Genomic DNA, 270,730 nt, shown 5'->3' with positions numbered 1-270,730 from the left:
TTTGGTGTAAGGAGCACTTGTCTGTATTTCTTTTCTTCGGGTTCAGCTAAAAGCTTCCCTTAGGTTTACCTTTGGGGAACTAAGACACATCAGGTACTCCTAAAAGATTTGGGGTGAAGGTGGGTGGTCCCACAGGCTCTAAGTAAAGTGGTGTTGGGCAGGACTGTTTCCTCATTTCGTTCCCAGAATTCAATGTCAGGAAGTGGAACCTGGTGTGACCTCCTACCCACCTTCAACTTGAGTGGCGACTCCACCCTTTGATGATTTAATGCAACAAAGATTCATTGCCTCTTTTTGTTGGAAGGAACCAAGATGAACATTTCATCCCAGTGGCTAAAGAACAATGACTATCCCCTTTGACACCCTGGACAGAGGGCCATCTGTCAGTGACTGGGAATGTACAAAGCAGCCCATCCTAATTTTGGACAGAATTAATTGTTAGAATCTGCTTTATAATACTAGGCCGTATCTATCTCTCGTAAGTCCTGGTCTTGCCTTCAGGAGCTACACAGACTCTGATCCTTCTTTATAGAATCAGGTCTTTGACGATAGCTATATGGTACCCTTCTGAGGCCACCAAGCCTTCTATTCCCAAACTAAACACCCCATTCCAAAACTATTCTTTTCTTAACAGTGCTTTTGTGCGTATCCTTGTACGTAAACCTTTGCATACTTGTCTTTGGATACATTTCTATAAATGAAACTGCTGGGACAAATGGTACATGTTATTTATAGCTTTTGCTATATATTTCCAGATTACCCTCCAGAAAGGGAGATTTTGTTTATATGCCCACAAGTGGTTTACAAGCCAGGCTATTTCCCCATACCCTCACCACCAAACTTGGGAAATTTTCCTTCTTTTAATCATTGCCAATCTGATAAGGGAAGATGATTATGTCAAGGTTGCTTTAATTTGCATTTCTTTGATTACGGGTGAGGTTGGACATGTTTCTCAACCACATCCTATACTTTTGCAATCAAGTTTTGGAGCTAAATGCAGGACCTTACATGTATTCCAGTTAAATTTTATCTTGTTGGAGTCCACCAGTCATTCTTTCCTGTTGAGATAATTTGGATCCTGATTCTGTAATTCCAACATGTTGGCCTGCCCTCCCAGTCTGGTGTTATTTGCACAGTTGATAAGCAGTTATCTTTGGCTTTATCCAAGTTGTTGAGAGAATGTTAGAGAGTTTAGGGCCAAGGACAGAACTGTTTGGCCTGCCATTAGAGAATGCCTTGGGACGACACTGTCCCATCTGCTGTTAAGATTCCACCTCAATAGGTGATGGGTGGAGCTTTCACCTGGGACACAGGACCAGGTACAGATTCCAGCTTTGGCCTTAAGCAAGTGGTATCACCTTAAATAAACACATGCCACATGCTTATTTAATGTCCCTTCGAGCTCTAAGCAGCCTTCTTGTCATTATTTTGTGCATATGGATTGCAAGAGAAACCATCAAACTCACGTCAAAAGTCATCACTCTATGGCGAAGGAAGGACTCACCTGGTTTACTAATCTAGTGAAAGACATTCCTTCGATTTTCAATATTGGCTCTTAGAATCACCCTTTCTAAATGCTGGTCAACCATTCCTTTGATTAGCTACTCTAGAATTTTGCCCATGATCAAAACTAAACTCATTGGTGTTCAGTTTATCCAATTCATTTTTTTTATTTTAATTTAGGACATTTGTCTCAATTCTCAACGATTCCTCAAAGTACCCTGAGACATCAGGAGTGCTCAGGGCTCCCCACCAAGGTTTGTCAGTTTGTCCCCCTGGTTCAGTTTTCTTTCCTATCATGAAGGAGCAACTCACTGATCTTGCCTCCTCACCTCCCAGCATGGACAGAGGGCTAATACATAGTGGGGACTGCACTGAAAGGAAACAGGGCCAATGGCTTACTTTAAAGGGAAAGGGGAAATTTGTGAGACTGACAAATGCCAACTGCTCTCGTCATTAGGTGAAGAAACAGCCCTGTGGGCCTGTGAGAAGAACCTCTGGTTATTCAGCTGCAGGCGGAAGGAAGAAAAGAAGCATCAACAGAACCGTCTTCAGATGAAATGATGACACCTTATGGCGCCTTTCTTTGAGTTATTTCACTATCAAAAATCAGACGAGACTATTCTAAGGAAAGAACAGTAAACACTAACCCCGTGTAACAGATAAAGAAACTAAAAGAGATATTAGGTAACTGATGTAGCTAAGTGACACAGTAAATCAGTCATAACTCCTGTCACCTGGCTTCCTATTACCGTGCTTGGAAGGTAGGTGTTGACTTACACCTTGTAAATGTATCACCAAATTGTGTACAGTTGTGGCCATCCCATATTGTCTGTTCTTACTCATTCAAACTAATAAAGGTAGTAACAATGATCATACAGGCTAATACTTAGCTCTTCTACCTGCCAACCCCTCGCAGGGCCTCACATGAACTAACCTTGGACTGCCCATAGTGAGTGCCCCTGTGGGGTAAGTGCTGTTTTCACTCCGTTTCTCACAGATGATGAGACAAAGGCACAGAAGAAAGTTTATATAACCTGCCCCACATCAGCCATCTTATAAGGGAGAGAGCGGGGCTAGGAACTCAGGGATGCTGGCTCCATGCATCAGACTCTGCTGCCTTACAAGTCAATGAGGACACGAAAGGCACAGCTATTGGAAATTGCTTCTCCCAAAATTGTGCAACTGCATTGCAAACAGTGGTCTCAACGACTGTGGGGTAACAAACCAACCCTTTCATCTCCCAAACGAAAAGGAAGGAGGAGTGAGGGTATGGGAAGGGAAGGGAAAGGCACAAACAACCTGTAACCGGGGTGCACAGCCTCCGAGTGACCCGAGAGGACTATGTGACCCAACAGTGAGTGAGTATACCCACGAGGTAGAACACAAACACCGGGACCCAAGATTACACCAAGCCCGGATCATGGGACAGACCCTGCTCTCCAAACCCCTGTCTTCCAATAACAGGATTCCAAGGCCAAGTGCGGTAACTGCTGGCACACGCCGACTGCTCCAGACTCGGCCAGGACTGCGCGCCAATCGACGGCTTCCCAATATTATCTTCCAGTTGCTAGACTACGCTGCTTTCCAGTACATTATTTGGAATATAAAAACTAAAATGTAAGTAAAGCATTTTAATACAAATAATTTCAACCGCAACAAGGCAATTGGCTTCTGATGAAGTTGGCAAGCAAAGGTAATGAACTCATTCCGATTGACATATTTAGAGTGTCTCTTGCCAAATCCAATTGGCAGCTTCATAATTATGGAAACGTCCATGTTATTTCCACTCCACCAGGGTTAGGCCTGCTGGTATCTGATTCAATGTTTACTTCATGAATGAGGTCAGTTCCCAGCACAGCTGGGGTTTTAGCAAAGGAATCAGAGCTGCTGGTCAGCAGACAGCGTTCCCACCAGAACCTAACCAGAGTAGTCAGGCTTTCAGGGCGACCTTCTCCCCGTCCGCCCAGGTTAGCCACTCTCTCTGGCATTGTCTGGGGTCTGGCCCTTCTCACGGCTCTGCTAACACTTTTCTGTAGAAGCAGACAGAGCCCGGGCTGCAAGCCACCTCCGAAGGTAACTATGTCCCACAGGCCGGGATGTCCTCTGGGCCAACTCGCCACATTGGTAAAAACAAAAACAAAAGCTCAAAGGATTCAAAACACTCGTTTTAAGAACACACTTATGAAGTGATTTTTCTCTAAGTCCACGGAGGTTACTGGGAAAACTGCTGAGGGCAGAAAGGAAAGTGATGCCTCACAGAAGTGACAGCAACAAGGGGCTCAGATGTCATTGACCTGTCACCTGCATCCTGAGCTGTTACCATGGGACAGCAGCAGAGTGTGAGTGAAGTCCGAAGTCTGAGCCAGCTCTCAATCAGCTCCGGTGGTGATTTCTTCATCTCAGTGCGATCAAGTCATAGGAAGCTTAGAGACGGCAATTTGGATTGGATCCCAAAATAATTGTCGGCATCATAGGCTCGAGCCGTTTTGCCTAACAAACTCGGGAGGAGGAGGTGGTTTAAGAACTGGATACAGATGCAGATTCAACAAAGAAGCTTTATCTTTCTCAGTCTTGACAAGCATCCCGTTCTCATCTCCTAAGAGAGCCATGAGACCAGTGGCTGCTGACACAGACATAAGAATAAAACAACGTGGAGGAGACACCGTCCCAGGTATAAAGAGGTGGGCTCTCTTCTTGTGAGCTGATCAGAGGTCGTTTTAGGGTAAAGGCTTCACTATCTCTCATCTAAAGGGTGGTCCAGCTGCCACAGGAGATTTCAAAACATCTCTTCCCACCTGAGGGTCGGCATTCCTGTAGGGTCCAAAAAGCCTCCTCCAGTGCAATTCAGGTCACTTTTCCCACATGCTTTCCTCAAAGGCACAACCTGTGTCAGACCCACGTTGCTGAGTCATCTCCCTGTTCCTGTTGCCCCAACACAGCTGCTTGTCGTCAATTCTGCAGCCTATTCTATCCAACATTGTCGCCGTCATATCATCTTATAACCTGAATGATCTTTTCCCTTAAATATGCTTCTGGAAGTTTTTAAAGGTGGAACCCTAAACAAAGTTCGTTCCTTCACCCTCTCTGGGCTCATCACCTGTGCTGTCTGCTCACTCAGCGGCAGCCACGCTAGCCTCCCAGAATGCACCAGACAGACACTTACCCACCTCAGGGCCTTGGCACATGCTTTTCCCTTTGCCTGCAACACTTTTTCCAAGTCATCCACACAGCTCCCTCTCTCCCTTCCTTTGGGCCTTAACCCACATGCCCAATAATCAGTGAGGCCTCCCCACGCCCCTCGTGCCTAGACCCTTTCAGGCACAGCCCCCTTCCTCGTGTGATTTCTCCCGAGCTCATCTCCCCACCTAAGAGAGCACACATCACTTGTCTTCTTCCTTCCCGGCCTCCCCCATTGTCACACCAGCTCCACGGGCAGGGCATTTTGACTGTCACAGGGCATTTCCACTGCCACAGCCCAGTGCCTGGAACAGTGCTCAGCGTAGAGTCTCCACAGGATTTACTGAGTGGCCACTGGACGCCGGTCACAAGTTTAGGAGCAGGATGTTTTTGCGAAAGTTTTTCCAGTGATTGAGGCATGCACCCTAAGGAGCTCACTAAGTTCTTTAAGCTGAAAGAAACTGTGTGTCTATTGATTCCTCGGAGAGATTTGAAGAGTTGGGCAAATACTTTACCTCTGTCCCTCCACCTGGCTGCCCCTTTGATTCTGTATATTCTGCTTCACCACCAGACGTTGGAAAGTGGGGTCACTCTAGAGGGAAGACAGAGCCCTCTGTGATTTCAGAACGCAGGTGTTCTCTCTACCAGCGCCACTGGTCCTGGCGTTTTATGAGCTCCTAGGAGCTCATGCATCTGAAATGGTGTCACTCTCCCCTGGTTGTGAACAGAACTGTTTAAATGGTAGAGCTGTGGGCGAGGCAGCTGCAGGCAGGCAGGCAGCCATTACCCAGGCTTTCCGGAGCGAGCTGGAAAGCTGATGCCCACGCCACGGGAAAGGGGACGGCCGCCTGCAGCCAACAGCCTGACTGGAAATTCTGTGTAAGGGACACCTGGAGGAAGCAGGGCCTCCATCACCTTCTCCACCCAACTGTAACCCTGTATAGCTCAGCCTGCCGTGCGTGCTCCCCGACCTCCCACCCCAGAGATAGGCTGTCCCCGAGGCTCACCACATCTTTATAATTGGAAAGCTTACTGGTTTCTCCCAACAAATCAGAACGTCTTTTCTTTCATCTCGTTTGAAAAGCCTTTTGTGAGGCTGGGAGTGACCCAAAAGTAACCTCTCTGTTCCCCGTCTGAAGGGAAAATATTTCCAGATCAGAGCGCAGTCTGCAGCGCCAAGACTGGGCATATATGAATACTTGATTATGCTTCCGAAACCCAGTCTCGTAAGCATATGCCACTCACGGTTTCAGAAATGAACCATAAGCTAAGAAATTGCGAATCAAGAGGTTTATTCTTTTCCCCCATTAAGTATTTTGAAACCGAAGTTTCCACATTTTTAAGGGTTTGATGTCATAAAATTCCCATGTATGAGTGCATTTTGAAAAACGGAGTCATTGTGTGTGCGTTGGAATGGGAGAAGCTTAGCATATAACCTAGAAAATAAACTCCTAAACTCAGAATTGGAGATGCACAGACAGAATGGGCCGCCACGCTGCAGCATTTGCTACCGTGGGTTCCTGTGATGTTAAGACTGTCCCGGAATTGTCTGGAAGTTAAATGTTAGTGTTCTGAAAAGACCAGGGACCTCCAAGTGCCGGCTGTTGTTATTCCAAGTGCAGTGTAAGCAGGTTTCTATTTAAAACGTTCACACCTGGTACTTGAATATTTCTTGTTTTCCAAAGGCTACCTACCCTCTTTCCAGGGTCCCTTTCCTGCGTTAGTCTAGTTCAACCCAATCTGCTGGCTGAAGAGAAAGATGTTTGTTTATAAAAGGAGCTGGGAAGTTGTGGACTTTTTACCTTTGCTGCTGAAACCCTGTTCAGATGGAGACAAGACAACCCTAGAAACAGTGCTGGGGGGGGGGGGGGGTTTGAAGGGGGGTGAGGGGAGGAGAGGGCCAAGGAGATGGTGAAGAAAGAGTGGTTCCCCATCTTTATGTCTTTATGTTAAAGAGACAGAGAAGGCAGACACTCAATATTTTATGCCTTCACAGCCCGTTCTGGTAAGGCCCTTGGATCTCCCTGGGGTTCCAGGGTGCCTAGTCTAAATAAGCTCCAGATCTGTCAACATCACTTGCCTCTGGGAAGGGGGGGGGGGACCTCAAGAGAGGAAGAAAGAGAATTTAGAAAGAGGATGAGAGAGGCTGGAAATGGAGAGGTGGAGGGATATGTGGCAAAAGCAACCTAAGGAAGAGATGGAAAATGGGACTGTCAGCAACCCAGCCTATGGTTTTTATTATCAGCAAGACTCAAAATCCCCCTTTGCCTTAATTATGGAGTGAGAAGCGGGCAGGTTCAGAGAGGCAAGGACTGGGGGGCTTAAGACTGCAGATTTTGCTCCTGAGTTTCCCCAGTTGCGTAAAACTTTTCACTTCTGATCTTCCAAGTGTCCTTCCCCTCCTCCCTCCTCTCCCTTCTCGCCTTCCTCCTCTCCTTCTTCCCGGGCACAGCCAGCTTCAGAGGGACAGGAGCAGCTCGGAATGCCAGGGACAGGGACAGAGGAGTACAGGAGCAGGGTCTGCGGCAGCCAGCCCGGAACAAGGCAGCGCTTGTGCGTAGAAGCTTTTCAAGGCAGTTTTACAGTTACAGGGACACTGGACGGAGAGGAACAGAGAAATTCCAGAGATGTTTCACGTGCAAGCGGATATTTCCTTTGAGAGTTTCTAGACTAAATAATACTCCTTGTGTCTCAGGGACGGTGTATACTGCTGACCTGGCAATGTTCTCTGCGTGCAGGGTGAGCACAGGGAACCCCGCGGTGGCCTGGAGGGAGACGGAAGCAGAGGGAGGTGAAGCTGCCTGAATAAATGGCTTTACTGGAAGAATATTGGTGCTGTTCTCCCTTCGCCTGACACGACATCCATTTCAAATACAGAGGGAGAATTTGGAGGCAGACCTTGGAAATGAAATGGGCTGGACTTCTAAGAATAAATACACCTGGGCCTCTCTAGTCACCATTTTCATATATATATATATATATATATGTAGACTTGTTTTTCAGAGCAGTTTTAGGTTCATAGCAAAATTGAGTGGAAAGTACAGAGATTTCCCATGTACCCCACAAGCACAGCCTCCCCCACTATGAACATCCCCCACCAGATGGTGCATTTGTTACAGTTGATGAACCTGCATTGACACGTCATCATCAACCCAAGTCCATACGTCACGTTAGGGTTCACTCATGGTGATGAACGTTCTGTGGATTTAGACAAATAGATGACATGTACGTACCATTGCAGTAGCAGACAAAGTAGTTCCACTCCTTAAAAATCCTCTCCCGTATTCATCCCTTCCCCACCCTCCATGTCCCTGGTAACCACAGATCTTTCTACTGTCTCCACAGCTTTGCCTCTTCTAGAATGTCATACAGTTGAAATCGTACAGTATGTAGCCTTTTCAGATGGGCTTCTTTCATTTAGTCATATGCACTTAAGTTTCCTCCATGTCTTTGCATGGCTTGACAGCTTGTTTCAGTTGAGTGCTAAATAATATTCCTTCGTCTGGATGTAGCCATTTTTCTATATATTTAAGAAGCCAGAGTTTTTAATGGAATGATATAATTTATTAATAATTAAGATTATAACAAAATCTATGATAAGATAAAAGCAATACTTGGCTTAAATAAAACAAACTCTCTAACAACTATTAATATGAAGGTTATTATTATCCTTCTGGTTGTAATATGTAAACTGAGGCACAAAGGGAATCTGACAATAAGTCAGTGGGAGGAGATCCATAAAAAGAACAGAAGAGTCTAGAATCTCAGCCATTTGCTCTAACGCAGATAAGAGCATACATAATATACTGGCGTAAGTTGGTAATATTTTAAATGTATAGATGTGGGGAGGAGGCGGACTCTCATTCCCAGCCCCTCAGGGTGCCATGCAAAGGGAATTCCTTAAGAGTAACACTCCTTGCCTCTCCCTCTCCCCCTTACCACTTCCTCTTTTCACCCATTCCTCCCCCAAGGGAGGAAGAGCCATTTTCCGAAGGGGGAGGTGGAGAGGAACTGGGCATGCTCAGAGCATCCCCCCATCCCCCTCCCTTCTGGAATGGCCTGGCTGCAGAGAACACGCAGGTCAGCTGGCCAGCTCTCAACCAGACAGCGTAAATCAGCACGTTCGATTCAGCGTAAGCAAGCCCACTTGCCCACAGACCTCAGCCATGTCCTACAAACAGCTGTATAAAACTTATGCCACTGACATCCCAGTCTCCATTTTCTCAGACTCCTGCATCTGCTTGGTTGTTCTGTTTTAAGTGGGAGGACACCCCCTCCCAAGCCTAATACTGTCATCATCGATAGCTTTTAAAAGGGTCTTGTCACATTACCAACCAGATTCTTCCTGGTGCTGAAGTGTCTCTACCATCACTGAGTCTGGTTGCTTTGAAGGACAAGATTTAGGGAACTGAAGCAGCAACTTACATTAAAAGCACTGAACTAACCTGCAAGTATATCCAGCCTACTTTCAGGAAATCATTTGATCCCTTAGAGAAATCTGACTGAAAAACTAATTTTAGACCAGAAATTCAACTACCTACAGCCTATATAATGATTCTATCTAGAACGGTCTACATAGAACCAATTACCGACTAAACTCTCCAGGAAAGAAAAACAGATATTAAGCCTATTCCAGTTTTTGTCAGGTGTTGCAAGAACCTTCTTCTTCAGTCCCCATGGTCTGATACACATTTTCATGCCTTCAAGTCCACCCCAGTACATCTGGGTCACTGTGTAACATATGAATTTTCTTGAGCCAAGGTTGAAATACCACCACAACTTACTAACATCGACAGTGATAGTAAAAAGTGTAATGTTGATGTATGTGGCTGGGTGGGGACTACACAAAAATCAGGATGAGTCCCCGAGAACAGAAGCCACTTTGTCTATATGTAGTGTCTTCTCTACGCATCATCATTCATGAGAGCCCATTCCTGTTTGATAATTAGGAGGAGGAGGAGGGTGATGATGACGGGAAAAGTCTTCCCGAGCACAGTCACCATCTTGGTTGAGGTGGGCTGCTCAGTGAGATGACACTAAATGGCTGGGGCCATGACTAACATGTTGACAGTCCCAGCTGCTCCTCCCTTGCCCATCTCCACTCACGCTGGAAAGGCCACCTGTGTCTGGCCCAGTTCTACCAAAAGACACACGCATGGATCTCCTCTGGAGCTCCCTCTGGAAGAGGTTTTGCTTTTCTTCGATGAGAGACAGACAGGACTGCCAATGCCCTATCCCCTCCGTCCTGCCTTGACGGTGGGCATGATTCCCAGAGCTGCTACAGCATCGATGACCATGAGGTGACCAACCAACGCTCTACAGCTGCTAGTAGCCCAGTGCACTATGGCTCCTCCAGATGCCAGCCTTCTCTCCCTGGGTGTAACCGTGGCACTAGTAGGATATTGGAAATGCCTGGATCATCATGAAACAAGCTGTGCTTTTAAAACTAACCACTACCTCCTACCCTCAGCTAATACAAATGGAATAAGAAATGATTCCGTTTCAGTTCTGGCGAAGGTCCTGAGGCAGAGAACAAACCAGGAAGTGCCAACTACTCCCATGTCCCGAGGTGAGGCATTAGACCAGCTCTTCGAAGAGCTGTCTGAGAACCTGTGACCACCCACAGGTCGGGGAGGGGCAAAACCAAGAGGGAGAGATTGTTGGATGTTGTGGCACTTTTTCTCCCATCACCCCCTGCCCCCCACCATGAATGAGAGGAGGAAGCCTAGTCAGAAGGACTTGAAGGAGGCCATTCGGACTGCTACCCAGGAGCTTGGGGACCAGACCATGGGCACCTGTCACATGCCTGAAATATCTTCATAGTAAAAAGTCCTAAAGTCAGAACAAGGAGAGGTGGCTGCGCAGTTGAGTATAGAGTCTCACCTTCCTGGTATTTTCTCGTGGACCAGATAGGGACCGTGAGAAGGAGCTGGCCCAAAAGGGCTGCCAGGAGAGAGGCACTGAACAAAGGTGCTAAGGCACCAGCTGAAGGTGTCCTCATCCCATCAGCTCCTGGGGCCGTCTCCAAGGAACCCCAAAATCCCTCCCAGGAGAAAAAGTTAGCTTTAAATGTTTTCCATGGCCAAAGGAAGCATTGGCCTATTACGTGGGTGCAACTCAACTCTCAGGGGGCCGAGGCAGCCCAGGGAGTGGGAGAGAGGATGGTAGACAGAAAATGTGGGGGAAATCGAGAGTGAGGGTTAATTTTTTGTGTCGACTTGATTGGGCCATGGGGTGCCTAGATATTGGGCCAAACATTATTCTAGGTATGTCTGGTGGGGGGATGGGTTCTAGAAGAGATTAGCATGTGAGTCGGTAGACTGAGCAAAGCAGATGGCTCTCCCCCATGGGAGCGGGCCCCATCCAACCCACCGAAGGCCTGAAGAGAATAGGAGACTGAGTGAAAAAGAATTCTCTCTCTGCCTGACTGTCTTCAGGCTGAGACATTGGTCTTCTCTTGCCTTTGAACTTGGACTCAGCATGAAACCTACTCCATCAGATCTGCTTGCTGACTGCAAATCTTGCACTTCTCCACCTCCATAGTCCTGGGCTATTGGCTAAAGGCCAATTCTTTAAAGTATCTTACCAGTTCTGTTTGTCTGGAGAACCCAGACTCATAGAGGATGCTTCGAGAAGGACTCTCCCCCCATTTCCCACTACAAGCTTCTAGCTGGGAGCAGCCCACTGGGTAGGAAGAAATTTAATTTCAGTGAACCCCTGTTGCACAGAGACCCTGTAGACTAGAAGGGACCAGAGGACTTGTTATCCAATAGCACTGGAAGGTCACATAGCTGCCAGAGATTTCATGGGGGCGCTAAAGAGAAACCAGCCCCCCTCCCACCTACCCCCCTCCAGGTATTATTGAACAGGCCCTGGAGAGTAAAAAGGAGGGTTTCACTTATGTGCACCCACAAACCCGGTCTGTGCCACAGCCGGTTCCACAAACATGGCGTGTGATGCCTGTGATTGGTGTTTTCCAATGGAACCTGAATATTTCCCAAGTCCCTTCTCCCAAACACTAAACTCCCTTTTCCCTCCTTGGAAATCTGTGCAGGTTCTAGAGCCCAGGACTAAGTGGAATGTAGGTCTTCAGTTTATTAAGTATAAAAAGTAGCTTCCAGAAGCATAGAATTACATGATTCCTTTTGAAATGTGCACGAAAAGCAACTCCTTTCAAAGCCATGTCACTTCCCGTCGTGCAAGAATCCTGCTGGAATTGGGAGGGTTGCATCAAATTGAGTTCCAAGCTGCGTCTCAGTCTCAGCGGGTGAGAGTCTTTGCACCAGACAGTGTGCTGAAAACCACCAGACCAGGAGTAGCTGACGTTTATCTGTGTCTGCCGAATTCCCAGGAATCCTGTGGGGGTTTCCAGCCCATGTGGGAAGCACTGCCTGTGCCTGGAGGTGCAGGAAGGGGGAGATTGGGCAACTGCTTCTCCACTCCCACTGCCCTCATCTCGCTTGTTGTTCAGTCTTTCCAAGTTCTCCTGGTCCCCTGTGCCAAGGCAGGCTGGATCCAGCCAGGATATTTATAGTGCTGGTACAGGACTGGGCAGCTAGTGGGAGCAGATGTTTTCTGATATGGGGAAAGGAAGCTATTTATACTGGGAGTTGGATGAAAATTAGTCAGAGGGGAGGCTGCAGTCACAGTTGATGTTTCTGTCCTCCCAACTCTGGGGATAATTCTCCAGGTCCGCAGGTGAAAATAGCCCACCCTCACCACCTAGACGGTTCAATTCAGCAGCCGCTGAGTGAGTGCCAGTGCTGGGCGGGCACTGAGATGAATAAGACACGGCCCCCCTCCTTGGTACAGTTGAAGAGGGGAGACCTCATGGAAGCAAATCATGGCGATTTGGTCCATCCTGCCAGCTGAGAGTGCCGTGGACCGACATGGTGAAGATGCTGGAGACTGCTGGGCCTGAGGGAGCAGTGCAGGGCAGGGGTGAGGGGTACAGAGAGCAGTGGTGACTGAGGGCCCCAAGGCCAGTGAGCGCTAACCTGGCTTCGAAAGATGCAGGAAAGGTCCAAGTGAGAAGGCATCAAGGCAGTGTGCATGGAACTCAGGGTATGCAGCTTTTGCAGCCTGCCCGAGGCATTCTGGGAACATCCAGGAACCAGACGTGGTCTGCGGCCAGAAGGGCTTCCTGAAAATTTCTGAGAAGGAGGCAGAACAGGTAAGCTGGGCTGTGAAAGGCCATCATCCATGATCGGGAGTGTGTACTTATGCGGACTTGGCCTTCAGGCAGGAGGAGCAGGCAAAGCTTTCTAAGAAGGGAAGCGATTGTTATTCCAGGGAGCGACGGAAACTGTGGATGGGTGAGCAAGTTTCTCCCGCGGCTCCAGTGTCCTGTGGCACCAAGCCTGGCACACAGTTGGTGCTCCATAAATGCTTGCTGAAAGAACAGATTCACGGAGCTGCATCCCTGTCTAGAGGCGGCATGCAGACCATCTACGAGATGAGTCCAGGCAGACTTGCTGGGTGCCAGATGGCAGCCACGGGCACCGTCCCCTCCACAGGCGGGTCCACACCTTCCCCAAGGTTTCTCCCAAAGAGCGCTTCCTGGCCACTGCCTGGCCTGCAGTCCCCTCCCTGCCTTGTCCCCCGCTCTGGTTCTGCCTGTTGCTTTATCTCCACCTTAGCATCCTCTGATTTGAAAACCACGTAAGAATAATTAATAATAACAACAACAACAACAACAAAAGATGCTTCTGTGTATGTTGGCTGAAGCTTTGGGGAGATGGAGTACATTTACAAATGCAAACAACTTAAAACTGAGTATTAGCCTTTTCCTTGTTTTTAAATATCCTTAAGCCCTTTCTGCCAACTCGGTTCTGGCCTTTACCCCACTTCTGGCCTCTTTCTCTGCCTCCAGGCTCTTCTCCCCTTCTCTCTTCCCAAATGCTTATTTTGCTATTAGGCAGAACAGCTTAAGTCATCTGAGGACTTGGTTTTGTTTTCTGGTCTCCTTTTTTCCTAACTCTGAGGGTCTCACCTCTCACCCCTTAGCTAGGTATTTTCCTAAACAAAGACCTTTTGTTCCCTAAGAAGAACATGGGTTCCTCTCGGTAAGAAAGTCATTTTTCCCACAGCAAAGCATATGGAGCAGCTGTGTGGTAGAGTTTATACCTGGCACGATAGGGGACGAGAAAAATAAGCCTTATCCTTGGGACAAACGATGGAGGAGGACAAAGAGTGTCTGCTTGACAAACTCTTTCGGGCTCCTGAACCTTCTCCTAAATTCTGCTGTGCCCTTTCTTCTGAAATCCAGTTCTAGCAAGAACCCTGCTAAGTCAGTTCGGCAAGAACCCCCACCTTCAATATCTGAATGGGTTCCTCATCCCCCACCAGCTCCCAGGTGGTGTCTGACCCCCCTGGCCTGCCTTCAGCAAGAATCCTATCAGGTTGGTTGAGCCAGAACCCTCTCTAACCCCTGGCGTTTCCTCTTAGCAATTTTCCAACCACTGACCCCCTATACTTCAGCTATAAACTCCCACTTGCCCGCACTGTATGGAGAGTTGAACCCCATCTTTCTCTTGCACTGCAAGACCTCATTGCAATGTCGCTATAGCTGTTGCTACACCCCCCTTGAATAAAGTCTGCCTCACCATCTTCAACAGGTGACACTGAATAATCTTTTCTTTTACAGGAAAAAAGGCGTAACCCAGAGCAACTTGGCGTTTATCCTCTTGCTCAATGGGCAGCTGCATTTTATGTGTAGAAATGCGGAGACGAATCATGCCTGCGTGGGCTGGGAGCAGATAGGACGGGGAAAGCTCTTCTGGATGCCATTAGAAAGGAAGAATTAATACTCCTGGGCAACTAATTGGGTTTCAGAGATGGAGCTGATGGAGGTGAGAGAGGAAGGGCTCATGGGAAGGGTGAAGAGGGGAGGGGCAGGGCGAGGATAAAACGAGGAAGGTGGAAAGAGAAGCTGTTGGGGGAAGGAGAAAATACAAGTTTTAAATGTTTTGAGGAGGAGATGGAAGCTGAGAGGAACCCCCCACACCCCCACACCCCAACCCTCTCCCCACCCCCGGAGGCTGAGCTTGTTTTCTGGGAGAACAAGGAGAGCCCAGCAGCACCAAGGCCTGGGCAGTAGAGAAATAAGCACAGCAGGAGTGGGCTGTGCTCAGCAGAGAGGCTTCCCATGGCAGCCACCTCTGTCCTCAGCCCTAAGTGGGTGTCACATTCTCGGTGGACCTTGTCTTCCTGCAAGGATTGCTGAAAAGTCCCAGTGTGTTCCTGACCCTTAGGTGTTTGATTCAAATTCTTGGTTTCTTCTTGGAATGCTTCAAAGGTTTTCAACGTAAATCCAGATTTCCCCCGCCCCCCACCACGTGTATATTTCTGTCCCACTCCTGTTTGGCTTGGTCAGGGGTTAGTGGCGAAAGCTAGGAAACCAGAGAGGTGGGTGCCGCTGGGCTCATCCTCTCCGAGCAGCCCCGGACCCACCCCTTCTCACAGAGCAGTGAGGCCAGTTTGGTGTGTCATAGGGAGATGTACTAGGACAAGCATGCAGGGAGGTGTGAAAGGTTACGGAAAGCAATGTCAAGTCCCACCAGAGGCCCAAGGTGGAGGAAGGAAGGCGAGCGATGGAGACACCCGGGGTCTGCGAGGCACACAGGGGTCTAAAAACACAGTCACAGACGTCAGCGAAACTAGAAAAACACAAGGACAAAGGTGGCGAGTTTTTATAAAGCTAAATATATTCCATTTAAAGGCCATCCATTGGTCATTTGTTGTGAGATTAAGTAATTCCATGGGAAGAGCTTTCTTTTTGAAAAATGATTAAAATAATATGTGGCTGTTGTTCTTAAAGTTCTTCCTGGCAGAATGAGAAGTCAGCAACATTAAGTAAGTCCTTCCACTTAAAAGAGGGGGGGGAATGGCTGGCTCTAGGGAGCCATGACTTTGAGGGTCATCCAGGGCTGAGTCTGCATCTCTCGGTCACTGTGCAGGGAGGGCTCCAGGAGGAAGGCCTAGGATGAAGGATAGGAGTCTTGAGAATGAGCCCGAGCATCATTCGCTCTGAGAATAAACCTGAGCATCATTCTCTCTCTTAGCCTTGCCACCTCTCCCCACCACCCCCACATGAAACCCGTGTTGTGAAAATGTCAAAGGCAAAACCTTGCTTAAACCAGGCTGAAGGACCTGGTGTGCACAGAAGACAGTCCCATCCGAGGCAGTGGTGGCCAGAACACAGGTCCCCAGGGAACAACAGGCCAAGCTGACCCTTAGAGGTCCCCAACAAAACCAGAGATCCAGGGGTCCCAGCCCTTACAGGAGTGGCCTGGGGACTAAGCAATTAAAGTATCTAGATTGTGAGGCTTCCCTCCCTGTGTCAGGTTCCCTGGAGCACGGGGGTTGAGGGGCGGGGTGGGTGGGGAGCAGGTGACAAAGCTGCCTGCACTATCAGCAATGTGGAGCCCAGTGAGGCCAGGAGTATGTCACTGGTGGGAACATCCAGGGGTGGAAGAGGTGCAGCAACACTGGCCACAGGAAACCTGAAAAGAACACCGACCACGGGCCGGCACCGTACACCGCTCCAGGGCATGGCTTCTGCAGCGTGAATGTACACCCTGCACCTACTGGAAGAACTGGGGGAAAGGGATCACCCCAGTTTGCCTCCTGTGACTTTTACACATGCATGCACTTACACAGGTGCACACATACACCATTTGGTGGCACGTCCCCTCCATCCCTTGCTCACCGGGTGGGAGAGTTGGGATCCCTCTCCAAGGGGTGGCTTCACCTTTTACCCCCTCAGGACTCCTGGGCTGGCTCCCCCAAATATCTAAGCAGCTTTCCCTCATAGGGTCCCAGAGATGTGAGAGCTGTGACAATGGAAGGTCTGTCCCTGGACAACCATCTCCGGTACACAGGGCACAGGAACGTGGCCCAACCCCGTGTGGCTGAGGGCTCTCTGTGATGGTCTCCTTACAACGACCAACAGCCACCAAGAAAGAAAAATGTCTAGGTGCAGCTTTCTGGCATAGCAGCTGCACCCAAGATGAATAGGGTCTGTTTCAACAGACTATTTTTAGAGAAAGGCTCCATTTTGTCTACTTTCTCAGACCTCTTTACTACCAAAGGCCTCAAATGGGGTTGACGCTGTACTTGGAAAAGGGGGACATTATTTTTGAGTCATAAAATGGAATGGAAACCAAGAAGGAAACTCACTTTGTAGTCTACTGTTGTTCAGTACAAAAATTAGTTATTTTATCAGAGCGCCGTTGTCAGGTCAGCTGCGTTTTATCATAAAATCATCGGGCAACCCAAGAGGAAACCGCAGTCCCTATAAGTAGTTTACAAACCCACACAATTGGGAGAATCTGGAAGTCTCCCCCACCCCCTTTCCTGAGGCTTTGAGCTAAGGAAGCGAGACCAGGAGAGCGATAAACGAGGAGTGTGGCGCCCCCTGGCGAGAGCGGATCAGAGCACCCTGAGTGGGCGTCCACCTGCGCTGGACTGGGGCCTCCATCTCCAGTTGCCTAACATCTTCCCACTTTTGTGCAAAACCTAAGCTTCATAGCTTTGCACGAGGCCCTTCAGAGTCTGCACCTTCGGGCAACATGGAGCTGATGTGGTTCAATCTTGGAAGACCTAATTTAGATTTTGGCCAAGTGGGGAGAGAGGTGTTTGTCCCAGTGGGAGACACACAGATCAGGAAAGGACTAGGACCACTGAAAGCCAGAAGGCTGAGGGGCTCAGGCCTTGTGGTCCCAGCATGCTGCCCTGGGGTCTCAGAGAAGGAAGCCATAACACTAGCCTAGCCAGCCATCACTGCTGCAGCCTGGGCTTTTCCTCCAGGGTAACGACTGGGCAGACATCAGGAAAACTCCAAGTTGAACCAAGCAGCTCTTGTCTATCTAGGATAAAAGTACTTGTGCAATATGATTATAGAAAGTCCGAGGGAAAATTAAAAACAGATGCCACACACTTGTAAAGAGGCATGGTCTCAGAACAACCCAACACCAGGACTCGCCTTCTGGGTCAAGTGGAAAAGTTTGTGAAAGCCAAAGAAGATGGATTCTGTTTTCCCAGGTCCCGACTTGAAGCCTAGAGGAAGTTATAAGGGGTAAGTTCTGGATACAACCCCGATACTGCCGAAATCTCTCCAGGCTCAGATTTACATGCCTGACGTTTCCAGATCCCAAGCTGAGATTCCATCCGGGGACAGATGACTTGATTCTCATAAATAACATCTGTCTCTACATCGCACTGATAAGGGTCCCTCTGGGCGTGAACCTGAGTCACTAGGGATCCAAGAGGAATTTCTCTCTGCACCATATGTGTTATTCAGGTGGTGGGTTCCTTCTAATTATTCTGAAATTCCTTGGAGAGATCAACCACAGACTCTGTTGGAATTAGGCAAGAAGGACTTTGATGCATCCTGGAGGAGATACACTCCCATCTCCTGCAGAGGGCTTTACGGTCCTTGAGGCTGGGCTCTCAGAAGATCCGGCAGGGACCCTGAGAAAGAAATTCAAAAAATTCCCTCATGACATCATTAATCCCAGTAAAGAAGATCTGAAAGCCGCATATACTCTCTGGCCTTAACACGCCAAAGTTTAAATAGATATTTTCTCCCCTGGAATTAAGAAACCGCCAACGATCAAACTTGAAAACATCCTCGTATTTTCAGTGGAGCAGCAAAGTAAGAGTTTTCTCAGATTCAGAGTCTTGGAGGTGGTGTTGGGAGAGAGTCTGTCCCCCAAGGAGTGACATGGGCATTAGGAGAATAGATTGAGGTAAGGGTTCCATTGCCAGGTGTCCATCTTGGCAATGCCTACCGCTCTCACCTCTATGCACTTTTTTCTTATTCTTACTTCTGTGGCATGTATGTTTTACTGAGATGTGATTCAATTCACGCTTTTAAAGTATACAATGCAGGGGGGTTTACTATATTCACAGAATTGCCCATCCATCACCATAATCCATTTTAGAACATTTTTATATTCTAAAATAATCCCAAAAAGAAACCCTGCCCCCTTCAGTCATCATCTCCAATCCTCCCATCTTCTCTAGCCCTGGGCAATTACTAATCTACTGTCTCTGTGAATTTGCCTATTCTGGACATTTTGTATCAACAGAATCATACAATATGCTGTCTTTTGTGTCTGGCTTCCTTCACTTTCCATAATGTTATCAAGGTTCATCCATGTTGTAGGTTCATCCATCTATCAGTACTTTTTTATGTCTGAATAATTTTCCATTCTGTGGATAGACCCCATTTTATTTCTCCATTCACCAGTTGATGACCATTTGGGTTGTTTCTATGTTTGGACCATTATGAATAACACTGTTATAAACATTTGTGAACACGATTTTGTTTACACATACATTTTCATTTTTCTCTCATATCAGAGAGTGGAATTGCTGGATTATATGGAAACTCCATGTTTAACCTTTCCAGGAACTGCAGACTAATTTCCACCCTAGTCACTTTTCAGGGGTCCTACGAATTGGTCGGACTTATATGACACAATAGTAGTATCACCCATCTTTCCAAAAAGATTCTAAACAAGTACGAGGGTGAAACCTCAGTTTTAGCTGAGAAAGTTGGCTAACCGGCTGCTTTGGTTAGATGAAATTAATAATAATAATTTTTAAAATCCCATTTTGTTCTAACTTTTGTTAAGAAGGCTTCTAATTCGAATTAACACATTATTGCTGCATCCCTTAGAAAGAAGGGAGCAGGGAAGACCATTTGACTTTCCTTGGCCATCAGCATACATGGCGTTCAGGGGTCAGCCATCCATTCATTAACCATTATTAAGGGACAGTTGCATGTCAGGCTTGGGCCTAGATAGTCCAGATCCACAAGCAAACAAGGTGGACACTGCCTCTGTCTTCTTGCACCAAGTTCTAGTATGGGAGAGTCAGACGAAACTGACAAAAATTTGCTTTATAGGTAAAAGAGGGACTGGGACAGAATAACAAAGGCTTTGGGGGTAGGGGGCTGCCTCAGACGGGATGATCAGGGAATCGCTCTCTGAGGAGGTACATTAGTTTTGCTGCCATGACAAGTTAGCACAGACTCAGCAGTTTAAAACAACACCCATTTATTAGCTCTACAGTTCTGTATGTCAGAAGTCTGGGTGGGCTCAATGGGGTTCTATGCTAAGGGTCTCACATGGCCAAAATCAAGGTGTTGGCCAGGCTGGGATCTTATTTGAAAGCTCTCAGAAAAAATTCACTTCCATGTTCATTCCAATTGCTCACAGAATCCAATTTCTTGCAGCTGTAGGACTGTCAGTCTGCTCATGCTGCTATAACAGAATCCCATAGGCTGGATGGTTTAAACAACAAACACTTATTTCCCACAGTTCTGGAGTCTGAGAACTCCAGAATCAAGGCACCGGTGTCTGGTGAGAACCGGCTTCCTGGTTCACAGGCAGCCATCTTCTTTCCCTGTCGTCACTTGGTGGAAGGGGCAAAGGAACTCCTTTTATAAGAGCACTAATCCCATTCATGAGGGCTCTACCTCATGACCTAATCACCTCCCTGAGGCCCCACCCCGAACACCATCACTCTAGGGGTGAGGGGGGCTTAGTTTTCAACATATGAACTTGGGGGACCCAAACATTCAGTCTGTAACAAGGACTGAAGTCCTGTCTTCTTGCTGCCTGTCAGCCGGGGGTTTGCCCTCAGCAACTTGGTGGTGCCCACGTTCCTTCTCACCTGGCCCCACTACCTTCAATGGCATGTCCAGTCCAGTCCTTCTCACGCTCTGCATCTCTCAACTTCTCCTTCTGCCACCAGCCAGAGAAAGCTCTCTGCTTTTAAGGATTCGTGTTTTCCTATCTTAAGGTCAACAGTTTCATACAACATAACACAACCACGGGAGTGATAGCTCATCATAGTCACAGGTTCACAGAGCTATAGAGATGCAAGTGAAGGATGGCCTGAGAGGAGGTGAGCGAGCGGGGAAGAACCTCTCCTCCATCCGGGTCCTTGTAGATATCTGTGGACAGGATGGAGTTGAAAGTGTACCAAGCCCAGGACTCTTGGAGGGGAGTGTTTCTAGAATTAAATCCCCGAAATTATTTTTTAAATAGTTTGATTAAGATATAATATATAATCGACATGCAATAAACAGCATATATTTAAAGTGTACAATTTGATAACTTTTGATATATGTATACAGCCATGAAAACATCTCCACAATCAAGATAATGGACACATTCATCACTCCCCAAGTTTCCTCGAGCCCCTGTGTCACTTCTTCTTCCCACCCCTTCTGCTCCCCCATCCCCAGGCAGCCACTGAGCCGATTCCTTTCACCATAGATTAGCTTGCATTTTCTAATTTTCTAGGGTCTTACATAAACGCAATCATACAGTATTGTTATGGGATGAATACTGTCCCTCCCAAAATTCGTATTTTGAAGTCCTAACTCCCAGTACCTCAGAATATGACTATATTTGGAAATAGGGTCTTTCCAGAGGTAATTAAGTTGAAATGAGGTCATTCGGGTGGGACCTACTCCAAGATGTCCTTACAAGAAGAGATCAGGACATAGGCACATGCAGAGGGATGACCATGTGAGGACAGCAAATGGAGATCCATCTACAAGCTAAGGAGAGAAGCTTCAAGAGAAAACAGACCTGCCAATGCCTTGGTCTTGGACTTCCAGACTCCAAAACTGTGAGAAAATACAATTCTGTTGTTTAAGCCACCGGCTCTTTGGGGCTTTGTTATGGCAGCCTTAGCAAACTAATACAGGTATGTCCTTTCTATTTTGTCTAACTTCTTTCATTCAGCATAATTATTTTGAGATTCACATGTATCAGTAGTCCATTTCTTTTTCTTGTTGAGTGATATTCCATTGTATGGACAGTCCACAATTTATCCATTCACCTGTTGATGGGCAGTCAGTTTGTTTCCAGTTTTTGTTTATGATAAATAAAGCTCCTATGCACACTCGTATAAAGTGTTACAGGTAAGAACACATATTTCCTTTTCTTTTGGTAAACATTTAGGAGTAGAGTGACTGGGCCACATGGCAGTTGTATTTTTAACTTTTCTGAAAGCTGCCAAACTCTTTTCCAAAGTGGTTGTACTATTTTACATTTCCACCAGCAATATATGAGCATTTCAGTTGCTTCACATCTTTACCAACAGTTGGTATGGTCAGTCTTTTTAATTTTAATCATTCTAATAGGTGTGTAGCAATACCTCATTGTGGTTTCAATTTGCATTTCCCTAATGACTCATATGCTTACTGGCCATTCAAAAAGGAATACATAAGCTTATTAAACAAAATAAGCATCTGTTTGTTCAAATATTTGGACTATTTTTAAATGGGTTCTTTTTTAGAATCCTTTATATTTTTTGACTAGAACTCCTTTATCAGATACATGATTTGTAACTATTTTATGGCATCCTGTGGCTTGTCTTCAGTCTCTTAATGACTTAAAAAAAAAAAAAACACAGAAGTTTTTCATTTGGATTAAGTCCAATTTATATCAATTTGTTCTTTTATGGGTTTTGCTTTTGGTGCCCTATCTAAGAAATCTTTGCCTAACCCAAGGTTACAAGATTTTCTCCTGTGTTTTCTTCTAAAAGTTGTATATTTTTAAGTTTTATATGATGCAAGTTATGGATCAACGTTTTGGGGGGGGGTTTTTTTGCATATGGATATTCAGTTATTCCAGAACATTTGTTGAAATGACTATCCTTTTTCCACTGAATTGCCTTTGAACCTTTGTTGAAAATCTGTTGTCCATATTTGCATAGGTCTATTTCTGGGCTCTCTAGACTGTTCCATTGATCTATTTGACTGTCTTTACACCAATACCACAATGTCTTGCTTACTGTAGCTTTATTAAGTCTTGAAATCAGGGAGTGTGAGCCCCCCCCCCTTTGCTCTTCATTTTCAAAGTTGTTTTGGCTATTCTATGTTCTTTGTATTTCCATTTAATTTTAGAATCAGTTTGTCAATTTCTATCCAAAAAAAAAAAGCCTGCTGAAATTTGAAATTTGACTTGGATTGCATTAAAACTATAGATTAATTTGGGAGAGAATTGACGTCTTAACAGTAAATTTTTAAATTGATATATAATTCACATACCATAAAATTTACCATTTTAAAGTGTACTATTCAGTGGTTTCTGGAGTAGTCACAAGGTTGTAAGGCCATCACCACCATCAAATTCCAGAACATTTTCATCACCCCAAAAAGAAACCCTGGACAATTAGCTGTAACTCCCCCAGTTCCTGGCAACCACTAATCTACTTTCTGTCTCTGTGAATTTGCCTATTCTGGACATTTCATATCAATGGAATCATACAACATGAGACCATTTGTGTCTGGCTTCTTTCACTTAGAATGCTGTTTTTAAGGTTCACTCAGGTTGCAGCAGACATCTTAAAAGTATTGAGTCTACAGCACCTAAATAAATGGATAAATATACAGGCCTGGGACACTCTGCAGAAATCACATTTTAGAAATAAGCCCCTGAAATCAGCTTTTGAAACATACACATATTGGCTTAGTCTTCCTCAAAGTAAACCATGTGATTAATTTCCAGTTAACTGAGGGGATGGCTGGCTGGAGTTTGTAAAATCATGGAACTTTAGAATTGATAAGAAACTTAGAATTCATGTAGTCAAGAGCTTGCAAATCGGTCGCCCAGAGGCCCACTTGGCAATCAGATGTGTTTGTGTGGTCTATACAGGATGTCCTTATTACGTGAGCCAACATCTCAGAATTAGGGAGTTTTCACAAAGATTTCTTTTAAGACGTCACATGTCTGGCAGCCCAGGGCTCCCACCCTGCCTTGTGGTGGTGGGCTGGATGAGGAAAGGAGCCTTTTGTCCAGGTGTCCTTAGCCCCCACCCCCCCACAGGGCACCTGGCCCTCACACCAACCCCATTCACTGCCAGATAACCTACCTAACCTGTAGGCAGTTGAATGGGCATCTCTCCCCAATGTTCCAAACTATTCCTTTTATGGATAAGCCCCAGGAAGAATACCTGATTTTCCTGGAGGCAAACAGTGAGTTAGGAGCAAATCGTGAAAGTTGACATTGAACCCTGTGCTTTTACCTACTCTGTTGACATGCCTTCCCCACGCGGGTGACAAACTCATGTTGGTTGGCTTGGGACTTTTCCAGTCTTAGAACATAAAGTCCTGTAGCCTGGGAAATGGGGATGGTTGGTCATCCTACCTCTTATTTCCCACCCTTCTCTGTCACCAAAAAAATAAAAAATAAAAAAAACCCATACAAAATAAAATAATTAAATTATTATTTTTTTAAAGTGCGGTTTTGTTGCCCTAGGATTTTTATCTTTTCTCTGGCCTGCTTGCTGGGTCAGACACGGCAGTTGTCACCACCACTGTCCCTAGTTTCTTTCTCCAAGAGGTGTGCTGTGCCCTCCTTAGGGCAGTGACTCTGGGTGGAACACGATATTGTTGGTTTCCTGGGGCCCAGGGTCTGACACTGGGCCTGGTGATGGAGGACGCCTGGCACATGAAAGGACCCGAGTCCCAGCGGAAAGCAGCTTGCTGACGCCTTGCTGCCAGAAGGCAGAGAGCACCTCTGCTTATGATTAGGTGGCTGACTGCGCTCGGAACCCAGCAAGCCAATGATGAAAGCTGTGAAAAGAACATTGTTATACGACTTTTCATAGTTTCCCAAGTAAATATTACACTCACTGCTGCTTGAATTACTAATGCCTTGGAAGTCGAGGCCGAAATCTGTTCCCAAACAGACTCCTCCTTTTTTCTCTGTCACCTAGGCACTGAGCATTGTTGTTGAATTGTTTTCCTGGGCTCAGCCGCACTCATAGCTCAGTACATTCCCTCGGAGTGATCTTGGCACCGTGTAAGCCCCTATTTGCACAGTCACCTCATTTCCCAGCTCCTCCACACTAGCTCCTTATCCAGAAGGCAGCTTGAAGCAGGCAGGTGACCCCAAAGTCCTGTGATGTAACCACAGAAAAGGGAGCTGTGGAAAGGCAGCCACAGCTCCACCGTGCCCCTCCAAGGAAACGCTGCTTTGAACAGGCAACTTCCAGCAGAAATGGACCCTGCCGGACGCGTTACCTCCAGGCCTCGCTCTAAGGCCCTTAACTTCTTCCTCAGGGCCTCCTGGAGACGCCAGAGAAAGTGCCTGGACCCAATGGGCTCTGGGTCTTCACTGTCTTTATTACTGCTTATAAAAGCTAGTAAACAGATGGTTTGGTTTAGAGAAAATATGCAGCCAGGGTTATTAAAAAGAAAAAAAAAAAGAAAGAAAGCAGAAGAATGACGAGAGAAAAGGGAAAAGCAAGGCTTGTCCACAGCAGGAACGGTGACAGCTCGTAAATCCCAGCGCCGCTGGTTCTGCATGTGTCTCTGGTTGGGGTTGTGCTGTCCCACCAAGCCCGTCGGTCCTGAGAGAAGCCCAGACAAAACCAATCTCATGTAGAAAATGCACTCAGCCCCCCTCACCAGCCCCCTTCCACACATACTGTGACATCCTGGTCAGATGAGTCTGGTTGCACTTGGGACCAGCGGAGGCATGTGTCACTGTCCTTTGAGGAGGCTGGCCACGGAGGAGCTGACCAGGCTGTAAGGGGGCAGGAGGATGAGCAGCCATGGAGATCTTTCTGGAGTAAGAGAAGCCAAGAGCATGGATTTCCGGCGGGATAGAGAGGACATTGGGGGAGGTGGCTTGGTTACATACCTGGTGATGACCTTGGCCAGAAAAAAGGTACTGACCCACTTGAATCCTCAGAGCCTTGCCCTGAGGAAAAGCCCAGGACCTGTGGACTCGGGATTGAAGAACAGGATGGGGACTCTTAAGCAAGGAGAGGACAAAGGTGCCTCCTACACACTCTAAGGACACCCTCAAAGTGTAAGGATTCAGCAGGTGGGGGCAAAGGGAGCAGAGAAGATTGGCGTGTGGCACCGTGTTCTTGTCAGTGACTTAATATTCCAGTCCAACTCCAGAGGGAACTTGTCCTACATCTGAGAGAAAAGCCACAAGAGGCCAAAAGAAGCAAAATGTAACTCCTGGACCTATAAGAAACTGGAAGGAACAAGGCTTACATGCTTGGGGTCTCATCCAAGGATCCTAAAATGGACAGGCAGTGGCTTCTGTCTCTCTTACTTCAACTAAAGCAACATATACAGAAACAGGAAGCCGATGGAGCAAGAAGCTGAGGAAGTGGGGCACAGGGAGATGCCAACTGCAGAGACCATCAAGGTCAGCTCAGTGGGGCTGTCGGTGGGCCGAGGTGGTGCTGCTTCAAGGGTGGCCCACAGGCTGTGCTTGGTCCACTTGTCATGAGCCCAACAAAATAAGTATAGAAAGCAAGAGTAAGCACTGAGAGATTTTTATATGCCTTTCCCCGTGTTAGGTTTGTCCTATTATATTGTAAAATGCAACTTTGTGGCCGTTGAACCTAATAAGAAAAAAGAAATGGGGGTTTATATAGTCAGCCCTCTCTCCATAACCCTGGTCCATGGATCAAAAACATTCAGAAAAACAAAAAAGTTACATTGTTACTGTCATGCACTGTAGAGTTAAGCCGACAATGGCTGCGGCTGTACTAAACATGTATAGACGTTGTTTTCTTGTTATTTATTCCCTAAACAATACAGCGTGACGATTTACACAGCATTTACATTGTATTAGGTATTGTAAGTAATCTATGGATGATTTAAAATATGTGGGAAGACGTAGGTTATCTGCAAATACTGTGCCACTTTATATAAGGGGCTTGAGCATCTGTGGATTTTGGTACCCATGGGGGGTCCTGGAACCAGTCCCCAGCAGATGCAGAGTGTCAAGTGCATTTTGTAATGCTTTTGTTTCTTCTATTTCATTTTCCCTGGGTATGTCACGGTTCCTGCATTTCACAAAGGCAGCAGTCTGCAGGGATTGGAAATGCCATGTTTCCCTGAAAATAAGACCTAGTTGGACCATCAGCACTAATGTGTCTTTTGGAGCAAAAATTAATATAAGATCCAGGCTTATATAAGACCCGGTCTTTCATTATATTATATTATATAAGACCCAGTATTATATTATATTATATTATATTATATTATATTATATTATATTATATTATACCCGGTCTTATATTATATTAAAATAAGATGAGGTCTTGTATTAATTTTTGCTCCAAAAGACGCATTAGAGCTAATTGTCCAGCTAGGTCTTATTTTCAGGGAAACACACTGTTAAAAGCTGGTCCTTCTCTGCAGATAATTTAAGACTCACTGCTCCCAGGGGATGTAAATCATCAAGAACTGCTTCCCCATTTCCCCACCCCCAACCTCCTACACACACACACACACACACACACACACACAGTCCTGGGACAGAAAGAGCGAATGCCCTGCAGCAGCCCTGGGGAGCCACACAAGGACGCTGACCATACAGCCAGGAGCCTAGACCCGCTCACACCACGGGGACACACAGGCGTAGCTGTTAGAACGCTGGCCACACCAATCAGCATCAAAACGGGCAACTAGAGCCAGCCCTGCAGTGTGGAGGTTCACTGGCCAGTAAAGAGGATGTGGGGTGCCCCTGGCATCCTGCTAGGAGAAGTGAGGGCTTCCGGAGACCTCCCTGGTCGGACTCATTATGACTCTGTGGTCACCTTTCTTTCTCCTTCCTTGCACATCAGGTGGAGATAAGCCAGGGGAGTCCAAGTTACAGGGCGTAAGGAAAAAGGATACTGTGTCTGCTTTTTTTTTTCAATCAAGGTCACCCCTACACACACTGTACGTATGCTTCCCAGTCCCTGTCTGGACACCCCCATGGCCTGTGGAACAGGGAGGCTTCTAGTCCCGTCTGTTCTCTCCTCCCTAGGGGCAGTGGTGAGAAGGGCCACTCAAGTCTCTCAGAACCAAAAACTGCTGTTGGCTTCCACCCAAGAGAGAATATGGTATATTATTCATTTATATAAAGTACAAAAACAGGCCAAACTAAGCTACACTGTGAGCTGCTAGGATGATGGTTACTCTGGGGTTTTAGTGATGGGGAGTGGGGACCTTTGGGGGGGCTCTTCATGTGCTGTTTCTTGAGCTGGGTGCTGGTGAAAGGGTGCATTCAGTTTGCGGGAGGGGGAACTGTACACTTACGGTTTGCACACATTCTTCACATATATTAAGCATCAATAAAAAGTTTGAAAAACTGATTGGCTCCAACCATAACAGCAAAAACAAAATAAAATATTGGGGCAGAGGTCTTGCTCGACTGTTCTGCTTGTGTGAAAAGCGCTGAGTCGTAGGACTGCAAAAAAAGAACAATTACCCCAGAAGAGAGGCTGGGATCTGCTTTTTGGGTCACTATTTTCCCAGGTGGTTGGGGGTAGCGGATGGTTGACTCATTTTTCTTGCTCCCCCTCCTGCCTTCATCCCCACCGTGTGGGGCTGGATGGGGGCCAAGGGCTGGGAGATTTGGGCTGTTGCCTTGGTAATGCTTAAATATTGGCTCCAAGTTATGATGGTAAAATAAATAAGCAGGAGCCTCGAGGAGCCCAAAGTGGCCCCACCCGTTGTTCCAGGTCCCCCGTCAAAGCCTCTGCACTGAGTTGGCTCATGCGCAGGGAAGCCTGGAGCACTCTCCAGGGAGAAGGGAGGACGGCTCAGCGGCTGCATGTACCCTGGAGGCTCAGGGACCCATCTTTCATGCTGGAGGTCGTGTCTCAGTAGACTCTCCTAAAATTCTTGCTCACAGTCGTCTGGCAATACAGTGGCCGAGAGCCCAAATCCAGAGCCTGGGGGAGACTTCCTCCATTTCTGAAGGTGGGGTGGACACAGACGGTGATGACAGAGCTAACTGTTATCACTACTGTCACTAGCCACGCTTGCTTTCAGAAGGTGAACGCAAAGAAAATAGAGTTGTTTCTAGAAGCCAGGAGCCATGAGGCCCTGACTCAGGGCCACATCCAGGAACCAGGAGCAGGGGATTAGAGATTCACGGCAGCAGAAAAAGGGACCCTGGTCTGGGAGGTGGAACAGAGCTTTGCCCAGGAGGAATTCTCAGTTCCAGTCCTGGCTCTGTCACCAAGAAGCTCTTTGACTCGGAAGTACACAGCAAGTCGTTATCTCTTCTGGGCCTCAGTTTCCCCATCTGGAAGCCATTATTTTTACAGGCTCCAGCCCTGGGAACCAATCCCTTCGCAGTGGATCCCAGCAGGCGCTCCCCACGCAGCTGTGGCAGATGTGCAGCCCGTGGTCCAGGGCTATGGCTCGGCTGCCCTCAGGGAAGTGGAAACTGTTCGCCTCGCCCATTCCAAAAGCATCCAAATAATAAACCTCCATTAAAGTCTTGGCTCTGAGGTCTGCGTGTCCTGCTGTGTGCGCAGGGGAGGGGAGAGCACACACTCTTGAGCAGGGGTGGGGTGGGGACAGCTCCCTCTGGGCAACGTTGAAGCATTGGGCGGTGATGGGAGGGGCCCTGAGTATGTGACAACCAGTATGAGGTCACTGCTGTCCTCCCCTGGGGTGTGATGTGTCAGCAGGCAGTGATTGGCCTGTGCACCATGATTCATGGCGGTGAGCATTCCTCCTGCAGGCCCCAGCCTCAGCCCGCTGCCTGCTTCCCAGCTGACGCCTTGTTCTCGCTCCCTCCCGGTTCTGTCCTCCCAGGGCTCCAGCCTCAGGCAGCCAGGAGTGTGTGTGTGTGTGTGTGTGTGTGTGTGTGTGTGTGTGTGTAGGGGTTCCCTGCCGCCTGGGAACCCTTCTGATGGGGTCCTCTCCAAGGTCACAGGCAGCGGGGTGTTCATTAAGCACCTGCTATGTGCTACCTGTGTGTCAAATGCTTTAGGGGATAACGGTCCTTTGAGGGATGTTTTTGCTTCCTATGGCTGCGCACAGCAAATTTCCACAAACTGGGCTACTTAAAATAACAGAAATTAGTTCTCTCACAGTTTAGGAAGCTGGAAGTTGAGCATCAAGGTGTCAGCAGGCCCACTCCCTGGAAGATGCTAGGGGAGAGATCTCCCTGGCCCTCCCGGCGTCCCTTGGCCTCTGGCCACATCCCTCCCCTCTCTGCCTCCATCTTCACATGGCCTTTTTCACTCTGTGTGTCCTCTCCTTTTCTTATAAGGACCCTGTCGGCGGATTTAGGGTCCACCCTAATCCAGGATGATCTCATCTGGAGATCCTTAAACTAATTACATCTGCAAAGACCCTGTTTCCAAACAAGGTCCCATTCTGAGGGGCTGGGTGGGGATGAATTTAGGGTGCCCCTTTTCATAATGAAGAAACCGGACCAGTCAAGTGAAGTGGTTAGTCTAGAGTTCCCTCAGCTGGTAAGGAATGGAGTCAGGATTCAAACCCAGGTCCCGTGGGCCCAGTCCCCCCCATCCTGTCTCTGCCAGAAGCCAACATCTGGAAGAACTGCTACCCTGCACATCCAGGCGGGAGGGGAACCTGATGGGAAGTCCTCGGCCTTCAGGAGCAAAACATGGTCCCACACTCCAGTCGTTCTCCTTCTGCAGAATCCCTGGAAGGAGCTGGTAAAATCTCTCCCAGAGGTTCTGACCCAGGTGGCTGGTGGGGGAGGAGAGAACTAGGATCTGCAATGTAAGCAAAGCCCTGAACCCCCGGTTGATTCGGTGCAGAGGGTGTCCGGGACCCCGTCCTGAGAATCGCTGAAGCATCCATTGAGACCAGACCCAGGGCTGGAGGTCAGCCAGTCTCCAGCTCAAGGTAGGAGAAGAGACCTGAGCCAGAGGGATGGGTCCCTGTGTCCATGCCAGACGAGCCAGTGCCAGGCCTGCAGGGACCAGAAGTCCACATCCCTCCTCAGCCAGCTGGTGCCGAGCAACCCAAGGAGGAGGGTTTGGATTCAAACTCCGGTTCCTGAAGGAGCCAATGCAGGCTCATTCTGGGAGAGCCCCCAGGCAGCTCTGGGCTCTGCCCAAACCCCAGCATGGAAGAGTTGGAAAGGCCCAGGGAGTGAGCCAAAACCCTCTTTCCCCTTCATAATTCCAACGCGAATAGCTTTCCCCAAGACCAGCCGTTTCTCATGGTGGTGTCCCCTGCTCATCCTCGGTGCCAAGTGGTGATGGGAACGGGAACTCCAAGTCCCCCTGGCCCATTGGAGCTGCAGCCTTGCACCCGGTGGCGTCGCACAGCCCCCTCCTACCGCCCAAAGCTGGGAGGAAAGCGGGTACAGCTGGTGAACAAGATGTCCTCAGCATCTCCCTGGAGCTCACTCTACCAGGTCTCATGAAAACACATGAGCTCAGCTTCTGGACCAACCACCCAGGTTCCCACGGCCCCTGCAGTGGGAAGTGGCCCTGCCAGTGACCACGCCCAGAATGACCTCTGCTTTATAATCCACTGCAGGTTTAAGAAGGCAGAAAGCAGGAAGAAAGGGAAGGAAAGAAGGATTCGCACCACCAAGGGGGCCCTGTGATATGAGGGGGCATCCCAAGATGTCTGGGAGGTGGACATCGGCTGTTTTTATTTTTTACTGAGGTGAGATTCACATAACGTAAAACATTGCAAAGTGAACAATTCAATGGCGTTTAGTACATCCACAGTGTTGTGCTAACACCACCTCTACTTAGTCCCAAAATATTTTTATGGCCCCAAATGGAAAGCCCCTACCTATTTAATTCTCCATTCCCCTTTTTCCCAGCCCCTGGCAACTACCCACGTATTTTCTGTCCCTATGGATTTACCTATCTGGACATTACAATCTGTGACTGAACATCTGTTGTTTTTACTTGCCCAGCACCCCATTTCCCCTTCTCCTGATTGCAGCACCCTCATTTCACTTTGGGGAAGTCATCCCACCCCTCCCCTCAATCCATGTGGCTGCCCCACCCCCTGCTTGCAGGGGTTGACACATGACCCAGGCCTTGCAAATCAGTCACTGTGATTGGTTCAGGAATGGTCTTGTGGCTCAGTCTCAGCCAATGAGAGCAGCCACAGGACTTTTCCTGGAGCAGGTGAGCTCTCTGCTTGGCTCACTAAACCAGCAGAATGGGAGATGAGTTCCTGGCTGCTACGTTTACCATCATGCAAGGAGTGCCCACCTGAGAATAAAACCCACACAGAGGAAAGCAGAGACAATGAGGGAGGCTGGTTCTTGTCAACATTATCTGAGCACCTGGATTCAGCTGTGCCTGAAGGTGAAGCTGTCCTCAGACATTTCACTTTTGAAAGCTAGTAACAACCTTGTGTGCTCAAACTAGTAGGAACTGGATTTCTATAATATGCAACTAAAAGGAACCCAAACAATACATGTGGCAAAGGTGGTTCCATTTCCTGCCTTCGCATCTCCCCATCGCTTATGATATAAAATGCAGCTCCTTAGCAAGGAACACATGGCCTTCCCTGGTCTTTGGCTTCCTCCCCTTTCATCCATTGTACCCTCCACCTCTCATTTCATATGCCAGCCACAGAATTCACACACACACACACACATACACACACACGGTTTTTTTCCTGCCTTTGGGTCTCTGTTCTTGCTGCCTTCTCTGCCCAGAATGCTCTCATCAACCCCACCCTGACCCCCAAATGCTTACTCATCCTTTATCACTCGAGTTTCAGGCATGACCTCCTCCAAAAAACCTTCCCTGACTCAGCGCCTCACCTCACCTCTAGCCGGTCCCCCGGCTCCACACAGACTTGTGTGTGATTCGGTCACAGCACTTGCCTACACGTTGTTTTTAATTATCTGTCCATGTCCCCTTTCTGCCCCCCGCCCCACACACATACCCATCCGGAATGCTTCAGGGCCAAGTCTGTGCCTGGCTCCCTGCTGACCAGCACAATCCTTGGGCCATAGGAAGGTCTCAATACATGTCTGTGAATGAATGAATGAATGAACGAACAAAATGCCTTGGAACAGCACTTTACAAGAGAGCGATTTTCCAAGTGTTTCCCCAAGACACAGGGTTTAAATTTGTGCCAACAGCATTTATCCAGGCAAGTGTCCTCTACTTAAGGATGCAGTTTCTAATATTTCAGTGACTGGTCTTTGCTTTTGCTCAGGTTGGACTCTGGGGCCCTCCCACCCTTGGGACCCCGCTCACCCATGTGGGCGGTGGGGAGAGATGGCACTTGTTTGCAGCAGCGGCTCACAGTGACACCCACTGTTGACTCCCATTGGGTTCTCTCCCCCCAGCCCAGAATGATGCTGCTCAGGCCATCAGACACTGCTCAGAGCCTGTCTCATGCTCCTGGTAGTGGTCACATTTGTGTTTTTAAATATGACAGGCTGGCAGCTGTCAGAGGGAGTCACCCATCGTCTCCCATTCCTCACCGGGTGACTCTGATTTGTGGACCAGCCAAGGCAGTGATGTCAGGCCTTTGCCTGCCTCCTGCCAGCTGGCTCCATGGCCTTTGCTTTGGTGTCTGGGCCTCCATAGCAAAGGGGAGATTGGGAGGTGGTGTTGGCAGGGGTGGGGCAAAGAGGCCCCCATGCACGTTCTTCTTTGTTCCCAGGGCTCCCAGAAGGGACCACCCCTCTGGATGCCAGTTGGGGTGTGAACAGATGGAGAGGGGCCAAGCTGGGTGACTCAGGACTGCTTGGGACCCAACTACCAAGACAGGGTCTGAGCCAAAGGATGAAGATTCATAGAGATCTTGACCCAAATTGTAGTTGAGATTAGTTATGGTTCCTGGGTGGTCTCTCCTTCCCCTGCCAGGTCCTCGATTGAGTTGTCAGGGAGCGGAAGTTATCTCTCTGGATACTTCACGCCTCCTGGAGCTGCTGGTTGAACTTCTCTGGATCAATGGCTCACTCAACCCCTAGAATTCTAATAACCCAGTCCATCCTTAATCAAGAACTTAATCAAGAAGAATGGGTCCCCCTGTTCCAGGCTGTATTGGGGGAACCCACTGTTGGCTGAGTACCAACCGGTCCTGGCTTCTCTCCTGGGGTCAGCAGGGCAAGCCTGGGGGGCTGGAAGCCTTGTCCTGTCGGAAGCTGCCCACCTTTTACCTGTAGTCCTCATTCCGCCACACCCCCCCACCAAGTCACTTAGCAGCCCCACAAGTTCCCAACCAGACCCAGCCGCCCTGGCCAAGGGCATTGGCCCCAGCTTCGAAAGCCTTTTGAGTATTACCATCAATGGTTGCTTCTCAGGGATTTATTTTTCCAGGAGTAGTCTATTAATTTGGGGAGACAGATGGGTGTGCCATTCATTTATTCACTTATCAAACATTCACCCATAGCCCACAATGAACCAGGCGCCGTGCTAGGTACTGTGTGGAGCACAGACAGGTAAGGCAGTGCCCACCCTGGACCCAGTAACAAGAGTGCATGTTCAAAACGGTTAAGTGCTGGGAGAGCACATTGATAAAGTGAGAATGAGAGGGAGGGGATCCCTCTGAGTACCATCCTCCTTTGTTTAGTTTTTATGACAAGAACATTCTATGCCAGACATTGCTCTAAGAACAAATGCTAAGCCACTTCTCATAACAGCTTTAGGAGGTAGGTATTATTATTACCACATTCTATACAAGCTGGGGAATCAAGGGCCCAGAGAGGTTGAGTAAGTTGCCCAAGGTCACACAGCTAGTAAGTGGCAGAGGGGCATTTCCACCTCAGCAGTCTGGCTCAGGTCCTAGGCTCTTAGACACTGTCAACGCTGCCTCAGTTGAGGACAGTTCTCTCTGGCCAAGCTCACACCGGCTGCCCAGCCACTTAGGAAGCAAGCTCCCTTCCTGCTCAGGAGGCCAGGCACAGACACGATTTGCATCTAAGGGCACACTGGGAACCGCTGGCCCACCCTGCTCATCCAACCAACTGTGAGGTCAGAGGTCAGCCAAGCCAGGGGTGCTCCCAGGCTGGATAGCTCCATCTTTGTTGACAAGCCTTCAGGGTAAATACCAGGAGCCACGTGGGTTCCTGCAATGGAGCAACAGGAAGTGGCCTCCCAGTCCAGAAAACAAGGTTTTACACCTGCCCTTGAAGGAACAGCTTGTTCCTGAAAGAAAAACAAAACAATGAAACCTGATTCTAGGTAAAGGACCTTGCATTCCACCAGGGAGAGGGAATGCACTCGGAGAAGGGCACACGCCTGCAGGAACTCTGCGGCTCCTTCCCGGCCTGGCGCATGGATGACACCACAAGCATCGTGCCAGAGAGAACATTCCAGGCGGCACACACGACCCTCATCACCTCTTCCAGAGGATTTGTGAGGGAGCCTCACAGGGCAGGGCCCGGCCTCGGAGGTCACGGGCTCCCCCGTGACAGCTGACTCTGCTCCTGGAGAAGGAACAGGTGAAATTCTAAAAGCGGGAGTGGAGCACGCTCCGTATGGTCTCTGCCCTCAGAAAGAGGCAGCTTCTGGAGCAGGGTGGCCTCACCTGAATGGAAACTCCGCAAGGGCCCTGATTTCCATCTTGGTCACTGCTGTGTCTGTGTGAAAACACCGTATCACGAAGCTCCCACATTGTTCCGTAAAGGACCAGGGACTCAGCAGTCTAAGTTTGCAGGCCACACGGCCTGTTTCGTGACAGCACCGCTCTGCCATGGCAAAGTGAACCATTCCTTAGACAACCCTGAGGGATGGGCGTGGCTGTGTCCCAGGAACTATTTATGGACACTGAAATTTGAATTTCATATCATTTTCAGATGTCATGACTTATTATTCTTGAAAACTAATGTTATTATTGAACAATGTAAAAACCATTCTTAGCTTGCAGGTTGTTCAAAAACAGGCCATCCAATAAATTTAATAATAGTAATAATAATAATAATAATACGTAATAAAACAGGCCGTGGCAGGCTTCGGCCTGTAGGCTGTGGCTGGGGGGAGGTGGTCACTCTCTACAGAACAGACACGAGAACTTTGATGTCGCATAATGTTAACTATGGAAATTGTTAGAGAACAAAATTCGACCGAGTAAATTTGAAGATCGAATTGACATTGAGCGGTTCATGAATGGCACAGCGTCCCATCTAGCAACAAGAAGGGAACCCCAACGGGTTGTACAAAATAGAAGGTTGTTATGGGCAGAAAGAGGGTGGGACTAAGAAGTTAGGAGTGGATTATTTCAGGCAAGGACACTTTTCCTTAAGGGCTGGCAGGGGTCTTATCAGGCAGGTTACCTCACTAGCGGGAGGTAAACCAATCAGGAAATTCCAGAAGGATTGGTTTAAAATCCCACTCCTGAGAGAGGCTGAAACTGCAATGAGGTGAGTTATTAAGTTTGGGTTTGGTGACATGGCTCAGCAAAAGTGCCTCTATTTTGGCCTGTTGTTTCTATTTTTAATAGAATGAATGAACGAATGAATGCAAGTATCAATCCTCCTGCCAAGAGCAGTCCTAGCTACACACAGAATCCCCTGGGATCTGGGCTCCACCCCAACCAATGGAAGCAAAATCTCTAGGGAGTGAAACCTGAGCATCCTTGTTTTAAAAGCCCTCCCCTCCCCCCACACACACCCGAGTAATTCTGATGTACAAAAAGGGCCCAGTCCTGGGTCCCCCAACCCAGAGATGAAAGGTGTGTCCTCTATTTTCATCCTCTAGCCTCACTGGTGCCTGGCCAAACCAGGTAGCAACTGTGAAAGGGGCCTGTGGCAGAGGAGGCTTTGGCGTGATTTGCCTTTGAAACTGATACCGTGCTGAGGTCGAGCTGCCTGCCGCTTAAAAAAGTTAAAAATCGAGAGACATGGTTGGTGGAAAGAAAAGCAGGTTTATTCCAAATGCTGGCATTCTGGGAGGATGGTGACTTCTGTCCAAAGGCCATCTCCCCATTTCTAGTCCTATTGGAAGGTTTGTAGGTGCACAAAAAGAACAAAGGAAAGGGGGAGTCGGTCAGGCAGGTCCGAGGGCTGACATCACTTTCTGGGGTCTGTTCTGTTTTAAGATAATGTTATCTCTGGACTCGGACTGGACCACTGCGTCCTGGGGTTTTATGTGTATTCCGGTGTCTGGGTGCCTGAGGATTAAGAAATTGCTCTTTTCAGGTTAGGATTCTGTTGATTAAATGGATTAATGAGGTATGGGTAGCCTTGAAAAGGAGAACAAGACAGAGTTCTTAAGTCAATCAGTGAGGGGAGAAGCAAAGAGAAAATAGCTGCATATCAGGGTAGATCAAACTGCAAAGTAAGTCTAACTACAAGTGGCTAGATAGCGAGCTATGTGGTCGGTGAGTCAACCGCAAACCAGCAAAGTCTACTTACATTATTGATTTACTGAATTTCACCCTTAGGAAACTGTTGTCAGTTCTCTCTTCTCGGGACTGGAAAGACCAGAGCCCACCCCCTTGCCACTCACTGTGGGACACAAACCAGCTGCATAAGCGTCACCGAGAAGCCCACTGGAACCACAGTATCTCAGGCGCTGCTCCATTACAGCCTGCATTTTACCCGTTCCCCCAGTGAGTCCTGGTACCTTTGAGCTCCCGAGGTGCTGCCTTAGCGTGGAGATCCACATACGAGGTCGGAGTGTGCTAGCTGACTTTGGTTAAGTATTTACCCTTTCAGGGCCTCAGTTTCCTCGTCAACCAATAAGGGGCCCAGAGAAGATGGTCCAAATGTTTCTGCCCACTCTTAAGGTCAGTTTCAACTAATAACAATGAGTAGATAAAAGGGAGGCAATGGGCATGAAAGTGCCTTGTCAGCCGGAAATGTTGAGGCGTCATAACCCAATGGGCAGAGGAACCACAGATGACAAAGAAACTGTCCCAGAAGGAACTAACAAACTGCTTGCTCAGCTCAGACCAGAGGCCAGACGACCGCTGGTTGTGTACCCCAGGATTGAGGGAGCATCCCCCGTCCTTGGTCCCTGAGCCAGCCCTCGCTCCCTGGGGATAAGATGCTCTCTGGCTGTCACAGCCATCTGCTCCTCTTTGCAAAGCTCTTCTCCCAGCCAGAGCCCCATCCACAGCCCCGTAGACCTGGACTGCAAACCTACAACAGCGTTTCCCAACCAACGTGTGAAAGAGGCAAACAGCCTGGAGATGAACCGCCTGCATTAGGGAGGCAGTGGCCACTCCCAGCAGAACAGGTCCTAAGACTGATCTTGTGAACTATTAACTGTATGAAGCCAAGGAGCACGTCCGAGGCCCTTGGGACGCTATTATTCTCCTCAACGGGCTTTGTGCCCAGAAATCGTCTTGATCCTCAGCCTATCACTTCCTTCTCATAATATCACATCATCACTCCTCCTTATGTCCTCCCTGACTCTCCCAACTTCTCCTTGCATCTGGGACCCTGAACAGCTGCCAGATGGAGGCCTTGTCTCCCCTAAATGCGGACAACGGCCAAGCTGCTGTTTCATTTCTCCTCATAATCAGGCCCTCCAGCCTCTTCATCACTTTTATTGCCTTTTCTCCTCGAACTTCCCTCCAAAATCGTCGGTGAATGCTTTTTGGGAAGACCCAAAAGAAAATTCCCCAGCTAAGACACATCCTCTTGTTTCCAAGGGTGCTATTTTTGTGCGGGTACCTCGCATTGGCCTGATGGCACACATGATGTTGGCCGGATGCAGCATTTGTGAGACTCACGAGTTTCTGCTCTGAGCCTGGGTTTTCTCTCCTCTCCTGGCCCGCTTTCCCACCCTCCCTGGATGCTCTTCATCAAGCTATAAGAGGAAACCGCTTCGTGTTGTGATCTCTCTGTTTCTGCCCAAAGCACATCCAACCTGAGCAAAGCCGTGGGGCTCGATGGGTAATCTGGAGCCCCAGGCCCATCCCAACCACTCTGCTGGTCATTCCAGCATCCCAGGGTCCCTGCAAGTGTCAGTGGGGCATCTTCCACGTGCCAGGTACTGCCAGCGGGCCTCGCCACATTCTCTCACTTCATTTGAAACAACCATCCTAGAAGGTTTTATAACTTCCATTATAAGGCGTGGACACCAGGTTTGGGCTGACGAAGTGACTGAAAGAGTCATACGGTTGGAAAGTAACAGGACTAGGATTTGAATCCAAGACCTTACCTTTCCTGTGGAACCTGCAATCCTTCCGTGTTCATGCCTGAGCAGCATAAACACAACGGGCCTAGTACTTCTGGTACTGAGGACATTATACTCCGATCACTGCTACGTCCACCAGAATACAGCCAGTTGGCTCCCGACCTCTGATCCAAGCTGAGCAAATCACACTTCAATGTCTACACGTGTCCTGTTTTTTTCCTCCAGGAGCTGCAATGTACCACTTAGTCTTACTGAAATGAGCATGATGGAAACCTCAAGGTTTTGATCCCAGAGTTTTCCTACCCTGTCTGTACTTGGGCAATTTATGTTTTATTCTTCCAGGGAGGACTTTTACATTTATCCCTTTAAAATTAATCTTGTCAAACAAAAACTTGTACACGAATGTTCACAGCAGCATTATTCACAAAAGGTGGACACAACCCAAGTGTCTATCGATAGATGAGTGGATAAACAGCAGGTGGTCTACCCAACCAGCGGAACATTACTCAGCCATAAAAAGGAATAAAGTTCTGGTCCATACTACAACATGGATAAACCATAGTGTGTGGAAGAAGCCAGTCACGAAAGGCCACATGTGGTGTGATTCCGTTTATAGGAAATGTCCAGAATAGGCAAATCCAGAGGTGGAAAGCAGACTGGTGATTTCCAGGAGTGGGAGAGAAGAAGGAACAAGGAGTGACTGCTTGATGAGCCTGGGGTCTCCTTTTGGAGTGATGAAAAAGCTCTGGAAGTAAATAGAGGTGGTGGTTGCCCAACATAATGCCACTGAATTGTGTACTTTAAAATTATTAAAATGCTAACTCTTAAGTGTTGTGTATCTTACTATGAGTACAATTAAAACCAAATTAGATGCGGGGCAGCCAGATGGCTCAGTGGGTTAGAGCACAAGCTCTTAACAACAAGGTTGTCAGTTCAATTCCTACATGGGATGGTGGGCTGCACCCCCTGCAACTAAAGATTGAAAACGGCGACTGGACTTGGAGCTGAGCTGCGCCCTCCACAACTAGACTGAAGGACAACGACTTGGAGCTGATGGGCCCTGGAGAAACACACTGTTCCCCGATGTTCCCCAATTAAAAAAAAAATTAGACGGGGCTCCAGGCTGGCATTGCCGACCCCCTTGAGGCTGACACAACTTTTCAACCTCCCTATCTTGGGTAACATGGCTGGAAGGGAACCTGATGTGGACTCATCCAGACCACTTGCTCATCTGGGCATTTTCCTTACTGCAATGAAATGGTGCTAGACTCGGTCCTGTCATTTGTAGACAGTATGAGGACCAAGATTTGCTTCAAAATAATACAGGATGGGGTGGGGCTGGGGGAAGGCCGTGACTGACTGGATGTCTGGATATCAGTGAAACAAGACGGGCAGTAGGTTGAACATGGTGGAAGATGACTGATCGTTACATGAGAGGTAGTATATAATATTCTGTCCACTTTTGTATATGCTTACAATTTTTCATAGTAAGCAATAAAAATGATGGTTTTTTAAAGTTTTTGTAGATAGTTTTAAAAATATAAAGAAGTTTGAGAGATGCAGCAATCATCTATGACATCGCCAGCTGGAGACACCCCCTGGTGGTGTTTTTCGCTCCAGCCTCTCTCTGTCTTTTCCGCGTGTGTGTAAATCAAGCTTTAAATCCTGTGTTTTCTAACTTTTGAGGCTCACCATCAGTAATGCCCGACTTTGGCCATCAGAATCCACTTACTCTCCCCCTCCAAAAACATGGCAATGAAGTAACTGACATGATGTGTTGAAAGTGACGCGTGGAGGTGCTCTGGCAGAAAGAAAAAGCAGAGCCAGGAGAGGGATTCAGCAGTGCTGGGGGTGGCAGGAGGGGGAGTGGGGTGGGCTGCATTTTAAATAGAGGAGTCAAGGTGGGTTTCATTGGGAAGGTGGCTCTTGCAGGGGCGAGAGAGAGGGCTTGTGCTGATGTCGGGGATGTGTTCCCAGCCCAGGGGGCACCAGAAGACCAGCGTGGGAGTGAGTGAGAAGCAGGGCTTACGCCATGGGGTCAAAGAGGAAAGGAGGGTGTATTCATTTCCTGGTGCTGCTGTAGCAAATTACCACAAATTTAGTGGCTTAAAATGACATACCTTTATTCTCTTGCAGTTTTCTGGAGGTCAGAAGTCCCAAATGAGCCTTGCAAGGCTAAAATCAAGGTCTTGGGAGGGCTACCTTCCCACGGGAGGCTCCAGGGAGTCTGGTCCTTGCGTCTTCTACCTTCTAGAGGCGGCTCATGGCCACATATGCTTCCGATCGGGCTTCCATGGTCACATCATTTTCTCCTCTCCTAGAGCCAAATCTCCCTGTGCCTCCCCCTTACAGGGACACCTGTGATCACATTTAGGGGCCACCCGGATAATCCAGGATAATCCCCCCACCTCAAGACCCCTCACTTAATCATATCTGCAAAACACCCTTTGACCAAGTAAGGTGACACAGTCACCAGTTCCAGGGATTAGGACGTGGGCATCTTTTGGAAGGCTGTTACTCAGCTCACACAAGAGGTCCAATCGTGAAGGGTCCTGTGAGCCTTGTACCAACTGCAGCTTTTTCTCTGAGTGAAATGGGGCAGAAGGGGGTTTGGGGGGACATGGGCAGAGGAGGTTTAGAGCAGAAGAGTGACTTGCTCTGATTTATATTTAAAAGGATCAATCTGGATGGTATGTCGAGAAGATTCTAGACGGGCAAAGGGGAAACTCCCAGAGGAGGTCACCCAGGTGAGAGATGAAGCAGGGGAGGTGGGCACAGAGAAGCACTTGAACTTGGAATACTTTCTCACGCTTTGTAGAACTGACGTCGAATGTGAGAGGAGAAGCCAAGCAGGATCCCGACATCACTGGCCCACGTGACTGGGAGGATGGAAGGATGGAGCTGCCGTTCCCGGGAATCAGGAAGTCTGTGAGAGGAGCAGGGCTGGGTGAGGAGGGCGGACGTGGTTTTGCAGAAGTTAGGTTGGAGCTTCCCGTTGGGCGTCCTGGCAAGGTTGAAAGGCAACTGTTCATGGGAGTCTGGAGTCCAGGGACACTTTGGGCTGGACTGATGGCCGGGTGGCCTTTGGAGAGACAGGAAGAGAAGAGGTCCAAGAACTGGGCCCTGGGGCACATCAGCATTGATAAGCGGGGAGGTGAGGATGAAGGCGCAGAGGAGACGCGGGAGGAGCCGGCAGAGAAGGAGGAGGAGACCCAGCAGAACACGCAGTCCTGGGAACACGGTCAGCAAAGACGAGGGCTGAGCCCGCCTCATTGGGGACCTGGACAGGAGGGTTTCTGTGGAGTGGGGAGGTTTCGGAGGTCACTCTTCCCCGCTGTTCTAGAATGAATCCTCAGATGTGCTGCTCACCTACCCATCTGGAAGAGAGCCACTCAGTTCCAGTCTTTTTAATCTTATCATTTTAACCGTTCTGAAGTGTGTAATTCACTGGGTTTTAGTATATTCACAACGTTGTACAACCATCACCATATCTAACTCCAGAACATTTTCATCAGAAAGAAACCCCATACCCATTGGGGTCACACCCGATCCCCACTTCCCTGACCCTTGGCAACCACTAATCTATTTTCTCTCTCTGTGGATTTGCCGATTCTGGACATTTTATATAAACAGATTCATACAATACAAGGTATGACAATTAAGTTCGCGAATTTGTTGCAACGATGTCGCTAACCTTTTTTGATATCAGAGGGATGATTCATTATGAATTTGTACCAACTGGACAAACAGTTAACCAAGTTTACTATTTGGAAGTGCTGAAAAGGCTGCATGAAAAAGTTAGACGACCTGAACTTTTTGCCAACAATTCATGGTTCTTGAGTCACGACAATGCACCAGCTCACAGGGCACTGTCTTTAAGGGAGTTTTTAGCCAGTAAACAAATAACTGTATTGGAACACCCTCGCTACTCACCTGATCTGGCCCCCAATAGCTTCTTTCTTCACCCAAAGATAAAGGAAATATTGAAAGCAAAACATTTTAATGACATTCAGGACATCAAGGGTAATACGATGACAGCTCTGATGGCCATTCCAGAAAGAGTTCCAAATTTGCTTTGAAGGGTGGACTAGGCGCTGGCATCGGTGCGTAGCTTCCCAAGGGGAGTCCTTCGAAGGTGACCGTAGTGATATTCAGCAATGAGGTATGCAGTACTTTTTCTAGGATGCATTCGTGAACTTAATTGTCAGACCTCGTATGAGGCCTTTTTTGTCTGGCTTCTTTCAGTTGCAGTACTGTTTTCAAGGTTCATCCATGTATCAGTACTTCATTCCTTTCTAAGGGCTATTGAATAGTATTCCATTGTGCGGGCATATCACATTTTGCTTATCTACTCTTTTGTTAAAGGACATTTGGGTCATTCCCACTTTGGGGCTATTATGAATAATGCTGCTATGAACATTTGTACACAAGTGTTTATGCAGACATATGGTTTCAATTCTCCTGCGTCTATACCTAGGAGTGGACTAGCTGGGTCATATCGTGACTCTATGATTAACTTTTTGAGGAACTGCCAGGCCGTTTTCCACGGTGGCTCCACCATTTGACAATCCCCAGATCATGCACGAGGGTGGCTGGGGCCTTTAGAACTGTCATTGCACATCACCCTGGGGGTCTAACTCCTTGTGTGCGTACACGTACGTGTACTGGGGGGTGTTATCCCTGGCTGGGAACCCTAACGCTTTAGACTCTAATTTTGGAGAAGCCAGTTTCATCAAGCAGTCTAGCGATTACAGTGGCAATCTGCAACTTCCACGTTCTGGACCAAGCTGACTGAAGGAAGGGGCCGGAGGCCCCGGGGGCTCCCGTGCTGCTCTCACGTCCAGGATGGGAAGGAAAGAAGCCTGCTCGCTCATCAAAACCACAGGGAATGTTCAGAATAGAGGAATCTAGAGACAGAAAGTAGATGGGTGGTTACTTAGGGCTGGGGGCAGGGGATGGGAAGATAGATGGGTGAGAGTTAAAGGGTACATGGTTTCTATCTGAGGTGATAAAAAATTCTAACAACTATGGAGGTGACAGTTTCACATACCTTTCACATACCTGTAAAAAACGACTGAACTGTACACTTTAAATGGGAGAATTGTATGATATGTGAATTATCCCCCAAAATTGTTTAACACACACACACACACACACACACACACACACACACACACACGGGAGACTGGAGAAACCCTGGGACAGAAACCAAATAAAGTTCTCTGAAGCGACCCCAGGATAAGAAAACAGTAGGAAAACCCAATTTTCATTTACGAGTCTTCAGTGACATTCCTGCAACCTTGGCTCTTGCCTTGACCTCACACATATCCCCCTAGGTTTGTGCCCAGACTTTACCCTATGGAGGAGATGGAAATCTCAGCAGATCTCAGAGGGGGACGAGAAAGGATGGAGGAGGACCAGGCAGAGCCCTGTCCAAGCCCGTAGGCCCTGAGTCAATTAACATGGTCTCGGACGCCCCCTGGCGGGCACTGGGGATTGAGCCACAGAAGGGGTATCTGGAAGGAGCTGGCGGAATGACCAGTCTGTCTGAGTAGCCTGGTGCTCTATCCCTGCCCACAGGAGTACCTCTCGGTGACTGAGTCCCTTTGCATCCAAACAAGGTCACTCCTAACCCTTGTGTGACTCCCTTTTTGATTTCTAAAACCTTTTTATTGTGGGCATTTATTATGGAGAATTTCAACCAAAAAAATATAGAGAAATCATCTAATGAACCCCTCACGTGCCCACCATCCTGTTTCAACAGTTACTAACATGTCACCAATCTCATTTTTATTTCATCTTGACCTCCAGCCACTCCCTCCAACCGTGTTATTTTAAAGCAAATCCCAGGTAACATATTTATTCCATCTGTTAATATTTACCAACGCATAAAAGATAAGGACTCTTTTTAACATCACCACAATACTATTATCACACCGAAAAAAAAAATAATTCCTCAACATCGTTAAATTATGTGTCATATTATCAATAGTCTTATCAATGCCAAAAATGTTCCTTTTTTTAAAACAGTCTTTTTGAATCAGGAGCCATTGAAGTTGGTTGATATGCCATTTAAATCTCGTTTTAGCTCTAGGTGCCCTGTTCATCTTGCAATTTATTTGTTGAAGCAACCTGCTTTCCTATTTTTTCTACCTTTATTGAGGTATAATTGATAAATAAAACTCGTACATATTAAGGTAGACAAGTGAAGATTTCATATATAAGTACACATTGTGAAATCATCACCACAATCAAGCTAATTAACACATCTTCGCTTCACGTAGTTACGTGTGTGTGTGTGCGTGTGTGTGGTGAGAACACTTACATGTAAGATCTACTCTCTAAGTGTTTTTCTATCTTAACACATAGTTTAAATTTGCCAGTGGTCTGGGATTGCAGCCATGTTAATGCACAGAGGGAATCAAGCCACGGGCCACCAGTGCTTTGTGGTTGGAGGGACAAAGGTTTGTGGTTGTACACTCCCGGTTTCCCCAGTTCGCTGAGGTTCTATTATTTTGATCGGAGAAAAACAATTTTTTAAACAGAAAATACACCTGAGATACTGTCAGAGAGAAATGGAAAAATGCTGCCCAATTGACCTCTTTCAAACGACCAGAACCTACCGTTTGTCCAAGTCCTGAGATTTCCGAGCTGTGAAGAAAGATTCTCTCTGTGAATAAGGTGATGTGAAATCCAAGGGACTATGAGAACCTGAGTCCAAGTCTGACCGCGTGAGGCCCCCACTCGGCCTCTCCCCTCACAGTCTACCCTGGCAGCCTGCATCCCCTCTCTTAGCCACCCCCGCGACCCCTCTCTCTTAGCCACCCCTAGTCCCTGAGCTCGGATGCCCGACTCTGCTGCATCTGGAACAGTCTATCCCATCATAGCCTGGCTGACAGCACTTCGACTTCCAAGGCAACATCAGTGACATTAAATATTGTGACCAACTCAGATGTCACTTTGGGACAACTTGGCCCTTTGAAATTTAGACAAACATGGCTCACATGCCCTGATTTCACAACCCGCTTAAGTCCAGACTAAACCCACAAACAGACACACACTGCCTTCTAGATCTCCACTCACTCCCACATGGCTCCCACTCTGCTCTCTCAGGTGGGGGTACTGTCTCCATTCAGCTTCAGGTCCGCACACCTGGGCCTTTTGCCAGTTCCTCCAGAATCCAATTACACGCAGGATGTGTCCAGATTAGTACCTTTACTAAGATCAAAGTCTGCGTGAGTGGGTGCAGTTTCCAAGGCCCCCTCAACGAGGGCTGGGGTAGCTATTTTGCTGGTCTGGGGCTGGGGCCACATTCATGTGACAGATGTCATCAGCCATCCAAGGACAGCATCAGAAAATAATCCAGAAAGATGCTATTGATAAATACTTTGCCCTCATAAATGGGTTATGTAATAGGGTTACCTAATCTAGAATTTTCCTCTTATGGCCAATCAGTTATTTCACCAGTAGATTATTGTTTTCTCTTAATTTCTTCCTTTCGTGAATTAAACGGTAGTACCATCAACTTGAGAATTTGAAACACGTACTTTGCCAATTTTTTTAATCTTTATTTGAGGTTAATGAATGGGAGAGGGGTTGCTACTTACTTTTCTTGGCACCACCCTTGCACGTCTGGGCGCTCAGCCTCCCTCAAAACCCAGATGGCAGGGCCCTTCCCTGGACCTTCTGCCCCTTGAGAGAGGATCCCAAGAGAGGACCCCTCTGTATACCCAACCCTAGCAGTCAGGCTTAGTGGGGTGGGCTGCCCTGGGCTGGTGTGGGCTTTGGGGGTGGGGGTGTTGGCTCCCTCCACTTCTGGGGATACGTCCTAGGAGAGCCTGAGGGGCACGGAGTGGGGGCTGACTGGAGACAGGGTGCAAAGGGGAGGTAGGAGTCGCCAGCCAGAGTAACTTTGGTTATGGTAAAGGGAGCTGAAGCACGATCCTGCATACTGACCCCCAAGCGTCCAGCAATCCTGTTGTGGGGATAGCAGCCCAGGACCCTCGAAAGAGGAGGCTGGGAGAAAACTCAGTATGGCCACCTTCGAGGACGCTTGCTTAGTAAATGGTAGTGGCCACCGCAGGCAAAGCCGCTGCGGAGGTATTTGCAGGGGCCAATGTAGCCAGTCCCAAGCAGCCACTCCCCGTGATGCCAGCAGGGGGCGCAGTGGCGTCGACAGTAGCCGCGGGGAACCGACAATTCCCTCCTGACTGCCAGTATCCTGCTGTCCACGCTGAGCCTTCCTTCCTCCTGTGTCATCTCGGTAATCTTCACCCGCGCCCGCGGGAGGTGCAGTTACTATCCCTATTTTACAGACGGGCACCGGCTTTGCCAAGTTTCCCAGCTGGAAAGTGGTGGTACCAGAGCCCAGACGCAGCCTACCCAGAGGAGACAGACCACCCAGCCCTTGCTTTTCAGTCACCATGGGGCCCCCCATTGTCTCCTCCCAGGCTGATGAGGCCTGGGGACACAAGGATGACCGGACAGGCCTGGCTATGGGACAACTGCAGTCCTTTGCCTCCTTTGGCAGCCTCTCCCGGAGGCCCTCTGCCAGCTCCTCCTTCCCTTCCACTCCAGCTCAAGGGCTGATGGGGGTGGGGGGTTGGGCTCCAACTCACTGCAGAATTTTTAATAGACTTTATTTTTCAGAGCAGTTTTAGGTTCACAACAAAATTGAGCAGAAAGTAGAGATTTCCCATACATACTGTGCCCCCTCACGTATACAGCCTTCCCCACTTTCAACATCCTTGAAAGCAGGAAGTGACTCTGGGGCATGTTGGAAGCCAGGACAGGGCCACCCTATGTAGTTGGGCACATGGCACATTGAAGGGAGCGTCATTCTCAGCATGGACGCCCTGGATATCACAGATGTGTGTGTTTACTACAACAGTTCCCAGACAGTCAAGGGTCTTGAGGAAGGGATGCCTTTTACGAATTCTCACAGGGCAATTGGCTCTGGGGCTGGGGTAGCCGAGGCTGCAGGGAGCCAGCTGCCTCATGTACTGGACAACACTGAGGACCCTGAACCCAGAGAAAACGAGGGAGGGAGCGGGGCGGGGGGTGCAGAGTGTGGCTCCGGGCGCAGCCGCGGCCCTGTGGTTCTGTCTGTACTGTACCTTCTGCTCCTGGTACTGCCCAGGGTGCCAAGTGCAAGTGGTTACTGATTAACGGAAGCCGCCGGGCAGTTGTGTGGAGCTTTTACAATGAACTGTGGGCATGTAAACTTTTGAAAGTCAAATGTGGGTGAAGAGGCAGCTAGCACAGAGGTTAAGAACACGGCTGTGGGGTATGATGAGCTGTGGGTTGAGCCCCAGCTGTGTGTGACCTTGGACAAATAATCTAATTTCTCAGCATCTACATCTGTGGGTTGGGGTGTCACAAGGCTCCCCACCTGTCACAGAGAAAAAATACGACACTGCCTGTAAATCGCTTTGCACAGTATAAACCTGGATGTGGGCAACCGTTAAAGAATGAAACAGCAGGGGAAGGAGGCCCCAGCAGCACTGATCCTTTTAGGCCCCAGGGTCCTGATACTTTTAGGAGCCCCCAAAACTGTTTTAACTGCTTTATAACATCAGAAGAAAACGTAAATACATTACTAATAAAGACTCCGGCCTGAATTATGTTTGTCTTTATACCAACGCAGTTATAAAATATAATTTTTAGTATTTTTTATGGAAGAAGGGAGCCACAGAAGCAGAGTGCCCAGGGCCCGTGGAAGTCAAAGCACGGTGCTGAGCCTGCAGCAGACGAGCCAAAAGCCTTTCCTCCAGGCACTTGGGTCTACTTTGAAAATAACCACAAAGCTCTGATGTGTCCCTCTCTGAGAAGGACATGATTGAGGACGAATTCTAAGCAGCTGTTCTTGGGAGCACACACCCCACACACCCCACAGCCCCACTGTTTCCTTCCCACCATAAAAGGATTTGTCCGGAAACGGGGTGGAGACAAACCCAACATCTGAACCTTCAAGGCCGGAGGGTGGGTGGTGAGCCAGTATTGATCCAGTGGTTTGGTTCTGGGTTTACCTGTTCAGATTCAGATACTCATTGTGAAGAGAAAAAAAGTCTTGGCAGAGGAGATTCAAACAAACCAGTCTGATCCGGGAGCGCTGGCAGCTGTCAGGGGTTATAAATAACCACCCTGCGCCTGGCCTGGCCCGAGGAGCCAGCAGTACAGTCCGTCCTGCCTGGCCCTGTGCTTTCCCTCCACAGCATCTGGGAGCTGTTATTTGCTGCAAGGGGAGGAGGGAGCCGAGGGAGGCAGCTCAGATGACTTTTGCAGGTTCACTTGCTCTGGCCTAACAGATGGACCAGCTCCCAGCTGGGAAAAGGTCACAGGCCTAAGGTTACTTGCCTCAACAGGTGTCCCTCAGAGCCCTGCTCCTCAGGATCTGCACCTGTTTATTATTAAATGTTTTGTAACAACAAATGCTTCTTTTTCCTGGGGCCCAAGAGGTGAGGGGTGCACCTGGACAGCCGGGGGAAGAAGAGCCATCCATCCTTAGATGCTATGGCTGTGTGCAGGGACAAGGTGTCCCCACTCCCGGGGGGGATCTCAGTGAGCCCACTTGCCCTTGTGCACTGTTGGTGACCACTGTCCCTTCTCAGGGGGCCCTTCAACATCCTGCCATCACTCCCGCTTGCACGCACCAAAATGAAGCCGTGGGCCAACATGCATCGCACCATCCGCCTCAGACTCAGTGTCTTGCCTGTTCCAGGAGATGACCTCTGGAGGGCTTCCGGCTCTCACTTCTCATTCCGTTTGACTGAGCATCACATAAGGTACATGAGCGGCAGCCAGATGGCTTAGTTGGTTAGAGCGCGAGCTCTGAACCACAGTGTTGCCAGTTCGATTCCCACATGGGCCAGTGAGCTGCGCCCTCCACAACTAGACTGAAAACAAGGAGCTGCTGCTGAGCTTCTGGAGGGGTGGCCAGATGCCTCAGTTGGTTAGAGAGTGACCTCTCAACAACAAGGTTGCCGGTTAATTCCCACATGCGATGGTGGGCTGTGCCCCTTGCAACTGAAGATTGAAGATGGCGACTGGACTTGGAGCTGAGCTGCACCTTCCACGGCTGGATTGAGGGACGGCGACTTGGAGCTGATGGGCCCTGGAGAAACACACTGTTCCCCAATATTCCCCAATAAAAATAAATAAATAAATAAATAAATAAATAAGGTCCTTGGGGTGACAAGGGTGGGAAGCTGGGAAGCTGGTGGGAAGCTGCTGAAGGAGAGGTCCTGTTGGGCACGGCCAGAGGAAGTCCCCAGGATTGTTTCCAGGCCTGGTCACTTACGGCTCAATTTTAACCCTAAGGTCCCTGGCTAAGATCCCTGCCGTGCTTGCTGGTGCACAGAATCAAAGCAGGCAGAGGCTGGGCATGTTTAATTCGGTGCTGGAGTATTAGGTAGCCAAGGGCAAGATGCCAGTGGTAGGGTGGGGGTGGGGTGGGGGTGGGAGTGGAGCTGATCACACAGCAAACCCTGACCCAGCCCCAGCCAGGTCACTCAACCCGCTGTACCTCCCTCCCACCTGGGCAAATCCAAGGATTAGATGGTATAAGTAGGTTAATGCTTCATCTACATAGTCCCCGGCATGCAGTATAATGCTGCTTTCTTTTAAAATACATCAGAAATGAGCTACGGAGACTCAGAAGGACTGTAGCCACTTCCTGGAGCAGCCATAACAAATGACCACCAACTGGGTGGCTTAAAGCAACAGAACTGTTTTTGCTCACAGTTCCAGAGGCCAGAAGTCTGAAAGCAAGGTGTTGGCAGGACAGCACTTGTCCAGAGGCTCTAGGGTAGGATCCTTCCTCGCTTCCTCCAGCTTCTGGTGGCTCCAGACGTCCATTGGCTTGTGGCTGCATCACCCCTGCCTCCGTCTTCACACGGCCTTCTCCTCTGTGAGTGTCTCCTCTTCTGTCTCTTACAAGGACACCAGCCATGGATTGAGGGACCCATCTGGGAAATCCAGGATGATCTCATGTCAAAATCCTTAACTTATTTACAACTACGAAGACCCTTTTTCCAGAGAAGGTCACATTCACAGGTTCTGGGTGGACATATTTTGGGAGGTGGGGGCAGGGGACCCTTTCAACCCAACACAGGGCCTAATGCCCAGGTGAGTCAATGGTGAAAATGGAGAAAGGGAAGTTAAAACCAGTTCCTTCGACATCTCTCTGCCTCATGGCGGACAGGGAGAGCAGGGCACCAGGAAATACGCTGAGTGTCCGGAATCACCACGAAATGTGCTGAGAGGTTGCAAATGAGGCCCAAAGGTCTGCAAGCACAGCTGGAACCTGAGCAAGAGGCAAATTGTCCTAATTGCTCAGAAAACCCACCTGGCCTCCATCTGTGTCCCCCTGTGATGGGTCACCCTCAACGAGAACGGATGTGCATGACACCACACATGTGGCACTCCCTCTCAGATTAGCTTCTAGAATCAATGTCTTTGGCTGCTTTGCTACTATTTCCTAACTCTGCCGCTCTAATCACGTCTATGTTTGATCTGGCATCAGAAACCGGCCTCCCTCTTCGGCAGGGCAATAGTCCTGCAGATAGGGCTCAAATTCCCTCACTTGCAAAATTGCCTCAGGTTCCAATCCCATGTTTGGAGAGAAAAGACCATTGGAAGCTGAAACAAGTGTGACTATTGTTTGTGTACGGCCTGCTTCCTGTCTTTTTCCCACTCGATTTCCAGGACCCCACAGCCTCAGAGACCTCCCAGTTCCCTGCATGATGCAGGTTTCAGCACCTTTGAATAAAGCTGGTCCTGAGTTATCCTCAAATGGGGTAGTCCCAAAAGTAAACCTGTAACTCTGAATCAGCCTGAGAATTCACGCAGAGACATTTCCTGTTTGCCAGTATTACTGATCTAAATGAATTACTGCCTTAAAGCAATCAGTAAGGGTTTGTTTTATTTGTTTGTTGTTGACAGTTTTATTGAGCTGTAATTCACACGCCACCTAAGTCACCAACACTTTGCTTTTTAGTATACCAGGTCTGACAATTAAGTCCGCAAACTTGTTGCAACAATATTGCTAACCTTTTTTTGATATCAAAGGTATTATTCATTATGAATTTGTACCAACTGGACACACAGTTAACCAGGTTTACTATTTGGAAGTGCTGAAAAGGCTGCGTGAAAAAGTTAGATGACCTGAACTTTTCGCCAACAATTCATAGCTCTTGCATCACGACAATGCACCAGCGCACACAGCACCATCTGTGAGGGAGTTTTTAGCCAGGAAACAAATAACTGTATTGGAACACCCGCCCTACTCACCTGATCTGGCCCCCAATGGCTTCTTTCTTTACCCGAAGATAAAGGAAATATTGAAAGGAAGACATTTTGATGACATTCAGGACATCAAGGGTAATATGACGACAGCTCTGGTGGCCATTCCAGAAAAAGAGTTCCAAAATTGCTTTAAAGGGTGGACTAGGCGCTGGTGTCAGTACGTAGCTTCCCAAGGGGAGTCCTTCGAAGGTGACTATAGTGATATTCAGCAATGAGGTATGTAGCACTTTTTTTAGGATGAGCTTGTGAACTTAATTGTCTGACCTAGTATTCACAGCTAGGTTCAACCATCACCACAATCAGTTTTAGAACATTTCTACCCCAAAAAGAAACCCTGTACCCCTTAGCCGTCACCCTCTAATTCTCACTCCCCCCAGCCCCCGACAACTACTAATCTACTTTCTGTCTCTATAGATTATCCTATTCTGGACATTTCATATGAGTGGAATCACATAATGCATGGCCTTTTGCATCTGGCTTCTTTCACATAGTAGTATGTAGTCATTTTCAAGGTTCACCCATGCTGTAGCATGTGTTAGTATCTCACGCCTTTTCATGCTGAGTAATGTCTCATCAAGTTATCCATGTTTCATTTATCTATTCAGTTAATGGGCATTCGGGTTTTTATACTGTTTAGCTATCAGGAATAATGCTTTTAGGAATATTTGTGTAAGCAAGGTTTTAAAATATCGCTTTTCTCTTGGAATCACCAGCCAGAAAATGTACAAGTGTCCTTGAGAGAACTGTATGCGCCATCTTGCCTGCAACACTGAGAGAGTTTGGGTCAAGAACTCCAGGGCGGTGGGCAGAGCTGAAGCATCGGGGACTCTAGCAATGGGCCGCATGTGGTCAAGTGTTTTTGCAAAATTTGCAAAAGTGAGATGTTTAACCGCAATCAATCAAATATTGCTTCTTTCTATTCCGACTTCCCCTCCTATTGCCCCTCCTGTCATAGGACATCACAGAGGCTACAGGCCATGTTCTGCCATCTGGTGGGGGGGAGGTGACTTGGGTTTCCTGGAGTAGATTTACGAGGTCAGACAATTAAGTTCCTGAACTCATCCTAGAGAAAGTGCTACATACCTCATTGCTGAATATCACTACGGTCACTTTCAAAGTACTCCCTTTGGGAAGCTGTGCACCGACACCAGCGCCTAGTCCACCCCTCAAAGCAATGTTGGAACTCTTTTTCTGAAATGGCCATCAGAGCGGTCGTCGTATTACCCTTGATGTCCTGAATGTCATCAAAATGTCTTCCTTTCAATATTTCCTTTATCTTCAGGTAAAGAAAGAAGCCATTGGGGGCCAGTTCAGGTGAGTAGGGAGGGTGTTCCAATACAGTTATTTGTTTACTGGCTAAAAACTCCCTCACAGACAGTGCCGTGTGAGCTGGTGCATTGTCGTGATGCAAGAGCCATGAATTGTTGGCGAAAAGTCAAACTTTTTCATGCTGCCTTTTCAGCACTTCTAAACAGTAAGCTTGGTTAAGTGCTTGTCCAGTTGCTACAAATTCATAATGAATAATCCCTCTGATATCAAAGAAAGGTTAGTAATGTTGTTGCAACAAGTTTGGGAAGTTAACTGTCAGACCTCTTACATGGCTCCTAGTCCAGTCTCTGTATGTGAAGTCATTGTAGAAAAGGCTTGCACCGCTCACTGCAGCTCACCCCACAGGGTGACAGGGTGGTGTAGGGCCAGCAAGTGTGGGGCCAAAACGTAGGACAAAGAACGCTAGGACACTGCCGGGCAACTAACTGAATTTTAAAAATTGTTTTATCTCTGGGTTAAAAAAAAACAAAACTTTTTTATTTTAGTTTTTTTATTCCCCGCTTTGTGGTGACTCCTTGTGTGGTGGGCAGCAAGAGAAGGAGGTGGGCTTGGGTCCTGTTGTGTTGGGGGAATACCTGGGGGACACCCTAGCGGGAGGTGGTGCGGAGATCAGAAGGAGCTGATGTTCAAAACAAGTCTGGCTGGGAGGTGACCGCTGGGAGCTTCTGGCACACAGGTGCTAGTTAACAGCGGTGGAGAGGGAATGAACCACGAACGAACGAACGAGAGATATCGCAGAGTGAGAAGGGTGACCACAGAGGGGATATCTGCGTTTAGCAACAGGGAAACCATTGGTGAGTTTGGCAGGAGCAGTTTCGGTGGCAAGGAGAGAAGTCAGGCTGAGGACAAATACTGAATTTGGCTCTGAAAGGGACGAGATATGTGACACCATAGTGGGCGGGACCCAAGTTGCTCCAAGAGAAGGTTTTTAAAAGAGGCCAAATGCTGGTGGGCAGGAGCCTGCGGAGAAAGTAGAGTTCAGGTAAAATGCAGAAGAGGGAGATGGAAAACAGATCAGTGGTTGCCAAGGGTTGGATGGAAGGCTGACGAGGTGATGCACAGGGCACTTGTGGGGTGGGCAGTGAAATGTTCTGGGTGGTACTGTTAGTGGGTGTGTGACACGGTGCGTTGTCAAAACCCTAGAGCTTCCTAACCCACAGAGTGAGCCTTAATGGACGCAAATGTTTAAAAAATCAGTTAGAGGGTGGAGGATCGAATGCAGACTGTGAAAAGAATCTAACTGCATTACAAATGTATGACAACCTCACCAAAGGAGGTGGGGAGGAAAGGTGCCGTCTAACGTTGCCCAGGTAACTCGAAATGAGTGGAGGCTGTAAGACCTTACATGAAAGGAACTGCACATCGGCTCTATACTCTACTTGGTAAGGTCGTTTCTCATGGTGAATGGGCTAACAGTTTGGAACTACTGCATGTGTGTCCTGGGATTAAATAAACAAGTAAACGAATGATGGCGGAAGGAGCTGGGTTTCCCACTGTCAAAGGGGGGAGGCAACAATAAACATTGTGCTACTGGTGTAGAGTTGGAGACAGCAGTATGAGCTCGTGTTTAGCTTAATATAAACATAGATGGATAAAAATAGAAATCATAGACAAGTGTATATACACAGGCTATTTGTATCGACACATACATTTCCAGTTTCGTCCCTTGACAGGGCTAGAAGCAATGATTCCCAAGTAACAGTGAGCACACACCGCACCCAGTCCTGGGTGTCTACGCTCATTCCCCTCAATACTGGGAACCAGGGCTCCTCAGAGAAGTGGCTGATTCTAGGATGCAGGAAGGACTACATGAGAGGCGCTTGAAGCATCTTGTAAAGCCAGAAAGTGAGGAAGTGCTCAAAAAACAAAACAGCAGGACTATGTCAAAGGGACACAAAGCCAACTGGAAGATCTCCCAGGGGCTAATGTCTCAACAACGTACGTCACCCTTGATTTGATGGCACTGTCCCTCTGCGGTCTTCCTCCCCAAAAGCACATAAGCCCAGTCCCATCATGAGATGAGAAAAACATCAGACAAACCCCAATGGCTCCGACAAAAGACCTGATCACTACTCGAAACTGTCAAGGTCATCAAAAACAGGAGAAGTCTGAGGACCTGTCACAGCCAAGTGGAGCCTAAGGAGCCATGACAACTAAACGTAATGTGGTGTCCTGGGTGGGCTCCTGGAAGAGAAAAAGGACATTAGGTTAAAAACTAAGGACGTTTGACTAAAGCGTGGACTTCAGCTAATAACAATGTATTAATATTGGGCTCGTTAGTTGTGACAAAACATAAGACATTAACGGGATGGAGAAGTTCTGTACAGGAACTTGCTGCACTATTTTTGAAACTTTTCTGTAAATCTAAAGGATTCTAAAATTAAAAGTTTTATTTATTTATTTTTAAATGTAGAAGAGGGCACCATAGATGGAACTGGAGAGGACAGGGAACCCTTGGCCTGGGGGCGGGACCCCCTACACTGTGGGAGGCAGGAAGGAAGGGAGAAGGGACAGGCCACCCACACATCCCCATGGGAGTTCGAAGCCAGGAGCCATCATCTGTTTTCCCTTTGAAGACAAGCTAGTGTCAGAGGGGTTGGCAGGGTCGAAGCTGGTGGAGGCCATTAGTGGGTGGAGAGCTTGAATGTGTCAGCATCACCTGCTGAGCTATAGAATAATGAGCATTTTGTTTCCCTCCTCCAGGAAAAAAGAACGCAGGTATTTTTCACTGCCTGCCTTTCCCCACCTTAACACATACCCACTAGGCTTTGAGGCTGGACACTCAGGAATTCTGGGCTCTGGGACAAAGTTGAGAGGTTTTTAGTCTCCAAAAACAGTTGAATTGTCTGAGGCTGAGGGCTTAGAGAGGGGCAGGCAGGGCTGGCCTCTGTCCTTGGGGGCCCCAGGTGGAACAGCCGGTGCAGGATATGGGGTCCAGACGCTAGGCCGGGGTGGGGTGGGGTTCCCAGCTTCATCTAGAAGAGGGCAGCTAGTACAGAGGGCAGAGCAGCAGCAACCAGTGTGGACAGCGGTTCCAAGAGTCCTGTTCCCACGTCAGGACCTGTGCAGGTGGGAAGGCAGGAGGCGGGAGCTGCACTAATGCCTGATAATAGATTTCCCTTCCGTGCCATACTATAGGGCCGCAGAGCAGATGCACTCTGATTTCAGGAAAATCAAGAAAATGAAGTGTTATAGACTGAACTGTGTTGCTCCAAAATTCTTACATTGAAGTCCTAACTCCTGGGCCCTCAGAATGCTATGTGGTTTGGAGACAGGGCTTCAAAAGACGTCAAGGGCTGGCCCGGTGGCTCAGGCAGTTAGAGCTCCATGCTACTAACTCCGAAGGCTGCTGGTTCGATTCCCACATGGGTCAGTGGGCTCTCAACCACAAGGTTGCCAGTTCAATTCCTCAAGTCCCGCAAGGGATGGTGGGCAGCGCCCCCTGCAACTAAGATTGAACACGGCACCTTGAGCTGAGCTGCCGCTGAGCTCCTGGATGGCTCAGTTGGTTGGAGTGCGTCCTCTCAACCACAAGATTGCCGGTTTGACTCCCGCAAGGGATGGTGGGCTGTGCCCCCTGCAACTAGCAACGGCAACTGGACCTGAGCAGAGCTGCACCCTCCACAACTAAGACTGACAACAACTTGAAGCTGAACGGCACCCTCCACAACTAAGATTGAAAGGACGACAACTCGACTTGGGAAAAAGTCCTGGAAGTGCACACTGTTCCCCAATAAAGTCCTGTTCCCCTTCCCCAGTAAAATCTTAAAAAAAAAAAAAAAAAGAAAGAAAGATGTCATCAAGGTTAAAGGAGGTCATTTGGGTGGGCTCTAATCCAACAGGACTGGCACCTCATAAGAGAGCCACCAGGGGTGCCCACACAGAGGGGAGTCCATGTGAGGACACAGAGAGAAGGCAACCAACTACAAACTAAGGAAAAGCTAAACTTGCCAGCACCTTGAGCTCAGATTCCCAGCCTCCACAACCATAAGAAAATAAATTTCTGTGGTTTAAGCCACCCAGTCTGTGGTAATTTGTTAGGGCAACCCCAGCAGACTGAGACATTAGGTCATCTGACATGCCCAGCTCTGAGAATTGGGAGTGCCATTGACGTCCGGGACAGGTGTGTTCCTGAGAAGAGCTAGCTTGGTGGCTGTCCGTGGGGCTGTGTCTTGAAGCCCTGAGACTCATCGCATTGGCACAACCCTTGCTGTCCAGAAGTATGTGGGTTTGCAGGGGGCCACGACTTCCATGTCCTCTCTCAGGCCTCGGATCTGGAAACAGAAGCATTTGAATCTCTGTGTGAGACCAAGTGACCTTGTTTGTTCACTCCATTCATTCATTCTTTCACCAGATATGCATGGAATGCTCAGTGTTGCCTGGCATCGTGCCAGGCACCACAGATGCATCATTCACTGCTTTATTACCAACGTTCTAACCCGAGGATCGGGGTACTTTCTGTGAAGCACCAAACAGTAGCAGTTTTCAGCTCTGCGGCCATCCAGCCTCTGTCTCGACTACAGACTACACAGCTCTGCCTTTGGCGGGAAAGCAGATGCAGACCATACATAAATGAATGGGCCTGGCTGTGTTTCAATAAAACTTTATCTAAGGCCATGGAAATTTGAATTTCTATACTTTCCACATGTCACAGAATGTTCTTCTTTGTGTGCTTTTTCCCCAATCATGTAAAAATGTAAAAATCATTTCTTAGCTCCCAGGCCATATAAAAACAGGCCTACAGGATTACTGGTCCTTAGTCTAGAAAACAAAACAAAACAAACAAACAAAAATCACCATCAAGCCAGATGTGTAATAAAATGACCCCGAGTCTACCTGATTGGTCAATGTTTCTTTGTTTCAGTCCTTGTTGATGGATATGATTTCTGATGTCGAATTGGAGATATAAAAAATAAAGTTAAGCTGGGGCTGCCTCTGTGGGATAGGTACTCGCCCCCACCCCCAACCCCTCCTGGGGGGTGGATCCTGCAATGAAACACCCACTCAAAGTCACTTTCTCAGTTTACGCCTCACTCCAGACTTGTGACTTGTGACCGAATCTGCCATTCAGGAACAACATGCTTCTCAAGTTCTGGGGATGGAAATGTGATCTGTGACTGTCAGGGCCGCCTATGAGGACACATGGGGGCCAAGTTCTGCAGGGTGTTCTTAACCACCAGGCTTGCAGCGTGGTTGAAAGACTAGCTTGTCCCTTGGGGTTGCCTAAGGAGTTCTGGCAACCCCAGGCTTGTCCTGCAGCATTCGCTGAGCTCTGCTGTCTTCCCCCAAGAGAAAGCCCTTGGAGTGAGTGAGGAGAGCGGGAGGAAGGAAACACCTAAATGCTCCAACAGTACAGCAAGTTCCCACTCGCTGGTCCTCCGCCCCAACCCCCGTGCCCTGAACTGAGAGGTGAATTTAAAACCCCACCAATGGGAGGTGAATCTCACCTCAGTTAACAAAAGCAAAAACACCGATAGCCGTACTTTAAAGGGAGACCTGGTCTAAAATTCACAAGCTGTTTTAAAGAATTAAATGTTCGTATTTTCAAGGACACAAGGACCAACTTTTCTGCAGCAAGGCTCTCCCTTGAAGAAGGGACGAGAGGGAGGTGCAGGCAGGCTGTCCATTCCATGGCTCTGTTATCTGTTCTTTTTACAAGCATTTCCTGGGCTAAGTACAAGCTGTGCAGTGAAAACTAAAGGAGGAAAGGCATATGTAAACAAATGTCTCTCTGGACATCAGGCTGACGTGTTCAAGGGATACAGAGGGAGGAGCACTCAGCTAGGGTTGGAGAAGGGCAGCAACGAGGGCTCCACAGGGAGGTGACATCTGAGGTAAACCTACCAGCAGGGAAAGAAGAGAGAGTCCCAGGCAGAGGGAAGAGCATGTACGAAGGCATGGAGGTGTGAAGGCGAAGGAGCGTCCTGTGGCAGAAGAGTCTGGAAATATTGCCAGGAGCAGAATGTGCTTTAGAAATGGTGGACTTGAGTTCATCCTCACCTGGGCACCGTGGGATGGGAACACTACAAAGCCATTGTTGAAGGTGTAGGTCTTCTGTTTGACTCCCCAGCACCGCCCGGACTGTTAAACTTAATGCATGAAACATTGTCAGGGACCCACCTGTATCCCCGAGGCCAGGCCTGAAAGTCACAAGGACACATCCCTGACAGGCTCCCGTGGCTTCCTGAACCCTCCATGAGGACGTTCCCTGGCTGTGGGGACAAATACCCTCTGAGGGAGCCAGGTAACAGTTAGACCCTACCCCACCACCAGTAAGTCTGAACTGCTGGGGACAGACACCCAGTCTCCATACACCTCGGGGCGGGCGGGGAACAATCTGAGCTGCAACCCACAGCCTCCCTGGGGTCCCAACAATATTTGGTCCCATGTCCCCACAGTAACAGCTTATTATCACCCACTTTACACCTTCCCTCAGCTCCCTGTGGCCACCCCCTAAACAAACTACCGTCACCCAAGCCTTGCTGTAGACCATGCTTGGGGGGAAAGCAAAGGCAGAGATGACTTCCCCATTTGATTCTTTCTAGATCACAAAGGTGGTATAAATTCAAACCCTCAAACTCATATGGGGGCAAGCCTGTGGGCACAGATTTTCAGAGTAGCTTTTTTCACTTCCTCGTTGAGTTCAGATGGATGGACAACCTTTCTCACCTGTCTTTGCTGGCAGATATGTTAAATTCCACCCTTCACAGAGGCTGTGGCCCTGGTGGTCCCCCCTGCACCCTTAATCCTTTAAACCAGCTCACTCCCAACATCTGGATTACAGAGTTCAGCAAACAGCTGGAGAGCAGACCTCACCCCCTCTCTATTGACCCCTGGAGATATCTCATGGTTTTATGGAAAATGGTATGGCAGTCCCTCAAAGAATTAAAAATAGAATAAACATGATCCAGCAATTCTACTTTTGTGCATAAACCCAAATAAGAATTGAAAGCAGCATCTTGAACAGATAGCTGTACATCCATGTTCATAGCAGTCTTATTCATAAGAACTAAAAGGTGAAAGTAACCCAAGGGACCATCAACGGATGAATGGATAAGCAAATATGGTAGATGCATGCGATGGAATATCATTTAGCCCTAGAAAGGAAGGACGTTCCAACACATGCTACAACATGAATGAAGCTTGAGGACCTCATGCTGACGGCAAGAAGCCAGTCACAAAACCACAAATACTGTATGATTCTGTGAATGTGAAGTTCTTGGAGGAGTCAAATTCACAGGAACAGAAACTGGAAGGGTGGCTCCCAGGGACTCGAAGAGGGAGGGTTAGTGTTTTAACGGGGACAGAGTTTCTGCTTGGGAAGATGAAAGAGTTCTGGAGATGGATGGTGGTGATGGTCTACAATAATGTAAAAGTGTTTAATGCCACTGAACTGTATTGTTAAAATGGTAAATGGTGTTATGTCTACATTATTATAATTGCAAATAAATAAATGAATCAGAGAACTCAGTTCCGTGTTTAGAAAGTGATTTGTTACATCTACTCTGCAGTTTGTAGGAGTTTTGTAGCAAAGGCAGCTATTCGGGATCTCAAAACAGCCGTATTTCCAGATGCAGAGGTTCTGGGACCAAGTTGCGAATGGCCTCGCAGGCCCCTCCAGCATCTTCGTCGCCATCTCCTCTGCCATCTTGTCAACACCGTTGGTGTGTTTTGCAAATCGGTTTCTCCCCTACTGTGAGATTCAGCTGTGTCTGCACTGTTACAAATTCACGAGGCTTGGTTTAGTGAAGTTTCAGCATATGAACTAGAATGTGTTCAGAAGATAGCCGGCTGCGAGGCAATCCCCAGACTAGGAGGTCAAACCAACTCCCAAAAGTAGAAGTCCGTGTTGTTACATCAAAACCTTCGAGGCCAAAAGCTTTTCTGAAAGAAAGGGTTTACTGAGCCATAATGCTAACCAGAAAGGACCAGGTCCTGGGGCATGCAATCTAAACCACCAGCAGCAGGGCTAGATGAAGAAGGCAGACATGTCCGTCGTCCTGGGACTGACGGGGCTCTTCTATATATTATGTTTTGGGGAAGAAAGAAGTAAGTTGTTTTTAAAGAATTTACAATGAATATAGATAAAGGGGACAGGGAAAGTGAAGCAAGGCTCTTTGTGGGAAAGGTGCACAGTTCCTAAGGAAGAAGTGGTTGCTGTTTCCAAGTTGGCTTTGAGCAACAGTCTGGACAGTTCCTGCAGAAGCAAGATGCAATGGAGAATGGGAGTCAGCTGTTCTATCTAGATAGCAGGCCGGAAGTTGATCCAAAGTTTGCACATACATTCAGGAACGCGGGCAGTCTATTGGTGGTTTGCGTTGGAGTCTGTTAAGTTATTGACCTTTCTTGTCTCATTCTCCTACCCTTTGGCCTGCTGTAACTTAATTTAGGACATGTCAGAATTTTTCCTTGTCAGTGTCTATACACACACAGCCTGCCTGGCCTGGTGCTAACCTGCTTCTCCATCCCTGGCACCTCTCCTCTCCTCGCTCACCAGGCCCCAACCCCACTGGCCTGCTTCTTCCAGTTTCTCACATAATCCAAGCTCACTCCCGCCTCAGGGCCTTTGCACCTGCTGTACCCACTGGTTGGCACACTCACCCCAGGGCCTTACAGGTCTAGCTCCTTTGCATCCTTCACATCCATCCCAATCCTACTTCTGCACAGGGGCCTTCCCTGACCACCCTCTCCAAAGGGATTGCTAGATACTTAAAGCAATTCACCATCACAGCACCCTGCTTATTTCCTTCATGGCATCGGACACAAGGTAATGAGTTCGTGTGCATTTGTCTCTTTTTGATTGATGGTCTCCCCCTCCTGAAATTTGAGCTCCGTGAGAAGTGGGGACTGCTTTTTGTCCTTATCTGAGTTCCTAGTGTCCAGACCAGGAGGAATTCAGGTAGAAGTTGTGCCAAAAAAAAAAAAATCAGATTTTTCATGGTTTAATGACACCATCAAGCCCTGAGCTGATTCCAGGCCTAGAAAGCAACCTGTGGGTGGCAATATCCTTTAATGGTGCCTATCCAGTGGGGAAGACGAGGCGGGCCGGGGGACAGCAGATATGGGGAGCATGGGATGAGGAATCAATAGATATGCTTTGTCATTGTTAAATGCCACCTGCCCGTTCAATACCCATCTGGAACTGTCAAATAGGTGAGTGTTCCTGAACATATCTCAGGGAAAGGCTAGAGCTGCAGATAGAAACTGGGGGTCACACAGAGGCCATATAGATGGTTTTTAAAGTCTGGGGACTAGATGAAGTCATGCAGAGAGAGAGCACAGCTCCAATCATTGTTGGGAAGCTTGGCAGTCTTTGAGCTGTAGAGGCCACATTTCATGCCACTTTGCCAACCACCCAGCACATGTCCGTCAATGGTGGGCATCAGGATACCACAGAAGGGGCACGGAGTCGGGAAGACTAAGGTCTCCTCTTATCTCTGTCCCTCACTCGCCCTATCGCTCAGCAAGACACAACTTCTCTGAGTCTCAGTTTCCCCATCAGTAAAATTACCATGGGTCACATGACCTATCTTATTTATCAACAGTCAAACAACAGTCCCCCAGGCTCTAAAGCACTGGTGTTGGGAACCACGTGCCCTTGTCCTGGGGAAGCCCGCAGTTTAGTGGGAGAGGCCTGGAGGCAGAGCAGTGAAAGCTATAAGGAAGGAGCTGGCCGAGTCCCACGGAAGCAGAAAGAGCCATTCTCCCTGAGAGAAGGCGTGGGTTGCAGAGATTCTGAACCACCTGGTGAAGTAAGCATTTTAAGCACCTTTTTATAAAAGAGGAAAGTCAGGTTCAGAGACAGCAGGTAACTTGCTCAAAGCACATAGCCTGTAAGTTGCAGAGCACACAGTGACGTGCTCAGCTGTTACTAGCTTTGATTGATGGCTGTGGCCATGGCAGGGAAAATCCTCTGGTAATGAGAACCCAGCCTGCTTTCCTTTCTCCCCTCCTCACTGGTAAGAGATTTACAAATCAGCACAGAGCGATGGTCAGTGGGAAGGTGGCATCCAGGGCAGCTTAACTTGAAAGTTGGAGGGAGAAAGTCTGAGGATGCCTTCTGCTTAGAGCCTTTAATCCAGTCCTGGGAGGGGGTGGAGCCAAACCACAAGGGCTCAAAGCCTCTGTGCCTCAATCTCCTCCTCTGTAAAATGGGGACGATGATAACAGTCTCTACTTCAGGGGGTTTGGGGGAGGTTGAGTGATTTAATACAAGCACAGGAACTCTATGAACATTAGTTAGGATTCTGGGTCCCTTTGCAGACCTGCCTCCTCCCCTTGACCCTGGGCTCAGAGTGGCACCATCAGCTCTGCCCTACTCAGACAGTGGCAATGCCAGGCCTGCAACCCGAGCCAGCTCCTCTGGGAGGGCAATGAATCTGGGATAATTTCCAGGAGCTAATGAATTCTTCAAAGCCCTCTGAAGGGGGCCCTGGTTCTGCCTCCCTGGGCAAGAGGGCCCAGAAAAGAGCCCACTGAAAAGTGACCCATCCGAGCTTGAAGCCACTCGGCTTCACAGACAGCCCTTGGGCTACCTACCCACATGTTGTCTTACAGGAAGCCAGAGAACTGTTCTTTGTCAAAATTCTGTCAGGTACCGCACTGGGGTGGAGATGCCCGAGAAAAAGGCTCTTCCCCACTTGGCTTGGCCATGGTGATGTCCTCAGGGCACTTCTTGCTCCTGTTTTGCTTTTCTTCTCCACAAGACTGAGCTGCAGATATGCAGGACCCTATACAGTTTCCCCGCTACGCATGCCACGTGCCATGCTCTGGTTTGCAACAGAGCAGGGGCAAATCCATATTTGTTGCAGGCAGGGAGGGAGGGAGGAAAAGAAAGAGAGAGGGAAAGAGGAATGGTATCTGCCCTGTTTCTCTCTCCTCCCCTGCTCTGCCCCACCCCCTCAGTGGTTAGGAGCTGCTATTGAGAGACACCATGGCCTCTCCCTGTGGGATGGGCACATCCATATTGGCGTTCCGGCCTGTATCCCTCAGAGTTCAGAGCGGTCAACGTTGTTGACCAGGAGAACAAGGGGCGTCTCCCTAGTTCAGAGCCACGCTCTGTGACAAGGACCCAGACCCCACTTCTCAAAGTCTCTTGCCCAATAGCCTTGCCAACTGCCGGCCACCTCCCCCTGATCAATGTGGTTTAAACATTTCTTGAGGGGCTGGAAAGCCAAAAGCATGACAGTAATAAGACTCGTGTTTACTGACAGTGTCTCGGGCCGAAGCACGATTAGTTTATGTCATCTTCACCACCACCCTGGGGGGCAGGTACCATTATCCATCCCCATTTCACAGTTGGGGAAACAGAAGCTTGGAGAAGTTAAGTGAGCTGCCCAAGTACTGAATTTGAACCCACGTAGCCTGACTCTAGGGTGGGTATGACTAACTTCTGCCCTGGCTGGGTCGTGAAGCCCTCCCATTCTGCAGGCAAGGGTAGCTTGCTTCACCTCTCCTAAGCTCAGTTTGCTCATCTGTAAAATGGGATCAGAGCGCATGGCTTATGGGGAGCATTCAATGACATAGCACTGGAGCTGTCTATAGGGCATGTGCCGTGGCGGCTATCGTGGCTCTGTGACCTCAGGCAAAGTACGCAGCCTGGCCACCCAGGTGACAGAATACCCACCTCGCAGGGTTGAGGGGAGGAAGAAACGAAACATCAGTCCACAGCCCCTCATCCGCCATTCCAAAATCCCGAAGCCCTGGAAATTAGCAGCAGAACCTGACCAGGCTTCGCCTCATCTGGTGGCAAACCTTGACCTTGCCTGACCAGGAGGCTATTTACAGGGTGTTTTTAAATCCCGCGCAGTGTGACTATTCAGAACTGTTATGTGCCTGATGATGGAGTGCCGTCCTGAGCCAGGAGTGTCACCTCGTAGGCGGTGGCACATGCACCACGTGACTTCTCTAACATCACGAGAACAGCTCTGACTTGTGAAACATGGAGGGGGAGGGGAGTTGGATAAAGGATTGTGTTTGTAGCATCTGCCGCATAAAACTGGCATACAGTAGGTGCTCAATAAATGACAGTTCTCCCTTCTTTTAGGATTACACGCAATCCTTAACCTCTTGCGCTCCAGCCCACTCTGCTTTTCTCTGTTGGAAACGAGAGTTCTTGTGCATTTTGATGGATTCAAATAGATGCTAGTGAGGGTCCTGGTAACGGCTGTGTGTTCAGTACTGGCCGTGGGCAGGGCCCCGAGCCCATTGTGCATCCGACCTCAGACTGTAGCTGGGTGATTTAGCACATGCCCTCTGCCAAGGCCTTCCCTCTGTTCAAATCCCAGGTCTACCACTTACTAGCAAGGCCTGCTGTTTGACCTCTCGGGTGGCATATTAAATGGGGATACAATCACAGTTCCAACTTGGAGTCCTAAAAGGACTTAGAACAGTGCCCAGCACATATTAAGTGTTTGCAGATTTATTGTTATTAATCTTCGCTCTGAAGTATGTACCATAACTAGACTGGTTGTGCAGGTGGGGAAACTGAGGCACGGAGAGATTAAATAGCTTGGCAGTATGGTAACACAACCCTATATGCTCTACTGCCTCTCAGAAGTTGGGACAAAGGGAAGAATGAGAGGGAGGGAGGAGGGAAGAAAAAGGGCATTGTCTACCCGGGTAGCACCTGCCCAGCCAGTCCGGCAGTCCAGTTACAAGTGTCATCAGTTAACATTAAATGTCCCTCAGGTTCCAAGCATTATTCAAAACACATTGGAAACACAAATCTGGGCCTCTTAGAATGGACATTTTACTGAAGGTGCTTTCCTTCTAAGAAATAGTCAGGGAAACGTGGGGGCAGGGACAATGGGCTCACAAAGGCTTTGGAAAAACAGGTTCCAGCCTGGCAGACGTGGCTGGCAGTGGCTTATCCTTGTGGAATAGGACAACACAGGCCTTTCATTTATAAGAAGGCTCAGCCTGCAGAGCGTTGTTAGGGCTGTAGCTGGAAACTTGGCTCAGAATGGGTCTGTACAGGAGAAAGCAAAGAGAACAGTGGCCTGCAGGCATTTGTTCTTTGCATCCAGCCCCTGGGCAGATGTAGACCTTGTGTGTCTTCTCATTCTAGAGGCCTCTCAGGAAAGAAACCTGCCCTGCTCCAGCCTTAGGATCTCTGAAAAACTGAACTGCCCCTTACAATCCCCCACAAAGATATGAGATGGCAGCCCCTGGGGGTGAGAGTGGGATGCTTTTCCAACAGCCAGCAGCTTTTGCAGAAAAACAGCCTTCAGGAAGCAATTAGATGTCAAAATAAATAAAGTGGAAAAAAAAAAAAGAAAAAAAAAGAGTTTAAAATATGAACAAGAAAAAAGGAAAGGAATTTAAGGTTTGACCGCCAATAGTCAGAGAAAGAAAGCTGGAAGAGACTTGCAACAAGTCCGCAGAAAACTTGGGGCCCTTTAAAATTTGAACCCTTACCAAAAAATCCAAAGAAGCCTCTCCTCCCCCACCCCGCCCAGCCTGGTCTGTAACTCAGTAACACCTAAGGGGAGCTCTGTGTATAACTGTCTGCACCCTTTCTCATTTCTAAACTAGATATATTGTGCGTATATTTATACATGTGGTTTGCCTTGATTTTTTTCTTTCTAATCAACTTTATTGAGACATAATTCACACACAATAAAATGCACCCATTTTAAATGTGACATTTAATGAGTTTTGACAAATATATATAGATATCTCCTGATCAGGATACAGAACATTTCCATCACCCTAAGAAATTCCTTCAACCTCTTTGTAGTCAATCCATTCCCAATCCCAGTTTTAGCCCTAGGCTTCTACTAATCTGTTTTCTGTCACTATAGATTAGTTTGGTCTTTTCTAGAATTTCATATCAAAGGAATCATGCACTCTTTTATGTCTGGCTTCTTTGTTGTTGTTGCTAGGGTTGTTTCTTTTTTATGCTACTGTAAATAGAATTCTTTAAAATTTCATATTCAAATTGTTTGCAGATAGCAGTTATTTCTTTTTTGTATATTGATCTTGTCTCCTATGATGTTGCTAAATTCACTAACTGGTCCCAGCAGTTGTTATATCTCTTCCTTAGAATTTCCTAGTTAACAATGATGTCATTTGTGACTGAGGACAATTTTACTTCTTCCTTTCTGAGCTTTATGGCTTTTATTTCTTTTTCTTGCCTTATTGCACTAAGATCTCTACCACCACATGGAATAAGCGGTAAGTGCAGATGTCTTTTCCTGTTGCCTGTCTTAGGGGGGCAGGCAGGCAATCTTTTATAATGAAGTAAGTTTACTGGAAATACCTTTCATCAGGTAGAAGAATTCCTTTTTGTTCCCAGTATGCTGAGAACTGTTTGCAGGGAAGGGTATTCAGTTTTGTCAAATGTTTTTTCTGTATCTATTGAAATGATCATCTGGTTTTTCTCCTTTATTCTGTGAATATGCTGCTGTATTTTTGTTTTTGTTTTGGGAGACAGCAAAAGTATGCTTTAGAAACTGAGTTTTGTCTTTGCCAGCAATTTACTTAGCACAGGTTTGCTGTGAGAATTATAATAATCCCACAAGCCAATAGCATACAGGACAATTATCTTTTAATAAGCCAAATAAAGTAATAGCATACTCCACATGACAAATTAATCACACTATGGTTCTAAGCAAGGGGAGGTGAATAAAAAAAGTCCTAATTTTAACAGAGGTGTATCTTTTTCTACGAGGAAGAACTGGGGAGCCTCGGCAACCAACCAAAGAGCTGATTTCCAGCTGCCAAGGCAAAAATACAAGTCCTTGGTTGCTAGGGCACGTCGCTAGGGAATGAAAATGGCAGTGTTGGTGGGCAGGCTAATCTCTTTCAAAGGGTGCTGAGAAGTTTATTACCACTGTCTTTGAGGAGTACCTCACCAAGACATGTGCAAATACCCCAAGGGTCTTCAAAGAGTTTTTATATTGGTGAAGAGTCCCTCAGAGTCCCTCGCCCAAACTGAAACTCTCAAGTAATCCTCACAAACTGTCAGTATTTACCGTCTAAATGTCCACTTGCCCTAGTTGCTTTTCCACATGTTCTTATGGATAAGCCCCCAGGTGGGTCCCTCAGCTACTGAGCTGCTGACTGCTTATCAACCACAACTGATGTAGAACGACATCTTGGCACGACTTACTTTATTCTTATATCAAAGTAACATTTTTCCTTTGTCATAAACCAGTGGATTAAAACAACTTAAGTCGTAAACAAGTGGATTTGAAATCATATTAAACGAACACACAACATATGCTGAATTATATTGATTGATTTTCAAATGTTAAACCAACCCCTTTTTCTTGGGACATCTCATTTGATCATGATGTATTTTCCTTTTTATATACTGCTGGATATGATTGCTACTGTTTCGCTAAGGATTTTTATCCATTTTAATCCCTGCCGTACCCACCAGAGCATAGAACACTGATTTGAATGGAGTAAAAGCTCAATAAACATGTTGAGTAAATGAATGAATGATTGAATGAATGAGCGGGTCTGGCCGGCAGAGAAAGGGGGCTTCCTAAGCAACAGCATGTTCCAAGGCACGGAGCATGAATTATAGCTGTATCAGCCACTAACTAGCTGTGTGGCCTTGGGTAAATCTATCATACTTGTCCATAAAAAGGGAACGAAAACAACAGGGCTGCCAAACATTGTGAGTATCCAGCAAGATAATATACATGAGAGACCTTGGAAAAACTCCAATCAGAAGGCAGTGTTACTATTAACAAGGGGGTGGGGAAGCCAGTTTTTGTGTCTAGCACAACCCTAGACTGACAGTCCTTGGGGAAAGAAGGCAGGAGGTTGGGTGCTGCCTTGGCATGAGAAGCCTGGGTTCCAGCCTCAGACACCTCTGTGAAAGAGCAGCCACGATGGAGGGCATCACCTCCTAGGGTTCAGAATTTTGCACAGATGGAAGCAGCTCCCTCCTAGCTAACAGGGTTGCATTACTCTCTCCTCTTTTCTACCCTTTCCTCATAAATCTTCCGCTAAGGCCACTGACTTCCTAAGCAACTAAAGTAAGGGATTTGGGACATTTAGGAAGCATGAGAAACACTTTCTTTTTCTTCCTGCCTGCCTTCTTTCCTTCCTTCGGATCAGTAGTATGGCTTTCCCCATTTTCTAGGCCTGGAACTAATGGCTTTACTATAGAGAACTCACTGTGTTTGTATTTTGGATGACTGCTCCTGGGAGTTGTTTTTAAAGAGTCCCAGCAATCAAATACCTCACTCCTGTGTTTGCACACAACTCCCCTTCTACTTAAGCTCTCTCTGTGTTTACATACAGGATATCTAGCAGCTTGGTCTGGTCAAGGTACTGCTTTTAGTAGCTGTGGGTGATTGAAAACAAAGGGTTGGTATATTCTGCACCTGTTGCCTCTGGAGGGATATGCAAGTGGGGGAGACAGACTAAAGGCCTGAAGGGATGGCCTTTGAGAGCAGGTAGAAGATTTTTGCTACAAAGTAGATGAAAGAAATGAAGATTTGAAACCACAGCAGCAGTAGAAGGAACACAGAGAAGGGGATGACTTTGGGAGAATTTTAGGAGATCCAAGTGCCAGGTGAGTATAGGCTGCTGAGAGAGCCAGAGACAGAGAGAGAGACAGAGAGAGACAGAGAGAGACAGAGAGAGGAAGTCCAAGGTAACAGGAAAGTTGCTTAGCGTTGGTGGCTGTGCAGATGGTGGTGCCATCATATACCAGGACAGGAAATAAAAAAGGCAGACAGGTTTGGGGGAGGGGAAGAACGGAATGATGAATTCAGTTAGGGACATTTATTCATTAATTCCTTGGGCATTACTAGCATCATAGGCATATACCTTGTCAGGAACAATTGTGAACAAAAGAAACAAGGTCCCTGGGCTCCTGAAACTTACATTCCAGGGATGGAAGGACAACTTAAATCAGTCAACAAAGTAACTGCAGAAGCCTCTATGAGGAAATTAACCGGAATCATGTGTTGGAAATGCTGCAATGGTGGCCAGGGAAGGACTGCACGTTGAGACCTGGAGGTAAGAAGATGCCAGGCTGAGTCTGACAGTGACCCAAGGACACACAAGTAGCAAAGCAGCTTGAATAGAGAAGCTTGGAGCTCAGAAGTCTGGGCTGGAGATGATCAGAAAAGATAGACACAAAACGTATTGCAATGTATAATGCTGTTTCTAGAAAAATCAAGACTATACAAAGTGATACTAGGGGTACTCTGGAGGTTCAGGCTCTTTGGATCTTCTTTCCCTAAGTTGGGTGGTGAGTACACAGTTGTGAGATGTCATGTAATTTATATACCTTTTTGCACATCCTACGCATCACAAAATAAACTAAAAATAGACTAAAAAAGGGGGAAAGGCCGGACCCCGGGTCTCACTAGACGTTGCCAAGCCCAGTTTCTCTACCTGTGGGCAGAGACCGGGCAGCTTCGGCCGGTTCTCATTCCCGTCGCGTGGGCCCAAGCCGACCTCGCCTATTCAAGCCCTCCGGGCGGAACCCCGCCCACGTCCGCCCGCGGGCCAATCGGCGCGCGGATCCGGGCCCACACCCCCGCCGTACACCTCCCCGGGCCCGCGCCGCCGCGTAACGTCACGGCCCGGCCCCCGCCACGTGACGGCCGCGCGGTGGTGTCCCACTGGCACAGGGCTCGCGCCGCAGAGGCCGGTGAGGCTCCGGCGGCCACGCCGCGGAGGGCGCGCGGGTCGAGGGGTCGCGACGTGGGGGCGCGCGCTCATGGAGGCCGCGCGGGCGGACGCCTGAGAGCAGCGGGGCGCACCGAGCGGGTCACCTCACGCATCTTTCGAGCCGCCTCGCGCCAGCGGCACCCGGCACCGGGCGGCGGGCCGCGGAACCGGCGCGGCCATGGCGACGGGCACTCAGCAGAAGGAGAACACACTGCTCCACCTCTTCGCCGGCGGGTGAGCGTCCCGGCCCGACCCCGCGGCCCTCTCGGCCCGCCCTGCGCCCTCGGTGCGCCCCGGCGGGCTACCGGCCCTCCGCAGGCCGAAGGGCCGGCTCCCAGAGGAGGAAGTGCTGGCGTCGGGGGGTGAGGAGGCCCGGGAGGCGCCGGCCTTTCCCGCTCCCGGGTCCGCATCCCCGAAGGGTTTTACCCGGCGCCTGCTTCGCTCCTGCGCCCATCCCCCTCCCGCGGCGTCTCCGGCTTCTAATCCTTTTAAACAATTAGAGAGGCTGGTGTGACGAGTCGGGGGCCCCGCCGCCCTGGCCACGCTGCCTTGCTCCCCCAGGGCCTGGGAAGCCTGGTGGATGCTCGGCTTGGCCCGGGAGCTCCTCTGGGTGGGTAGCCCGGGGCGAGTTCAGACAGTCGAGAGGGCTGCGGGTGCTGGACCGCAGCAGAGGCCTGGAAAGTGCTGGCGAACAGCGATGCTGGCCAGCAACCTGTGGGAGAGCTGGTGGGGGACCTCGAGAGAAAGTGAGGTCAGGAAGGCGTGTTGAAACGCTTCTTTCCTCCTGGCGGACGCGTCCAAGGTAAAATGTTTTCTGTTCTGAGAGCTGCATTCATTTGCTCATCCATCAGGCTCCGGATATTTTTTCAGTAGAGGCAGCGCATTTTTCGGGACGTTGGGTGGTAGGGGGGTTAGGAAGGGAGCTGACTTGTTTCTGTCTTCAGAAAATAGGCGTTAAATGTTTTTGAGTATTAGTAATTTTTTTTCCCCCCTTTTAATAGAGCCGGGGACTTTGGGTCCTTTTGGAGTCTTGTAGAGATGTTTGGAGCCTTATTTGAGGACCCCACAGGCCTGGCACAGCAGTTTTTAAGTGCAGGACGTTATGCATAAGACAGAATTTATTCTGGATTGTCATCTTGACGAGTATTTTAGTTGCAGCTTGGACTGCTGCGTAGATACGTATGTTCCTTATTACAAACCAATAACGGTTGAGACCTCATCTGTGGAAATGAGCATGGTGAAAATGTTCCCGAGCTCTTTGTACTTCTTATTTGTAGGTGCTCACCCAATTACTTTGTTTTTCCAACCAAAAAAAATCTTGATTTTTTGTAGATAAGAATATGTCATTCATCTCTTTCCTATCATTCCCTGTCATCCTTACACGTCATCTCCCCATTGAAATTTCAACTTTGAGAGTTGGGAGGGGGGAGCAATTCCTAAATTATGACCAAATATTAATTTGTCATTCTGGGGAATTTTAAACAAGTTAGCCATATTTATTAAAGTCATTTCTCAAGCCAAGAAGGCTCATTTTTTTCCTAATGATTTTATTCTTGGTGATTTTAATTTGTTTTTAGTGAGGTGGTCTTTTAAAAAATTGTTTGTATTCCAAACTGGGAGAGTTCCCGGTTCTGCAGCAGTCTCTGTGAGGCTTGCTGCATAATAGATTGCCCTGTCGTGATGAATCTCCCTACACGCCCTTCACTGTGCCCTCTGGCTGCTGATTCTCCACTGAAGCACCAGTCTCTTACCTTGTGATGGAGGAAAAGGCAGTAGCCCGCGCAGCTCCCCTGAACTGATTAAAATGTAGAGAGTTTATTAGGGCAGTGCCTGAAGCCCTTGTGTTTAGCAGGGTTCAGTTCCTTCGTTAGCAGCACTACGGGATTACTTGCAGATATTCCAGAAAGAAAATAAATCTTACAAAAAGATGCTTTCAGTAACTAACTGGATTTCGATTCCTTCCTACTAGCCTAAAAGATATTACTTCTGTGTCTTTTAGGGAGGCACATTAAAAGGAGCTAAGTGTTGAATGAGTACATCACATAGTTAAAATCAGCCGATGCAGTGGTCCCGCCTGGTCCAGCCGATGACATACTGCTTTGCTCTGAGTAGCTAGTTTCCATGTTGTGAAGCTGGCCTCTTTCCAAAGGAGGAAGTTCACTTCCTTTGAAAAGAAGTCAGCCCCCACTTTTTAAATGTCACATTTCTCCTGTTCTCCTGTTTATTGAGGAGCCTTTGGAAACTAATGTCAAACAAGGTTAAAGCTATCACTAATTAATGATATAGAATAAATATTTTTATCAGGTATAACAGGCTTATGAATGGTTAAAAATTAATTTTAGAACCTGGAAAATAAAAGCTGCATTCAAAACAACTCATAGTCTTTAACACTTAATTAAAAAAAAAAAAAAAAAGGTTCTTGGGTGCTTTGCAAAGGTGAAAATACTCCTACATTAACCTGTAAATCATCCTTTTAATACAGTGTTGCCCTTTCAGAAAGAAAAGAGCGGGAGGACAAGCCAACACCTAGAAGTCAGCACTTTAGAAAAAGGTTCTATGCAAGAACATATGTGTACAAATTGTAATTTCATAGTTAATTTAAAAATAGGCTCATATTTTAGAAATTGCTTTCTTCTGAGTAATATATTAAGTTTTAATGGCAGCGTGGGAGTGAGTTCTCTGCGTGTACCCTTAATCAATCAATCCCTACTGTTCGGTGTTTGCAATGAAGAAGGCAAACAGTTTCCAAGCCAATGACTGCAGTTCCGTGAGGATGTTACAGTAATTTATGACAGGGCTACCGCTCTGATTGCATAATTTCTTTCTAATCTATCATTGCTATTTTTTTGCCAATATAAATAACTGGATGTCCTTATGTGTACATGTGTAGTTCTCTGATTATTTCCTTATGATAAACCATTAGATGTACAATTGCTGAGTCAAAACACATTTTTAAGGCTTTTGATACCTACCAGCACATTCATAAACAAACCATCTCTTAGGGTGGGTGACCTCTGCGTGAGCAGACCGCATTCATTTGATGTTGATTTTTAGTGTCTCTAGGGATTTCGCTGTCATCTGCATTCGTCCCTCCTATCTCAATTTCTGAGTTGTATTGTCAAAACAAAAAAATGTGCTCAAAAAAATTTAATTGTTACTGCATAACAGAACCTATCATTCCTTTTCTACTGTTTAAACCATCTCGTTAAAAGAAACACATATCTTCTAAGTGGCCCTTCTGTGTCTAGGCCTTATGTCTGTTGAGAAAAATCCCTTAAACTTTGTCTGTCAAATGACGTGGGGACTCTGGTTGTCCATGTAATGTCAGTGGTGTCCTTGCCTTGCTGACCAAGCAGTAGCACAGCAGGCTGGCGATTCAGGAGATGTACTCGGCACCTGAAATAGACCAAGCTGTCATTATATTTAGAGGTTAATGGCTTAGATTATATGCTTTAGGTCTTACTTTTATGGCATGATTTTTTCTTTGGTCATCAAATATACTTACGTAGCCTTTAAAATATATTTTAATGGGAATATGGTATGTCGTTAAGGTTTTAAAAAGTATAATCCAAGATACTTTAAAAATTCATTATCCCCCCCCCCAATTATGGACAGCTGTCACCTCGTGTACTGTGCTTTGACCCTACAAGTTTAATCTGTATCAGCTAATGGTTACTTTTGAAGTGTTAGGCACATGTTAATTAATATATTTGCTAGGGGGTCAATGTAGAGAAGATGTAAGACTTATTTGAAACGCTTAAAGAAATTTCGATAAGACAAATATGTGCATGTAATACTTTATATAAGGCTTATATAAGTGTACTAAGAATATAAATTGACTTTGATTTCATCCAATGTGTTTCATATATGTGACACTTTAAAAAAACTGTATGGTGTTTGGATGAAAGATTCCTGCTAGAATTTCAGCTTCATGAGGATATCAACCATGTCTGTTTTCTTCACGGGTACATCCCAAGTACGGCACCCCCCATGTTACAGCTGCTTCATCGATACTTGTGTAATGATTAAGTGAATAAAAGGCATTGTGTGTCTTACCTGGGAGTATGAATTGATGTAGCTTGTTAAACTGCCCCAAAGTACAGAAGCAGTACTTTGATTATTTGTGAATTAGGAACATGGTTCTATATTAAGATTTGCTGAAACTGTATTGGCATAAGGTAACATTATTTTGGATTTGTGTATTTGTGAAAGATACTGATTCTCTTCAGATTCAGAAAACACTATAGAGTTTTTCATGCATTCCAGGTGCTATTTTCAATTTTCTTTCTTAATGAGAGAGAATACAAGAAACAGCATCTAAAGGATAATTAGCTGCATCAAAAACTATGTGTTTTGCTTTAACTGAGTGAATACAGAATTTGCATAATCAAAGTCTTCTAAACCTTATGCCATGTATTCAAATGAAACATTCCAGAAAATTCTATATAAAGAGGCACTAGTGTTTTTCAAGGAATGACTGTAGAGGTTGCAGATGAAAAGGGGAAATTACCAAGAGCTCCAAAAATTGGGGTCCCAGGGTGTCTGGAAGTAACATTTATTGGTAGAATCCGTATAGTTATGTAAAAGCTGTGAGTCTGGAAGCCAGTTTACTGTCAGTTGGGTAGCAACTACAAAAAAAGCATATTGGTCTTAGCTTTAATGCCTGAAATGTGTCAGTGTGCATATAGAAAAACAGATTCTTGTTGAAAACGTCTAGTTTTATTCCCCCCCCCCCCCGGTTCAAGCTGTTGTTTCTCAGTCTAGTTGTGTAGCCACAGCTCCCTGGCCCATGGTATTATGAGCCTTGTGCTTCCCCCGGCTGAGGCAGTCGGTCGCCGGTCGTTGGTCGTCCGCTCACAGCAGCTCACAGGCAGCTGTTGCCGGCTGCCGACCGCTCACGATGGCTGCTGGCCACTCATGGTAGCCCTTGGCAGCACACAGCAGTTCACGCCGACCTCTGGCAGCTCACGGCAGCCCAGCTCCAGGGAGAGCCGTTGCTCATGATCTTAGCTGTAGAGGGTGCAGCTCACTGGCCCAGGTGGGAATCAAACCGTCAACCTAGGTGTTAGGAGCACAGCGCTCCAACCACCGGAGCCACGGGCCAGCCCCAAAAGCATCAGGTTGTTTTTTAACCTTTGTTGGGGAATATTGGGGAACAGTGTGTTTCTCCAGGGTCCATCAGCTCCAAGTTGTTGTCCCTCAATCTAGTTGCGGAGGGCGCAGCTCAGCTCCAAGTCCAGTCGTCCTTTTCAATCTTTAGTTGCAGGGGGCGCAGCCCACCATCCCATGTGGGAATTGAACCGGCAACTTTGTTGTTGAGAGCTCACGCTCTAACCACCTGAGCCATCCGGCCTCCCCTCCAGAAGCTCAGTGGCAGCTCGATGTCTTCAATATAGTTGTGGCGGGTGCAACTCGCTGGCCCATGTGGGGATCGAACCGGCAGCCCTGTTCAGAGCTCACGGCTCTAATAACTGAGCCATCCGGCCACCCCGAAACCATCTAGTTTTCAAAACTGCTTGTTACTTGAAACTCAGAGTTAAAATGTAAAAATTGTGTCCACAATTTAATGTTTTTATGTCTCTGATCACGTGAAGATCCAGTGTATAGTGAAGTAGTAATAGTGTGGCTTTGCTGTAAACTGGGGGAGAGGAGCCTAATCTACAGGGGGCAATACCAAGCCAGGCCTATGTGGGTAAAACGATAAACGGTTAAATATGTCTTCATGTAATAAACATAAGGCTTCAGTTCTGGGCCGGAAGACAGAGAAAGAAGACAGGGGGGAGGGCACATTTTTATAGAAAAAGGAACAAGTAGTGACAAGGAAAAGGCACAGAAGAATCCAGGTGATAGATTTTTTAGAAAATGAGGCAAATCGATTTCAGAGAGTATCTCTGGTGACTGCTCTGAGACACGTAATTTAATTGCTACTCGTGGCCTTTCTGCTGCTCTGTTCAAACCTTTGGGATGGTTTTGCCGAATGGAATATCCCAGAGAATTTTCTCTGGACTTGGCATCAGTGACTAGAATGTATTACCTTAGGGGCGAATTAAATTAATATCCAGGGAATTTCTTCATGGCTGGCTCTTAGGAACCTGGCCTGCTAGAAACATGAGTCCGAACTGCTTTTTGGGAGATTACTGATAATAGTAAAACCCTTTAAGAGCTTTCTTGAAAAGCGTAGGTAAAAAAATTTTTTTGAGTAGGCTTCTTTAGGAGGCTATCAGTTGTAAGTAAAAAAATTCAGTTCCAAGTGGCTTGATTTTTGGCACATACACCTGATTCTAGAGAGAGCTGAGGCTTTGGTGATGGCTTATTGAAATAGCTCAACCATGTGTGTCACTGTGGCCTCTAGAAAGACCTGCTGGATTCCAGGGTTGGCCCTGCACGCACACAAAATGGCCTCCAGCAGCTCCCAGTGTTTCTCCACCGTTGAGCAAGTCTTGAGCTTTACTCTGATTGGACCAACTTGGGCATGCCCATCTCTAAACCAGCCGGTGCTCCTTGGGCCAAATCACATGCCCATCGCTGAACCCTGTGGCAACGTGGATGGTACTCTGTTGATGAAGTGAGTTGGGGCTAAAGCTGGAAATGGTTCCATCCCATCCAAACTACAAGGCTTTAGAAATCTGGGATCTTACGACAGAAAGAAGGGATGGTTACTGGGGAGACAACCAACCAGCAGTGCCCTCCACAATGGTTACTGCCTTCAAATGTGTTGTCCATTGTATTGACGTAGAACAGTTTCTCCACTTCAGCCAGATGGTTATTTGCTTGGGGCCGTCCTGTGAATGGTAGGGTGTTAGCAGCATCCCTGGCCTCTACCCACTGGGTGCTAATGACCCCCATCCCCCAATTTCAGTAATCAAAAATGTCTCCACATACTGCCAGATGTCACCGGGTGGCAGCAAAATTGCCCCATTTGAGAACCACTGGTCTAGAATTGTGATCTTTAAACTTTGATCACACAGCCCTATAATTAAAGTGTTTGTGCTTGTCCCTGTGTATATTTATATTACCCTACTAATTTTAGACATGTTAGAAAATAGATACACAAAATGGAAACTAAATGATAGAGAGTATAAATAAAATTGTATTTCTTTCTGTACTGTTCTCTTCCCGTATGCCCAGGGATCATTGCGCATACCTCTTAGAGTTTGCCCTCCACTTTGGAGAACAGTGGTCTAAAATATTGGTATCTAATCGGAATTCGTCAGTCTCCTGGCTCTGTGATGTCAACACTGTGTCACCATGGAACTGGATGTTGAATGAGACTTTTCCTGTTGTGTGAGCGTTGGCTACTGGAGCCCTGAGCTGAACCCAGAGGAGCCTTCTCTGAGACACAGAAAAAGGAGGCCGTGTCTGCCCAACTGCCACTGACCATTCTGCCCCAGACTGGACACAGAGCAGGAAGGCTATAGTTGTCAACATTGTGGCTTGTGGAGTGTTGAGAGAGGCTTTTCCTGCCACTGTCTCCTTCCCTTTCCCCAGCCCTGCTGGTCGGGGCTGTAGAGTGAGGGAGCTGGGGAGGCTGACAGACACGTAGCTTGCTCTGTAGACTTCCTGCTGCATTAGCCCATGCCAGCAGGATGAGAAGGCACTGGCATGGTTTGCTTGGGATGGACATGGGGGTGACTTCCTACTGAGTACCAGTCTTGGTGCCTCATGGTGGGCATGGAAGGACACTGGTGGGTCCCCGTGGCTTGTGTTAATGAGCATGGGGATCAGAGAAAGGAAAGGCACCTACTGCTGCTCGCCAAGGTTCCCAGGCCAAGTAAGACCGAAAGGAGATTGGGGGATGGACTACTGGTGGGACCAGTATGAGGGTTCCCAGTTTGGGGGCTCTTGGTGAGGTGGTACACCACCTACACTGAAATCATAACATTTGCTGTGGCCACCGAGCCATTACACAGCCAGGTGGACCCACAGCAATACCGAGACCACTTACATAAGACTGCTTCTCCATGTCCTCAGGCCCAGAGAACCCTAAAAAGCAGGAAAGAAAATGTCAAAGAACAGACCACACCCCCTCAAGCCCCATGTCTAGCTGGCAGTGGTTTTGAATCAGATTTGAGATTGAAGTTTTAGATGGGACTGAATTTCAAAACTTCAAACTTACCGGAAAGTCATGGAATCTTTCTGTGACATCATAGGTGGGGGGACTCAATAGAGCACAGCTGAGAAGGGCTGGCGGCCAGAGCGGATGCCCCTACCCTCTGTGAATTGAGACTAGAAAAGCTTGGTGAAGAAATTCCACAGGTTTGCGGTGGACAGGCCTTCGTCCGAGCTCGTTGACGCAGCCCAGCACTGAAGGTCTTTGTGTCGAATCATTGTGAATTGACAGGAACTCTTTTCTGCAAAGAGAATAATTTGTTGTACTCCTAAGTGCTCTGGACCCAACATGATGAAATATTTTTCGAAAAATTTGGAAAGCCAATCTGGAGAAGTCAACGTTTTGATTCACTTATTTTCTCAGACTAATGAATGTCTTGTTCGTGTTGGTTCATGAAGAAAGAAAAAGAAGTTGAGCTGAAAGATACTTTTTAAATCCTGCTATGAAATATTTTAAATTTCAGGAAGACTCTTCTTTGGACGTTTGGTTTAATATCAGAACCTGTTTTCTTCAGATTAAGAGTATTTTAGCAAATATCTATCCAACACAGCTTAATGATTTAAAATGTCCTTTGGACATTTTTCATCAAGTTTTTTCCTAGTCGGTAAGGAGGGACTTACCTACTGAGTGGTAACTTCGTCCCATTGTTTACAGTTTGCAGTGTTTTCCCTTGTTTTAGCTCTTTCCTGTGACGCTGTCTTGTAGAAGAGGCACCTGAACCCTAGCGTGCCTTCCTTTGTCCCCTGGTAAGTGGTCGAGAAGGCCAGGCAGGGCCTGTTCACCACTGCCACCCCCTCCTGCCATGGTGCAGTGTGTGTACCAGATAAAACAGTGACTGTGGTGGTAAGTGTGACTTGCCATCCTCAGAGAGGGCGCCGACTTGCTGATAAGAGGACACTTGCCATGTTTGTCAGGCAGGCACACTGTCACACAGGTCATCCTTTGATCAGTGGCATAGATTTGGGTGACGGTTGGCCAGAGTAAGGAGTGCAGCTGACTTGGGGACAAAGCAAAAGTGCCTGACCTGTGTCATATTTGAACTTGTTAGCTTTCTAATGAAAGAATTTACCCAGAAGCTCTGTTTTTTCAGTGATATGGAGTCACGTTATTGAACATAAATGTAAATAGATTTCAGATATTTCCTTATCTTACTCTGTAGCACATAAGTTTCCCAGTGTTTTAAAATATTATACTTTTAAGCACGTGGTTATTATAATAGAGAAGAGTGATTATTTGGTGTGAATAAATACGCGTTAGGAAGTTATTTTTTTAACCTCTTTTTTGAAGCACTGCCCTTTATGCCCCATTGTCTGTAGATTTGGTCTAGTGCGCTGAGCCTCTTATTCAGAGCAGCAATTCTGTTAGGCTCACAGTTTTTTCTTGATACAAAAGAACACATTAGAGTTTTAAAGACCTAGTTTAGTTGTCTAATCAACAATTTTCTATTTTGAGTTTGAATGAAAATAGTGTAAATTAGCAAATGAAACTATCTGTAATACCTTACTTTCCATAATCCTCCCAGAGGGAACCTCAGTCTAGTGGGCCAAGCACAGGGTTTGGAGACAGTGGTTCCGGATTTGGCTTTCAGTTTACACACTTAAACGCTTTGTGACTGAGAAAGTGTTTCGCCTCGCTGAGACCCAGATTTCCAACACCTCCATCTGAGGAGGGCAGGAGCCCACTTAATATTCTGTGCACCAGCCCCTCCTTCCTGCCTTCCTTGTTACTTAGTTCCCTGTCAAAGATGCTGGTGCTGAATCATCTTTATTGAACCCGCTGTTGTGTGCCAGTGCTGTACTTTCCCCAAGTGCAAGATACACGAGCACGCAGCCCCTCTCGGGGGCGTCCCCTGTGATGGCAGGCCGCCAGGAATACTGTTGTCAAACCTTTAGATCCCTTAAGAGACATTCTCCCTGAAATCTCGATTTAATCATTTCTTCACTTAGCAAATACTGTTTGCGAGCTTGTGAGTCCCGATGCCGGGGATACAGAGATGAGTAAGACGGTCCCGATCTTCTGTGTTTCCCAAAGAGTAGATAAAGCTTGTATCGCTGCTGGTGCGGGGATGGCTTTATATGGTCAGTGGCATTGTCAATGACCAAGCTCGCGGTTTCATGGACATTAGTGGTTGACGAAAGATGGAAGTAGGTACTTTAGGATAAGTGAGTATCTTAAAGAAATACACTTAAAATTAGAACTTGGGTAATACAGAGTTCGCTATGAACAAATTGTAAAGGGAAGGTAGGGGGACCCTGACCAGAGAGATGTGTGATGAATGGAAACGCAGAGGAGGAGTTGGTTGGTTCCGACTGAGGGAAACACAAGGACTTTGTCATGAAAAGTAAGCTCTAGTTTAACTTTCAATGAAGTCGAAATTACTTAGATTTTAATAAAAGTCTGTGTTGCAGTGAACATTGCTTTTCAAATAGTGGCTTTATCTGAATAACTATTTTTGTTTGACTGTGAAAAGATGTTTTCTAGAGTATTCACCATAACAGGTTAGTGAAATTGGAAAGGACATGAATGTATAACAGTAGGAAATTGGTTAAAATATTACACATCGATACAGAGGAATAGTATGCAGCCATTACAAATGATGTAGGTGTATATGTGTTGACATTCACAATATCTAGGTAAGTGACAAAAAAAAAAAAAGTGACATTGAAAAGCCCTACAGGATGTGCTAACCCGTTCACAGTACTTACCTCTTTAGCTGCTGGGATTTCGACTATTTATTTATTTATTTATTTATTTTATTTTATTTTATTTTTTTTTTTTACCTCCCTCAATGTTCTAGTCATGAAATGAACATAGGTACCTTTTTTCTTTTTAATAAAGAAAAATTAAATTTCACATTTTGTTTGTGTAGAGAATGGTATAGCTTTTCTGACCCTGTTGTGATTTCTTGCAGGTGTGGGGGAACAGTTGGTGCTATCGTCACTTGTCCACTAGAAGTCATTAAGACGAGGTTGCAGTCTTCAAGATTAGCTCTTCGGACACTCTATTATCCTCAGGTCCATCTGGGGACCATTAGTGGAGCTGGAATGGTGAGACCAACATCAGTGACACCTGGACTCTTACAGGTTCTGAAGTAAGTTCAGTCCCCATTCTGGACTCCTGCCCCCACTATCAATACAGAGTGTTTATTAAGCCCATCAGACAGGATGTGCTGTTTGCACAACCTTTGTCCAAACTTAAGAATTAGGTTTCTGTACCAATACCATTGAACTCTGACCTTGTTGCCTTGGCAGCTGGGCACCCAGTGTGCATGTGGTCACCATCCAGGGACAGTTAAAGTAAACCTAACAGAGCAAACCAAAAGCCCCTGTTTAAATTGTATCAAAGTCTTGCTCTTTCCCAACATCTTTTGAGGGCTAGCAAGAAGCTACACGGTGGTAAAATGAAATTTAAAAATGTTTTAATGACACAAGAGAAGGGATGATTTAAGAGGAAGTAATGAAAGTCTAATATTTTAAGAGGAAGTAATATCGAAACAAAATGTTTGAATTTTTTACTTTTTATTTGGAAATAATTTTACATTTATAGAAAAGTTGCAATATATATTTAATAAAATGATTTTTTTATGTTTTTGTGTCATACCTAAGCCACTTGCCTAATTTCTTATTTTTACTGCATTAAAAATGTCTCATTTGCTTACAAAGTAGCTAAATATTCATAAGTTGGTTTTGACTTATCAGCCTCTATGCTTAAGACAAAAGAAGAGCACTTCTTAATATCTGAACTTTTGCTTGGGGCCCTGTACTTTAAAAGAGATGTTCAGTAATTAAATGGTGGTTGAGTTTAACTATACATGATATTCAGATCTCTGAAACTTATCATTGGAAGATGGTGTGCTCAAGAAAGACATATCAGGAGCAGCTGGTTAGCTCAGTTGGTTAGAGCGCGATGCTCGTAACATCAGGGTTGCTGGTTCGATCCCCACATGGGCCATGTGAGCTGCGCCCTCCACAACTAGATTGAAACAACTCCTTGACTTGCAGCTGATGGATCCTGGAAAAACACACTTAAATAAAAGTTTAAAAAAAAAAAAAAGAAAGACATATCAACATAGTTGTTTAATTGGGAAACATTAGAAAAAGATGCAATAAATTGGAAATGCTCTGTCTGAGTAACCACAACACGTAGCACTTTGGACAGAGTTCAGTGACATTTTAGATAAGGTAGAATGAGTTGGAAAGCACTTAATTTATTTTTAGGTACGTTTTGTTTGTAAAGCCTGCTTACTAATGACCCAGGCCTCCATGCCAAACGTGGATGAGGGTGCATCCAAGCCTGTGGAGCAAAACTGGACGTAAGTAAGACCAGCTGCTCAGGGCAAGGTCCCAAGCGAGAGAAGCAAAAGCCCAGCCAGAGAAAGGAGGCTGGTACCCAAGACCCCAAGAGAATCAGCTTTTTAAATTAAACACTGAGACGGGGAGCAGAGACACAGAAGGCAGCAGGTTAGGGATGGGCCCAGGAGAGAGAGACAGAGACAGGAGGTACACGCTGGTCTGGGGAAGGAGAGAGAGCCCATGTCCTCCCGAAGACTTGGCTGTGAAAACAGCCCCATCTTGGTTTGCCTTAACGCGTTCGCACACTCAGATGCCACCTTCTGAGGAACATAAAGTGCTTTGGACATAGTGAAACATACAGGTAATTTGCCAGTTTGCTAACATCCAAAATGAACTTCCTCTTACGTGCTTGCCCAATAACTTATGACTGGTGGGTTTATAGATTTACTGTAACCAGGATACTATTACCCAAAAGCTGTGGGTGTCAGTGGGACCAAGCCCATTATGGTAAGTACAGTAAGTGGGGATGTTTCTTCAGTTCACATTTTTCAGGCTGCATGTTGTCTATCTCCAGTGTCTCTGTCTCTGGAACAATGTCCACACCATGCTGCCCACAAGCCAGCCTGGTTCCACTGTGGACCCACAGTAATCATTGGTTCGTGCAGCCATAGCTTCAGAATAATGAGGCATCACTTACCAATGAGTACCTTTTTAAAAAAATCACTTTTTCTGTTCACATCAAAATATAAATCATGGAATTTTAAGTAAAATTCTTGTTATAGTGTTAGAAAAATGTTTGTAATGTGGCATCTTTCACCCAAGAGCTGTTTTATTAAGCTTTATTTTCCTCGGCTAGATATCTATACGTTAAGAGTCTCAGCTGATATTTCATAGCTTTCAATTTAAAAATGGCTCCTTTTATGTAGTAGTATTTCATTCAGTCCTCACAACCCTGTGAAATTAGCACTCACGCGTAATACCCCTATTTTATAGATGAGGAAATGCAAATTAGAGGTTAAATGACTTACTCAAGGCCACTTTTAATGTATATTCATTCACCTCTTTCAAAGAAAGATTTAAATGCAGCTAAAAGTGAACAATCCCAAGGCCCTAGCAGAGGCCAGAGACTTCCGCTCACCGCTCACCGGCAACTGCTTGTCTCCTCTGCTGAGTCTCCGACCTGACAGCCTCTTGTGGGAGGCTCAGGGCTCAGACCTCGGCTCTCTCCTCTGAGCCTCACACTGTACGTCCAGACATCTTATCTTGGATGTGTAATGGGCACCCAAACAATAACTCCTGTGAAACTCTACTCCCCAAACGTGCTGCTTCCAGAGGCTTCTCTGTGTGGTTAAAACCAACTCCATCCTCCTGCTATGCACATCTAAAGTCCCCTCACTGTTGTACCTTATTCCTCACAACCCCACAGCAATTCTATCAGCCCTACCTTCAAAATACACACAGAATTTGACCCCTTTTCACTATTTCCTCCACTGCTATCCTGATGGAAGCCACCACCTCTCACCTGTATTATTGCATTAGCTTCCTGACTGGTCCGACATGAGACCTGGCTGCCCACTCCATCCTCAGCCTATTCTCAACAGAGCTTCCTCGCACAGGTCCGTCTCCCTCCGAGTAAAAGCCAAAGCTGTCCCTGCGGCCAGCCAGTCTCCTCTACACTGCTGTCATCCCTCCATTACCTCTCTGATGGTCCCCCTCCCCATCCCTTCAGCTACACTGGCCTCCTTGCTGTCCCTTTAAAGGGCTGGGAACATTGGCTCGTTTCGCTTCAGGGCCTTGGTACTGGATGTTGTTTGCCTGGGTGGCTCCCAGTTGTCACCTTTGCAGGGAGGCCTTGCAGTGACCAGGGATTTAAAACAGCCCTTCCCCCACACCCCATCCTCCATCTTGCCTTATTTTAATTCACCGCGCTTACCTCCATTTAACACACAGTGTAGCTTACTTATTTGTATTGCTTATTTTCTCTCCCTGCCCCCACCAGAATGGAAGTTCCTCGGAGGCAGGGACTCTGATTGGTTTTGGTCACTGAGGTGTCCCCAACAACCTAGAATGCTGCCTGTCACATACCGTATTCCCCCCAAAATAAGACCTGGTCTTATATTAAGGTTTGCTCCAAAAGACACATTAGGACTTATGTTCAGGGGATGTCATCCTGAAAAATCGTGCTCAGGCTTATTTTCCGGTTAGGGCTTATTTTCGGGAGAATACGGTAGCAGACATTCAGTACAAATTGAATGAATGAATGAAGTTTGGCACATCAGTAAGATACTGCATGTAAAGAGCTCAACACACACGCACATCCTGCCAGGTAAATAATAGTGGCTGCTGTCATAATGTGCACTTCCTGTACTTTTTAAACAGAAGACTTATAACTGTGTTTCTTGGTAGCCAAGGTGAAAAGGGGAATGTCACATTACATAATTCTCGTCTGAAGAAAGCACACTCACTCTTCAGGGGAAATGTATGTTTTTTCCTGTTAATAAGTTCTATAAGTAGTCTGTCACTCAGAATTTACATAAAGACAGTGCCAGCGTAAGAAGCAGTGGCTTTTAGGGTGGTTTCATAGGAAATGACTCCTTTTCACTCTCCCACCACCCTGGTTGAAGCCACCCTTTTTTTCTCACCTGGATTGCTGGACTGCTCTCTGATTCTCCCATTAACCATCCCTAAGCAAGGGCAGTGATGATGGTTAAGCTGCTTATTATGAGCCTTAACTCTTTCAGGAAGAACTATTTTAAAAGACTTAACAGCAACAGGATTTGTTTACCGGAAATTTATTTTTCACAATGCAAATCAGCATTTGCTTGTGTCTCAGATTAACCTGTTAGAAAATTTTCTCCGTTGCAGCACAATAACCTTTGTATTTTGAATATAGTTACTTAAAAAGAAAAAAAGGCAAGATGGCAACACATTAAGACTCTCACTCACTGTTAAATTTGCCAAAGGGTAATAATATATGAATTTATTTCAGTTATCTGCTTTAAAAAGTCTTATGACTTAATCTTTTTTTTTAATCAGATCTCTTCCTATTCTTTACTCAGATAATTTTTACTCAGATACCTTTTTAATCTGAAAAGTAATATAGTAGTGGATCTAGTGTCTGTCTTAGAAAAATAAAACTGATGTGTTCAGATGAGATCTTTGTTTTGATTATGATCTAAAACTCATGAAGAGAATGAAATACTCCAAATAAGACCCTAATTTCTTTCTGCATTGCTTTCCTAAATGAAATTTGTAAGACTGTGGGAAAATTAGTCTGGATCCTAACATGCTTTATTTTGAGGCTGAAGTGTACCATTTATAGCAGAAACTTGATTGTTCCAGAAAAGTTTTGTAAACATCCAGAAAGGTTAGAAGTTTGAATTATGTAACAGATTTGACTTTTTGCCCACTGTTAATATGCGTCACTGTGGAGACAGCCTTTCTGCAGTTCCTAAGAGGCCCGAGTCACTTGAGGACACGCGTTCCCTACTGCATTATAGATGAGTGGCTTCAGGCTTCCTGGAGCCAGAGAGTCCCTTAATTGTGTTTAAATGACTCCTGGGCTGGCTGCACAGTGTACATTAACAGGAACCACAGGTAGAATCTAAACTTTAAATGTTTTGAGTATACTGACCATTTGAAAATCTTTCCATACTGTAAGGTGCAGGTCACTTCAAGGTGATATTTGAGAACAATTTTTGTTCAGAGAGGTTGGCTTTTTAAAAGCTCGATCCTGTTTTAAGAAAGAGCAGAAGTAAAGTAATTAATGTTGAAAACACTAAATTCTCATGCCTCTGTTAAAATGACTTGGTTTTGGCCACTGAAAATTCACTGAAACTCCGAACTTTATTCGGTGTGTTAGGTTTGCAAAATCCCAAGAATTGTCTTTATCCCCAACCGTTGTTTCTCTGACTGTGAGCTACAATCGTGAGTTGTGTTTTTACAACCTATGGCCTATAGCTTTTTTATTTAAAGAACTTTTTATTCTGAAAAAATTTCAAACTTACAGAAAAGTTACAGGAATGGTACAAATAACTTGCTTATACTCTTTACTTCGAATTACATTTGTTTTTTCATTTCTACTCTATATACACACATTTTTTTCTGAACCATTTGAAAATAGGTTACCACATTATGCCTTTTTCACCACTTGATTCTTCAGCATTTATTTCCTAAGAACAAGGATATTCTCTTAAAACCACAGTACAGCTTTCAAATGTAAGAAATTTAATACTGATATACTACTTTTTAACTAATCAACAGTCCACATTCCAGTTTTGCCAGTTATCTGTTGTGATTGATTTAGTTCAAGAACTAAATTTTGTTTTAAACTCTGTTCCTGCCAATCTCTTGTTCTTTCCACCTTTTTCAGTGAGCCCTTCTTTCCTCCTTGCTGGGTTTTTAAAAACAGTTTTATTAAACAGCTTCACAGTAGCATCAAAAAGAATAAATAAAGAGAAAACCTACACTGTCCTTGTAGTGAGGCGCCCTCCCTAGTGGTCTCACGTGGCAAGCAAAGTACCTTTACAATGATACTTAGGGGTGGCCAGAGGGCTTAGTCTGGACCACACAAACAAAAGCGTAGCTTGGGATCACTTTAAAGGGCCTGGGTTTATACCTGCTCGTAAGGAAAAGATTTGATGATTAGAAGATAAAACTAATGACTTCCTAATATTTTGAAGTAATTATATAAATGGAACTGAGGACTAGTTTACTATCTGTAATGGCTTTATTGACATACTAGTCACAGACCATGAAGTTTATCTTTTTAAAGTATATAGTTCAGTGGTTTTTAGTATATTCACAAAGTTATGTGACCATCACCATATCTTAATTCTAGAACATTTTCATCATGCCAGAAAGAAATACTTACCCGTTAGCAGTCAGTCCCCATTTCCCCCTCCCCCAACCCCTGGCAACCACTAATCTATATCTTTATAGATAAGTATTTTATTCTTTTTGATGCTATTGTAAATAGAATTGCTTTTTTATTTCCATTTTCAGATTCTTTATTGCTACCATGTAGACATACAGGGGTTTTTTTTGTATATTGATCTTGTATCGTGCAACCTTGCTGAACTTGTTTACCAGAGTAATTTTTTAGTGGATTCCTTAGTATTTTTATATATATCATATTGTCTGTGAACAAAGATAGTTTTACTTTTTCCTTTTCAATCTAGATACCTTTTTTCCTTTTGTCTAATTGCTAGCCTACTGCTTTTTAGGAAAGCTCTTAAAAGTATAAATATTCTTTATATTCAAGCAATTTAAATAGGTTATAAGCATCCAAAAATTTGGAGAGGAGTAGCTAAGATTCAGAATTTTATTTAGTTTGTACATTCAGAGAATCTAGGCCATGAAAATTACTGATCTGAGGAAGGAAAGGACAGGAAATAAAACTACAAATGGATAAAACTTTGGCATTTTCCAACATGCCAGGGTCCAAAACATCAACTTACTTCTTAGGCACCAAAAATTTCAACTTGGTTTTGGAAACTCTTTCTCTATGAAAAAAGTGAAAGTTGATAGAAATAGAATTGGCAGGATTCACTTTACCATACACTTTTTAGGAATATCTTTTCTATAAAGTGAAAGGTATCTTTACTTTCAATGTTATAATGAAGGTGAAATGTTATATAACTCTTTTGAAAATGATATGATTATTTGTGAGCTTGACCTACTGAGAATGCTGTCAGATTGGAGGTACTAATTACCAAATGAAGAAATACCCTCAGTAAGAAAAGGATATTAAATCAGAGAGGACCCTAATTTAACAATGCAAATTCTCTTGGATACCATGAAAATTGAGCCATTACAAAGAATAAATTTAACCAACTTGAAGAATCGTTATATTGGAGTGGGAAAATGCCTCTAAAAAATGTTCTATACATTCCTTTTAGGATTTTCTTAGTCACTTTTAATCAGAAACTATATGTAACGTGTGTTTTTTTTTAAACATGTTAACAAGGGTATGGAAAAGTTGGAACCCCGTGTGTTGCTAGTAGGAATGTGAAATGGTGCAGCTGCTGTGGTGGATAGTATGGTGAATTCTCAAAAAATTAAACAGAACTACCATATGATCCAGCAATTCCATTTCTGGGTGTATACCCAAAAGAATTTAAAATAGGGACTTGTGTATTGACAGATAAAGGGATAAACAAATGTGGTCCATCCATACAACGGAATATTACTCAACCTTGTAAAGGAAGGACATTCTGACACAAACTACAGCAGCGATGAACCTTGAGGACATTATGCTCAGTGAAATAAGCCAGTCAGAAGAGTACAAATACTGTACGATTCCACTCATACAAGGTACCAAGAATAGTTAGGTTCAAAGACAGAGTAGAATGGCGGAAGGCAGGGGCCGAGGGAGGGGGAATGGAAGGTCAATGCTTAATGGGTATGGAATTTCAGGTAGAGGAGATGAAAAAGTTCTGGAAATGGATGGTGGTGATGGTTGCACAACATTGTAAATGTACTAAATACCACTGGACTATACACTTAAAAATTGTTAAAATAGTAAAATTTTATGTATGTATTACCCCAATAAAAAAAATTTAAAAAGAAAAATCAAGCGCAGTATTCTCTTTGAACTTGAGATACAAGGCTTTGGCTTACATTCATCCAGCCCATGAAAATTACTAGGTTTTTCTATTCCTTATATCCCTGTTTAGGGCTCTTCTACCATAGAGAAAGATCTAGAAGATGGGGTTATCATAAATAAGGAGTAAATCCAAAGGAGTCTGTGAACAGTTTCTCAGTGAATCTTGTTATACGGAGGGCATTGTTCCCTGTGTCAGACCCTTTGCTGGTGTTCGTCCTCCTTTACAGGATTTCCAGGGACAAACCCTGAACACCTTGCTCCCATGTGAACAAGACGGGGGGAAAAACTTCGTGCAAACATATCACACTGATGCTTCTGAAGCATGTTTTGTCACTGTATTAATGCAAGCATATTCTTCAGCCTCCTGATTCTGTGTTGTAACATAATCAGAGAAGGTCTGGGGTCTTGGAAACAATCTGTTCTTTATTCAAGGAGCTAATGTGAAATCTGACACCTCATTTTGCATAGGCTTTGCTTAAGGATTTTAAAGATGCATCTTTTCTTATTCAGGTCGATCTTGGAGAAGGAGGGACCAAAGTCACTTTTTAGAGGCTTGGGTCCAAATTTGGTTGGAGTCGCACCATCAAGGTAAGCATTGAACTTTCAGCTGGCTCCCTACACACATATGTGATATCCTGAGTCCTTTCTCACCGAACGGCAGTATGACTGGATGGACAGTATCTTTTTCTGTGGAGGGTTTGCCTTAATACATCTGACAAGTAGAAATAGTGTTAATTGTTGGAGTGTCTTCAGTGTGTATGAGAGAAAGAGATTCTAGTTATTTTATCAAGTTGAAAATGAATCTGCTCCCATCCCTGGCACCTCTCTAAGTAAGTGTAGTGTGTGGTCAGCATTGGATCCCCCCCAGATTACACATATTCATTTTGGCAAGACAAGTGTGGGATATTGTAGAAATATTAAAAATTTTTAAAGTTACAGTATATGTTGGTGCTCAAAGGATTGGCATTTACCCAGAATGAAGAATATAAATGGACTTTGTATGTATATTACCAAAGTCTCATTTTCCTCCACGATTTTGGACCCTTCCATCGTCACTGAATACTTCCTGGACGGACAAGCAGGAACTTCTGGAGGTGCCTGCAGCAGGTTTTGGTTTTAGCGCAGATAAGGTCAAGCTTTTGATACCATATTAACTTCTTTCCTGGATGATTTTCCTGAATGTTTCAGAGGTTGCGTGGGGACCTCAGTGCTTCTGGTGCCGTCCCGATGTCTTTACAATGCCCCGTCTTTGTCCTAACAGGGCTGTGTACTTCGCATGTTACTCCAAGGCCAAAGAGCAGTTCAATGGCATTTTCGTGCCTGACGGCAATGTCGTGCATATTTTCTCGGCTGGCTCTGCAGGTACGTTACCCCAGTGAGCGGAGGTGAGTTTCTCACCTTCCTAAAGCACGCTGTGCCAAACGGCTTCTTCCAGGAGTTAGAAAATAGCGCTCTGCTACCCTTGCATCTAAAATCATTTTTCTAAAGTATATGTTGGAACTGATAAAATATGAGTGTTTGAGTCGTTCATAACGTGGTTCATGTTTCTTTGACCACTAACGCTTTTTATTCTCCCTCAAAACGTACCTGTTCCGTGTATGCGACTTGTTAGTGTCATGCTTCTTTTAAAGGCATCAATGTGGATTTTGTGTGTGTGTGTCTTTCTGTTTCAGTTATTTTCTAAAACTCGAGCTGCTTTTTTTGTGACTCCCCATGGTGTCCAGCACACCCCGTGTCCAGTTGGCATTTCTGTCCTTAACCTGTGGATGCCACGATGAGGGTTCAGGGCTCTTAGGGGCCGGTGACAGATCAGACCTTTCCTGTTCTCTTGAGGGAGTCTTCCACTTACTGTAGAAAAGTCGTAACAGGATTTTCTTCACCCGGGAAATAGTCGGCAAAAAAACGTGGACTTGTAGATTGCTGAGAGTAGGCTATGTCTTTTTACGTATAAGTTTTGTGTGTCTGTTTAAATAGAAAGGTGTTTGAAAACTTTAATTGGCATTTTATGAAAAAGTTCCACCTTCTGCCAGCCTGTAAGGCGTGGCCACCAGTTCTGTCTGCCTCTCTTACTCCAAGTAAAAGTACTAGTAATCCATTTGAATAGTTACAGGTACTAATTTCTGGACCCCAAATAGAAAATACTGTTAAGCAAAACTACTGAGTATGGAGCTCTGAGGAAGAAGTGTGGTGTTAAAATAGGGCAGATCGATGGGGAGTTAACCGTAAGCTAAAAGCTGTTCATCAGTTTGTAACTTCTGCAAAATTAACTTAGAAGAACCCTTGGTAAATAAAACGGCCCCAGAGGGAGTCTTTTAAACTGCTCTCTAGGTTCCTGGTATCTAACTAATCTGTTTGACTGTGGAGGGAACAAGGTATTAGAAAAGGGCCTCTGTGTGTCAGGCTAATGCCTTGATACTGCTTTTTTGGGGTTGGTCTGGAATGATTAGCAATATTAAGAGTGGGAAGACTGAATAAAATAATGGTTCCTATCAGTAGATCAGTCTTAAAACTTCTATTTCCTGAAATGATTAGTCAGGTATTAAAATGTCTAAGTTTGGATTTAGGTAAATAGAGATTTAGTTCCTTCTGTCTTAAGTTTGATACAAGGTAACCTTTTAAAACATTATTTATGTGCCTGAAACCTACAAACGTGAGTTTTTCAAGTTTCGTATTTATGGTGGGACTCGCGTTAACAGAAGTGTCAACAGCACCACCTAGCGGCTGAAAACACTAGTTAGGGCGTTGGGGCTCTAGAAAATTAAGAGATTTATTTTAGGTCAAACACACCAACAGAAGTTACATTTTCAGGAACTATAGTTTCTATCTGCAGTACAGACATGTAACTGCTTCCTACTCTCCATTTTTGTTATTAAACCATTGAAAGCCTGATTTCAGAGTTTATCAGACGGAGTAGACAACTTTAATCAGCATTAACTGTGCTCAGTGATGACATTTTCTATTCTTTTTCTTCCAGCTTTTATCACAAATTCCTTAATGAATCCTATATGGATGGTTAAAACCCGGATGCAACTAGAGCGAAAGTAAGTTATTAATTGTTCCTTGCCTAATGTAAGAATTCTGGGGGATTTTTTCCTTGCCCCAGTTCCACCTATGGAGTGAGATGTACCAAGTTCTTAGCCATCCCATCTTTGCTTTTCTGAATGTGAGCATACGTGTATGTAGAAATTTATTTTGTTTTGAAATTTGTGCTTTGAAGCATTGTGGAGAGACAAAAACCAACAGAACTAACCCACGAAGGGAAATGAAAAGCTCATTCAGTTGTAGCCCCTGGTCTGCATTCCTGCCTTCTCTCAGTCGATGGGTCTCTGCTCTGGGCTGACACCCCTCCCAACCCCCAGCCCCAGTTGGAGCACTGCGGGCTCTCCTAAAGATGGTTTCTCTTTCAAGTGGGAAGATGCTCATAAGGGCAGAACAGCAAATGCCTTCAGGCTTCAGAAGGGTTGTTTTACTCTCTAGGTCCTCAGATATCCTTAGTTTCTGCCCCGAAACCCTTTCCCGTGCTGTGGATGGATTACTTTGGCAGTCGAATGAGGCCTGCAGGCCCTTTTTAGAACAATATTTTTAGAAGCAACAGAAACCAATTAATGAAATACAGTTGTTAATGTTTTTTAAAAGTATGACATAGTAATATACTTAATACATTAAATCAAGCAGCAGCCCAGTAACTACTATAGTTTCAAATAAATGATGATGGTAAGTGATGTCTTGTGATAGGATTCTATCTAAGATTCCATGTGTAACTGTGTTGCCCAGAACTCTTTTGGGGCACTGGAAAGTTCCAGCTAGTCCAGTCTAACTTAAAGCTACCTATAAAGGAAAGAAAGGAGAGAGAGCAAGAACACCCCAGGACATGCAGGTAGGGGGCTGCCTTTGTTTTTAATGACCACAGTAGCCTCTAACTTGTTCTTTGATTCCATATACTTCCCAGCCCATTTTGCCTGAAAGAACCTTCTAAAAATGCATCAGTTCTAATCATTTTGAAGAGCTCACTTGCTCAGAATCCTTCAGTAAATCTCGGTTACTGTCAGGGTTAAATCCTAACTCCATTCAGGGTACTTTGCAATTTCGTAAAAACGTCCCGTGTTGTTACGCTTCCGTCTCCCTGAGTCTGCTGTCCCTGACCAGGAATCCCTTCTCCCCTTCTCGGCTGTGCTAACACACACCTGTACTTCCAGTGTCATCTGGAGACCTTTGGTAACCCCTCCCAAGTCCAGGTGTACACAGTGTCCTGATAGCCCCTCTGTTTAGCGGTGAGTAAATGCACAAGGCAGCCGAGAGCCATTATATGCATTCTTTTAAATCTACCTGGCAGTGATCCATACTCAGGACATTTAAAGGCTTCTTTGGGTGGCTCTGTTAATATGTCCCTCAACAATGAGTATTTCTTGCATGCTTCCTGTGCACGAGTCACTGGAGAAACAGCAGGAAATAAGAAACTCAGCTTTACAGAAAACAAAGAGAACTAGAGTCTAGTGGGGTAAGGGACCTGAAGTACGCAAGACCCTGGAGGGTCCCTTATGCGGTCTAGGCAGGAGGGACAGAGGCAGCTGGGGGGCCTCCTGCGGCAGCACTGCCCACCCTGCCATCTGACAAAACAGCCGGCAGTGAAGAGTGCTGCAGGCAGAGAACCATGTGCACAGAAAATCTGGAGGCAAGAAAGCATCGTTATTTCTGGGGCACTGAAAGAAGGGAAGCACGGTCAGAGTGTACCACATGCATATGTGCTGGAAATGGAGGGAATTATAGGAGAAACGAGTGGGGGCCACATCCTTAAAAGGCCTGGGAAGGAACTTGGAGTTGGACTTGGGCTTATTTTGAGGGCGGTGAAGAGCCATTAGAGCAATCATTGGCCGCTGGGGACACTTTGCTCCCCAGGGGACATTTGGCAATGTCTGGAGACATTTTTAGTTGTTATAATTTAGGTGGGGTGCTACTGGCATCTAGTGGGTAGAGGCTGGGCAAACTACTAAACATCCTGCAGTGCACAGGACGGCGCCCACGGCAGAATTATCGGGCCCAAAATGTCAGCAGTGCGAAGGCTGAGAGGCTCTGCATTAGAAGATTTTAAGCAGGGGAGTGGCATGGTTGGATTTCTGTTAGAAAGGTCGCCCCGATGAGGGTGTAGAGAACAGCCTCAGAGAAACCCACGGAGACCGATTGGACCTGGAGGGGCCTCTGATGTCTGACCAGCGTCAACACTGTCAAGTCCTGGGGTTCAGTTTGTATCCAGGCAGTTGATGAATCCTTTCTGTTGTGGGGTGGGAGCATCCAGCCTAAGGCTTTTGACTAGTTATTGTGTAGTCTATTGGATGTTTATGATTTTATAAGTTTAGAGATAATGGAGTCAAAACACCCTATTTGGAGATAAGAGCCATAAGAAGGACCACCCTTACACTCACCACCCTGTCTGAGGTTGGGGAGTTTCCCTTCAGTATTTTCTTTTCTTTTCTTTTTTTAACAGATCAGGCATTTAATTAGGTTCTTCGTAATTAATTTGGAACACCAGTTTGTGAGAATAAACCCCATCTGTGAGAGCAAACACAGAGCAGAGATAGCCCCGGAGCTGAGGAACAGCTTTGATTTTTGGCAGAGTTTGCGAGTCTATGGCTTTCTGACCACCCTTGTGCTGCTCCGTAATCTCGTATTTCTTTCTCTGTGTTGAAGCTCTTCCCCTCCTGGTGCCTGGCCTTGTGCGCTTCTTCTTGAAGTAAGCAGCAGTGAGATGTTTGGGGATTTTCACACCACTGATACCAATTTTGGTGGAGGTGGCGATGACAAATTTCTGGTGTGTTCTACGCAGAGGAACTCGATGGAGGGACAGAGGTCCAGTCACAAGTAGCCACTGCTCAGGTGCTTCAGGAAAACCACCCTCTTGCCTCTGTGGTGCCCAGTGGATGATCAGAATGGTCCCGGGAGTGATGCTGGCCCCAGGTTTTCTCACCTGCTGACTGAAGGGTTTCTTGTCGTGGCTCAGCAGCTTTTGAGGCATGTCTTCAGTAGGATAGTATCCAGGCATTTTGCGAAGTTTAACCACTCGGGTGCCACCATTCTTGTCACCACCAACTGGTTTTGTGACAGTAGCAAGAACCTTCTCCTTTTTTCTTTCCAATCCTCACTTTAGCTGCTGAGTACTTCCTCTTGTACATGACCTTTCGGGAATACATAGCTGATTGGAATACCTGCCGATTCCTCTGACCAGGACAGGGTTTTGGCTGCAGTGGGGCTTCCCCTTCTTAGGCGTTTTGGCCTTGAGGTTCGCCTTCTTAACCTGCGCCCAGCAGCAGCCTGCTTGGCTTCAGGTTTCTTCTCCTTACTGTCCAGCTTCTCGGCTTTTTCACCTGCCATCTTGCAAGTTGGGAAAGAGCAGTATTTTCTTAAAGCATACTGGTATCCTGACTCTAATTATGCTTTACATATATTTTTGTCCTGCTTTCCACTTCAGGCACTCCCCCATATCCTACTGCCCTCAGAACAGTTTTAATCTGGTATATGTACCATAGCTCACTGGTCCCTATTTTTAAGTATTTGGATGGTTTTGATTATGTTGCAGTTATATTTTCTCTGTGATGAATGTCTTCCTCCAATGTAGCTCTTTCCAAAATTAGGTCAGAGGCTGTGAATGTGTTTTTAGGACTCTTGTACCGGTGCACACACACTTACGTGGGCCAGTCAGGCAGCCCAGCCAACAGACCTGGCCTGGCAGGTGGGCCAGGGCTCAGCTGCCCACAGTGCAGGAGGACACGTGGCGCCCACAGTGTACTTTCCTCCATATTCAGCCGTCATCCGGGTGCCTTGGTGCAGTAGCGGCTCCTGCGTGTGTGTTCTGACGGCCTGTCGTTGGTTCTTCCCCTTTACGCAGAGTGCGCGGCTCCAAGCAGATGAACACGCTCCAGTGTGCTCGCCACGTTTACCAGACGGAAGGCATTCGTGGCTTCTACCGGGGATTAACTGCCTCGTACGCTGGAATTTCAGAAACTGTCATCTGTTTTGCTATTTACGAAAGCTTGAAGAAGTATCTGAAAGACGCGCCATTAGCCCGTTCCACAAATGGGACTGAGAAGAATTCCACAAATTTTTTTGGACTCATGGCAGCTGCTGCTGTTTCTAAGGGATGTGCGTCCTGTATCGCTTATCCACACGGTATGTGTCGCCTTTTCTCCCATCGCCTTCAGACAGCTGCCAGGTTTGTGTCATTTGTCAGCATATCTAGAGCCCTGTAGCTCCAACTGAAGTGCAAATGCCTGCAGGTGATAATGGAAGCAAGGACAAGTGGAACTGGCTTCCACGGTGTGTGTGGCCTGTGTGCGTGGCGGGGCCTTGGCGTCACTCCCCCTGCCGATGGTGGCCAAAGGGGGCTGTGCAAAATGTGGGCCTGTGATGTGGAACTTCTGGTGTTTTCAAAGAATCCAAAAATCTGGATTTTATTTAAAATCCACCGTGTCCAAAAGTGATGTGGGAGCCAAACTTAAAAAGAAAATCTCTCAGCTTCCGTTTTGAATGTTGTGCTGAGTCAGGCTACTTTGGGTTTTATTTTTTTAATTTGTTTTTTAGGGAATTACAGGCCTCATGTCCTTCTGACCCACTATTTTAAAAAATAGCTTAGTTTATTGTGCCATGAAAGACAGATTTTGTTTTTCAAAAGCCTGCTGCACTGTCACCTATGGCAAATGCCAGTGGTCAAGTCAGTAACAGGTGACTGAATCCCTGTTGTGTGCTGGGGCACGGAGCGGCCTCGGGGCTCGTGGGGAAGAGGTCGGGCCGCCTACTGTGGTAAGGAGACTGAAGCGTGTACAGAGAGAGCCGCTTGACAAGCAGTGACAGGCAGTGTCGTGCTGTGGCACCTGGTGAGGGAGGGGCAGGTGGGCGAAGGTTCGACCAAGGAGGAGGCAGCGTTTAAGCTGGACGGAGTGGAGAAGGAATCTAGAAGGAGGAAGAAGTTGGGGGGTATATGGAAAGAAAGTCTTGTGGAAGATACTGCCGTACTTACAATACCATAAAGATAATACCCATTCCACCTTCAGTGAAATGACAATGTTTTTGCTTCATCGGGAGTAGAAAACCAACTATCTTAAAATTAAGTCCCATTTCAACTAAGCTATTTTTTAATCCCTTTAAAGTTATTTTGTGCTTTTGTATGGCTGTATAAATGTCCCTAACTGCCCATTTCCCAGAGTTGGAAAATGTTCTAACCCGATCTTAACTTTCCATTGTCTATGTGTCTGTCCTGCCAAATCCAGCTGAGGTGGCAAATACAGGTGTATGTATGTTGACAGTTCTAAAGCTATGTGCTTTGAATTCTCTCCTCGTATTGCCTGGAAATACAGTTTATTTGTTACATAAAGCATGTGTTTCTCTCCGCAGAAGTCATAAGGACACGGCTCCGGGAGGAAGGCACCAAGTACAAGTCTTTTGTCCAGACCGCTCGGCTGGTCTTCCGGGAAGAAGGCTACCTTGCCTTTTATAGAGGACTCTTTGCCCAACTCATCCGGCAGATACCAAATACTGCCATTGTGTTGTCCACCTATGAGCTAATTGTGTACCTGTTAGAAGACCATCCTCAGTAACAGGTCAAAAAATTGTGCTCTAGAAGAATAAAACTGAAAAACTCGATAGAGAATTTTTTTTTCCATTGATGTTTAGAATGTTTGAGACTGAAACAGGAAAGGCCATAAAATACTTGGCTCATGTCACCTGTTGGACATTTCCTTTTGGATTCATGTTTTCTGGAAGGTTTAAATTCATGAACATTAATAGTTAATTATAACTTTTGTGTTGTTGGTTTTTTTTTTAACTTAAGAGGATTCAGGATTAAGCAGCAACTAAATTAAATCATGCTATTTAATTTAAGTATAAATTTGGTTTGTGTCCTCTTTTATGTTCACTGTACTGTAAACTATAGCTAGGGACTTCAGGGAAACGTAACCCTAGAAAAGCCGAGAAAAGCTCTTAACATCAAAGTATGCTTGTTTTCTAATCTGAATATAAGATCTTGTACTGGACGGGCAAGAATTGTCATGTTTTGGTGGCACTGGGCAGACCAGAATAGACTCCTAGCTATTTTCCTCCTTTGTACATTTCCAAGTCTCATACAGGTTGATAATCTAAGCTTTCAGGCTGCTGAGGTAAAAAATAAAAAAAAATAACATCAGTGCAACTTTCTGACTCTAGATATTTTAAACTTTAAATATTTTCCTGAAGTTATCCTCTATCCCCAATTTTACCAAAGGCAAGAGTTTTAAAGAACTGCCTACCAGTAGCCTTGCTCTTGGACGTAGGTTCAGAAGTTAAGCCTGGTCCAGCCCAGGTGCTTGGTGTGTTACAGAGCAGCCTCCCGAGTGGCTTGAGCATGGCAGGTGGTGAGTAACAGACACTCCCTCTTGGGTCCTTGACCCTGTTCTCTGGTCTCGACTGCGGAGAAGAGGAACATGACACAGGTCGATTGCAGGCCCCTTGGGAAGTTTACTTTTATTCTGACAAAGTGTTGGTGTTGTTTACATACCCTAGTTCAAAGTTAAAAAAATTTTTTTTCTAGAAATGAGAAATTATCAGAATTGCAAGTACCCTCCCCCCCATTTAAAAAGGAAATTTAATAAAGGACAAAAAGGTAAGACAGATAGCAGGTAAGATGGAGTCTTCCATCAGCTCTTTCACTGGAATTTGCATATATTGTACATGAGGTGATTTTTCAATCTGAATATCTAGAAAGATATTTGACTTTAATAACTGATGCACTGGAGTTTCAGATTCAGTTGCATATTCTGTGGTAAGGATGAGAGGAGATTTTCCGATTGTATTTAAATCATGTTTAATTTTGTTCCCTTTTAGTCATAAAGGAGGTTGGTTAATGGTGTTGAGCTCTAGTATAATTTGCTTCAACTGTCAACCACTATGCACAAGTCAAAATTAGTGACTTTAGTCAATCTTTGGTGTTTCTAAACTGCATGACAATGAAGAGATTTTTGTTCCAGGACCTCACTGTAACTGCTTGATCGTGGCACTTGGCAACATCTTCCAATTTTAATATTGATTTTAAAACCTGAATTTTTCCTCAAGATTTCATCTAATATGAAGGTTGAAAATTAGGTTGCTTAATATTCACTCATTGGGTAAGAGAATTATCTGGAAATAATATTTACTTATACATTCTTGAATTAATAAATTTGATGTTGACCTAGCATAAGTTACTTCTCTGCTTGCTTCTCCTGCCCTGAAATGAAACGTGAGCTCCAAAAGTAGGATGAGAACAAGCAGGAAAAAAATGATGCTTCCTCTACAAAGGGGCACGTTCGATTTTTAAATGAGAAATACCACTGTTTGTGCTATTAATGGAGAAATCCCATGATTTATTTCTCTCTTCTCCACAAGATTACTCATTGGGATTTTGCTATTTTTAAAATAGTGCATATTTTTAAAAGTTTTTTATATATAAAAGACTTTAAAAACCCTCATTGCTTACCCAGTGTGTGCCAAGCACTGTGCAAGGGGTTATGTATTTTCTCATGTAATTCTGACAACCTTGTGAGGCAGGTATTATCGTCCACATTTTCCAAATGAGACGCTGAGGTTTACACAACTTGCTTGACGTCTTGGAGATGGTCAGCAGTAACCTGACAGTAGGTTTGTACTGCTCGTTGAGTAGATTAATGCAATGTAGAGGGGACATCTGAGCCTGTGGAATGATCTGACCCTGAAGCCAAGGTCCAGCAAACCATTCCATTCATTTTGCTTCAGGATTATGTGTCCACGGTGTTACACCTGAACCAAGTGAGAGGGACAGAACCCTCCCTTTGAGTGGGACTCTATGCAGACTCTGAGTCTCCCTTGGAAAGGGAACAGAGAAGGGTACTTAAGCACAATGCCCCACGTTTAGGGGGCAGCTTCACTGCTGTTCATTCTGTTGGGGGGCGCTCCAGGCTGCTGAAAGCAGCAAGACTGCAAATGAAAGGCCTTTGCCCTGACAGCCACTTCCAGAACAAGGAGCTTCCAGCGCAGACTATAATCACCCCCCAGGTTTCATGCCCAGCTCCCTTCCCTCTCTGCAAGCAACTCTTAGTTAATGCACATGACTAGGGTGTGGGACCAAGTAACTGGCCACTGGAAATCCCAAATAACCCATCACTGTCCACAACAGGAAGAACTCTTAATGGTCACCTCAAAAAACACTGGAAAGGTTGTGGGAACACAAACATATATGGTGTAATTAAATACAAATATTTCCTACTCGTTCCTTTTTAGTTATAAAAGTAATTGAGTTCAAATCAATAATACTAATTAAAACACTGGCGTAAAATGCATCTTCCCTGCTAATACCACCCCCACAGGTAACGGCAGTTCAGTTAACCATTCTCTACTTCCTACAAGTATACACGGGTTTATTTATTTAAACTTAGGATATTATAGAAATTCCTGTGCACGTTGCTTATTTTGAACAGTGTATCAGCCTTCCAGGCCAATACCTATAGCTCTGGCATTCTAATGTAGTTGCATTACGTTCAGATGTATGGCTATCCTATGATTTATTCAAACTCGTCCCTATCGGTAGACATTCATGTTTCTATAAATATAATCATGTTTCCATAAATTATTTTGGACCATTGGAGTGGCTTCAGTGGACGTGGCTTAAGGAAGCTGTAACTTGCAGCAAACCAGCCCTGCGCGCATAGGCCGTGTTTGGCTAGGCCTTGGGAAGATGGAACCAGCAGGAGCAAAGACTCGTTACCAGCCCTACGAGCAGCCCGAGATGCTAAGGTTGGCGGACTTTGCGGGAGGGGCCTGGCGAGCGCGGCGGGAGCGGAGGAATGCGCGAGGCCCCGCTCCCCGCCACCTTCCACCTCCCGACCTAAGAGGGCGCACTCGGGCCGCTGCCGCGGCTTTCCCCGGCGCCCCGCCCACCGGGCTCGCCCCGCTCCCCGATTGGCTGCGCGGCGGGAGCGCGCCGAGTCAGGGGGCGGGCCCGCGCCGGCTACAAAGCGACGAAGGTCACGGCGCGAGCAGGCGCGCGCCGCCGCCCCGCGTCCGGCATTCGGCGTTCGGTTCCGCCGCCGCCCGTAGCCTGCGCGTGGAGCCATGGAAGGAGTGAGCGCGCTGCTGGCCCGCTGCCCCACGGCGGGCCTGGCCGGCGGCCTGGGAGTCACCGCTTGCGCCGCGGCCGGCGTGCTGCTCTACCGGATCGCGCGGAGGTGAGTGCGCGCGGCCCACGCGGCCTCGGCCCTTCGCCCGCTGCCTGCCGGCCGCCCGCCAGCCCGCGGCCCTCCCGCCTCGGCGGGCTCCGGAGCCGCACGGCGCCCCCCCGCCCGTGCCTGGCGAGGCCGCAGCGTCGCGTGGGGGCCAGGCCTGTGTACCCACGTGCTAAGACCCGCTCTGCGTGCACTGTCCCCCAAAGAAGAAGATAGGGTTTGGAATCCTTACCGGGAAGAGGACGAGGAGTGGATTGAGGACTCCAGGGACGCCTGGTGGGCGAGGGCGGCCCGCACGTGGGTTACAAACTTCCTCCCCCACGGAGACCTGTGCTGGCCGAGCCACGGGGTCTGCAGGGCCCCTTCACCGCCGCCCGGGCCCACCAAACTCTGCGTGAGCATCGAGCGGGGATCACACTGCGCTCGAACTGCTTCCCGCCCTTAACCCCTCTCCCTGGAGCACTTTGGGGTGGCATGAAATTAGGTGGCACCTTCTGATCTGTATACGCTGTCTCAGGAGTTGTTCTAATCTCACGTTAGCCCATTTCAGAGTCGCAACCCCCTGCTCCCCCTAGAGAAGCTGAGGAACAGAAGAGCTAAGTAAACGTATGAATTATAAGAGTCTGGTTGTGATCTGCAGCTGCCTGGCCTTCGAGCCTGCATTTCTAACCCCTGGGTTATTATATTGCCTCCAAGAGTGAGAAACGTACTTCAGAGATGTTTAAAATGGGCTGGGGCTGCTGCTGAGCTGGTTCAGGGCTACCACCGGCCCTGGCCCAGGCTTAGACATCGTGCCCACGCCCAATCTGAGCTAGCCTGTCTCATGGACCTCCGTGGTCAGGGATGAAAAGCTTACTGCTGTCTTGCTTCAGCGGGCGCTCGGGCAGCCCAACCTTTTCCCCAACTGAACCACCTTCCCAGGGGACGGAGAAAAGGTGGGGTTGTGGAAACATTTTGGGGACACAGTGAGTAGGATTGTAGCTATTCAGCGAGGAATGTGAAGCTCAGATTTGGGGCAGAGAGGCGAAGGCATTTGCCCACAGTCACTTGGCAGCCAGTGGCAGAGCTGGGATTTGAACCTGGGTAGTCTCGCTGTTCTTCCTTAATCACTACCATGTACCGCTTCTCACTGAAGGGGGAAAGGAGTGGCTGTGACTGAGTCAGGCTTCCTGGAGGAGGAAGGGGTAGGAGGGACGTCAGCTGTGTCTACAGGATGAGCCAGACTGGCAGGCTGATGAGGGGGTGGCCTCCAGGGGAGGGCAGCCTGGGATTGAGGGATCCCCCAACTTAAGGGGTCCCTGAGAACCCACATGTCTGCGTGTCCCAGTTCCTGCCCAATTTCTGGAAGCCAGAGGGGCTTGTAGGACACGTTGGTTCAAACCATTCATTTTATACCTGAGGTGATTAAGGTGCTGAGGTGCCAGGTGATTTGCTCCAAGTCTCAGAGCACGTTGACAGCAGAGGTGGATATGCTGCTGCAGCCTCCAGGTTAACCCGCGATGAGGGAATGTGCCCCAAGGAGCAGAGCCTGGGCTGTTCCCCAACTTTGCAACACCTCGTGTGTGGAATGTGGCTGGAGTCAGACTGGGTTTGCTCACTGGGTCTCCTGCTCCCCTGTGTTGTGCTGTGGCTGTTCTCAGGGGTCCTGATTCCCCTCCTGGGCTGCCAGCCACAGCTTTCCCTCTCCCGGAGACAGAAATCTAGGGTCTTGGTGCAGAGTCGGGCAAACGGGTACAAGGGGAGCCAGGAGAGTGCCTGCAAGGCTTTCACTCCAGCGGCACAACACCCGAGTCGTGTGGCTGACATTGGGACGTGTTGGTTGGGCTGAGAAGGACCAGCCCTTCCCGGGATGCTCTGAGGTACTCACAGAGCGTTGGCGTTTGTCTGGGGGTCATAAATTGGCCGGTGTCATGATTCGAAAGCAAGACGAGCCCTGCAGAGACTGAGCCCTTCTCCCTGTAGGAGGGGAACGCTGTGCCAGTGAGCACTGGTACCTTTGGCCTCGACACAGGTTTTGAGTGACCCTCGGGAGGGCATGTGAGGAGAGTTGTTTAGGGAAAGCGACTTGGCCTGGTGGGTGTTCGTGGGCTCAGCACAGAGATGGAGGGAAGAGTGGCCGAGGAGCCCCCGGAAGATGTCCCCTCCCTGAAGGGCTGCAGTGTTCCCAGAGCCTCAGGCCGGGCCAACCTGACTTCCCCACAGGAGGATTCTCCTGACCAGATTGTTGTTGATGATTTAGTGCTGATGACACGGGGAAGGGCCCGCGTGCTGCCGTCTGGTAAAACCTGGAGGGCAGGTGCTACTGTTCTCCCCGTGCTCCAGCTGAGGAAACGAAGGCTCGGAAGGTCGGGCTTCCTGCCCTAAGCAAGCCTGGTGCTCTGGGTCCTCCCGGAGTGCCTTCGCTACCCTCCACTCGCATGGCAGCCCACGCTGTCAGCACTGTCACAGGGTGGATGGAAGCCCAGATTACACCTCCCTGGGCTTGCTCGCCCTGGATCCAGGTGCTCATGGTGGCCCCCTATGCCTGTCCCACCCCCGGACTCTGCTGCTCTGCGTTATGTCCAGAATCCGTCTTCTGCCTCCACATCTCTGCTCAGGACCTCAGGGACCTCCCAAGGCACCCATAGGTGTGTATTGGATTGTCTACTTCGTCATGTTGGAAGATTGAGAGGATGCAGCCTCCAGGTTAAGTAGCAGGGCCTCGTCCTGGCACCCAGAGTGCCTGTTTCCTGCTTACCCCTTCCACATTCTCCTGGTGCTGCCCTCTGGCTGAGGGACGCCGCTCCCTGGACGCACGCTGGGTGGTCCTCCCTTTGCCCAGCAGCCCTGCCTGTTTGCCGTCTGCTTCTTTTGCCCTGCTGGCCAGCACACCCATTCTTTAGGGTGACAGCAAATGCTCTGCTTGTTGGCCTCTCTCCTTTGGCATCTATCACCACCTGCCCTGTGAGGTCATCGTTCTTGTTCTTATGTCCAGGTCGGAAGTGGAGAGTTTGCTCATTTCTGCCTCTGCAAGCCTGCCTCAGTAAACACGGGGTGCACTGAGGTGAACGGGGTGGTCTACCTGCTTCAGGCCAGGTCTTCCCCTGGAGAGTTGGGTTTGGGGGCCTTCTTGGTGTAGCAGGACTGCTGCAGACAAGTGTGTTCTGCCTGGAGGCCCAGTGGATCCTGGCTGGCATTTTGGTGTTGCTGTGGCTGCAGCCCAGGAGGCACCTTCTCGGATTCTCCCAGTTGGGTAGGACGACATGTGTTGCCCACCAAAGGCACAGAGGAACCGGTGAGGAGCCATCTAGGGATCCAGCAAGGACCCCCTCACATGAGGCTGGGCTGGGTATCTTCCTGGCCCTGCCAGACGCTGACTCCTTTGCCCCTAAGGGAACCATGTCTGACTCAGAGACCGTATTCCAGAGCCCACCGGGCCAGGACACGTTGCCCAGGGTCACAAGCTATGTGTTAGGCCCCTTTTGGAGGAGACGGCACTTCTCAGGGCCTGGTGGAAACTAGTTGACACACCAGCCTCCCCCAGACTCTTAGCCCCCCCAGACACTCAGCCCCCCCAGACAGGGACTGAGCCCCATCCCGTGGCCCCTCCCGGTAGCACAGTACTGGGCTTACAGCAGGTGCCCAACCTCTGGCAGGGTCCTGGGCCAAGGACCTGGAGTGCAGCCCTCAGAGCGGTGGACTCACTCCTAGAAGAGACACACACACACACACACACACACACACACCCATACCCATCTGTAGGGAATGGCGGGATGTCAGGGCACGAGCTTTGTTGTAACTAAGCACCCGTGTTCGGGGCTGACGAGGTGGTCTGTTATTAAGGGCACGTGTTCATCCTTTCCCTTCAGTGTGTGTTTGGGGCTTGTGCAGGGCTGGGGCCAGAGCATGCGGAGCCCGTGGCTCCTCCCAAGGGGCCTCCTCTGGCCCCAGCAGAGCCCACGAGCTCAGTGAGGGTCGTGGGGGCTGGGTGAGCAGCTACTGGGGCCAGAGCTGCCTCCTGGGGCGCCCTCTCCCGTCAAACTCTCTATTGCCTGTGTTACAGGGACATGCTGTCTTGTCACATCAGACCTGTCTATCACTAAGAGGGGTTTGTGTCAGAACCTTGCTGGGGCAGAGGTTTTGGCTTGGGGGAGAAGTGGCTTGAGGGGCTTATGAGGGGAGCCGGGAAGGGGGGCATTTCCCTGAGCAAAAGCAGGGCCTTGGCTAAGCTGGCTCAGAATAGATTGACCCAGACGCTCCTGTCAGGCCAGGTGGAGGTGGGTGCAGGCCCAGGCCGTGGAAACTGTACAAGCTGTGAAATCGGCTGTTGAATGCAGCCCCCGGACACGTTCCATTCACCCACGTGTCTAATGCATGAGCCGCCGACGCTGGTGTGTGGGGGCTGAGATTCATCCCCAGCTCCCATCACTTCGCTAGTCCGTCCGTGGCTCACAGGCTGCGGACCCTTGCAGGGCTTGCCCCAAGGGAGCCGTGGTAGATGACCACCTGAGCTGTGGGCCCCATCTGGCCAAGGTGGGCGCCAGCTGCTCTGGCCATAGGAGAACGCCCCCACCCCCAGCCCTGAGCAGGGCTTTCCAAGGGCTGAGAGTGACAGGAGCTGGAGCCACAGGCCCCAGGGACCAGGGCTAATCGCCCCCTTCCTGCCACTGGCTTCCAGGCCACACTGATTTCCCTAGCAACAGAGCTGGGGCTTCAGAGTGGAAATGATGACTTCCTGGGCGGGAGGGGCTGCGCGGCTGACTGGACGAAGCCGCGGTTCCTGCAGGCCTGCTGTTGGTCCCTGGGGCCAGTGTCTTTGTCCCCTTCCCTGTCTCTCTCTTCATTCGTGGGCTGCCAGCTCTTCTGCTTGGCTTCTGTCCAGGGGCTGGGTGTGGCGTGGTGGGGTCCTGGGGTGAAAGGGCTGAGGGGCCCCGGGGGGCAGAGGAGAGAGGTCACCGGCCTGCATCCTCACCCACTGAGACACGCCCGTGCACGTTTACAAAGAAGCCTGTAAAGCGGGTACAACTTAACAAAGAGAACCCAGTGCAGTGCTTCGTGGCCCGGGGATGCCCAGTGCTGGTATCTCAGCAAGCTGTGTCCACACCTCCAGCCGCGGCGGTGCCGCCTCCTTCCAGCTCTTTGCATGAAGCCCAGTGAAGCTGTTGCTGCTGAGATGACCACCTGCCAGGCTCAGCGCTTTCCTGATTCTCCCATTGATCCTCCCAGCAGCCTCTCTTTGGGACAGGGATTATCATTATCCCACTGGCCAGATGAGCAAGTGAAGTGGAGGTTCCGAGAGGCAGAATGACTTTCTCCAAAGGCTACCCCGTGAGTGACCCAGGTGCCACACTGCCTGGTGCTGCTCTTCCCAGCCCTGCCTTCTGGCTCCGTGCTGTTGACACGACATGACGGTCCCTTGTCCATTGTGAGGACTTTGGCCTGAGCTAGGGCATGCAGTGTGGGGCCGCAGCTGTGGGAGACAAGCCAGGGTGCCCTCTGCACACCCTGGCCCCGTCCCTGCACGGCCTGCTTCCCTCCCCTCTGTCCGTCTCCTCTGGCTTGGGGGAAAGTGGGTTGAAGGGCTTATGGGGGGGGGCATTTCCCTGAGCAGCCGCCCCCATCCTGCCCATGTAACTACCAGGGCCAGGCACTGTTAAACACTTCCCATACGCTCCCCTGGGAGGGACATGTTCTTGTCCCCAGTTGACAGGTGATAAGACTGAGGCTTGGAGAACTCTCGTAAGTTCTGCTTATGGTCAGTGGAAGGGCAAGGCCAGGAGGCAGCTGCAGTGTCTGGAGTGGGAGCCCTTCTTTCAAGGGACAGGATAGTGCCAGAGCTGGCCCCTCACACTGCAGAGCACCTGTATGTGTCTTATGTCGGATCCTTGTAATGCGTGGACGCCATGGCTGCCGGGATCTCACTGTGCACACGCGGGCTGAGGCTGGGAGAGGAGGAGCGCCCTGGGGCTCACATCTAGAAGTTGGCAGAGCCGGGGCTCTGGGTCCTGCAAGGTGGGGGCTGTACCGCCCTGGTCATCTGTGTGGTGTGGCTGCCCACTGCAGCAGGAGCCAGGCACACCTCCGGAGCTGGGGGCGGCCTCAGGCAGGGCAAGGGGGCAGAAGCGTCAATGCCAGGCCCCCCGGAGCTCACGCAGCTGCTGCCTGTCACCCACGTTGTACTGGAGGGGGCTGCTGGGCAGTTGTCACACCCCGTAGTCAGTGAGGGGGACACGGGCCCAGAGCGCAGATCCCCTAGTGTCTGGGCTGGGATTATCCTGTAGCCCTCACCTGTCACCACATGAGTGGCTGGCCCTCTGTTCCCTCCACCAGGGAGGGCTGGCCCCAGGCTAAGCAGCTGTCACTAGTCCCTGCCCCTCTGCCGCCTGGGCCTTCACTCCTGGGGACTTTTCTTATGTGAAGCACAGAAGGCTCCTTCCATCTGGAAGCTTCCAGGGAGCACCATTTCTGCAGCCTCGTGGGGAGGGAGGGTGGTCCCGGAGCCTGGTCACCGTTGGCCCTATGGCCTGACCAGCCTGGGCCCCCGGTGCCTCCATGTCTGAGCCCCGGGACACCAGGGGCATGTGGCCCTGGGTCCCCTCATGGGCATGCTGGAGCCAAGTCTCCAGCTGAGCTGCCCCCCACGCTGGGGCTTGGAGGCTTTGCCTGGGGGGCTGGGAAGCCTGAGCCAGTGTGGCCTCCTGCTGGTCCTCCTGGTGGATGCTAAACGTCCGGTCGAGGCCCCACCGGCCTGCTTGGTCTCCCATTGAGCAGGCGACAGTCTTCAGGCTGACTCTCCTCTCCTTGTCCACAGGACGAAGCCGACGCACACCATGGTCAACTGCTGGTTCTGCAACCAGGACACAGTGGTGCCGTACGGGAACCGCAACTGCTGGGACTGTCCCCACTGCGAGCAGTACAACGGCTTCCAGGAGGTGCGGCCGGGCCCAGGGCCCCGTCCCTCACCACAGCCCTGCGTCCCTCCTCTGAGGACGAGGAAACAGGTTCAGGGAGCCAAGGTGACTTGTGCAGAGTCACACCGCTAAAATTGGCGAATTGGGGTTCAAACCCTGATCTCTCTGGCTCACACCCGCTTTCTGCTTTATACTAGACCGGGGTCGGCAGGCTTTCTGCACAGGGCCCGGGAGTGTTTTAGGCCATCTCTGTGGAGCCGCATACAGTGTATAAAGTAGTGTGCGTGGCTGTGGTCCAGAGAACTTTATTCACAAACACAGTGGGCCAGCCCACAGGGCCGGGTTTGCAGTCCCCTGCACCAGACCGTGGTTCCAGCCTGAGCTCCTGGCTGGGGCCTGGCTCAGCGTCTTGCCTGTCGGGGTTCCTTGTGAAGTTTCTTTGGAAGAAAAACTTCTGCTGTTTGTTGCATGTAAAGGAAGAAAGAAAGGGGATGCTTGAGCTCTGCCACCACTTCCCGGAACGTCACTCTTCGGGGCTGCCGTCCTGACACCAAGCCTCAGCCTTGGGGAAGCTCGTGCCCGTTGGGCCGGGGCTCCCCCGTTGACTTGTGCCCCCTCCTCCCCCAGAATGGCGACTACAACAAGCCGATCCCCGCCCAGTACCTGGAGCACCTGAACCACGTGGTGAGCAGCGCGCCCAGCCCCTGCGCCCCCGCACAGCCCCAGCAGTGGGTGAGCAGCCAGGTACTGCTGTGTCGCAGGTGCAGCCACCACCAGACCACCAAGATCAGGCAGCTGGCCGCCTTTGCGCCGCGTGACGAGGTGAGGCCGGGACGGTAGGGGACGAGGAGGGGGGTGCTCGAGAGCAGCCTGGGGGAGGCACGTGGCTTTTCTGTCCTGAGGGCCCGCAGGGCCCCCTCCTCAGCCTGCCCCCGAGCTGGCTCCACGTTCCGGTGTTAACCTTCTGTCTCCATTGGAGCACACTGCTCGTTCTCCCTCCGTCGCATGGTCCCTGGGAGCATCGGGGAAATGCCAGTGCCCGATGTCCAGAGGGGTTTGTCCCTGGATAGGGAAAGTAGTTCCAGCTGGGGCACGGACTCATGCTGTCTGTGTCCCTCTGAGTCAGGCTGGCTGGGCAGTTTGCTCTGGAGTTGGTAGAGGAAGCTCCTAGCTTCTGGGAGAGGAGGGAAGGTGGAGGCTGCTGAGAGGCTGGGTGTTAGGAGTTCACCGCCCCTGGGCCCGCCTTGGAGCCCAGCAGCAGCCGTGTGGTCTCGCTCATCCTGACCTCAGGAGCTGAGGCCCAGAGACATTGGCTTTCCCAAGGCCCCGCCTGAGAGGGATGGGGACGGGACCGAGGGCTAGGCAGGAAGAGGTGGGAAGCTGCAGAAAGAAAGGAAGGCAGGTATGACTTGGCAACCAGGGGGCTTTTCTGGCACCTTTGGTCCCAGCAGGAGATCAGACTGATAGCCCTCCCAGCCACTGCAGACTAAGATGTTTGGCTGCCCCGGAAACAGGCAGGGAAGCATTCCGGCTTCCTTGGGAGGAGAGGATGGGTGGGACTCACAACTTCCAGGCTATTTTCGAAGCCCCGATGACCCTGCAGCTCCCACTAAGGCCCTGGCTTAGCCAGTGGCTCTCTAGTACTTTCTAGACCCTTGGGTTTAAGGGAGGGGTGGCCCTGCCTCTGGGTTGTCCATCTACCCAAGTCCAGGTGGTGGCAGCCCAGAGCCCCCTCCATTGGCTCACCACCTTCCTAGAGCTCGAGGCCACGAGCAGGGCCTGAAGTGGGGACTGCATTTGGAGCTCCTAACCCCTAAGGGCATCCCCTGAAGCAACAGAACTTGGCTAGAGTGTCTCCCATCATCTGTGGGCCCTTGGTGTGTCCCAGGCTCAGGGCCAACCCTTCCTCCCGGTAGCTCACGTCACTGTCCTCAGTTGTCCTGTTGAGCAGCAGAGGAAGCAGGACCAGAGTGGGGACAACTTGCTGTGGTCACCCCACATGTCGGTGATACCAGGTTCCACCCACTAGACGGGCCGCCTCGGTCGTCCCAAGGAGCTGAGCGCCTGCCCCTCCCGCACAGGCCAGGTACGACGAGGAGATCGAGGTGTACCGGCACCACCTGGAGCAGATGTACAAGCTGTGCCGGCCGTGCCAGGCGGCCGTCGAGCACTATATCAAGCACCAGAACCGCCAGCTGCGCGCCCTGCTGCTCAGCCACCAGTTCAAGCGCCGGGAGGCGGAGCAGAGCCACACACAGGTCTGAACTGGGTGCCCACAGGGCACAGGGGGCATCGCAGCCCTCCAGCTTGTGCGGGAAGCCCCTTCACAGAGGCTGGGCCCCAGGGAATGGAGGGCAGCTCTCCAGAGCTGAGACCCTTCTACCAGGGAAACAACTTTCCCGTGGGGCCACGTTCCCCCCCGCCCGTCCCCAGGCCCCTTTGTGTCACCAGCCAGAGCTGGTGTCCTGAGAAAAGTGGCTCAGTGTCAGGACGCACTTGTATTTGCATCCTTGACGGGGGTTTTGAGTTGCCGACACGTGACATTCGTTCCTCACAGCACCCTTTGTGGTGGGCACACTCGTGGGCTCTGTGACGCCCATTTACAGCGGTGGGAACCAAACAGGGAGGTTAAGTAACTCACAGAGGGCCAGTCGCCTGGTGTGCGGAGGCCACAGGATTTGAACCCAGGACCATCTGGCTAAAACTCATTCATTTTTATCACAGTATTCAGTTAATGGAATGTTCTGATTTTAAAAATCTGATGTAGTACAAATGGATTTAAAAGTAAAAAAAAAAAAAATGCCCCCCAAAGAAATTCCTTCTCCCACCCCCTCAGGTCACCAGATGTGCCATGTCCAGTGGCGTGAGGTATGGCCAGGCATCTGACCACACTCCTGTTTGCACAGCAGGACGCTCGGGCCTTTGGTTTTCCTCCTCACGGTTGTGTTCCTAGACTGAACCACTTACTGCTGTATTTATTTAACTTGGGCCACAGTTACCTACAGAGGGTGCCAAGAAAACGTGTATGTTTCACTTGTAGCCATCTTTCGTTATCGGTGTGTTTTAATACAGTTGTTTCCTTTCTTAAAATGTATATACATTTTTTGGCACCATCTGTATATATTTATTATAATTCCAGTTAAAAACACAGGAGGAATTTTTGGTGTGAATTTGACAAAAGGATTGCAAAAGTTATTTGAAAGAATAAGGTCACCATAGTATCAAAAAGATTTCTTTAAAGAATACGGTAGACGCCTCGCCACACAATGTCTTTTACATTGGGGTGAAGGAAGGCCCAGAAGTGGATGGGTCGATGGAACTCCCCAGTAAGCTGGGGACAGCCGAGAACAGCTGAGACTTTAGGGCACAGGAAAGATGGCATCTCTGACCATCAAGAGCCGGCTGGGTTCTTCAGCGAGTGCTGTGGGCCCTGGCCAGACCCCCACACGCAGGGTGGGCGTCGGGAATGGCTGTCGGTGGCTCTGGCCGTGTCACTGACCAGTCTCTCCCTCCCTCAGAGCATCTGCTCGTCCGCGGCGAAGGCCCCGGTCCAGGTCATCGTGCTTCGCGCCCTCACCTTCCTGCTGTGTGCCTTCCTGCTGGCCACCGCGCTGTATGGCACAAGTGACCCCTTCGCCCCGGGGGTCACCCTGCCCCCAGCTTTGCCACCTGGTGGCAATGGCTCCACCACCCCTGACAACGGCACTGCCCCTGGGGCTGAGGGCTGGCGGCAGCTGCTGGGCCTGCTGCCAGAGCACATGACAGAGAAGCTGCGCGCGGCCTGGGCCTTCGGGCAGAGCCACCAGACGGGCGTCGTCGCTCTGGGCCTGCTCACCTGCCTGCTGGCCATGCTGCTGGCTGGCCGCATCAGGTGCGTGTGGGGCCAGGTGGGGCGGGGGTCTGCCCCAGATTGCTGTGACTCCTGCCTTGGGGCAGGGCTCAGTGGAAGAAAGTGCTGGGGCTGGAGCCAAGAGGGCCTGCTGGGCATGCAGCCCTGGGCCGAGCCCCACTGTGGGCACAAGATGCGTCCTCTTCCTCAGCAGCTGGGAGTCCAGTGGGCGAGACGAAGCAAATGACTTGCCTTAGAGGGGGCAGGCCCACCACTTACTGCTATGTGCTGGGGCCACCAGGGCCGAATCTCCTCGCTTCTTCACCTCCGACTCTGTCTGCAAAGTTGGGGTGATAATCTCCCATGTCGCGGGCTGTGGGAGAGTCAAACGGGGTGCCCTTGGGCCCTTGCTTTTCCTCCTGGTGCAGCTGTAGACCCTACCTGTACCAAATACTATCCACCTCATCTCAGTGACTGGGGAAGGTTCTTTAGTCCCATTTTACAGGCTAGAACACTGAGGCGCAGTCATACAGCATATTCAGTGTTGGAGGCGGGATTGAGAGGCCCGCACGCTCCTCTTGGCCCTGGGTTCTGTTCTCTGAGCAGAGCCTGGGTGGATGAAGGAGGCAGGAAGTGGCAGGACCTGAGGGGCCTTGTCCTGCTGAGACGGGCCCTCACTCCACCCCCAATTTTCCCGTAGGCTGCGGAGGATTGACGCCTTCTCCACCTGCCTGTGGGCCCTGCTGCTGGGGCTGCACCTGGCTGAGCAGTACCTGCAGGCTGCCTCGCCCAGCTGGCTGGACACACTCAAATTCAGCACCATGTCCCTGTGCTGCCTGGTGGGCTTCACGGCAGCCGTGGCCACGAAGAAGACGACGGGCCCACGGAGGTTCCGGCCCCGAAGGTCAGAGAAGCAGCAGTGATTGCGGGGGGAGGACAGATGGACGGACAAACCCAGAGCTTTGCCCCCAGCCTGGAGCAGGGCACCTCTGTCTCGCGTCTTTCTTAACCTGCCTTACTCTCTCGCCCCTACCCAGCCCCCGTCCTGGCCCAGCCCCTCCACTTCCCTGGGAAGTCGGGCCCGCCCTCTCTTTTCCTTTCCAGCACCAATAAGCCAACCTCTAACCTGAGGCACTGCCTGAGTGCCCTCTAGCTGCTCACCACTGCCACCACCTCTCTGGCCAAAGACTCCCTCACTGCCCCAAGGCCACAGCACAGGTGATACACACGCACCTGCCTGTGACCTGTGTTTTTCTGCTGGTAGCTCCAAGCATCCCCATCCTGGCCGTGGCCCTTTCCTGTCTGACACCATGGGATGAGGGTTGTGGGCCTGCTGTCTGCTTCTTTCACCTTGTGCCATCTCTGAGCCCCTGACACAGGAGCTGGTGACAGTGGCTGCAGGCTGGGCCCTTGTTGCATGGCCTGACCACTCAGCTAGCTTGATATGGGTGGGTGCTGCTGAGCGGAGGCCAGAGGAGAGCCCCCCCCCCCTTCCCCACATCACTTCTCTGGTCTGTCCCTTTGGTCCTGCCCATGGCCTGGCCGGCTCTGCTGGAAGCCAGTGGAACCAGAAGGAGGTGGGGCTGCCCTTCTGGGGCCACTGCTCAATTCCCACTCCGAGACCTTCCTGAGACTGCATTATCCCTCAGCCTCCTTCCCTGAGAATGGAGGGTGCAATTCTGGGGCCCCGACTGGCCTTGACTATGAGTTCGTGGGGCGAGGCCCTTCTCAGGGTGGACAGTAGAAAATCCTGCTTCTCCTGTGGTCAGTATGTTTCTCCTCAACAGCCAGGCTCTGGTGGTGGAAGTCTTTCCTTTATTCATCTAATTTTTTGGTACTACTGTGGGTCAGACAGAACTAGGGCACGCACACCGTGCCCACTCTCCTGGAAGCCCCTGGCTCTGCCCTAGAAAGACAGGACCCCACCCTCACAGCTGGGCCCTCCACTTGCCCCTCTAGGGACTGGGGTTCAGGCTTCCTGGGCCATAACTGCCCTAACTGGCTAGCAGTGTAGGGCCTAAATGGCTTTCATTGGCCCCGCAACCCCCCAATGCCTGGGATGGCCCCAATCTTCCTCCACTCCTCCCGACCCCCCATGATGCCTAAGAAAAGATCTGATTGGCACGCAGTAAGTGGCCGAAGGGACATGTAGGCCATGATGATACCAGGTCACTTTCACCTTGTCACTCTCTGGCCTGTCAGTGTCACTCCTCTTCTTGCCCCTAAAGCCCTTCACGGATGGTGCTGAGATTCCTGCTTTCCACTCTTCTCTGGGGAGGGCCAGTGCCCCGCGAGGGGCTGCCTCCTCCCAGAGTCACTGCTCCAGGGGAAGGGGCGGGTGTGTGGCATGGACCTGGTACGAACTGTGTGGTCCTGCAGGTCTCCGCTATTCCCAACCTCAGTTTACCATCCATGAAGTGAGAGAGAAAGCCCTTTCCAGGACCTTTAAGTACTGACCTCAGTGTGGACATGCTCTAGGAACTGAGGTGGCATCCACATACAGAGGAACTTGGCCTCGGGGCTCCCTCCAAGGGTTCCGGCAGGAGGGAGGACCAGTGTTGTCCCCTACCTGGCGTTTTGCATTCTGATGACCCCAGAGCCGGCTATGCACTCCCCCCAGCGTCCGTGTCCTGCTCTCATCACTGAGAATAAGCGTCCCTCAGGTGTGGCCCAGAGCGCTAGTTCTCCATGCTGTACATTGGCGCCCAGGGAAGGCAAAAACATGACACATGCCTGAGGGCCACACTCAGCAGGGGCCACTGACTAACTGGGCCTGAGAGGCGGGTGGGAGAGTGCACTGGCCAGGCCCCAAGGAAGCCCCCGGAGAGCAGGAGAATAGCGCCCGAGTCCCACCATCACTAATCCTTGTGTTCACGGGGTCCCCATTGCCTGAGTGAGCCCAGGTGGGTCAGGAGCTGCCCTGATGAGCTGCATGGCCTCAGACAGGGCCCTGCCTGGCGGGACTCAGCTTGTTCTATGTGAGGGTGAGGTGGAAACCCACTGACAAGGTGGGCGGAGTGGGGATGGCAGCCAGGACCTAGTCCTGCTGGCCTATCTGTCCAGCCCTTCACCCTAGTCAGCCTGCCCGAGGGGGGAGGAGGCGGCACTCACAGGTGGGGAGCTGTTGATGTTTCGCTCTGCGTGCCCCTTTATCTGGAGTCTCCTGTTCTCAAGGAGACTGAGGGCGTGATGCTAATTACTGCTTTTCTTGGCGTTGAGTAGAAGCAGGACGTCTGTGTGTATGTGTGTGTTTTAAGTTAAATTATTTATAATAACCAGAAGCAGCTGTCTTGCTGGCCAGGCGCCCCTGCTGAGCAGACGTCTTGCCTGCCCTCTAGTGGGGATGGGAAGACACCCTCATGAGATGAACCTCAGAGGAAGGCTTCCTAGCCTTTTGCGAGTTTTGTGCAGCTTTTTAAAACTACCCATTTGTCCCTTAAAGTTCCGTTGCTTCAGGCATATTCCAGCACCTTCTGATGTTATTGGCAATAGCCAAGGAAGTGTAGGTGCCACTGGGATCGTGGCTTATTAACTGGAAATGTGTCACCCCGCCAAGTACCTCTCTCCCCTCCACCAGGGACGACCCCGCAGACCATCCAGGGTCAGGGTGACTGTCCCTGAGATGTGAGGGAGGTCACGTGGCTGTCTTCTCCCTCCGGGCTGGGGTCCCCACCCCGTGCCGAGCTGGCTCCTCCAGTAACACTTGCCCAGGAGCAAACCACCTCGACGCGCCCGCCCCGGGAGGAGCATGTGTCCCTTCTGTCTGTGACTGTTGCCGAGTCTCGCGCCATCTCTCTGGTCGTGTAGTAGAACTGTGGATGACTGTCTAGTGACCCTGTATTCACTGTAACCGCAACTCCTGGCCATAGACTTTGTGTGTTTGATGCTGTATTTTAAATAAATGCCTCCGGGGCCCTACTTTTACCGGTGGGCGTCAGGTACCACGTCTTTTTTGTTTTTTCTTTCACGTTCCTTCAGAGGCTTCTGTGCCAGGGGCGGGGACTCTGGGGTACAGGCGTGCCCCCAGGAGTCGGGTTTGGGAGCTGGCGACATGGGCATTGAACAGCTCAGGGCCCAGCTGTCCTCGCACGCCCTGTTGGTGGTATTTTTCCCCCTCCCAATAAACTGCTGCTTAAAACGTCCTTGCTCCTTCCGCTCCCAGCCTGGATTGGGATTGGGTTGAAAAAGACTGACTGTCCCTCTCAGTGTGTCAGATGGGACGTTGTGCAACTACCCGACTCCACCTCCGACCCCTTTATCCGGTGGACTTGAACTCTAGGCTGAGGGCCTATTCAAGATGGGGTTTGAGGGTGCAAGGCAGTCTGGGGGCCTCTCCAAAGGAAGCGTCGGTACATTTGAAGCTCTCCAGAGCCAGCGGAGATTGGGTCCCCTTAACAGGAGGCTCCTGGGGGACCGTCTTCTGCAGATTCATGACGAGAGTGCACACTTGGCGTTTTACAAGGATCGTCTAGTTGAGTGATGTCACTGGGTGTCACAGCAAGAGGGATCAGACTGAAGAATGGTCTCGCCCTCAGTGCCAACATTTTTAGTGGCATCCATCTGATTGGGAAGCACGCTGTGACAGGTGGATGGGAGACTCGGGTTTTCAGCACTGGGGCGGCTGCGGGTGTGAGTAGGACCTGGGGAAAGTGGGGAAGAGCTGGCGAGACCCAGCTTGCCTGGGCCACTGACCACTTCTGAAAACCCGCAGCCCAGCTCACACCCTCTCCTCTCTTGCTGCTTATCAAGGGTGGCCCTCGGGAGGGCTGCCCGGTGGGGGTGGGCACAGGAAGCCCTGCAGAGTCCTGCTGCCATCTGCTGGAAGGGCCTGGTGTCCTGCTTTTGTCAGGCCGCTCCTCCACAGGACAGACCTGGGTCCTCTGGGAGGTGCGGACCCCAGCAGGGGCCGTCCCGTGCGCGATTGGAGCGAGCTGGCAGAAGGTCCCCGTGTGCCTTTGCCCCTGCCTAGTTTCCCCCGTGCCATCCTGCCGAATGGTATAACTAGAATGACAACGCAAAGTAATAGCTTCTGTTTAGAGGTGGAGCCTTCCCCGATTGTCTTGGGGGCAAGGAGGTGGGTGTCAAATGGGCTTCAGGACGGGCCAGCAGCTGGAGAACAGGCGTGTCCAGCCTGGGGCCAGCTGAGTTGGCCAGAGCCTCCTGCAGATTGGTTTGATGTGCTCCTGTCTCGATTTCCCCATGTTCTCTAAACACTGGGCCTGCCTTTTGGTTCTGAAATCCAGGTGGCCTCCTGGCCCTTCGGAAGGCATTAAAAAGGTCTCATGATCGTCTCATGATCTCCAGGAAGGCAAAAGTGACCCCACACTTTCCTCATTAAGCTTGTTTAAAGGGAGGGACAGGGGTGAAAAATAGCAAGGAACTCAGCTAGTGACGCCCGAGCGTTGGGTTGTGATGGGTACAGGGCGCGTCCCTTAGCTGGCCTCTGCTGCAGGGCCTGAGCCAGCCTGCCCGCCCGTCGGCACACTGTCCATAGGCTCTTTTGTCCCTTGGGACCGAGGTAAGGCTGGACCTCCCGCAGCTCCGTCCAAACAGTGGGCGGACTAATGTATTAACTGTCTCTGTCCCTCCCTTTCTGTAATCAGTTGCCTTAATCAGAAGCATGGTTGACATTCTGGCTTGGGGCCACAAGGTCCTGTTGTGTGATTTGTACCATTCTCGAGTTAAAGAGACACTGTCACCTTCCGTCTTTCGAGCAGCCTCGCAGTCGCTTCTGGGTCTTTTCTAAGTTCACGTTTGGCTTGTGTCCCGCTTGCCCTTCCTGGGAGTCCCACGCCTGGCCACCTCCGCCGCTGCTCCACAAGTGTCTTTAGGTTAATGTCCAGTGTCTGAGGCCAGAGAGCAGCACCTTGGAATCGGGCTCTGGGGAGCAGGGGGCTCCCTGAGCTTGGCCGCTATCAGGAGGCTCTGGGCACGAGCAGGAAGGGTAAGGAGAAGCCCAAGGCCACCGGCCTTTACTGAGAGCCTGGCATGGGACTGGGCGTTTTTACTTCAAGGCGAAGGGTTGGTGTGAGGTTAGCAAGGGCGACAGTGTCACTTTAATACCGAGAGCCGTAGTGGAACTAGTTTGCTGTGAGGCTGAGGGCGGTCGGAAGGGGCATGTGGGGGAGGGTCACGCTGGCACCTCCCAGCCACCCGATCCTAACGGTGTGAATGTGGTTGGACTGCTTTTCTGCTTCAACTAACGCACGCCTCCTCTGGGACCCCAACTCAGGCCCCACCTTGCACTGGGGGAGAGGGGACGGACAGCTGGGCGAAGGCCGTGTCCAGAGCCCTTTGGGCTGACCCTCCTCCTTCTCCCCTGCCCGGTGGGCTCTTGCAGGTACTTCCCAGGAGACTCTGCTGGCCTTTTTCCCACTTGCCCCAGCCTGGCCATGTCCTGCCCGAGTGTCACAGGCTCTTCACCATCTCTGTTCATCCCCACCCCGCCTGGCTTCCTGCCACTCGCCAACCAGCAGCTGTTCCGCTCTTCCCGACGGGCCTCGCCCTCCTCGCTGCCAGGCCGCCTCAACCGAGCCCTCTCGCTGGGAACCATACCGTCTCTGACCCGAGCAGGTAAGAGGCGCTCGGGCGTCAGCAGGCTGTGGGGCCAGGGCAGCTGGTCACAGGGACTGCATCTTAGTGCAGCGTGGGAGGCGATGCAGGAGGGTGGTTGGAACTCCCGCTGTAGAAACAGGCAGGACTGAGTTCAAATCCTGTAGTGTCCACTCAATAGCTGCCCTTAGCCAAGGGACCTGACCACTCTGAACCTCAGTTTCCCTCAAAACCAGTGAGGCCGGTCATAGAACCCGCCTTGTAGGCGATTGTGAGGGTTAAATGAGATGATGTAGTGAGAGTGTTCAGACACTGCCGCTGAGCTCCCGGGTGGCTCGGTTGGTTGGAGCGCATCCTCTCAACCACAAGGTTGCCCGTTCAACTCCTCGACTCCCGCGAGGGATGGTGGGCAGCGCCCCCTGAAACTAAGATTGAACTGGGCACCTTGAGCTGAGCTGCTGCTGAGCACCCGGGTGGCTCAGTTGGTTGCAGCGCGTTCCCTCAACCACGAGGTTGCCAGTTCGACTCCCGCAAGGGATGGTGGGCTGTGCCCCCTGCAACTAGTAACGGCAACTGGACCTGGAGCTGAGCTCAACTAAACCCTCCTGGAGCCCTCCACAACTAAGACTGAAAGGACAACAACTTGACTTGGAAAAAATCCTGGAAGTACACACTGTTCCCCAATAAAGTCCTGTTCCCCTTCCCCAATTAAAAAAAAAAAAAAAAGAATTCTTAAAAAAAAAAGTGCTCAGACAGGCAGCGGCATCCGTGGGGTGCTCAGTAAATGTCCGCGCGCTCTAGGTTTTCTTTTTCCACCGTTCTTGCCCTCAGTATTGCTGCCACTGTTCTTAGACCGCCGGCCTTTCTGTGTGGTCCAGAGGGCAAGGATTCATTCAGTCACATCTACTGAGCACTTGCTGCTCGTGACCCTGGAATGACCAGCCCCTTGTCAGTCACAAGACTTTGTCTCATCCCTCACCTTTTTTTGCAGGATCTCCCTGGAAAGTCCACTGTAAAGTCCACCCCGTTTTCCCTACTCATCACTGGGAGAGCTGCTGCCTGGGCTGGGTTTGCCTCCCCCTCGGGGGTGGCCTGGGGCTATACCACGGGATCTGGTCCTCTGAGCATGTGGGTGCAACTTGGTTACACCGGGCTTGCTAATGTAGTCACTGTCTCCTTTAAGCCTCTCGACAGCTCTGCCAGGTGGGGGCTCCAGCTCAGTCAGACACCTTCTGAGCCTGTTTCCTTCTGTGACTTGCCCGGGGTCCCACTGCTAGGAGGTGCTGTGTGAGCCCAGTTCAGCTTTTCCTAGCCCTGTTGTGTGCAGCTGGGTGTCCTAGATATTGGGTAGGTCCCACTGCAGGAGGGACAGCTCACGAGAGGACCCAGCTTCGAGCTGAGCGGTGGGTAAGGTTCAAGACCTTCGGGGGCATTGAAGGTGTGATTGCCCCAAGCATAGGGACCAAGGCTGGATATTTTCTGTGTAGTCAAATGTGGCCGAGCTGCTAAGAGAGAGGAGCGGCTGCTGCCAGCCCTCCTGCCAGGAAACTGTTAATTATCGGAGCCTGTGGCAGCTGAGTCACAGCTGAGACCTGGCCCAGTTCAGGCCCTGGTGTGACAGACCTCTGGCCGCAGCTGAAGGCCAGGGCCCACGAAATGCCCTGGACACAGGAACCTGGGAGGCCCAGCCGCTGGGCTCGTCCCCAAAAGCCTGTTCTCTGGAGCTGCCCACCAGAACCCAGGGCTCCAGGCCTTCAGGGTGAGGATTTGGGCCCAAGGTGGGGTGGACCCCGCTGGAGCCTTTTGATGACCACCTTGTGGGGAAAGAGGGTTGCAGACTGCCAGGGGGTGGGCACTCTGCTTCTTGGTTCTGTACAGAATGAGATGACTCAGGTTAATCGTCCCTCAGGGTGAAAGGCAGGGATGCAAATGACAAAGGTTGGATTTCAGCAGAGGAGGCCATTGGGAATTGAGAGGATATCCTGTGCGGCTGTCATCTCCACGGGCCTGACCTATGTCACCTTTCTTTCCTCTCCAGACTCAGGCTATCTGTTCAGTGGGAGCCGCCCACCATCTCAGGTGTCTCGATCTAGGGAGGTTCCTGTTTCAGGTAAGGAGACTGGAGAGGCAAGAGGAGTGACGGGCGGCAGCGTGTGGGCTGGGGTTCCCAAAGCGCTGAGCAGGGTAGAATGGGAGAGACAGGGACCTGTGTTCAAATCACAGCCCTGTGCCTCCCAGCTGTGCAGCCCTCGGCAAGTAACTAACACCCTTGTGCCTCAGTTTCCTTTTCTGTGAAATGGGTATGATATAATGCTGTCCTCCTTACCAGTGACCACTGGTGGAAATGGCACACTCGGGATCCCACCATCAGCAGAGGGCTTGGATAAGCTGACCTTAAGTCTCAAGAGTTGATTTTTATCCAGGCCTTGCTCTCAGCTGAGGGAGGTACCTGGAGCTTTGGATAGAAATCAGGAGACAGAAAAAAGAAAAAGGAAAATCAGGAGGCGGAGGGCAGGTGGCTGAGGCTCCGTGGTCCTCTCCACTCCCTCAGGTGCCTGGTAGGGTGCTGGCCCCTCCTCGCTCTGTCCCCCCAGTCTCTGCACAGCCCTGCCTTTCTTCCTGGGCTAATAGAGGAACAAAATAGGCCTGGCAGCCTTACTGTAACAATAACGAATGTTCGTGCATTATTACCAGCATCGCTTTTGTCATCCTTCCCTCCAGATTACTTCTCTCTGCTGTCGAGAAGCTGCCCCTCCCCACTCCCTTCCCCAGCACCCTCCGTGGCTGGCTCCGTGGCCTCCAGCTCGGGCTCTCTGCACCACCGCAGGCCCCTCATCAGCCCTGCCCGGCTCAACCTAAAGGGGCGGAAGCTGCTGCTGTTCCCGTCGCCCCCCAGGGAGGCGTCCAGCACCCCCAGCAGCTCAGACGAGCACTTGCCCCACAACAGCAGCCTCTTCACCATTGAGTCCCCCCAGGTCCCGCAGAGGCAGCCGGCGCAGGACGCGAAGCACACTGTGGGTACGCCCCTCTGACCCCCCTCTTTGGGGGCAGGAGAGCCCAGCGGGGTGGGAGCGCCTCTGATCAGTGTGCAATGGTGGGGACAGTCAAGAGGCTACACCGGGCTGCCCTGGGTCTCCCCTAGTGTGTGCGGCCACTCTCCCGAGCGCCAGTCGCCCCTGGCCTGGCTTCTGGTGACCTTGAACCCTCCAGGACATTCTTGGTCAGCTGATTTTACTTTCCTGTTTTGCAATTGACCTGGAGGAGCCTCTCTTCCTTGGGATGGATCAAAAACACATCATGCCCTGCCAGGCTTGTCTGGTAACAGACATGTTTGTTCTGTTCAAATAATGTTGCTCTGCAACGCATTTTCCCATTTTTTAAATTTGGCCTCAGCTTTTGAAATCTAGAACATTCACATGAATGTGTGGGTTTCCTGTGTCTCTTAACTCTGTCAGACGATCTGGCCACACTGGGCCTAAATACTAGCCAGACAGGTAGAAGGGCAGGTTGAGGTCCTATGACCCCGCCCCAGGTACCTGCCCCTTCTAGAACTTTTGCTGTGACTATCATCTGCCAGCACCTTTGGCTTTTGCGTTTGTTGTCCAGGGTGGGGCAAGCAGGTTGGGACAGGCAGGGATGGCTGGCCATGTCCACGGACCGTCCTGGGATTGGAGCTGGAGCCACCCCACGTCTGTCCCTCGGGGTGAACTGTGAGCACCCACTCAGACACCCCTTCTCTCTGCAGACATGAGGTCAATGCCGGAACGAGGCAGCGCCTGCAGCCGCCGCTCCATCAAGAAAGAGGACGACTCGTCCCAGTCATCCACCTGTGGGGTGGACACCACGACCAAAGGGTGTTCAGATGAGCCCGCCGCCTGGAGAGGTCTGCAGGCTGACGTGCAGGGGGGCAGGGCAGCGTGGGGCCTCGGGTGTGCAGCCCCCATCACCTGGTCTGTCTGGGCCCCTGACAGAGAAAGACCCCTCCGGGGGCCCTCAAGTGAGGGAGGGTGGTTACACAGCCCAGCCAGTGCCTTCTGGCTCCAGCCTGTGACTCGCAGCCAGCATTCCCCGTCTCTAACTGGGGCCCAGAGCTGCGCTGTCACAGTACCCTCTGGTCACAGGCGGCCATCTGCATTTTAACAGAATTAAAATTTACTACCAATAAAAATTCAGTTCCTCAGCTGCGCCAGCCACGTTTCAGGTGATCTGTTGTCACCTGTGGCCTGTGGCTGCTTTGTTAGACATCACAGATACAGGACACTTCCACCTTTGCAGAAAGTTCCCCAGAAGGGTGCTGTGCGGCCAGGGCAGGGGCTGCCGGCCTGCACACGGCGCTGAATTGCCTGGGTTCAATCCTGGCTCCACTTGGGGGCCGCAGGGCGAGGGGTGAGATCAAATCCTGGTATGTGTAAAGCACCGGGCACCTAGTGAGCTCTCAGCTGTCAGCAGGTGGCTCTCCCCTGGGAGAGGGTTTGTTGTCCAGGGTGGAGCGTGGGCACATGAATGGCACACAGGGAGTTTTCCTGGAAAGATCGTTTTGAGCTGACTGCCCCCAAATCAGATGGGGTCTGGGGGTGTGACCCAGCAGTGTTAAGGCCATGGCCAGAGTACAGACTTGGGGTGGGGACCTCAGTCGGCCACTTACCTCTGATACCTGGGCAGGTTTCTTATCCCTTTAAAGCCCCATTTCCTGTCTAAAGCCATGTCACACCCCCAACCCCATCATCAAGGTACAAGCCCATGACACTTTAGCGCAGTGCCTGCCTGGTGGCATGGGCTTGAGAAAGGCTCCTTCAGGAAGGCAGGACCTAATCAGGCGACCCAAGGTTGGAGGGTCTTTTTAGGGGGAGAGGCCAGGAAAGACCTTAGGGCCAGGTCCTGAGCCCAGAAAGCCCCCTGGGGTCCCATAGCTGTGTCTGCTGGGCCAGGGGGCGTTCAGCTGCAGAAACCCCACCCACAGGTTCATCTTCAGACCTTTGCGCCTTTGACTGGGTCTCTTGCTCTCTCTTGAAGGTCGTTTTGGCCCCTCCCTGGTCCGGGGCCTCCTGGCTGTGAGCTTGACTGCCAACGCCCTCTTCACGTCGGCCTACCTGTACCAGAATCTGCGCTGACCAGCGGTCCTCAGCCTCCTGCGCCCAGAGTCCCATAGGGTGCACCCAGGTGCATGCTTCTGCCACCACTGCCGGCCTCAGAGCCCTTGCCGAGGGGCTGCCGCCTCCACCCTCTTCTCCAGGGTCCGTGACCCACCAGGTCAAGTCCTGTCGCCAGGACACCTCCTCCTCACCCAGCGGACTGCAGGGCCGAGCGTGGTCTCAGACCGCACTCCTCTCCGCCCTTCTCCTCGGCTGACATCACTTGTGTTTGGTGCTGTCCCGAAGCCCGGGATCTCCAAGGGGCTGCACAGCCCTGGGGCCCCCTCCCCACGGTCCAGCTCTGCCTGGCAGGAAACCCCTACTACTGTAACTGCAGCAGGAGCCGCCTGCCTCCTGACCCCGAGCCGGGGGCTGTGATCACATCTTCGTACTGTACTCCCCTGTCCCACCGGGCTGCCTCGGGGTCCCCGGGGGAGGCAGGAGGGATGGTCCCTGTGTCACCCGTTCTCGACCCCACCAGGGAAAGGAATCCTCCCTTGGGCACACCACCTTGAGAATGGGCATCCTCTGCCCCGTCTTACCCCTTCCTGTTGGCTCCAGGCTAGGCCTGCCCTGTGGCTCTTCAGGTGGACAGGTGGGTGCCCGGAGTTCTCAGCCCAGACCTCAGAATTCCTGAGTCTCGGGCCCAGCTGAGCCTTCAGGACTAGCATAAGCGCCTCCTCCCGCCCATGCTCCCCTCTGCCCAAGTGCACCCCTCTTTTATTACCTCTGGTGACCTTTTTAGGCAGCAACCTCGTTAACCCTGCAAACACGACCCAGGGTTTCTGGGCCTGCTTGTCTGGGCCCCATGCTGCCCCCAAGACCTTGCTGGCCCCTCAGCCCGCAAGTCACATGAGACTGGACCCCCCGCTCCTCTCAGCACTGAGACCCCACTCACCTCCCTTTCATTCTGCTGTCGCCGTGGGCTGAGTGTGACCTCTTGTGTTCGGGTCACCTTGACTGGCTTTCTTTCCTGTGCCACTGCCCTTCTGACCGCTATCCAACCGCTACTGCAGGTTTGCCCTCCACACCCCTGCCCTGGTGCTGCCCCGAGAGGAGGAAGGGGGAGCCTCAGTCTGGCACAGGGTTCCCCACAGTGCCGTGAGGAATGAGAGACTGCGTGTGCCTGTAGATGTCAGAACCCCCCAGCCCCCACTGCCCTGGGCCTTGGACACAGGTACGGGGCAGTGTGTATACAAGTGTGTGTGTTTCAGTGTGTCAGTGCACGTGTCTGTGCCACTTGGGGAGGAATTGGCTGCCTCGGTGAATTCTGAGACATGCTGGGGGGAGGGAAGGTCATGAGGGCAGGAGGACGGGTCTTCACTATCATTCAGGGATAAAGTTTAATTTTATTTTTCTACACATTTTCGCCAGGTAAGGCATTTTGCTGATAAGCAGGATGCCCGCAGTTCTCCCTGCCAGGGAGGTTTAGTTTTTTTAAGCTTTGGGTGCTTTTTTAGTAATTTTTTTTACCATGTGGGGAAGGAGATTGCTCTGACTTCCCCTCTCTCCTTTCCCCCCACTCCTGTCCTGAGAGCTACTGTTTCCTATCCTGTCGCGCCCTCCCCCCTAGAACATGGGGAGTTAGGGGCCAGGGACTGCACCAGGGCCCTGAGGCCAACTGCCAGACGTGGTTCCAACTCGGAGGCGGTGTCTCTTGGCCCCCATTTGTATAGTGGGCATGTCTGTCGATTTTTAATTTTAGTTTTTGCCTAACAAAGCCAAACTGCATTCCCAAATACAGTTCTCTCTGAGGAAGCCCCGACACAGCCCACTCCTCTCCCCCCTCTCAAGGCTTGGGCCAGCCTGGCCCCTCTTGCCCGGGACCAGCGGGAGAGGCCGGGCGGGGAGGGATTTGCCTATGTTTTCTTTCAAACAAAAAACACAACCTTATTTTTCTTTACAAAAGCAAAAAAAAAAAAGGAAACCAAAAAAGATACCAACCTTTTAACTATACCTCAGTCTGTCGTGTCTTCATTCTGTCTGCTTGGCAGCTTAGGCCGCTGGGAGGGATGGTTCTCTCCTGGGCTCCAGGGAGGAGTTTGAGGGAGGGTGAAGAGGTGGTGGGGTGCCTGGCACCACCCCACTTCTAGCAGACAGTCTTGATTTTCATACGCTGGTCTCCGTGTAAGTTTTATGTCAGAAAGAGGTCTACTGATTTAAAAAGAGAAGGGTTTGAAGACCACTGTAAGGAGACCACCCACGTCACCAACTAGCCAGGTGACTCCTGGCCCCTCCCCGCAACAAGGGAGGAAGGACCCAGATCTCCCTGCCTTCTGAGGGGTGATCAGAGGCAGAAGCCTCCCTTTAGGGGACGTCTGTGGGGTCCGGAGTGGCTGCACCGTTGCAAAATGCTTTTCTGTGATAGCAACTCTGAGGACATTTGCTGCCAGGGGTGGAAGTGGGAAAAGCTGTTCTTAGTCCCTGAAGGGCTGGGGTACAGCCAGCTCAGGTTCGGGGTCCATGTGGGGTTGTCTGAGCATTTTCACTGGCTTTGAGTGTATGTGTCAGCCCCTATTCACCAGGTGGGAGCGAGCTGGGTCAGTGAAGGGAGGGAGAGAGCCAGGATTTCAGCAGCTCGTTCTTTCCTCCCTTCATCCATCGCCAAACAGATTTGTGCCTGTAGCGTGTGCCAGGCTATGCTGGGCTCTGGGGCTTCAAAATGGAGATGCCACCACTCCAGGTAGGGGGCAGGCTTAGGCGAGCACACATCATTACACAGTCACAAATCTAAAAGGACCGTGAAGCAATGGGACACAGTGCCTCCAATGTGAATAGTCAGGAGATTGAACGCAAGATGAGGGAGATCGCTATAAGTGGGGGTGAGTGCTTAATGTAAAGGCCCAGGGGCCAGCTTTCAGGGAATTGAAAGGTTAGTATGGTGAGAACGCAGGGTGGGAGTGGTTCACGATGAGCCCAGAAGAGTGGGCCCACCCTTGAAGGGTGCATTCGCAATTTTAGATTTCACCCTAAGAACACAGGGAATGCCAGTGTCCAGTTTAAGCAAGAGAGTGTCCGGACTTGGTGATGGAGGTGGGTGCAGAGCGGTGTCCGGGTTGACCTCTGGGTTTTTCATGTGCACAGTTGGCTGGATGGAGGGTCCGTCCCTGATTTAGAGAAACTAGGAGGATAGGGGCAGAACACAGGTTTTGAAGTTCAGATTTGGGCATGTGCATTAGGTGCCTTGGAAGTAGCTGCTGGGACTGACACCTCCACCGCCTGCTCCGCTGAGGGGCCCTCCTCCCCTAACTGTACCTTTGAGAGGCCTGAATGAGTCCTGTAGTTCTCTCAATATCCTAGTTATGGCCATTCAATTACAAACTGTGGCTGTCCCCTCGGGTTACTTGCTCAGCTGCCTTCCCCTTAGAATGTAACAACCCAAAGAGGAGAGCTTGGCTCCTAGTTGAGGCTCATTAAATATTGTTGAATGAAATGTCCATTAGAGGATTGAAGAAACAGTCACAAATAATGAATTACTACTGTCATAAGACAACATCATGGAGGCAGCCAGATGGCTCAGTTGGTTAGAGCTCGAGCTCTGAACAACAGTGTTGCTGGTTCGATTCCCACATGGGCCAGTGAGCTGTGCCCTTCACAACTAGATTAAAGAACAATGACTTGGAGCTGATGGGCCCTGGGACAGAACACACTGTTCCCCAATATTCCCCAATAAAATTTAAAAAAACACACGAAACATCATGTAAGAGTGCAGAGGTTGAGGGGGGGCATCCAAAGCCCCTCCCACCCTGAACCACAACCCTGGAGTGGGTGGGAAGGCCCCTCGGGATGGGGTGGGGGTGGAGGCTGCAGAAGGCAGCACAAGACTGATGCCCAGAGAAGGGATGCTGCAGGTTTGTGGCACTTTAGCTTGCAAATGCCTGAGTGACAAAGCCTTGACCTTCCTGTGAGCTGAACCTGGATGCTGAAGGGCTTCCTATGATGGCCAGTGGGGCACTGGTGGAAGCCCACCGCCAGTCTCATACCGTGTTTCCCCGAAAATAAGACATAACTGGAAAATAAGCCCTAGCGTGATTTTTCAGGATGACATCCCCTAAACATAAGCCCTAATGCATCTTTTAGAGCAAAAATTAATATAAGACCCAGTCTTATTTTCGGGGAAACACGGTACTGGGAGTCACTGGGGAATGGGTCTGATACATACATTTTTGTCTTTTTGGATCCGTTTGAGGCAAAGTGCCTGTCACCCATACTCACTCGGAGGTGAAAGGTGTGACATCTGAGCCAGTTTAAGACTGGGCTGGGAGGTAAGGGGAATCTAGTGGGAGGGAAGGGGAAGGTCATTTGCGACTGTCCTGCCTGGCCTGGCACCCCCCACACACACACACCTGTGCCTGACATGACCCTAACAAAGGCAAGGAGATAAGATTGGATCTGTGGGGCCAAGAGGAGGGATGAGTGAGGACAACTGGTCCACTGCAGGGGTGCAGCCTCCGACCTCGGGGGGCACGTGCAGACTGGACGGAGCGGCTTGCTTTGGACCTGGACAGAACCGGGATGAAGCTGCAACTGACCCTTCGGAGATGTGTCCTGCCCCCGAGACCAAAGAAGGACCCTGACCAATGCCAAGTAGCTGCTCGTGGATGGCTGGTTTCCCAGGGCAAGCGCTGGGGTCTGACTTGGCTGCCAAGTGTGGGCACTGCCCTTGCTGCCCCCTCCCCCAAAAGCACATGCGATGTCAAAGAAAGACCTGGTGGGCAGAAATGGTTCTGCCTCCACTATATGCTCTGTGTGTTCAGAAAGCAGTTTTGGGTGTGACATCCATCACCCACCCTGCTCAGGGCATTCAGGGGCCTAAACTACTCAGGGCTGAGGGTGCGGGTGAAATTTTGATGGGGTCCTTTCATTGTGCCCCTCGATTCTGAAGGTGGAAAGAGTTTTCTGGTGGATTTTTGTTTTAACGATTCACTGTTCAATTTTTGGAGAACCAAGAAAGAGCTGAGTGCAAGATCTCTGTGTGTAGCAGCCTTTTCTGAGTTGGGTATTTTCCTCTACATAACTGAACTAATATTTGCTCCTTAGCTTGAATCCTGTGTGGAAATTAATAAACATATAAGTATGTAGGGGCTCCCTCACTGCCTGCAGCATCTTAGCCAGAATCACACAGTCTGCATGACTGGGTAGGAGGATGGGGGCCGCTCGGTGCCTTTTACAGATGTAATGTCTCTAAATGAATTGAATTCTTCTTTCTCATACTAGTGGATATTTCCAAATTAATCCATCTAAATTATACACATCAGCCGAACTCCAGATTGCACAGCCCTAGCTTGCAAGCCTCATTTCCCAAACTTTCCCCAGGAACTGCAAAGTGTTGCCTTCCCAGCGAGGAGATGCAGGATTTCCCCATTGCCACTGGCTGCAGCCATAATGCAGGAAGAACCATGGGATTAAGGTCAAGTGCATGATTTTCTGAAGTTGGTTTTATGGCAAAGTCTAGTACGCAGCAGCCGTCTAGTATCAGGGCACTCTGACCTTGAGTCTCCCCCCGCAGCTGCTGAGAGGTTGGCTGACTTGGGGTTTTATCTGGAGATTTGGTGTGGTTTTTTTTCAGAAGACACTGACAGCTTGTCCTGAACTTGCAGCTTCCAAATTCACTGTAATTGGGCTTGTGGGACAAGAGCTTTCTATGTTGACCTTATAAATAGTAAAGGGAGAGTTGGTTTCAATACTTTGGTGTTATTTGACCCCTTCACTCAAACCTGCCAAATTATCCACTGCATTTGCTGATGACTTCACAAAAGGGCTTGTATAAATGTCCCTAAGTGACCTGTAGCACAATCGATCAGTGTAGGATGAGACCAAGTTAGCAGATCCTTGTTTTGCTTCTGTGCTGAGTAAACAGTAAGCCACCTAAAGTTGCTTTTAAGCACACTTTGTGGATCTTCCCCCCCATAAAATCACTGGGATCCATGCAAATAGTATGAATTTCTTCACTATTATCCTATGTAAAAACAGAACCTTGTGATGGAGTTTTGCTAATAGTAATATCAGTTCATTCGTTGTGACAAATGCCATAATAATATGAGACGGTAGCAATAGGGGGAATCAGATGGGGGCTATGCAGGAATACTTTGTACTCGTCTGTAAATCTAAAACTATGCTAAAATAAAGTTTATTTTTAAAAAAAATCTTACGGAACATGGGGGATCCTAGCCATTACAATAGCACTGCTTAATGGGACAATTACTTTAACTTTTTCTTTTTTAATTTAGTTATTATAATTTTTACAAATTTATTTTTCAATTACATTTTAACTATTTTTTTGTATGCATTTTTACTCTAATAAATTTCCCCACTTCCACTTGTTTCCCAAGTCATCATTAGAAATACCCCGCCAGCTACATACAACTTTTTTGAAAGTAGTATCTTTTTTAAGGTATCAACATAGCACTTGATGGCAACTTCAAAGCTTTCAACCTGTAACCAGTTCAGACTCAGCTCAAGTTGTACCAGAGGCTCTGGTTGGAAGCAGCCTTAGAGATCAGAAGACCCATTTTACAGATGAGGACTCTGAGGCACCGCCTGTCCCCATGGTAACACAGAACAGCAGTGGGGACCTCAGCATACCACTCTGGATTCCATATCGTAAACTTGGCTGCTTTTTAAATCCGTGGTTTTCGGGCTTTTATGTGCACAGGACTCCTTAGCAGTCTGAACCTTAGGTCTGGGGAGGGACGCATGGATTGCATTTGCAGCATGCCCCTGGGGGGTGTGGGGCTCTGGTCTGCTCTGAAGCCAGTGCTCGCAGCCTGTTACCGGGAAGGGGACTCTGAGCCTTTCCAGGAGGCAGCACCTGCTCCCACCCCCTTGCCCCACCCCAATCTTCCTTCTGATCCCCGGCTGGTATTTGGAACCCTCTGCCTGTAGCAGGGCTGGCTAAGATCACCCAAGCAATGCCCATGGAACTGGCCTGCCTCATTAACGCATGGCTCTAAAATTCTGAGTCCACATCACTGGTTCTCGGCCTTGGCAGGATATTGAAATCCCTCAGGAACTTGAAAAAAATATACTGGCGCTGGTTCCCATCCCCAGAGGTCCTGATGGGTCAATTCAGCTGGGGGAGGAGAAATATATGGAAATGAGAGATACAAAACAGTAGTGCTGGGCTAGAGATCCAAGCAGAGCACTTTTGGGAATCCAGAGGAAGGAGAAATAACTAAGTACAACAGTCTACATGAAGATGCCCAGCATATATATAGTAGGGGCTCAAAAAAAGTTTGATTCCTTAAACTATTAAGCTTCTCATAGGCTTAGAGACCTTTAGCACAGTCCACACTTGTCTCCCGCCATTGCGGCAGGACCAAAACCTAGACACGACTTAAATGTCCATCCACAGTGGAATGGGTGAATAAATTACGATAAATGTAGACATTTACACATGTAGTGTAGACCTCTACACGGCAATGAAATAAACAGACTTTTGCTATATCCAGCAACACGGATGAATTCACAACATAATATGGAATGAAAGAAGCCAGACACAAATGAATGCATAAATATTTATATAAAAAGTTCAAAATCAGACAAAAATAATCTATAGGGTTAGAATCACAATAGTGGTTACTCTTTGGGGGATGGGAAGTGCTTGGAAAGGGATCTTTGGGGGGGTGCTCTGGGTGCTGGTTATGTTTTATGTCTTGATTTGAGTGCTGTTGATACAGTTTGTGAAAACTTACCAAGCTGCACACTTAGGATTTGTGTGCTTTCCTGTATGGATGACGTTATGGACCAATTTGTGTTCCCACAAAATCCGTATGCTGAAGCCCGAACCCCCATGTGATTGTATTTGGAGATGGGCCCTTTAAGGAGGTAATTAAGGTGACACGAAGTCATAAGGGTAGAATCTTAATTCAATAGGACTGATGTCCTTATAAGAAGAGAGATAGCAGGGATATGCACACACAGAGAAAAGGCCATGCGAGGGAGGACTCAGCGAGAAGGTGGCGTCTGCAACCCAAGGAGAGAGACCTCAGGAGAAATCGAACTTACCAGGACTTTCAGTCTCCAGAACTGTGAGAAAATAAATTTCTGTTTAAGCCACCCAGTTGGTGTGGTGTTCTGTTAGGGCAGCAATAGCACACTAATACAGATGACATGTTTCAATATAGTGTTAAAATTTTTTAAATTCCCCCAGTTATTCTAATGTAGACCCAAGACTGAGAATCACTACATTAGCCCAAACACTATCAAATTGAGACCCTGCCTTTATTTATAGTCAGATGCAGAGAACATTCCTTCTCCAGAAATGGGCTGAGGAGGGTCACTGCAGGGTTGTTTATGATATTGAGAAATTGGAAGCAACCTGTATGTCCATTGTCAGGGGACTGATTAAATAAATATGGCACATCTCCATTCAGTGTCGCGTTGGGCAGCTACTGACAGGAAGGAGAGAGACCTGGAAAGCACCCATAATCTCCAGTCTATGTATCAGGTAGAACCAGGTAGAGGTTAGGTGGGCAGTCTCCAAACCAAACCACCTGTCTTCTAATCCTCCATCCGCCACTCACACTGTGGCCTTGGACAAGCCGCTGTGCCTCTCTGTGCCTCAGTTCCCTCATCTGTATAACAAGGATAATGCTAGTTTATCCTCTGTCCTGTAATACTACGTGATAGCACTGAAGATGAGATAAGTCTGCAAAGATGAGATAAGCCTGGTACCCAGTGCCGTCATGCTTCATGAATGAAAAAAGCGAGTTGCAGAATAACTTGTACGGTCGGGTTGCCTTTTTGAAAATATTTAAAGGCCTGTACATATACATACATGACTTTTTTTGTTTTAAGATTTTATTGGGGAAGGGGAACAGGACTTTATTAGGGAACAGTGTGTACTTCCAGGACTTTTTTCCAAGTCACGTTGTTGTCCTTTCAATCTTAGTTGTGGAGGGTGCCGTTCAGCTTCAAGTTGTTGTCCTTTCAGTCTTAGTTGTGGAGGGCGCAGCTCAGCTCCAGGTCCAGTTGCCATTGCTAGTTGCAGGGGGCACAGCCCATCATCCCTTGCGGGAGTTGAGGAATGGAACTGGCAACCTTGTGGTTGAGAGCCCACTGGCCCATGTGGGAATCGAACCGTCAACCTTCAGAGTTAGGAGCACGGAGCTCCAACCACCTGAGCCACCGGGCCAGCCCTCATGACTGGTTTTAAGAAGCAAAGCAGGAAGCAGGGCTCCTGGGCAGCAGAACCCCTCCCCCACCCTCACCCCCTCACTCCCTTCACCCCCGGGTTCTGGAAGGCCCCATGCTCTAGTTGATCTGATGCTGGGCGGCTGTCACCATCTTGAAATTCTTAATACTTTTTGAACAAGGAGGCCCACGTTTTCATCTTACACCAGGACCCTCAGTTATGTAGCCCATCCGGCCACGAAAAAACCCATACTGGACTGTTAGCAATAATTACCCCTGGGAAATAGGACTGGGAAGGAGTGAAAGCAGCAAGGATTTCTTGTATCCTGTATACGGAATTCTACCAGTTAGTTACTGACCCACTCACCTTGGATAAATTAATCACTCTGCTGAGACTGGAAAAAACTGGAACCTGTTTTCTACCGCTTAGGGCTGCTGTCAGATGAAAGGAGTGGATGGTGTCTAGGTGCTTGGTGTGAAACACCTGTAACCTGCTTGCTGTATAGTAACTATGGGAGTGGAGGAGGCAGAGAGCACAGACGTTGACAGCGCAAACTGATTTAAATCCCAGCTCAGCCGCTTCCCACGTAAAGTTGGACCGTTTATTTAGTCCTCCTGTGCCTCGGTTTTGTCATCTATTAACGGGACAGGATGGATTCGCAGTCCCTTACTGTCAAGGCCGAAGCCCCAGAGCTCTGAAAATAGAAAGAGTTTAGGTTTGGCACAGAGTCACTTGGCACAATCTCTGATGTGCCCTGACGAGAGGCTACAATCCCACTTGGCAAGAAAGTCACAGTTTGCTGCTCATGATTTGATTCTGGCTGTGATGTGGGGAATGAGTCTGTCAGCTTTATAAACCCTGAACGCTCCAAATTCCAAAACCCATCAGGCTGAAAGGGTTGGACTGAGGGATGGGGGATCTGTGGTCCCTCCAGGGCTGTGGCGAGGTTTAGACGTGACACTGGTCAGGTACTCGCATAGTGCTGGGTCCACGGGAGGAACCTATGAGTACAGGTGGTTGCTGTTGTAACTTGGTGTCAACACCTGAAGCTGGCCCCACCACCGAGCACCTGATCCCGTCCCCTCTCCTCCTCAAGGACCTCATGGGGGGTGGGACCTCCCCGCCCTTCCTCAGCTTTCAGCCAGGCTGTTTTCCTCCCATCTTAAGATGTCTTTAGAGCCCCCCACAACTATTTCAGCTTTCTAAAACTTTTCAAAATATCAAGTTGAGGGGCTTCTTTCGCTCCCTCTCCCCCTTCCATCCTTACTCTTTCCTTCATTACCAATTCAGTCCAAAAGGCATTGTGTGTGTGGGGGGGGACAGGCCATGTAGCAGCTGCCCTGGGTGGCTAGATGTGGGTGTTGGATCCCCAGGAGGTGATGAGGGAATCCACACGGGAGGGCACCTGGTGGGAGGTATCAGAGCAGGGATGGGGAGTGAGGGGGACGGGGAGGGGTCCTTGCATCCTTGCATGGGGTCAGTAGCCCAGAGGGAGGCAAGGGAAGGGTGAGGGCAGCAGCCACCTGGTATGGGGTGTGGGCCCCCACTCTGTTTTCTTCTTCTCCTTAGCACATACTGCCATGCACGGTATTATGAATGGAGTTGTTTGTTTCTTGTTTGTTTCTGTGTCATCTGCTCCCCTGCTCTGCCCCCCCCCAACTAGAATATACTGGGGGTAGAGACGTTGGTCACTGCTGTATCCTCAGGGCTTAGGACCGTGTCTGGTGGCATTTGACAGCATGTATTGAATGAATGAATGAAATCTGTACACACACACACACACACACACACACCCTTTCCTGTCACATAGACAGCGAGGCTTGGCGACACCTGCTTGTGGTGGTGGAGAAAGGAGAAGTGAACCGTGAGCGGGTGTTTCAACTTGGGCCACCGGCAAGAGGACCACTTTCACTGAAGTCGGAAGTGCGGGAAAGGGCAGGATAGGAGGGACTGACGCGGGGGGCACATTCCGCTGGAGGGGACTGCCAGTGCCCAGGTGCAGGGGCCGCGGGGCTGCCGCAGGGCGCGCAGGGCGCGCAGGGGAGCTGGGGGGAGAGCCAGGAGGGAGGTGCAGCCAGCGCCCGGGCGGGAGCTGAGCCCGCGAGAAGAGGGGCAGGGAAGAAGGTAAGAGCTGGGCACAGCTGCCCAGCACCAAGCTAAGCGGGGAAAGCGGCTCCGCAATAATCCGCCTTTTGCGTGCAGGATTTAAGAAAGGAATAAGAAGTCTGGGGGAACCAGCAACACTAGGGTTTACGCTCATTTCCGCATCCCTGGAGGAAGCGGGACAGGACCGAAAGTGAATTCCGTGTTCTGTACATCGCTAGTTTGGCGGAATCACCGCCCACCTTAGCCAAACAGGCAGCAGAGAGCGTTCGCATAGCATCGTGATGCGCGGCCGGGAGAGTGGCGGCGTTTACCCTCCATTGCCACCAGGTGGCGCCCCTGCTTCCCTGGAGCCCCACGAGAAGGCCCCTGAGGTTGGGGTAGAGGGAACCCGGAGGGAGGTGGTGGCTGAATGGCGGGAAGACTCCGCCCCCGGACTCCGCCTCTTTGTCCTGGTGCAGCTTCACATCCCAAGCAGTCCTGTAGGATGTGAGAGCAGCACCGGTGTGTGTGTGTGTGTGTGTGTGTGTGTGTGTGTGTGTGTGTACACACATCCAAAGCTGGCCCCAAAACCAGAGGAAATCATGCCCCGTGGCAGACAGCATAAGCTTCCAACAGATAGGTTCAAATCCCTGTTCAGCCTCTAATTTTGTATAAAGGAAGGCATGTGGCTTCACAGCTTTCCGCCTCAGTTTTCTCACCTGTAAAATGGAGTCATATTACTGACCTCACAGAGTTGTAAGCATTAAGTTAGATGATGATGATAAAAATGTATTGAGCCCCCACTATAGGTCAGGCCTTGTTCTAAGCACGTTACCGATATTAACTCATTTTTATGGTTCCCTTTCACAAGAGAGTGGCCTGGATCAGAAGCTGAGTCTCTTCCATAAAGGAAAGGAGGCCATGCCTCCTGAATAGCGTCCACCTTCCTGCTGGTCCCTGGGTGCTCAGTGCTGAGGGCAGAGGCAGGAGGGCACGACTTAGATGCTGAAGGCCAAGAGCTTCTTTTGTTTCTAGTCATGCAGCCCAGCAGCCCACTAGGAGAGAGCAGAGCAGAGCCCACCTACCACTCAGAGCAGCAGAGGAACCCGTGAGGCTGACGGGGCCTCCTGTCCTGTCCCCTCCTGGCTTCTGCTGTGGTGTGACAATCCCCAGAGGCTTCTAGGACAGCTGTCCGGTGGTGGAGGGAGGATGGTATGGTGGTGGGAGCTGAGTGAGTCAAAGCCATAGCATGACACCGTGGTTTCAACCTCAGGGACCATGTGAGCAACAATGCCTTTGCCAGGGCTGGTGCAGGTCCTGGGAGCTCGGCTGAGAGCTCTGAGGAATGTTGGAGGGATGCCCAGAGGTACCTGGAGGTAGAGGTGGTGGTCAGGAAGTAGGTATGGGTGGCAAAGGGGAGCTGAAGCACCGGGGGAGACCCTGTGCGTCAAGGCCTGAGAGAAACCTGGATGTGGGGACAGAGCCAGCAGTGCAGTTTCCAGGCTCTTGCCCTCACTTGGAAAGGTGCTGGCTCGGGTAGTAAACGGCCATCAACTGTGATTGCATGGCCATCAGCTGTGGCTAGTTGGCCGTCAGTTGTAAGCAATGAGCCATTGGTCATTAATATAACTGCCATGGCTACGCCAGCAGCAAATGGGAGTTAGCAAGGAGCTGGTGGCTGAGCTAGCAAGCGCGGATTGCAGAGAGGCGTGGATTGTGGATTGCAGTTAGCAAGTGAGGTTGTGGCAGAGAAGTGGACAGCAGGTTGCGGATCGTGTGGCTCCTGCTTCCTGTGTCTCCAACCCAGCCGCCAGCGAGACTGTAGTGGTGTGACTCCCCTATCTATGGCTCCGTGGGTGTTTTTGGCCTCACCATATCCTGCGTTCTTATGTGGGGAGCGGGACCAGAGATCCGGCTTGACACCCTGCATGACACTGGGCAATAAGGGTGACCCCCCCAACCACCCTGCCAAAAGGCCTCAGATCTCCCGGAGCCCTGGGCAGGGAAAGGCTTAGAGTGGAACTCTGTGGGGAGGGTCACCAAAAACCTCTGTTTACCTGCTGCGATGGGGTCTGGGGCAAGCAGGGTAAGCCAGGGGTGAGGGAGAGCTGGGGTCCAGGGAGTACTTGGGCCTGGGTGGGAGTGGCCTTCAGGGGTCTCATTCTGATGATGCCTCAGGCATAAAGCTATAGGATGAGGGCTCCCCAGAGTCCCAGGCCTGGGAGAGAAAAGGTTCTGGACTCACCTGAAGTTCTAAGTCCCTTGGCCTGTCAGCCAGTTGAGGTCATAAATGCCTGATTTGTACTGGGGGATCAGTGCCAGCTGGGTGAATTACCCGCCTGGTTCCCCTTGCCTCTTCTCTAACACATGGACCAGGGTACTTGGTCCTTCCAGCTCCCATTCCAGGAACCAGAACCTCCAGGGATGGGCGCTCAGCTGTGGGCCCTGATCCCTTCTCACCACCAGCTTAGATGTGCTGAGATGAAGGAGCCAGAAACAGCACACCCCATCCCACCCTCCCCCCACCCACTGTGCGCTCACAGGCCCAGAACAAAAACACACCACAAATAGAAATCAAAGTCTGAGAAAGAATCGAGGAGCCATGACCCAGCCGTGGGAAAGACTGTGTGGCCTCAGCCTAGTCACTTAACGTCTCTGAGTCTATTTGCTCATCTGTACAATGGGGTCACCGTACTCACCTTGAGGTATTGTTGTGAAAAGGTTAAGATAGAAAATGCAGGATGCAGGTGTGGTGTTTGGTCTAAAAATAAAGCCCTTCATGGCCAAAGGGTCCCATGCTGGACTCTCCCGTGACTGTCCCCCACGCCCCCGCAGCTCGGGCTGGGGCTGCCCCCTCACCACTTTCCTGTAAGGCTGCGGGTGTAGGGGCTGCCACAGTCTCCGCCTGGGCAGCACTTCTGCAGGCATGCTCTCAGGCGCCACTTCCTGTTTTTCTCCCCAACGAATTTTGCACCACGGTCTTTCATCACAGTGAGCTGGGGGGTGGTGAGGCGAAGGCAAGGCCTGCCTGGGGAGGGAACCTGGGGACCAGGGGGACCTGGGGTGGGGTGGTCATCACAAAGTTGGGGAGAGGCCTGTGCTGGACGTGCTGCCAGGCTCTGGACTCTGTGGCCTCCAGCTCAGAGCAGGCGATGCTGCGGGCAGAGGCTGGCAGGAGGCCTGACGGGAGACGTAGAGAAGAGCCTTGTTCCCATCTCAGTCTGGAAACACCGTTTTTGTCTTAGGCTTGGGGTGGGACCGAGGGTTGGACTGAGCCAGGCTGAACACACATCTCTGGTGATGTGAGGGATGGAGGGGCCGCTCTGAAAGTGAGCCCAGGCTCTCTGCCTCCCTGAGGCTGGCAGGCCTCTGAGCATCCAGCTCCAGAGTCTCTGGGTATCCGCATCCTCCTGGGAGGAAATGAAGGCGCTGTCCCCACACTGGCTGGGCCCAGGACCCCTGTCCTTCCTCTGCCTGGGCTAACCCTGACTTGTGTAGCCATGACTGCACTACTCACTTCGCTCAGTTAGTATTCCTATAGGCTCATTAACGCTCTGGGTGCCGACACGCAGCTCCAGCCAGTGAGGCAGCCCAGATCCGGGCAAGATCCCTGCTCCTGCACAGCCCCACACGAGGCAGTCACAGCTGGGCAGACAGAGTGCTGCAGTGGTAATGGCACAGCCCAGAGAAAAGACCCCTCTCAGCAGGGAGCCAGGTGGGGAACATCTGTGCTGAGTAGTCAGGCAAATAAAGTGGTGTGGGGCCGAAGGGAGAGTTGGGAAGGGTATTCCCGGCAAAGAGAACAGCATGAGTGAAGGCCCAGAATCAGAGAGAGAGCCTGGGGTGTCCTGGGGCTACAGCATAGGGTGTCGCAGCTCATGGTGCAGTGGGGAGGGCAGAGTGGGGAAGGGTGGGAGGTAACCCTGGGGGCTAGCTGGGCCGGCTCCCTCGTAATCGGATGTGTACCTTGTTCTCAAGATGCAGCCTCACCCGATACCCCAGTCCAGGTGTCTGGGCCAGTGTACAAGTGGTTCTGGGGATGGGAAATCAGCCTTGTTAGCTAAAGCAGGAGGGGGATTTCATCGCAAGGGTGCAGGGTGCACCCGTGGAACCCAGAGATGCAGCCCAGCTTTGGGGTGCTGGAACCAAACAGCCCTGGGCACTTTTTCAGCATCACTTACCTATCCACATTTGGCCCCCTGCATCACACCAGCCAGGCTGATGTATTCTGGATCCCTTCACCCAAAGAGAACTATGTCCAGGCCCATCTTCCTGGAAAGGCGTTGACTGTCTTGTGTTGGATCAGGGCCTCCCCTCAGCCCAGTCAGCTATGGCTGGTGGTCAGGTCTGTATGCTGACGGCCTGTCTCATGACCACGTGAGGGAGGGTTACCAGACCGCTCAACAGCCTACAAGGTAAGTGTCCACTGCAGTCCGTTCTGTTCGTCCCTGCCAAGGCACTGTCCCAGAGCTGCCACATCCAGATGCCACCCACCTGCTTCTGCTGACTCTCCTCTAAGGTGTCTCCTTAGGGTCCCCCTCAACTGATAGATGAAGTGATCAAGTTACCCTCTTGCCTTACTTGCTCTGTGGGAAAGGGAAGCACCATACAGAGCACACGCCATGGTCTTCTAGAATAAATTAAACAGTAGGAACACGCTATCGCATGGGCTTTGTACTGCTGGTTTCCTCCCTTGGCTCCTTTGTTGGCAGATGTGGTGCCCCCGGCTCTGCCCACTGGGAAGGACTCTCTGTCTGAAGTCTTTCAGGCCCACCCTCGGGAGGTTCTCGGGAAGGACTTTTCTGGAAGAGGATGCAGGTGGCCCTGCAGCCTGCTTCTCGTTGGTGCCAGTATGTGGGCCTAGGAGTCGCCCGGAGGGTGAGACATCACACATCCCAATTTCCAGGTTTTAGGGTTTCCTGGAGTTTCAATCCCCATAAAACCCAAGTTGGATGCCTGTTGATGTTATTTTGGGTCATGTCATTCCCCAATAACCAATTGCATGAAATCCTGTCCAGTTCAATATATAGCCTTACACTTGGCCATGGCCCCGGGCTCAGGATTTCTTCTTTCAGCCTAAGGGTGAGAAGAAGAAATCATCACCTGACTTGGGGTGGAAGGAAGTCTTTTTCTCCAGTTTCTCTTGGAATGCTACCCCCACCTGACTTCATGCCACTCAACAGGAGGCTTTAGAAAGACCAGAGGTTCAGTGTTTGCACCCCTGTGGCTCGTCCCAGACAGCCCATTCCAATTGCGAAGCTCACAGACTTGTCTATGCAGTGTGCCAACCTTAGTGTTACAAACAGGTGAGTCAGAGAATGTACCTGCTGTTGTGTAGCAAGTGCCTGGTTACCTGACGTGTGGCAGTCACAGGTTATCGGAAAAAAGAATTTCCCGTAACAGAGTTTTTGCCCTGCTTCTTCCTTATCTTGGGCCGAATTGAACTGAAGTGTGTTTTCCAGCACTTTCTAAAAGCTCCTAGAAGTAACTCACTTACCGATATCCTGGACATTTTGCTACCAAGTTTCCTAAAACTTCAGGCTTGGCCGGCACGTTTTGAGTCCCATGAGACCACTGGAAATAGTTGAACTGATCTCTTGCCACGTAGCAAGAACTGCGGGTGTTCCATCTAAGAATAAGGAGCCCTTGTTGCCCTTCCCTCTGCCTCAAGATGTCTAACTTCAATACTTTCTTTGAAAAACAATTTCTTCCAACATCCCAGTTCTGATACCAATGTATAGATTGATTGGGATTTTTGTGTTTGTTTCAAAAAAACATAAACCGTCTCAAGAGAGGTTGTTCTGGGTTGAATATTGTCTCCCCAAAACTCATGCCCAGCCAGACTCTTAGAATGTGATCTTAATTGGAAATAGGGCCTTTGTAGCTCTCATTAGTTAAGGGGAGGTCCCACTGGATTAGGGGGTCCTTATAAGAAGAGGGAAATTTGGACACAAATGCACACAGAGAGAATCCCGTTTGAAGATGGAGGTGGAGATCAGAGTAATGATGCATGTAGAAGTCATTAACCGCCAAGGATTGCAGGCAGCCACCAAAAGATAAAAGAGAGAGGCATGCAACTGATTTGCCCTCAGAGCCTCTGGAAGGAACCCTCCCTGCCAACGCCTTGAATTCGGAATTCTTGCCTCTGGAACTGTGAAAATAAATTTCTGTTGTTTTAAGTCAACGTGTCACAGTAGCCCTAGGAAACTGACACATATTTTAAGCAGAATACAGGAGTAAGTTACAGAGCGTGGGGGATTTTCAGAACCCTAGGACAAGGAAGCAGTGGGTCCTCAAACGATACAAGGACCAGGAAGGAGCTGAAAAGTTGCCCGAAACCTTATCTCACATCTATGACCCTGTCTTCCTCTCTGCATCTGTTTACACGTCAGCTGCCCTGCATACACGTTACAGCGGCCAAGCTCCAGGTGCCTGAGAGTCACTATTCTCTTGGTTCTGATCCCATATTCCTGGGGAAATCACTGATTGTCTCTCCTGGGGCCAGTTGATGACTGCTGGTCCAATCAATGTGGGCAGACGCAAAGGCAAGCATGCGTGAGCAGACGGCTTGCTAGGATAGGCGCAGGGATGCACTGGGAGCATTGCTAGAGAACAAACTGGGTCCACACCCCAAGAGTCCCCAGGAGTGCTGTGCTCTCATCACCTGGCACTTCCCTGGCTGAGGCCCTGCTATTTACTGATGGGCTTTCCAATGCCACCTGTATTCCCAAAGGGGTTCTTCTCCTGGGTTCTCATCCCTGCAGAGTCACCCCTGTTACGAATGGACGAGGCAGGCATCTTGCATCTGGCTGCAGTGCACTGACTGGAGCTGTGGGGACAGAGCCAGGAGTGCGGTTTCCAGGCTCTCGGCCTCACGGGGAAAGGTGCTGGCTCGGGTAGTAAATGGCCATCAACTGTGATTGGATGGCCATCAGCTGTGGCTAGTTGGCCATCAGCTGTAACCAGTGAGCCACTGGCCACTAATATAACTGCCGTGGCTATGCTAGCAGTGGATAGTGGCTGGCACGGGTGGATTGCAGAGAGGCGCGGATTGTAGTTAGCGAGTGGGGTGGGTTGGCAGAGAGAAGTGGACGGCAGAAGCGGATCATGTGGCTCCTGCTTCCTGTGTCTCCAACCCAGCCGCCAGCGAGAATATAGTGGTATGACTCCCCATCTATGGCTCTGTTGGTGTCCCTTTTTGGCCTCTCTATATCCTGCATTCTTGTGTGGGGAGCGGGAGGAGAGACCCCATATGACACCCCGTGTGACAGGAGCCCAGGCAAAGTGGGACCACTGGTCATCCCAGGGACTGCTGTGAACTACAGTATGAGAGGTTAGCATTCTCGAACTTGGGGAGAGGAAATAAAGGTTTACATTTTTGCATTTTTATTACATGTTTGGCAAAATGTGAACAGAAAGGAAAAAATGGAAAGAAAAACATCTGTAACCGTCCTCCCACACAGCTTTCACTGTTTTAACTCCTCACTGACTACGTCCATGTGCACATGTAACACACATATGCAGAGGCAATTCGGCTCAGAGCCTTTTCACTGATGACATGACTATTTCCCATGATGCTACAGGTCTCCAGATTCGCCATTTTCCCTGGCTGCATCCTTTTCCATTATGTGGATGTACCATGCCTTTCTCTGGACAGTTCTGGCCCAGGGGAGAAGGCAGACCCTCTGCAATGTTGAGGCGACACATTTTCTTCCTCTCATGTTTGGTGCATGAGCCAATTTACTGCTATTGTTTGTCCACTAGACCCCACAGCCCTCTTGTCCCCTGACTATAGGCTCATAGGAAGGCCACCAGCTAGTGGTGAAGCAGGCAACTCAGGGCTTAGGGGATGGGGCTTGGGAACCACCTCCTGTCACTGGCTCTTTTTAATCTCATAACCTCCATGAAGTTGGAGTAACTAATCCCATTTTATAAAGGAGGGGGACAGGACCGGCCCGGTGGCTCAGGCGGTTGGAGCTCCATGCTCCTAACTCTGGGGGCTGCCGGTTCGATTCCCACATGGGCTCTCAGCCACGAGGTTGTCAGTTCAATTCCTCTAGTCCCACAAGGGATGGTGGGCAGCGCCCCCTGCAACTAAGATTGAACACGGCACCTTGAGCTGAGCTGCCTCTTGGATGGCTGTTGGTTGGAGCACGGGCTCTCAACCACAAGGTTGCTGGTTCGACTCCCACAAGGGATGGTGGGCTGCGCCCCCTGCAACTAGTAATGGTAACTGGACCTGGAGCTGAGCTGCGCCCTCCACAACTAGAACTGAAGGGGTAACGGCTTGAGGCTGAATGGCATCCTCCACGGCTGGGATTGAGGGGACAACAGCTTGACTTGGAGAAAGGTCCTGGAAGTATACACACTGTTCCCCAATAAAGTCCTGTTCCCCTTCCCCAATAAAAAATCTTTAAAAAAATAAACAAATAAAAATAAATAAATAAATAAAGGAGGGGACAGACTGGATATAGAGATGGGTCTCAGGGTCCCCAGAGAAGAAGGCTCAAAAATACTGTCACACCATCAGAGTCCAAGAGCAGACTCTCCCGGGCGGGAAAATCGGCCTGGCCTTCTCACTTTCTGCACCTCCCCACTCTGTGACTCTGTTCCCCCCACCACACACACAAAAAAACCCATTGTATTCCCGGCTTTTAACAGTATGGCCCTGCTTTCTGTACATCCTTCCTGGCTCTGAAATTGGCCTGGTCCTCCCTCCCTCCCCACCCCAACCATTCTAATATTTTTTTCTTTAAATAAACTTCCAATTTTAGAATAGTTTTAAATTTACAGAGAAGTTGCAAAGATAGTATAGAGCGTTCTCGTACCCCACCCCCCACCTGGTTTCTCACCCTGCCAACCTCCTAATGACTGGGGCACATTTGTCACAACTAATGAGCCAATATTGACACGTGATTATTAAGTGAAGTCCATGCCTCATTCAGATTCCCTTAGCTTTTACCTAACGTCCTTTTTCTGTCCCAGGAGCCCACCCAGGACACCACATAACACTTGGTTGTCACGTCCCCTTAGGCTCCTCTGGGCTGTGACAGTTCCTAGATGTTCCTTGTCTTTGATGACCTTGACAGTTTTGAGGCGTTCTGGTTAGGGATTTTTGAAGACCATCCCTCATTTCGGGTTTGTGGTGTGTGTGTTCTCTCATGACTGGGCTTATGGATTTATGTTTATGGGTTCTTGAGAGGAGGGCCACAGAGGCAGAACGTCATTCTCATCCCATCATGAGTTATCACTGGCGATGTTTGCCTGGCTGAGGTGGTGTTTGCCCGGTGCCTCCACTAGAAAGTTCCTTTTTGTCCCATTTCCTACTGTTCTCTTTAGGAGGGAGTCACCAGGTGCCTCCCACACTTACGCAGTGGGTAGCTGAGCTCCTCTTCCTAGGGGGCAGGCAAGGTACCTACAGACTTATCTGGAATTGTTCTGTACAGGAGATTTATCTAGTCCCTCACTTATTTATTTATTTATTCTATCATTTAGATCAGTCTGGACTCAGGGATATTTATCTTATACCTTGGATTCTAATCCAATACTACTTTATTTTGTTGCTCAAGTTGTCCCAGATTTGGCCATTGGAAACTTGTTCATGTCCCCACGATGTCCATCTTTATTTTTATTGTTGTCGTGGGGCACTTCTTGACATTCTGGCACTCTAAGATGCTCTGGGCTCATCTTCTCTATTTCCTGCCCCCATCCTAAAATCAGCCATTTCTCCAAGGAGACCTGGTTCCTTTGAGGAGAATGGGATTAGAAACCTAGAGCTAGGGGATGGCTGGTTGGCTCAGTTGGTTAGGTGCGGTGCTCATAACACCCAGGTCGTCGGTTCAATTCCCACACGGGCCAGTGAGTTGCACCCTCCACAACTAGATTGCAACAACAACAAAACAACAACAACAACAACAAGACGGGAGCTGACGGGTCCTGGAAAAATGTACTGTTCCCCAATAAAAATGAAAAACGAAAAACAAAACCCTAGGTCTAGGTGCTGGGTGTGTGCTCAGTGCTACTTGGGTGTTACTGTTTCTAGGGTTGTAGCGTTGACAGAGCAAGGAGATATATGTATGTGTGTCTGTTGTCCACTTTTTAATATGTAAATCACAGCCCAACACTCCCTCTCTCAGGTGAGAACCCTCTTTCTTCTTCTCATCACTCTTTCAGCCAAATCCCAAACCCCAGCTGCCCCGTCCCCAGAACTTCCTCCTTGCTCTTTCCACCCCACCCCACCCCGCCCTCAGCCTCCCTCCGTGGTCTCCGTGCTGGGCCTCTGACATGCTGCTACTCAGCGCCTTTGCACTGGCTGTTCCCTCTGCCTGCGGTGCTCTTCCCTCAGACACGGGCAGGATTCCTCCCTCACCTCATTCAGAGCGTCACTCTGCTCAAATGTCTTGACCTCAGAGAGGCCGTCCCTTCCCCCATCTCTCTCTCCCCTTCTAACCTGCCTTCTGTTTCTTTGCTGTATTTACTATTTCATGACACTGTATCTTGTTTTCATTCTTCATAGTTTCTCTTCCCAAGGGAGTGTAAGCTCCAGGAGGGCAGGTCTTTGGCTGGTAGGATGCTGTATCCCCGAGTCCAGAACTGTAGCAGGCACAGCTTGCCAAATGAGTCAGTGTTGCGAAGCCTGGGTCATCCCTGGTGTATAGAGGCTTGAGGTTGGAACCAACATCATGACACCAAACCCCGCTGCTCCCCCGCCCCAAGCCCCACCACTCCCCACCATCTCTCCTCCACTATTCCCCTCCACCCTGGACCAGGAAAATCATCAGAGGATTTGTTTAAAGGTCAGCTGCTGTTTCTTGGACAGGGACTTTGTGTCCTCACAAGTCAGACTTTTCCAGTAATTTCTAACATCCATGCCACCCTTGCACTGTCACCTCCATTATCTTATCCAGGGCAGCAGCTTTCTCTACTTGTGTGGACTGGGACCTACAGTAAGAAACGCATTTTATGTCTGGACTTAACACACCCTCACACATACCTAGAAATAGGACAAAAACCTCAGGGAGTTATACCCACTCTTGCCACACAGAATATAATTGGATATTTTCTATTGTGTTCCATTTTTATAAACTTAACCTCCTGAATGGATTTCCAGTACACTGATGTGTTAATATGTCACAACCTGCTGTTGCTGCTATTGAAAAACACTGTTCTAGAGCAGAAGCATCCAGTCCTGCAAAGCACAAAAGACTGTTCTAGAATAATAACTGAGTAACTAACATTTTCTGGGGGTTCACTTGGTGTCAGCTACTGCTACAAGCATTTTACATGTGTTCATTAGTTTAATCCTAGAAACAATTCTACAAGTTGAGGGCCATTATTGGTGTCCCTGTTTTTCAGATGGAGAAATGGAGGCGCAGAGAGGTTAAGTCACACGCCTGAGGTCACACAGCCCCACAGTGGCAATGCCCTGCAGTTTGGCTCCAGAAAATGTACTCTTAACTGCTAAGCTTCACTACACATTTTCTGGGCAAGGCAAAAGGACAAGGGTTTGAGCTGGATAATTTTTGTCCTGCCTGGAAGGAAATGACCCGCAGCAGAGTGGGCAGGGCATGAAGGCAGGTGTCTGGCGCCCTTTGTGGAGGGGCTGAGGAAGTGGGCTCCTCACCCCTGCACCCCTGTGCCGGGTTCTCAGCTCGGCTCTGGCTGCCCTGAGATAACCCTGTTTGTGGGCCTGCGTGGGCGTCGGTGGTGAAGTCGCTCAAGGTCGAACAGAGCAGAGAGGCTTACTGCATTTGTGAGAAACTCTGGAGGCTTTTGGAAGGGGAAGTTCTGCAGGAGAGAGTGGCAGACATAGAAGGAAGTGCCTGGAGGGCTGTGCGTGCTCTTCTGAGAGGCCTGCAGCCTGCCTTCTGTCCATGGGAGCCTGTTCTCCACCAACCAACTTCCCCCTTTAATAACCGAGACCTCCTTTCCTTCCATGAAATGGGGCCAAAGGATTCCCCAGTCAGGAGCTCACGTGAGTAACACGCAGGGACTCCTTACAGCTGAGGTGCCACTTTCCTTCAAGGATTGCTGGAACTTCTTTCCACCATTACTGGTCCATTTCATTGACAGTCCAAAGGGAACTTCAAGTAGCTTCCTCCATAACACACATGACAACAGTTAAAAATAAAGTGAGAGAGAAGGCAGAGGCACATAGAGGAAGGCAGAGGCACATCTATCAGGAACTTGGGGGCGCATGATGACTGTACTTGACATTACAGTTAGCCTGAATTTCCTGGTTCCCCCAGGCCAATGAGGGGGCTGTCCTCCAGTGTGGTTTCAAAAAGGAAGTGCAGCAAGTGTTCAGGAAAGTGAAACTTTCAAAGGAGCGAGGATCTGGAAGCAGAGAGACACTTACTGTGTATCCCACTCCCCAAAAGGATTCAACCTTTCTGACCTTCAGTTTTCTTATCCGTAAAGTGGGGATGATAAGATTTACCTTGTTGAGCTGCTGCCTGTTACAAAGTGTGATTTGAATGGCAGTCAGCAAATACATGCTCCATGAAGAGTTCTTTTGGATGATACAAAAGCATTTTCTTCATCTGACTGTTTCTTACAATGAACTCTGAAAACCAGGGGCTAGTGTTTAAATGGCAACCTAGCAAAACAGGGTTAGGACAGGTGTTAGGAAACCCCAGAGGAGGACGGGACTTACCCTGCTGTGAGATTTTCTCTCTGACATGTCCATTTGTCTTCTGGCTTTTACAGGATCTCCCTGGAGAGAGCTGGAGACCTCTGCGGAGGACCAGTGATCCAGGTCTGGGGTCAGGGTAAGGTTGCTAGTCTCAGATGTGCTTTGGGAAGGATGTTAGGGTACATTCCCAGTGACAGACCCAACATTCTTCCCCAAGGGACCTGTTGACTCCTCCGCAGGTGGCCAGTTGAGAGTCTAGAGCCAGCAGCCTAGATTTTAGAAACTGGGACCAGTTAGAGACCCACTCACCTTGCCCAAGTTGTCTCCCTTTCCTGGCAGAGGAGTCTCTGCTCCTCCCCTTGCTGCAGCCAGTGCAGGCCCAAGTGGGTCCTGGGAGGCCAGTTTTGGGTAGAAAGAGCCTCTCTCCAAGCTTCAGTCTCCTCATCCATCAGAGGGAACAAAACCGCAGCTTTACCTCCCAGACCTGGCTGGGGAGGGTCCGTTAAACCGTTGTTTGACTTGTGGACAAAAAAAAAAAAAAAAAAATGTGGGGGGAGGAGTTTCTATGGAAAGTAACCTCCCAGGGCCAAACGATAATAAATTACAAACTGGGCAGGTCTTGGTGGGTAGTCACACCCCAGGCATATAAATTATTTACTAAAAGGTTTATCTTTGTCTTAACAAGCCCTGTCCATTGTTTCTGTGTCTCTAGGTTAACACACCTTTGAAATGCCCCCTTTCAACACCCTTCCTTCTAATACCTGACCACCCTAAAGAAAGCACGAAATCTTAACTCTCCTGCAATCCCATCCCAGGCTTGCTCTCTCTCACCTTCATGCCATCTTCCTTACGTTTCCTCCTTAATCTCAAATGCATAAAAGAAACCGCAAAATTTGTTGTCCGGAGCATTTGAGATCTTGCTCCCCAGCATATGTCTTCGGTTTGGCTCAAACTCTTATAAAATATTATGTACAGGTTTAGACGTTTCTTGCATTCTGAGTAAGCAATTGACTGGCTCATCCTCCACCATATCCTAGAGGAATTTGAAGTCACTATGGTAATCTTGGGGGGTGGCTAGCCCCCCACGCCCATGCTCTTGACTCACCAAAGCTGGGAGACCACCGCTGTCCCCCAGGGTTGAGCCTGTTGGGAATTGGAGCACTTAGCCCGCTCCCCGCTCCCGGCCTCTCTCACCCTCCCTTACACCCATTCACCCCGGGCTTTTCTCTCGCCACTGTTGACGGTTTTTTTTTGGGTGTGTGACTGTGGAAGGCCTGGGGGCGTTATGGGCTCCTAGGATCTTTATTTGGTTGTTTTCCTTTGTATAAAAAGAAAACTTGTTTTGAAGAAAGGCAGGGTGCAGCATCCAGAGGCACCTGGGGCGATGCTCCTCCAGCCGCAGGCGGTGGGGGTTTGGGGAGGAGGGCGGGGGAGCAGGTGAGAGGGCTGGAGGGCCTGTTGTTTTTCCTGTCGCAAGTAAAAAGGAAACAAAGTGGGAAGTGGAGTGTGCGGGCTGTCAGCAGGCGGGGCGCGGTAGGGGCGCCCCGCCTCCCAACCTCGAGGCTCACTCGCACCCAGCGCCTTCGCTCCAGGCGCCCGCGGGGCCAGGCGAGCCCAGCCCCTGCCAGCCGCGCCAAGACCGGTAAGTGCTCGCCTCTGGCTGCGTCTGGGGAAGTGGGGGAGAGGACCAAGGCCAGGGGTTTCGGAGGGGCCTCGCGGAGCCGTGGGGCCAGCTCTCAGGGGTCTCCCAGCGCGCACCACGGGTGAGCCCTGACACTGTGCGCCTTCCCGCGTCTAGAGAGCCCGGCAAGGGGCGTCCCCGGGGCGGGCCGTCGGGACTTGATCCGAGGCTGAGCTCGGGCGCCGGGGACGCCCCCGGTGCGCCCTCCGAGAAGGGCGCGAACAGCTCCCCCGCGCCTGTACTGAGTAACCTGCGGAGCCAGATGAGGGAGCTCCTCGACCCGGTGGCGGAGCCCGGGCTGTGCTCTCGGCAGAGGGGCGGCCTCGCGTGTACCCTCAGAGGCGCTGGAGGTGGGGAGCGCTCAGCCAGCCGAGCGCGCCCTGCCGCCAGAGCAGGCGAGCGGGACGTGGGGTGCCCCGGCCGCGCGGCAGGGTGCCGGCTGCATTCCTACTACGAGCGGTGCCGCCCTGCGGGCTTCCTCTGGGCGCGGGAAGAGAGGTGCGCACGCTATCCCGGCGCCACGTCCTCCCTCACCCTGGCGAACCCGAACATGTGCTGGACAGGGGCCGGGGTCGAGGTGTGCCGGGCTCTCGCTCCCGGCGCGTGGACGAGCGACCGAGTCCCTTTCCTACCCGCCCCGCAGGGACTCGGGGCGCCGGCGCTGCTCGCCGCGTGTTTACTGACAGCCGCGCCGAGATCAGCCCCCGTATCTGCGGCGGATCCCTGGTGACCGCGGCAAAACCGCCTCCAGCTTTGCATTTCCGGACTCTTTCTTCTTTTCAATACTCTTACCCGGAATTCAGCCTGAATGAGGCCTTAAAAAAAAAATCGAGTTTCCTGTTTTTATTTAGGCTTTCCCCTCTGCATCTCCCTCTTTGAAATCGAGGAGAGGGGACCAGGGAACCCTTTCGTGAGGACCAGGGTGGGGGTCCGTGCGTCCCGGCTGCGCTCTGCCCTAGTGGGGCGACCGAGGTCCGCGTTGCTGAGAAAGGACTGCTGGGAGGCTTTGGAAAGGCGCTCTCCTGCAGGGGAAGAGGGTGGGGACGGGATTTCCGGGGTCGAGGGTGGGTCCTGGCGCAGCACCCTAGGGATATGTCCAGCTTTCGGATGGAGAGCTCGGGAGCCTCGGATGAGTAAGCAGCATTCACTTCGTTCATGTGTCCCCTGGAAGGAGGAACCTGTGGGTCGCCAGCCCCACTAGTCTCTCAAGTGGGTCTTCTTCACGTGGGCTTCTGCAGAAGCCCCACTGGGCCCCACCCTCAGACGTCCCGCACAATCACAATCGCGCCTGTATGTGGGGCTGGTGTGTCTTTCTGGGCGCGCGCGGGGAGGGGGGTGGTCCTCTCTCTAGAGTCTCTAAGGGGAAGGTTCACTGCTCACTTTCAGAAGAGCTGGACCCCGCTGGGGTGCCTGACAGTGCCTTGGGGTTCTTGTCAAGTGACTGGTGCCATAGGGACTCCCCGCTCCCAAAGAGTTGATAGTTTTTACACATGTGTTCTCAAACAACCGTAGGAGATAAATGATGTGGTCTCCAGTTTCCATTGGAGAACACTAGGGCACAGAAAAGTGAACTCATTTGTTCACCCACACAAGCAGCTCTCCAGAATCCCAGCTGGTTCAGAGGCCAAGGTGTTGATCACCTAGCAGGTCTTGTTGCCCACAGATTAAGGAGAATATTTCCTAACAGTTCTCTGTGTGGGGGCATGGGGAGCCTTGGGGTGTCCTTTCAGAGATGCAGCCTCTAATGCACCCACCTTGATGCTCCTGTGTAAACCGTCACTACCATTAGCCCCCAGGTTTGATGGATGTGCTAAGTGAGGATAAAGATTCTTCTGATTTAGGAAGCTGGTACCAAACACAAGGAGACAGAAACAGACCTTTCTCCTCTGCCCTCTCTACAGCAGAAATTGCCAACCCCTTAGCATTTCCGATTCCTGCTGTGGTTTGATTTCTCGAGTTCAGGGTTCCATCCCCTGGCTCCGGAGAGCCCTGCCTAGAGCATCCGGAGGTTGATTCCCTTTTGGTGCTTTCATAAACTTCTCCAAGTAATGAAAGATGCTCTGGGGGCAGGGGAAGGGTACTGTGAAAACCTGGTTGGCAGTTACTTCCTTCTGAGTCCCACTCCCCCTGCCTCCTACGCCCACATTTAGAAACAACACTGGCCACTCTGAGAATACAGATGTTTCTGGAAGTAGAGCGAGTGCCTCAGAGGTGCTCCTGGGCATGCTGATCTTCCTGGGGGACAGCTGCGTTTCTACAGTCTCGTCCATGCCCAGGACCGGCGCATATAGCATGTCTTTGCAGGACGCTGTGGGCTCCATCTTTTCTCTTGCTTTACTATGTTTAGCAAGTGTTTACTGAGACCCTGCTGGGAGCCAGGGGTTGTGCTGAAAACATGGCTGGCAGACTGGGGGTGTACCAGCCCCTGGGGGTCTTACAGGACACAGATAATCCACACATAATTAGAGACCAACCTCAGACTCGGTTAGCATCTGTGCCCACACTGTTGTGTGGAGGGAGTTTGTGGGGGTGTGAATGGGGGGTGAGGGGTCAGTTCCTGCTTTACCTTGTTTTTCTTCAATTGCACAGTTAAAGGGAGAAGTGAATGTGCAACTTATGAAGCAATTCCCCTTTGGCTGGCTTATTTTTCAAAACCATCTTTGTTTAGAGAGCAGTTGCCTCCCTCCCAGAGGCCAGCTGCTTCTGTGGGTCTGATGGTAGTGCTCGGGGCCCCACCAAATGCTTCCTTACCGTGCGTGGTTCCTTAGAAAAGCTCTCTTGGCCACTCCCCAGGGGACAAACAGGTTTCCCAGCAAGGCTGCTGGAAGGGCAGGTCCAGAGGGAAGTGCTCCTGGAGTGTGGAGAGTGCCATTCTGTTCCTGTCCCGTGATGGAGGGACTTGTGTGGTCATTGACCTCCAGCTGGAGAATGGCAGGACCCGGACTTGTTTGCGAGGGAAACATTCTCCTCTGTGTGCCAGGGCCAGGGTTTCATAAATGACAAAGATTGCGAAACTCCTCTCTTCTTGCAGTTAATGTGAAAACGTAATTTTCTTTAATTTGGTTGGTGGAAATCCCCCGCAATCATATCAGAAATGCTGCCAGTTTCAAGATGGAAAAAAATCATTTAAAACCCAGGAACCTCCCTCCTCACTCCTTGCAGACAAACACTGACTTTCTGTGGGTCGTCCTAAACTCCGGCCACTCTCCCCTCCCTGAGGTTGGGCTGTGCAAGTTCCCCCTCCAGCTGCACTGGCTGGATGAGTATGAGAACCCCCCATTGCCTCCCCAGAAATGATAACTTCACCCCTCACGTAAGGTCAGCACTTCTCCTAGAAATGGGTGCTTTCCAAGGCTGCCTACTCTCTGAGCCCAGAGGGAGAGTGATTGGAGTAATGGGTGTGGTGTTTTTCAAGTAGTATTTCAGTCAGCTTCTGTTTCACTCACATTGGGAGAAATTGCTTTCCACTCAGATGAAATGCCAGGAGAGTGACAGTGGCAGGAGGGGGAGGCAGGGAGGGGAGAAGCTGCAGAAAGCAAGCAAGCTGCCTGAGTTGGGACTTTCTATCTTGGAGGAATGCTGTCTTCCTTTCTTGTGGCTGCTGTAACTAATTGCTACAAATTTTGTGTCTTAAAACAACAGAAATGTAATGTCATAATTCTGGAGGCCAGAAGTGCAAAATTAAGGTGTGAGCAGGGCCCTGTGCCTTCCAGCAGGTTAGGGAAGGATCCCACCTGGCCTCTTCCAGCCACTGGTGGCTCCAGGTGTCCCTTGACCTGTGGCAGTACCACCCCAGTCACACGGCCTTCCCCTCTGTGTCTGTCATCTTCTGTCTCTTGTGAGGACACTTGTCATTGGATTTAGGGTCCACCTGGACAATCCAGGATGGACTCATCTCAAGATCCTTAACTTAATTATATCTGCAAAGGCCTTTTCCCACTTGTTATTTTTCCAAACAATCCACAGGTTCTGGGGGTGAAGACACGGACATATCTTTTTGGGAGCCACCATTCAGCCCACTACAGATGGACATTTTCTTTTGGTATTTTCTGGGGAAGGTGTTTGGCACAGTTCTTTTTTCTGGGATCCAAATGTTCCCTGCCTTTTGCCCTGTGTGCTGCTTGCAGCCCTAGGTGACCTTAGGCAAGAATTTCAGACTCCCCGGAAGCCTTTAACCTCCCTCTCCCCTTTCTGCTTCCTGTCCCCCAAATTGGTGAACTGGCTACCACCTTAGTTAGTAGTCAGCTCCCCTCATAGCAGCTTCCCAGTGTCCCAGTAGCAGAAAGGACAATTTCTGGGCCTTGGAAGTAACCCAAGTAACTGCCGTGGACTAAATTCTTCACCTGCGGAGAACTATTCAGCCCCTCTTCTTTGTCTCTCTCCTTTCCTGACCCCTCCCTCTTTCTCTTCGAGGACCGCTTCTTCTCTGCTCAGAACCCCTCCCACCCAGGCTCCCCTGCTCTGTCTGGGGCTACCCAGCCCCTCACATTTTGGAGTTTCGTCTGTTGAGCTGTTCCTGGGAGAGGTGGAAGCAGGGTTCCGTTTTGCTGCCGAGTCCCCATGTCCTCCTCCAGGGACCATAGTTGTGGGAAGGGACTGGTGGGATGGGGCTGGTGGTGCTGGATGGGATTTGGGGTGTTCCCCCAGTTATTGGAGCTTATAGGAAGTGGAGGATGAGAATGGCGATGTGCAATGGGGGGTGCTCCATGGATACATGGAGGGGCAGGGCCACTCTCCTGCCCACTCTGTCTCCCGGGGAGGGGCATTGCTTTTTCTTTTCTTTTTTTTGTTTTGTTTTGGCTTTCCTATGAACGCTGGGAGAAGTGCTTTCTTTTCAATAGGAAAACAAGATCATAGCCCTACTATTGAAACTTTGAAAAGTCATTTATGTATAGGTCGGGCTGGGCGGGGTGGGGTACAGAATTGGAGCTGGGTGGATTGCCACATGGAAGAAAAAGTATTATCTTTGGAGTCAGCCAGACTGGGTTTGAATCTCAACTACTTTTTTATCTGCTGGGTGCCCTTTGGCAAATAAATCGCTTCACCCTTTTGAGCCTGAGAATCCTCTGCTATAACGCTGGAGTGGGAATAGCTGTCAAGTGCCAGGCACCCAGCTTTACACACAATGTCTATAAGAGAGCTGGGATGTAGTGGGTGGTCCGTAAGTAATTTATTATTATCCCACTATCCCAACATAGCCACTGCCAATTTAGGTATCTGTTCCATTTTGTAATGTTTTTATTCATTTTGAATTTACTTGTAATTAGTAGGCATGCACTTTTTTATCTTAAATTTTGTGTTTCAATTGTGGTGAAATATATATAACAAAATCAATGATTTTTAAGTATATAGTTCTGTGGCATTTATTTATTCACCTTGTGTGCAACCATCACCACCATCCATCTTTAGAACTTTTTCATTGCGCAATATTGAAACTCTTAACCCATTAAATACTAACTCTCCACTCCCCTCTCCCCGCAGCCCCTGGCAACCACCATTCTACTTTCTGAGCCTATGAATTTTACTCTCTGTACTTTATGTAAGTGGAATAGTGGAATTATACAGTAGTTGTCCTTTTGTGACTGGTTTATTTCATTTAGCTAATAATATCTTCAAGGTTCTTCCATGTTATAGCAGGTGTCAGAATTTCCTTCCTTTTTAAGGCTGAGTAATACTCCATTGTATGGATGGCCCACATTTTGTCCATTCCTCCATCAATGGACACTTGGGTGGTTTCCTCTTTTTGTCTATTGTGAATATTGCTGCTAGGAACGTGGGTGTAGAGATTATCTATTTATGTCTTTGCTTTGAGTTCTTTTGCATACATGCCCAGAAGTGGGATTGCTGAATTATATGGTAGTTCTATGTGTAATTTTTTGAAGAGCAAGTCATATGCTTTTGTAATTTGCTTTTTTTTCATTTATTTTTAAAGTATAGTTGACATACAATATTAAATTAGTTTCAGGTGTCCAACTGTGATTAGACAGTTCTATAACTTACAAAATGAACATGATAAGTTTAGAACCCATCTGGCACCATACACGGTCATTAAGGTATTATTGATGGTATTGGTCTGTTGCTGTACTTTACATCCCCGGGACTGTTTTTATAACTAGCAGTTTGTACTTCTTAGTCCCCTTCACGTAATTTGCTTTTTTTCATTTAACATTGGCTTGTTAACATTTTTCCACATTGTTTCATAACCTAGCCATCCTTTTTAGTGGCAGTATAAGTGTCCTGAAACAGGACACCATCATCTTCTTAAGCATCCTCAATGGTAGGACGTTTAATTTACACACACACACACACACACACACACACACTCCACTGTAATTGACATTTTCAGGCATATGACTTTTTTCATACTCAAGAAGGATTGCATCAAAGGCATTAAACATATTTATAGCTCTTAGAGCTAAATGGTTTTCTGAGAGATTGGACCAATTCATCCCAGTGGTATATAATAGTTCACAACACCCTTGCCAACACTGACTAATATTGAAAAAAAAAAGATTTGCTAATAGGTCTAAAAGGTAATCATCTTAAGTATGTTTCTTTTATTGCTAATGAAGTTAAATTGCTTTTTTTTTTTTTTTTTGGTTGCTGTTATGGATAGCGTGAGGTTTGCTGCAGTGTAATGCAGCAGTTAAACCCTTGAACTCTGGAATTGGATGGATTCTGATTCGAACCGTAGCTTCCTCACTTCTCAGCTGTGTGACCTTGAGTTTCAGAAACCTTACCTTCTCTGATCCTCGGTTTCCTGTTCTGTAGAATGAAGCTAATGGGACCTATTCCTAGGGTAATCTTAAGAATTAAATGCGGGAAACTAGATAATGAATATCACCTAGCACATAGTTAATACTCAGTAAACATTAGCTGTTATTGCTAATATCATAATTCAGTTGAACAAAATCTCCATTCATCCCCAGGATTTATCTTGTTCCAGCAAGGAGACATGGTTTACACTTAAGCCAAAGGGATTTAGGTTAAGCACGGGGATTGAGTTTTCTGCTATAAATTAGGTAGATGATCTTAGAAAGAGCTGGCAGTACCTCTCTGATGAAATGGACCCTGTCCTTGGCTGTCTGACTGGAACTGGGTGTGAGTCTCCCTGGGACAAGCAGATGAGCCTTGTGTTGGGTGATGCTTCCTCACTGACGGATGAACAGAGGCTGAGGTGGGCTGCAGGGAATCTCGAGGTCCTGAGAGGGCTGTTTCTCCAGGACCCTGTCCCCCTGTGGTCCTGCAGCCTCTGTAGCACAGAAATGGGACTTACTAATGGTCTAGTCTGGAATTCATCTTAGTAACTATTCCACTGTTGACATGCAAATACTCCTTCATGCAGTTTGGGAAACTGAGGCAGGTGCTGGGTGGGGGGAGTCAGGACCCCGGGGGCTTTGGCACCAGCTTGGGTTCCTGCCCATGGAGCCTGCTTTTGCAGCCCCTTAGAGTAAAGTGGCCTCTACTTCCCTCTTAGGGAGAACCTAAGTCAAGCACACAGTGTGTTTATCTGTGCTCAGTGTATGTATTTTCCTCTTTGCTGTGTCCAAGGGAGCAGTTAATAAGAGCAGGATCTTGGTCTCAAATAAACTGCTTCACAAGAAATTTCTTTGGTGTTGCAGGGGAAACACCAAAACCTTTTCCCCTCACCCGTCCCTCTCAAAAAACTCCATTAAAAATGTTTCTTGTGTTCAGAACCAATGAAAAAATGAGCGAGACCACACCTCCTATCATGAATCTTTTCTCCCTGTTGTGTGGTGTGAGGAATATTTGAATAATACAGCCCATCTGCTGTCATTTGGAAACCAGTGATGAAGTGTGGCCTATTTTTAAATTAGGTGCAGTGGCACATCTAATATGTGGTACTTTCTTAAGATCTGCGTGGCTTCATATTTCCCAGCCGGAAGCACAGTGCAAGGCAGTGTTTCGAGAAGGAATAGACAGAAAGCCTAACGTTCATGTCAAAAGCAAGAGCTTTAGAATTAAATGGGAGCTCAGATCTTGGCTTTGACACTTAATGCATAGGTGATCGTGACCAGTTGCCTTACTTCCCCAAGCCTCCAGGTTTTCCTCTGAAAATTGGGATAATAGTACCTCTTTACTGGATTGTCATGAAGATTAGCAATAAGGAAAAGCCTGTAGTAAGTAATGGGCCTGGTACGGTAAGAGTTAGTCATTCGTTATCTTATTTGACCCTCCATGAATGATCTGTATGGAATGCGTGAAGCATGTGTCAATAAATAACCCCGTTTTACAGGTAAAGATTGGAATTGCTTTGTCCTTTGTTAACTGCCTGTTCCTATCTGATATGTCAAAGCCAGAGGTTTAGTTTTTTGGCTTTTTGTAATCCTTCAAGCTCTGCGGGAGCTTGGGAGATAAGAGCTGAGGACTGTGGAGGTGAGATCTTTTCCAGGCTGTTTCCTTCCTTCCCCTGCTGGGAGGCAGGAGCTACCCCTGGACTAGCTCACCTGGCCTGGACTAGCAGATAAGGCAGCTCGCTAGTAAAGTTGTTGATCAAGTGATCTTGACCATGGCAGTGGATTCTGGCTTGGTCCTGTCCCCTCTGAGCTGCAGCAGTGTGACGGGGTCCCGAGTGGGTGGGCTGCTCCAGAGGCAACCACCTCAGGAGCCCTTGTGCATGGGTTTATGGGAAAGTGGTTGGGACATGGCCGGGTGGCTGGCAGTGACCTTGACCTTCATGCACTGTGCTTCTCCAACTTTCCCACCCGCTTCTCCAGCCAGAGGCTGGGATGTGCAACTCTAGCCTGCAGCAGCCCACCCCAGCCATGACCTTGCTTTGAAGTTTCAAGTTTTATTTTTAACACTAACAATAATTTTACATTCTATTCTCTGATAAATCCATGTTTATTTTACTATGAGGAATAGTTCCCCCTCACTTTTGAGTTAAATGGATGCTCTGGGAAGATGTTTATGTTTCGGTGGCTTCCGCTCCTTTTAGCACAGTGTCTCCAACCATAGTTGGAAAAACATAGATTAGGGCAAAATAGTATGAAGAATGATTCAACGAAATTCAGTGAAATTTTGGCTTAGGTAGAGAATATTAAAATGCCACACCTCGAATCTAAACATTTTATTTTAACTTAAAACGTATAAATAAATGTATATTGGTCCACTGGTCTATTGATGGAAGGCCAAGGGCTTTTGTTAGAATACACTCTTCATTCCTACGTAAGGTGCTTTGCAATTCAGAGTCCTCCTAAATTTTTATAATTCTCCCTAGTTTTTTACAGTTGCCATGCCCCATCTGATTGAACAGAAAGTTTGTTTTGGTGACTTGCCCTTGTTGAGTTTCGAAAGCATTCTGCTTCATTTTCGTGAAAACAGCTCTTTATTTTCACACCCATATTTCATCCACTTAGCCACTTACCATGTTGTGTGATTGCAAAGGTGAACACCGAGTGTGGGCCTATTTGGGAATAAGCACAGCCAGCTCTTGTTAGCCTGCAGAGCCTGGGGCCTGGCATGCTGGCACCCCAAGGAGTAGCCTGATGGCGAGTGGTCAGCATGCTGAGGCCATCGGTCAGGGTGGGCTGAAGAGGGGATGAGGGCACAATTCACCTCTCATTCGGCTGGTTAGAGGTCGGATATGATGCAGGAATCACAGAGCTTGGGCCCGAGGTGGCCTTCGACGTAGAGCTCCCACCTAAACTACAGCAGCCCCTCACTCTGAGAGGAAGCACAGCAAGCTCAAGAAGGGAGGCTCTTCACACCATCTCCTTTTTCTGCAGCTCTGGTCAGCACATTTGTACTTCCGCGCTTTGCTATCCAGCCACCTCAGAATTGCGGCCTCCGTTAACCTAGCTTGCTGTTTCTTTGTCTAAGGATGACAACAGCAAACACTTTTGTAGCATCCACTCTGTAGGAGGCAATGTTCAGGTACTTCAGAAATACAGATTTACTCAACATTTGTGATAAGTCCTATTGCGATCCCCATTTCACAGAAGGGGAAACCGAGGCACAGAAAGACTTAATAACTTACCTAGGTATGACCCAGCTAGGAAGTGGCAGAGCCTGCTCCCAACCCCTGTCCTGTGCTATCTCCAAATGTGGCCACTCCTTTCCTAGGAGGAAGTGTGTCATTGGGGCTGGGAATCCGGATCCCAGGTAGGGGGAGTGAGTCAGTCAGCTGTGCATAGGGGCTTCCCAGCCTCCTTCTCACCTGTGCCCTCTGTTCCCAGGACATCTTCCCTGTTCTTGCTGGTCCTTGGTCTCTGTTTGAATCTTCTGTGCCCCGCCTAGTCCCAGTCTGTCCAGGGTGGTGCCCACTGTCTCCCTCTGTCCAGAGGAAGTAGGGCCTGGCTTCTGAAATCTCATTTGCTTCCTTGCCCAACTCTTGAAACTTTTACGGGAAGTCGACGTAAGGGTCCTTGAGCTGGTGGGTGACATAATCAGGGCCATAGGACTGCGGTGTCTTCTTGGCCAGTGGCCCAAATCTGGTCTCTTTTCAGTGACCCAGGAGAGGCAGTGTGGTGCTGTGGTCAGAGCAGGGCTCAGGAGTCATCGGTTCAAGCCTGCCTCTCCCACTCACTGGCTGTGTGCCTGGAACCTCCGCGAGCCCCACTTTCCCCCTTGTAAACAGAAGGCCTGTCTTAGGGGCTTGTGATGATTGCGTGAGAAAATGGATAGAGTCGCTTAGACAGTGCTGGCTTGTGGCAGGTGCTCAGTGATATCTGCCATTACCCCAAAGACAGGCCTGATAAATGCTACAGAGGCGCTGCTAGAACAGAGCCTCAACTTATCCCAAAGGCTCACAGGGGTAGATGCGGCCTGGAGACCTGTTTTGGGAGTGGCAGCAGGTGGCATAGGGGCACCTGCCAAGGACAGACTGACCAGTGATGGGGGACAGAATGAGTCCCCCAATGCTCACAGTTTGTCTACAGATGAGAACAGGAAAGGAAGAGGACATGTAAGCCCCTGACCCAGTGGGGAAGAGGGTCAGGGGCTGAGTGCCTGGGTGTGCGGCCAGCTGCAGAGCGGACCCCAAGAAAACGGAGTAAACTGCCAAGTAGCTAAGACCCTTTGAGGGGGACCCATCTCCATTACCACTCTGAGTGAGTGTGTGTGTGTGTGTGTGTGTGTGTGTGTGTGTGTGTGAGTCTTGTAGAACTGAACCCTTAACCTGTGGAACATGATGCTGTCTCTGGATAGACAGTGTCAAAATTGAACTGAATTCTTGGACACCCTGCTGGTGTCTGAGAATTGCTTGTTGGTGTGAGGGAACCTTCCCCCCATGTTGAAATTGGGCCTGGGAACCCCATTTATCCACTTACCCTAGAACCCACCGCCCAGTGGTTCCTAAGCTTTTTCAGATTTTAAGTCCTTTTGAAAAGCTGCTGAAAATCATGGCCCCTCTCCCCAAGAAAAGACTCCTGTATACAAGAACATTCTAACATAATCCCATGGGGTTCCTGGGTGTCCCCCACGTTCATCCCAGACTCTCTTAGGGTACACTGAAGGGTTGTAGGAGTCCGATCGCTGTCTTCTCTGCATTGAAATTCTAACTCCAAAACCAACCTTGAAGGCCAGAGAGGGACCCTAGATTCAGACCCCCTGAGGCCTCTGGAAGATACCTCGCCCAACGATAAAAGTCTGTTCAAAGTTTGCTTTGAAGCTGCTTCTGTGTTCAGTCTTGACCACCTCTTAAGTACCTGTGTGCAAGTTTACTCTGTGCCATTTAAATCCCTTTCTTTCTCCTAAATTCACTGAGGGGCATTCAGCAAGGACTGATTTCGTTGCATCATTTGATGCCTCTCCACTATAGGATGGCTCATTGACAAGGCCAGCTGTCCTTGGGGGCAGTTGCAGCCTGTGGTTTTGTGGCTCCCCCTTCTGTGTGAAGAGCCTCGGCTTGGGCTGCTAGGAAACCCACCTGTGCGAGCTGCTGTAAGTCATGGGTGGGTGGCGTTGTCTATGGAGGATGGGAAGTCAGGCCCGCATCCAGGCTGTACATACGTGTTGGGCTCCAGGTGGCTTTAGAGCAGGCAGGGTCTCCTGAGGGATTAGCATGCGAGCCCCCTTTTGCTGAGTGAATGGGGTTAGTGCTGAGCACCCCACACCACGGTGTTCTCTGCCCCAGGCATCCCGTCCACTTCAAGTACCACAAAGCCTTTCCCAGCCCTGCGGGTGCCAGCCTCCCAGGGTGCCACTCCCACTCAGGACCGGTGACCTTGCCTGAACTCCTGCTCCTCTTAATATAATAAGCTTTATTGAGATAGAAGTCATATACCATAAAATTCATTGAATGTGCACAATTCAGTGGGTTTTGGTCTGTTCACAGAGTTGTGTAACCATCACCATCATCGATTTTAGAACATTTCATCACCTCCAAAAGAAACCTCATACCCCTTAGCAGCCACTCTCCATTTCTCCCCAACCTCCCAGCCCCTGGCAACCACTAATCTACTTTCTGTCTCCATGAACTTGCCCATTCTGGACATTTCACATAAATGGAATCATACAGGATGTGGTCTTTGGGGGCTGGCTTCTTACACTTAGCCTGTGGTCTCTTAGGAACATATCTGTCTGACTCATACAACTACAGTGGAGGGGTGGTTTGTACTGCCATTTGTTCAATCACAATGATTAATGGAGCTTCTGCTATACTAGGCCTGGCACAGGTACTGGGCCACACAGCAGCCATGGTGGTGTATTAGCTATCGATTGCTGTGTAACAAATTACCCCAGACTTAACAGCTTCAACAACAAACACTTATCATCTTACAGTTTCTGTGGGTCAGGCATCTGGGAGCAGCTGAGGAAGCAGGGTTTTGTTGGCAGGCCTCAGTGACTCGCCTCCTGATGGCCAGGTATCTCAGAAACTTGCCATGTGGGCTTCATGGGGCAGCTTGAGTGTCCTTACAACATGGCGGCTGGCTTACCTCCAAGTGAGAGATGAGAGAGAAAAAAAGAGGCAAAGAGTGCCCAAGCCTGAAGTCCCACAGCCTTTTATAACCTAATCTTAAAGGCAACCTGCCATGGCGCCCACCATATTTTGGTCGCACAAACCCATCCTGCTGTAATGTGGCTGGGGACTGCACAAAGGTGTGAATACCCAGCAAGTGCCTGTATATCGTTTTATGTTGAGAGTATCCCTTGTGATGGCACCCAGCCGGCTCGTTCATGAGGGACCACAGTGCAGTGTCTCGGTCAGCTGTGACTTCTCTGGGTTCCATGCTCTATTTAGGCCTCTTCTATCTTTCTCCACTCTGTATTTGTAATTAGAGAATTTAGCATGTAATTACAGACAGCCTTGCACTTGGTTCCACCAGATTTATCCACTTCTGACAGAATAATTTTTACAGATGATTGCTAGCCATATGGATAGCTCTAGGACCCGGGGTCAGCTGGGAAGACTCTCAAAGGGCTGCCAATAACTTGAACATCTAGGGGCTGGAAACATCTGGAGGTGTCCTCATTCATGTCTAGTTGCCTGGGAGGCTCAGATGGGACTGTCTGGCTTCTCCTTCTGGCTGGGGCTCCTCCACAGTGTGGCAGCTTCAGGAAGTCACACTTCCTTCTCGATGCATTCCCCAAGAGCTTGGTTCCAAACCAAGGGGGAAGCTGCATGGCCTTTTATGACCTAACCTCTCAAGTCACTTAGCATCGCTCCTGCTATACTCTCTTGGTCAAGGAAGTCACAGCCTACCCAGATTGAAGGGGAGGGACGTACGTGGCACCTCTCAATGGGAGGAGCCCTAAAGAATTTGCCAGTGTTTTAAAACTTCCACAATAAATGGAAAGCATTTAGCACGATGACTGCCATGTCATATAGGCCAGAAAATATCCGCTGCTGCTTCCTCTGCTGCTGATGTCCATACTGCTGTTAGTTTTAGTATCTCTCCAGTACTGATACTTAGCACCCGGAAACGGACTGCTGTGTATCTAACTCTGTGACCCAGGCAAGCCCCCTGCCCCCTGTCTTAACTAAATGACCTTTGAGGAGCAGCTCTGGGAGGATGTTCAGTCTAATGTTGCCAGATTCATTCTTTTTACCTTCTTCAAATGTAGACCCAACTTAAAAAAATTTCCCAGCCCTTAGTTTAATTTTCTTGCCCTGAGTGGCTTCTCCCGCACATTGAGGGGTTTCACAAGGAGATTCTAGATCAGTGTTGTGAGTCCCCAGGGGCCTTGTTCAGGAGCCTGGATGTCTGATTCATACAACGCCTGTGGTTCCAGGCTTTCTATTTCTCCCTTATGCTAATTTTCCCCCAATAAGTATTCACAATTGATTTTTTCCCACAAACAGAGGAATATCTCTTCTATAAAAGTTAAAAAGACGCCTAAGACATGGTGTCCTCCCGGGAGATTCCAATTCTAGGAAGAGACCTGACACACAGGAAGCAGTGATGAAATGCCGCGTGTAACTAGGTGCTCTGCTTGGGGGTCCCGGTGAGACGCCCCCTGCCGGTGCTGTCTGATTGCCCCTCCCCTCCACTGCCCGCGGTAGGCAGGCGCGGTGTGCTGGCATCGCTCACACAGGAAACAGTTCTGGGGTGATTAGGAACTCATCCGAGTGTAGCTCCAACGCCAGGGCTCCACCCTTTTGCTGGGCGAGCCCCTGCAACCATGGAATGCTTTGGGGTTGACGCTTGGAAGAATGAGCATTGCAAACATGGCCATCATTTTTTTTCCTCTGCTCCCTCCCAGGTCACAAACTCTAGAAGCCTCAATTAAGGCAGACTTTGGGTCTAAGCTAGGGGAATTGGCGAAAAACAGAGGCTCCGGATTCTAATTAACTGTGCTTTTTAACTACAGATGAGCCAATTTTTGAGTTAACTGGGGGTGAGAGTCTCAAAGATTAATGAAAATATGTAAAGATGGTACAAGAACAGGGGCCAGACACTCTTGTAATTAGGCTCCCTTATTCTTGTGCCTTGAGAATAAAAAGATCAAGGGAACAAAGGGATGGGGGCGGGGGGATTATGTGAATAACTATGGAAACTGTCTCTCCCCTTTGAGGAGGATTATTTTCCAGAATCCTTTTTTTCCCTAAAATTACAAACATTTACTGCTCTTGTTGTTAGTTGCATCTTTTTAAAAAAAACTGTAGCTGTCCTAGTCTTGTCCCCACTCAGCGTCTTATCTGACCACATCTAAAAATGCTGTAAGGGAAAAACAATACTTTTCCCTCTACCCTCCTGGGTTCTTGGCAGAGACCCTCCTCTACAAAATCAGAATAACAGGAGAAAAACAAATTTAATCATGTACAAAATCTCCACAAACATGTGAGACTCAAAGAAGTGACCAGAGCAGGAAGCTTTTATACCTTTTGGACAAAGAAATAGTAAATGTGTGAAGGATTGGCAAGATAAAGGGGTGTGGGCTGGCGATGGTCAAATGGTGAAAAAGTAACAAGGTTTGTTTATGCAGCTTCTTGGCCCTAGATTCCCTGTCTGTAGTGATAAGGGTACCTTCTTCCCTCCTGGTACAGGGAGGTACCTTCACATGGGAGATTTCAGTGGGGCAAAGGAGGCTCAGAGCTGCCCTTGCACTAGTTTTCTCAGCTACCTTTAATTCAAAATAATATGCCGAAGTGACATATTTTGGAATGACATATTCTGACTCCTTACCATGCTGAGTGCCAAATTTGAATAGGAAGAGCCAACCAGAATTCCAGGACGGTTGGTGGTTGGGATATCGGTGGGCAGCTGGGAAAGGCTGACATTTCATCACAGTGAGGTTACCTGGAAGTGGCAGGAGAGGCAGAAAGAAGGAGCAGTGACTAGTAAAGAAAATAAACTTCCCTCTTACAGGGCTTGTTGAATGTAGCCAGGCCTCTCATGGCTGGGAGCAGCGAGCTCTGGTTTCCTGCTTCATGCTTGGGAACTTACAAAGACGATCTGCTTCTTTTGACAGTAGCAAGTGGAGGGGTGGGAATCTAATTTTTCTGTTTACTCTGATTTTCTAAAAGTGGTGAAACGCATTTATTTATCCAGTAAACTACAGTAGTTTTCCCCCCCACCCCCACTGACCTTATCCACAGTTTCACTTGCTGCGGTTTTGATTACCCACGGTCAACCTCTGTCTGAAAATATTAAATGGAAAACTTCCAGAAGTAAACAACTCATAAGTGTTAAATTGTATGCCCTTCTGGGTAGCATGATGAAATCTCGTGCTGCCTGGGACGTGAATCATCCCTTTGCCCACGGTATCCACACTGGTTCTGGGTACTCTCCTCTTGGCATCCCTGCCACAAGCATTTTTGCTGCATTTTCGCCACATAACTTTGGCCATAAGGCAGTCTTGCCATAAAAAAGAAAAAATAAACTGGTTGACAGTTTCTTTTTTTTTTTTTTCATTTGGTTTCATTTCTTCATTGACAAATCAATCAACCGCCGTAAAAAAGCTAAAATAAACTGATTGACAGTTTGGGTTTTTTGTTTGTTTGTTTGGTTTCATTTCTCCATTGATGAAGTTCTTGCAGTTCTTCCCCTGTCTGTATTATATGTAAATCTTAGCTAACCCTCATTATGAGCTCTGCAGTGACAAGTAGAAGTGGTGGTGGTCTTAAAATAGCATTTCTTCCAGATGATGATGATTTGCCCCAAGAGTTGGTTTCTTATTTTGAAACACTTGACTTCATGAGGAGAAATAGAGTCTGAGGGCCTTCTTTGAAGGTGTAGTTAGTTGAACCCACATTTTCCATAGAATAAAGACAAGTGCTTAAGTGCAATCCACAAGATAAAATCAGTTACTTGCACAGTACTGCCACGAATCGACACACATTTGAAATAAAGTCTTAGTAGCCACTTAGTAGCCGCCTAGGTTATTAGATCGACTGTTGCGTTATCGCAGTGCTTTGTGTTCAAGTCACCTTTATTTTGTGTAATAATGTCTCATTCACGTCACTTCATCTCATCAAGTAGGCTATTATCTCACATCATCACGAGAAGGGAGAGTCCAATACAGTAAGATATTTTGAGAGAGAGAGAAAGAGACCACATTCACATTAGTTTTATTACAATATATTGTTATAATTGTTCTATTTTATTATTTGTTATCATTGTTAATCTCTTACTGTGGCTAATTTACAAATCAAACATTACCATAGGCACGTATGTATAGGGAAAAACATAGTATATATAGGGTTTGGTACTATCTGCAGTTTCAGGCATCCACTGGGGGTTCTTGGAACGTATGCCCGGCAGGTAAATGGGGGGAATACTGTAATTTATTCATACCTTCGCCTGTTTTTAACAGAGGACTTAATATATTCCTGAGCCTGGAATGAGGAATCAGTTGCCTGGTTTTTCTTCTATCTCTGCCACTAACTAGCTGTGTGATGTTAAGACATGTGATCTCTTTGTGTCTGTTGCCCATCTGGGAGAGCAAAGACTTAATGGGGCATCTGCTCTGTGTACCAGGCACTAAAGACTTTCCATGGATCTGTATTAATTCACTTAATTCTCTCCCACACACTTTATGTGATGTGTCTTTCTGGAATTGGTCAGTGCAGTTCTATTAGTACAATTTTGTAATACCAGGATGACTTTTTATGGCTTTTGCCGTTTCAAAGAGTCTTGGCTTTTTCTCCAGGCTCCAGAGGAACCAGTACCTGAGACCCTCAATTTGAACCCCAAGCTAGATCATTGGATTCCTTTGCTGATGAGGACCTTGTGTTTGAGCTTGGCTTTCATTCAGACTCACTCTGCAGAAGAAGTCTGCAGGACTGGGCCCCTGGGGAGGAAGGTACCCAGGGCTGAGATAGGGGGAGTGGAACCACCGAAGCCTGTCTGCCCCTTGGAAAATCTTTTTGGTGGCCTGGCCCTGTCAGTCATGATCCTTTTCTGGTTGGGGGTTGTTAGGGATACCAGGATGGGTGTCAGAGAACTCTCAGCTTCTGCCTGCCCATTGAAGGTCCAGCTGTGACTTCCAGCGCTTATTTCTTATCCTGGGTAACCCCCCTCCCACACACACACTCCACGTGGCTAGGGTAGGCCTAGCCAGAGCCCGGAGTTGGACCTTGCCTCGGGCTGGGCTGTATCCACTCAGTGGCCCAGGCTCCGCCTTCTCCAGAGATTATCTTCCACGTGCGCATGCCTGCCCCACTGTGTGGGTGGGCGAGTGAGTTTCAGCGTGTGAATGTGCATGAGTATGTGTGTGTGTGACATTGTGCGTGTCAGTTTACATGATTGTGCCTGTATGTGAATGAGTGTATGCGATTGTGACTGAGTGTGTCTGTGTACGACATCTGATGGGATACCGAGGGGGTATTGCTTCCTGTCGCCCAGATCAACCTTTTCTCTTGTGAGATGCCCTGGGGCGCCGGCCTTGACAGCGTGGCTGCGTGGCTGTGCTGGGGGCGGCGACACAGATAACTGAGGGTCGCGGAGACCCCCTACTACTCTGCTGCCTGGGCCTCTCCTCCCACGCTTCTGGCTGAGTTTTGCGCCTTGCCCTCCTCGCATGCTCTCAGCGACTCTGGGGTGCAGGGAGACTCTTAGGGGCTCGGAGGGGCGGGCCCTGCCTTGGGTGCCTCATTTGGAACACCTGAAGGTGGCAGAGACGGAGACGCGCGGAGCAATTGGACCACCAAGGACTGTTCCTCCAACCACTTTCCTCCTCTAATGTCTGCCCCGCCCTGTGGGACACCGCTGGGGTGATTCTAAACCTCTCCTCCCCTCCTCTTCTTACATTCTACTGTAGCAAAGGTTTAAGTCCAGGGCTGTGGACCCGAAAGCACATTCTAGGGGACATGGGACACTGCAGGGCAAGAAGCGAATGGGTCCAGTACCACACCAAAGCAGTTCCAATGCTCTGCCGCTGAGATGCGGTAGGAATGTGTGCGGCGAGCGTGTATGCGTGTGTGCGGGGGTGGGGGGCAAGGGTGCAGGCTAACTTTCTTGCCCTCTGAACCTTGGTTTTCTCATTTACAACCCAAGGGAGAATAATACCCACCTTACAGTGTGATAAAAACTGCAGCGCCTGTAAAGTACAAAGGGTGACTGCATTATTGCACCGGCGCTCGGCCAGCACACAGTTTATTGTAACGAAGAGATGCATTAGTGAAAGTCCCGGGTAAACCCATTTATTTTCTAAATCCGACTTGTAAGGGGAACCCCGATGGGAAGGAATGCCCGGAGGCTGAGGAACAGCTCGCACACTGGATTTGAGCCCAGAGCTCGGGATGGCCTGTTACTCGGGTGACCCCGGCTCGGGATCTGCGACAGGGTCCAGTGCCCCGCCCTTTCTGGTGATTCCCAGGGAACCCGGGAGCGGAAAGCGGTTTGGCAGACGACCAGCCCTCGCTTACTTTGCAAATGGCACTTTCTAGCCTTTGGTTACAAGGCAAGAAGGAAGCCAGGGCCAGCGGGCGCACGCCGCCCGGGATTCGGCAGCGGCGCGCGGGCTTGGGGATCTAACCCCGCAGGCCAGGCGGGTGCAAGCTGGGGTCGGGAAGGATTTGCCGCCGCGGCCACTCGGAGCTCGGCTACCTCTGGCGCTCCAGTGCTTCGCCTGGCTGGGGCTATGAGAATTTGGCGACAGTGCCCGCGCGGCGTCTGGCCCTGGCCCCGCCCCGGCCCCGGGGACGCCCCGCCTCTGACAGGCGCCCCGCCCAGGGCCGCGCCCCTCCGCCGATGCCCCACTCGCCGGCTCCGCGCCGCGGGCCTGCCTTCAGGCCCCCGCGGGCTCCGCGCCGCCGCTCGGAGGCTCGCACCCTCCCGCCGCTCGGGGACCAGCCTGCCGCGTCCCCTGGGCAACTATCTCCAGGGAGACCGGGCCCCGCCCCCGGCACCGACACCCGGTACGGAGCCCACCTGTGCGCTAGCCTGCGGGGTCCCAGTGCCCCCCGCCGCACGCCCCTCCCGGCGCCGGGCTTTGTCCTCCTGGGGCGATCCGGGATCCAGGGGCATGGGGGCTGGGGGAGGTGGGAGCGTTCCCGGACGGACCAGACTCCGCTGGGAAGGCCGAGGCCGGGGGTTGCGCTCCGGTGGGCTGCTTGATGCTCTCCTCTCCTGACCTCCTTGCATCCCTTTTGTGCCTCCGGGGGGCCGCGGATCCGGGTGCCCTGCTGTCGCCCTTGATGAGATGAGCGGGGGCCCTCAGCCGTACAGGACAAGCTGTTTACTTGTCAGGGACCCAGCAGTTGCTGCGCGCGTCCTCCCCTCCCCCTGCCCCCGATTCGGGACGGAGCATCCTGTGCTCGGTCCATTCCTAGCGTTGCTTCCCAAGCTTTGCCCTTGAACCCAGAGGACTAGAGGGCGGCAAACCCAGGTCCTGTGAGATCCTGGCCAGCGTTAGGGCCCGAGCAGAAGACCCACCTTTCCTCCGGGGAAGAGCCTCCTCCCTGGCCGCCCTCTTGTGAATTCTGTCCCAGCTCCATATTTCCTGACCCTAATTCCCGAGGACGAATTACTTCCTTGCCTTTTCTAATTCTTCCTTCTCTCGACTCCATCATGCTTTCTGCTTTGTCTTTCTGCGTTTTGAAAGTGCTTTCTCTACAATCATGTCTCATTTTCCTGAGGCTGAGCTGCTATTTTCTCGTGCTCGCGTTAATTCCATTGGTCATCAATGGAAGTGATTTGTTCCTTAGCTCTTGATACTGACCTCCCGTTTCTGTGGTGGCAGTGCCTTGGGAAGTCCTTGCCATCCTTCCTTGGATGCTGAATGAAAGGACCATGCAAGCCCAAGTTCAAGCAGCAGGATCCGTGGGGGTGTATATCCTTCCAGCGATTAGGCTGACAGCAGGGAGAATTCCAGCTTGATCCCTGGGAAATGTGTTCTTGGAATGGATCCCTTTTCCAACAGCTTCCTAGTACTGGACTTTCTGTCTTACGGAGAAGCCAGTGGTTTAGGTTTCCTGCTCCTCAGGAGGCCTCCCCAGCTGCACCTAGTGGATTCCAGGCAGGAGTCCACTGCAGAGGTAGCTGTGCCCAGGGTCTGGGGTTAGGTGAAGGGGTGGGTCCTACTGTCTCTCCTGGCTACATTATTTACAGGCCCACTGATGCAGTGAGTGGGCGGCCCCCTCCCCATACTCCCTTTCTTTTCGTCTCCAGGAGCTAGGATGGATCTTCCTTTATAATGCAATTTGGACCTTGAATGGGAACCTCAAGTTCACGAACCTGCTTTTTGTAGCCATTGAATGGAACTCGAAGCCAGGCTTGGCTCAGATCACTTACTTTGCTTTCAAAGACCAAACAAAACCAACCAACAACTCTAAACATGATCTGAGTCATCTGTATGTGTATCCTCGTATATTCCTGCTTCAGGCACTGGAAATGCTCCTGTGGTTTGCTTCAGTACCACCAAAAGGAGCTGGGGGTGGCATTGCCACAGATGGTGAAAAAGGCCCAGCAAGCAGAATGTGATTGGTTTGCAAAAAGGGAGCCTGGATACAACAGTCGCTTTTGAGCTAAAGTTCTGTAAGAGAATGCACAGAAGGTTTCTGAGACCCTTTTAATTTTTTCTTTTCTTTTCTTTTTTTCGGACAGAGAAGGAGCTCAGTGTCAAGCAAGGGCGGAATGACACTCAGATTCCAAAGCATCTTTAATCTGCCGGGCAGAGGGGCCTTTGCTGCTGGTCTTTCTCGGACCATTCCAGAGAGGTAGGTTGGGCAAAGGAGACAAGTGGGGCGCTGCGAGAAGAGATGTGATTTCGTAGCTAGGTTAGACTTTGAATGTAATCTTCTGCCCTCCCTGACCACACAGCCACAGGAGAACCTATTTGTAGGACTGGAGCCGAAAGGAAGAGAATGACCCATATTTGTGCTGGGAGCCGAAAAAGGGAGTGTGGGGAAGTGTGGGAGACCCTAGCCAGCTGCCCAAGAGGGAGGCTGCTGCCTGGGAAAGGAAGAAACAATTTTGCTCTGAGGAGCCCTGGAGCCAGTTATTAAGCTGCAACATTTGGTATTTGACTTGGCTCCGGTCATGGTAGAGTTGGGCTGGCCTATTTGAGGAGAGAAAAAGTAAAACGTTCTTCCAGAGGAAGTGGATTGAATTTTTATAACTCGGTATTGCTACTGAAGGAGACCTTACTGGGGACATTCTGTTTCTCCAGAGAGTTGGCAGTAACTGTATCAGTAATAGGATGCTCCTTGGAGTTTCTAGAACACTAGCTTGGAAGATGAATGCAGTCCTTTCATTGTGCAAATGAAGAAACTGAGTCGAGAGACTGACATGGTGTCCGGGGGTAGCTGGGTATGGTTAACGAGCTCCTGGGTTGGTAGGCCAGCAGCCCCCTTTGGAAGCTCTGTGGGTAGATATACTGTGAGCACACAGCACGTTTCTCCTTATCCAGACACTAGAACAGCTACTGTCATTTCAGGATGGAAAGGGGTGACGGGTTATAGCTTGGTGTCATTGTTGGAGGTCCCCCCACACACACCTTAACCTCATTTATCTAGATCTTCACTGGTACTTTCCAACCTTCTTTGGTCGTGTAAATCGCTTTTAAGAGATCAAAATATTAAGCAGAATTTTAACCCATAACACAGGTAAAAACAGAGCCACTACTGTGGGATGTGACTGGCCCAGAACGCCTGCCACTTAGTACCTGTCTCACCCCCACCACCCTCTGGAGGCCTCAGGTGTTTCTGTGGGATCCCAGGCCTCCCTGGAACATAAGCGAAAACCATGGATCGTGTAGACCTGTGTTGTGATTAGAGTTTCTTCCGCACACCTGTTTACCCTATCTTGTTTCAGAAGATGACTTTCAATAATTTTTAACCCTCATGCTTTTTTATTTATAAAAATGCCTATTTATTAGGTTGGTGCAAAAATAATTGTGGTTTTTGCAGTTGTTTTTAACCTTTTAAACCGCAATTACCTGTGCACCAACCTAATACTATTAAAAATTTACAACATACAAAAGAAAATTTTGCAAGCATAACCCTGTTGCCCTCCTGTAATCGTCCCTGTTGCCCCAGAGAACCATTGTTTCTTTGTGGGACTGTCCTCCCCCCATCCCCTGGACTGTCTTCTGTGTGTGTACCTTTGGAAACATGATTTTTATTTATTGTTAAGTATTACTGTGTTTCCCTGAAAATAAGACCTAGCCGGACCATCAGCTCTAATGCGTCTTTTGGAGCAAAAATTAATATGACTGGGTCTTATATAAGACCTGGTACCATATTATATTATATTATATTTATTATATTATATAAGACCCGGTATTATATTATATTATATTATATTATATTATATTATATTATACCCGGTATTATGTTATATTATGTTATACCCGGTCTTACATTAAAATAAGACCAGGTCTTATATTAATTTTTGCTCCAAAAGACACATTAGAGCTGATGGTCTGGCCAGGTCTTATTTTCAGGGAAACACGGTATTATGGACTTCCACATAAACGTAACTGATTGAATGTATATGTTTATTTCTGCTCTGTTTCAAAAAACCCCACTAAAATGACAGTAAAGGTATAAATCCTTAAAACAAACAAACAAACAAACAGAAAAGTAGATGATAGAGCAGGAGGGATGTGAGCAAAACTTTTGAAAGATAGAAAACAGGTCGGTGAAAGAGAAGCCAAACAAAGAATTAAATGTCCCATGCTATGGAGGAAGCTAGCTGAGGTGTCCCCAGGACCCACCCAAGGCTCAGGAATGGGGCTACAAAAGTGTTCCCGATGGCGGGGTAGGAGGTGGCTGGAAAGCAGAAAGATTGGTTGAAAGTGTGTGGTAGACCAACAGACGCCTTGCTCAGCCCCACCCCAGCACAAGATGCCCAGTTTTCTGAAGGTCAGTGTTAAACCAGAGCAGCTCAGGGCCAGCCTTGGGTGGAAGGAGGCTGTGAGGACAGCAGCTGAGGGCAGGAGGGGGCTGTGAGGAGGCACTGTATTGGGAACAGGAGGTTTCAATGAAAGTTTGCATACTGAATAGCAAGACTCTCTCTTGGTTGGCTCCCAGAATATGGCAGCCTGGCTGATATCCACTCTCAAGGCAGGGCCTTGAAGAACTTCTTTCTGAGGAAACTGACCTCACGATAAAAATGACCCTTAGATACAGACATTGTGGGGGATCCGATTGAAAAGCTACATTGCTACTTTGTCACTTCACAGTGATACCTACCAGACAACTAGCCCTACAGGGCTAGCTGTGCACAAACAGCTTTTAGTGCTTCTCTCTTAAATATGAATGGGTAGCCATGGATCATGTCATCTAGAACGAGGCCTCTAGCATGATAGATGAGACCCAAACTCACAGAGAAAAAGGGTTCAGAAATCATAAACATGGTTGTTTAAAACAAGGGAATAAATATAAAACAATAAGCTCTTGGATATTAAAACTCGATAGTAAAAATAAAAATTTCAATCGAATACAGCTGGAAGATTGAAAAATAAATTTCTAGAAAGTAGAGCAAAACGACTTGAGAGAAGGAAAATAGGAAAGAAAAGATAAGAAAGTCAGAGAATCAGTTTGGGAGGCCCAATATCCACCTCATTGGAGCTCAAGAAAAAGAGGGGAGAGAAATGGAGACGGGGAAGTTATTAAAGAATCTAGTTCTTCATTTAGTCTCTAAGTAGTACTCAGCACAATGAATAACACATAAAACGCTACGTAAAAGTGAGAGATGTACTATGGGACATCATCATGAACTTTCAAAACTCCAGAGATAGAGAAAAGTTACAAAAAGCCAACAAAGAGAAAAGAGGCCCCATATAGAAGATCAGAGAACAGAATGGCATGGCACTTTACAAAAGCTCCGGTACCTGGAGCTACAGGACAAAGGAGCCACTCTTTCAAATTTCCACGAGAAATTAATTCCTGACCCAGACTTCTGTAGTTGTCATTCAAGCAAAATAATGGAATAAAGATTCTCTCCTCTCACCCCCCTTTCTTCTGAGCGACCTGGTGGCTCAGGTGGTTGGAGCACGGTGCTCCTAACTCCTAAGCCCCGTTGGATTCCCACATGGGCCAGTGAGCTGCGCCCTCTACAGCTGAGATTGTGTACAACAGCTCTTCCTGGAGCTGGGCTGCCGTGAGCAGCTGGAGGTCGGTGTGAGCTGTCCTGGGCTGCTGTGTGCCCGCTGCTGTGTGCTAACGTGGGCTGCTGTGAGTGGCCGGGGGCCACGCTGGCTGGCAGTTGGTGTGAGTGGCTGGCAGTCATCGTGAGTGGCCGGCAGTCATCGTGAGTGGCCGGCAGCCGATGAGAGCTGCTGTGAGCAGCTGACTGACGTGGGGGGTGACCAACTGCCTGGGGCGGGGAGCGGGGCCGCAAGGCTCATAATACCAGCATGGGCCAGGGAGCTGTGCCCTACAACTAGACAGAAACAATGGCTTTTAAAAAAACAAAACAGGGCCGGCCCGGTGGCTCAGGCGGTTAGAGCTCCATGCTCCTAACTCCAAAGGCTGCCGGTTCGATTCCCACATGGGCCAGTGGGCTCTGAACCACAAGGTTGCCAGTTCAATTCCTCGAGTCCCGCAAGGGATGGTGGGCTCTGCCCCCTGCAACTAAGATTGAACACGGCACCTAGAGCTGAGCTGCCGCTGAGCTCCCGGATGGCTCAGTTGTTGATTGGAGCGTGTCCTCTCAACCACAAGTTTGCCGGTTCGACTCCTGCAAGGGATGGTGGGCTGCGCCCCCTGCAACTAGCAACGGCAACTGGACCTGGAGCTGAGCTGCGCCCTCCACAACTAAGGCTGAAAGAACAACAACTTGAAGCTGAACAGAACCCTCCACAACTAAGATTGAAAGGACAACAACTTGACTTGGAGAAAAGTCCTGAAAGTGCACACTGTTCCCCAATAAAAAGTCCTGTTCCCCTTCCCCAATAAAATATTTTTTAAAAAAAAGGGGGGGTGGGAAGGGGCAAAAAAAAAAATTTTTTTTTGACATGAATTTTAAAAAGCTTTACCCCCTTCTCCTTTGCATCCCTTTTTGAGGAAGATACTGGAGGATGTGCTCCACTAAAATGAGAAAGTAAACCAAGAAAGAGGAACAAGTTGTACAATGTGCAATTGTTGTTTTGCCTTCTTCCGCCTCCCCCCTCTCACTCCAGTTCAAGCCGTTGTTTCTCAGTCTAGTTGTGTAGGACACAGCTCCCTGGCCCACGCTGGTATTAGGAGCCTTGTGTCCCCCGACTGCCGGTCGCCAGTCGGCCGCTCACAGCCGCAGCCTAGCTCCAGGGAGAGCTGTTGTTCACAATCATGGCTGGAGAGAGCACTATGTGGGAATCGAACCAGCTGCCTTCGCTTTAGGAGCACGGCTCTCCAACCGCCTGAACCACCGGGCCAGCGGGTGCAATTGTTTCTTGTTCTCGTTTGGCTCAGCTGCCAGATGGCTTTTATATTTCAGCTATTATCTCACTTTGAGTCTTGGGAGTAGGGAGAAAAAGGAAACAAAAACCTACCCCACCATGGGAACTCAAAAGTATTCACTTCGAAGCCTCCCCTGTAACCAGGACCTGTGACCTGGGCTCCATCAACGAGATGCACCATTGACACAGAAGAGGGGGATGATGCATGCACTGTACCCATGTCTAAGGTGGTGGCGGCAGTGCTGGGCTGCAAAGTTAAGTTTTTGGCACAGAAGTGGCAGGGGTACAAGCTGACACCCAGTACTCTTGGCAATAACAGCAGTTTTATCACCAATGTGCATGGCAGAGTCCAGCTAGTATACTACTACAATTATATTTCTTTTCTTGTCCAACTTTTTCCTGGAGTTGATAGTTGCCTTATCTTTTTATTTGCTTTGTTTTCAATGTACTGACCACTAGTCCTTAAACTCTCCAACAGAACTATGAAACTCCTCACAGTGCAGCAAATGTGTCCTAATCTGTCAGGTCCTTCTCTGCTTAAATCAGTGGGAGTCGGCTTCTGTACTTGCAACCAGGTACCTTTGCCTGGTGGGGATAGTGGTGAAGGGAATTCTATCTGATGGGGAAGAGAAGTCCCAGTACAACAGCTGTGTAACTGGTCTAGAGAGCAGTCAGCCCAGTTTGGAGCAGGATGGCTGAGGGCCCCAGGGGGGAATATCTCCAGGAAAAACAAAAAAAATGGTGCTGGTGAATTCTTTGACATATTTGTTGTATTATGAGGAGAGTTTGGGAAGGAATTACACATTTGTACATAGGAAACATAGAAAATTAAAAATGAGACAACTATAATATAAGTACTGAAGTTTGATTAACAAAAAATTACCCCATAGCTATATTTAGAAAATGGAGGAGTGGGTATGTGCGTGTTCATATGTGTAGGAAAACATAAAATTATCTTCAAGGTAGTTGAAAGTTGAAACTAAGAGGTTCAAAGTTGAAAATCAAAAAATATCAGCATAAACCTATTATTTAGAAATGTAGAGATAAATACTCAAAGAAACACTGAAACTGGGTTGATGTATTTGGATATGGAAGTCAGCAGACTGCTATTTCCTGTTTTTCGTTTGTTTGTTTTTTGCTGCAAGCATATTAGTTGTAAGTAATTTTAAAAATCACCTGCTTACATATCTTTCATATATATTAACATTTAAAAGTCATTATTATTACACCCGTATTAACCCATAATATAGCTGTTTTCATTTCTCTATGATTTCTGAAATGTTTTGTCCACAAACATATGCTGCCATGATAAATGTGTGTTTAATTTGGTGTCATTTAATGTGGGGAATGTTTGCAATGCTGTGAGTGTGCACAGATGTCCTAATGACTGTATTCACTCGTATTAAGTTAATATATGATAACTTACTTAGCCATTTCCATATTATTTTTGATTTAACATTTACACAAACAATACCACAATGAAAATCTTTGTGCATAGAGCTTTTTAAAAAACTTTTGAATTGCTTCTTCAGGCCAATTCCCAAATTCCCAAAGTTACCAAATCTGCGACCATGGGTTTTTCTGTTGAATTTGATTTGTAGTGTCTGGGGCTCCACTTGGGTGCAGGTCCCCGCACCCGTACCCCCTGGGTGGGCCATGAATTGAACATTATAAGAGATGGCATTTTGTGCAGGGTAGTTGGCTTACTTTTTCGGATGGCAGCGAGAGTCAGAAGTCTTTCTTTCTTTTTTTCCCCCTCCCATATAGAACAGAATTTCCAGAGACCCACACCTCTTACCTTTGATGTCTGTCTTGGTTTTCCCCATTGGGGATTTTGGTTTTTTTTACTTTTTAAATATTCAAATTAAAAGTTACTGTCCTATTGAAAATTATGGCCTCAAGGGAGACACATTTAAAATGGGAGAGAGTAAAAATTGAAAAAAGAAGAAATTTAAAAATAACCGAGGGATGCGGAAGTGGGTAGACAAGGAAACCAGAGAGTGAGGCAGTTCATGTCCTCAGTTTACCTTCCAGGCAGACACTGGGGTGCCTTCTGCATGGTCTCACAGTACTTCATTTCATCCATTCTCATCCTTCACTCCTCCGACCCCCTTTTCTCCTGTGGCAGGAGCTCGGGGTATCAGGCAACCCTCCAGACAAGCCCTTCCTTCCTAGTCCTGGGTGTGGTCTTTGGGATGTCCTACTTGCCTGGCTTGTGGAGATTTCCTTCCCATTCCTTTTTGGACACATGTTCCTCACCCACAGCTCATCACCGTTAGACAGTAGCTTTACGTTGGATGACAGCAGATGTGCTGCCTGCATTTAATTTTCAAGGCCTCTTGCTGTGGCTCACAGCTATGGTGGGGACACTCTTTCTGCCCTAAAAACTGTGGTGATTACCAGGGAAGGAGGAAGCTGTCAGACAGGGGCTACCCAGCAACACACAACTGAGGTGCTTCCCGTGGAAAGTTCTGTATTTTGGAAGAATGGCAAATCTATCCTAAAACTATACATAACTGGGGACCCTGGACCATTCACTTTTCCTTCTGGTCTTCACTTCTTTGTCAAGAAGGTTCTTAAGGACAGAAAGCTCCAAGGTTGGGGTGCTGGAATGCCTGCTCTCCAATAAAAACAGAGGATTTGGGCATTTTGTGGCATATAGATAGAGTCCAGCACATTCCCTGATGCTCAAATCAATTATTTGCTGAATGAATGAATGACCAGGCCCTGGGGCCTACAGACTTCTGGGACAAAGAGCGGCCCTATAGGTTCTTTTTTCCGAGGGTCACCAGGAGGATATGGCGATTGAAGGATCTCGGCTTTTCCTGGCAGCCAGAGCAGGGGGCGGTTTCTAGAAAGCTCTTTTAAGGCAAACATACAGAACATACAGGGACGTGGGTGCCCTGGGTAAAGCACCTGTGATTCCGCTTCTGAAGTGCCCACTTGTACTCGCTTTCCACATAAGTTGGGCAACAGGAAAAGTATCCATTTCATTTCATTCTCTCTGGGAGAGTGGCTGGAAAACAAAACACTTGATTGGAAGGACTTTTTGAGGCTGAGAAGTACCTAAAAATAAACCTAGGTCAAAAAGTCCAACGCAGACTCTGCTCTGTTCAGCATGGACGGATGACCAGTCCGTGTGGCCCCCTGTCCCTTGTCATGATGGTTGCTGGTCTTATATCCTCCCAGCCTGGCTTGATGGCAGGTACTTGGACTATGTGTATAACCACCTTCGAAGGCTCCTTCTCTTGGGCTTTTTGGGTTGTAACTTTCAGCTCTGAAATCTAAGCATTAGACAAATGTTTTGTCCCAGGGTTAATGAGCATGTCTCTCCACAGACAGATCCGTAGGAATGATCCAGAGTGTGGGAGCGGGGACCTTTACACTCTTGCCCTAGAGTAACTTCTGGAGGTACATGGCATGTTTTGCCCAGGGCACCCGCAGGGAGGAGGAGGTTTATCGCTTAGATAAGCAGGACACACTTCTCTTTTCCCTGCTGCCTGTCCTCTGCACAGAGTCTGCTGAGGATGACTCATGTGTTCCCTTGGGAAGCTAATCCCCAGGACATGTGACTGTAGCACCAAAAAGCCTGTCTTTACATTGACAAAGGCTGGAACATAAGCCACATGTGTGATGGCCACCGGAAAGATGTGGAAGTCTGACAGACTCAGAAGGCGCCAGCTCAGAGCCCCAGATCAGTGGAGTTTCAAAAGGAACAAAAGGGGATTCTTCAGCAGTCCTGAGCATGGGACAGGTCACCAGGCAGCAGGTCCGCCAGCCGAGGGGGCTGTGAAATGGGCTGCAACCTCATTCCTAGTCTGGGGGAGCGTTTGTGGCTCTGGGATGCTACATCCTTGGCTTGCCGTCCTTCTCAGAAGTAAATTAAGGGTCCCAAAGCTGTCTGGGCTGGAGGATGGTGGCATAAGTACTTGCACTGAAATCTTTGGAGAACCTCCTCTGTTGGCTGCCCAGGACTCAGAGGTCAGACCCGGCAGACGTTCTCAGCTGGAGAAACTGTCTAACTGAGAACGCCTAAGAACAACTTGTGAGGGGATAGTGCGGTCACATGACCCACAGCTGGGATGGCTCTGCTGTCTGTCATGGCTGTTTCGGTGGATTATGCTGGCCTGCAGTGGGAAGGTGAACGGAATCCAGCTCTTTCCTGCCCAGTTTTCTTTGATATTTTATGAGTGATGCAGATGTGGACAGACAGAAGACTGCCTCAAGACTCTGGATGACTCAGAGTGAAGAAGGGCTACTCATCTTTGCTTGATCTCACTCTAGTGTCTTAAGGCTGGTCCTGGCCCTTTCTTACCCCAAAGGCCATCACACCTGTCCCTATGGCTCCACATCTGTGTGTCACCTACTGACCCCAAATTATATCTCTGTGACCTCGAAGACCTCTCCTGTGAGCTACAAAGTGGGGACTTCACCCTTTGGCTGTCTTCAGTGGGACACAGTAAGCAGCTCGGATTCAGGATGTCTGAAACACAGCTCTTGCTGTTTTATTGCCCCTGAGGTGTGTTTCTCCCTTCTGCTTCCTTATCTTGGTAAATTTCCACCACCTGTCCAGTCGCCCAAGCCCAAACCTGGCTGTCTCGCTTACCTCTTCCCTCACTGTCCCCCATCTGATCCACCTGAGCTCCTAAATCTGATTTATTCTCTCTCTCCAGCTCCATCTCCTCCTCCTGGATCGAGCCACTTCATCGGTGGCACAACCCTCCCCACACTCTCCGACTTGCATGCTTTCTTCTGTCCAGCTCTGCCACACCGTAGCCCGCAGCATGGTTCAGACACAAATCAGACCCCGTGTCTCCCTTGCCTAAAACTTACTTCCATGGTTGCCCATCACTCTTAGAGTGAAACCCAGGTGCCTCCCCTATTCCAAAGGCCCTACAGGACTTGGTCCCTCCTGACCTTGTTCTCTATGCAGTTGGAATCATAAGCATGTAGTCTCTGTGCCTGACTGCTTTCACTCAGCTTTATGTTTGTGTGATTCGTTTATATTGCTGTGTGTATTTGTAGGTCATTCATTCTCATTGCCAGGTAACATTCCATTGGGAGAGGCTACCACGATTTATTTTTCCAGCCTACTGATGATGTGCATTTGGGAAGTTTCCAGCTTGAGGATCTTATGAATAGCGATGCTACAGACACTGTTGGACTCATCTTTTGCACATGAATTCACATTTCTATTGGGTGTATACCTGGGAGTGGAATCACTAGGTCATAGGACATCTGTGCGTTCAGCTTTAGTAGATACTGCCAAACAGTTTTCCGAAGTGGTTGTACCAATTTGCACTTTTCGAGCAGTTCTGAAGTCCCTGGATTAGCTAGCATCTGTGTGCCACTCACACTGCAGAGCAATGAGTCCAGGCTTCACAGCGAGTTGGGACTTGTTAGCAGCTGCACCCTAGGTCCTGGGCCCACAAAGAGGGAAAGGATTTCCGCTTTCTCCTGTGCCATCTCTGGCATTTGAGTATGTCCTGCCTACGCCATCTGGAGTCTTCCTCTTTTAGGAGTGAGTTTTTTACGTCCAAGTATTTCCCCACATCCCAGATGTATGTGTGTAGTTGAAAGCTTTGTTTCCATGGTGCTGAGGGCCAAGGGAGTGTGGGGTGCATTTGTCTTGGAGCCCTGTCTGTCCCTTTGGCTAGAGTCCTGGGGAAGCTCATGCCTCATGTGCTCATCTCAGCCTCAGGGTTCAATGGCCCAAGATGCCCCTGACTTTCCCAGCTCAGCCAAAGCACATGCAGTAAGTGGATTCTCCAGGATTCCTGACTAGTCCCAATATTTTGAATCCAAAAGAAAGCCTTTGGCCTGGCCAATCTCAGAAAGAGGAACCCAGAGTAGGATGTGGTTTTAACAATCAGAGGAAATGGATCTCAGCAGTGGTAACATGGGGGTGCCGGGCGATGTACACGTCCTGTTCAAGCAGCTTCTGCTTCTGTCAATGGTGAGGCCTGGGCTCACCCGGCAGAGCCACTAGGGCGTCTCGTCTCTTCCAACTAAATGCTTCTTTTCAACTATTTTAAAAAGTCATTTAAATCTAGGAGGATGTGACTTTAGGTTAGGGAAGTATTTTTCTAAAGAATAAGAATCACAAAACATGAAGGAAAAGGGTGATAAGTTTGGCTGCATCAACATTAAAAACTTCTACTCGTCATCAAAAATGTCACCACAAACAAGATGAGAAGATGACTCGGACTAGATGATATTTCCAACTCTTTTAATCAGCAAAGAAATTCAATCTAGAGTATAAAAAGAAACCCTACAAACTAAGAAAAAGACAACCCCACAGAATAATGGGCACAGTCTGTAAGCAGGCTATTTGGAGAAGATAAATGTTGCATAGGAAAAATCAGAGAAATGCAAGTTAAAAGAACAAGAGCATCTCATGCCCATCAGATTGGCAGAAGTGAGGAAGTCTGACAATACCGAGTGCTGGCGAAGATACTGAGAAGACACCAGAGATGCCATTGGTAATGGATGCCACCACTTACTTTGGTAAAGTTAATGATGTGGTTAGACCTGTCATGGGTTATACCTATGATCTGACAATTCCGCTCTCAGTCTATACCCCAGACCTGCACTATCCAGTCTGGTCGCTGCCAGCCACCTGAGCTGTGGAGAATGTGATCGAGGAATGGAATTTTTAAACAGTTTATTTAATTTTAATTCATTTAAATATACAAATTGACACTTGATTCATTTACTCGAAAACTTAAAAGTATATTTGGAACAACATGAGTCTGTGAACCACTTTTTCATCTGTCAATTGTATGAAATCTACACACAGATGAAGATTTCTGATGACAATCAAGGGTCCGAATTGCTGTGTACTCTAAGTGTAAAATACATACCAGATATCAAAGACTTAATACCAAAAAAGAATGTAAAATATCTCCTTAGTAATTTTTCCATATTGATAACATATTAAAATGACCACATTTTGGATCTATTGGGTTAAATGAACTATATTACTAAACTTAATTTTATCTGTGTCCTTTTACTTTTTTTTTTTTTAAATGTGGCTATTGGTAACTTTGGCATTATACTATTGTGGTGTTGTTTGTAATAACCAAAAGGTGTAGAAGTGCTGAAACAAACCTTGAGGTTCATCAACAAGAGAAGGGATAAATTGTGTTTTATTCACATTGTGAAATACCACACAAGAGTTAAAATGAATGAGCTACAGTTACATGTATCAGCATGGATAAACCTAAAGAACATAGGCACTTGCAGAAGGCTCACTATTCACAAAGTTTTAAAGCATGCAGAAAGTTTAAGAATTGTTTGTGGGTACATATTAGTATAATAGTATAAAAACATGAGCTCCAGGATGGCTCAGTTGGTTGGATCGGGGGCTCTCAACCACAGGGTTGCTAGTTCGACTCCCTCAAGGGATGGTGGGCTGCGCCCCCTGCAACTAACAACAGCGACTGGACCTGGAGCTGAGCTGTGCCCTCCACAACTAAGACTGAAAGGACAACAACTTGACTTGGATGGAGCTGATGAATCCTGGGAAAAACACACTACTGTTCCCCAATAAAAAGTCCTGGAAATACAACACACTGTTCCTCAATAAAGTCCTGTTCCCCTCCCCCAATAGAATCTTTAAAAAAAAATAATAAAGATACAGATTATTTTTTAAAAAACTATGAAACATGCATGAAAATTATAAACAACCAGAAGCCAGGTGGTGTGGTAACCTGAAGTGGGGCAGCTACTGGGAGACCTTTAATTGTGTCTGTACCATCTTGTTGCTTACCAGGGGGTAGGGTATGACTGGGGGGTTTGGTATTACTGAGACATTTCTTTTTCTTAATTAAAGTTTATTGGGGTTTCAATTATTGGTAAAGTGACATAGATTTCAGGTGTACAGTTCTGTAATACATCATCTATATATATCACATTGTGTGTTCACCAACCAGTAAGAGCCACAAGCCACCCTCGGCAGGATGAGGCAGGGAGGGAGGCAAGCTTTGGGTGCCCGTGGGCTAGGACTCCATCCGGAACCGCCCGCCGTCAAAGGTTCTAACATCCTGTTTTCCAAAGTGTCCTTTCAAAGGACTCACCTAGCACCCCTGTAGGGGCTCATTTTGCCTTTGCTTCTTTTTCAGAACAACTGGTGTCTGAGAAGTAAAAAAAAGCAGGATGCCCCCAGGGGTGGACTGCCCCATGGAATTCTGGACTAAGGAGGAGAATCAGACCGTGGCGGTTGACTTCCTGCTGCCCACGGGGGTCTATCTGAACTTCTCTGTGTCCCGAAATGCCAACCTCAGCACCATCAAGAAGGTATGATCTTGACCTTAAAACTAGTCCTCCGAGCTTGGACTTCAGAGAGAAAGACAGATAGCTTCACACTTCACCTGCATAGTTTCTTAGATTTGAGATCTCGGATATGAACTTTAAAAGATAGTAATAATATGCAAGAATTGTTTAAAAACTTGCATTTAGAGTCCACCTACCATTCCGAATTCAGCTTCCCCCATATCAGTGCAAATCTCACACTGGATTCCAGTGAGAGCTTCGGGGTGTGGTTCCCATGTGACCTGCCATGCGTTCATGACTGTGCCCTCATGTTTTGGAATTTTACCGGTATTTCGTCTTTATAGAGCTGCGTCTTAGTAATCTTCATCTTTGAAAATAGTTTTTGGTTTTGTTGAATAATTTTCAGGGCATTTGTCGAGACTACCAACTCTGCCTTGGAGGGCAAAGGCAGCCTTAGACAATATGTAAACAAGTGGGCGTGGCTGTCTTCAGGCAACCCACTGTTTGCGCCATCCTGGTCTATATATTAGTATGTTTATTATTGTTTTTACGAAATGGGCTTGAAGTACATGAGCTGTTGTACAGCTTAGGGTTTCCCCCACTTAATGAGGTATCTTGGAGCGCTTTGTCCACAGGTATTCCTGGTCTCTGGGTCCTGCCCTTGTGCTACCTCTTTGCGTTGTTGATGGGTCTTCATGACCCATCCCCCATTTGCGTTTTCTTTCCTTTGCGTTTTCACTGTGACTCAGCTGTGAACACTTTTGCACTAAAGCTTGACTGTTAGGTGGATCTCCAGCGATCCCTGGGACACCTCGCCCTGGGGGTGGGGGCACACAGCCCACAGAGAGTTTTATGGCCCCGTCAGTGTGTTCAACTTTTCTGAATTGGTTGCCAACATTTACAAATCAGGGTGATGAACCCTAGAATGATTAGCGGGGGGTGTGGGAGGTCATGTCCGGCTGGCCATCTCTCAGGGGAACCTACGGGGGAGACTGTAGGCCCCACTGCTCAGTTCCAGATTTGAGGGCATACCTGGCACCCTTCACAGAACGGTGGTGACAGGGATTCCCGGTGACTCATGTGGTCAGTGCTCCAGGGGTCTGGAGAGGGTGGCAGGCTTGGGATCTTGCCATTGCCTTCTTGTCAGGGTCACGCAGGGTGGGACCCCCAGACTGAGGCTAGCTTCTACCCACCTCCCTGCTCCCTGGGACCACGCCTGCCTTGATGGGAGGGGCTGACCTGCGACTGTCCCTTGCAGGTATTGTGGCACCGAGCCCAGTATGAGCCGTTCTTCCACATGCTCAGTGACCCCGAAGCCTATGTGTTTACCTGCGTCAACCAGACCGCGGAGCAGCAGGAGCTGGAGGACGAGCAGCGAAGGCTGTGTGACATCCAGCCCTTCCTGCCGGTCCTGCGCCTGGTGGCCCGGGAGGGCGACAGGGTGAAGAAGCTCATCAACTCTCAGATCAGCCTCCTCATTGGCAAAGGTACCCCAGCCAGGGTGGGGCTCACGGTCACCTGCCCGCTGAGGGCCTGCCACCTGACCCCCCACACTGACCAGGCCCCTCCCTGCCTCTCAGGCCTTCATGAGTTTGACTCGTTGCGTGACCCGGAAGTGAATGACTTTCGAACTAAGATGCGCCAGTTCTGCGAGGAGGCGGCTGCCCGCCGGCAGCAGCTGAGCTGGGAAGCCTGGCTACAGTACAGCTTCCCTCTGCAGCTGGAGCCCTCGGCACGGAGCTGGGGGCCTGGCACCCTGCGGGTCCCCAACCGGGCCCTCCTGGTCAATGTCAAGTTCGAGGGTAGTGAGGTGAGCCATGGCTACTACTGGGGCTGCATCCAGGCCACTGTGTCCATGGGGAACGCTGCCCCTGTGAGACTCCCCAATCACCCACCAGCCCCCTAAATTCACTCTCCCTCCCAGTAGCATCAGATGCTATTTGTGGGGTATCCATGCATGCGGGGGGGGGGCTTGGCCAAACATCCCAGCAGGCAAGTTCTGACAAGGCGGAATGACCAGATGGCCTTGATCATTGGCCTGTTCATTCATTCAACAAATATTTCCTGGGTGTCAGCCATGTTTCTTCATCAGACCCTGCTGAAGAGTCTGAAGGAGCTCACATTCAGGGGGTAGGAGGGGCCAATGCAGGCAAATAGACAACCCCACCCCCTACACCCCAGAAGCCCTGGGCCCTCCACAGGGCGGAGGGCTGACCGTCCCTTTCCCCCCAGGAGAGCTTCACCTTCCAGGTGTCCACTAAGGATGTGCCTCTGGCACTGATGGCCTGCGCCCTCCGGAAGAAGGCCACGGTGTTCCGACAGCCCCTGGTGGAGCAGCCCGAGGACTACACACTGCAGGTGAACGGGAAGCACGAGTACCTGTATGGCAGCTACCCCCTCTGCCAGTTCCAGGTGAGGGCTGGGGGGTCCTGGGCTCCCGGGTTCCCCACAGCCTGGGCCCGGGCCTGGGTGGGGGTTGGGGAGCTGGTTCTTTGTCCCTTCTTGAGCCCGATGAGCCAGGCCTTTGGGGATCACAGTGAGCGTGTCCCCTCGCTGGGCTGTACCTCCCTGTGAACACAAGGAAGGCTCCATCTTTAGGTGGGCAGGGTCAGGAAGAGCCAGCAGGAGAGGCCCGGAAGGCCTGGGATAGGCAGTGGTCAGCATGGGGGAGTCCCCGGGTGGCCAGTTGTCCAGGGAATGGTTGGGACCGGCCGTTGGCCACTCACTCTGGCCCCCATCTCAGTATATCTGCAGCTGCCTGCACAGCGGGCTGACCCCACACCTGACCATGGTACATTCCTCCTCCATCCTTGCCATGCGGGACGAGCAGAGCAACCCTGCCCCCCAAGTCCAAAAACCGCGCACCAAACCGCCCCCCATTCCCATGAAGAAGGTGAGCTGGCACCTTCCATTTACCCTCTCCTCCACCCTTCCTCCCACCTGTTGTCCAACCCTAGAGCCTATTGGGCAAGGCCTCAGGCCAGCGGTGGGTCCAGGGGCCCCTCATCGCGTGCCCCTTGGTTTGTCGATGTTGAGAGTTGGGGCTTTGAGCTTGGGCAGCCAACACCACTGACCACTGGTATGCTGGGGTGGGGGCCTGTCTGAACTTCCCAGGGCCGCCTCCAGGCCTGGCTCTCAGCTGGCCTCCTCACCCTCCTCCTGCTCTATGAACTGGAGGCAGAACTCTGTGCCCTGCAGAGCTCAGGTGCTGGAGCCCCTGGCTACCTGCATGGCAGGTTTTCTGGTAAAGGATGGAGTTGGGAGCAGGTACCTGAGCCTTGCCACAAACCTGCCACACTCTCACCCAACCCTCAAGAGCCACCGAGCCTCTGTATCTGCTCTAACAGCCCTGTTTCTCCCCCCGCCGCCCAGCCCTCCTCTATGTCTCTCTGGTCCCTGGAACAGCCCTTCTGCATCGAGCTGATCCAGGGCAGCAAAGTAAATGCCGACGAGCGGATGAAGGTAGGAGCTCCTGGGCCTGGGAAGCGGGTGTTTTGTGCACAAACAAGGTGGCTGTGGCCTGGAGGGGCAGCAGAGGAAGAAGGGAGGGTCACATGAAAGCCACCTGACCACATTACCCAGCATCCCTGCCTGGGGTGGTTATGAGCTGCTTCAAAACAGGAAGGGGGGAGGGGAGCAGGCCGGCGGCCAGAGAGGCCGATTCGTAGAAACTGGGCCCAGTGAGTTCTAGGTACTAGACTTTGGTGGAAGTTGTGGGCCAGGCCCAGCTCAGGCAGCTCAGGGATGTGGAAACCGCAGGCAGGGAGGTGACAGGTGTTGGAAGAGGAGCCGCTCCAGCTGGGCCGGGGGCTTGGGGCTCCCAGGGTTGGTGGGGGCAGCACCTGCTGGACCCCCAGGGGCCCAGGCCATTTCTGGGCCAGTCAGTCACACACCCCATCTCCTCAGTCCCGTGACAGCCTGCGAGGTGCAGGTTTCACTGTCCCATTTGTAGGACGTGAAGCCCACGGAGTTTGGGACTCTTTGGGGAGCACTTTTGTTGGGGTAATTCCACAAACAGGCAGGTCTGAGTTGCCCTGGCAGAATCGCAGAGGATTGGATGGAGGCAGCTTTCTGGCTGGGCCATGAGGGCTGTCACGGCAGAGTTGGAGGAGGCATTCAGTCCTTCCCCAACCACAGGGGCTCATAGGATTCTGACAGTGGTGGGAGCCCTATCGTGTCAGAGCTCGAAGGGCCCCTGGAGTTCCTGAGCCCCGATGGGGAAACTGAGGCCAGGGCAGGAAGCGACATGCCCTGGGGTCACATGGAATCGGTGGGGAGCTGAGTCCTGTTGCCCATGCACAGCCCAACACACCCTTCCCTGTACCCCTGCTCCCCGCTCCCATGGCCCGCAGCCCACTCAGGCAGCCAGCCCTCCCCCCCTGTATCTCTGTCTTCCACCTGGGAAACGAGATTCAGACCCATGTGGAATGAGAACATTTCAGGAGGAGATTCTGGCCTTAAGCGGGTGGAGAACTTGGGAGGGGAGAAGGGGCCAGACCTCGGCCACCTGTCACTTGTGCCCACACCTTCCCCAGCTGGTGGTACAGGCCGGGCTTTTCCATGGCAACGAGACGCTGTGCAAGACGGTGTCCAGCTCCGAGGTGAGCGTGTGCTCAGAGCCCGTGTGGAAGCAGCGCCTGGAGTTTGACATCAATGTGTGCGACCTGCCGCGCATGGCCCGGCTCTGCTTTGCGCTGTACGCCGTGATCGAAAAGGCCAAGAAGGCTCGCTCTACCAAGAAGAAGTCCAAGAAGGCGGTGAGTGGGGCCGGCTGGGAGGCTAGGACCTGGCCCAGTCCAGTCCTGCAGACCTGTGACCACTTAGTCCTGGGAGGGCCTTCGGACCCCAGCCCCCAACCCACCCACCCTGGACACTGCCCCTATGGTGTGACAGATCTGGGTTCCCGGGTTGTGAGCAGGGTGACTCAGAATATCTGGGCCCCAGCCTTTGGTCCTTGCAGGAACCTGGAGGTAGCTGACTGGAGTGGAAGGGCAGACACACTGTCCTCACAGGGAGCAGGGTGGCCTGAGTCAGCAGCTAGCCGGGAAAGGAGTGGTGGTTGGGCACTGAGTCACGAGGCCCAGGATGTGACTGGACACTGAGCCATGCTGACTCGCCCATGGCTGAGCTGGGCCAGCTTTCTGGGGCCCATGTAATTTGTTTGGGGGTTCTTCCAGAAGCTGGGAGTGGGGATACATCTGGGAGCAGAAGGGAGCCGAGAGGTGGCGACCTTGCTGGCTTTCTCACGGGGAGTCTCGGAATGGGCAGGGAAGCTGGCCGAGAGGCTGGGCCTATCCCGCAGATGTGCAGTGGGGGTCTCAGCACTGGCCCTGACCCCCACGTTCTCTCCCAGGACTGCCCCATCGCCTGGGCTAACCTCACCCTGTTTGACTACAAGGACCAGCTCAAGACCGGTGAATGCCGCCTCTACATGTGGCCCTCGGTCCCAGGTTGGCCCAGGCCAAGCGGGGAGACATGTGGGTGGGCGGGGGGATGGGGGTCAGACATGGGGGCATCTGTCATGCAACTCCATTTGTCCCTGTGTCCAGATGAGAAAGGGGAGCTGCTGAACCCCACAGGAACCGTGCGTAGCAACCCCAACACCGAGAGTGCCGCCGCCCTGATCATCTGCCTCCCTGAGGTGGCCGCCTACCCTGTGTACTACCCTGCCCTGGACAAGGTCAGTGAGAGCCCCTCACCACCCTGGCCCAGGGGCCACCCTGCTCACAGGCTATGGGGCTAAAGGAGAATTTTCCTGACCCCAACTCTGGGGTTCCCCAGAGCATGGTCACTGCACCCTATGAGTTGCCCAGAGTCGGGGCTGGGTCACCACACACACTGGGGGCTTCCTCAACTCTCTGGAATCCTCTCGTGTCTTAGAGCAGTGGTTCTCAACCAGGGGCCGCTTTGCCCCCAGGGGACCTCAGGCAACGTCCAATGACATTTTTGGTTGTCACAACTAGTGGGAGAGATGCTCCTGGCTTCTAATGGGTGGAGGTCAGGGATGCCAAGCACCTACAGTGTGCGGGACTGAGTCACTGGCCTGTAAGGGCAGCAGTGCTGCCACCTGCCTGGGACCCTGCTGGCTGGCGCAGGCCCTGGGGGCGCCGCTGAGAGTAGGCCTACTCGTTTCAGATCCTGGAGCTGGGGCGGCACGGGGAGCACGGCCGCTTCACGGAGGAGGAGGTAAGCGGGGGCGTGGGTGGCAGGCGGGCGAAGAGGGAGCCGGGGGGCGTGGAGGGGACTGCAGCCCTCACAAGCCCTCATACCCGGTGCCCCTCAGCAGCTGCAGCTGCGGGAAATCCTGGAGCGGCGAGGGTCCGGGGAGCTGTACGAGCACGAAAAAGACCTGGTGTGGAAGATGCGGCACGAGGTCCAAGAGCACTTCCCCGAGGCGCTGGCCCGGTTGCTGCTGGTCACCAAGTGGAACAAGCACGAGGATGTGGCCCAGGTGGGCTTCGGGGGAGGGCCCAGGGCAGGGGGCAGCCTGGAGTCAGGCCCAGCCTCCGCGTGCCCCACACCCTGACCACCAGCTCCCCCAGATGCTCTACCTGCTGTGCTCTTGGCCGGAGCTGCCAGTCCTGAGTGCCCTGGAGCTGCTGGACTCCAGCTTCCCCGACCGCCACGTGGGCTCCTTCGCCATCAAGTCCCTGAGGAAACTGACGTGAGTCACTCTGGCTCCGGCTCCTTGGGAGGTTGACTTTGCCCCAACTGCCTGGCAGCAGGCGCCAGGTGGGGACCGAACCTTCGCTGGGGGACCTGCTCGCGAGAAGCCGTCCTCTCGCCCCAGCCCCCTCGCCCCGGCCCCCCTGCCCCGCCCCTCGCCCCTGCCCTCCGCCCTGCCCCGCCCCCTCGTCCTTGCCCCTGCCCCGCCCCTCGCCCCGCCCCCTCGCCTCTCGCCCCACCCCTACTTCGCCCGTCGCCAGCTGCAAACCCCTGTCCCTAACCACAGAGCTCCAGGTCCCAGCTGCCTTTGTTCTCCACAGGGACGATGAGGTTTTCCAGTACCTTCTGCAGCTGGTGCAGGTGCTCAAGTACGAATCCTACCTCGACTGCGAGCTGACCAAATTCCTGCTGGACCGGGCCTTGGCTAACCGCAAGATTGGCCATTTCCTCTTCTGGCACCTCCGGTACCTGGACTCCCCTGGCCCCTGCATCTCCCTGGAAGGCCAAGGGGAGGAGAGGCGTCTTGCATGCTGGTCCCATGTTTCCCGCTGGCCTGGGTGTCCTGACGGGGCTAGGAGAGGCTGTGTGGCCCTGCCGCGCCAGGCTCAGTCCCTTCTTCCTCCCTCCAGCTCCGAGATGCACGTGCCGTCGGTGGCCCTGCGCTTCGGCCTCATCATGGAGGCCTACTGCAGGGGCAGTACCCACCACATGAAGGTGCTGATGAAGCAGGTGAGGCTCGGGGCCCGGGGCCTCCACCCTGGGCTGGGCTCCACTCCTGGGCAGGGCTAGCCTGAGGCTGGGAGCCAGCCCATCCTGGCCTTCCCACACTGCCCTCCCATTCTCCTGGCCAGGGGGAAGCTCTCAGCAAGCTGAAGGCCCTGAACGACTTTGTCAAAGTGAGCTCCCAGAAGAACCCCAAGCCCCAGACCAAGGAGATGATGCACCTGTGCATGCGCCAGGAGACCTACCTGGAGGCTCTCTCCCACCTGCAGTCCCCGCTCGACCCCAGCACCCTGCTGGCTGAAGTCTGGTGAGCCCCAGCTCGGGCCTCCTCGCACCCCCCAAAAGCCTTCGGAGGGGCCCCTGCTGACCGCCCTGTGCCCGGCAGTGTGGAGCAGTGTACCTTCATGGACTCCAAAATGAAGCCGCTGTGGGTCATGTACAACAACGAGGAGGCGGGCAGCGACGGCAGCGTGGGCATCATCTTTAAGAACGGGGATGGTGAGCGGGCTGGGCCCCGGGAGGGACCTGCTGAGGTCTTGGCCTCCCCACACCGAGCCACAGTGCCCTCAGGGGACCCTGGGGAGTGACATCTGGAGGGCGAGCCCAGCGATGGCTGGGAGCGGAGAACCCACTGGAAACTCGTGCTTTTCCTTCCGGGGGCTGGCGGCACAGACCTCCGTCAGGACATGCTCACTCTGCAGATGATCCAGCTCATGGACGTTCTATGGAAGCAGGAGGGGTTGGACCTGAGGTGAGGGGCCCTCCTGTCATCCATTTGTGCCTGCGCCAGGCCTAGGACCCTGTCCCCTTGGAAGGGTCCCCTGCCAAAGCTGATAGTACCACCCCAGGAAAAATGGCTGTTCTAGGAAGAGCGGGGACCAGTTTACAAAAGTAGGGCCAAGGCAGGTGATAGGGCCACATGATGAGGGTGGAGAAGGCCAGCCTGGGCGCTTAGCATCTGTCTCACCATGGCTTCCTTTGCCCCAAGCATCTCTGGCTTCCTGCCCCATCTTCTTCTAAACCGTGTGGATTTGCAAACAAGCTCAGCTGAGGTGCTGACCTTTTTTCTCTGCACCTGGGGTGCTGGTGCCGACCTCTGCAAGGAGCCTTCCCCAGGGGTCCCAGGAGGCAAGCACTCCTTCCCAGCTGCTGGTGGTTCTCCTCCTTTTCACAAACTTGAGTAGCATCTCCTGTGCCTATTTTGGGTGTCTTGAGCTCCTCAGGGGTCGAGCAGCTCCAGGGACAGCCCTTGACCACTGCCTGCCCCTCCTCCCACCTGGCTAGGATGACCCCCTATGGCTGCCTCTCCACTGGGGACCGCACAGGCCTCATTGAGGTGGTGCTTCACTCCGACACCATTGCCAACATCCAGCTGAACAAGAGCAACATGGCAGCTACGGCCGCTTTCAACAAGGATGCCCTGCTCAACTGGCTCAAGTCTAAGAACCCTGGGTAGGTTTCAGGCCTTGGGGACAGATGCCCTTTTCCTTTCCAAGAAATGTGGTTTGGGAGTCAAAGGTGAGGGGAAGGGTCTGTGACAGTCTCCATGGCTTCTTGGCTCAGCTGGGGACCAGCCATGTCTGTGTTGGGGTGCAGGTGGGTCTCCGTTCCCCCATCTAGCAGCCACCTATTGCCGTGTAACAACCACCCTTAACTTAGGGACGTAAAACAACCACTATTTAGTATTGGCTCAGAAATGTTCAGCTTGAGCTGGCTCGGCTGGTGGTCCATCACTCATGCAATTGCTGTCATCTGGTAGCATGGCTGGGCCTGGAGGGTGGTGTGTCCAGGGCCTTGGCGCCGGCTATCAGCCACGCCTCGCTCCGTGTGGCCACTGTTTGAAGCCTCAGCTCTGGAGCTGCGAGGTGTCTAAGGCATGGTTCCCAATGGCCCCCTACCCCCACCCAGGGAGGCCTTGGATCGAGCCATCGAGGAGTTCACCCTTTCCTGCGCTGGCTACTGTGTGGCCACATACGTGCTGGGCATCGGTGATCGGCACAGCGACAACATCATGATCCGAGAGAACGGGCAGGTAGGTAGGGGCAGCGTGGGGCTGCCGCGTGGGCAATGCCTGCCTTCCGGCCCCTGCCCTCGGCCTTTGTGCTCTGCACTCGGCTCAAGGCAGAGCCCCCTCCAAGCCCCTTTGGGCCCCTCGCCCTCCTTTCTGGTTCCTTTTCAGTCTTTGCCCTTCCCTTCCCTTAGCTGTTCCACATTGATTTTGGCCACTTTCTGGGGAATTTCAAGACCAAGTTTGGAATCAACCGGGAGCGAGTCCCATTCATCCTCACCTATGACTTTGTCCATGTGATTCAGCAGGGGAAGACTAATAACAGTGAGAAATTTGAAAGGTGAGGGTGCCTCAGACCGCCTAAGTACCCCTCGTGCCTGGGAGCCCCAGGCAGGGTGCAAGGAGGGGACTCAGCTCTTAGCCCACCCCTGGAGGGTCCCTGGGTCCTGCAGGAGGAGGCAGGCTGGGGGTGCGGGGTCAGCAAGAGGAAGTGGGGCTTTGCTTACAAGACAGTTTCCTGGCTCCGGGTGGGAGTGGTTGGGAGGACCCAGCGCCTGCCTCCCCTGCAGGTTCCGCGGCTACTGTGAAAGAGCCTACACCATCCTGCGCCGCCATGGGCTGCTGTTCCTCCACCTCTTTGCCCTGATGCGGGCAGCAGGCCTGCCTGAGCTCAGCTGCTCCAAGGACATCCAGTATCTCAAGGTAAAGGCCAGGGCGGGGTCCCAGCAGCCAGGGGACCGTGGAGCCCCCGACTTCCCAAGGCCTGTCTCCTGGTAGTATGACCTGGGCTGGGGTGGGGGTGGGGCACTCCTGACTCGCGTGTTCCTTACGCCAGCCGAGGGTCTGGTGGAAGCGGCCAGAGGTAGCACCAGTTCTGTTAAAAGTGGGATCGTATTTTGAGGGTACATCAGGGGGCCTGTCTTAGTTTGGGATCAGAATAATGAGCTCTTCCCAAGGGAGATGTTGGTGGCTGTCTCCTCACTTGCACACAATTCTTCTAGGAGGGAACTTAACATTCCCAGAGAGACGTACAGGGAGGCAGGTGGGGTTACCATACGGGGCAGGGACCAGGCCCCCCTCACTGCTCCTGTGATTCTGCCTCAGGACTCTCTGGCGTTGGGGAAAACGGAGGAGGAGGCGCTAAAGCACTTCCGAGTGAAGTTTAATGAAGCCCTCCGGGAGAGCTGGAAAACCAAAGTGAACTGGCTGGCCCACAACGTGTCCAAAGATAACAGGCAGTAGCAGCTCGTCCCAGCAGACACTGACCCCACCGAGGCAAACCATCAGTCTTGGCCATCCTCGGGGCCTAAAAGCCTGAATGGTGCCCAATGGGGAAGAACCTACTCAACTGCCTTTTGTTTACACTGGTTATTTATTTATGACTTGAAATGTTTAAGGAACTCAACAGCCATAAACGGAAATGCGTCCTTTGTGCAGCGGCGGGGCGCTGTCCTCAGCCTCCCCAGCCGGAGCCCTGGGCTTTGATCAGGAGACACTGAGTTGGGCACCTGAAGGCAGCCTCATGTGGGGGATTGTAACCCCAAGTCTTCCAGCCTGTGGATCTGGGCAGCAGAAACTTCTTCCCACCGGGGAGCCTGCCTTCATCCCAGGCTCCCACCGGACTGCACAGGTCCTGGTGCCTGGCAGGCAGTTACCTCGTGCCTGCTGTCCAGACAGGCGCCCACACCTCTGTTCAGCCCTCCACCTTCATGGTCTCTGTTGACTGAGTTCTGGGCAGCTCCCAGAGGAAGCCTGGTACCCTCTATATTCAGGGATGCTTGCTGTCCACTTTTAAAGTGACTCTTGGGTACGGGAATTCTCTCATCTCTCTGCTGTAAAGCGATTTCGTTTGCGGGTAAGAGAAAAAGAGCCAAACTATTTACTGAACCTCCATGGCTCAGGGGAATGGCCTCAGTTCCCATAAAGTATAATATATGCTGGTCCTCAAGACATATTAAAAAGATTTGAGCTTCATTTAGCTCATTGTGGTCTTGGATCAAGGTGAAAGCAGGTCAGAGAACTTTGTGCAATTATCTGTAAGCTGCCTATTCAGCAGGTTTTAAAGAAGGACCGAAAATGCTCACCTTTGAGAACCTGCTGTGAGCAGTCAGGTACCAGAGGTGCGAGTCGGGGGTGTGGTGGGAACTCTCTCTGACAGTACTTAGTTTGACAAGATTCAAGCTTAGCCTTAGGCAGATCTGGGGAGCTCTAGAAATGCAGGTTCCTGGGCCTCTCCTAGCCTTCTGACACCAGCTCTGGAGACGGGGCCAGGAACCTGGGACTTTAGAAGCCCACAGGCATCCTGGTGTGTTAGCAGCCAACTTGGGACCCCCCAGGCTACACTGCTACCTGCCAAAGGCCTTCAGGGCTCAGCAGAGCCAGCGGTGGTGCCCTCTCAAAGCCCTGTGTTGGTGAACAGCAGCCGTAAGCAGTCAGCATCACTCACGGGGCACCCCGACACACTCGCTCCCAAGCGCTGAAGTCCTTAGACCCACCTTGCCCGTTTGGAAATAGGAAAGGCCGAGTGTGTGCCCACCTGTTATTTATTTAAGCTAGTCTGTGCTCCCTGGCGTGTGGCACGCTTTGCACACATACACAGCAAATTCTGAGTTGAGTGCACAGCCTGTGTGGTGAGAAGAAGATTATTATTATTTCTTTCTTAAATCATTTAATGTTTCTGAATGGGGCAGGTGAGTTCAACATAACTGATGTAGGCTGAAGACCAGCACCCTGTGAAACCTTGAAATGAGGGGTGAAAGTAGATTAAAATGAAATAAAAGCCTTTTTATGTTATGTTCTTGGCTCCTAAAAGCAACTGGGATTAAAAACAAGACAAAAACTCCCAGTGGAGTTAGAACCAGAACTTTATTGTAGTGGAGACACTTTCTGACCTGTCATCAATATACACAATGGAAAGGTGGGACCACGGCGGCTACAGACAGTGCGAGGACGTCTGGTCTGCGCATTAGCTAACACATCTACCCGCAGCTACGGCGACAATACACGGGGGGGGGATGACCACACACAACACAGAGACAGCGGGCAGTGTCCTCGAAACTAGCAGTTATGATCACAGAACAGTATTCAAAATTATTTCCCCCCCGTTTTAGAAATCTAAAATTTTACATGTAAATTAAAAACAAAGTGCTTTAGGGGTTTTAGCTCATGACTCCTCTCCACCAAGCACAGCCAGCCGCAGGTGCCTACCTCACCCCCAGGGAGTGGCTTTTACCCCGGGGATGGGGGGGGGCACAGGAGAGCTCAGGTGTTTGGGGGAAATCTAGCTCTTTGCCTTGGGCCCCTGGGTGTCCCTTCAGGGAATCTGTTCCCAGACCTGAGTATGGGGTCACTCAGGTGTTCTGCCTCCAAATGGTTTGCACCACTGTCCGTATCATCTATATGTCCTTTCACCAGCAAGGAAATGTACATCTAAGTGTGGCCCCCCAAGACTGCGGACAAGGAGCTGTGTGCCCAAGAGGCCAGGGACCCCAGCCCCCCACCCCTCGACCACAGGAGAAACGAGCAGAGTCCCAAAGACAAGACCTGGCTGTGGCCAGCCTCCTGAGAGGGTCCCGGATACAGTCCCCTCCCACGAAGCAGCGCATAAACCCTGCCCTTCGACTGCTGGGGCCACACGCCAGAGGACGCCGGAGGCTGAGCGTCCAGGCTGAGTGGCGGTGTGCGAGTGGGGCAGGCCCCTTTCTCCTTGTCAGGGAGGGGACAGGAGGGGACAGGGCAACAGGAGCCCGCCGGGCCCCCCTGCGCTCAGTGTTTCGCATTTCACTTTGCATTCCAGTCCTGCATTACGCTAGTACAAAGGACACAAGGAATCCCAATTTATTTACAAAATATTAAAAAGTCAGTTCATCTACATATTAAGCCCCATTCTGCATTTTATACATGCACTAGTTCGGAAAAAATAAAAACTTAAAAAAAAAAGAAAGAAAGCAAGAAAGAAAGGGATTACCAGGTAGGAACGAGCAACTTGAACCTTTTGTCGACGAGTCCAGTCACTGCGGCTTTTCTGGAGGCGCGAGGGGGCCACGCAGAGCAAGGTGACGAGAGAGCAAGAGTCCGCTCCTCACATAACTTAAGAGATCCAGGCGGGGAGGGCGGGAACCTAGGGCCCTACACCAAGCAGACGGTGGGCAGGGGGCGGGTCTGCAGACCTACTGGCCAGAATGACTTTGTACATCGAGGACCCTTGGGGCTGGGGCAACGGGCGGGCGACAGCAGAGTCTTCTGAAGCAGAACGGGAGGAGGGAGCGCCGCGGCTCAGTAGCTGAGGGTGGAGTCGTCCCACTCCAGCTGCTGCTGCTGCCTGTTCGCGGTCTGCGGGTCCCCGTGCTCCCCACCCTCCTCCTCGCTGCTCTCCGACTCGGCACTGGTGATGTCGTCCTCCTCTCCGTCCTCACTCTCTTCCTCCTCCTCTTCTTCCTCCTCCTCGCTGCTGTGTTGGTCCTCATACGTCTGACAAAGGGATGGCCACGTGAGTCCAGCCCCTGCCCCAGCTCTCCACCCCATCACCTAATGCTGGCTCACTTCCCGAGGGCCCCCCAGGAAGGGACGCCCCGTGTCACACTCCACAGCAAGGGGGTTGGACGGCGTTGGAAGTGGCCTCATCAAAGACTAAAGGGAAAACAAAGCTCTGTCACCACCCATAGGGTCAGTGGCACGACCTCATATCTAGGTCTCGCTGGGTCTCTGTTTACTCCCCTGAAACACGGGGACACCTGCACCTCCCGGAGGCGTCACACGATCACACAACACAAAGCCTGTGAAGGGTAAGGGGCAGGTGCTGTGGCCGCGTCGCCCCTCTGAGGCGAGCCTAGTTTTGCCCCGGCCTGCGCAGTTCTCGGGTGTGGGGGTCGCCGTCTGCGCCTACCTCCATGGGGTTCACAGTGATGGTCAGGGCCGAGTCGTCCCAATCCATCTCATTCTCCTTGCCGGTGTCCTGGTCCCGCACGGCCCGCTGATGGGCAGCCCGGATCCGGAACACCCCCAGGATAATCATGAAAACCAAGAAGCTGACACACACCACAATCACCACGGTGGCCGTGCTGGGGACAACTGCAACGAGATTGAGACACACGGGGTGGTGACAACAGACTCTAAGCCAGAGGGCCATCGTGCCCCCGACACACGTTGAAAGCGGCATCTAAGCCCTGGAGGACAGGAGGAAACCAGAAAAGCTCAGCTCAGGCTTCAGATCTGGGTCCGGCCACTTACTGCCCTGCGGCTATGGGTGCCTCTGCCGCCGGTGCTTTAATTTCCTTGTGTGATGCTGACTGGCAGAGCCCAACTGGCTGCTGGCTGCTCTGAGCAGGGGCCACTCTCTCGGCAGGAAGGGGTGAGGGGCGTCCACCCATCCCTCCTTGAGGCCGGGGCTTCGCCCCACAGTCCTACCTGCGAACGGGTGAGGGTTGGCCAGGTTGTGACCCGAGAGATCAACGAAGGCGCGATGCTCGGGGTGAACGAACTGGGGCTGGGCGGCCATGTGGCTGGCGTGTTCCATGGGGTTGGCTGTGTGGATCACATTCACCTGCAGCAGAGACAGAAAGGCAGCCTGAGTGTGCCTGAGACAGACGCGCGGTGCAGGGCCAGACGTGACCAGCGCCACCCAAGGCGCTCCCTGGACCGGAGCTGCTGAGCCGATGAGAAAAGGGCAGGGAAAAACCAATGGTAATAAGCACTTGAAGACTGCTGTAACGGTCTGACATGGTCACACGTGCAAGAAACATTGCTGCTCTAATAATTCATTTTTATTGTATTTCATAAAAGGACCCACCCACCAGAGACTGGGAAAAACCCAAATAACACCACTGGTCCTTCACCACAGTTCGTCTGAGAAGCACCGATATAGACCATTTATTTCCCCTCTTTTCCCCAAAACCACCGCCATATGAAAGAGAGCACAATTCTAACCAATTATTTCCTTTCAAATTGTTACCCTTCGGCTCAAACAAAACACTCATTGGTTTTTTCACTCTCTGAGTTTAACCTCCTGTTGCCAGAAGGTCACAGTGGGGACGAGGTTGATTGCTGAGAGTAACTGGGTCCATTTGTCCAGGCCACAGATGCCCTGAGTGATAAAGGAGCTGCTGTGGAGCCCCTTGTAGATCTCAGAGAAGGCTGGGTGCCCTCTGGCCACCATGGCCTGGGCCACCACTGGCAGGCGGGCCGGACGGCAGGCCTGCCCGGAGTGGGGCCTGCGCCAGCGTCCCTCCCCTGGGCCAAGGATTTGTTCACAGCAGGGCTGGCCGTCCACACCTACCAAGAACCACAGAGTCCCTGGGTGCCGCTCCTTCCGAAGCAGTGTCCAACCTCAGCACACGTCCCTGTCCCCACCCCAAGGCAGTAACTGCCACTTGCTCTTGACCACCTCCCTCCAAAGGCCCCTCAGGTTCTCGGATGGAGGCAGCCTGTGAAAGGGGAGCCCCACACTGAACCCCAGCTCGCCCCACGTATCACCTGCCTCCCCAAACCTGCGCAGATCTAACCTGCAGCAGCCACCAGGCTGGAAAGGGCTCCACCCTGGGACAAAGCCAACTAGGTGCCACCACAAATGCTCTAAAAATCAGTGTTTGCAAATCTGAGGGCCACGCAGGGGGCTCTCCTCCATGGAAGCCCTGCACTCACCTCCACCTGAAATTCGTTGCTGACATAGCGTCCATTCAGTTCAGAGCAGATGAGCTTGAACTTCCGGTCAAGCAAGGACCTGGAGTGCCAGTTTCGATAGCGCAGGAGGTGCAAAACCTCCTCATAGCTGGCCATGGTGTCCACGCCTGTGGGGGAGAAGGTGACAGGATTGCAGGTGGCTGAAGCTGGGCACATGGGCAGGGCCCGGGTCACAGGCAGACAGGCACCTGGGTCGGCTGAGCCAGCCCATTACACATGTGGCTTTCTAACTGCAGAAGCAAATGCAGTGTGCGAGGACATCTGCCCTCTTGAAGGGACGTGTCACCGTGCGCCTGACTTCTACCCCCTTGGAAGGACACGACGTCAGGCACTGCCTGCACATCTGTGTCCTGCGTCCTGCCTGGGGGAACGTGCGTAGCCACCATGACGTCACCCCGGTGAGCACGCCCCGTTCCCACCTCCTCCAGGACGCTAAGTGCTGAGATGGCAGGGGGCGGGGCTGGCGCACTCCAGCCGCTCACCTGTGAAGATCACGCCCAGGTCGGAGCTGCTCACTTCAATGCCCCTGTGCTGCAGGCGGGCCAGGTCCACCTCCAAACCCTCCTGCTCCGGGTTCAGCTCGTCTCCCTCCACCGTGACCTCGCAGGTATCCAGGTCGTGCACGATCTCCTCAGACACCAGGGACTCTTGAACTGCAAGAATGGCCCAACCAGAAATAGCAGAGGCTGTGGGGCCCACGGAGGCTGCTCACACCTGATGGCCTGCCGGCTCATGCTCAAACTCAGAGTCCTTTTAAGGACCCGTGGCAGAAGTACAAGAGAGTCCCTTTCAAGACAGGGGGGTACTTTAGGTACCTAGGAGGACTGGCCCCTGGGAAGGCGCAAGCATGGGGGACCCTATCCTCCTGGGAGCTGACCAGCCAGCAGGGGCACAGCTCCAGGCTCAGGACAGTGACAGCGTCCCCTGCAACAGTGTCAGTCCTCACAAGCTCCTCCGCGTCCAGTTTGGATTCTGACGTCAAGCCAGAAAAATGAAAGGACCCTCCAGGTGCGTCCCCGAAGAGCAGAACGAGCTCTGTCGCTGGGTCAGATTCCAGAAGCAGACCCAAGAACAGCATCAAAATGCCCAAACCTCCCAACGTCCCAGAGAAAAGGGCCCAGCAAGTCAGCAGTGGGGGCTCAGCCACCCAGTGTCAAGCCGAGGGCGACCGTCCCCGGCAGAGGCGCTGTTTGTTACCTGTGGGGTCCTCGTCCCTTTCCCCGTCGGGCTCCACTTCTCTCGTGATGGTGCTGATGATCCGAAGCTCCGGGAAAAGGAAAACCCCCTCCGAGCTTTCAAATTCCGAAGCCGCACGAGCAAAATGGTGGACGCCACTGAGGCTGATCTTGGGCTCCTCGGGCTGCAGAACCATCACGTAGCCGTCTACCGGGGGCACTGAGATGCAGGCGGCCTCGTTCAAACACCTGCCAGCAGGGAAGGGAGGGAAGGGAAGGTCAGGGCTTTGGGGGGCACGCGGAGGCGGTACCCACGGGCTGCCACAAATGCAGACGACAGCGGCCACTCCCGGATTGTGCTTCCAAACATTATCAATAAGCATCACTCGAACTTTCTGGTAACGAGTGACGGCTAACGTTTCCTTACAGAAGGGAGGCTAGGTTGTCTTAAAAACCCAAGGACAACACATTTTCTTCTCAAGGGTCAGTGAGCAAAGACAGGTTTACGGTTAGGTCAGCCCGTACTTGACCGTGCTGCTGAGTTTGAGCCTCCGGATCCCAGGCGTGGGGAACTGCCGGGAGTTCAGGTAGGCGACGTGCTGCAGGGCCTTCTCCAGCACCCCCACATCCTCTCCCTCCAAGGTCAACATCGACTGGCTGGGGTTGGCTTCGATCTGAAATTGTGCCAAACAGAGAGAGGAGAAGCATAAGGTTCTGATTGCAAGAAGCTAGTCGGGACCGCTTTGGCCAAGAGGGTTAGCCGAGGATCGATTTGCGCTGGTGACCTGGAGAAGAAAAGCTCATGTAACCCTGACCGAGACCCTCCTCTATGATGGTAACTATCTAAGGTGCAAACTATCTAAGGTGCAAACATACATTTGCTCTTTGTCCCTGGTTTCTGGCACAGAGCTCCTAAAATCCCAGGAATGTCCTTAGTGACAGGAGTCTTTCATAATCTGTAAGCCCCTTCCAACCACCCTGGAGTTTATGTTAATGAAGTGACCCTTGGCAATTTCAGGATGGGGATTGGTTGCCAGAGAAACCAACCATGTGATGAGCAGGTTGGGAATTTCACACCACCCCCTGAACTATAGGGACAGGAGAGGGGCTGGAGACTGAGTCAGTCACCACTGGCCAATGACTTAATCACTTGTGCCATGTGCTGGGACCTCCACAAACACCCTGCACAACAGGGTCTGGGGGCTTGGTGAACACAGGTGGTTCTGGAAGGGTGCCGCTCCTGGAGCGGGCGTGGAAGCTCCAGTCACCGCCCTCATTACTTGCCCTGTCCATCTCGTGTTTCATTGTTTGAGTTACATCCTTGATCATAAGCTGGTAATAGTAAGTACAGTGTTTTCTGAATAGTTCCAGCAAATGGCTGAACCTAACAAGGGGGAAAGGCGTGGAGACAGAGTGGGGTGCCACTCTGTAGCCAAGTCGAATGAAGTGAAGGTAGCCCCAGGGCCCGATTCTTGCAACTGGAACCTGAAAGGGGGGGGGGGGGGAGCAGTCCTGTGGAACTGAGCCCTCAACCTGTGGGGTCTGATGCTAAATCCCGGTAGTGTCAGAACAGAATTAAATTGTAGAACACCCGGAGAGTTGGGAATTGGTTGGTGTGAAGAAGAAAACCCTCCCGTTTTGTGTCAGAGGTGCTATGAGTAGAACAGGTCAGGGTCAGTCACACATTAATCCTTATGCCAACAGTCTCCACTCCTGTGGTCTGGAAGTCTGGCAATGACGCACGGGGGGAGGGATGCCAGTGTTACCACCTTCACGCCTCTGCCGTTTTCTTCAGGGATTTGCAGGTCCAGCCCCTCTTTGCAGGTATACAGGCAGTCGATCACCTTCTTGTCTGCCAGCTTCCCAGAGCGGATCGTCAGGCCAGCCAGATCCCCGCGGAAAAACTGGGTCATGTGCAGGTCTCCACCTTTGGAACACGGGGGAAAAGGCAGGCAGTTACGCGTGCAGCCCAGAGCCTCCGGCTTCATTTCTCAAGGTGGTGTTACCGGTGGTGGCAGCTCGATGGATGGACATGCGGGTTAGTTCAGACCCAATCCTGTTAGCCTTGCCATCTACATGGAAGCGCAATGAAGAAATTAAGTCGTTTATGATCATGCATGTGGCCTGGGGAAAAGAGGAGTTGGGGGTCTCTCACCCGAAGCCAGGAAGCCAAGAGGTCCCTTGAGTCCCTACACCTCTGGTCACTCGCTGGTAAGGGGGGCCTAGCCCACACCTGTCGCCATGGTGCACAAGTGACATTTCCTACTAGCGCTAGCCTCTTCAACCACTGTCTTGTCAACCAGCTGGTTCATGCTCTGGGATGCTTTTTCTAACTGAGCTTTTTCTAACTCGGGGACACACACACACTTGGGGGTGACCCTACACAGAGAAAGATAAGGGGGAGGTTTAAATCCCACCCTGCATCTAGGAACCTCATATCCAGCCTTGTCAGATGGCTACTTTGGTTGCGGCCCATCATGCTTCTCTCCGACTCCTGAGGAAAACTCGGAAGTGAAGACGTCACAGGGAAAACAAAACCCCAGAAAAGGGTCCTTGACAGACGGAACGAAGAGCCCAGTGCAGCTGAAACTAAACCTCGTTCTTACACTGAACAAGGGAGATGAGACCAGTTGTCAGTTCTCTCTCATTCCTGATAAGGGCACTAGACACTGCACATCACTGCTGGGACCGAGATTTCTAAGAAGCATGTAGTTAAAATTTAGTATCGGGACAGGATATCTAGAAACGGATCTTTGTCTGTCTCGTGGTTAAGCCACATGAGAAACAGGAGGTGCCCCCCCAAACCTGGCCTGAGATTTCAGCAGGGAGTCTTGTGCAGTGGGCTCAGGGTAAAAGCTGATGGGAAAAATAAAATCCCATCAGGGCATTGCTTTCATGAGTCATTTGCCTTCACTTCAACTGGGATCAGAATGGGCACAAAAGGGAACTCCCATGAAGCAATGGGGTGGGGTGGGGGGGTGCACAATGCAAACCAGCATCTCAAATGGTATCTGGGACCAAAATGCAATTCAGGCACTTCATGCAAAATGTGGAATGAATGAATGTTTCGTGTTTAAATGAAACATAATCGTGAACCGTAGGGAGGAAAATCCAGCAACCTGCAGAGGCCACAGGCACAGGCTCAGTTTCATTGTCATTTTCAACTCCTGAATACTCTGTAGAAAAGCAAGACAAAGACAACAGAAAAGGACCGCAAGGTTAGGCTCTTCAAACTGGACCTTGAAAGTCAGTTTTGAAAAGCTAGCAAATACAAAACACAGAGAAAAAACCCTCCTCCTCGTGTTCCCCTTGGGGGCACACCCCGCCTGGAAGCAAGCCGGTCCTTGATCACCTTTTCCCAGAAGCAGTATTTACCACCCACACTCTCCTTCGTATTCTTCTTTCATTCCACCTTCCCTCATCGTCCTTGCCAAAGTGTAGGTCAGATTCGAAATAAGACGAATGAAAGCACGTAACTGAATTCACTCATCTCCTCAACCCGTGCTGCTTGGTGGGGGGACATCACGAGGCGTTACACCGACTGCAGAGAAGTACCACACTCAGGTAACACCAAGCGCCGGACCCACAGCACTTTCCTTCCTAACAGGGCAGACGTTTGTGCAGACAAAATGGGATAGCACGTGGCAGCGTCCAAAGGCTTGTGTGTGGTGAACTCGTAAAAGTATGTCTTTTTGGAAAGCTCAAAACAAGTTCACGTTGGTCCAGACTTGAACCTCCAAGTGACGGAGAAAAGAAGGCATTTCCAACCACTTTTTCTGAACAGGAAGGGAGAGTCAGAGGTTAAGGAACTCACCCAAAGAAACAGATAATCACCAGGGGTGGGGCTCTGACCATCCACGTGCCTGGAGGTCTCCATCCAGTGTTCTGAGTACAATGGCAGGCTGGAGAGGACGCCCAGGCACTGAGCGTAGAATTTCCATGTTCCAGGTCATGTTGTGGGAGCACTGCTTCTGTTCTCACAGCCCCCAGCACAGGCTCTACACCTTTTGCGTTGCAGCATGGGGACACACTGGGGGCAAGGCCAGGTGGGGGCAGGTGAGCCCTGGAGCACACACGGACCCTATAGCCCCTCTGTAACACACAGTCAACCCAAGCTCTCCACAGTGAATTTGTAAGGAAAGTGGTTTCAGATCCACGGAAAGGAAGAACGGAGCTCTTCCTCCCCGTTAACTGCATTTTTAAAAGTTGGTGTTTGGTTTGGGAATTTTGGCAGATTTTTCTGGCTGAGGATCCTGAAAGGGCTGAGGGAGAAAGAGGTGAAACAAGGTGAGGAGTAACTGCCATTCAGTGGCAGAGAACAGAAACCAAGGAAGGCGGGGCAGGACGTGGAGCTTTATTGTAACCCAAACGACAAAGCTCCCAGAATATAAAATAACATTTAGGGCTGCATGTGTATTTTTATTCTTATTTTTAAAATAATTACTCAGAAATTGTTGTTGAATTTGGGAAGCAACTTTGAATTGAAATTTTAAGAGCAGCAGCTAAAAAATTCCTATATTCCTAATAATTTATTCTTCATTCTTTGGTCTCATGTTCCACTTCCTCATGGGTGAACGGTCACTAAAATTAAATCCAGGAATTTGCTGAAGAGGTTCACTCTAAAATACTGTCTTACTCCTTTTCACTTGAAAGGATCTGCAAGAAAATTATGAAATTCAAATTCTCCCACAAAAAGCAAAGCTCTCCTGGGAATTAGGCTCTTTCACAAATTTCTAACCTAATTCACGGTACAATGTTTTTCCAGAGGGATAAAAGGTCTATTTAGCAGGACGTGTAGTGATGGTGACACCTTTAAGTGACACACACAGGTGCAAGGGCTAATGTGGGGCCTATGAAGCTTGAGTGCATACTGAGGGGGGTCCCTGAACTTGGATGGGAAAAATTACATGCTTATTTTCACTAACTTCTGATATCTGGTTTTTCCTTTGGTTATAGAGTCAGCCACAAGCCACAGTATAATAGCAGAAACTGCGACTCTCACCAATAGAAATTGCTGGTATTTCCCTATCATGTCACATCACTGCAGCTATCACAGAATAGTCACAAAGCTGCTTGTTACACTGAAATTATGACAGTTATTGGACCTACTGCTAACGCCTGCTCTTCGTTTGGTAATAATGTAACCCAGGTATTACTAATCGACAAACTTAGTCTGTTAGTACTTGGATAAATGTATTTCAATTTATCTGATTACCTTTGAAATCTATTTATTTTATTTTATAGATTATTAAGTTGGTGCAAAAGTAATTGTGGTTTTTGCCATTGTTTTTAACCTTTTAAACCACAATTAATTTTGCACCAACCCAATAACAAGAAATTATCCTGAGGAGGGATCCATAGGCTTCACTAGACCACCAAAGGGCTCCACGGCACAGAAAAGGTTAAAACCCCTGGTCCCCTGGGCCCTGGAGCTTCTGGGTTCAAATCCTAGTGCCAGGATCAGCCAGCTGGGTAACACGGGCTCGCTATTTCTCTGAGCCTGAGTTTCCCCAGCTACAAAATAGAGCTACAAAGAGCATCTACCCCACAGACTTATTATAAGAGAATTATGTAAAGAAACTGGCACACAGCCTGCCACTGAGAAAGCACAAAGCAGCAGCACTATTGGCCCGGTGGCCGTCATCACAGGCCGTGCCTGGTGTTGCAGCAGAGACTTCCACGAATCCTCTCAGACATAGTACTTCTGAAAGCTGTTCCCACCAGGGTATCAAGAGCTAAACGCTCTGGAAGAGTCCTGGGGGCTGAAGCACATTTACATTTCTGTGACTGACTGTTGCTTCCTTGTTTTCATAAACTTCTCAACAAACAGATTAATTGGTAAAATAGTTCCTCAATTACACTCTCCCTTCATGCAACGCTCTCTCCCAGGTTCCCAGGAAAGGTGTCAGTGCATTTCAGTCCGTTAACACAACTTTAGTGAGTGCCCATCAACACAGCTACCCTAGAGGGTGGCCTCAGCCGTGTCCCCCGAGAGGCTCTGCTTGGGCAAAGGAATGAAAAGGAGAAGGGAAGGAGGGTAAAGTGCTGAGAAGAGCCTGTCTGCACCAGCAGAGCAGAGATATTCTTTAATTCCAGAGACCTGCGGGGAAAGGTGCCAACGACCGTTACCTTGCCAGCAAGCCCCGACCACGAGCTGAGTCTCGATCCTGGATGGATGAAGCGGGTAATCTTCAGTCACGGAGAAGGGCTCGTGAGAAATACCGTCCACATAGAGAGTCGCCCTTGGGATTTCCACGTTGAGGACGTAGTGGTGCCATTCCTCATCGCAGACCTACGAGAGGCCAGGGGAAGGGCCAGAGCGTGACTCGCCATGTGCCCTGTCATCTAAAGACATAGCAATGGCAGCAGAACCACCTGATATGGAGAGCAAGCCACCCATAAGGAACACCTATTTTCCCAGAAGGAAAAGATTTGGATTTAAAATACATAACAACAACATACATTTCACCCAAATACATGTCACCCAAAAGGGCCAGGGCAATGCTGTCGTCTCCAGGACATTTCAGACCAGGGGGCACGGCTCACTTTTCACATAACCGGGCCCCCAAATAGGGAGCTGCCCAACTCTCTTCTGCCAAGAGCGTGACACCAAGAGAGTCTTGTATCGGCAGGACGCACCCACTGAGCTGGCAGAGCCTGCCAACTGGCCATTCCTTTTCCGGATCAAGATGAAAAGGCCCTCCAATCTCAGAACAAGGCACACTGCAGTATATGAGCTTTCTTTTCCAACTCAAAGTCGACGATCTACATAAATCTGAATGTCCAGCTCAGATGGCAGGCCAAATGAAATTGAGTTTCTTTCCCATCATGAATGCGCATCTCCTGGGCATCTATCTCACCAGCTGTCATGTAAGGGTGCTTGGTCTGCAGGCTCCACGGCCCTGACCTTTCAGGCCTGGCATTCCCTGAAGAGATGCTGAGATGAAATTTGAAAAAATGTATTTCTAAAAACCTTGCCCAATGTACACTGAAATTCTATGAAACTGAACCAATGAGAAATCGAGGGCTAAAGCAGACCAGAAATGTCAAAATAAGTGAAGTTACCAAAGAATACCAAAGAAAAGCAGCTGCTCCTGATAAATTAGAGAAAAAATTCAAACCTCTAAATTGCATATATGTTTATTACATATACACACTATATAAGTACATACGTATGTATATTACATGAAATATTTCTAAATAAAGGAATTGCACAGTAATTCATCTCTGAGACAGATACAATCTTACTTTTTGTTTAAGTCTCTATCTAAACAAGTTTGGTAATTAATAAGCTCCTTCAGAAAGCAACTTGTATTACACCCCCAGTTTTTAAAGTATTGCAGGTTTCTAGGGGATTAGAATAATATTGCATTTAAATATTGGTAATATTTGGTCAAAATCCATGAACGTATTCTGAGAAGATAGTAACATTAGTATAATTTTCTAATTTCCCTGAAAACAGGGTGAGTACGACAGGAAAACCCAAAGCTGCAGACAGTGTCCACAACAATTCTTGGTGACAAGGTGACCACAAGAACGGACAAGAGAGTAGGTGGAGAAAGGCCACAGGGCTTCTCATCCGGAGATGTCAGAGGGTGTGAGGACGGGCATTTTTAATGCTATGATAACAACAGAAGGGGAGGTAGACCACTAATGCCAGAAAAATAGTCATGCTGACCAATGCTGCCTTTTGAAAGTATTGGAAAACTAATTTCACGTAAAAATGAGATGGGGAAAGGATCACAACTCAATCCCATACAAAGTTTTTAAAAGAAAAAAAGAGAATTAAGGGGAATAACATCTCTTCAAACAACGAAAGCATACCTGGAAGGTATGCCTACCAAGGAGATGAAACAATCTAGTCAAAGTACGCGGAAAGACATTAGGAAAATGGCACAAAATATAAAGGAATGTAGTTCATAATTAAAGAAACTCAGAAATGAGGTGACAGAACACAAGAATAAATTAAAGAGAAAATGACAGGTACAGAAAACAGATAAAGAATATCACCAAGAGGTAAGAAAAAACCCAAAGCGATGGAAGACAATAATGGTGACAACAACAATCACAAAAATTCTCCCGAAATACCAGTACATTTCAAATTATAAAAAAGCATACCACATATCTGGGAAAACAGACCCAAAACAACTAAGATACAGTCATACAATTAACTGACTTGAAAAGAAAAGGAAAACAGCCTTTGGTCATCAAAACAAAAAGACCGAGTGTTTTATGAGGGAAAGAAAAGCAGGCTGCCATTAGATTTTAATAGCAACATTTCATGTCAGAAGACAATGGAGAGATAAATTTTCTATTCTTGGAAATCTTAAATACGAGTCAGAGATTTCATATTCAGCCAAACAACATGGAAGAACTCAGGAATTATTGCTCCCATGAGCATTTCCTGGGAACAGACGTCCTACAACCCAAATGACCAGAGAGAGTGCCACAAAGCTGGTGGCACTGAGCATCAATGGCACTTAAATTACAGAAAAGGAAACAACCAGACACAGAGCTTAAACGGATCAGGAACATATAAACCCGAATCTGATCAAGCCGTTAGATCCGTCACCTTACAGGATATCAAGATAGAGAAGCAAATTAAATGATACCCCAGGGATGCAATCAGCCAAATCGAAACTATTGGAAACTAGGGGACAAAAAGCCTGATTTTGTCACCAAATAAATTCCAAGAGAGAAAAGAAAAACCGTCTATAAATTAAAATAAACTCAAAGGTTTATTAACCAATCACTGTGCACGGCCCTTTATTTGAATCCTGATTCAAACAAACTGTAAACAGAATACCACTTACACGATAATTTTGAATTTGCCCACTAACTCCACGAGGCAAATACAATTAAGCTGAGGCCAAAGGTTTCCTTCTTGTCCCAACCTCAAATCAAGAGAAGAAATGATCTACTGTGATTTAAATAAAAAGGCTTTCTCAGTTTACAGCACCCCCATTTCCTGTAACAAATCAATTTTTTTTCACATGATACTTGCTTTTTATCAAGGCAACTGTTAGGAAAGCTGCTTTGCAAAGACATGACATTGTCAAAAGGAATGTAATGTGATCTAACCTCAAAACTGCAAATTCCCTCAAGCTAAGTAGTTCATGCGATATCTGCAAGATGTCATGATTGCGGGTTCCTTGAAAATTTTAAATATCCTGTGGTGGTCTGAATTTGGAAAGTTCAATGGACTTAATTTGCTATATCCTATTATCCACAGCTACAGAAATCATAAAATCGTCACTACACACTCCCCAGAAACAGCCTGTCCTGTGCGAGGCTGCCATTCCTCGTTAATCTCTGAAAAGATCACAATCGGTGTGTTCCTGTCACTCACCTGATTCAACTTCCAGTGGAATTCAGCGGGTTTGTATTTCTTCTCTCCTGAAGGATCCTGACGGAGGAGGAAAATCAACCGACAGCCGTGCACAAAGAGTGAATAATGGTGCCGGTTCATATCTGCAGAGAGAATGACGACTGGTAAATTGCCAACTTAAGACCCAAAGGAGAAATAAAAGCTATGTCTTTAATGGATTTTTGAAGACAGTTTTATCAGCATCAATGAACTCTCCAGTTGGGCCAAGACAGGGTTCGGAAACAAATACATGTGGGTTTTGACTGAGAAGCGTGGTCCAATCCACTGAATACAACTAACAGACGCCCAAACACCAGGGCGGTACGTTGAGGACGCAGCACCCCAGTGCTAAACACAGAACAATGTATGTAAACCAACCAACCTATGGGGAGCTTTTGGGGGACGAATAAGGTGCCGCCTCCAGTGGCCACTGCAGCGGACACTGAAGCACGACACCTTCCCAGCAACGCCAACCTACCTGTTTTGTCTGAACTGCAAAGAATCGTCTCCTTCTTCCTGCCGAAGGGCCCATGCCTCATCCATACAGAGATCGTAAAAGGCTCTTTTGGATTGACAGAAACGACGCCATCGGGGATCCTGACTGCTTGAGTGCCATTGAACTCGAAGACCTGGTCGCTGTCATGGCCGTTGTCGGTGGGGAGGCCGACGGTCCAGTTCAAGGAGCTGCTTGGGGAAGGGAGCAGCTCGGCAGTGCCAGACACAGCACCTGGGGCATACGATGACACTCAGTGAACTTTATGTGAAGGACTTAAAAGACACAGTGTCCCAGAATGATGCGGATGTACTGTCCTTCTCTTATGGTTATACCAGGGGCTACTTCCAGATGACTTCTTCTCAAAAATAAGGCTTTTTGTTACGAGGAAAATCCATAAATAATAACCATGGATTTTTTTTAAAAAAAGATAGGAAGAAAAGAAGAAGCACTATCTATAATCTCACGCAAATATATCCACAATTAACATTTGTATGTGGGCACTTCCAGGCCTTCCTTTATGAATATACACATATTATAAAAACAGTGTAATATGGATGAATATATATGCATTATAAAAATGGAGTCCTATGTACATAATATATATATATATATATATATATATATATATATATATATATATAGCCATTCATACTCTTCTATAGCATAATTTAAAATGTCTGAATAGCATTTCATCGCACTGATATATCATAATCTATTTAACTGTTCTCCTTGGTGGACTGAGATTGTCCCCAAACTTTTTCTATGATAAATTGTGCCTTGATGAGGACCTTTGTGTTGTCACACAGCAGCCTAGCCGACAGTCCCCCCGTGTCTTTCCTTGAGGAAAGAAAAGTCTGTGAGACTGTGCCTTTTTGGGACTTTGCTTATCTCAATGTTTTACACCTTATGTCTCTCTGTCTGGTCCCCAAAAGATGGTTTGCAGCCAAAGACGGGTAAGATATCTCACGTGAGATACAACCTAAGCCAGGCGGAACCGAGTGGGGACCCCCAATGAGCTGCCTTAGAAAATCCGGGAAGGAGCCTTGCCTCCTCTTCCCCCCTGCCTGGGAAAAGCCATTGCTGACTCTGGGTTTCCGCTCTCACCTGCTTGTGAGAGAAGTCATGAGGGCAATAAAGGTCAGCTCTCTCCACTTATCTCAATGGAACTGTTCCAACATGAGAGACTTGTCCCCCAGGGAGGTGCATACCTCACCTAAGTCATCACAAGACTTTCCGCTCTGGCTGCTTGGGGACAAAGATAATTGGTTTGATTCACTTTTGTGATATGATGGATGAGTCTCAGACTGTGTAAAAAACAATGCCACTTCCTTGCATGATTATCAATAAAAGCCACCAGTCGGCCCGATTCGGGGCTCCAGTCTGTGGTGACTGCGAGACCCCCTGGCCTTCTGAGCTCTAACTGCATTAAGTCTCTGTTTCTTTCTTTCTTAGAACCTACCCCAACGCCACCCCTTCTCGCACCCTCACTGCCCGTGTTGCGCTGGACGCGACACCTTTGTATGTCTCTGTGGTTATTTCCTTAGAATAAATTCCTAGAAATAGAACTACTAAGCCAAAAAACATGAAACATTTTTACAACTGTTGTTAAGTATTGCTAAGTTCAATTTTTTAAAAACATTTGTCTCCAGAAGAAGACTTTGTAAGCTCTGCCTGTCGCTTGGTCCTTGAATCCTCTCGTCCTAGGAACAGCATGACTTGGCAGGAACAGCCTGGCCTCTCAAGTGACGTACGACCTCAGTCCAAATCCCAGCTCTGCCATTTCCTACAAGTGTGACTTTGGGCAACAGACTTATCCTCGCTCAGTCTCAATTAATTCCTCTGTAAAAAACGAGGCCAATACCGTCTCCTCTCCTGTCCCATCATCTAATCTGATGGGGAGATTAAATCAAACAACACATGGGGAAGCACCTAGCATAGAGTAAGCACTCATACACGACATTCTTTCTATTCCTCCTACCTTTAAACTGTTCAGCTGAGGAAATGTTCATTTAATACCATAAAAAATGGCATTACGAGACAGTAAGCTTCATGCATTACACTACATATATATACATACACTTACGTGTATCACTTAAAACAGAGCATCCCTGATCGCTTACATCACACAGATTTAGGTGCATGATTATGACTATTTGGACTGAGAATCACAAAGCACCTGAGCATCTTCACCCCCGGGATGAGCCAGCAGAGAACCTACTTCTCCTCTCTTGCTCATGCGCATAGAACAATCACCGGTTATGTCAGAAAACCTAAATGTGCCTGAATCTAACCGTCATTATCAGGCTCGTGAAAAGACAGATGGGTATCAGACAAGCTCCTCGCAAAGCTGACACTGAGCAGCCCTTGAAACACAAAAGACCTTCTGATTATAAAGAGGCCATTGAAGTCGCTGGCACCTTATCACTGACCAAGGGAAACATTCTTCCTCAATAGTTGCCACTAGAGGCATCCATACCTCACCTTTCACGTCATTTAGATAAACCAGAAAAATTTCCACTGACAGTGAAGACAGAGAACTAGCCTTCTGGTCAGATTTGCCGTCCTGCCATCCATTAGATGTGGGCATCTTTAGTTTTCATTTTCTGTATCTCGTTTGCCAAAAACTATTGCGTTACTTATAGTTTTTTCTTCAGTCCTAAAATGTGTCTAAAACTCACTCCACGTATATAATCCTTATTTTGGTGATTCTCAATGTATGTCAGAGAAATACTTTCTTCACATCAGTGGTTCTTAAAATGCACATACCCGTAACATTTTGAACAGACTTTTAGGGGGTTATGTACTCCCCGAAGCCCAGCCAGTGTGAAAACTGGCCAGTAAAGGCAGCCAACAGCCATGTCAGAAGTTAGACTCTGTGTCAGTCCATGACCATGAACACACACACACACACACACACACACACACACACACACGCAGCTCCATGCAGAAGGGACTCTGTCCCTTCATTGAAGACCACCAGGCCTCCTTACCACAGAGCCGGTGAAGGGACTTCTCGGAGTAGGTGTCACGGTCACAGCCTTTCCCTATGTGGCTGGTCTCCAGCTCCACCGTCGCCCGCACCGATGCCACGGACTCATCACACGTCTCCAGGTGGACGTTTGGGAAGAGGGCCAAGGCGCCCGTACCAGGCTCATACTCCACCCTATTCTTGTTCCATCCTGTGTTGGCCCACAGGGAGGGGGTGGGGGACAGGGAGGGGAGGAAAACCCACACGTTAGGTTTCTGCGGCACACGGATTTTAAGAACAGGTGTGAGAGCAGACACGAGAACGGAGCTCACCTTGCCACCCAGGGGTGCAGGTGGGCTTAATGCTGACCTTGACCAAAACATCTTCTGTGGCTCTTTTCTTCCCGCAGTCGTAGGCCGTGACGGTCAGTTTATACTGGTGCTCCTTCCCGTAGTTCAGCTTCTCCGTGTTTTTGATATAACCTTCCAGAGGAAGAAAACGACAGTGAGGACCTGAACCCGTGCTGGTTTTTTACTTCCAGTGTCCTCTGCTGAAACACAAAACGCACGCACACGCTTTCGGCCCTGTAAATACTGACAGGGAGGTAACTTACGCTTGAGATAATTAACATTCACCCTGGCTTTCCTGAGCTTAATCACACACTAATTCCATCTCTAAGCGTTGTTGAAGCAGGAGGAAGGAGTCCACACAATTCAACTCCATTTATTCCTACAGGCTTCCTTCCTTCCTTCCTTCCTTCCTTCCTTCCTTCCTTCCTTCCCTCCCTCCCTCCCTCCCTCCCTCCCTCCCTCCCTCCCTCCCTCCCTTTCCTTTTTTTTCATTTAAGATTTAATAGTTGGCATATAAGAAAGTAAAAAAGACAAAATAATTCAAATACTTCAAATATTAAATACAAGATCAAGCTGCATTAAATACTTCTTGCTAAAAGGTTTACTTTAGTAGCGAGAAAGAGAGAGAGAGAGAGAGAGAGAGAGAGAGAGAGAGTTTCCTACCCCCACCCACTAGAGCAAAAGCCTGATTTGAACCTGAGTACAGATGTCTGCAAACTGTTTGCAATGTCCATAATTGCACCGAAGATTCTGGACTGTGCAGTAACAACAGAGACACTATGTCATCATCAAGAAGCCATAATCTAATGAAGAGGATGGGCTCTAGAACGAGCTAATTCTGTTCAATTACCAAGGACAGAGGGGTCTGGCAGTAAGGCATAAGCCGTCGTGTGCAAGATGAGGCAGAAGAGTCAAACCTACTGGAGAACAGAAGACAGGACTAACGACAGGTCAGTCCTGCTCAGATGCACGCTGACTGAACGGTGACAAGATAAAAAATAAAAACACGTTCAGCAGGGGGTTTTATTAGACTTTGGTGAGAAAGCACAAAGAAGCACGTCCCCCAGGAGAACACAAGACTTTCAGGGGACAGAAAAGAGGCTTTCGGGGCACAGAGTGAGAAAACATGAAACAGACATGCCATGGTAGGTCTCTGCTGTGGACTGAGCGTCCCTGTGCTCCGAGTTCACGAGCTGAGGTCCTAACCCTCAGTGTGACATTAGGAGGCGGGGCCTTTGGGAAGAGCCCAGGTTTAGGTGAGGTCATGAGGGTGGAGCCCCATACTGGGACTGGTGCCCTTATAAGAAGAGGAAGAGACCAAAGTGCTCTGTCTGTCCCACCACGGAGGACACAGCGAGAAGCAGGCCATCTGTCAGCCAGGAAGGAGCCCCTCATGGGACCCTGAATGGGCCGGCTCCTTGCCCCTGGACTTCCCAGCCTCCAGAACTGAGACATAAATGTCTGTTGTTTAAGCCGCCCGGCCTCTGGCATTTTGTCACAGCAGCCCGAATGGACTAAGACAGTCTCTGATCTGTGAGTTTCACTGAAGGGCCAAGTTTGGGTTTGAAACTGACTGGCTTAGCATGGCTAGCCTGCTCAGACTGTCCCCTTGGTAGGGAAAGCCCGCTCCTCTGTTCTCACCATCTTTGTCGACTGTGAATGGCACATCTGGAGTGACGATTTCATAGCTGCAAATCTGGCTGAACTGAGGGGAGCAGTCTGCATCCACAGCCTGCACCCTCACGATGCTGTCGTACTGTTTCCCCTCGACGACTGTCGCTTTGTACGACTTCTCCTTGAATACAGGTGCATATTCGTTCACATCGTTCACCTGAATGTGGACAGTTGCTCTGGAAGAAGAGGAAAAAAAGCTGTGTGCTTTGTTTGGCTTTTAACCCCCCACACCAAATTCTGCCCGACTTTTAAATTTCCTTTTTTCTGACATCTTGTTTTATTAAATTTTCTGCTGAAGATAAAAATCAAACTATTCATTGTTTTTAATTTAGTACGGAGACAACAGCAAGTTAAAAAGGGAAATTTGGGTGGGTTCTTCCAGGTCCTAGGAATAAGGCAGCTGGTGAGAAGGCAGTGACATAAAATAAAAAGACTTGGGATTTTCTTGACAATATGGGACGGGCCTGCAGAAGGGAGATAAACTACATTAGATTATCTGTCAGCTCTCTAACACAAAATCAAAAATATTTTGCTGCAAAAATCAGAAAAAAATACAGCCAAAGGAAGAAGGAAGAAGAAACAGGGAAGATGGGAAATTACGAGCATTGAAACAAGTTCTGCTCTGCTTCTAAGGCACAGGGACCATTGTAACCCATGGCTGGGGCGCGACCCATTGCTGATCCAACAAATGAGGGACCTCAGTGTGACCTCAGAGTTGCCCTTCCTGGGAACCCCCTGCTGCCACACTCCATCTCCCCAGCTCGGAGATGAGAAAATGAAAACATCGTCAGGCCAGGTTACGAAGAGAGGAAACTGTTGGTCTCCAGGGCTATTGACTAGGGCATGTTTCTGAATCGGACATGGTCTCTGATTGAAATAAGATCTCTTTCAAGGAAAACAGTAATATCTCACTGTGTAAAAGGACCAGGAGTGATTCATGGGCACTCAGCACCCCCACTGTTGACCAAGACATTCCACACCCCAGCACCAATCTTCCTCCCTTCCTTCCTTCCTTCCTCCCTTCCTTCCCACTCTCCATCTACCCATTCATGCACGCTACCCACCATCCATCCACACATCATTGATCCACCAACCATCGATCCATCTGTCTGTGCATCCGTCCGTCCGTCCGTCCATCCATCCATCCATCCATCCTCTACTGTCCATTCACTATCATTCATCTGTCCATCCATAATCCATTTATCCATCCATCCATCATCTGTTGTCCATTCACCACATGTCATTCATCTGTCCACAAATCATCCGTCCACCTTGACCCTCACGATGGTTACGTGGCATCATCTCACCCACATACTCCTCTTAGTCCACGTATGAGGAAGTAGAAACTGAGACTTAACAAAATTAAATATGCCTAATGACGAAAGGCTCGGAAGTAGCTGTGGAGGAAAGACTAGAATCCTGAGTCCGTCCTGTCCAGAGCCTTCTCCATTACACCAGTGGTTCCCGACTGGCAGGAAGGACGTGAACACACCCAGGACGGGGCACAGAAGTCGGCTTTCTTCTACCAGCTCAAATGAATTTCATGCCCTTAAAATTTACAGACAAAAGATAATCATAACTACAAAATACCCTCTAAGGGAAAAAGCAGGCTTTCCGTATTTTCAATATAGGTCCTTGGTTTCCTTACTAGAGTATTTGGTGGGATAAAATTACTCATTTGTTTATTCGACACCTACTATGTGCCAGGCTCTTGCTGGGAGCCGCATACAAGGGTCTCTGAGCAAACTGCTTACAACTTCACTGTGGACAATTGAGAACTGCCTTGCGCCTTATATTTTAAAACCATGCAAAGTCTTGGGAATGGGGCATGATGGTCACTACTATTTTCCTTGAGCACACGCGCGCGCACACACACACACACACACACACACAATGTCTGAGCACTTACTTATGAGACTTCTTCACATTGGCCCCGTCGGGCCCCTTCCCACAGTCGTAGGCCTGGATGGTGAATGTGTAGTCTTTCTGCAGTTCACAGTCTAGTTTCTCTTTGGAGCGAATGATTCCCTCGCCAGTGGATTTATCCACCACCACTGCCTCAAAGGGGACATTCTGCCCGTGAATTTTAAATCCACAGATCTCACCTGGGGAGTCAAAGCAGCACAGGTGAGAATTTCTGCCACACACACCGCCAGCACAGTCCCCTCCTCCCCAAAGAAAACGAACGGCAACAATTCCGCAGCCAGGGGTTTTAGAGGGTCTGTGGACAAAGCAGGGGCGCTGTGCTTTGACAGGGTAAGTTCTGGGACTTTAGTAAAAAGAAGCATATTCTGGCTTTCCAAGCAACTTGTTTAACTTTGCATCCATTCATGCAGGAATACAAAAGAGAGAAAGAGAAAATATAGACAGGCATTTCACAGGAGTACTTAGGATAGCTCCAGGGTAAAGTGGTCTCATTAGCCATCAGCCAAGGCCTGATAACACCGAGAAACTGCCCCCGCCACTGGGGAGAGCCAGGCAGCTATTTTGATTTGGACCAGAGGGAAGGCTTAACCACACAGTTAAGTGTTGAGAGAGGAAGAAGCGTGAGGTATAGGTTCAGCACCGTAATTACAGAAAGTCTGTCAAAAAAAAAAAAAAAATCAGAAGAAACAAGTCTTCCTGTGCAATGAGCCTGGCTAAAATTAGGGAATCAAAACAAACTACTGAACGAGAAAGGTAGAAATACCAACTTTTCAGGCATCCATTTCAACAGCTAGTGTCACTATTAAGATGCAGTGTCCACTGTGGGGGAGATTTGCTAGACTTTTCCTTTGTTTTGGTCTTTATCCTATCAGACCTAAAAGGGAATCCTGCCTGAGAACTTAAGTACATCTAAGTCGGCTTACAAGCTTAATTAGGGGTCAAAATCTAGGTTTCTAGTCTTGCCCACCGGAGAACAAATGTAAATGTTTTGAAGCATATATAAAACTTCACAAAAAGTGTTTCATGTAAAAATAAGATTGAACTCTTCCAAAATTACAACAAATAGAAAAGGATTACAAAGTGAATCTCTTAAGTTCAATGAAGAAAAACAACATACAGTATTATCCAAATAGTTCAAATGGATGTCTGATTTCCAGATATTTCTAACCAAGGGTTTGGTTACATACAATTTCCATCAATGTATTTAAAAATAGAAACAAAGTAGGAGAATAAATAGGGGTAAAAGAGCATGACAGCTTCTTCTGTTTAAGGGCTGATTCCCAATTTTATAAACAAAGTTAGTGGGTTAATATTCATAAGAGAGATAGAAAGAACCCTTTATCACCTTCTTTGGTGACTGTCACCTCAAAACTCTCTAAAGGGAGAAAAGATAAACCCATGTCAGTAATACAGGAAAGAATGAAGATGGAACAATAAGGAAAAAAAGTCAAAGATGCACATATTACATAGAAAAAAAGCTTGACATAATTTAACAAAAAGCTCAGTAGCCACTTGTTAGAATTGCTGTAGCAAAACTGGAGCTTCAGTAACAAAATGTCTCTTTGAATCCTACTTACCATGAACCACTGTGTAATTTTAAAATTACACTAACTATGGAGGAAGTGCTGCTATAAAGTTTCATAACTCTCAGGTATGTTAGGACTTATCTTTTAATGAACACTTTGATGATAATAGTTTAGATATAAACCTATTTGTTCTTTTACAGTTTTCAGATTGCCATTTTCAAACCAAGTTCTTGCAATTAGAGTCTGGTAACACTCAGCTCATCATTAGATTTAATGGAACAAACAGTTGGAACAATGGGTTTTACTTTAACCCTTAGCTCTTAAGCTGAATAAATAACAATGATTTCTAATCTACTCTTGGTTCTAATCCACCAAGGTAACAAATATAAAAACCTCTTCAAATGGGAACATCTGCTTAAAAGTGAAGTAAAATGAGACTCAGTACTAACTGCAGTGATGGATGCTACAATGGTCATCCTCATTACATGAAAACACTAGTCGACGAAGCCAAGATGTGAGCCCTGCCGACCTGGCCCCAGGTAAGCACACAAAGAGGTCAGGAGCCCCACTGCCTCCCCCACTCAGTGTGGCCTCGCTGGGGGCACCTTTTCTCCCCCAAAGGAACACAGCCTGAATTCCCTTGCCCTTTCTTTTTTTTTTTTTAAAAGTGGTTTTACCATATACTTGTATATCCCCGAATAGCGTTGTTGCGTTTTGCTTGTTTGCAGGTTTGAAAATGGTATCGTACACTATAGAATTTTTGTGTCTTGCCTTTTTACTCAACTTTGTGTGTCTAAGATCCATTCGTCCTTGACAACACACACAGCTACAGTGCAATCATTTCCACTACTACATACAGTGAGCGTGCAATGAGGGAAAACAGGTCAAGTGCTGACAACACTGCTTGGCATAAAGAAAAGCACTCAACAGACGTTCGCTGTTAGTATGACAATCATTTTTCTTCGTGTGACTGACTCTACCACCATGGCCATTTTTTGCTGTTTATGAATAATGCGTATTTCTGTCCATGCTTCTGGCTGTACGTACACATACGTCTCTAGGTCTGTGCTGGCCAGTGAGGTAGCCGCTAGCCACAAGGGGCTGTTTCAATTAGAATTCACGTTAAATAACATTAAATAACAGTGAAAACTCAGTTCCCCAGTGGTGCTGGCCGCATTTCAAGTGCTCAGTAGCCTCACGTGCCCAGGAACTACTGAAAGGAGGACGCAGGCACCGAACATTCACTTTATCACATCAGGGTCTACCGGACAGCACTGGCCTGGAGCCCGGGCCGGCCACCCCTGGCCTGCGGACCTAATCCACTCTGAACAACCTGAGTGCTAAAAACAGTTTTTATCTTCTGAAATATTGTTTGGTGGTACAAGAAAATTACATGAAATTCACGTTTCAGCGTTCATAAGTAAAGTTTCACTGGAGCACAGAAATGCTCCTTCGTTTATATATCGTCAATGGCGGCTTTCCCACTACGGTGGCAAAGGAAGGTCATTGCAAGAGAGACCCTCTGGGCTGCAAAGCCCGAAGCATTTACCATCTGGTCCGCTACAGAAAAAGTTTGCTCATCACTGCTCTAGAGACACACCTGTGAGCACAACTGTTGGGCACGGATACCTCAAACTGTTTTCCAGAACATGCTCATTCACTATATTATGTTTATATTTTGGGAGTGTCTTTTAGATTGCATGATACATTTTAAAATAAGTCAAGCTGCCCAACTTTAATTCAGAGAAAACTTCTCAGTTTTGACTCGGCGTTTACTGTTCTAAAGAGAAAATGGTGAGGCCGTTCACATTATCTGGGTGGACAGAGCCGATGGGGGCTGCATGTGCTTTCTGGAAAAGGCCTCTGCGTGGGACGTGCACGCTAAAGACTCTGGGTTAAGTATGTGAGCGGGGCAAGGCGTCTACATGGCACCTTGTTAGGGGGTTAACAACACTCATCATTCCAGCAATGCCCTTGAGATGGTTTCCGGAAGGAGCGGAACTGTTTGCCAATAGATTCAATGCCCTAAATCTCTCCTTTGGGATTTCATGTTGGGAGGAGGGGGAGGGAAAATGGAGAGTGTGGGAGGCACTGGAGTGTTTCCGTTTTAAACGTCAGATGTGGGGGAAGGCTTCACTAATAAGATACCGTCTGAGTAGAAACCAGAAGAAAGGGAAGAACTTCAGATAGAGGGAACAGCAAGTGCAAAGGCCCTGAGGCAGACTGGGGCCGGCCTAGCTCAGAACAAGGAGGCCTGCGCTGCTGCAGGAGTTGAGCAAAGGGGAGGATAGTAGATGAGGTCCGACAAAGACAGGCAACCGGAGCTACACTGGCTACTGTCCTCTAAGTGAGAAGGGAATGACTGGAGAGTCTTGAGCAGAGAAATAAAGGTATTTCTTACGTTCTGAAAGATGCCATCTGGCTGCTGTGCTGAAAATAAGCCCAAAAGAGTACAAAGATGGTTACGGGGGGGTGATCCAAGTGTGAGATGCTGAAGGCCAGAACCAGGGGGCCGATGGGTGGTGCAAAGTGGTCAGATTCGCGGTGAGTTCTGAAAGCGAGGCCGAAGCTGTGGGGTTATGAGTGAGGAACCGAAGATGGGAGGTTAGGAGGGAGGGACGGGAACTTGCGCTGGAGCTTTGGACACGCATCTGTGTTACACTTTTTGAAGGAACAGCATCTCAAAGATGTGATTATCAAATATGAGGATACGAATTATTTTGAAACTCATTATGTGTTTCCAGGCTGTTCTCTAAAAGACTGGACATAATGAGAACAGCAGAAAGGTACAGTGTATCTTTTCCATGTCCCCACCGATTATATTTAAGTCGGCTACTTGAATCGGCTGCACCAACAGACTGGGACCTCCAGTCCACGGTACTTACTAAATTGCTGGTCAGCCTGGGCGCTTCTGCCTACAATGATGTAACAGCCATCTCGCCAGGAGCAGCGTGGGCTTCACACTCTGATAGACCTGGGTTTGCTGGACCAGCTGGGTGACCCTACGTGTCACTGCGGAGGCTGCAGACAGGGGGTGCACCCACTTCAAGGGTCCGTCGACTCTTTCCAGCTAGGACCACATTTGAATGAGGAAGATGGATCCAGTGCAGCAAGGTGAGGGGCAAGTGGACAAGACAAGATCTGACGAGGGCCAAACTGAGGCAGTTTCCGTAGGAAAGACTTACGGAGTTTTAGGAGGATAAGACTTCATGACCAAGTAGATGGGGAGACTGAAAGAGTCTGGAGTAAGTCCCTGGTTTTTGGCTGCCGGTGCCATAAAGGGAACGGAGGCACAGAGAAAGAGAAAGGGTTGGGAGAAAGGTGATTTGTTCCTGTTTCATTCATCCCGGCCAACTTCTTGCTTCTGGAGTATTTTAAAGCCAGACATTAAACTGTTCCATCCATAAAAAATTCACTAGATATCTCTGGCAGATAAAGACGTTTTCTTTAACAGAACCACTACATCACAGAGCCAACAAAATTAACAATAATTCCTTAGATCTTTTCACAGTGACATCCGACCTCTCAAACTACACTCAATTTACGATCTCCCTCCCCCAAAGCAGGGACCAATTGGTCAGTAGCATCCAATTCGCCTAGGAGCGGGCTTTTTAAACTTTAAGGTTGTCATTGACTCATTCTTTTTCTCTGTCCTCCATCCATGTATGTGCAGTTCTGTTAGGTACACGCAGGACAATTACATACATGTAGTGACACAGTAGTTCTAGGCACTACATGGAGTCACATCATGGTGACAACAGGTAAAGGTGCATCTCTACCTTTTTGCATTCTCAGTCTGCTGTCCTACGTGCAACCTTCTCTCCATCTTTGCCAGGAAGGACCTCTCGTATTCTCTTTTCTTTCTGCCCAGCCCCTTCCAACCCAATTCAACCGTGTGCCACTGCTCTGCTAGGTAAAAACCTACAACCCTGCTCTTGTCGTGTTTCCCAGGTGACCTCTCTAGCTATGCTAGCCTCGGAATGGACCACACCTTTCCCTCTCTCTCTCCCCCTTCTTTCCCCTTAGATCACCTAAAATAGCCAAAAGGAACTTTATTAAGGCATTTTTTTTAAAGCAAAACATAAAAATATAACAATGGGTGAGCCCAACATGGTATAGATGTGACTTCTATCCAAAGTCATGTCCACATTCCTCGGCAGACAGTGGTTAGCTCTCACTTTCCTCCCGGTCCCTCTGAGAGACCTCAGCTTCCGGCAGGCCCTGCATTCTTTCTAAGTCTTCTTCCAAATCTGAGCATGGCCTCAAACGGCACTGCTCTCCCCAAAGGAGAGGGGCGTCTCAAAGGCCTACCCGGTCGTCTCCCCCACTCTCAGGCCGTCCTGCCGTTACAGGGCACTCCTCATGGAGGGAGGTCATTCGTGCTGGCTCCAGCAGTTTGGTTCTCCAGTTGAAAGCAACAGAAATGCATTCTAGCTAACTCAGGCAAAAAGGACTCCATTGAAAAGCCATGGAGTTCACTGCAGGCCCGAGAAAGGGACTTGGAAACCACGGTCACTCGAGAGACCAGAAGCTAGGAGCCACAAGAGTCCCCGAGCGAACAGGCCCAGACAGATAGAGGCAACCCCACGGGTGCCAGCTCCTCTGCCCCTCTACCCAGAACCCACATCGCCAAGAGAGAGCGTCTGGCCAGCCCAACGTGGGTTGTTGGTGCATTCGTCTGGGAAGGCGGGGTCACGGTTATAGACCCACCAAACTGGACCCAGTGGGAAAGAGACTGGGAAGAAGGGAAAATGGACACCTGCTGAGCAGCAAGCGTCCACTACGAAGTCGCCACTAATCCAACTCTCGTTCCTGACCCACTTCTCTCTACTCGGCCCGGCATCCACCAGGCAGGCTGGCGCTGATCTTTGGTGACTGGTCCAGGCTGGTGTCTGAGACAAGCTCATGGGTGTCTCTCATCAGTACAGTTTCTCAAGCTCCCTTAAACACACAGTAACAAAAACCACACACCCAAGGGTCATGCCCTCACAGCCCCAGCATAACCACCCCAGGGCTACGCCCTCCACTTTCAGTGTGCCCAGAACTGCCAGGGGAGCCTGTTAGAAACGGTGTGCCAAGCCCCATCGGGCCCAGCAATTCCAACTCAGCGCTCTCGGGAGCCCAGTAACCTGTGTTAACCAGGGCCGCCAGCGGGCTCGGTGCATCCAGGCTGCAATGTGTGCTTGGAGAAACTGGCCCATGAGTGGTTTCCAAACCTCGCTGGCTGGGCACAGATTCCTTAGGCTCCACCCTGAGGTACAGGCTCAGGCCGCTGAGAATGGAGCAGGAATCTGTTCTCCACGTTCGGCCGCGGAGGTCTGGATGCCGTTACATGTGTGCAGCCACACCCCAGCGGATGCCCCATGGCCCAAGCTGACTCCCCACCTCTGCTCCTATCCCCGGCACCCCCTTCACTGCCAACGTCACTTCCACCGTGCCTTCTGTAAGCCCGCCTCACCTGGCCGTTTACGGCCTGCAGTGCTGCCTCTCTCACTTGGCACCGAATCATAAGCCTCCCGGTATCCAGGGCCAACTCTTAATGCTGGCTTTGCCCTCCCGCCCGGCTGATCGGTGCCTGGAGAACAGGGGCCAGCTTTTCTGCTTCTTCGTATCCTCCGGAAGACCTAGCATCGTCACCTAATGTCTCATGATTACGGATCCCAAACCTTTCCTGGAGGCGACTGTATTCAAAATGAGTTCACGCGAGTCGCTCACTGTTAGTGTGTAGTTTCATCCCAACGTCCAGATCCTTACTTAAAACTGCCTTCCATTAATTAGGTGAACCACATGGAATTTCCAACATCCCATTTTTTTCATATATTTTGATAGTCTTAACATGCAAAAACGGCAATTTCCTGCGGCTTAACCTAACACATCCAACTCACTGCCAAAAACTCAATGTTTTGATTTCCTAAAGTACTTGACAAATACCCGTTGCATATGCTAAAAAGGCAAAATTGGGGGGTAATGTACAGCAGTTAACCCCACTGGCCATCCTGGGAGCTGCGTCATTTTAATTTCCCAAAGTACCTAACAAATACCAAGACTTCATTCTCTTAGTTTCACCCCAAGAAAGAAACCTGGGCTGGACCCTGTGTGTTCAACTCCAACGTCTGATTAGGGACAATTTACAACGGACTTGGGTGACTGAGCCCCCAACATCACGTGAGGACTTACTTTGGAACTTTGACAAGTCAATCTCCGGTGTTACCCACACACATTCCTGTGATGGGGTAAGACTGCGAACCAGAATGTTTACAATGTTTTAAGATAACGTCATGAGAGCCGACACGGCGCACCTATGAATCAGCCGGGGTCAGGCCACCTGGCACGAACACAGCTCCATCACTCGCGGGCTGCGTGATCCTGGGCAAACTCATTCGTTCCCTCTGCAACAGTGATGGAGCGTCAACTAGTCCCGGGTGCTGGTCGAGGCACAGACCACAGGACCGTATACCGCTGACACTTCCCGGGGTAAAGAGAAGCTTGAGGGAGTAAACACAGAACTCCTGACTGCAATCACTTCTTAAAATGCAGGAAATGTCAGAAATGTTCACATCCACTCAAAAACATGAGCTAGGTAATCCAATGGAAGTTATTTACGCAGCACGGACCATCACTGTATATAATAACTACATATGGAAGGCATGGGATGTGTGGTATGTAAGTATACATACACACACTCAAAAATCTGGTTAGTTACAGAGGAAACCAATATGTAATGCTAGGAATGATTTTAAATTGGGGAGGGGGGAGGGGGAAACAAAGAAACAAAAATCATCTCTGCTACTAGACAAATACTATGTGTGTATTCATAGCATAGAATGCTTCCTCTGTCCATTTAATTGGGTTCCTCTCTAAAAACCAATAAACAAGTAAAACTACTGAAAGCTCTGTCTCCACCGCGGATTCAAATGGCACGCGCTGATTCTCAGGTTACTTTCCTGAAAACAGGAGGTGGCATTGAAGAGAATGAAAAACAAATTCATTTTTTAAAGAGCTCTTCAGAAACACGTTCACTTCCCTCCATTTACACATAGTAAAGTTAAGGCATGACATGCTCTATACGAGTTAACTGAATTGTTCTCTGTCCCGAGGCAAACAGCACACACTAATATTAGGAATTTTGTCCTAGAAAAATATCATGCAACAACTACCCTCTAAAAATTAACTTCGCAGTGTTGGTTTTGTGATGAAAGGGTGAAGTAGCACATTGCTCCACAAGCTGAGGAAGTTACTATGGACATGATGCAAAGCAAGGAGAACTGTTCCGATGTGGAAAGTGCTAGTAAATGTCAGCCAAGGAGCAGATCTCCAAAGCGATCCCAGATTTGTCTCTGTACACAGGCCCCGATCTTAGGAAATACCTCAACTTTAAAAATGTATTCCAAGTAAAATCTAACGCAAAGGATTTCTCTATGAAGACTGCTCGATGTTTTCCAGTAAGTCTTTTCAGGTAACGGCAACCGAATTAGTACAAGGAGAACCTTGAGCTGGAATGAGCCTCTCGGGGACGGGACCTGCACCACGTGGGAGTAGGTCAGAGGGGCAGAGTCTCAGGTCCCCCCCAGACCCTCTGTGCACTGCAGTGTGAGACACACTCACCTGGATGTTACCTATCTGGTTACATCAAGACAAGGAATATAACGATGCGATTCAATAGTTTGCTTTTCGACCACAAGTACAGGCTTGTCGTCAGGTGCCCCAACTATTATAAGTAAAAGGAAAAAAAACGTGGTGCACAGAGCCGAAAACAACCCTTCGCTAAGGAGACACTTGCAGAAAAGGTGAGAAACAACCTGGATGGATGCGTCACACACGTCCTGTGCGCACCAGTGTGGAGGGTAAACAAAACCACCTCCTACCTGCGAAGCGCAGAGGGGCGTCTTTGTCCAGGGCAATCAGCGGGGGATCCAGCAGCACTGTGTTGTCGTTCTCGGTCACGAGGCCGTGATAGGTGGGCTCAAGCCACGGCTTGTGCTTGTTAGCTGTGTTTCCAAAAGAGAAAGGGAAAAGGGCAGGTGACCGTGATTATTTTAAACTCAACTGCTTTTGAAGACATAACATGGATCATTAAAATAACCAAACTCTCATTAGTCTGGAAGGCAACACTTGTGTTTTTTTGTTGCAAAGCTTGGTATCAAGACCCCAATGGGGGGGTGGGGAGGAGGCCAGTTGACTCAGTTGGTTAGAGCAGGTGCTCTTAACAAGGTTGCCGGTTCAATCCCCACATGGGCCACTGTGAGCTGTGCCCCACAGCTACAACCACATTGTAACAACTACATTGAAACAACTACTTGACTTGGAGTTGATGGGTCCTGGAAAAACACACTTAAATAAATAAACGGTAAAAAAAGAAAGAAAGAAAGAAAAGAATCCACTTTGGAGTCAGGCCAACCTGGGGTCAGAGTCCAGCTCCCCTGTTATTAACTGTGTGACCTTGAGCACATAACTGACCTCTTAATCTCAATTTCCTCACTTGTAAGCCAAGGGCACCCCACCCTCCCCACAGGACTGGGGACATAAGTGAGAAATGTTCTTCCTTCTAGACCAGACTATAACGGCTACTTTTGTTTTAAAGGTAAGAACTGCGCTGTCTGGCAGGTGCTTACCTGGTGCAATCAATTTTCAGTTGCTACCCCTTCTGCACTGCCTGGGCCTGGCTCCCAGGGATCTATGCCCAGACTTCCTAGCGCTCACGGCCACAGCCCCTCCCTGAGCTCCTGTCTCCACCAGCACATTCTAGGCTCCATGTCACAGCTGCAACGTTTTCATTTTCTTTTTCCTTTTCATCTGAAGGGTGTGCCCAGCTCATGTTATACACCTCAGGATGGATGTTAACCATAGACCATCTCAATAAGCTGATCTGATTAAAAGGAATGGGAGGTGAAGCCTCTTTGTTGAATGAACCACAGAGATTCTTCCCTGTAAGTGCAAGTCAATCCAGAAGTATCTGAAACTCCCTACGTTTAAATGTTTAACTGTCTCTAATACATCACCATGATGTGACACTACTTTTTGCTGTTAGGTGACGACCATTATGAAATGACAGGAGACCATGAGAATGAGAAGTTCTTGGGCCTCACCTGCATTCACTCCAACCTGGTGCCCTGCTGTGCCCACAGGGCCTACATTCGAAGGGCACAAAGCTACCAGCTCTCTAACGACGCACCCACCAGCCATTTATGCACGCCGCATCGGAACCAACAGCAAATCCTTCGCCTTCACTTCCAAATTAAATCCAGACCCTCGGGACTTATTTAATGGGTATAGAGTTTCAGTTGTGCAAGATGAAAAGCGTTCTTGGGGATTGGCATTACTGAACTGTACACTTAAAAATGGTTACGACAGGAAATTTTTTATATACACAGTTTATCACACTTTTTAAAAAATCTGCACACACGCCAGGTAAATCCAGACACAGCCATTTCTCATCTCTGCTGCTCACCTAGTCTATTTATTACAAGAGCCGAGCGACCAACCTCAGTCTCGCCCTCCTGCATGTCTTCACACAGCCAGACAGAATCTAGTCTGAAACAACGGTTCTCAAACGTTGTGCTCTCAGAATGGTTTAAACCAAAGTTACTGAGGACCCAAACAGCTTTTGTTCATGTGGGATTGATTGATCGATCAATCTATCAGTATTGATCTATCTATCTATCTATCTATCTATCTATCTATCTTTATTTCTCCTCCACACAGACAAGTACAAAAACAGATTCAGGGAGGGCATGACCTTTTGTCCTCTGCTAACTAGCGTCTCATCGCTCAGGAACGATCTGGCCAATGAATGAGTGTGTAAGGAACCTCACTTGTAATACAAATAAAACCAGCGTCCTGGTAAATTCTCTCATAGAGAAGTGAGTTTTGGTGCTGAGAATTGAACAACAGGTATGATTTGGTGTCTTAGACACTGGGAAGGTGTTTTTTTCTTTTTGTTTCTGGCAAGGGGATGTTCCAAGCAAAGGAGACAGAGAATCTAGAGGTACCGCATGCAGCAAAATGCTGGAGCTCTGTCTGGAAAGGTTATCCAGGGTTAGATTACGGAAGGACCTACCTACTACGAAACCAAGCCCAGATCATAAAGGCCAAAAACGTAAAGCGCCTTTAGAAAACATCTCCCCTCACAACAGTTGCTCCTGGGGCAAGAGGTTTGGGAAAGAGAATTCAGCAAGGTATGGTACACCTGCCCTTCTCCTTCAGAAACACTCCCCAGGCTGGTGGAGGGCTGTGCGGCAGCTTTCGGTCACAAGCGTGCTCTGCAGTCAGGCTGAATGTGGTACCTAATGGCTGAAACGCCCCATCTTCTCCAGATCCCTCGGGAAAGCATGCTGTGACGCAGGCTGGTCCACTGCCTGCGGTTACACATACAGATAAACAGGCCATTTTAAAGAAAGCTCTCCATCCCCTCCACTGTTTGTCACTAAGCTCTCGTTTTAAAACAACACAGAAGCTACGAATTCAATTTACTATTAATCATGTACCAGGAATAGCAAGAGTTGCTTCCAATTTGTTTTCATATTTAAGGGTTTATTAATAAAGTTATAAGCATAGCAAGTAAAACTGAAGATTATTCCAATATGACTCCATAAAACTCCTTAGACTTTAATTAAATGAATTGATCTAACCCAGTAGCGAGTTAATAATACGAGGCAAAGTGCAGAAAACCTAAAACTGCAGAAAATATAAAAAGCAGTAGCATAAAATATGTAATTCTGCTGCCTCCTGATGCTCTTGTCTCCTCTGCTTACTCATAAAGGCCTCTGCAGCTGAAAATGACTAATGGCCCAAGGCGAAAAATAACTTGATAGTGATAGTCCCAGTTCCCTTATTTGTTCCCCCAGTATTCAAATTTCATAATTCAAAATTTCTAAATTGCCCCTTGAAGCTGGCAGTAGGATGAAGGAAGCTAGCCAATTCCAAAGACTGAACTTTTAAATATTTAGTACGTGATATTTTTAATATTTCATCACGTTCAATTGGCATTATAAAATATTTATAGAAACAAGTGACTGATGTTTCTGTAATCATCCAAAAAGAAAAAAAATCACAAATAAAGACAAGAGACGACCGGCGATCAGTGTAGGAACCGGTCAGCCATGCTGAAAGTCTTTTCCCGATTTATTTTATCACATTCTAGATAATAAAAAAGCCAACTGAATTTGGAATGGCATAGGCTCAAAACCCTGGGACGAAAGGCTGGCGATCAGCCCTTCTGTAAGTGTAGGCTAGCTCTGGGGTGCACGCCTATTATTCTAGGACGAGACTAGTTTCTGTGGTTGTGGTAGATTTTAATCATTAGAAATTCCTGCTGATTTATAAACCGAAGTGAAAGGAATACAACAGTTAACTTCTGGGTTAATTTTAAATATAAAAACGTGTACCTTCCTAGTACATCCCAACGCTGTGGGCAAAAGAGAGGCTGGCCCCTGTCCAGGTCACACAAGTCACCGACCCTGAGGAGGTGGCTCCAAAGCCTGCGCGCGACGGCCCCAACATCAACCCCGCCACCATAAAGAATTCCCTTCTGATGGATTTTGTTTACAAAGAGAAACCCAGTGTTTCCAAAAAATTTTTGATGTGTCCCTTCTCATTCCACAACACTTAGGTTGGCCCAATAATGATATCTAATAAGAAGTAACAACAGCGAAATGCTTTGAGAGACCATAGGCGTTTCACTGGTAAATCCTAGGTGACACTGAATGTTTTGTTTGCAGATTCAACAGTTAACCTTGGTCCATCAAAAGAATCTGCAACTAAGAAACACTGCCACTAGGGGGCGACAGTGCCTTTGCTTGCATGCTGCAAACGACCAGGCTTTGATTTAAAAATCCAGCTCTTGACATACAAAGGAGCTAACACATAGTAACCTGTGTTAGCAGACCCCTTGTTAAAGGTAATATGCATAGAAAAGTTTCTCAAGGGATATAAACATAAAACCTCCAGCTGATTTTTTTCTCGAAAAACATCTAGGAAAAGTAAAATATTCATCTAGTTCCAAAATTTAAAAAGGCATACATTCCTGCGGCCTCTCTAAGTACCGTTCCTAGTCGTATGGTCATATTTAGACCAGACCATCCCTGATCAGCTTAATGTCAAAGGTCCTTTTGGCTTCACATCACCACTGACGTTGAGTCTGTTCCAAGAAGCCTTTCCTGAATATCATCTATGCATAAGCAGGGTGCTGGGCTCTTGGGGAGGCGAGTCGCGATCTGTTGGAGAACACAAATGTATATCCATGACCAGCTACCTTCTAAAGCGATGTGGCTCTAACCACAGGGTTACGACGTATGGTAAAAAACTAGGGAAGCGGACCAGCAACTCACTCAGGATTGGGAATATTATCAGTCAGCAGAGACCAGTATGACCGCGGAGTCATCTCAAATGTGGCCATGTCCCTTGCCAGAGGGAAAGCGTGAGCTCTCTGGAGGGCCTCCCACAGGGAGCTGAACCTTCCACCCAGAGAGGACACAAGCCACTTTTGCTCCCAAATCATAGGCCAGAACTAGTCACATGGCCCCACCCAAATTCACCAGGGTGGGGAAGCGCAATTCTATTGCGAGTCTGGAAGAGAGAGCGGAAATATCAGAGATCAACTCCAGGGGCCACCAGAGCACCAATGGAGAGTTCTCAAGGACATCCTTAGGAGGGTCACCCCTTTGACGGAGTATTTTAAATAGAATAAAAATACACAGAAGGTGCAAAGGTAGAAACGTCTACGGCTCATTCTGCGACTAGCAAGACTGTGGTAAATGTGTGGCTCTGAGAGTAAACGAGGTGCAGCTGGAGAGGGGCTTGAGCTGTCACTTAGGGTAACGGGGAGCATCCATCCCTCTTCTCTGCTGTACCCATGAGCTCCCTCAGTTCTTCAGACAGCAAGAAGCTGTCACAAGTTTTAGACAGTGCAGTCTGGTAGAAAAAGCAGGAACTCTGGGATCAGCCGGAACTTCATTCATAAATAAATTCTGTTTCTGACTCACTCTGTAACTAGGGGGGCATTATTTAACCACCTTGTGCCTATTTCTGCATCGTAAGTCGGGAATGGGACCGTCTTCCCAACCTTGCTTGAGGATTATAAACAACATGAGTGAGGAGCCCATTTGATGTCTGCCACACGGGCACTCAACAAGTATTTGTTGATAAATTAATCTTACGCAAGAGCCATGTGTTAGAAAAAACGAGGGCAGAGACTGGAGCTAAGGAGACTCAGGAGGCATCCCTATGACAACGTCCCTACATCCTCTTCCCAAATGCAACCGACAGCTACAGGAAATCCCTACAATCTCAGAACCTGTAGAGGCCTAATTTCATCCCAATATTCAGCAGAAGAGTCGTATTATACAGTGAGACTATTAAGTATAAAACAAAAAGCAAACAAAGAAAAACACCTGGCACTTTTTTTTAACAAAAAAGAAAACTTTTAACCAACCAGAGTTGGTAAGTGGGTATTTGTCCTTTTGACTGGCTTATGTCACTTTGTATGATGACCTCAAGGTTCATTCATGCTATAGCAGTGTCATAATTCCCTTCCTTTCTGAGACTGAATAACAGTCCACTGTGTGTATATACTGCATTTTATTATGCTTTTCATCCATCAGTGGCACTTGGATTGGCTGCCTTTTGGTTATTGTGAATAATGCTGCTATGGACACACGGGTGTAGAAATATGTTTGAGTCTGCTAGCAATTCTTTTGGGTCTATATCTACCGTAGAAGTTGGATTGCTGTGTCACATAGTAGTTCTATTTTCAATTCTCTGAGGAACTGCCAATGTTGTTCCCCACAGTGGCTGCACCATTTTACCTCGTCACCAACAGTGCACAAGGGTTCCCATTTCTCCACATCCTCACCAACACTTGTTATTCTCTGGTTGTTGACAGTAGCCATCCAGCGGGTGGGACCAAACAAAGTTTATACCAAGCAATTTTATCTTTTTATATCACATAAGATACAATAGACAGAATAATGAACCCCCTGTACCCAGGACTCAACCACTAGTTACCAACATAGGATCAATCTCGTTTGACTTACACATGCCCATTCCTACTACCAGTTTCAATTATTTTGAAACAAATCCTATACATCATATAAGTTCACCCTCAATACTTCAACATACAACTCTAAGATAATGACTCTCTAAAACTAACCATAATGGCCACATCACCTAAAAAATTCAGTTATTTAATATCATCAAACATCCAATCAGGAGTCATACTTCTCTGATGGTTTTGGTAGATCAAATACTGTAACTCAATACGTCTCTCTGTGTGTGCGACTCCATCCTGAATGCTACTGCTATGAAAGAAAAACTTTAAACGATGAATCACCCTTCAAGAACAATGCTTAGTGGTTTCCACAACTTTCCCTTTTTTCACGTTACGAATGTCTATCACGCACGTTTTCTTGTAATTGTTCTTTATCAAGTCGAAAGACTTCTTACCTATTCCTAACTTGCTGAGAGTTTTTATCATGAATGGGTGTTGGATTCTGTCAAATGCTATTTCTGCATTAATCGATACGATTATGTGATTTTTCTTTAAATTGTTGATATGGTTTATGGTGGATTATTGATTTTTGAATGTTGTAAAAGCCTTGTGCACGTGGAATAAATCCCATTTGGTCATGGTGTATAATTCCTTTTAGACACTGCAGGACTTGACTTGCTAATATTTTACTGAGGATTCTTTATTTAATGGCTTTAGTGAGATGATTATCATTTAAGGTTTTCTGGTCAACATATTTCAATTGTTTTGAACTGAAAATGCAACTGCCTTGAATAGATCCAGTTCTGTATATTCAACATCAAATGTCACATGTGTTTACTGAGCACTGACTACTAGCCAGGCATTGCAGTTACTCGATTTTGTTTACGAGTAAGACTGATTTTCTAAAAGATTTAGCTACACGATTAGCCAAGAGACAATCACAATGCTATTTTTGAGAAATCAGGGTGTTATGATCTCAAATGTGCTTTTAAAAATTAGGATTAGGGCCGGCCCGGTGACTCAAGTGGTTGGAGCGCTGGGCTCCTAATGACGAGGTCAATGATTCGATTCCCACACGGGCCAGTGAGCTGCGCCCTCTGCAGCTAAGATTGTGAACAATGGCTCTCCCTGGAGCTGGGCTGCCATGAGCAACCAGAGGTTGGTGTGAGCTGCCGCAGGCTGCTGTGTGCTGACATGGGCTACTGTGTGCTGACATGAGCCACTGGTGGCCAGGGTGGGTGGCTGGTAGCCATTGTGAGCGGCCGGCAGCTGCCGTGACCAGAGACTGACTGCCTTGTGCGGGGGAGTGAGGGGAGACTCATAATCCCAGCATGGGCCAGGGAGCTGTGTCCTACAACTAGACTGAGAAACAACGGCTTCAACCGGCGTGGTGAGTGGGGGGCCAGAAGAAGGGGGGAAAAATTAGGATTAAAAAAACACAAGTGAAATGAATGTTTCTGATCTTAAATTTGGCTTAAGTATATAATATCCCCAAAACTGAAAGACTAATAACCAGAGGTCTGTTACTGAAATTGAGCAAGACCTTGTAAAGCAAAGTCCATACATAACCTTTACATGGACTCTTCTGAGAACCTAATGAGAGCCATGCATCTGCTTCCAAGGAAAAAAAATGCAAAAACATATAAAATACTTGGCAGGAAGTTTAAGGGGCTTCAGGCACCTGCTGAAACCAGTCCAGGTATAAGAACCACTATTTCAAATGGTGAAATCTGTCAGCTGATCCTCAGAAATCTGGTGTCTTCATCTAGCACCTCAATGTAAAACTAGGTTTCTTTTACGCTTGTGGTGCTCAAATTTTACTTGAATTTCATGGTATTTGGCAGCAATATCTTAACAGTTCACTGAGACTTTCCCACGCTAACAGCCCCCTCCCTGCTAACAGCCCACCCCACTTGGGGAAACAGACCAGGGAGGAAACACAAATAAGGGTGCAACATTGTTACTGCATCTTTAGAAGTTGTAAAGCTTAGTGACCCAGAAATCTTCAAAGTAACAAAGAAGTTAATTTGAAGCCGAGATGATAAGCGCATGCTTTGAATAATGGGGAGATGTGCAAGTGATAAAGACAGAAACATGAGGCTTTCACAGAAGATAATAATAACATAGCAACTCCCAATAAGTTTGCTTCCCATCTGGTTCCCCTAATTAATTTTATAGATGGGCATCTTCGTTACACTGTTCAGGAGGTTACATAATTAAACATTCTTACTTCACTGTTATGAAAGGTGATGAAAAGGAAACTACATACAAGGTGTGATCAAACAATACGATGAATATTTAAATTTTAAAAATTATTACAGTAAAAGACATTAATCCCCCTTAAAATGTTCCCCCTCACTTCAAACACACTTATCCCATTGTTCTTGCCACTTTCTGAAGCAGTTCTGGACGTCCTCTTCCGTGAGTGTCTTTAGTTGCACTGTTGTGGCTGCCTCGATGTCCTGAATCAATTCAAAATGTTTACCTTTCATGGTCATTTTGAAGAGCCAGGAAGTCGCACGATGCCAGATCCGGTGAATACGGTGGATGAGGACACACCATCACTTTTTTATTTGACAGAAACTACAGTACCAGAAGCGATGTGTGACACGGAGCCTTTCTGCTGTGATCACAAAATACGGTGACTGTTGCTGCCAAGTGCCATCCAACGGAAAGGCAGGGATCAATATGGGAAGTGGTGCGTTGAACCTTAGTAACAGTGTGTGACAAGTTTGAACTTGTTCAGTGCAGTCAGTCAGGTATGAGCTATGGTTGAGAGAAGGTGTGTTTTAAAGTGTGCTGTATATCATTGTCCATCATGACAATGCTCCGTTGTCACACATCGCTTCTGGTACAGCAAGTTCTGTCAAATAAAAACATTACGGTGTGTTCTCACCCACCTTATTCACCGGATCTGGCACCGTGTGACTTCTGGCTCTTCCCCAAAGTCAAAATGATTCAGAACATGGAGACAGCTATGACAGCGCAACTAAAGACACTCACGGAAACGGACTTCCAGAACTGCTTCAGAAAGTGGCAAGAACAATGGGATAAGTGTGTTTGAAGTGAGGAGGATTAATGGCAATGTGTCTTTTACTGTAATAAATTTTTTTAAATTTAAACACTCACTGTATTTTTTTATCACACCTCGTAGATAGGTGGGTAGATAGATGGACGGACAAGTTTAAAGACTCCCTTCTTTAAACAAGTTCCAGGTATAGTCTACAGAGGGGTCTGTGAACACCTACTCCTGAACAGAGTCTGTCGACAGCACAGTATCATAACTGATCCTAAGCCATCCAGGATGGTTAGAGGATTTTATTCATTATTATCAGGGAAAATGCGAAAATTTTAAAGAAGTCTCCAACCAATGTTTTCTTAAATGTTTACGTTTAAAGAGGCTACCCTTCAGTGACCCATGACCTCATTTTTCTACCACTCAGATTTTCACAAAATGTTATAAAGCAACTAAACATCATAATCACAAACTTCCCTAGTCAGCAAATGAAACCTTTCCACTAGCGTGACATGCAGAAGTCAATTACTTTTCTAATCAAATTCTGTTTTACTCAATATTAAGATTTATATCATAAAATTAACCGGCCAGGCACCAACCCAAAACATCACCAGCGAGTCTAGCTGGACCGTCTGTGTTCCTTATTTGTCTCCTGAGCTGCATGAACAACCCTCCCGTATCCACTGAGGGCCTCGCTTTAATGTCACAGATGTCAGGTGGCGTCACTCTCGCATGGGTGCCTCATGTTCAGCTACCAGATTCCCGATGGCAAAAGCTCTTGCAAGACTGACTCTTCCAGAAGTTCCAGAAGGTGACAGGCAAGCCGCACAGCGAAGACAGTCCTTAAACTCGGGAAGGAAATAAGGGGCCTCCCTGGGGAGGTGTCCAGGTGAAGTGCTACCGGGGTCACAGGATTTCTCTCAGGTCCCAGTAATGAATACTTTGCAGGCAGCCTTGCTCCCAGGCCAGGGACACACACTCTAGCTCCGGGGCCTGGGGCCCTGCCCTTAGCTACAGTATCCCCGGGAACAGAGGACGCACTGGCCTGACTACCACAGTGCCCCAGAGGTGGCACATGAAGATGGTGTTTGCAGGCCAACGTCCCCAGGGAACTTGGGGATCTTGTTGGACGGACGTGGATGGGCACTGGGGTTAGGCCCTGAGTTATTCGCAAGCTCTGTCCCCTCTGTGGGTGGCTGTTCACAAATGACTCCTAAGGAGTCGTATTTCAGAACTCAGTTTTGTGACGAGCGAAAAGGGGGGAGGGGGGAGAGGGGAGAGGAAGAGATGAATTGGAGAATGTGTCTTCCTCATTCAAATATTTATTTCTGCAGTAAGGAGAGGTGGGAAACGGGAGAAAGTCCCCTTATTAAAATTAGCATCCAGACAAGAGAGACCAAACCACAGAGGGCAAAGAACACACCTCAATTCGTCAACCATGCAGTAGTTTTTAACGGGGTGCACGGCAGAATATTCTAGACATCTTCCCTCAACGGAGTCTGAGTTGGTCAGACTGACCTGGGGTGGGGCAGGTTGGAACAGAACATTCTCTAGGCGATTCTGATGCACTTGCCAACAGTGAACAAACAATGTCGCGGAAGGCTCCTGAATAGAGGCATTTGGAGAGTTGTTCTGTAAGAGAAACTGGGCGATTTTTCACTCTTGCGCTCTTAGATGCTTTCTTGCCTTCTGTGCAGTCCCCCAAGCCCCTCCAGCACCCCAGCCCCACCTTGCAGCGCTATTTCAGTAGGGGCCTGTCTTTGGTTTCACTCTTCTAGCATCCTGACTCACGCACAACTGGTACAGCTACGGCCGCTGGCTCCTTGCTTTTGTCTTAGCACAAGAGCCCCCCCACCCCAAGCAAAATTATCTCCTGTATGACTATTAATTCTCTGAAATGTAACATCGAGAATTTCTCACAGGCAAAGCGATGCAAACTTGCAAACTTTATCTTCAATGGCATGCCATCGCCTCCTGTACGTGCTGCTACCGGGTTCCTGGAACTAACCTGGCAGGTGAGTTTCCAATGTGTACAAATGCCTCCCCCCATCAGTATACGCCTCCAGAGTTTCCCAACCTCTTCACCTGCACTAAATCAAAACCTACCTGCCCCCACTTGCCGTTTCCTCACAATCCCGCTAAGACTGGCCAACTAGTCTGAGAAACTAACTTGAGTTGGGTGCTCGTGAATTATGACTTAAGGTACCCACACTTGCATTTTGCAAAGAACTTCAAGGGTTTAATATAAAAGTAGAAACCAAGACAAGAAATGCAAGCGCCGTGCAAGCTGTTGGAGGAAAGTATTTTTGGAACAGAGCCCTTTAACGCCTCCCAGTTCGTATCTTATATGCATGGAAATTATTCAGAGCACATGTATTTTTATGCAGTTTTCTACAGAATTCAATAATAGCATGACAGGAACAAACCCAGTGGCAAACCACTATTAGGACATTTCAAGCTGTTGATCTATACACATCCATTTATCAAGTAACTTACAATGCAGGTCAATCAGAAATCTAGTTATGCAAAAAAGTACATGTCATGCTTTCCTTAAATTTCCTATTTTGCAATGTTATCAGACAATACAGACTGGGTCTGCCCTTTTCTTTTTTCTTTATCATTATCACATTTGTCTTGAATTAAAATAGGACAGGGCGCTGTCCTGAATTGTAACATAATAGTCCAGTGGTAATTTCCAAGTTCTGTGTTTTTTTATCTCCTGACCTTCATATACAATGGAAAACTTTATCATATATAGTTCAGGAAAGGCCACACAGTTTTCAAGACCTGCTGACATTCCCTATCAATGCAAGGTTGTTAATAGCTATTCCCCAAAGTACTGTCATGAGTTGACCAGAAATGCCTAACAAATCCATGATAGCGAGTCAGAAAAATCAAGATTCTATTCTTGCTCCCTTACTTTTTTGTTCCTTTATTACATCCTTACAATATTAATGATAGCAAGATAAATGCTTTTACATGGAGCTCTTAAATTATTGATAAAATAAATTAACATTTTTATAACAAACACAGAAAATGAAACAGCTCAATCTTAGTTTGCCACTGACTCTCTCAAGAAGCATGTTTTTATTAGAAAGAGCAGAATCCATATGACGATGAGGGAGCTAAAGTCCAAGACTGGAAAGACAAGAAGGAAGAAGAAAACATTTCCCCTAAGTTATTCTGCATGTTTTGAACCCCAGGACACTGGGAAAACTTACAGATAACCCACACTATGGCTGATCTTTAAGGAATCTGCAGACCATGTAATATGTGGTTCTAAATTGGAAGAAGATGGATGGTTTCAATTACATTTCCATGAGTTTGACATTGATCATGGATAAAATTCAAGATTGGTTTCTGTGCCTTAGAGAAGGCCAAGAAATCACAAAGATCTGGTACCATGACTCACAAGAACCAGGTAGCTAAACATTTTCTAGTAAGAGGGTTATTAGCAAAGTCATGGGAAAGCTGGAAGAATAACGTCAGCAACAATTCATAAAGTGCCCAGCACCTCGATTAAAGCTTGACTTAGCACAGCTCGTGTGCAACTCTAGAAATAGTGCACTCAACTGCAGTGAGCCATTGACAAGGCCAAGCATCATTTCCTTGTGACTGAGAACAAGATGGTGAAATGGAAACTGGATGAAAATAAAGACGGGTGGACTTAAATAGGTTTAATGACCACCCCCAAAGGTCACTGAATAATAAACCCAGAAATAATGAATCCAGGAAACCTGGCACAGTCTCTTGTAACCTTTCAAAGGCTCCTTCTTGGCTGGCTCTCTTCAACCTTTCCATCAAATTTGAGGATGACGTGAAGCTAGAATAAATGGATGGAATGTGGGGTCAGGATTCAAAATTACTTGATAGAATGGAGTGGCGAGTCACGCACAGCAAGATGGAGTGTACCGCAGATGAATGCACTAGAACAAAGCATCAAGTTAGATGGAAGACGAGACCCATGGTTCAACACCATCGCGGCAGGAGGGCTTGGGGGTCCAGGTTGAATAATGTCAGTGTGAGGGGGCGGCCGGGAAGCTCAAACAAGGGGTGGCTAGCCCCACGCCACTCCAACTCTGCTCCTCTGCGTGGAACTCTATTAAACCCTCTGCCCATCTGAAAGGTGGTATCTACACCGTGAAGCACCCAAGGAAAAAGAAACCTGTCAGGCTGGCAAATTTTGGAAATAAACAGAGCCGAAAGACCCAGAATAGCCAACTCAGTATTGAAGGACAAAAACAGAGCTTTATATAAAGCTATAGTAATCAAGACCGTGAGGTATTGGTGAACGAATAGACAACTAGATCAATGGAACAGAACAGAGAGCCCAGAAACAGACCCACAAATACAGTCAACTGATCTTTGATGACGGTGCAAAGGCAACACAATGGAATCTCTTCAACAAATGGGGCTGGAACAACTGGACACCCACAGGCAAAACAATGAATCTAGACACAGACCTTACATCCTTCACCAAAATCAACTCAAAATAAATCATACACCTAAATGTAAAATGCAAAACTATAAAACTCCTAGAAGATAACATAGGAGAAAATCTAGATGACCTTGGGAACGGTGATGAATTTTTAGACACAACACCAAAGACACAATCCATGAACCAAATAATTGATAAGTTGGACCATATTAAAATTAAAAACTTCTGCTCTACAAAAGATAATGTCAAGAAAATGAGAAGACAAGCCACAAACTGGGAGGAAATATTTTCAAAAGATGGATCTGATAAAAGACCGGCATCCAAAGAACTCAACAATAAGAAAACCAACACAATGTAAAAAAAAATCATACGCCTCATCAAAAAAGATATACAAATAGAAGGAAAGTAAGCATATGAAAAGATGTTCAACATCCTATGTCATTAGGGAATCACAAATTAAAATAATGCCACTACACACCTATTAAAATGGTCAAGATCCAAAACACTGACAACACCGAATGCCGGTAAGAACGTGACTAACAGGAATTCCCATTCATCGCAGTGGAAATGCAAACTGGGACAGCCATTTTGGAAGACAGTTTGGCAGTTTCTTCCAAAACTATTACCATACGATCCAGCAATCACGCTCCTTGGCATTTTACCCATAAGGGGAAAACTTATGTCCACACAAAACCCTGCACATGGACGTTTATAGCAGCTTTATTCATAAGTGTCAAAACTTGGGAGAAACCAAGATGTCCCTGCATAGGTGATGGAGAAATAAACTATGGTACCTCCAGACAATGGAATGCTTTTTAGGGCTAATAAAATGCAATGAGCTATCAAGTCATGAAATGACATGAAGGAATCTTAAATGCATGTTACTAAGTGAAAGAAGCCAATCTGAAAAGGTTACATACTGTGATTCCAACTATATGACATTTTCTTGAAAAAGCAAAACTATGGAGACAGTAAAAGGATCAGGGATGCCAGGAGTTCAAGGGGAGAAAGGGATGAATAGACGGAGCACAGAGGATTTGGGGGGCAGTGAAACTTATGTTTTGTTTTTTTAAGGAGGGCACAGCTCACAGTGGCCCATGCAGGGATCGAACCGGCAACCTTGGTGTTATTCACACCACGCTCTAACCAACTGAGCTAATGGGCCACCCTGAAACTATTTTATATGCTACTATAATGGCAGGTACATGTCATTACACATTTGTCCAGACCCATAGAATGTCCAACACCAAGAGTGAGCCCTAATGTACACTATGGACTTTGGCTGCTAATGACACGTCCATGTAGGTTCCTCCACTGCGATAAACACACTCCTGTGGTGAGATGTCAATAGTGGGGGGCCAGGGAATATGGAGACTCTCCTTTCTACTCACTTTCGCTATGAACCTAAAACTGCTCTACAAAATGAAGTTTACTGATTTTGTAAAAAGCTCTGTTCATTTTATGTAATGTGAATTTCACCTCACTTTAAAAAGGGGGCCATTATATGGAATCGAGTTCATAAAATAGCAAACATGTACTGTTTACTACAGTGCTCTGAACACTTATAAAATCTGTTTAATCCTAACAAGCCCATGAGAGAGTACTACGGTCCCCCTCTAAAGAGGAAGAAACTGAGGCACACAGAGATTCAATAACCTGTTCAAAGGCACACAGCAAGTGAACAGCAGAACTGGGATTTGAACCCCAATCGTTTAGCTCGAGTCCATGTTCTTAACCATTCCACCACACACCCAGAGTGCCCGCTTTCACTGCCTGGAGACCCAGAGGTAGACCGAGGACCAAGGACATCGTGACAGCGGAGGCTGCCCTCAGTTAAGAATTTGCAGGGTTAGATGCGGTCCAGCAGAGGGAGAGAAATGACACATCCAGAGCTGCCCAGGACCGGGTCTACAGCTCGTGTCCACTCCAAAATGGGCGAGCACAGTGTGCGAATTTCTGAACATTAGGTAAAAAAGTGCTACAAGATTAAAAAGAATTAAACTTTGTTAATACAACGTACCCTTTCTCCAGAACTTTTAAAACTCTCCAATTTTATATCCTTTCCTGACTGAACAGCACATGAAAGGTTCGCAATGAGTCCCCTAAATGTATGCTTTCTGAATATTATTACAGAAAGAATCAGGGTTAAAAACGTTCTAGTCTCTACTATATTTGTAGTTTTCATACGCTGAGCTATAAAAATATCATACTGACAATAACAACTTCAATTGTTTCCTCTTTGGTAAATGGGCTTATTGAGCTAAATGGTGTATAGAATCCCTTTCATTTCTAGAATTCTAGCACTATCATTCAGAAGCTGATTTTTTTTAAGATAGATTAGCAGACTTTTATAGTTTAGGGGCTTAAAAGTACTTAAGGTTCTAATGCAGCGATACACAAGTCACCAAGAGATTATTTAAGTGGGAAGACAAATTGCCAGATTTTAAAAGCAAAGGAAGAACTTTATCTTAAAAGGGGAGAAAGGATTAGATGACCGCCCCTGGGGAAGCCGGGCTGGTGGAATGCAGTCTTGCCAAGAACTAGATCACACGTATCGAGAGGAACAACAAACAAACAAGCCAAGGATCATTCCCCACCCGCACGCACAGCACAGCCACAAGCCCAGGAAGAACTTATTCCAGATTCTGAGAAAACACCCAATAACTTTTCAGGAAAATAAAGCAAACAGTAGTACAGGGCTCTTTTATCATAGTAGTTATTAAAAAGCGGCCATTTAAAAGTCTCCAGGGGTGGCCGGATGGCTCAGTTGGTTAGAGAACAGGCTCTGAACAACAGGGTTGCTGGCTTGATCCCTACATGGGCCAGTGAGCTGCGCCCTCCACAACTAGATTGAAGACAACCAGCTGCTGCTGAGCGCCCAGTGGGGCAGCCGGACGGCTCAGCTGGTTAGAGTGCGAGGTCTCAACAACAAGGTTGCCGGTTCAATTCCCACATGGGATGGTGGGCTGCCCTCCCTGCAACTAAAGATTGAAAATGGCAACTGGACTTGGAGCTGAGCTGCACCCTCCACAACTAGATTGAAGGACAATGACTGGGAGCTGATGGGCCCTGGAGAAACACACTGTACCCCAATATTCCCCTAATAAAAAATTTTAAAAAAGGATTGGAAAAAAAAAGTCTCCAAAGGGTCATCTTGTGAGAGAAAACAAAGATGGTAACCTTTTTTTAAGGTTCTGAACTTTAAAAACAAAACAAAAAGTTTGATTTTTTTCTAGCTCTCATTCTACAGAAAATACTAATAAAGGAAGTGTATACTACCAAAAAAATAAACCCAAATAAACCTGTTTTTAACGTCTACTGATACTATACCACCTATTCTTGCCTTCTTTCTCGTTAAGAATATGTCCTTTAATAAAATAAAAAAGAACACCTGGGGCGGCCAGATGGCTCAGTTGGTTAGAGCACAAGCTCTCGACAACAAGGTTGCTGGTTCAATTCCCACATGGGATGGTGGGCTGTGCCCCCTGCAATTAAAAGATTGAAAATGGCGACTGGACTTGGAGTTGATGGGCTCTGGAGAAACACTGTTCCCAAATATTCCCCAATAAAATTAAAAAAAAAAAAGAACACCAAAAGTAATCACCCACAAACACACATGATGGGTACTGCCTGCCCACTGCAAGGGTCCCTCACTCAGCTTATAGGCAAACCCAGGTCTGGAATGAGAGCTGTAACCCCACTCCTGTCTTCTATACTCAAGAAAGCAAGTGTCAATGTAAATAAGAGATGTGATTATAGGAAGAAGCTGAATTAACTCTAATTTCTTCTTTTAAATAAGTCATCTGCAAGCTTTGTTTTGCTACTTCAACTATTATTTAGAAGCAAATTACCGGTGCTATATGCCCCAATTATAGTATTTTGATATCAAACACTGCCGGACAGCAACAGTTATCAGAACGTGGTCTGCGGACTCCTGGGGGTCCCCAAGACCCTTTCAGGGGCTCCACAAAGCTCTCACTTTCCAGCTAGGTATTTGTGCGAGGACAAATTTTCTTTACCTACCTCAACCAAGCAACAGATAGCAATGGGTTGAATGCACAATCCCCATCTTCTCTTAAACCCATATTAAAGAGATTAGCTGAAATGTGAAACAATGCCAGTCTTCTTACGAAATTGTTTTGGAAAATATAGTTATTTTTAATTAAAAATACATTGTTACCATCTATTGGGTTTGTTATTGCTATTGTAAATAAATTAATAATTAAATATTTTAGTAGGGTCTCAGTTTAATTTCTAATAGAATACTCTGCTTTCCCTTTGGAGCGCATAAATCTTTCGCCTTTGACTAACAGAGTAAATATTGATAGATAAAACCCACATAAACACAAGCTCTTTAAGGTCCTCAATAATTTTTGAGAGCACAGGGGTCCTGATTCCATAGTCTGGGAACCCTCCAGGCCTAGATAAACAGATCCTATCACTTCCCGCTATGATTACACGCGCCACATCCGGGACAAATGCTTGTTCGTGAATGACGTTAGGAAAGTGATAAAACACCCTGTGTAAAACGAACTCATTTTGTTTAAAACTGTGACGATGTAGATACATTTTTTACAAGGGAAAAGATCTAGATACATACACACACGTGTTTAAGACGAATGATCTCACAGAGGCAATATTTTAGGTCATCTTAACTTATTCTTTTTTGCACTAAATTGTATTTTTCTTCATCTACATACAGTAAGGAGGCAGGGGCGACAGCTGGAGCAGCATTTCCCAAAGTGTGTTCTATGGAACACTGGTGCCACAAGATGCTCTGGGAAGAGTCCACGGTCAAGTTCGTTGGGTAAATGTTGATTATAGCCTCACTCACAATTCTCCAACACACCTGAGTACACTCAAGGTTCTGCGAAGTCCTGCAGTAATGAAACCTGTTTAGAAGCATTTCGCAAACTTAGGTGTAAGTGACCAAGAGACCCCTTTACCCAAATAATTCCTACCATGTAACATACTTAGGGAAACACTGCCTTACAGACCAACTGATATCCTACACTGTAACAATGTGAAGCGGGCCTGCAAAAGTCACGACCTTTGGAAGTCACTCGGTCACCATTACTTAGAATGGATGACTTCTAGTAAACGATACATACCAATCCAATCAGAACTATTTGGGGGTTGTGTAAAATACATTTCTTACGTTTGCTTTCGTTAAATACCGCTATACAAAGGAGTACATTTGATATATTAGGTTGGTGCAAAAGTAATGGCGGTTTTTGCAATTATTTTTAACCTTTTAAACTGCCATTACTTTTACACCAACCTAATAAATTTAGGAACTTGAAAAATGCAAGAAACAGTTTTAAACAGCAATTCTAAAGTAAAATTTTCTTTGATGAAAAACATTCAGCACATATGACCATGTTTCATTCCTATTATGCAAGTATTCTCTGAAAGGATGTCCCCCGCAGAGGGCCAAGTTTGCAGCAGGCCCCCTGCAGCCACCCTGCCTCCCCTTCACCTGGGCACCAGGGGGCTTGCTGGCCCATGTCAAGGTCCTTCTGCTTCCTTTCTTTTCAAGGTCACATTCCCTCCTCCTCTCGCAGGCTGGGTCACTCAGAAATCAAGTCACTGGGCGCCTCTCTCCTTTCCAACCTCTCTTACTGCCTCTTCATGCGAGGTGCGGGCCAAGGAGCACTTGGTCATGGCTGATGCCCCCAACTCTCTGAAAGCCTCTTCTGAAAGGCCCACTTACCACAAAATCTTAACAGGCACTTCACTGTCCGTTTATATCATTATTAATACCATGATGGTGTGTGTGCTGCTTTACGGCAAATTTGCCCGATTTTCATTTGTTATGCGTTAAACAGCTTTCTGACAATCACTTTGGGAGCTTAAACTATTTATAACAATGTTGCCAGGGGAAATACAATTTGAGTTCCAAGTTGAATTCCAAATCGATCGATATGAATTACTTTTTCAGGTCCCCCGGGAATCAGAAATGAGTCCCAGGAAACAAAACATCAAGACAGAGCTAGGATACGGCAGCTGACAGTCACGAGAAGACAACAGGAGCTGAGATGGTCAAGGAGTCCCAGCCAGGGGTGAGTTCGCTTCACCCAGGCAATCGAATCTGGGAAGGGACAAATAAAATGTGCCTGAGCATTTCAGAAGAAAAGATCTCAATCGGACCAGAACTAGACATGGACTAACTTTTGTTAGCCACCACTGGGGATTTCTCAGGTGTCGGGGTTCCATCACTGCCCACTGTACAGCTTGCCTCAGTTTACCTGTCTCTAGTTGGGTTTCCAAAAGATAAGAAGCTACAGTCGGGGCTGCTCTTTTCGAAGACAAGGCTTTTGCCCCAAATCCCTATCTGCTCTCCTACAACATTCAGCTGAGTTTCTAGATAAAACAGAAACTTCAGGAAGCCCTCTTAGCCTTCTCCCTTCAGGCCTAACCAACCAAAGCCTGGCCTAAGTGGCCCATATTTGCTTTCTCACCAACCCTGGCTTCACTCTGTCCATCAGCACTGAAAACTTAGTAAGAAAAAAATTCAGAGAAGACCAACTTTCATTATGCATTACTTTCTTAAAGTAGTGGTAAAAATCTTAAACCTTTCAAGAATAGTCAAAGAGTAATGCTAGGGGAAAAACTGGGGTTAAACTTTATCAACTGAATAAGCAAAATGTATTCCTCACTGCCATTTATGACCTAAAACATTTCATCAAATATGAATGCTGCAGTTATTAATACAAGTGACCATTAGGGGGAAAAGCAGAGGCTTTGTTACGAAATTATCCCACTAGTGCTTGTTCCTCCAGTTAGTAAAGGTTTAAAAACGTCAGATTTCATATAGAAAACGATTTCAGTTATTTTTCTATTCTAGGCTTTGAATGTTTAGAAGATGCTTATTAGTTGCTTCTTTTAATTAAGCAATAAAAGGCCCTATACACCTGGGAAAGGACTTTTTAAACTGTTGCCAAATGAAAATGCTTTCTTCAGGAATCATGGGCCAACACTAATGGGTATCACAAACAAGTCAGAAGCAAGCTCAGAAACAGTGCCAATTCAGGGCTTTATAATCCAGGCTGAGGGTGATCAGGGTACCCCACCATTAACACAGCACCAGTAACTTAGGTGCTCAAATACTGAGCATGGCTGCTGACTACCTTTTAGCCCCCCCCCCCCCATTCCTTCAACAATTGCAGCCCAGAGTGGGGCCTTGGGAGAAAATGAAATTCAAGTCAGTGCATTTTACTACTGACTAGCTCCTCTGATAAACACTTGAAATGTATGGGGGGGAAAAATAGGGATTAGCCAAGAATTTTAATTATTTCTGTTATTCTTGTTACGAATTCCATAAGTAATGGGAAACTGGCATGCATTAGTCAAGGCATTTTAAAGGTAAACAGAATCTGCTTGATGTTAAGGCTTTAATCCCCCCAGTCAAAAGCAAACCTGTTCCACAATTGGCTACTGTAGTATTGGAACTTAGTGTAGTCTGTCCTTTGCTAGGTGCTGGGGGACAGAGAAGAGTGCAGCCTCCATGCTGAGGCCACCAGAGAATAAGTCTTCTTTCCGATGAGGGGCAGGGGGCCTGGGGGGGGGGAGGGGCGGGGATGCCTCCAGGAGGGCAGCTGTGCATCAGCTGGCTCATCTAAAAGGGTGCCCAGAGGGCCAAGGGCTCCAGCTAAAGTCTCAGAGCCAGGCCCACATTCTGACTAATTATAAACTAGACTGCTGCACAGTCTATCAATATTCGGGCCCCACGCTTCTTAATGCTGTTGTCATCTTGAAATTCTTAATTTTTGAACAAAGGGACCCTGCACTGTGATTCTGCACTTGACCCCATGAGCTACCACCGTATTTCCCCGAAAATAAGACCTAGCCAGACAATCAGCTCTAATGCGTCTTTTGGAGCAAAAATTAATATAAGACCCGGTATTATATTATATTACATTACATAACATTACATTATATTAATTATATTACACCTGGTCTTATAGTAAACTGAGACTGGGTCTTATATTAATTTTTGCTCCAAAAGACGCATTAGAGCTGACTGTCCGGCTAGGTCTTATTTTCGGGGAAACGGTATACAGGTGGGCCTGGCAAAATTCATCAACTGCACGTGAAATATGCAAAATTAAAGGTGACAGGATTCTGCATTTCAGCTAGAATAAATTATGTTCTTGAAAAGCCACTTAAGAGACAATCTCACACCAATCATTCTCTAGTTTCACATAATTTGAGTTATGGCACTCAATTTTATTTTTCTCAGTGGTCCTTAAAATGAAAGTGCTGTATTATATAAGAAAAAAAAATTAAGTATTAGGAAGAGCTCAGAATAAATATGTCTTTGTTAGACTGTAAGTAGGTATTCAACAAAGATGACATTCATTTTTAATGAGTTTTAAAATTCACTTGAATTTCAATTGAATCTAAAGACAGGTTTCTAAGTGTCTTATTCCACGATTAAAGATTGGGTAAATAGCAAAGAGTAAATTAAAGAATAAAAAGCAAAGGACCGGACAAAATAATATATTTACACAAAGCACATTTTTCAGCCAATTAGCATAACAAGAATTTAATGAAGAAATGTCATTTTCTAAACGAGTTGTAGCTTAAGAATTCTAATGATTCTTCCAGTCCTTTTCATAAAGGTAAACCTTGCACCTGAATCTGGCTGTTTACACTGCTTGTGACTAGGCTGGAATCCCCGAGTCACTGGGCCGGCAGCACTGGACCAGCTCATTCCTCAGATCAGTCAGAAATCAGGGCCTGGGGATGGATGGGTGCTGGACCGCAAACCCTCTCAGCCTTCCCTAAAGTGACAGGTGGTAAAAACAAGGAGCTGCATGACTGGCTGCTGGGAAAGATTGGAAGGACTGATAAGATTTAGTCCTAAGGAAAAGCCCACTAAAGTCTCAAACAATGTTTTGAAGAAAAGGGTTGCTTTGCGTGCTACTAGCAAGTGCCTAGGCTGATAGATCAACTGCCGGGGGACGTGTGAAGATACAGATAAGTCTGTTTTACAGGGAAGCTGCTTAAGCGTAGAGGACAGACCTTTCAAAGTTCCTTTCAACTCTTAAGTCTAAGGTCCTGGGTATAAATATGATGGAAGACAATGGCGAAGGAACGGCTTGGCTGAATGAAATGTCAGTTTATTCCCAGGGCAGGAAACAAATCAGCAACTTAGAACTCTAACAAGAAAACGCTTTGACAACTGTGAAATACCTGTCTGATTAGAAAGATGTTGCTGGAGTGATTATGAGATCAAGAGTGAACCTCAGATGGTGCAGCCACTTGGGGAAAGAGTTTAGCAGTTCCTCAAAAAGTTAAATATCGAGTTATCATAAGACCTAGCAATTTCACTCCTAGGTATGTCCCCAAGAGCACTGAAAATATATGTCTACACAAGAACTTGTCCATGAATGTTCCCAGCAGCATTAGTCACCGTAGTCACAAAGTGGAAAACAACCCAAATGTCCCTCAACTGATGAATGGAAAAACAAATGTGGTCTAGCCACACAATGGGATAGTCTTAGTCTATGTGGGCTGCTATAGTAAAACAGCACAGACTGGGTGGCTTACATACAACAGAAGTTTATTTCTCACATTCTGGATGCTGGGAAGTCCAGGATCAAGGTGCCAGCAGATTCAGTGTCGGGTGAGAACCCACTTCCTGGCTCTTGGACAGCCATCCTCTCACTGTGTCCTCACTTGGTGGAGGGGACAAGCGAGTTCTCAGAGGTCTCTTCTATAAAGGGCACTAATCCCATTCAGGAGGGCTCCACCCCTGTGACCCACTCACCTCCCAAAAGCCCTACTTCCAAATTTTGGAGGGACACAAACCCATAGCAAATATTTCTCAGCCATAAAAAAGAATAAAATTCGGACAGAGGCTACAACGTGGGTGAATTTTGAAAACATTATTCTAAGTGAAAGAAACTAGTCACAAAGGCCCAGATATTGTATGACCCCATTGCTGTGAAATGTCCAGAACAGGCAAATCTATAAAGACAGAAAGTAGATGCGTGGTTGCCAGGGGTCGGAGGAAGTGGGACTAGGGAGTGAACCTAACGGGTATGGGATTTCTTTTTGGGGCGATGAAAATGTTCCGGAGTTTGCGAGTGGTGATGGTTGTACAACTTTGTGAATATACTAAAATCACTGAACTGTGTACTTTTAAAAGGGCAAATTGTATGGTGTGTGAATTATATTTCAATAAAGCTGTTTATAAGTTTTTAAAAAATACATGTAGGAAAAGAAAATCTTCTTTTGTCCTAAACAACAAGTTTAAGATTTTACAGATCAAGGTAGACTTAAGTTCTTTTCACAAGAGAATCCGCCTGGTCCAAAACAGATGACTGAAAGATATCATATTCGTGTCTGACTAAAGGTTAAAATAACAAAACAAAACATGATTCTTCCTTTACTGTGTTACCTACCACTTAGTTCTTATTGGGGTTTTGGAAGGGAAGGAAATTAACTCTCAGATGTGTTTTTTAGATTTTAAGATGTTCTAAATTCATTTACTTTGAAATAACTGAATCTTCACCTAGGACTTTAAAAATAAAAAAGCGTTAGCACCAGATCTAGCGAAAACTTTTAATTTAATAATACCAACCTACCGCTAAATGAACAAAAATATGCCTAAACAGGGGAAAGAGGGCCTATCAAATCGGGGACGAATGAATGCCAGACTCCAATTCATAGGTAGTGGTGTCTCTTTGGAAAAGATGGGTATCCTGTGTCAGCCGGACCTCAGGGCAAGGAACTGTCACAGTCTGAAGGTTCCTATCTCTGGCCTTTGCACAGTCTCTTCTTGTGTCAAAATATGCCTTTTGAGGGTTGCTTTTGGAACAACGTAAGACCACGACCCTGCACAAACTATTCCCATGATTCCTAAACCCTATCACCGAAGCTCTGTATTTTATAACAAATCAGTATCTTAAATCTCATTTATAAAAGACACAGCTCTTTAAGTACCTCTGCTCTTACCAAATCAAGACCATAGACAAAGCAATGTCTATTCTGAAGAGCATAATGATCTAAAAACCTCAGTTAACCAGAATATGTGAGCAACAAACTCTGGTGATTTTCAGGATAATCAGATCTCCTAGTTCGTTTCCATTCTCAAAAATGAAAACCATATCCCAAAAATTACACTTTCCTGTCTTAGGAAGCACTAATAAAAAATAATTCAATCCATTCTTTTTCACGTCTAAAAATTTTAACATCCCTCATTCCTCATTTTGAACATGAAAAGTGGTTTAATAAACTTAACCAAGTCCCAGAAGCCGTATCATGGGAATTACAGCATTTTCTAATTTCAATGCAAAAATAATTTTATTATATTTCATTAAAATTTCATATATTGGTCATATTCTTCATATCTTAAACTAAAATATTCATTTTTTGCTCAAAAATCAAATAGTACTGACACAGATAACGTATGGTATGAACTCCTAAAACCTCCTTTTGACAAAGAATTCCTATGAAGCTGCTTGGTTTTATGCTTTTGCTCCTAAAAGTAGTTTGTAGCCAAAATGTGGACTCTATTCAACTGAAGAGTCCAGTTAACCAGTTACAACTCTTAAATCGGGATACATTCAGAATTATTAATATTTTATTATTTCTTTGGCAGTTATAGGTCTCCTATGTGAAATAAATGATATTTACTGTAGCAATAAAAAGGTAAGATAAGTACAATATTGAAGTCTATACTCAAATGACTTTTTCCTTAAAGTTCTTTCTGAAAAACAAGGTATCGAATTAAGAAGCCATTTTGTAAAAAAGCTGGGAACTACAGCACTTAAAAATGGACTCAAAAGTGGTAGCCACAAAGCTACAGCCTTCAAAAGCTGCTACAGATTTCTGATCAAATATCCCCAACACTGCAATCAACAGAAGGATCCTTGAAGAATTACCTAGGAATGAATTCTTACATCCATGTTGCAGAATTTAAGTTGTTTTATACTCTGTATCTGTCATGGTTTTTTTCAGTATATAACATTTATCTGTCAGGTGAAAACAGGATACATATGTCAACAAAACAAACCAAAACACCCTTCCATCTTGGGGCATATGTTCTAGCGAGACAGACAACAAACAAAATAAGTAAATAACAAAGGGTGTTAGAATTCTTCGGAAAAAAAGAAAAAGTGACGTGGGAAGGAAGGATTCGGGGTTCAGAGAGAGATGAAATTTCAAATAGGCTGGGGAGAGGCCTCAATGAGAAGTTTGCAAACAAACAAGAACTAACAGTGAATACTATTTGGCTTTGACATGTATTATATGATTGCATTGTTCAAGTATATTCGTATAGCTTTCAATTTTCTCTATTTCAATTTTGTGTTTCCTGATCACTATCTGACTGGAGAGAAGGAAGGCAGCCAAGTAAACCTTGTATTTTGGTTTACTTGATGTTTTTTTGAGAACTACAGCTACAATTAAAGTGAAATTTAGGGTTTCCATAAAACAACTAATTAATAGTCAAAATGCAATTTAGATGACAGAACCTAACATTCTCTCCACCAATTTATATATGACCTTTATCCCATTAATATTTATTAAAGGTAGCTAGAGTATGAACAGCAGTTGATAATGTCATGTCAGACTGCAATGTCAGCAGTAAAAAATTCATATATTAGTTGAAATGATTATCTTTTAAAATAAGCCCACAGAATGTGTCTCCACAAATTACATATTTACATATAACATTCATTTGTAAGATTTCAAAATGAAATTGTTTTATTAGCATTTCATGTAATATTCACAGACATCCCCTAATTTGCAAGCTAAAAAAAAAAAAAATGCAACAGAATAACTGATGTTTAAATGTGTTTTTATTTTGAAGACTAAGAATTCTTAAAGACTATAAACACACCAAGAAAAACTTAAGAGAAAGCTAGCAAATTACAAGGCACTCAAGACTTCTTTCACATAAGATTTCAGTTAGTGTACTATAAGGTAGATACTTGATATTGAAATTTACACTGTTTAAGTATCCCAGTAGTGCTAATAGGCTAATTAGCCTATTTGCTAACTCAATAATGACTAGCAAAAGTAGATGAGTGGCCAAAAAAATACAAAAATGCAGATTTTAACAAGCAATGTTATTACTGACTAAACTAAATACACTTGAACTCTTCTCAAATTCCCCAACCCAAGCACTTGTTTTTAAAATGTGTTTTTCCCAAGGGAAGCAAAACGTTGACTTTTTTTTTTTTTGATGCATTAGACTTGCAGACCTCCATCCCACATCTGTAACAAACATCTCAAACTTAGCTTGATGCAACTTTTTCTTTTAGAATTTTTCTAAGTTTATTTGAACCAAACTGATAATGACTGGGAAGCAAGATCTCAAATGCCTTTTCAGCTTGATGTAACTTTTGAAAATCAAATTGAGAGCAATCCGAGATTTGGTGACGAAGATCTGAATTTGACAGTCAACAGAATGTTAGAAATGAAAGAATTCTTCCTAGTTTATCATCCTGCATGTAAGCAAGGGAACATGGAACAAAAGATGCATTTGCCTCTTCTGCCCTTTAATTTGCTAACACCCTACTTCTCTCCATATGTCATGCCAAGGAAGAGAAAATGAGAATTTGTTTTAAAAGCTTGCTAAATCGAAATATTTCATCTATACTTGCATCAACCCTCCCCTCCAAAAAATAATTTTTAATAAAAAAAAAAACCAGAAGAATAGATCCAAGTACGCTATAGACTACACCTGGATTACTTTGCTCCAAGGCCAAGGAAAATGGTTACGATTCCAAGATCCATTCGGAAGCATATATCTGCAATGCGTAAGCTTTTCGTTGGCAAGATCAGTCAATATCAGAAAGCATGTAACGTTTAAAAGGTTAAGTGGATGAAGGTTGAAACAAAATAGTAGCATGTAACGTTTAAAAGGTTAAGTGGATGAAGGTTGAAACAAAATAGTCAATTCACTAAGAAATGTTTTTTGCCAAGTAACCATAAAATAATTTCGGCCTTCAAAAATCAAAGAAGGCTTTCTTGTTTCTGGTGAAGCCACCGAAACCCTTGCACGATCTAAAGTACCGTCAGGAAAACCGCACCAAGGCGTCGGGGGTAGAGGAGACGAAGATTTTCTAATACAGGGTGAGACCGGGGTCTTAAACATCATCACAACCTCACCTTTGGGTGAAAAGGTGGGAGGGGAGCAAGAAGTTTCAGCGTTTGCTTAAAGGACCGTGGGAGGACGCGGAAAGGGGCGAAGATGCGGTGTCCGCGGTGCAGCGCAGAGACTCGGGATCTTGGAAAAGGATGCGGAGGAGTGGGTTCTTATGTAAGCACACACCAAAAACTGTGCGTGCACCCTCAGCCCGATGCACATCCGAGCACACGTACACGCAGGCTTCTCCCTCGGGGGTGCAGCCCCAGCCTGCAAGCGCTGCCGACCAAGGTGGACCGACCCTTCGGCCCGTCGGCAAGTCCCCCAAAAGCGCGCTGCCACCACCCGGGGCTGCAATGGGGACGTCCAGGGCCCTGGTGACCCCCCGGGACCCAGCCCGGCTTCCCTGGCCGCCTGCAGCGCGCGCCCACGGCCTCCTGCGCCCCGACCCCGCGCCGCGCGCCCGGCCCCGAACCCCGCGTCCCGACCCGGCTCCCGGCGTTCGGCCCCGCGTCCCGACCAGGCTTCCCCGCGCCCCGACCCGGGCCCGACGCTTACCTCGCGCGGCCCAGACCCCGCCGCCGCACAGCAGCCCGGCCAGCAGCAGCCAGGCGGCCGGGGCCAGCGCGGGCGCAGGGCGGCGCAGCATCGCTCGGGCTCCCGGCGCCGCGGCCGGCCCGAGGCGGGAGCGGCAGGGAGGCGCGCGGGGCGCCGAGCAGGGCTCTAGCGGCCCGGGGCCGGCTGCTTCTCGCCGCGGCGAGTACCAGGGTCCGCGGAGGAGCCGCCGCCGTGACGCTGGGCCGCGCACTGGGGCCGCGGGCGCCCTCCCCTCCGCGGAGGCAGCGCTTCGCTGGAGGCGGCCGCAGCAACTAAGATGGCGGCGGCGCTCTCTCTCGGGTCCGGTCAGGGTACCCGGCCGGGGGCGGGGTGGCGGCGCGAGGGGAGGGGAGGAGAGGGGAGGGAGGGACGGAGGGCGCGCGCGCGGCGGGCCCGGGGAGCGCGCGGGGCGGGGGAGGGGCGCGCGCCTCGGAACCCTCCCGTGGAGCCGGAGCGCGCGCCCACAGGGACGCGCCCGAGTTTGGTTCCCGAGAGACTGGGAGGGGCCGGGGAACTGCACCCCCTGCCCCCGCGACAGCCGAGAGCACCAGCTCCTCACCCCCACGCGCGCCCCCGGGCACCGGAGCCGAGCGAGGGGTACCCCCGGACCCGTGCCTCCCTTTCTGCCCTGCCCACCTCCCACCCCGAAGGAGTGCAGACCCTGCTGGAAGGTGCAGCCTAGGGCCCCTGAGCGCCAACACCCTGTGCCACTTCGGGCAGGTCACGTCGCCTCCCAGAACCTCGGTGTCCTCCTCTGGCAAGTGGAGGTGATGGGAGGGAGCTCGCGATGTCGTGAAAGGTGTTCCAGGCGAGGTCAGCGAACCACGCTCAGTAAACAGGGAAGGGATGCGCAGAGCGTGCTGCAGGGGTTCTAGCCCTCGGTGGGGGATGGGGGGCAGGGACGCGGAGGGGCGTTTACCTGTCCCGGGAAGTTCGTCCTGAATTTACAACTCAGGATTCCTTCATTTGCTGAAGAAATCCGTTGTGTGGCTTTTTAAAGGTGGCTTGTGGACGCGCCCTTTCTAGAAGATCTTAGTGTGATGCTAACGGTCCCTTAGAAATGCCGAGGTCCAAATGGATTAAAAATAATCCCTCCGGTGGATTCTTACAGGGGTCCCAGGTCCTCCCCTTTCCCTCCTGTCCTGGGATACCCACCTTCCTCCACTCCTGGGACCACCCCACGCTAGAGGAAAGGACAGTCATGGAGGGCTCTTGTGTGCCAGGCACTGTGCCCTGTGAGAGGACATTATTGGCTCCATTTTGCAGATGAGAAAACTAAGACAGGCAAAGTGACTTTCCCAGTTGACATAACTACTGTAAAAAGGAAAATCAATTGGCCCAACAGAATAGGGCCGTGGCATTAGGGAGACACTAACAGCAAAAGTTAAATGACAATAAAATGTTAATTATTCCAGACTGTGCAGGAAGAGCTCTCAAAGGCGATTTATTGCCCAAGGACTGCCACGGCCACGTTTGCAAAGAGGGTCTTTCTGGCCGGTGGGCTTGTGGAGACCGGCTTGGGGTGGGGTGGAGGAGGGTGGGCAGCCCTGGAGGCTGGGAGGAGAGTGAGTCACTTGGTTTGTGGTGAGCAGAAGACTTGCGTAGGAGACAGTGGATAGTGGGTGAGGCGCCCAAAAGGGTAGCTTGAAGCCAGATTGTGAGGTGCCTTAAATGACAGGATGAGGGATTTGGACTCAATCCTACAGGCCACAGGAAGGCCTTGAACATCACTGAGCAGAGGTGTGATGTCACCTGAGGAGAGTTTCGAAGCAATCCGGAATAGAATATGCTCTTCCTCATCCTTTCTCCCTCGAAGGCATCCTCCATCAAAGCCTAAAGAATCCATCTCTGCCACCCCTTCCTGTATATCCAGGGGGACTAGATTCCCCTTGAGTGGACCCCTCCCAAGGCACCTGCTTGGCCTGTGCCGCCTCTGGGCCACGCCCCTCTACTCTTTCCAGCCAGCACTGCAGTCATCCTCTCCCGGCATTGCTGTTGTTTCTGTCCCTCCCTGGCTCCCAGTGACTGGAGCCCTGCTGCCACCTCATCAGGTCCAGACACTTCTGCTGGGCTTCCCACCCCTCAGCTCCAGGCCCCACCCAGCTCTCCTCAGGACCAGCTATCTCACCACTAAATGACTTCAGTCCATTCCGTCCCAGGGCCAGCATCACAATACTCACCCTCCTCCACATCTGCCCTGAGTTTCAGGTCCTTACAGTGTACTTCTGGGCTGCCTCCTCCAGGAAGGCCTCCTGACTATCAGGCCCTCCCTCCCCTCCCCTCACCTGCACTTAACCAGCTGAGGCTTGATAATCTGCTATTTGTGTCCTTTTCTCCTCCCCACTATTCTAGTGGGAAGGATCCAGGTGGTACAATCAGACAGCCCTGAATGGGAATTCTTACTCCTACTGCTATAAATGACCTTGGGCAACTTACAGAACATTCTGAGTCTCTTTCCTCACCTATGAAATGGGATCATGATACCCATTGCCTAGAGTTGTGAGAATTAAATGAGATGATGCAATTAAAATGCCTCACAGAGCCTAATATACACAGTCGGTCTAGACATATGGCAGTTTCTTTTTCCCTCAGGAGCCTTCCGAGCCCCAACTATACTGCTGATTACACAGTAGATACTCGATACAAATCCAGTGATGAACTAAATGAATCATTGTGTTTGTTGGTTTTATTATTATGATGATGGAGAGCTCACCTCAGAGGGTGAAAGATGTCCCCTGTAGGTTTCCAGGGATCTTTGAGATTTACAAAATAGAATCAGAAAGGTATAATCTCAGAACTGTATTTTGAGTCAATAAGCTGATGCCAAGAGGGAGAATGTAATGTATTCCATTTTATTAGAAACGCAAACAAAAGCTCTTTGGGGTCCGGAATCCTGATCCCTTTATCTCCTCATCCTTACTGTCCCTTAAAGAAACAAAGAGAGAGATCAAAAAAGCCCAGTGGCAGGTGGGCAGACAGACAGCCAGTAAGCTCAGTGCAACCTGCACACGCTGAGATTCTGCCCACAGGAGAGTTAGTCCAGCTGCGAGGCTCAGCTTGAATGTCTTAGAAGCCACGGAAGCCGGTGAACTCCATTTCTAGTCGCCCTGACAATAGCCTCAGCCATCCTGGCACTTCTCAGAGGTCTCCACGTGATGGATTAGTTAATCCTCAAAATGGCCCTACAATGGGGATAGATGCACACTTGTGCCATGGTTACCAGACAGGGGCCTTGCCAGGGGCCCTAGAGCAGCGGGAAGTGAGGCACCACCCAGGCCTGTCCTTTGCAGGTTCTTAGACAGGAAGATAAGGAGGTGGCTTTGTCAGCCAGCCAAGGAAGACTTGAACTTTTGAATGTATTGTCAACCTGTTTGCACAGGTAGGTAGGTAGGACACACAATTTCCAGGGTGCTGCATCTTTTGTTGAAGTGACTCCTGCTAATAACAACAGCCTCTGTACTAAGCTCTTCCTGTAAGTGACATATCATTTGTGCCTCCAGCAAACCTTTCCAGAAGGTAGTTTTACTTTTCCAGATGAGAAAAACGTAACATTTGCTCAAGAGCCCATTGCTAGAAAGAAGGATTCCTGGGATTCAATTTCATGTCTGAGCCCCAAACAGTGCCTTAGCCCCTACATGAAATTCCACTTCACATACCAAAACTAAATAAAAGCCCTGCACAGAACCCCCCCACTTGGAGCCCACCTGCTCCATGGCAGTTGGAGGTGGGGCTTCACCTCCCAGTGGGGCCAGGAGAAGCTGTCCTCATCCAGCCTCAGCTTCCTCACGGGAAGACCATTCCCAGGTCCAGAGTTGCCGTGAAGATGAAATGAGGTCACGTGCAGGAAAGCCCTTTGCCAGGAAGCATAGCCATTCTCAGGCAGGTGTGGTGCTACTGTTAGCACGGCGAGTGTTTGTGGAACCGAGCTGGAGCTGGAGGCAGGTAAGCAGTCATGGCAGCTACTCTTCCAACCAACGTGCGTGCTTGGGAGCAAGACCCACTCCAGGGCTGCTGGGGAGAAGCTTGTGAGAATCTGGGTGAGAGCCGCTGAGTACAAACTCCCAAAGGTACTAAAACCACAGCCGCCAGCACAACCAGCAGGGCTCCCCTGAGCTCGCACAAGGTGAATAGTCTGGCTTATTCTCCCATTATGGTTTTTTAAAAAAATACAAGAGAATATGTGAATATATTTCTCTCCCCTTTCTCAAATAAAAAGCAGAATATCACACCTGCTGTTCTGCATCGTGCTTTTTTCACTTAAAAATACCCTGGGGGAAAAAATACCCTGGAGATGGTTTCATCTCAGTATATGAATGTGTGTATACACATGCACGGGCACACACAAGACATATGGGCAAACGTGGTCCCTCTGAGGGCACACAAGCCAAATTCGATGTGCTCTGTCTGCACACAACACCCCGATGTAAAGAACTGGACTGGGTTCCGGGGGGAAGGAAAAGGTGAAGGCAGAAAAGGCACAGCCTCCCCAGCATGAGAGGGGACACAGCCACTGTTTGGGGCACAGTGGAGACAGCATCAAACTTGGGGTCTCTCCGGAGCTCCATCCTATTTCCTGGAACTGGGGAGAGGTAGTAGGATAAAGTGTTTTACAAAACAGGAGGAATGTCTTACATGGTCTTGCTTCAGACAGACCTGGGTTCCAGTTATTAGCAGGAAAGACCAGACAGCCTAATTATTCTGAGCTTCAGTTTCCTCATCTGTAAAATGGGTATAATAATAATACCTCCTTTGGATTATTGTGAGGATTAAAGGAAAGGATGCAGATAAGGGGTTCAGCTTAGTCTGTGACACATAGAAGATGCTCAATTAATGGTAGCTGCTCTCACGATGATGATGATGATGGTGGTGACATATTCGAATGTACTTTGAGAAGTCAAAGGACATGATAATGGTTATCCTAACTACTTTCACACAGCACTTTCAAGTTTGTATGTGTTGAGCATGCTCCCTTTCTCAAGGGCATCTGTATGCATTTGGGACGCACAACAATCTCCCAGGTAGGGGTTTATTCATCCCTGTTTAACCGATGGGAAGCAGGAGTTCAGAGAGGTAGAGGTACTTGGCAAGACTGTTCAGCCCTCAGATGAGGGTCCTCTGGCCTTTTGTGTTTTTCCTCACCTCTGACGCTCCCTGGGCCAGCAAACTCCAATATAAACCCAGAGCCAGAATCTCTGGCCCTTTCAAGCCTCCAGCTCATTTAGTTGCTCGGGCACCTCTTCTTTCTCCTTCCTCATCTGTATAGCAGGATTAATCACCCCCCAGAGATCAAGAAATAATGAGCATGCCTGACATAGCACACATTTGCTGTGGGCTGGCCCTGCACAAAGCGTTCAGCTCGCATTATCTGATTTCACGCTAGTGGCAATCACATGCAAAGAATACAATGATTAGCTTGCTTTTACAGAGGAGGATGGTGGGGCTGAGAGAGGTTAAGGAATTTGTCCAAGGTCACACAGCAAAGTGGCAGAGCCAGGATTCAAAGCCAGATCTTCCTGGCCCCAAAGCCAAAGCTCTTACTCAGGACATTACTACCTCCCAGAAACTGCTCTGATGGTGAAAGTGTCTGCAAAGCCATGAAACGTTAGAGGAACTCCAAGAAGGGAGAACTGCTTGGCTGACCTCCGACCTTTCCAGTAGCCTCCTCCAACTCCTGGAGCTCATGATCCGGCTGGTGGTGGGGTGAGTGAGCCAAGTCGCTGGGGTGCAGCAGGTGTCCCGACCAAGAACCAGGCTCCCCACCCCACCCAAAGGACAGCCTGGAAGTCCCCTCTGTGTAAGGACAGGCCTGTCCTGATCACCCAGGCCAGCTCCCACCCTCACACACATGCAGACATGTCCTTGTCACCTGTATATAGCCCTTTCAGGTTACCAAGCCCTTCTTGAGCCTTCTCTCATTTAACCCAAATCTGCCACTTCCTAGCTCTGTGGCCTCTCTCTTCTCTGTTTTATCACCTGTAAAATTGGATCCTAATGACACACGCTTCACAGGGATGTTGTGCGGATTAAACATGACAACACAGGAAGTGCTTAATACATGGTAGTGATCCTTGCATCCGGGTCCCTCTCAGTCAGCCCATGATCCAGGGAGTGGACAGGCAGGGAATGACCCTCCCTCCTCTCCCTGCCTGCCCGGATCCCTTCAGAGCCCTGAGGCCCCGTCCTTGCATGCTGGACTAGGCGGCTGAGCCAGGGGCCTTCCTCCCAGAGCCTCGCAGTGACTTTCAAAGCTGGAACATCACAGCAAGCCTTCCTGCCAGCAGCCTGGCGCTGTCCTCTTCTCTGTCCAGCCTGCAGGCAGAGCCAGGGGAAGGGAACACTTACCTCGGGAGGGACTTCTGCTCCTGGCCCTTGCTGCACTCCCAAAGGCCTCCTGTCTCCAGCTCCCCCTGGGCTTCCAGGGGCAGCAGGAAGGGGGTGACCCCTGCCTCCTCTCGCAGCCTCCTCCTCCTCTGCTCACTCCGGGTCCTTGAAGTTGCCGTGCTGGGCTTCCATCATCTGAGCACATTGATTTAGGGGAAGCAAATGAGGAGGCTGCCTGTTGGAGGAAGACAGATTTCTCCCCCAACCAACCTCACATGGGGTCCCGGGAATCCATAATGAGCCATGTGTGGCTGGCTTCGCCGGATCCGGGCGGGAAGCTCAGCAGAGTCTGGGAAAGGCAGGGAGGCTAATTGTAGGAAAGCACTGGAGTGAGAAGGAACTCTCTTGTCCTCCACGCAGGCCCTGGGAGGCTGGGGAGGACAGGGGGCAACCTCGTGGCCTGCAGGGGTCCAGAGGGGCCCAGCAGAGCTGTCTGTTAACCCCACTCCCACCCTGAGCCCCTGGCTGCACAGGCCCAGCTAGGAGCCGTGATAGATGGCACGTGAAAACCCCATGTGAGCTGCAAGGTCAGGGAGCTGGAGAGACGGGAAAGAGGAAGATGGGTCGACCCAGGGCGAGGAGCCCAGGCATGTGCTGAGGGGCAGGAGAGCCTCTGCCTGGCACCAGCTGGGCAGGGGATGCTGCCTCTTAGGACTAAAGATCGTGCCAGCCACCTCCAGGCCTGGAAGGGTGCCTTCTAGCTGAAGGAGGCAAACACGGGCAGGGCAGACGCCAGACAGCCTGTCTGCAGGACCACAGAGACACAGGCCACGTGTGCAGAGAGGGCTGAAGGCAGAGGGAACAAGAGCACTTGTTATCTGCCCCTCGGGGGGACTGCTCTCTCTCTGAGGGGGGGTCTACCATCTACCACTGGACTTGACCACCACTCTGGGAGTGGAGAAGACGTTGCAGCCCTGAGCCTCAAGTCTCCAAACCTGCCCAGGGCCCCAGACAGTCTCCATCCTCAATGAGGCACTCCACAGAGAACAAAGTCCCCTGTCCCAGACACGCTGGGTGGGGTGTCTGCCCAGCCCCCAGTCAGGTTTCCGCCAGGCCAGCGCATTGCTCCAAAGGTCAGGCCTGGGTGCCTGGCTCGGGGCAGGATCCAACCAGGCTGACCGTCCAAGCAGCCCTCTTCCTAAGGTTCCCCCTACAGGGTGAAGGGGAAATGGATGTTTATTTGCATCTTTGCTAATTCGAAAAGGAGCATAAACAGTGGCGCTCAGTGGCACAGCTCTGCTGAGGGTGTAGTTTAAGCCGAATTATGTGCGATTAGTGCCTTTGCTCTTTGTTCCCATGGCATATTAATTGCAGATCTGGTATTGTAGCAATTAGCACAATTATGGGCCCTCTCAGTCTTCCGGCAGGCCACCGTCTCCATGCTTTCAGCCAAGGAGGTAGGCTGGCGAGACGGAGAGAGATGCCCCCTGGGAAGAATGCCTGTCTCCCCGAAGTTAAGATGAGGTCGTTGGGGTGGGCCCTGATCCAATATGACTGCTGTCCTTATAAAAAGGGGAAATTTGGCCATGTAGAAGGAAGATGGCATGAAAAGACAGGGGAGAAGACGGCCGTCTACACGTTGCCAAGGAGAGAGGCCTGGAGGAGATTCCTCCCTCACAGTCCTCAGAGGGAACAATCCTGCCCACACCTTGACTTTGGACTTCTCGCCTCCAGAACTGAGGCAATACATTTCTGTTGTTTAAGTCACCTGTGGTGTTTTGTTAAGGTGGCCCAAGTGCACTGAAAGACCCACCTTTGTCCCAGGCAGAGTCCCCTGGGTGGGACGAGGAAGGCTAGGGGAAGGGGGCACCAGTGTAGCGGTCTGTTCAGAAGTCTCGAGAAGGGACCCACAGTGAAAGCACCTCCCTCCCACTAGGCACCTCTTCCCCAGGGCTTGCCATCAACGTCACCTCTGTTCTCCTGTCTTCTGTCCACAGCACTGCACCCATCTCTAGTCACCTGGCTCGGCCCTTCCTGAATGCATCACTTCCTTTCCCTTTGTCATCCCCTAATCTTGATGACAGAGGGTGACCTACCTGATACGGTAAGCAGAGTACATATTATTTCCAGGTTAACCAGTTATAATGGTCAGGTATCTGCAAAGTGCTTTACAGCTTACAAAATACTTATCAAAGACCTGTTCTCATTCCACACTTACAACAAACTTAGGTGCAGTTAGCATTATCACCCATTTCACAGATGGGGAAACTGAGGCTTGGATAAGTCACAGAGAACTTCTAAGTAGCAGGGCTCAGACTTGAGCTCTGGTTTTGCATCTTGTGCTCTCTCTCCACAGCAGCAATTCTCATGGGATGTTCCATAGAATATTTAAAAAAAACTTAAGAGTTCTGTGGTCAAATAGACGAAGAAAAGCTAAATGAAAATGGACGTCTTTACTGCAGGACTTCTCGAACCTTTAACATATTGTAGCTCTCTTAAAAAATGCATGCAGCATGCAACATTCATTTTTCAGCCTTCTTCTACCTTTGTGGGACACCTGCCATTCCAGGGCTGCATGACACCACAGTGCCATTCTAGGATGGCAAAACCAGGTCTACATGGGGAAGCAGAAAACTGATCTTAATGTCAATGGGCAGGTCCTGTTCCTACCCTGCCCCACCCCCAGCTCTTCCCCTGTGCCCGTGGCAGGCTGGCTGAGCACCCATGGTTGGTGTCACTGTAGGATTTCTCACCCTCTGGGGTTCAGCCAGCATCAGAGCCTCGTGGTGACAGCTTGTCCCTGATCACATTGTAGGCACAACTGTTTCCACTGCATATGGCTCTCGGGGTGATCACACTCTCAGCCTGCCACACCCTCGCCACAGGAAGGGGATATGACTAAATCCTTAGCAACTGCGAATGGTCCAACACGTGGCACAGTACCCAAGCAGAGCCAATCAGAGACTGCCCTGGGACTGTTGGGGAACCGAGAGAAAGAACTTTCCTTTCACTGAAGCTGCCAGGAGCCATATTCTGCTGTAGGAGAAGGTCAGTCTGAAAGGAGATGATGAGACCAAAAGGCAAAGTCAGGCTGAAACAAGAAAAGGACCTAGAAGGAGAGAATGTTCCAGAATCATCAAGTCCCCAGTTCTAGACCCTGAGGACCTGGTTCCTGCTGCAACTGATTTAATCCTATGAACTACCCCCCACCCCAAGCCTCCCCAGCAACACAAGTCAGTTGGAACTGGGTTTCTGTCACATGCAAACCAAAAAATTCTGACCAATAAAAAAGTCCCCGAGCCCTTTCAGTAGCCCGGAGTTGATTTACCAGCCAAGACAGGCCCAACAGAATCGTGGGTGTGGGGTACCACACAGATGCCAGGGCCCAGCCCCCCTCAAACATGCCCTGAGGCCTCAGCCAGTGAGACAGAGATGATGGCCTCCTCTCTGTAGGGCCCAGATTCCTTGTTTCTGAACACAATTTCAGTTCAGAAAATAGGGTCACTGTATCTATAGGTCACAGAGGGCTCAGCAGAAAAACCAATTCAAGGTCAAGGTTATTCATTCATTTAACAAACCTTTCCTGAGGGCCCACAATATGTCAGGTACTAAGGATACAGCAGTGAAAAAATTGGTGAGGTCCCTGATCTCCCGAGCTTACCTTTAGGAGAAGTGAGAGATAAACGAGCAAGGGAAGAAATTCATAAATAGGGCTATTTCATATAAAGAAAATGAACAGGAAAATGGGAAGGAGATTGTCAGAAAGCGGAACGCAAAATAGGGTGGTCAGTGAAGACCCTCTGAAAGGGTCCTATGGTCTGAATGTCCCCCCCAAAATTCATATGTTGAAATCCTAACGCCCAATGTGATGCTCTTAGGGGCCTTTGGGAGGCAATTAAGTTATGAAGGTGGAGCCCCTGTGAATGGGTTAGTGCTCCTATGAATGAGACCCCACAGAGCTCCCTAATCCCTTCTGCCGCTTGAGGACATGGCAGGAAATCAGCTGTGTGCAACCTGGAAAAGGGCTGTCACCAGAACCTGACCTTGCTGACACCCTCATCTAGGACTTCCAGCTTCCAGAACTGTGAAAAACAAATTTGTGTTGTTTATAAGCCACCCAGTCTGTGATGTTTTGGTAGAACAGCCTGAACAGAGTAAGATGGGGTGACATTTGAGCTGACATTGGAGAATTGAGGATCCAGCCATGCGGAAGAGCACTGCAGGCAGAGGAAATAGCAGAGGCATAAGCCCTGAGGTGGGCGCAGGGTAGGGGGCGTGGGGGGTGTGGTAGGAGATGAGGTCAGAGATTAGCAGGAACCAGGTCACCAAGGCCTGGGGCTGCCCAGGAGAGGGAGGGGAGATTTTTATCCTGACTGCAAAAGGCAGCCACTGCCTTGCAGGGTCCCTGGTAGGAAACTTGGCGACCTTACTTGGTCCCAGGAAAGTAAGCAGCTCCCAGACACAACATTTCAGGGAAGGCGTGGGCTGGGAGCCATCAGAGTATTTATTCTCTGATATAGCAAGAGTAAGAATGCCGCGAGGGCCCAAAGATTCAAGGTCACTGATGCCATCTAAAGGTCAGGAGAGGCCAAGTGATGCTGCAGAAACACACAGCCCCAAGACCCTCAGGTCACAAGACAACACACTTCCTTCTTTACTCCTGGACTGGCAGGGGCTCTGCCAGGACCCAGACAGATGGGGCAGCCTCCTCTGGAACATTACCAAGTGTATCTTAAAGCTTCCATCTGAAATGGCCCATCACTTCTGCCCACATTTCATTGGCCAAAGCAAGTCAGGGCCACACTTAACCAGAAAGAGGGGGAAGGGGGACACAATCCTTCCAGATGCCTGGAAGGTAGAGCGATGGGACTATTTGGGGCAGCACTAATGACTTCCGCACTTCCTGTTTTACAGATGGGAAACTGAGGCTCCGCCACATGGAATGGAGTTGCCCAAGGTTAGTAGCAAAGTGGTTACAGCACCCAGACCCTGATCCAGTCCAGCGCTCTCTGCAATGCTCCACCCCCTCCCCACCCTGCCCCAGGCTCCTCTTCTGCCTAATGACCTTTAAGAGCTTAATCTCATAAGCTTCTTGTGCCCTCTACACACAAGCATGAGCTTGTCCTCCCAGCATCTTGGAGAAGGGACAAAGTACTAGGACACCCCGTCTCACCCTCCCCCACACACAAATGTTTGGGTCCCTGAATAGATCACACGGCCCAGGGAGGGGGTGGCAAGCGCAGGCCGGAGCTAGTGCTGGCTGCTGCCCACCAAACACCAGCAGAAACCCACCAGGCCGGGTGGGTAATGGTGGGCTGCTAGCTCTCCCGCAACCGCCAGGCTGTAGCCTGAACTCCTGGGCTTGTACTGACACATCAGCCCCAAATGTTTTTTCTCCTTTGGGAGCAGTTTCCTGGGAAAAACTGGAAGCAGTTTCCGGCTGCTGTTTCTTGGTCTGACTGCTGGGGAGGAGCCAGCGACCTTGGCCCGGTTAACCCACAGGCGTCTGCCACTGCCCTGCCCTGCCCCTCACATGTACCATGCAACATGGCAGGGACCAGGGCAGCCCCACAGGCAGGTGCAGGTGCTCTGAGGACCCTCCTGGCCGCGTCAGTGCCCCACAGGCAAGCTGGGTCCGTCAGCGCCCACTCTGCCTCATCCATGACAAGGGTTTTCCTTTCCCGCCGGACACTATACTGTTGTTGCCTATTTCCACGTCAGTCTGCTTCAGCAGCCTACGCGACCACAGGGCATGTCTGCCATTGTGGCCTTTCCAGCTCACGCACAGTAGGTCCGCAGTCAGTGTTTTCGGACGGGCTGAATGCCTGGCAGGGGCCCAGTGGCTTGCCAGGGCTGAGTTAACTCTCTGGAAGTCTGGAGAAGTCCTGGGGGCCAGCCAGATGGCTCAGGGCTCACCTCTGAAGCAGGCCACGTGAGCTGGGAGGAACTGTGAGAGCTATGAAGGAAGGTTCCAGAGAGAAACCTTGAGGGGCCAGAGTCCAGGCTGTCCCTTTCAGGGTATGGCCTCTGTGGCCTCAGCAACTCTGGATAAGGTGTGTATGTGGGGTGAGTCAGCCAGAGAAAACTCCACAGTCCCCTCCCCTGGGATGCTGGACCATCCCCAAGACAAATCCCCAAAGGGGCAAGCTGGCAGGAACAGTTTGGCTGAGAAGGGGCAGCCAGCCCCCGCTGGGCCTGCCACAGGCCTCTTCGGGGCTGGGGGCTGGGGGCTGGGGGCAGAGTGATTCTGACGGAGTCCAGGGGCAGTTGCACAATAGGTCTGGCCAGGAGTGGCCAACTCAGGCCAGTGAGGCTCAGACAGGCTGCCTTGGGCACTCAGGGGGATGGGAGGATTTGTGGAAACAGCGCAGGGTGAGACTGGCCCCACCTCACAGATGTCTCCCCCTCAGCCAGGCCCCTTCCCAACTCACACCTCAGCTCCCTCCACCACGCCTGGGGCTGGTCTCACTGTTTTGGGCTCCCTAAGGTGGCTGGTTTTCTTCTTTCACACAGGACACATGAGGATGTGCGGTCTGTGGAAAACAAAGGGCTATTTTTATGGCCTCATTGTTTCCTTTCTCAGCGTCCTAGGTCCCCAGCCAAGGCACACCTCAGCCTTCCCTCCTCGCCTGCCCACGCCACAGGCTCTACTCTGCCAGGTGCCAGCAGCGCGGCCACCTGCTGTCCCTCAGGGGTGTCCTTGGAACAGACCAGGGCTGCAGCATGAGCAGGCTGTAAAGCTGGGAAGGGGGGCACCAGAGCCAGGCCTGGGAGACCCACTGCTGAGGTGGGCATCTCAGCCCCCTCCCCCACCCACAGCCCACCTAGATCTGAGATCTGTTCAGAAGAGGCCCTGGAGCAGAGGTAGCGGCCAGGCTTTGGCCAGAGGGGAGGTCAAAGGTTGGGGGTAGCCCCAGGGTTAGAGTGGCTGGTGCAAGGAGACAAAAAAAGAGGGTCCAGATCTTGAGTCAGTTGTATTGTTTTGCAATTCTCACCAGCCAAATACATCCCCTATTGCCTGGCCCCAGGCTGGCAAGCCACTGCTGGTGCTTACACATTGAATCCCAGACAACACGCCCTGAGGCAGGTGCCATTATGACTCCCCTGCTCCGGATTGGGAAATGGAGGCTTGGAAATGTAGAGTGACTCGTCTGGTCACGCAGCTCTTAACTGGCAGTTTGGATTTGAACCCAGGTCTGTGTAGCTCTGAGCCCAGAGTGCAGGAGGGCCTCCCTCCACTGCAGGCAGGCACCACCCTGAGAGGCATTTAGGGGCTTTGTCCCAGCTCTGCTGGACTCTGGGAGAGCTGGAGGTGGGTGGGCGGGAAGTGGGGGAACGACCCTCGGCCCTGGGGAGGTTGGGCTCTGTGATCGTGGCTCAGGGCCTGCTCCCCCTCGTGTTTTCTCTGAAGCAGAGGCAGCTGCAGTGGGAAGGAGCCTTTGACTGATGGGTTTTTTTTAACCATTTGATTATGATCAAGGTTTTAATTTTAGCCCCTTCCTTGATTCTATTTGGAGCTGAAGCACAAGCAGGTCCCTGGAACACAGGACTCCCACCCCCAGGCTCTGCGAGGCCCCTCCCTGCCTGTCCAGCCATGACAAGGTCGTCTGGGGGATGCCCTTCAGCTCTGCAGGTTTGGGGAGCTGAGGAACTCCTGCCCTTCCCCCACAAAAAGCTGCTTAGCAGAGGGATAGGTGGGGCGGGGCAGGGAGCCTCAGCTTCTATCAAGGGATCCTCTCAGCTCTTTCATCCTCATCAAAAAAGTGTTTAACAAGCCCCTGATTGGACCTGAGGCTGCTTCTGCTTGTCAGGAGCAGCAGACAGGGACTTGCTCTGAATGACTTACAAGCAGAGGGGGTGGGGGTGGGGGACACCCTCATGGTGACTTAATGATGACCATATGTGCTGACCACCCACTGTGGGGAGGTTGCTCAGCTAAGCTTGTCATATCCGTGATCTCATTAATTCTCAGCAACAGCCCGATAGACACATAGATGCTCTTGTTTTTGCCTTTTTTCCAATAATTAGGTCATTTGCCCCAAGTCACACAGCTGCCAAGTGGCAGGTCCAGACTTCAAACCCACCAGCTGGCCTCTGGAGTTCTTGCTCTGAGTCGGACTGTCTCCCCAGCTCCAACTACGGAAAGACACAAAGATTTATACTGTCGGAGTGAACAGTATAAACCAAGGTCAGGAGAGAATAATATTTCACCAGCGCTTTACTGGGTTTAAAGCATTTTTGGGTAGAGTTTGTCAAAAGTACAAT

General features: G+C 48.9%; 4 protein-coding genes, 3 long non-coding RNA genes and 1 pseudogene across 17 annotated transcripts; 4 read left to right on the top strand and 4 right to left on the bottom strand.

Moving 5' to 3' along the window:
• The first annotated feature begins 70,733 nt into the window (after nucleotides 1–70,733).
• SLC25A33 (solute carrier family 25 member 33) lies at nucleotides 70,734–98,981 on the top strand. Of its 2 annotated transcripts, none has more exons than XM_019746765.2 (7): nucleotides 70,734–71,031; nucleotides 81,819–81,998; nucleotides 90,317–90,394; nucleotides 91,068–91,168; nucleotides 92,781–92,847; nucleotides 96,687–96,967; nucleotides 98,189–98,981. In XM_019746765.2, the coding sequence occupies exons 1-7, from the start codon at nucleotides 70,976–70,978 to the stop codon at nucleotides 98,389–98,391; spliced, it is 966 nt and encodes a 321-aa protein (XP_019602324.1). In that variant the 5' UTR covers nucleotides 70,734–70,975; the 3' UTR covers nucleotides 98,392–98,981. The 2 variants fall into 2 exon arrangements, with proteins under 2 accessions (XP_019602324.1, XP_074190193.1); XM_074334092.1 differs by having other exon boundaries at nucleotides 70,734–71,599.
• LOC141572051 (uncharacterized) lies at nucleotides 77,354–79,648 on the bottom strand. The gene is made up of 4 exons (XR_012497074.1): nucleotides 79,528–79,648; nucleotides 78,914–79,148; nucleotides 78,743–78,780; nucleotides 77,354–77,579 (listed from the first exon to the last, which is right to left on the bottom strand). It is a non-coding gene; the product is annotated as an uncharacterized LOC141572051 (long non-coding RNA).
• On the bottom strand, nucleotides 95,298–96,172 carry LOC141572480 (large ribosomal subunit protein eL6 pseudogene; annotated as a pseudogene).
• Nucleotides 98,982–101,795: 2,814 nt separating the features above from the next.
• TMEM201 (transmembrane protein 201) lies at nucleotides 101,796–126,362 on the top strand. Of its 2 annotated transcripts, XM_074334090.1 has the most exons (11): nucleotides 101,796–102,006; nucleotides 108,794–108,914; nucleotides 109,521–109,715; nucleotides 110,975–111,151; nucleotides 112,412–112,764; nucleotides 113,423–113,626; nucleotides 119,063–119,295; nucleotides 121,313–121,384; nucleotides 121,996–122,292; nucleotides 123,020–123,157; nucleotides 124,288–126,362. In XM_074334090.1, the coding sequence occupies exons 1-11, from the start codon at nucleotides 101,894–101,896 to the stop codon at nucleotides 124,383–124,385; spliced, it is 2,001 nt and encodes a 666-aa protein (XP_074190191.1). In that variant the 5' UTR covers nucleotides 101,796–101,893; the 3' UTR covers nucleotides 124,386–126,362. The 2 variants fall into 2 exon arrangements, with proteins under 2 accessions (XP_074190191.1, XP_074190192.1); XM_074334091.1 differs by lacking the exon at nucleotides 124,288–126,362 and having other exon boundaries at nucleotides 121,996–122,288; nucleotides 123,020–123,154.
• Nucleotides 126,363–133,022: 6,660 nt separating this feature from the next.
• Nucleotides 133,023–138,070, bottom strand: LOC141572354 (uncharacterized). The gene is made up of 3 exons (XR_012497711.1): nucleotides 137,873–138,070; nucleotides 136,713–136,997; nucleotides 133,023–134,543 (listed from the first exon to the last, which is right to left on the bottom strand). It is a non-coding gene; the product is annotated as an uncharacterized LOC141572354 (long non-coding RNA).
• Nucleotides 138,071–149,765: 11,695 nt separating this feature from the next.
• PIK3CD (phosphatidylinositol-4,5-bisphosphate 3-kinase catalytic subunit delta) lies at nucleotides 149,766–196,638 on the top strand. Of its 6 annotated transcripts, none has more exons than XM_019746716.2 (24): nucleotides 149,766–149,903; nucleotides 171,395–171,507; nucleotides 184,298–184,472; nucleotides 185,707–185,935; nucleotides 186,029–186,258; nucleotides 186,681–186,806; nucleotides 187,192–187,341; nucleotides 187,821–187,910; nucleotides 188,984–189,205; nucleotides 189,802–189,898; nucleotides 189,998–190,128; nucleotides 190,584–190,634; nucleotides 190,732–190,899; nucleotides 190,991–191,112; nucleotides 191,435–191,578; nucleotides 191,744–191,843; nucleotides 191,966–192,144; nucleotides 192,223–192,335; nucleotides 192,510–192,588; nucleotides 193,122–193,289; nucleotides 193,746–193,869; nucleotides 194,040–194,185; nucleotides 194,415–194,547; nucleotides 194,950–196,638. In XM_019746716.2, exons 3-24 carry the CDS (start codon nucleotides 184,332–184,334, stop codon nucleotides 195,085–195,087), a joined length of 3,081 nt encoding a protein of 1,026 aa, XP_019602275.2. In that variant the 5' UTR covers nucleotides 149,766–149,903; nucleotides 171,395–171,507; nucleotides 184,298–184,331; the 3' UTR covers nucleotides 195,088–196,638. The 6 variants fall into 6 exon arrangements, with proteins under 6 accessions (XP_019602275.2, XP_019602274.2, XP_019602272.2 ...); XM_019746715.2 differs by having other exon boundaries at nucleotides 186,681–186,860; nucleotides 190,735–190,899; XM_019746713.2 differs by having other exon boundaries at nucleotides 186,681–186,860.
• Nucleotides 196,639–196,691: 53 nt separating this feature from the next.
• CLSTN1 (calsyntenin 1) lies at nucleotides 196,692–256,853 on the bottom strand. Of its 4 annotated transcripts, XM_074334086.1 has the most exons (19): nucleotides 256,106–256,853; nucleotides 227,871–227,993; nucleotides 219,825–219,854; nucleotides 218,463–218,658; nucleotides 216,521–216,729; nucleotides 214,862–215,011; nucleotides 214,552–214,740; nucleotides 211,544–211,792; nucleotides 211,048–211,169; nucleotides 207,828–207,990; nucleotides 204,818–204,874; nucleotides 203,468–203,625; nucleotides 202,224–202,372; nucleotides 201,721–201,947; nucleotides 201,006–201,176; nucleotides 200,485–200,630; nucleotides 199,252–199,387; nucleotides 198,731–198,915; nucleotides 196,692–198,315 (listed from the first exon to the last, which is right to left on the bottom strand). In XM_074334086.1, the coding sequence occupies exons 1-19, from the start codon at nucleotides 256,194–256,196 to the stop codon at nucleotides 198,121–198,123; spliced, it is 2,946 nt and encodes a 981-aa protein (XP_074190187.1). In that variant the 5' UTR covers nucleotides 256,197–256,853; the 3' UTR covers nucleotides 196,692–198,120. The 4 variants fall into 4 exon arrangements, with proteins under 4 accessions (XP_074190187.1, XP_074190189.1, XP_074190188.1 ...); XM_074334088.1 differs by lacking the exon at nucleotides 204,818–204,874; XM_074334087.1 differs by lacking the exon at nucleotides 219,825–219,854.
• A 4,882-nt stretch (nucleotides 256,854–261,735) lies between these two features.
• On the top strand, nucleotides 261,736–267,431 carry LOC141572050 (uncharacterized). Its single transcript, XR_012497073.1, has 3 exons — nucleotides 261,736–261,844; nucleotides 264,463–264,569; nucleotides 267,380–267,431. It is a non-coding gene; the product is annotated as an uncharacterized LOC141572050 (long non-coding RNA).
• The last annotated feature ends 3,299 nt before the right edge of the window (nucleotides 267,432–270,730 follow it).

Source organism: Rhinolophus sinicus, linkage group LG06 (assembly GCF_036562045.2).
Source record: "Rhinolophus sinicus isolate RSC01 linkage group LG06, ASM3656204v1, whole genome shotgun sequence".
NCBI classification, from domain to species: Eukaryota; Metazoa; Chordata; class Mammalia; order Chiroptera; family Rhinolophidae; genus Rhinolophus; species Rhinolophus sinicus.
The sequence above is the reverse complement of the archived record's forward strand: the minus strand, read 5'-3'. Positions and strand labels throughout refer to the sequence as shown.

Coding starts and splice junctions, on each gene's coding strand:
- SLC25A33 (XM_019746765.2), top strand. CDS start 70,976: ATGGCGACGGGCACTCAGCAGAAGGAGAACACACTGCTCCACCTCTTC. Junction 91,169..92,780: donor TTTCTCGGCTGGCTCTGCAG/GTACGTTACCCC, acceptor TTTTTCTTCCAG/CTTTTATCACAAATTCCTTA. Junction 96,968..98,188: donor CTGTATCGCTTATCCACACG/GTATGTGTCGCC, acceptor TTCTCTCCGCAG/AAGTCATAAGGACACGGCTC.
- TMEM201 (XM_074334090.1), top strand. CDS start 101,894: ATGGAAGGAGTGAGCGCGCTGCTGGCCCGCTGCCCCACGGCGGGCCTG. Junction 119,296..121,312: donor ACCGTCTCTGACCCGAGCAG/GTAAGAGGCGCT, acceptor TTTCCTCTCCAG/ACTCAGGCTATCTGTTCAGT. Junction 122,293..123,019: donor GGACGCGAAGCACACTGTGG/GTACGCCCCTCT, acceptor TTCTCTCTGCAG/ACATGAGGTCAATGCCGGAA.
- PIK3CD (XM_019746713.2), top strand. CDS start 184,332: ATGCCCCCAGGGGTGGACTGCCCCATGGAATTCTGGACTAAGGAGGAG. Junction 187,342..187,820: donor CCCCCATTCCCATGAAGAAG/GTGAGCTGGCAC, acceptor CCCGCCGCCCAG/CCCTCCTCTATGTCTCTCTG. Junction 187,911..188,983: donor ATGCCGACGAGCGGATGAAG/GTAGGAGCTCCT, acceptor CACCTTCCCCAG/CTGGTGGTACAGGCCGGGCT.
- CLSTN1 (XM_074334086.1), bottom strand. CDS start 256,196: ATGCTGCGCCGCCCTGCGCCCGCGCTGGCCCCGGCCGCCTGGCTGCTG. Junction 198,916..199,251: donor CAACCCTCACCCGTTCGCAG/GTAGGACTGTGG, acceptor ATCTCGTTGCAG/TTGTCCCCAGCACGGCCACC. Junction 198,316..198,730: donor TCACTGTGAACCCCATGGAG/GTAGGCGCAGAC, acceptor TCCCTTTGTCAG/ACGTATGAGGACCAACACAG.